Below are 288,358 nucleotides of genomic sequence, written 5' to 3'. Positions count from 1 at the left end.
ACAAATGAGATAGAAATTATTGTGTAGGAGAAAAGCTGTGTTTACGACAGGTATAAGGTAAAAAAAATGCAATTGAGAGACAAAAAGAATACAGAAGGTTCAAAGAGGAGGTGAAAAAGCATAAGAGAAAAGCAAAGAGAAGTTGTGAGAAAAGACTGACAGCCAAAATAAAGAGGAGTTTCAAAGTCTTTGCTTAGTATATAAACAGTAAGAGTGAGGAGGGTCAACTAGGGACCATAAAGGGAATTTATACATGGAAGCAGGGGTATGGCTGAAGTGTTAAATAATATAATTGTACATATTGACCAAAGAAGGAGACAGAAACAAAGAAGGAAAGTTGGTCACTACAATCGTTTAAATTTGATAAGGAGGAAGTATTGTTAGTATTTAAATTTAACAAGGCATTAGGACTCGAGATACATCAAAAAGTGCAGAAGAAGGTGAGAACGGAATTTGCAAGGGCACAGGCAGTTGTAAGGGTCAGAGAGGAAGGAAATGTAGTTCAGTACAGAGAAGTGTGAAGTTATGCATTTTGGTAGGAAGAACTTTGAAAGAGGATATGAAATAGGGGAACAATTCTATAAAAATATAACAATAGATCTAATTAATGTTCTGAAAATTATATTGGGCCAGATAGAGTAGACAGGGAGAACTTTTCCCATTTTTAAGAGGAACGAGAACCCAAGAGGGTACAGATTTTTTTAAAAAAGGAAATGCAGGGCTGAAAATATTTTTTTCATACAGCCAGTATTTAGGGTATGGAATGCATTGCTTGCTATTGTGATGGAGGCAGATTCCATTGAGGCATTCAAGAGGGAATTAGATGGTTATTTGAATAGAAACAGTGTCCAAGGTTAAAGGGAAAGGCCTACATAATGGCGCTAAGACATGATGCTCATTTTCAAACTCAATGGGCCAACTGGCCTCCTTCTGGGTTGTAATTACTGGTTCTTTGATCTCTGTGTGTATGTGTAAATAAGTACTCATTGAATCAGACAAATATATCCATTTCAAGTGAATGAAAACCAATGCATCAAACCAGCAGAGAAAATAACCGAGCTAGTTAACCCTTCCTTACCTGATCATAATTCATTTTACATATTATTTAACATCACATGTTATCTATTATCTGAAATATTCTAAGGGAAAAACAGTCTTCTCAGCATCTCTGTAAATACCTCAAACCACTAATAGCCTTCCTTTATTATGGAACTCAACGTTGCACATTCTATTCTGAGGCCTTGTTAGAATTTTAAACAACATTATTTTAGACTTTTGTTTTTGTTTTTTGACTGGTTTACTTTGGTTTCAATGTAGCTAAGTATTATACTAGTTTTATTCACAGCCTTATTATCTGCTGTCTCACAGCACAGGACCTGTAATTCCCCAGTTTTATCAAAATTCCTTTGCTGTTTTGAAGAATTAAACAAACATCCAATTTTAACATCATCTGCAAATTTTGACATCACTAATGTTGACTCATATAAGTCATTGATGTACACAGTGAACATGGGCAGGATCCAGGATTATAACCATGTGGGATATTGCCACACATTTCAAGCCATTCTGATAAATTATCCATAATCTTTGTTTTCTTCTTCCAATCAATTTTGAATTCTGTTTCCTTTATCCTTTCTCTGATTCCATATTCTTTGATCTTGTTTCAAAATTTCCCTTGCAGTTTTTGGTCAAAGGACTTCCAGCTGTCTACGTAAAATGTTATGACGAAGTGTAAAGGGCATTCCATTTTCACCCTTTAACCATCTCTTGGTTGATTGCAAATATTTTTATTCTCCTTTTTAGCACATACTCCTCTTCCCACCCTATCTCCTGCAAAAATGTTATTCCGTATTTGCAATTCCTCCACCTCCACTGTATCTGCTCCCAGGAGGACCAGTTCCACCACAGAACACACCAGATGGCCTCCTTCTTCAGAGACCGCAATTTCCCTTCCCATGTGGTTGAAGATGCCCTCCAACGAATCTCATCCACATCCCGCACCTCCACCCTCAAACTCCACCTCTCCAACCATAACAAGGACAGAACCCCCTGGTCCTCACCTTCCACCCTACCAACCTTCACATAAACCGCATCATCCACTACCAAACAGACCCCACCACCAGGGATATATTTCCCTCCCACCCCTATCTGCTTTCCGCAAAGACTATTCCCCTCGTGACTACCTGGTCAGGTCCACACACCCCCAACAACCCACCCTCCCCTCCTGGCACCTTTCCCTGCCACCACAGGAATTGCAATACCTGCACCCACACATCCCCCCTCACCTCCATCCAAGGCCACAAAGGAGCCTTCCACATCCAAAGTTTCACCTGCACATCCATTTATTGTATCCGTTGCTCCCAGTGCCATCTCCTCGACACTGGGGAGACTGGTTGCCTTCTCGCAGAGCACTTTAGGGAACATCTCCTGGACACCAATCAACCCCACCGCCCCATGGCCCAACATTTCAATTCCCCCTCCTACTCTGCCAAGGACATGCACGTCCTGGGCCTCCTCCACCGCTGCTCCATTACCACCCGACGCCTGGAGGAAGAATGCCTCATCTTCCGCCTTGGAACACTTCAACCCCAGAGCATCAATGTGGACTTCATCAGTTTCCTGATTTCCCCTCCCTCCACCTTACCCCAGTTCCAACCTTCCAGTTCAGCACCATCCTCATGACCTGTCCTACCTGCCAATCTTCCTTCCCACCTGTCTGCCCCACCCTCCTCTCTGACCCATCACCTTCATCCCCACTGCCATCCACCTTTGTACTCTTTGCTACCTTCTCTCCAACTCCCCCACTCACCCCCTCCCCCCACCCCCCCCCCCCCCTGCCCAAACACACACACACACGTTTATCTCTCCACCCTGGAGGCTCCCTGCCTTCAGTCCTAAAGGGCTTTTTTCTGAAACATTGATCTTCCTACTCCTCGGATACTGCCTAACCTGCTGTGCTTTTCCAGCACCACTCTAATCTAGAATCACATACTTATCACACTTCAACTAAAATGACATCAAAGTGAAGGAGTCAATTGATTACATGATTTTCTTGATGGATTTTATAATCTACATGCCAAAACACAGGTTACAAAGAACAGTTTTTTATGATACAGACAGTAGGGTATCACCATATAAATCAAATAAAGAACTAGGTATGAAGGATGAACTCAGATTTCTCCAGTTTCCTCATTTCCTCTCCCCCCTACCTTGTCTCAGTCCCAACCCTCAAACTCAGCACCGCCTTCCTAACCTGCAATCTTCTTCCTGACCTGTCCGCCCCCGCCCCCACTCCAGCCTATCACCCTCGCCTTAACCTCCTTCCACCTATCACATTTCCAACGCCCCTCCCCCAAGTCTCTCCTCCCTACCTTTTATCTTAGCCTGCTGGACACACTTTCCTCATTCCTGAAGAAGGGCTTATGCCCGAAACGTCGATTCTCCTGCTCCTTGGATGCTGCCTGACTTGCTGCGCTTTTTCAGCAATGCATTTTCAGCTCTGATCTGCAGCATCTGCAGTCCTCACTTTCTCCTCTTAGGTATGTCTCTCACAAGATCCTACTTTGCTACACAACCAAGTCCTCATGACATCTTCATGGTGAGTGGTGCTTATTGCACTTAGTCAAACACATAACCCCTCTAAACCCTTCCAGACCCATATACGACGGCTGCCACTAGTTTTTGCTACTGGCACCAGTCAGACAGCTCTCTCCTTTAAACATTCAGCCACTGTAAATGGTCTCCAAGATCAACTCTCACTCAATCAGCCTCTTTACATTCCAGAATTGTTCTGCACAAGTAACACCATTTAACTGCAGGTGCAGAAATATGAATTCAGCTATTAGGTTCCCTACCCAGGAATGTACAATCCTAAGTCATTGTCTAAGTTATTGGAGTGGACAAAATATAAATTTATTTTTATAGATAAAACAAAGTCTCATAAGCTTTCTTTCTGTGCATAGGTGTCATTTTTCATTCACCAAACATCTTCTCCACCTTCTGCAGTTGATGACTATTTGTAGAGGTCGAAAATCACAGAACACCAGGTTATAGTCCAACAGGTTTATTTGGAAGCACTAGCTTTTGGAGCACTGCTCCTTCATCAGGTAGCTTTGGAAGAGGATCATAAGACACAAAATCTATAGCAAAAGATTGTAGTGTCATACAACTAAAATGACATATTGAACAAACCTGGATTATTGTTATCTTTCATCTTTTAGAATGGGTTGCAAGTTTTGGTTCATTAATATGTAAATCCCAGAACTTCTTTTAAGTCACATTCTCGAGATAACTCAAAGTTTTATAAAACCTTAAGTTGTTATTCCATTGGCTAAGCTTCCATGATATCTGATCACTATCCTGTAACGCAACTATCCTCTAACTTGCAACTACTTGTAAGTCTTCATGCTGAACAAATGCTGGGGCAACTGAACTGAGTGCAATCCTGTGCTCATGCATTTCCACTAACACTAATGAATAAGGATACTGTCTGACCATTTACTTTCTGAATCAAGGTTTACTAAACATGACTATAATATTGACTCAGATAACTCAATACTGATCAGACATTGGGTGCATAGTCTTCATTTATGGAGTTTAACTGCTTATTGTGTAAATTAGTTGAGTCATTAACATGTAGTTAAAAGGGTTTGTAGAAAAAGAAAGAAGATCCAGCTCATTCTGAGTGGAAGTGATGGAGATTTTGGGATGGTGTCACAGCACAGATACCAGTGACATGTCACATTTTATGAAAATTGTGTTTTTTGCTATAGGCTAGAATGAATAATTTGCAATGCGAACAATAAAATTAGGGTAGAGTGAATAAGGCAGATTGTGTTCATTTTTAAACAGTTAAACAATCTAATTAAAAAGCATTACTAGTTTCCTTTACATTAACACCATTCAGTCTCCTTTCTATTTTACAACCTTCTGATTTTTGCAAATTGAAATGTACTCAATAACATGTGTCTGAACAGATCAGACAATATAGTAAGTCAGAGCTGGCCTGCAGGTATTTAGTTATACCAAGGCAAACTATTTTGGAATGCTATTTTTGATTTTATAGGGAAGCATGCTAGATGTAAAGGAACTGCTGAAATAGTGCTCAGTAGTGTATCCACAAGTAATCTTCTGTGGTTTTGTACTGAATACATAGAAACATAAAATTAGAAACAAATGAAAAATTTCAGAATATTCGAGACATTATCCTTTTTCATTATCTCCCAACAATAACCACCACTTGCCAGCAAGTGCTTACTTTAAGCAAATCTCTGCAAAAAAGATATCAGTTCTGAGGAAGCGTCATTCAATCCAAAACGTTACCTCTGATTTCTCTCCACAGATGCTGCCAGACCTGCTGAGTTTTTCAAGCAATTTCTATTTTTGTTTCTGATTTGCAGCATCTGCAATTCTTTCGATTTTTACATATCAATTCTCTTCCCTTAATCTGAAGTCTGAGTAAAGAGACATCGAAAATCAGAGCAGGAATTGACCATTCAGCCCTCAGGCCTGCTTCACCATTCAGTACAATGATGGCTAATCACCCAACTCAATAGCCTGTTCCCACTTTTTTCCTAAATCCTTTGATTCTTTTTTGGCTCAAACAGCTCCTTCTGGGAAACATTAATTGTTTTGTCATCATCCACTTTCTGTGGCAAAGAGTTCTACAGGCTTAAATTTCACCTCATCTCAGTCCTGATTAATACATGTCCAATGTTATAGCATTTCTGGGGACTTTATAATGCAGGTTGGCCAACCTATAATGCTGCTAGCTGGCACTGGAGTTTTCTGCCCCAAATTGACCAAAATTACATAGCATATTGAGGAATTTCAAATACGAACTACCTTCAATGCAAATCAGGTTTGTGATCTTTTGTGAGAAGCTGGTCCTGCCCACAAAACTTTACTCAGAATTTATTTGGCTGTTAGTTTATCAAATTTCATGTAGGGCTTCTTGCTGTGAGGCATTGTGGGATCTCTCACTGTATCTCACTGAATACCTGCCCTGCCCATTCAGTGCTCCTCGTGCCTGATTCCATGCCCATCTTACCACATGTTGTCCCTGGAACAACTCACCACTCGCTGGATATTTGCCAAAAGTCCAGCATCTTTGGCACATGTGCCATCTTTAAAAGGTTAAGGACAAGCGTTGGCAATCCAGCATTGCCCCTCATTGACAACATAATGGTACAGCAACCAGAATGTCACACTGCTAATGACACATAACCAACATGGTTGATACATCCTCATTCACTCATCCTAGCCACTGTTTCACCACCAGGTCAGACAGTTTATTTGTCTTTAGACACGTCACGACTGAACACACTCTCTAAGTCACCATTATCCTCTCCACAATGCCAACGGCAGAACCTGAACCTTGTCATTGTCCGACGAGTGACATTGCTGGGAGCTCCTGATTAATTGCACCCTCTTGACTGGACTGAGGACTCGCTCCACCCAGTTTCTGACTGAAATATCTCCACAGAAACTGGTATCCTGTTACCTAGTCACCCTTTATTAACACAGGAACAGTTCTGGACTTTAGTGTTGCCTCTTCAGAGTCAGCTCTGAAAGTGTCAAAATCTCTGAGACTCCTCATTTTATCTGTCAGCTAGACCTCCTTGATTAGACCAGATTAGCAGCACCAGTCAGGGAATTCATTTTCTATGAGGTCCAACAGCTGACCTCATTACACCGCCCTCCCTCGGAGTCCGAGGAAATAGGCTGGTCCTTTCTGGGGTGTTTTAGCACTGCGTCATGTTTTTCTGACCTGGCGTCTGATCCAGGTGGCATGTACTGCACGGGAGCTCAGCTCTTGCCCCGGGAGTGCTTTGGTAGAATGTTCACTTTCTTCTTCCGGAGGCAAAAGCATTGAGGGGACTACATCCGCCATGTCCATCTTTAATTCAGAGGACTCGTCAATGCTTGATGGAGAGGGTGAACCCATGAATTCTGGCAGCCTTTCTGTCTGATCCGAGGGGTGGGCATGTTTTGCTCCCACACTGTTTGCAAATTTGCAACTTTCATATGGTCCATGTGCTTGTTCAGGACAGTCGCACCTACCCAAACTTTATATGTCACTGGCCTCTTACCCATGTAGGGTCCTTTCTGAGATTCTTACACCAAACATCATCCCCAGTATCAAACTGTCTCTCTTGCTTGGCAGAGTCTTGTGTTGAGCATTGGACTTCCTGATGCTGTTTCACTGTCACTCTATTCTGAATTGGTGTGGAGTCTTCCACCCATTAGCAACTCTGACGGTGCCATTCCTGTAGTTACAATGTGAGATGGCCCTATAATCAAATATAAACCATCACAGCTTGGTATTTAGTGAGGCAGTAGGCTGCTCCTTCAAGCCAGCCTTTCTGACCATTCCCACTGACCTGAGCTGCTGGTGGTCATTTTTGTCCTTGTTGACACGGTTATATTTGCATTCAAGCCTGATCACCAGACATAACCTCTCACTAACATCTTCATTTTGGAGACCCCTGGATGACCCAGGTGGGGTTCAGCCAGTGTTTGGTGGCAATCTTTGCTCGGGACAATCACGCTTGCTCCCCATAACAATATGCCGTCCTCTACAGTGATCTGGTCTCTCCAGGTCCAAAAGATTTCAACACTAGTTGCGATGACTCTTTGGTTTCTCCCAATACCACCAGTTGTTTCAGTTTTGAAAGGACCAGATCTTTCTGCATCCAAATTCTGATATTGTCAGCTGTGACTGTGAGCGTGTCCAGAAAATGTAATCTTGTTACAGACTCTTCCATTGGAGGTAGCACTGGTGTTGTTATCTGCTAATGGGAGGCTATCCAATGCATCTGCATTCATTAATCAGTCTCCTGAATGATGTTCTAACTTGTAATTATATAGACTTAGTACTAGAGCTGTGGATAAGATGAGTGAGTGGTTAAGATAGCCTCTTTATTGAGCATCTGCAGTGTCACAGTTCAAGGCGGCGATGGAATCCAAAGTACAGTTTCACAATCGCCCCTTTTATGCAGTTTTTACATACATTAAAATGTTAGCACTATAGTGTCACATAGTTGTATCTATTGTACACAAGTTTGCATAACATCTGTCCTGGGGAAACAGGAGATGGTTTAAGTGTTGTCTAAATGGTGGCTATTACTCCTGATGGGATTCGAATGTCTGTCTGGTATGACCTTGCATAATTAAGAGGTGATTAGTCCTTTTGTCTTTAATCTTAGTAATGTTAATAAAAATACTAGGCTGATATGATCTAAAGTCAAAAGGTGTGGCACTGGAACAGCACAGCAGGTCAGGCAGCATCCAAGGAGCAGGAGAATCGACATTTCGAGCATAAGCTCTTCATCAGAATGTGAGGGGGCTCAAGGGGTATAAATGGGAGGGGGGTGGGGCTGCGGGAAGGCAGCTGGGAATGTGATAGGTAGATGAAGATGGGGAGGGGTAAGTCCTCACAGGGAGTCCTCCTGATATGACCTAAATAAGTGAGAAATTATACATATACTAAATAAAATTATAGAAGATATTAAATTGATCTCCTGCAGCTGGGTGATAAGATTTCATTTCCTATTGTCAGTTTTGACAGTTCCTACACATTTATTCATAAATGGAAGTGCTGTATGAAGAGTAAGTTCTTAAAGGGGGTAAGAACCCTATTTAATATGTATTTAAAAAGTATAATTCCGTATGTTAGTTCAAGATGGTAGTCCTAAATAAAAGTTAGAAATAGGCAGTACAGTGTTATAGAAATAGGTAGCATATAAGGAAATTTCGAAGATATAAAAGCAGAATGTAGGGACATGCTGGTGGAGGAAACTGTTTGATGTCCTGTAGCCTAGTCAGGTTCTGAGAGGTGGTTACTAAGGGCTAATTAATATTCAAACCTTACCATAGTTTCAAGTGAGTTATGGAGACATGATGGATAGTTGGCATTGTTCTGAGTAGGTTACAATATTAACACTTATTCAGGGATAGCCTTTGATACAGAAATAGGTCTAAACACTGCTTGCAGCAGGGTCCAATAAGAATTGAAAGGTGTAAAGGAGCTGTAATGTGCTGGCATCCTGGGAAGGGGTGTTTAATTTAGTTTATTTCGTAAGAGTAAAAGGTGCTACAAAAACACAGTTTTATGACCGAATGAATGAATGGAAATGCGGTACAGTAAACATCGAGCGCTTGTGAGTGATTGAGTAAAGAGAATCATAATACAATATCTGACAGAGCCAATGGCTGAGAGCAGCCTGAAGCTATGGGTGGCACTGCCTTGTCCTCTTTAAACAGGACCTAGTAAGGGTTTGTGGTCCATAATTATCACAAATTTCCATCCATAAAGGGATTGGTGAAACTTCCTGTCTCCAAAAAAGAATGCCAATCCTTCTAATCTTGCTTTCTCTAACTGGTGCATTTACACTCTGCATTCGCCAAAGACCTGGATGCATACACTATTGGGTCACCCTATGAGCTAATGCAAACCCAAAGCCCAACAGGGAGGCATCACATGTCAACACCAGATCTTGGGGGATTATAGTGTGCCAACACCTTAGAGGATAATAGCTGTTTCTTTACTTCACTGAAAGGTAGGACTTGATTACGGGACCATTTCCAAGGCTGACTCTTTTTGAAGATTTGATGCAAAGGTGCCAGGTTGGAGGCCAAGTTATGTCTGAACTTTCGGCAATAAATTTATCAGCCCAAGAAATGACCTGAGTTTCAGTACAGGCGTGGGAGCATGGGTACCTTTGATCACCCTCACTTAATCTTCCAACAGGTGTAACCTGGTCTTGTCGACCCAGCGGCCCAAGTGGGTCATTTTGGGGGCCTGAAACACTCACTTTTCTCTTAGGCATTTGCTCACCTTGGAAAATCACCTTAGGACCATGCCCAAATTCTCTAAGTGTTTCTTATTAGTTTTCCATGTTATTAGAACATCATCTAGTTAAATGGCGACCTGAGGTAGAACTTGCAATATGTTCTCCATTGTTCATTGAAAAATCACACAGGTTAATGATAGCCCAAATGATAGTCTTGTATTTTAGTACAAACCCCTATGGGCATTAATTATGGCATACTTCTGGGAATCCTCATCTAACTTCAATTTCAAGTACAGATGGGTCATGTCCAGCTTCCTGAAGGACAGCCTCCTACTGCCAGCTTTGCATATAAAAACCTCAATGCAAGGGATTGGGTATTCATCCAGCTGTGAAAAGCAGTTTATTGTTCGTAAAAAATCCCCACAAGGTTGAACCAATCCATCAGGCTTCAAAATCGGTATCACTGGTGCTGCCCATTCCACAAATTAGACTGGCTTGATGATTCCTTCACTTTCTAGCCTTCTTCCTCTACATTTACCCGTAAGGCAAAAGGCACTGGGCAGGCCTTGCAGAATTGTGTTATTGCTTACTGGTCAACATGCAAGGTGGCCTTGGCTACTTCAATGGTTCCTAGACCTTCCAGGAAAACCTCTGAGTATTTGATCAGGACTTCATTCAGGCAGCCAATTATTTTCCAAATGAAAAATGTTGAGCCAATTAAGGTGAATCTCCTACAACCAGTTTGGCTCCGTCAAGCTTTGGCCGAAGCCTTTTACTACACGCAGTTCCCCAGTATTGGTTCTCAGCCCAGCTGAAGTCTTGTGCAAACTGAAGGGTTGGAGTTCTGAGCAAATTTTGTTAAAGACTGGTTCAGCAATCACTGATATGGCTGCGCTGGTATCAACCTCCATTAGAACCGGGTGACCATTTAATTAGATGTTTAATTTGATTGGTTCGGATTTGGGTGTTGCTAAACAATTTGACCATGTCAAACAGGATTGTAGATGGACTTTCCAGGGTGTGCACTCTCCTGGATACCGGCCTATGAGTAATTTTACTCCATTTATGTCCAGTAGGACTCTTAGCTCTCGACACCACATACTGGCAGCAACTTGCTGCTCCGGATCCTGAAGAAAATGTTAACCATTTGGCTGAGGTTTGGCTTTGCTTTGGGGTTTTGAGGTTTTGCTGTGAGCTGACCTGGAGTCCCTTCATTCAGGATATTTCCTGAATAAGGCTATGTAATTGCCTTCACTCAAGTAGTGTTTCCCAGGCTCAGTCAAACTAACAAGGGTGTCCACATCCAGTGGAATACCTTGTAACTCATATGCTCCACTTGCAGCATTTTTCAATAATAAAGACAGTTGTAGTATCTGTTTGAAGTCCAGTTGGGCTTTAGCTAGTTGGAGCTTTTGCATAGTTACATCATTAATCCCAAATACCAAACAGTTTCTCAGCATCTCATTAAGGATTAAACCAAAGTCTCATACTTCTGCCAGTTGTCGTAATCTAGTCAAAAATCCCAATATGGATTCCCCTGCAGAGTAAAAACGACAGTGTCTCAGAATTAGAGGAGGCTTTGGGTCATAATGTTCCTTAACCATATTCACCAATTCTTGAAAGGTTTTAGTATCTGGTGCCTCAGAGAAAGTTACGCACCTAATAACAGAAAGCTGGAGCTCCAAAGGCAGTCAGGAGATTTACTTTTAGATTTACGTCTGCCACAGTGTTGTTTGCCAGGTAAATATAACACATTCTTTCCACATACTGGGCTGAGTCCTTGATAGCAGGGTTGAATGAGTCAAGCTTCCCAAACATAGGCACGATGTAAGAAATGCTTACCCCAGTTCAAAAATGACTATTGCAAGTGGGTTTCATCAAGAATATGCTTTACTCTCATTGCCAGTGAAATAACTCCACAGAGGCCAGTATACCATCACTAAGTCACCCTTTATTTATACATGAATAGTCCTTGACTTTTGTGCTGCCTCTTCAGAGACAGCTATCAGAATCTCTGACATTTGTCTTTTTATCTGTTAGCCAGGGCTCTCTGATTGGACCAGATTAACAGGCCCAATCTGGGAATTTATATTCTATAAGATCCAGCTGACTGATGTTATTACAATCACTACATTTATTCAAACCAAATAGTTAAATCAATGCGTAGTGTGTTTGCTGCACAGGCAACATATACATGATGTAGATATTAGATGGATGTGTTGGTGTATTCTATAAAAGAGCCTTGTGATTGCCTTCTTTCTATCCCTCTGCCCTGGACGGATCCCTGTTGCAAGCATGAGAAATAGTCTGTCTGTGCATCTGTGCTAAGGTGTGTGTCAGTAAGTCAGTACTGATAGCCTTGAGACTCAGCTGAAGTGCAAACACTTAATAGGTGTGGCAGGGCAAGGCTAGGCAAGTCATGTACATTGTGAACATGCAGGCAGGCAGGAAGTGAGTGAGCACTAAGACAGTGAGCCCGCAGCCCTGGGAAGGAGCCTGCTCTAATCCATGAGTTGGTACCAGATCCTGGGTGCAGCATTGCAATGCTAGTTGCTGGTATGCCCTGCAATATGAGCTGTACTTCTTAAATCTCTTTCAAGTGGATTGGAGAGAAGTTGTGGAGATCCTGAGAAGTTGACAATTATTCGATGCATGTGGCTGGCGCCCATGGATCTCATGCTGTTTCATGTTCACAAACATGGAGGCTTTTCACTGCTAGTGATGAGCTAATGACGGCAGGAACCCACTCTGGTTTTCATGTCAAGATTTATTGGCATCAAGTTTATTCATGATGGGTGGTAGGATAGGAAGCTGCATATTAATGAGGTGATATGTGGAATTTATTAGGTCAATTATCCCCTTATTAGGCAGATTGCTATTCCTAGTGAGAATCGCACCTTGGCATCCAGACCTCAATTAAAAGATGCAGCCAGTTACTCCTGACATCAGACAGGCCTTTATTGGACTTTCTGCATGGTGCTGCCACATTTCTCATCATAGCCCACATTGTTTTGCCCTCAGTACGACTCTGCCGATTAAATTTCCTAAATAGTGCAAATTCAAGCCTTGAGAAAGCTCTTAAAATGTAGCTACTGTACTAGGCACAGGACATGATTAAATTATACTGACCACATCCTCCTATGCAGTGTAACCTCTCTGCCTCACGGTGTCTAAGCACCCTATGACTGTTATGTCCTTGCTTACTATGATCTCCCTGTACTGCTTGCAAACATAGCTTTTCACTGAACTTAGGCACACGTGACAATAAATCAATTCTGATGTACAGCAATATAACTACTCATGATTTGCAATAGTTTTCCTTTTAAGAAATTTTGAATTATTTAAACGCTGGTTACTTACAAGTAAATTTTCTTTTTGTGATAAAGATATATTTGAAGCATAGAAGCATAGAAAATAGAAGCTGCAATTGGCCATTCAGTCCATTGAGTCTGCTCTGCACTTCAGTTTGATCATGGCTAATCATCCAACTCAGTACCTAGTTCCCACTTTCTCTCCATCCTCTGATTCTTTTATCCCCAAGAACTATGTCGAACTCCTTTTGAAAGCATTCAATATTTTGGCCACAACTGCTTTCTGCGGCAGCAAATTTCACAGGCCCACTGCTGTCTGGGCGAAGAGATTTCTTCTCATATCCGTCCTAAATGGCCTACACAACATCCTTAGACTGTGACCCCTGGTTCTGGGCTAACTGGCGACAGAGAACATTAGGAATATCTTGATGTATGGTTATTTAATCTGACCCAAGTTACTCCTCTTAAATATATCAAGGAATGTTTTTAATGCTTGTTTTTAAAACAGGCAGTACTTGGTTGCAGTAAAAAGATCTAAGAAGTGATAGAAATTGACTCTCAATGGTTTACTCAGTAGGAGCTATTGGTTTTAGTTGTGCTTCCACAGGCAACTTGAGTCTCAGCAATATCCCAGGAAACAGGATTGTTCGGTAACCTTCACTTCTCCCATTTTGGGGGTGTATTTCCATGTTGTCGGGTCTCCAATTTATTTTAGAAAAACATCAATTCTTTGGTTCGTATTTAAGGCCAAATTTTATCAGCCTGTAAAATATATTTTAAATGCTCATTTTATATGAATCATTGATGCACAAATTTCAATTACTTCTAGTGTTTTTTTTATCTAAGAACAGGTTGAGGAAAGGATTAATAGAGAGCTGAAGGAGACAGCAGGGTCCAACAGGGAGACAAGTCTGGCCAATCTGTTCAGGACACGTGAGATCATTGAGTGTGAGCCAAGAAAAGGTAGGATTGTGACAAAATGTACAGGCATGATGCCAAAGAAAGAAACAAGTGGTCAGGGCACAGAATAAGGCTCTAAGAATTGCACAATGCTACACAAGATGATGGTTCTAAACGTATTAATATTATAGCTGCATTTTGCTCCCCCAGTCTGATGATGCCACACAGGGTGGACAGGATGTCTTTGTGTGGAGAGAAATCAATCTGGAAAGAGGTCCCAATGAAGTCAGATGTATCATCTATCTTAAGTTTAACTAGATAGTGTGACTTGTATCTGTTGCTACAAGCAATAAACTACATCTTGTGTAAGACACATGTCTCTTCTCATTTATAGTGGTGTATATGCTGCCACTATTAATTAGAAAGATCCTTAAACTCAACATAGAAAGGAGCATTCACAGGGTACTTTTGGCACAGTGGTAATGTCCCTACCTCTGAGCCAGGAAATCTGGGTTCAAGTCTGATCTGCTCCAGAACTGTGTCATAACATGGTTAAATGGGTTGATTCGGAAAATATCCAGAATGGAGGTTTTTTGGCAGCATTCTACTCCAACCATAGCCTTCCAGCAGTTGGTCTGACAACACAGGACAAGAAACAGAAATATTTACAGCACAAGAGGTAACCGTGAAACATCTTTTGGTGGAGAAGGAGATTTTGCAGAGCAATCCTTCCATGTGCAGGAAGCTACACTATCAACAAGTGGCTAATGAGCATACAACATGTAAGCTGAATGTTGGAAGGAGGTGCGACATGTTTTGGTTCTGTAAACCACAAGATGAAGCCCATGTGTTTCATTAATCACCTGAATCCAGGGTTTGAATTTTTGTCTACAGCTGTCTGTTATACATCTTAAATCTAATTTAATGCACCCAAACTCCTGAACCAGAAATAGCTGTTTCACCCTCCAACAGTTGCTAGACCCACTGAGTATTTCAGCTTTTTCTGAAATCTATCCTCAGTGAAACTTTGCAGCATTTGTAAAAAAATACAGAAACTTATAGCCCTTCACTCTTTCCTACTCCTTGTTGGCAAAATCCATCAATCTCAGGAATTAAATTATCTACTGAGTTTTTGTGGCAAAGGGTTTCATACCTCCGTGGTTCCTTGCATGCCAATGTGTTTCCTAACTAAGGGTCTCCTTACTGGTCTGACTTTGTCTTTAAGGTGATGACTCTTTGTCTGAGCTTTTCTGTCAGCAGAGTCCTCGAACTTCAGTCAAATCATCTTTCTTCTTTTTACATTCTACACAGTAAAACCAATTTTATTTAATCTCCAATCCCACTTCAGCCTTTGAAGCCTTGACATCATTCTATTGAATTGATGCCTTCGAAAGACCTTATATCATTTTCAAGGTGTTCTGTTCAGAGCTGTAGACAGTATTGCAAATGTCGCCTAACCAGGTTTGTGTTTAATTGCAATAAAATTCCCCCACTTCACATTCTAGGTTTTTAGTTATAAAGAGTAATAATCCATTTGCTTTAATTGATTATATTTGTTTAACAGATAGATATCCAAATGTAGAAGTGAGCAGCAAAAGACATTCAGAGATTTATAAGGTTTCATTGTAAATTTATAGTTTAGCACAAACACCAGTTTTCACCTTTCTAAATCATGAATAAGTAAATTAACAATGAACTAGGCAATAATTTGCCATCAAATCTTTGATCTCTAACCTTGGTGACAGTCTGTTGGGGAACCTTACTAAATCAAAGATCATAGGGAAAATAAAAACACATGGTGTCATGGGTGATATACCAGCATGCAGATAAGATTGGTAAACTATTAGAAAATGGAGAATGGGTACACATGAGTAATTTACAGGTTGCAAGGTATAATGAGTGGTGTGCCTCAGGAATCTGTACTGGTGCCTTTTGGGCAAATAAGTAATTATCCAAAATATTCTGTTTTCAAAGCATTCAGAGGTGATGCTGTAATATACTACTGATCTAGATTTTCTTACTCAATAACATGAATTCTGAGATGTTTGCTTATATTAAGGAGCAAAATGGTATCACAAATTCCACTTTTCCAACTGACCCTGAAATCGGGAAAATATCAGTTCCTAAAATCCACGATGGTCACATTTCCAGTGTGAGTTTCAAGGTGAGCAGACAAGGATTTCCTGCTGTTGATCCAAATCAAAGGGAGATCTCTTCAAGTTCCTGTCACTAATGCTGAATATAAGACACATGATATTCTAAAAGTGCTTCAAGGCTTAGTAGAAGTAACTGGGGTTGTGGGGGCCTGCATTTTATTTTTAACTAAACCTATTTCAGGGCTTTATGCTTTACATCTGTCCTGGATCTCCAGATGGACAATGCCGTTGATAATTCTGGGCAAGGTGCTACTCAAGATCTAGAGTGTGAAGCTTCTGATGTAAGGAGCTTCCTTTACTACAATGGTCATGTTTGACGTGTATAAACATTCCTTCCTCAACAGACTATTACACTTATTTCAGTGCAGCTGAGAGCTGATTTTTTTGACTCAGAACTTAGTTTTCAGCTGTTCTAGTGGTGAGGTTATCACATTAACAAGTTGCAACAGTTGATGACTTTTGGCCCACTACTTTTAAAGGTAATTTTCAATGTGATTGCTGCAAATTATTCAACATCATGTAGACAATGTTTTTGATTTCCATTATGTATTTTTTCAGTGCGATTAATGGTTAACAAAGGATTTGTATAAACTGCTGGCATGGATTTGTTTTATAATCCACTCCTAATGGTTTCACATACACTGAAAGGGATTTACATGTTATTACAAATAAACAACCTTACACAAAGCACACAAAAGCCTTTACCAACGTTCATCTTGGAGAATCAGATCATCTGTTTACATTTCTTCAATGTCTTTTATTTTCTGGGTATGCTGAATGGAGTCACCAGATGGAAGATTATACTAAAATAAGCTAAATGTAGCATACCATATAGAATGTTTTCCTAAAATATATGCACTATCGCTGTTAGGTGGTACAGTGGGAGGAGAAAAAACAAACAGGGGATGAGAGGTGGGCATAAAAAAGGAGCAAAAAGAAAGAAAATAAGAAAAAAAATGTTTTTCTTTTCTTTTTATCAAACTACATAACTGAGAAGACCTCTAGGAATTAAACTGAAATACATAGATGAAAGATACTGAATAATATCAGAGTCAAAGAGTGTGGTACTGGAAAAGCTAGCAGGTAGCATCCGAGTAGCAAGAGAATTGACATTTCAGGCATAAGCCCTTCATCAGCTCATTCCTGACTGAAGGAATTGCTCAACACGTTTTAAGACTTGTATTTTTCCCGGACTGAAATCAACATTGACTAAACATTACTTTATTAGGTAATCAATACTATGATCCACAGAACAGATATTCCTTATTTTGTTTCATGACATGAACGATAACACCATGCCATATTTATAGCATGTTCTCTGCAAAATTGTAGTCTTTACAGGACTTAATCTAAAGTTGTTCTAAGTTTCCAATGGATTTCTACACTCCATTTCTGTGAATTATAAAATCCAATGTCTCTTGAAATTAATTCCCTCATTCTTTGGAAATCTGTCAGCCATATCAGCCAAATATTCCAGTGTCCTTGAATCTTTGCAAGTTCTGTCGCTTTGAACAGTGGGTGAGTTCAAATTAGCATTCTGGCTGGTAGCAAATAAAAAAAAGACCATGTTTGGTTTGCTTGATGTAATTATTGAGGATGCCATAGAATTCAGTTCATGTGTCTTAATTATTTACAATCTATGTTAATGACTTAGACGCAGGGATAGAATGGACTACTGCCAAATTTACAGATTAAACTGAGAGAGGTGGGAAAGTAATAATCAAATAAGAATGTTACAAATGGACAAGAAGAGGTTAGGTGAATGGATCAAAGCTTGGCAGATGGAGTTTAACATGAATAAGCATGAGATTATCCATTTTAATTGGAAGAATAGAAAGACCATATATTATCTAAATGTAGAGAAACATTAAAGTGCTTTCATGTAGAGGGATCTGGCTATACTCATGCATGAATCACAGAAAACTGATCAGTAGGTACACCAGATAGTAAGGAAGGCAAAATAGAAGATTGGCAATTATTGCTAAAAGAATACTGTATAAAAGTGGGAATGAGTTGCTGCAATTGTAAAAGGTATTAGTAAGACAATACCTGGAATATTGCATACAGTTTTGGCCCCCTTACTTGAGGAGGCATGTAGTTGCATTGGAGGCAGTTCAGAGAAGGTTCACTAGATTGATTCTAGAGTTGAGAGGTTTGTCTTATGAAGAGAGATGAGCAGTTTAGGCCTATGCTATCAAGATTTGAGAAGAATAAGAAGAGATCTAATTGAGATTTAAGATGCAAAGGGGATTAATAAAGAAGCATAGAATTATAGAATCCTAGAGCAGAGATCTTCCCATGCGGAGCAATCTAGAATGATGGGTAATAGCTTCAGGATAAGGTGAAGCACATTTAAAATACAGATGAGGAGAAGTTAATTCTCTCAAAGGGTCATGAATCTGTAGAATTCACTCCGCCAGGCTGTGATGGAATCTGGGACACTGAGTATATTTAAGGATGAGGTAGCTGAAAAATGTGTTGCTGGAAAAGCGCAGCAGGTCAGGCAGCATCCAAGGAGCAGGAGAATCGACGTTTCAGGCATAAGCTCTTCTTCAGGAATTGCCCGAAATGTCGATTCTCCTGCTCCTTGGATGCTGCCTGACCTGCTGCACTTTTCCAGCAACACATTTTTCAGCTCTGATCTCCAGCATCTGCAGTTCTCACTTTTTCCTTAAGGATGAGATAGACAGATGGGTTTAAGGTTTATGGGGAGCGGGCAGGAAAGTGGAGTTGATGTCAAGATGACATCAGTCGTGATCATATTGAATGGTGGAGCAGGCTCAAGGGGTTTAATTGCCGACGTTTGCTCCCAGTTCTAATGTTCACTCCCACCTCCCTCCAGACAGTGGCAGTAGTGTGCAACATCTGCAGGATGCACTGCAATGAATTACCAGACCTCCCTCAGCAGTTCAGTTCAAACCTGCGATTCGTGCAACCAGAAGGACAGGACAGCAGATTCATGGAACCTCACCACCTCCAAGAATAATTCCCCAGAATGACCTACACCTTTAGGAACAGGGAATAAATAAATTGGACAGCAATCAGTATTCAAAAAATACGCTCAAATGTTTAGACATCCAATCCTTCTGTGGAGTCAATTCTATGTCTTTTATGTTTTGCATTGACTGCTTTTCTCTTCAGTTTTATACATTGACTTTCTACAACACTTGAGCATTTATTTCAACTCATAATGGGAGCCAATCAGGAAAATGTCGAGGTAGACAGCAAGCCTTTCATGCTGCAGGGCCACAGAGATGTAAACTCCGGGGGCTTATCTGCATCCTCCTTGTCAGTTCCCACCTAAAACACCTGTCTGACGAATCATTTATAGGCCTGACTTGATTTTGCTGAGGTAAAAACAATGACTGCAGATGCTGAAAATCAAATACTGGATTAGTGGTGCTGGAAGAGCACAGCAGTTCAGGCAGCATCCAACGAGCAGCGAAATCAACGTTTCGGGCAAAAGCCCTTCATCAGGAAAGTCAATCTTATTTGCAAAGTATGGGCAAGCTTGGAAAGGAATAAAGAAGCGGGAAGAGACTATTTGGATCCTTGAACCTATTACATCAACCAGATCCTGACTGATCTTCAGAATCCATGTTATTTTCTGTACAATCTCCACAGAAATCTCAGTCTCTGTCTTGTAGAGAATAATTGAGCTTTCACAATCTTCTGGGTTAGAGATTTCCAAAGATTCATCTTGCTCAGCAAGAAGAAATTCCTCCTCATTTCAGTCCTAACTGGCTTCTTATTTCTGAGACTGTATCTCCTAATTCTAGACAGACCAGCCAGGGAAAACACATAAAATTATGGCATATTTCAACAATACCACCTTTTAATCTTCTTAACTCTAGTGTTTCCTCAGTCTCTCCTATTATTACAATCCCATCATCCCTGGGATCAGTCTGGTAAACCTTCATTGCATTCTCTCTAAATATCCCATTTTAGATAAGACCAGAACTGAATACAATCCTCCTGCTGCACTTTCATCAAGGGGTTTATATAACACATGGATGCTGGAAATCTGAAACAAACACAGAGAATACTGGAGAAACTTAACAAGTCTGTCAACATTTGTGGAGGAAGAAGCAGAGTTAATGGTTCAAGTCCAGTAATGACCCTTCTTCAGAACAAAACTTCTTTACTCTACTCAAATCATCTTGCATTAAAAGCCAACATACGATTTATTTTCCTAACTGCTTGCAGCATTTGCACATTAGCTGTCAATGACTTATGAACAAGGACATCAGATGTCTTGAATCATTAATCACACTTCCCAATCTCTCACCTTTAAGAAATATTCAGCATTTCTATTTTTCCTACCAAGGTGGATAACTTCATATTTCTCACATTATGTTGCTTCAGCCATGAGTTGCCCCACTCACTTAATCCATCACAATTCAAAATTCCACCTGATTTTGTCTTATCAGTGATCTTGGAAATATACGAATTATGAGCAGAAATACCCTCCAAAGATTGCTCCTCCAGTCAATAAGATCATGGCTAATCTGTTTGTGTTTCAAATTCCACACTGCTATTTGCACATTATAGCCCTTGATTCCCTGCCTAACCAAGACCTATCTATCTCTGCCTCTGTAATTCTATGGTCTGTGATTCTAAACACTGCACAGCCGTCAGTGAACATCACCACTCCTGATCTTATGAAGAAGGAGTGGTCATTGATGAAATACCTGAAGATGTTTGGGCTTCAGACACTACTCCAAGGAACTGGGCTCTTGTTGTGCAGTGGTAGTGTTCTGAGATGGAAGGCCTGAGTTCAGATCCCACCAGATCGCTCCAGAGGTCTGTAAAACATCTCTAAACAGGTTGATTCACAAATATCTACTCTGAGTAACTCCTGCAGGGATGCCAACAACCACTATCATTTTCCTCTTATTCAAGAAAGGATGCACTGGCATTGGAGGATATTCAAAAGCAATTAATTAAGCTAATTCCTTTGATGAAGTGGGTGAGACTTAGCAAGAGAGGCTGATAGGTTAGGTCTTTATTCATTAGAGTTTAGAAGAATGAGAAGGGGTCTTATTGGAAGTTTTGAGGGAGCTTGGACAATAGATGTTGAGAAGATGTTCCCACCAGTTGGGGAATCTCAAACTAGGGAACATAGTTACAGAATAAAGAGACACACTGAGATGTGAAGTCATTTCTTCTTTCAGAGAGTACTGAATGTTTGTAATTCTCTCTCATTGAAGGTAGTGGAAACAAGATCACCCAAAGTATTTGAAAAGGAGGAAGGTAGAGTTTTGAAATGTCAGAGAGTTGGTAATTATGCTGAGCTGGCATGAGAAAGGGATTGAGACTTGGGGCAAACCAGCCATGACCTTGCTGAAAGACAGGGCAGGCTTGAGGGACCAAATGACCTCCTCCTACTCCTGGTTTACATGTTTTTGTCGTCCTTTAACTTCAAGTAGGGAAATAACTGTCATTGTTTGAATGGTTCAAAGCACTGCACATTTTACTGATCTTGTAATGTTAAGGTTATAATTTCATTGTGGAACCAAATGGAATTAATATTTTTGAAAGTCTCAAGCTGAAAGGTTTCAATAGCATGAACTTTATCTTTATTAATGTCACACTTCAGTGTATTACCCTTCCTGGATTGAAATGCTGCAGCTAATTAGCTGAGGTGGTGGGGGCAAGGTCCTGGGCTCTGAGGGGACATTCTAAACGTCAGAAATTATGCATGATTGAAAACAGTGTTGTGAGTTGAGAGAGGTGATAGCTAGAGATTGGAATCCTAATCTCCCCATTCCAGCATAATCTTACTGTAAAAGGCTTTCTGATACTGTAACACTGAAGGTCTTCAAAGTGTCTTCTGTAATTGGTAGATTTGATGACCAGGCTCCAGTGCCTCATGTCTTTGGGGAGGTATCTGAGGTCTATGTTGAACGTTGCTAATCTCAGTGTGGCACTCACTGGTTCAGGGCAGATTTTGGGCACTGTCCCATGAGGATGAGAAATCACTGACATTTTACTGTCATGTAAAACATTGCCAACTGGTCTAGCGTAGCAATCCATTGGCAACTATCACAGAGAGTCTTCCAAACAATAGATGAAAAAAATTATATCAGCAATTTTTCCAAAAATAACAAATAATATTAATGATGATTTATTTTGCTCGTATGTATGGGATTGTTGTTATCATTTTAACAGTTGTTAGGAGCCTCCAAGGGATGGCCTTGACATGACAAACCATCTGTTCTCAACACAAGCATATTTTTGGTCAGAATACACCACAGTAGGTAATCTTGTGTAAATCTGTTGTCTTGCTGTGGGTGTATTTTCAAGGAGAAAAGGCATCTGTCAAATATAATTGTTGCCTTCAAAGCAGTACCACTAATTACCAAGATAGAAGAATAGTTTAGGCTGTTTATTAAGATCATGTCAATTATAAATTTTCATCAGTTTTCTATCAATTTGAGAGAAGCTATTAAATCAAATTAATTTTGTATTTATGTAGGAACTTCAGTAGAATTGTATAACATCATTAATTGACCTTAGATTGGACCTTACAGTAATAAGACTCACATTAAATTTAGGGTGAAGCAACAAATCTTGCAATTTCATTGAAACGTGCTAAATGTGATAAAATAAATTCTAAACATTTGCCCAAACCATGCCCCTGATGGTAGTGCCAACATTCTGTGATGCATATTTAGAAATGCCCAACAAAAGAGTAAAAGCAAACCAATCGCTAAAACGATCCCATCTTAACATGGAGAAGTTACATACACCATCACCTCCAGAAAAACCATACAGGGGCAAAAAAACACCAACAACTTGGACTAATGCTGTAAGAGAAAAACTCTGGGAAATTTATTCACAACAACTACTCCCTGAAAAGCATGTTAATAAACTCAAGGAGATTGTTTCAACCAAACTGTAATAGAAGTTAGATTACCAAATAGTTAAGAAATGCAAACAAACTTCAGCATATTTTTCTTACTTTTGTTGATTATGAAATATTATAAATGCTGATTAGATTACATACAGTGTGGAAACAGGCCCTTCGGCCCAACAAGTCCACACCACCCCGCCGAAGCGTAACCCACCCATACCCCTAAATCTACATCTACCCCTTACCTAACACTACGGGCAATTTAGCATGGCCAATTCACCTGACCTGCACATCTTTGGACTGTGGGAGGAAACCGGAGCACCCGGAGGAAACCCACACAGACACAGGGAGAACGTGCAAACTCCACACAGTCAGTCGCCTGAGGCAGGAATTGAACCCGGGTCTCTGGCTCTGTTAGGCAGCAGTGCTAACCACTGTGCCACCGTGCCGCCCACGGTGATGATCAATGACCATCACAGAATGATGAAAATTTTACCGGAAAACATATATATGGATGGAAGGTTTGAATTATGTTGAGAGAAAATCTTCAACCATTCTTCTTCATACTTAGCTCAACATCATTTTTTTTGTTTTGTTATGTCTCTGTAAATTGTGCTGGGATATTTGTATTTCTTAAAATGCATTTTGTTAATGCACGATGTAGTTAATGTTACAGTTCTATATTATTGCTTGTCTTTTATTGTTCAGAAAGGGACAAACTACAACACGTTCTGCTTTAATACTAACTGGTATATTAATTAACAACTGGTATATTAATTAACAATTTATTGATTTGTTTTTCTGAGCTACCAGAAGGATCAAACTTAAAAGATGGTATTGTGACTCTCTGTAAGGGAGTTTGTAAGTGAAATCTGTACTCCAGGATCATAATTCCAGATTGCTGCTGTAGTCATCAGTTGTAATAAAGCATAAAATGTTTCCTGTTCTACGATCCCCTATTTAGTGGGGCTTATCAAGGTGTCATATCCTCATCTGGTGGTGAACAAAGCCTTCACTTTGGCAGTCTTCCTGGTGTCACTGAACGTTCTTGCTGTTTAATAACTAGTTGTTTCATTTTGCAAAAAAATCCCACTCAGGAATCTTGATAGTATGATTTCTCCACGATACATTGATCCAGGCCCTTTACATGAGAATAGAGAAAGAACAAAGGAGAACAGGATGAGCAGAATTTTATTTATTTAGTATTTCTTATTAAAATTACTTTTCCAGTATATATTTTACTTGTACCAAATATATATTGAGTAAATAATTCACATGTTTCATTCGCTAGGGCAGCCAACAAGCATTGCTCTTTGTTTTGAAGTGGGAGACGGCACAGGGCAGGATGACACTAGGCACACGGACACACAAGATGGCTGCCGGACCACAATATGGAGAGAGGCAGCAGAGCAAACACACACACTGCCCTGGGGCCATCAGAATGCCAGCACAATGCACTCACAACCTAGTTAATTAGTTTAAGGTGGATGAGGGAGACAATACACATGACTAGCATAATCTGCCCACCGAAGTGTCTGGGTCCAGCCAACACCTTTGATAGAAATGCTAACAGTTTGATATGGGTTCAATACAGAGTGATAATAGCCAGGGCTGCAGTAACTGTCCTTCTCAGGAAGAGCGATTAGCGCCTATTACTACACCAGTGGACTTCCATGCAGACGTTGAAACTGACAATGTCTGCGCTGAAACTGACAACTGTGCTGAAATTAACAAAAGCTGCGCTGGAACTGACAATGACTGCACCGAAACCATTAACGATTCTGCAATGTTTACAATAAACAAACCATGTTACAAAGACACTAACCTCATCACTGACCTATTATATTACAAAATGTATAAAATTATCTTGACACGTGCTCTGGGTTGTGAGAAGAATCGCAGCTATCGGTGTCTTTCTTTCTCGGAGTTCTGGTATTTCCTTGTACAATAAACTCTGTCGTTGAACCCCGATTCTGACTCCGAGGCTGGTGATATTCCCCATAACAATTGGCGTTGTGAGCAAGGTTCCTATTACTGGTGCCCTGGTCGAAGGCCACAATTGGACAGCTAGGGTAAGAACCAATCTGCAAACGGGAAAAGTCAGACCGGGCCAAAGATACAGTTTAAAAGGTATACCGACTGTAATGTCTAACTTGCTACAGGACTGAGTTAAAAGAAAATATTTTTTGTTAAAGTGCATGTCTGTGGGGAATAAGTATTTAACTGTATTAACTGCTGTAAGAACCTGCTGCTTGTGCTGAAATAGCCAGAGGACAAGGTAGTGCCTATCTCAAAAACCCTGCCCTGAACCAGTTGTTAAGAGGGATAGCACCCCCACCCCCCAACGCGAAGGTTGGGATTTGAACTGGGAATTGAGGTACCAAAGACACTAGGAGTTGTGAAGCCCAAGTAGCAAAGTCAGGTAAGATTGGACTGTGTAGGGGCGAACAATGCAGTTAGAGTTTAAGTTAAAAATTGGGTGCTGTTTGTACTTGTAATTTCCAACGTGGTGAGGAAGAGGAGTTAATCACTCTGACAAAGAGCCAAACCTCAGTGGAGTGCATGTTCCCAAGGTGGGGAGCGTGGACACTGTGAGTAACCGTGATACCCTGTCAGTCCATAGTAGAACGACAGAGCTTGAATAGTGGCAGTGGCCGGGAGGATGAAGAGTCCCATCAGTAGACAGCACACCGGGCTAAAGGTAGGTTCCTGGGCCTATTGGGAGATGTTGGATCAGTAGAGGTGGCCGGGAGGGTAGAGGAGTCCTGGTAGAGAGCACACCCTGTTGAGCCAGCATTCCCAGCCGACCGGTAGGTACTGACTAGTAATGGTGGCCGGGAGGGTAGAGAAGTCCCACCAGTAGAGAGCACATGTCGGCCCCCAGGCTAGGGCCACCAGATCCCAGCAAGGATTTTCACATCCACTGTAATAATGAGGGAGGGTTTTACTCCGCAGTGGCCACCCAAGACCATGGTAGCAGGAGAAGGCCTGTAGGGCACTACTCAACTACAGAAGGACCAGCAGTCACCGGGTTGTCCAGGTGCAAAGCAACCTTAGACTGTGCTGCTTGGGCCGTTAGGGTTAGCAAGCCCATAGTAATGGCAGGGAATGTCATCCTCCACACTAAACACACCCTAGTAGAGATACTAAACACAAGGAAACTGAGGGCCGTCTCCAATATGAGAAGGGCAAAGTGGGAGGCAGTTCTTTTACCCCCAAGTCAGTCCATGGTAAAAGTCAGGTATATGGGAGAAAATCCAGCTGAGGGAATTCTAGACACAGGGGAACTGTACAACTGTGGGGAGTTAGATGGGGATGAAGATAGGGAGAGAGTGAAAGATACGCCCCTAGACACAGCAGAGGAGACTCTCTTAGTTGATGGGTCACGAAAGTACGTAGCAGGGTCACCTAAACAGGATGGGCTGTGGTAAATGATAAGTTAAAAACAGTTTATGACCGGGAGGATTGATGGAAGTCAGCCGGCACAGGTAGCAGAACTGGTAGCACTCACCAAAGCACTGGAACCAGAAAAAGGAAAAACCGTGAAATATATGTATGGCCACTCAAAATGTCTTTGGTGTAATCCAAGACTACATGGTGGCATGGGGTAGAAGAGGGAACTCCTATCAGACACCAATTAAGAAGTCAGGCAGTATTGCTGCTAGTGAACAGCCAAAAGAGGCTGCAGTAACAAAAATAAAAGCCCATCAAAAGGAGCCAGGAAGGAAGTGTCCAGGTTGGCTAAAATTCAAAGGAAACCAGTCAGCAGACCAAGCAGTTCAGAAAGCCCTAGAACAACAAGCCATTGACGAGGCTGCAATAGCCACTACTGAATTAGCAAAAGACGCTATCCAAATTCAGCAACTACAGGGGTACATCCCGCAGGAAGAAAATGGGAACTGCAGGGGGCATTCAAAAGGGAGGATGGTGTCTGGAGGCAAGCAGACAAGGTGGTAGCATCAGGTAAAAGCAAGGACTGCAGATGCTGGAAACCAGATTCTCGAGTAGAGTGGTGCTGGAAAAGCACAGCAATTCAGGCAGCATCCGAGGAACAGAAGCCCTTCATCAGGAATAGAGCGCTTTTGCCCGAAACGTCGATTTTCCTGCTTCTCGGATGCTGCCTGAACTGCTGCGCTTTTCCAGCACCAGTCTAATCTAGAAGATGGTGGCAACAGCGTGTATAGAGAACACATTGCTTGAACTGTACCACAGGCTTCCCTACAGGTAGAGAGGCTATGATAGCAAGCCTAGGGAGAGTGCGGTGGTGGAAGGGAATAGGAAGAGATGTGGCCAAGTACTGCTGCAGGTGCATGGTTTGTGCACAACATAACCCAGGGAGACCCATAAAAGTTAGGACGGGACACCAGCCCAGACAAAGGGGACTCTGGGAACGCCTTTAGATAGATTTCACAGGGCCGCTACCACCTTCCCATGAGAAAAACGTACTGCTTGGTCATCGTAGACCAATTAACCCGGTGGGTAGAGGGATTCCCAACCAAAAGCTGCACTGCACCTGCTGTAGCCAGAGTATTAGCGGAAGCAGTAATCTCGAGGTGGGGGGTATCACTCCAGATCGACTCTGACCAAGGGGCGCATTTTATAGACAATGTCATGAAGACTGTCTGCCAATTACTCGGCATTAGACAAAAAAATTCACATTCCCTATCACCCTTATAGCTCAGGGATGGTCGAGAGAATGAATGGAATGGTCAAAAATACTTTAGCTAAGGCTATGCAAACCTCAGGCAGAACATGGGCCCAAGTGCTGCCAGCCAGACTAATGAGACTAAGAACTACCACGAATCAGGCAACCGGGCTAACACAGTATCAATTAATGACAGAGCGAGCAATGCAATTGCCAAGAGACAGTAATCACAGATGGCACCAATGTGGGTCCATTAAAAGACAAAATTTGGCGATATGTGATAGAATTAAGCGTCCGGTTGAAAGGGATGTGGAAATCTGTAATTGACAAACAGGACAAAAAGGACAAGGCAGGGCAACTCGACATCCTGATGAAGGGCTTTTGCCCGAAATGTTGATTTTCCTGCTCCTCCTTGCCTGACCCGCTATGCTTTTCCAGCACTACTCTGATCGTAACTCGAAATCTTCACTGAGGTCCCAGCAGCAGGAAGTCGTGTCCTGGTGTGAGCATTGCACGACAAACCAGGCTTTGCCCCAAAATGGAATGGGCCACACAATGTGGTAATAAGTGGGGACACTGTGCCTGTATAGATAAGGAAAAGGCACATGGAACCACTGGACCAACTCAAACCATTTAAAGACTCCTGTGACCAAACTAATGTCATTGACCATTCCCCAGGTGCAAACAGGTCGGTCATCCTGGGGACAGTACCAAAAACACAACCAAACAAACCCCACAGAAGCATGACTGCACCTCCTGACACACGCAAAGACTTTGACTGATAACTTTATTTAACTGCAAAATGTATATACCTGTGTGTGTTTTACTGTGTTTAAGTGTCGCAACTGTAAGGAGCATGTCAGGATTTGAAGATAACCTCTTCTATAAAACCCACCTAAGTTTACATGGGAACCAAACGATTTGCTACCCACTGGCATGATCAGTGGAATCCCGATTTGTGGCTACCCCGGTGTGGACCCCTCATGACCTGTATACAGTAGACACCTCGGGGATGCCGTGTAAGAGGCAGATAGAGAAATACAAACGGGGACTCCAGGGTAGATGTGTGTAACTGGACAGGACCACTGGCTCATGGAGCCAGGTCCCCCAGCCTCAGGAAGGGAAGACCCATTTAAAACACAGTAATTACCCACTCTGTTTCACAGGGCAGGGATGGAATGCATTAATGCCCTGGTTCCCAAAAATGACTCATGCGTCCAGACACAGTGCACTTATCAACACTGTACAGTCACCAGGGGATAGTTTACCTGCATCTTCAGTGAGCAGGCATGCTTGAATGTGACTGCGGGCAAACCATTCATATGTGGTCAGTGCAATGGCACCCATGTCAGCCCTGCCACATGGACACACCTGTTCGATACTTACCAGAACGGTAGGGGAGGTGGGTCACCTGGGGGATCAGGGGAGATGTGGGTAGACAGACAGAAGGACAGGACAATGTATGTTACCAAGCGACGAAGGGGGTTGTTTTCTATTTAAGGGGACTAATGCAACAAATACCCTAGACCTCCAAACCTGTTCACAATAGGGACAATTGCACCCCTTACTGTACCATGCCCCAGTGGGGGACATGGCTGGAGAAGGATAATGACCCGCTCCATCAGCCAGGAGTTCTGTGCTGACTGGCAGGTCCTCACCACTTTGGGGTCATCATTAGGATAAAGATTCTTGGGATTTCTACCTTCAGGGGAGGGGGTGGGGTGGGGTAATAATACCTCAAAGCTCTGGAAGCAACTAATACAGAGTTGGCTGAGCTCAGACTCTACATACAGTAGACACGTGACACAGTGGATTATCAATTAGCACAGCAAGGGAGAGTTTGTACAATTATTGGTGACAATTGTATCACTGATAGCTCTTATAACATTACAGAGGTCATCAAGAATATCCGAGACCAATTAGATAATTTTTGACAGGAAGCCACAATTACAGACAGCTGGCTAAACTGGTTGCTAGGTAAATCTTGGGGACCCTATTTGGCACACGGGATATTTCTCCTCATTGCACTCATGCTGGTATTCTGTGTGGGCCTCAGGTGTTTAAAGCTCTGCAATGAAAATGCCCGCAATGAAATTCGCACTCCATGATACCTCTTGGGAGGAGGAACTCCTGGAGGTGACCTACATCTACATGTAAATTGGGTGGTCTGCGGGAGATCACCGAAGTCATCTCCTTGACCACAAAGGGGGGAGTGAAGTGGGAGATGACATGCGGCAGGGTGACACTTGGCACACAGTCACACAAGATGGCCGCTGAGACATAAGTTGGCCACACCGACACACAAGATGGCCGCCAGACATAATATGGAGAGAGGCAGCAGAGCAAACACAGACACTGCCTGGGGCCATCAGAATGCCAGCACAATGCACTCACAACCTAGTTGATTAGTTTAAGGTGGGTGAGGGAGACATTACACATGACTAGCATATTCTTCCCACCAGCCAACACCTTTGATAGAAATGCTAACAGTCTGATACGGGCTCAATGCGAGTGATAATAGCCAGGTTGCAGTAACTGTCCTTTTCAGGAAAGGTGATTAGTGCCCATTACTACATCAATGGACTTCCATGCAGACATTGAAACTGACAATGTCTGCGCTGAAACTGACAACAACTGTGTGCTGAAATTAACAAAAGCTGCACTGGAACTGACAATGATTACACAGAAACTATCAATGATTCTGCAATGTTTACATAAACAAACTATGTTACAGAGACAATAATGTCATCACTGACCTATTACATCACAAAACATATAAAAGTATCTTGACATGTGCTCCGGGTTGCAGCTGACCACTGGGCTGTTGGTGTCTTTCTCTCTCTCTCCCCAGAGCTCGGGTATTTCCTTGTACAATAAACTCTGTCATTGAACCCTGACTTTGATTCTGAGGCTGGTGATTTACCCCACAACAGTTTCCTGTCACTACGCCAACTTCAGATCTAATTCAACACATTACCCTGAATCCCATGGGCTTTTACTTTTTTGACCAGTCTGCCATGTGGGACATTGTCAAATGTCTAAAATCCATGCAGACAACATCCACTGCATTACCCGCATTGATCATCCTTGTCAGTTCTTCAAAGAATTCTAACAAATGTATAAGGCATGAGCTTGCCTTAACCAATCCATACTGACTATCCCTGACAAAGTGACAGTTTATCTGATGTCTCAGGATTGGTTCAAGCAATTGCCCACCACCACTGGCCTATAATTGTTTAGCATTTCCATTGTACCCTTTTCAAACAATGGAGCCAAATTTGCATTCCTCTAGTCTTCTGACACCTTACCTGAGTCTCATGAAGGTTCAAAGTAATCTTCAGAGGATCTGCTATTTCCTCCCTAACCGCCTTCAACATCCTCGGGATCTCTCCATCCAGACCTGGAGACCTATACACTTCCAAGGATACCAAATTCACTAACACACTTCCAATTCTCACAAATGTGATGGAGTTTTTTGCAGAAGTGACGAAGAGGATTGATGAGGGCAAGACGGTGGACATAATCTATATGGACTTCAGTACGGTATTTGAGAAGGTTCCCCATGGGAGACTGATTAGCAAGGTTAGATCACATGGAATACAGGGAGAACTAGCCATTTGGATATAGAACTGGCTCAAAGGTAGAAGACCGAGGGTGGTGGTGGACGGTTATTTTTCAGACTGGAAGCCTGTGACCAGTGGAGTGTCATAACAAACGGTGCTGGGTCTACTACTTTTCATCATTTATATAAATGATTTGGATGTGAGCTTAAGAAGTATAGTTAGCAAGTTTGCAGATGACATCAAAATTTGAGGTGTAGTGGACAGTGAGGAAGGTTACCTCGGATTACAAGAGAATTTTGATCAGATGGGCCAATGGGCTGGGGAGTGGCAGATGCAGTTTAATTCAGATAAATGCAAGGTGCTGCATTTTGGGAAACAAATCTTAGCAGAACTGAAACACTTAATGGTAAGGTCCTAGGCAGTGTTGCTGAACAAAGAGACCTTGGAGTGCAGGTTCATAGCTCCTTGAAAGTGGAGTCCAGGTAGATAGGATACTGAAGTAGGCATTTGGTATGCTTTCTTTTATTGGTCAGAGTATTGAGTACAGGAGTTGGGAGGTCATGTTGCAGCTCTACAGGACATTGGTTAGGCCACTTTTGGAATATTACATGCAATTCTAGTCTTTTTTCTATTAGAAGGATGTTGTGAAACTTGAAAGGGTTCAGAAAAAATTTACAAGAATGTTGCCAGTGTTGGAGGATTTGAGTTATAGGGAGAGGCTGAACAGGCTGGGGCTGTTTTCCCTGGAGCATCGGAGGCTGAGGTTTATAAACTTTATAGAGGTTTATAAAATCATGAGGGGCATTGATAGGAAAAATAGACAAGGTCTTTTCCCTGGGGTGGGGGAGTCCAGAACTCAAGGGCATAGGTTTAGGGTGAGAGGGGAAAGATACAAAAGAGACCTAAGGGGCAACTTTTTCACACAGAGGGTGGTGCATGTGTGGAATGAGCTGCCAGAGGAACTGGTGGAGGCTGATACAATTGCAACATTTAAAAGGCACCTGGATGGGTATATGAATAGGAAGGGTTTGGAGGGATATGGGCCAACTGCTGGCAGGTGGGACTAGATTGGGTTGGGATATTTGGTTGGCATGGACGGGTTGGACCGAAGGGTCTGTTTCCATGCTGTACATCTCTATGACTCTATGACTATGACTCTATGTTATCAATTTAAGATTTTATAAAATATAAATTTACGGAAGGCAAATTATGTTCGATGGCGGTGTGAGTGCAGGGAAGCTGGAGTCACTTGATTCAGTTGCTCTTTGCTGTTTATTGGGAAGAATTATTGAATGATACAACGTAGAAGCTGATAGGCAGACAGAGAATGGGTGACCACCAGGCAGTCTAACAGAACCAGATGACAGCGTGGGAGATCCCTCAGCCTATCTTGCTTGCTAACCTGCTTTCCATTTTGGAGACTAATGAGGGTGATAGTTCCCCAGTAGATTGCAGTCAGATCCAGGTTTGCGGCATCACAGGTGACTCAAGGTTGTGGGTGAGGGAAGAGCAACAGTGACGGGACATTCACAGTAATAGGACCTAACAGACATTTCTATGAATATGACTCCAGAGTGGTGCACTGATGCCAGGGTCAAGGATGGCAGGGCTTCCTTCTGAGGAGAGTGACCAGTCAGTGGCCATGCTCCACATTGGTACCAGCAACAGAGGCAGGATGAGGAATAGGATCCTAAATGCAGATTTTAAAGAGGTAGGAAGGAAATTAGAAGTCAGGTCTTTAAGCAGAACTTTCAGAATTACTCCCACTGCCACCATGTGAGTGAGTTTAAGAATAGGAGAAACGAGCATTTGAACGCATGCTGGAGAATTGTTGTAGGAGGGAATGCATCAGATTTCTGAGGCATTGAAATGCTTCTAGAGCTGGAGAGAGCTGTAAAAGGTTACACTCTAACAGGACCGGAACTAACATCCTCATGGAGAGATTTGCGAATGCTTTTGAAGAAATGTAAATAGGTTGTCAGTGGAATAAAAACCTGACAAGTAGCTCAAATTGGAAGAAAGAAAAGCTAGTACAAGGAAGTCAAAAAGTTGCAAATGGTGTTAGAAAGCAGACAAAATGAAAATTAGCATCAACTAATCTTTGAATATGGAATACCGATAAAAAGACAGAGCTAAGGGCACTAGATATTAATCATTTAGAGGAAGGAACTAAATATAATTTCTCCAAGTCACCTGATGACACAAAGCTGGGTGGAAGGGAGAACTATGAGGAGGATGCAGAGATACTTCCGTGTGATTTGAACAAGCTGACTCAGTGGGCAAGTGGATGGCAGATAAAGCATAATATGGATAAATATGACATTACCTACCTGGGTAACAAAATCAGAAAGGCAAATTATTACCTTAATAGCGATAGATTGGGAAAGTGGGAAGTGTTATGAGATGTGGGTGTCCTTGTACACCAGTCACTGAAAGTAAGCATGCAGATACAGCAGGTGGTGAAGGAGGCATACAGTATATTGGCTTTTGTAGTGAGCGGATTTGAGTAGAAAAGCACAGATGTTTTGTTGAAATTATACCAAGTCTTATCTGAATATTACATGCAGCTTGGTCTCTTTACCTGAGGAAGGATGCTCTTGTTATGAAGGGAGTGCAGCAATAGCTTATCAAACATATTTCTGGGATGACAAGCCTGACATATAAAGAAAAATTGGATTAGTTAGATTACTTACAGTGTGGAAACAGGCCCTTTGGCCCAAAAAGTCCACACCGACCCGCGAAGCGCAACCCATCCAGACCCATTCCCATACATTTCCTCCTTCACCTAACACAATGGGCAATTTAGCATGGCCAATTCACCTGACCTGTACATTTTTGGACTGTGGGAGAAAACTAGAGCATTCAGAGGAAACCCATGCAGACATGGGGAGAATGTGCAAACTCCACACAGACAGTCTCCTGAGACGGGAATTGAACCCAGGACTCTGGCACTGTACACAAACTCTGCTATCCACTGTGCCACCCATTTACCGTGCTACCTGTATCCACTGAGGTTTTGAAGAATGAGGGGTGATCTCAGAGAAACCTATAAAATTCTAATGGGATCAAATAGGGACGGATGTTTCCAATGATCTGGGGGTCCAAAACTAGGGATCACAGTTTAAGGATATGGGGTAGGACTGAGATGTGGAAAAAGTATTTCAGCCAGAGAGAGAGTTGTGAGCCTGTGGAATTCTTTGCCATTTGAAAGTTGTTGAAGCCAAATCACTGAGTGTTTTCCAGAAGGAGTTAGACATAGTTATTCAGGCTAAAGAGATCGAAGGGTACAGTGAGAAAGATGGAACAGGATGTTGAGTTGGAGGATCAGTTGATGAGGTTCTTTCAGAGAAATGTGAGATGGTGCATTTTGGTTGGATAAGGATCAAAAGACAATAAAAAATTTAGGGGCACAATTCCAAAGAGTGTGCAGAATCAGAGGGATCTCCATATATGTATAAGTGCAGAGAAGATTGAAAGTGGCAAATAGAGCAAAGAGTCAATAAAGCATACAGTATGCTGGACTTTACTGACAGGGGCATAGAATACAAGACGGGAGTCAAAAAGTGTGGTGCTGGAAAAGCACTGCCGGTCAAGCAGCATTTGAGGAATAGGAGAGTTGGCGTTTCAAGCATAAGCCCTTCATCAGGAATGTGGGGAGGCCCAAGGGGTTTAGAAATAAATAGGAGGGGCTGGGGGTAAGGTAGCTGGGAATGTGATAGGTAGATGAAGGTGGAGTTTGATGGTAATAAGTCTGAGTGGAGGGTGGAGCGGATAGGTGGGAAGGAAGATGGACATGTAGGACAGTGCAAGAGGGCGGTACCAAGTTGGAGGGATGGACCTGGGATAAGGTGGGGGGAGGGGAGATGAGGAAACTGGCAAAATCGACATTGATTCCGGATAGTTCGAGGGTCCAAAGGAGGAAGATGAGGTGTTCTTCCACTAGGCGTCAGATAGCAGAATTTGGTGGTGGAGGAGAAACAGGATTTGCATGTCCTTGGCGGAGTGGGGGAAGGAGTTGAAGTGTTCAGCCACAGAGTGGTGGGCTTGTTTAGTGCGCGTGGTCCAGAGATGTTCTCTGAAACGTTCCACAAGTTGGCGTCCTATCTCCCCAATGTAGAGGAGACCACATCGAGAGCAACGGACTCAGTAGATGACGTCTGTGGAGGTGCAGGAAAATCTCTGTCAGATGTGGAAGGATCCTTTGGGGCCTTGGATAGAGGTAAGGGAGGAGTTGTGGGTGCAGGTTTTACACCTCTTGTGGTGGTAAGGGAAGGTGCCAGCAGTGGAGAGTGGGTTGGTGGGGGGGCTTGGACCTAACAAAGGAATCACAGAGGGAATGATCTCTGTGGAACACATAAAGGGATAGGGAGGTAAATAAATCTTTGGTGGTCGGGTCTGTTTGTAGGTGGTGGAAATGGTGGAAGATGATGTGCTATATCTAGAAGTTGGAGGGAGTGGAAGGTGAGCAGCAGGGGTTTCTGTCCTTGTGTGATTGAAGTGGTGGAGTTCAAGGGCAGAGATGTGGAAGTGGAGGAGATGTGCTAAAGGGCATAGTTGAACATATGGGAGGGGAGATTGCAATCCTTGAAGAAGAAAGCCATTTGGGATGTTCTGGAGTGGAATTTGTCCTCCTGGGAGCTGATGAAACAGAGACGGAGGAATTGGGAGTAAGGGATAGCATTTTTACAGGAGATGGTGTTGGGAGGAGGTATAATCTAGGTAGTTGTGGGAGCCAGTGGGTTTGAAGTAGATGTTCCTGTTGAGTTGGTCACTGGAAATGGAGATGGAAAAGTCCAGGAAGGGGAGGGAGGTATCTGAATGGTCCAGGTGAACTTGAGGTCAGGGTGGAAGGTGTCCATAAAGCTGATGGACAGTTCAACCTCCTCATGGGAGCACTAGGTGGTGCGAATATAGTTATCAATATAGTGGAGGAAAAGGTGGGGAATAGTGCCAGTAGAGCTGTGGAAGATGGACTGTTCCACGTACCAGACAAAGAGGTAGGCATAGCTGGGGCTCACGTGGGTGCCCATGGCTACCACTTTGATCTGAATAAAGTGGAAGGATTTGAAGAAGAAATTGTTGAGAGTGAGGACCAGTTCAGGGTGATGCTGAACTTGTATAAGACACATGTTAGACCTCAGCTGGAGTATTGTGGATAGTTCAGGGCACTATGTTACTGGGAGGACATGAAGACATTGAAGACAGTGCAGAAGAGATTAACAAGAATGGTTCCAGGGATTAGGAACTTCCAATTATGAGACAGATTAAAAATATTGGGACTATTCTCTTTGTAGAGCAGTGTAACAGGTATAAGTTTTCAAAGTAATGAGGGGGCTTGGTAGAGTAGATAGAGCAAAATTCTTTCCATTCATAAAAGAAAAAAGAATAAGAGGGCAGGGATTTAAAGAGATTTGCAAAAGAAGCAAGGGTGATGTGAGCAAAACATTTTTCACCTAGTAAGTTGTTAGCGAATGGAATGCATTTCCTGGAAATGTGGTGGAGGCAAATTCAATTGAAGCATTCCAGAGGGCATCGAATGATTATGTGGATAGAAATAATGTGTGAGGGTGTGAGAAAAAGGCAGGAGACTGGAACTAGGAGATGATGTTTGTTTGCAGTACCAGTGCAAGCATAGTGGGTCAACTGACCTCCCTCTGTGATTCTGTGAACAAATTAATCTCAGAAACATTATCTATTACTTTAATTCATGCTGAAGTGACAGAGTGTGTGCAGGGCCAAGATTTTATGAAGCCTCTTACAATGAAAATGAAAGTCAGGTACCCTCTGTGATTGCAAAAAGTAGAAAATAATGTTCCTAATAAGTGCATAAACCCATTGGAACTTCCAAAACTGTCAAAGAATTGTTATAGGAGTGTGAAAGCAGGACGTGCAGCTCTGATCCTGCTCTACCATTTTACATCATGGCCTGTGATCTATGTTAGCACCATATTTCATTGGTCTCTACATCCCTTGGTGTCATGAGTAACTAGAAATCTATGACTCTCTAACTTGAACTATACCAGGTTTCTCTTATCCATAGTATTTGTTATTTCCTCAAAGAATTCCACTACCATGTTGATTCTACCTAATTACATTGCACTTTTCGAAATATCCCACGATAGTGTCTTTAACAATAGTTTCTAACATCTTCCCTATTACAGATGTTAAACTAAGTGGCCTGTATTTTCCTGCTTACTGTCTCCCTCGCTTTTTCATAAAGGAGTTACATTCATTATTTTCCATTCTGGTAGAACCTCAGTGAATTTAGGGATTTCAAATTAAAATTCAACAATCTGACGATTACATGAGGATTCCTAAAATTATTCTACAATTAAATGCCATAAGGGTTTGCACCAACAAACAATGCTGACTTTTGGGGTGCTAATAAACAATAAGACCAATAAAGTGCATTTTGAGAACTTGGACATAGTGCATACATGTTTCTCAAGGGCAGGGGTATGCCTTTGGAGAGAAAGCTATGTATTTCAGGCCCCTCAAGTAACCTAGGCGGGCTATAGAGTCAACAAGACCAGATTGCACCCGTTGGAAGGTAAAGTGAGGATGATCAAAGCTGCCCTGGCTCCCACTTCTGTACTGAAGAATAGATCTTTCCTTGGATTGGTGAATTATTATGGAAAGTTCATATGTGACCTGGCCTCCATAGCAACCCTTACAGTTGCTATTGATAAAGCGTCAGCCTTGGAAATGGTCATATAAGCATAATGTTCTTTTAGGGAAGTGAAGAAGCAGCTATTGTCGCCTAAGGTGTTGACTTACCACAATCCCAAACGAGATGTGGTGCTGACATGCGGTGCTTCCTCGTATGGTATTGGGGTAGTGTTGGCTCACCAGTGGTCCAGTGGAGAAGAATGCCTGATAACATATGCTTTACAGACTTTGGCTGATGTCAAACAAAGATACACCCAAAAAGAGAAGGAAGGTTTGCCTGTCATCTTTGGTGTGAGATAGTTACCCCAATATAGTTATGGACATAAATTTGTAATAATATCGGACTACAAACCCTTGCTAGGGCTCCTTAAAAAGACAAGGCCTTGCCAGCCACAGCTTCAGGTAAATTCAATGGTGGGTTCTTATTTTGAGTGAATACAATTACAAGTTGGAATACTGTCCGGGAGGTTAAGTGGCAAATGTGAATGCTTTGATCTGCCTCCCACTGGCAGATACACCACAAGTGGTGCCATCACGGGGAAAAGTTTGTTCTGGTTTCAAACTTTCTGGACACCCTGCTGACAATATCAGACTGTGCACACAAAATGATCCTGACCTGGCAAAACTAAAACAGCTGGAGGACACAGGGTAACAAAAGGGCCATCACAATCAGAATTGAAACCTTTCTGAACCCAATGAGTCCAGAGCACCTTAAAGGCTGGCATATTATTATGGGGGGCAAGAGCGATTATCCCGAGTAAAGGTCGTTGCCAGATACTGGCTGAATTCTACCAGGGTCATCCAGGGATTTCCAAAAAGAAGATGTTGGTGAGAAGTTATACCTGGTGGCCAGGATTGGGTGCAGACATAGATGCATTCGTGCTGGACTCGGTTACACGTTGACAATGGTGGTCCTTCCATGGGCTGTAGGTCTTCAGCCATTGTGATGTGAAAGTGTGGGTGTTGGACTCGGGTGGACAAGCTCAGAAATCACACGACAACAGGTTATGGTCCAACAGTATTATTTGAAATCACAAGCTTTCGAAAGCACTCCTCCTTTGTCAGGTGAAGTGATGTCAGGTCACCTGTTGAAGGAGCAGCACTCTGAAAACTTGTGATTTCAAATAAACCTGTTGGACCATAACCTGATTCAGTAATTGTGGTCACCCATTCAAAATGTTAGGGCATGCATAAATTTCATTCATGAAACACAGTGGTGACAATAGAAAAGCTGCACACATATTTTGCACTGCATGGAATCCTGAAGGTGTTGGTCACAACAAGGGTCCATCATTTACCAGCAGGGAGTTTGAGTATTTCCTAAATCGAATGACATTCAGCATATAACGGTATATAATGACAGCTCTGTACCATCCATCATCAATGGTCTAGCAGAAAGAGCAATTCAAACTTTGAAGGGAAGGTTAAAGAAACAGCCTATAGCATCACTCGATACCAGAGTCTGGGTTCCTGTTTGATTATAGGACCATTCCTCACACAAATACAGAGACATCTCCAGCAGAGTTGATAACAGAGGGAAGACTCCACACCAGGGGAAGGTGAAATGGCCCTTGGAACACCAATGCCAGGCTCCTCTAAGTGAGACAGACAGTTTTGCTTTAGGGACAAGGTTTGGTGTCGAAACCATGGGAACCACCCTGCGTGGGTAAAGGGCAAGGTCAACACAATATCGGGTCCCTTGACATACAAAGTTCAGTAGGATAGGCAGTCATGAATAAGTATGTGGACCACATGACAACTACAACCTCACAAATAGGGCAGGAGCAAAATATACCCGGCCTCTCATCTACAGTGTCAATTGCTCTTGATGTGGTCTCCTCTACATTGGGGAGACAGGACGCCAACTTATGGAATGTTTCAGGGAAAATCTCTCAAACTCATGTCTTAAACAACCCCACCGCCCCATGGCCGATCACTCCAAGTCCCTTCCCACTCCACCAAGGACATGCAAGTCCTGAGCCATCCTCCATCACCAAATTCTAGCCACCCAATGACTGGAGGAAGAATACCTCATCTTCACCTTGGGACCCTCCAACACACGGAATCATTGTCGATTTCACGAGTTTTCTCATTTCCCCTCCCCCAACCTTATCCCAGATCCAACTCTCCAACTCAGTACAACCCTCATGAACTGTCCAACCAGTCCATCTTCCTTCCCACATATCCGCTCCATCCTCCACTCCAACCTATCACCATCACCCCCCCATCTTCATCCACCTATCGCCTTCATAGCTACCTTTCCTACAGTCCCACACCCCACCCTTCCCATTTATCTCTCAGCCCCCGGAGCCCAACCCCATATTTCTGATAAAGAGCTTTGCTCGAAACGTAAACTCTCCTACTCCTCGGATGCTGCTTGACTGGCTGTGCTTTTCCAGCATCATACTTTTTGCCTCCCTCAGAACATTCGGTAAGGCAGTCAGAATCCATAGGTTCTCCCCCTCTGCCTCGTATTGAAGAAACCTCTGAGGACAAAATCGACACAGCAGATGTCGCAGCCTCAGTGCTGTTACCACCTGATGAAGATGAGTTTCGGCCAAGATGCTCCGAGTGAGAAATGTGGACTATTGTCCAGTACACACCACCAATATTGGAGGGAGAGTTGTAGGAACAGGACCTGGTGCATAAACTCCCTCAGGAGAAGATACAGGTAAAAGATTAGGCCTTTGTCCCAGGACTTAGAATGGGAGGTATGTAGTGATTGTAACAAGGTCAGCCAGGTACTTTTAATTGATTATGAGTTCCCAGATTGGGGCTGTTAACTTGGTCCAATCAAGGAGCCCTGGCTGACAGATATAAACAGTAGCATCAGGGGTTCTGCTTACTCCAGGAGCTGGCTGTGAGCGAGCTGGATCAGTGTCATCTACTGTGCTCGTGTAAATAAAGGGTGACTTGGTGACAGGATACTGGCCTTTGAGGATTTATTTCAGTCACCTTAGTCAATTGCCTATTTTTCCTGTTCCTGACTGGGGATTTATGCCTGTTACTAAATTTACTAAGAAACCAATTTGGTTTAACTCATTCATCCTATCTGGACATAATTAGCTAGGCCTGCAGTTATTGCTATCATTTTATGAGTCCTCACTTTTGTTATGATCAGTGCCTGGAAAACATGTGCACCTTCTTCATGAGACATGCTTCTCAGTGGGAACAGAGAATTCAGAACTGGAACATATGAACTAATGTAAACTGTTGAATACTCTTGTTCCATGAGAACAAAAGGGTAATCAAACAAAAAGTTGCATTTGAGTCATCTGAATTCTTTTGCAGATTAAAGTTACACCCCTGCGTTCAGACAGAAGAAAATGGATACACACAGTTGACGTTGTATGGATGCCTTTCCTGAAACAAACACAAAATGACAAATTTAAACTTAAATGGATCAATCAATAACAAAGGCACTTGTTGTCCCAAACTCTAAAGTTGTCAAATGACAACATGGGATGATTACAATCAAAAGAATATATGCCTTTGGAAAAAAAAAAGAATTTTAACCTTCTGGAAGTTACAGGGCAATTAAATGATTTTTGGTTAATTGTTTTAAAAGAAAATGGCAGACAGAGAACATTTCTCTGAAAGTCATTAAACTAATTGCAAATCACATAGGCAGCCAAGATAATATACAGAAACACCTTGAGAATGGTTGAAGGGTCCTCATCAACCTTTTCCAATTTCAAATTCACCTGCGACTCAACCTCCTGGAAATTCAACTACCTCACTGCCTACTGAGAATCTTTCATTTTACCAGACCTTCACTTTAGTTATGCCAAGTGTATCAGCAGATATTTTAGCACATTGCGATTAATGGATAATCCATAGGAAGCATTGGAGAACATTAACAGGAAAGAGAATTGTGATAGTGCTATGCCTTAAAGGGAGATGTACGCTGTCCCACTTCTCTTACAGAGAGGTATTGCTACAGTGGTTCCAGAATGTCTCCTTCAAACAGCTTTTGAGTTCTCCTTGGGTGTGTTTTCTTTCTACGAACCCTGAGTGGGCAGTCAGGGCTTATACAGACCCAGGAAGGTTTTGAGTTTTGCTTTCAGTTAGTGAGAAGGTTTTCTACTGGCTGCTAAGCTGAAACCTAGAGTTCCTGTCTGCTCAAGTGAAGTCATAGGCAGTGAGGCCTCCTCTTAAAAATCCAAAGGGCAGATTATCTCTTTCTTCTGGACTGGAAAGAGACAGCATATGAGAACCAAAATTGTTTTGCTGAATTGCATTTTTGCCAAAGGGTATGTTTGTGGAATGCTGCTGATATTGGAAGTGTTGATGATTTGGGGTTAAATAATACATTATCTTCTTCAGTATTTCAACAGAGTTAAAATTATGCTTTTTTTTGTACTTTAACCATCATAGGCTTGGTATCAAACAATGAGGAGACTGAATACGGGAAAACAAAAGGAGTGCACTGTGACGTGATACAAAGATAACAACCTCTCCTTCAAAGTCAGCAAAGTTAAAGAACAGATCATTGAGTTTAAGAAGCAAGCAGAAGGGCTTGCCCTTATCTACATCAATGGCGCTGAGGTAGAAATGGTCAAGATGTCAAGTTCCTCGGAGTGTCAATCACCAATAATTTATTCTGGACCACTCGCGTTGATGTAATGGTCAAGAAGGTACAACAATACTTCTTCCTCTGAGGGCTAAGGAAATTTAGCATGTCCATAAGGATCCTCTCCAACTTTTATAGCTGCACCATTGAAAGCATGCTACCTGGATGCATCATAGCTTGGTAGAATAACTGGTCTGTCCAGAACCATAAGAATCTGCAGAGAGTTATGAACACACCCAGACCATCACACAAGCCAACCTTCCATCTATTGACTTTTTGAACACCTTCTTTGTAGCCATAACTTTGTATTCTTTGCTCTGTTCAATCACCTTATGATCTTTGCATGTTATCTTTGCATGTCAGCCTGTACTGCATGCAGAACAAAACTTTTCACTGTTCTTAGGTACATGTGACAATAATAAATCAAATCAATGGTGATTTGAAGTACTTCAACTCTCTCAATCAATACTGCAAAGGGTAGACATCTAGATATATGACACGATGCCTTCAGTTAGTGAGGGAACAAAAATATTTGCAACAGCAAATACTTTCAATATGAAATTATGCAACAAGTAAACCAATTACTGGTTTGCATTAAGAAGTCTTCCAATGTCTCATGGTGAATAACAATAATAATTGAATGGATAATGAAATTAGATTTGCAGGAATTGTCATGGGAAATGGAGATTTGGAGATGTTCTCACTGGAAAAGGTAAGCTTGAGAAGTGCATTAAGTGGTGTTCAGATTGTTACGATCCCAGTTATTATGATATTGGACAAATGGACCATTCTTATAATCTGGCTTGACGGACCATAACCTTTGAAAGAATAGAATGCATGGATGAACTGAGGGTTAGAAAGCAAGTGGCAGGGCTCCAGAGTTCAATTGAACTGCAAAGAAAAAGAGTCTACTGCACAAACTTGAACAAAAAGAGCATAAGCAAGAATGACTAAATAGGTATACTGGACAGATAAGATGACAATGCAAACCAGATATGCTTCATTTGTAACTAAGGCTCCAACATTCAATATTAATGGAGGTAAGTATAAATTAACAGACACACTGTGGTCAATCACTCCATAAATTACACTTTCAATATCTAATGTGGTCAAAACATATCCCATTCAGATGTTAATGGTAATATGAATCATTAAATCTCATTACAACTTTGTCTTAGATTTAGATTTAGATTTAGATTACTTACAATGTGGAAACAGGCCCTTCGGCCCAACAAGTCCACACCGCCCCGCCGAAGCGTAACCCACCCATACCCCTACATCTACATTTACCCCTTACCTAACACTACAGGCAATTTAGCATGGCCAATTCACCTGACCTGCACATCTTTGGACTGTGGGAGGAAACCGGAGCACCCGGAGGAAACCCACGCAGACACAGGGAGAACGTGCAAACTCCACACAGTCAGTCGCCTGAGGCGGGAATTGAACCCGGGTCTCAGGCGCTGTGAGGCAGCAGTGCTAACCACTGTGCCACCGTGCCGCCCACAACTTGTAAGGAACTCCAATTCACCTTGACTTCTCTGCCAAGACTCTCTGCCTTGGACTGCAATAATTATGGGTGATTTTAACATTCATATATATTGTATAAATGTGGGGAGGTGGTGGTATAGTGGTAATGTCATTAGGTTGGTAATCCAGAATCCCAAGTTAATGTGCTGGGGACATAGGTTTGAACTGTATCATGGCAGATGGGGAAATCTGAAGTCTGGAATAGAGAAGATTAAAAACTGGCTTTAATGGAAACTATTTTAATGGCAATCTCTGTCAATTATCAGTGAAAACCCATCTGGTTCACTCATGTCGTCAGGAAAGGAAATTTGCCACTCCAACTTAGCCAGACCTACATGTGACTTCAGATCCACTGCAATTGGATCTGGGCAGTTAAGGATGGGCCTTAATACAGACTGGCCTAGCGAGCTATACCTCCAACCCAAGAATACACTGTTAAGAATCAGGTTGCCGGCAGATGAGATCACAAATTGTATTTGGTATAACTTTTTAGAGCAAACAGTCTAGTGTCAAACTGAGAGCAAGTGATTTTAGACACAGAAATCATTAATTAATGACCTCATGGTACAGGAATCTCAAGGCAACAGTAATCAAAACTTGATAGAATTTCACATTATTATGATCTCATCTGATGTTACTAGCGGACAATTCAAATCCCAGAATGAAATCTGGCTTATTTATGTCACAATGTAACCATTCACTGAAATACTGACCAGAAGGCTACAGATTTTCTATAATAATACTGAAGGTTATTGTATAATGCAAAACAAAAGCAAGCTATCGAACTATGGAACTTAAAATATGAATCTTAAATAACAAAGTCTTATCTGTTCCTCAAAATCATGACTTTACAGCAATTAAAATCTAGAGAACTTGTCCTTCTATATAAATCTTTAAGTTTGAATTAACTATCCTTCTGAGTTCTGTCCTATGAACCATGTAGGCGTCTTACATGAATGCTCATAAAACTGAAATCTTACACTTCCTCAGACTTTATACTAATCTTCAGATCTCTATTCAAATATATCTAGAGCCAACCAAGTTTCCCAAACTAAACTTGTCCCATTCACCTGTGTTTAGCCCACATCCCTCTAAATCTTTTTGATTCATGCACCTGTACAAATGTATTTCAAATGTTGAACTGTACCTGCATCTACCACTTCCTCTGGCAGTTCATTCCACATATGAACCACTCTGTATGTGCCTCAGGTCCCTTTTAAATCTTTCTCCTCTCACCTTAAAAACATACCCTCTAATTTTGCCCTACTCTTGGGAAAAGACCTTTGCTGTTCACCTTATCTATGCCTCTCATGATTTTATAAACGTCTGTTAACCTCAACCTCCTATGCTCCAGTGAGAAAAGTCCCAGCCTATCCAGCCTCTCCTTACAACTCAAACCCTCCAGTCCTGGTAATCTCCTTGTAAATATCCCCTTCACCTTCTCCAATGTTATAGTATTTTTCCTATAGCAGCCAACCAGAACTGCACACAGTACTCCAAAAATGGCCTCAACAACATCCTACACAACTGCAATATGACATCCCAAATCCTACACTCAGTGGTCTCAGCAATGCAGGCAAGTGCACCAAACACCTTCTTTACCACCCTGTCGACCTGTACACAATTTCTAAAGAACTATTGCTGATTTCTAAACTATGTTTAAGTTTTTCAACTGCTGCTATTCTGTATACTGCTTTCAATTTGGTTCTATTCTTAACTTCCTTAGATAGTCATGGATTTTTGCACAAAATCTTTGTTCTTATTGGAATATGAACTGAGCTTATCTGCACTGCCCTAACGTTCTTCTTAAGAGAGAAATTATATTTGTTTCTGACATCAGTCAGGTCTCCGCCAAAACTACGCTAAAAGTTGTGAATATCTGTGTTTTTCAAAGCTAAAAACAATCCTAATTGTTTTAAACCAAAAGCAAACTAATGCCTTCAATACTTCCATCCTCTGTCATAAACTCCATTATTTACCATGTCGTATTTTCACGCCAGGAGTTTTCCAATTACCCGTTGTCTGACTATTACTGAATGAGGTCACTGTTCAAAAAAGGACTCTCTTACCTTGATTTTTAGAACTTTCACAAAAGTAACATAACATTCATTTGGTACTAGTTTGAAATCCAAACTTTAAATATCTTACATTTAAAGAAAAGCATAACAAGGGTATAAAGACAAATTTGGCAAAAATGAGTGAAAAACTGTTAAAAGGTAGGGCAGCAGGGAAACAGTAGTGGACATTTAAAGAGCTACTAATAATTCTCAGCAAAAATACATTCCACTGAGAACAAAGATTTTGAGCATAGGGCGCACTATCCATGATTAACTAAAGAGATTAAGGATAGAATCATACAGTCATAGAGTCATAGAGATGTACAGCTTGGAAACATATCCTTCAGTCCAACCTGTCCGTGCCAACCAGGTATCCCAACCCAATCTAGTCCCACCTGCCAGCACCTAGCCCATATCCCTCCAAACCCTTCCTATTCATATACCCATCCAAATGCCTCTTAAATGTTGCAATTGTACCAGCCTGCACCACTTCCTCTGGCAGGTCATTCCATACCGTACCAACCTCTGTGTGAAAAAGTTGCCCCTTTGGTCTCTTTTATATCTTTCCCCTCTCACCTTAAACCTATGCCCTCTAGTTCTTTCCCGAACCCAGGGAAAAGACTTTGCCTATTAACCCTATCCATGCCCCTCATAATTTTGTAAACCTTGATATGGTCACCCCTCAGCCTCCAATGCTCCAGGGAAAACAGCCCCAGTCTGTTCAGCCTCTCCCTCTAGCTCAAATGCTTCAACCATGAAGATACCGGTGTTGGACTGGGGTGTACAAAGTTAAAAATCACACAACACCAGGTTATAGTCCAACAGGTTTAATCGGAAGCACACTAGCTTTCGGAGCGACGCTCCTTCATCAGGTGATTGTGGAGGGATCGATTGTAACACAGAATTTATAGCAAAAAATTTGCAGTGTAATGTAACTGAACATCAGGTCATAGACAGAGAACACAGGGGGCTAACACCTACAACATATTGTCTAGCTATCACCATTGTTAACAGCTAACCCGAGAATGCAACTTTTAAAAAAAAGGATTTTGTGATTTACACATGAAAGAAGTGAAACTATCACTGTATTCTAACAGATGAAAGGCTTAACAGACAATCAATTTTTCAATGTATAATTTCAGTTACATCACATGCAAATTTTTGCTATAAATTCTGTGTTACGATCGAGCCCTCCACAATCACCTGATGAAGGAGCGTTGCTCCGAAAACTAGTGTGCTTCCAATTAAACCAACAGTGGCCTTACCAATGTTCTGTACAGCTGCAACATGACCTCCCAACTCCTGCTCTCAGTACTCTGACCAATAAAGGAAAGCATACCAAATGCCTTCTTCACTATCCTATCTACCTGCGAATCCACTTTCAAGGAGTTATGAACCTGCACTCCAAGGTCTCATTGTTCAGCAACACTCCCTAGGACCTTATCATTAAGTGTATAAGTCCTGCTACGATTTGCTTTCCCAAAATGCAGCACCTCGCATTTATCTGAATTAAACTCCACCTGCCACTTCTCAGCCCATTGGCCCAAATGGTCGAGGTCCTATTGTACTCTGAGGTAACCCTCTTCGCTGTCCGCTACACCTCCAATTTTGGTGTCATCTGTAAACTTACTACCTGTACGTCTTATGCTTGCGTCCAAATCTTTTATGTAAATGAGAAAAAGTAGAGGACCCAGCACCGATCCTTGTGGCACTCCACTGGTCACAGGCCTCCAGTCTGAAAAACAGCCCTCCACCACCCTCAGTCATCTACTTTTGAGCCAGTTCTGTATCCAAATGACTAGTTCTCCCTGTGTTCCATGAGATCTAACCTTGCTAATCAGTCTCCCATGGGGAACCTTGTCGAACGCCTTACTGAAGTCCATATAGATCACATCTACCGCTCTGCCTCATCAATCCTCTTTGTTACTTCTTCAAAAAACTCAATCAAGTTTGTGAGACATGATTTCCCACGCATAAATCCACGTTGACTATCCCTAATCAGTCCTTGCCTTTCCAAATACATGTACATCCTGTCCCTCAGAATTCCCTCCACTAATTTGCCCACCACCGAGGTCAGGCTCACTGGTTTATAGTTCCCTGGCTAGTCCTTACCACCCTTCTTAAATAGTGGAACCACTTTGGCTAACCTTCAGTCTTCCGGCACCTCACCTGTGACCATCGATGATACAAATATCTCAGCACGAGGCCCAGCAATCACTTCTCTAGCTTCCCACAGAGTTCTCGGGTACACCTGATCAGGTCTTGGGGATTTATCCACCTTTATCCATTTTAAGACACCCAGCACTTCCTCCTCTGTAATCTGGACATTTTGCAAGATGTCACAATCTATTTCCCTATAGTCTATATCTTCCATATCCTTTTCCACAGTAAACACTGATGCAAAACAAATCGAAAGAAGAAACATACAGCACTTTGAAGATTAGCAGTAGGTCAGAAGATTAAACATTGTTTAGAAATCAGCAAAGAATAATGAAGAAGTCCAATAAGAAGGGGAAAATTAGTGTTTTCACCTAGAAATATAAAAAAGAGGTACGCTTCAACTGGCATTTAAGTAAAAATCAGTGTGGTGAGGCTATGGAAAAAATGATGAGATCCTACAGAAGGAGAAAGTACCAGAAAAACATTTTACATCTGTTTTCACTATTGAGGACACAAATATCACCCCAAGGAACACTTAAATCTAAGTGCTTTTAACAAATTTTAGTCCATGAAGGGCCCGTTATAAAATCAGATGATGGAAATCAAAAATTGATAGTCCACAGTTTACCACTATCATGGCCATTCCTCTTTCAATAAGGAGCAAAATTCCATTTGCTTCCTAGCCACCTGATTCTCCTGTTTACCAACTTCTTATCATCTTTGTATCAGGACAGCCAGAGAATACCTAAAATTCTGAAGTGTCTTATAATTTAAATAATGTACTTTTTTTTTCTTTTATTCTCCCCAATAAAGTGGACAGGGTTACATTTTCCCTCATTATATTCAATATGCCAAATTTTACCCATGTACATAACTCATCCAATTCCCTTCACAAACTTTTAAGGTCCTCTTGATAACTTATTTTCCTACATACTTGAGTATCATCAGCAAATTCAGCTACAGTGCATTTAATACCTTGATCCAAAACACTGATAGATCTTGTGAATAATTGATACCTTAACAATGACACCTTCATCAAAACACTAGTAACAGCTTGCTAACCCAAAAATGACACATTTACCCCACTCTCTGCTTTGTGTAATCTAATCAATCTTCCATCCATGTTAAACCATGAAGTGTTACTGTGTGTAGTAACTTTTGGTGGAGCACCTTATCTCTTTTTTTGGAAATCTGAGTACACCACATCCATAGTTTCCCTTTCATTGACCTTTCTTGTCACTTTCTTAAAAAACTCTAATGCCTTAGTCAAATATGATTTTCCTTTCACAAAACCATATTGACTTTGCCTGATTCCATGACCCTTTCTCTAAATATTACCTTCTTAATGATGCACTCCAACACTTTTCTCTGACAGATGTTAGGCTTGCTTGTTTACTGCTTTTTGCCTCATTTCTTTCTTGAGTAGAGGTATTATATCTGAGATTTTACAATTGCTTGGATATTTCTAGAATCTAAGGAATTTTGAAAGATAATAAGTAGATCTACTATCTGTACAGTCACTATTTTTAAGATCTAAGCAGTCATGCTGTCATGTCTTGAGGACATCTCAGTGTTTAATTTCAAGAGGTTTCCCAGCACTTCTTTTGATTTAGATTGCATATGTTCCAGCTCTTTTATGTCTTGGTTTTTCAGACTCCAGGAGCAAACGAGAATGGAAGATCATGATTAAGAGCAGGAGTAGGCCAGTTGGCTCCTGAAGCCTGCTGTGCCATTTAATAAGATTGTGCCTGATGTGAAAATCATGACAATTTGCACTTTGTGGTTTCATTGTAAAATGGTTAAAACAGTAATTTTACAAAGAAGAATGCAAATCCTTAAAGAACATGAAAGAGAAGAAATATTTGGTCTGAAATGTAGAAGAACATTGCCACAGCTCTGTTTAAGCAAGGAAGATATAAAATCCTTTAATTTCACACTGCCAGCTCTCAGCACTGGATTTCCTGTTTCCTATTCAGCATCTTTTTAAAAAATTCTCATTCTGATACATTCTCTCATTCTGATATCCCTCCATGCCAAGTTTCTGCTCAATCATATAGTTCAAAACATGGCATGAAGATACAGATGTTCCAACATTCACAATTTTTTTTCCTATTCACAAATCTCAGGGAGTTGGTTGTGGTGATGTTGGGGAGGACTACAGTATCTATTATCAACAACACCATAAATTTAAAAAAAGGTAAACTGATAAAATCCATGCCATTTTTCCTCTTAATGTTAAAAATCACACAACACCAGTTTATAGTCCAACAGGTTTAATTGGAGGCACTAGCTTTCGGAGTGCTGTTGTTTACACACTGTAAACCTTTGCTTTGAATTCTGTGTCTTACAATCGTGTACTCCACAACCACCTGATGAAGGAGCAGCGCTGTTGGACTATAACCTGGTGTTGTGTGATTTTGAACTTTGTACACCCCAGTCCAACACCAGCATCTCCAAACCATTTCATCTTAATGGTCTTTTTGGACTCAAAGATTTGCTGTAATTTACCAACAGAAAGTCACAATTTAAACGAAACAATTCAGCATTGAATATTGTTCTATCAAATTTCTGATCAATACCTATTTACAATGCTGTTCTGAGCTGTAACTTCCAGCACACAACTGTCCGACAGTTTCTTGGCTGGATCTGAGAACAATTGGAAACAGCTCCAAGTTGGACATATCTAGGTCGATCTGTCTTTGATGATATTAGGCACATGTATACGTTAAACAAAATGACAGGGGAGTCAAGAATGTGAAGTATAGTCACTGGCTAAAGGGTCAATGTCAGATAATCAAGGGATATAGGGAGAGGGTGGGAATGTGGAGTTGAAACCAAAGATCAGCCTCAATGATATAGAATGGCACAAGAGACTCAACAGGCCATAGTACCTTTGACTGCTTCTATTTCTTGTGCCTTTATGTTCTGCATGTCTGAGCCTTCTATTCCTTCCAAACTCCCTTTCTGAAACCTTTTCAAGCTGTCTTTTAACTAGTTTAGATCCTAAAATATGTCCTGTTATTCTTCAACTGTTAATGAATGTGTAAAAATGCTGGTGTAAGATAAAAAGAAAGAAGTTATGTTTTTATGACAGCTTTCATATCTCAGGATACCCCAAAGCACTTTATAGCCAATAAAGTACTCCTGAGATGTAACCATCATTATATTGCAAGGAAACACATCAGACAGCTTGTGTCCCATTAACAGGAATGAGATAAATGAATAAGTGAAAATCTATCTGTTAGGATGTTGAAAGACAAGGACAGCAACTTACAAACACTTTTGCCAGAGCAAAAACATTCCAAGGTGCAATGTCAAACTAAATTTGAAATCAAGCCGGACAAGGAGGTAGAGGTAGGTGTTAAGACATGTCTGAAAGAAGTAAGTACAAATAGTGAAGCAGGCAGACTTAGGGAAAAATCCCAAAGCCTAGGACCAAGACAGCTATGGGTACAGTTAATGAAAGAATGAAGCGAATCAAAGATATGCAAGACTCTGACATTGGAGGAGAGCTGAGATCTCAGAGAGTTGTAGAGTTGGTGGTGATTATACCAAAACAAGGGGTCAAAACCAGACATGGATTTGAAAAAAATGGATGAGAATTTGAACATTGAGATATTTAGACCAGTAGTCAACAAAGATTAGCAAGCACATAGATGATGTATCACTGGGACTTGGTATCATTTAAGATATGAGCAGCAGCGATTTGTGTAACTCACCGTTTGTGAAGTGTTCAAGGTGGGAGGTTGACAAGGAAGGCATTGGAATACCTACATCTAGAGATAAGAAAGGTAGAGATCTGTAGAGGAGCTGGGACAGGATGAAGAGGATTAATGTCACAAAGGTGGACATCAGCAGATGTCTTGGTCAAGTCAATGTCCAGGTTGGAAACCTTTTAGTTTAGACATTAGCCATGATCAAGAGACAGAGGCTAGGAAACAAAGTTCACGCAAGGCCAAATCTCCCTAAGACTTAATTGAGGAAATTTATGCTCATCCAGTACTGGCTGTTTTGGGCAAGCAGCATAATAAAACATAGATATTGGAGGCATTGGCAGAATGGCAGTGAGGCAGAGTTGGGTGTCACTTATTTATGTGAACTCCTTCTCCAAGATAGAACATTCTTTGCTCATTCATTCATGAGCCATGGACATTGCTGGCTGAGCCAGTATTTATTGCCTATTCCTAGTTTCTCGAGAGAAGGTGGTGGTGAGTTGCCTTCTTAAACTGCTGGAGTCTATGTGCTGTAAATAGATATCGGTAGAGAAGGAATGTCAGGATTTTGACCGACAATGAAGAAATGGTGATATAAATTCAAGTCAGGATGATGCATGGCTTGCTGGAGAACTAGCAGATTCTGATATTTTCCTGCATCTACTTCTTATTATACAGAGAATGCAATGAAGATTAACTAGTTTGATTTATGAGACAATTGACCTTTGAAGAAAGATTAAGGAAAATATACCTTATTGGTGGAATCTTAGAATTTAAGTGACATAGACTAAGTCGAAATTTGTAATGTAATTGGATGAAAAGTCGAGCGAGGCCTAATGCAACATCGAGAATGTATCACTCCATCTTTTGCTTTTGGTAAGTGTTGTGGTGAGTTTCTCCCTTGGCAGTGGTCAGTTGCCAATTAAAAGGAGCTTAGTGCTTGTTCAATACCTTGACAGCACAACTCGCCTCATTAATATTCAGCTTTCTATCTGACCAACAAGCTGGGTGTTGAGAAAATTCGACACGGAAATCAAGCGGGGTACCTGGCAAATTCAGCTCACTGTTTTTTCCCTCAGGATCTCCATGTTACATATTTCCAAAGGACACAATCCACAGGCAATGGCATCATGCCCTCTTCCTCCATAGACTTCAGCATCCAGCATTTGCAAAACCCTCATGACTATCATGGCATCTGTCCAACACACTGGCCGGAGTTTCTGGAAGTGTAGGATAGCATGACATGGCGCTCTAGCAAATAGAACTGAAAGGCTGCAGCAAGGATACTTTGCACCCAGCTGAAGATTTGGACCAAGCTGCTCCTCAGGGCTGCTCACTTGCTCGCTTTGGTGGCTCAGTGGTCAGCACTGCTGCCTCACAGCATCAAGGTCCCAGGTTCAATTCCAGCATTGGGTGACTATCTGTGTGGAATTTGCACATTCTCCCCGTGTCTGCGTGGGTTTCCTCCGGATGCTCCCGTTTCCTCCCACAGTCCAAAGATGTGCAGGTCAGGTGAATTGGCCGTGCTAAATTGCCCATAGTGTTAGAGGAAAATGGGACTGGGTGGGTTATCTTTTGGAGGGTCAGTATGAACTTGTTAGGCCAAAGGGCCTGTTTCCACACTGTAGGGAATCTAATCTAATCTTTAACACTCGCTCATCTAAAGCCTACCTGTGTACTTGTACCATCCCTGCCTTGCCTTGTGTTCCAAGTAGTGCAGTCAAACAACCAGGCAGCTTGCCTTTCTGGGCAGCAGTCTTCAGTCAAAATGTGTACATTTTGCTGTATGGCAATGTGCTCCATCAATCTCACATCTGCACAATGTTCCAACAGCTTACACTACTAACTAACTGTATATGCTGCAAGTAGGCATTGTGGAATGTGAGCATTCATTGTGGAATGTGAGCATTGCTGGTTGGGGCACAATTTATTGCAAATTCCAAGTTGACCTTAAGAGGTTGGTGGTCAGCTGCCTTCTTGAACTGCTGCAGTCCATTTGATGTAGGCAGAACTATGGCATTGTAGGACAGGTTGTGAGGATATTGACCCAGTGAGACTGAAGGAATGCTGATACATTTCCAAGTCAGGATGCTAGGAGAAAGTGAGGAATGCAGATGCTGGTGATCAGAGTCGAGAGTGTGGTGCTGGAAAAGTACAGCAGGTCAGGCAGCATCTAAGGAGCAGGAGAATGAGGCTTGAGGGCTGGGGGTGCTGAGAGATAAATGGGTGAGGGTGGGGTTAGGGGGAAGGTAGCTGAAAATGCAATAGGTAGATGAAGCTGGGGGAGAAGGTGATAGGTCGGGCCGGAGGGTGGAGCAGATAGATGGGATAGATGATGAACAGGTCAAGAGGGCGGTGCCGAGTTGGAAGCTTGGGACTGGGATTAGGTTGGGGGAGGGGAAATGAGTAAACTGGTGAAATCCACATTAATCCCGTGTGGTTGCAGGGTCCCAAGGCAGAAGATGAGACATTCTGCCTCCAGGTGGCGGGTGGGGAGGATTTGGAGATGGATGAGGCCCAGGACTGCATGTCCTTTGTGAAGCAGGAGGGGGAGTTGAAGTGGTCAGCCACGGGGCAGTGGGATTGGTTGATATGGGTGTCCCAGAGATGTTCTCTGAAACGATCTGCAAGTTGGGGTCCTTGGAGACCACATCAGGTGCAACGGACACAGTAGATGACATTAGTGGAAGTACAGGTAAATTTCTGTCGGATGTGGAAGGCTCCTTTGGGGCCTTGGATGGAGGTTAGGGGGGTGGTGTGGGTGCAGGTTTTGCAATTCCTACAGTGGCAGGAGAAGGTGCTGGGAGGGGGTGAGGGCTGTTGGAGAGGAAGGGGGGATCTGACAAGGGAGTCACAGAGAGAATGGTCTCTCCGGAACACTGATAGGGGTGGGGAGGGAAATATATCCCTAGAGGTGGGGTCTGTTTGTTGGTGGGCGTAAGTGGCGGAGGATGATATAATGTATGTGGAGGTTGGTGGAGTGGAAGGTGAGAACCAGAGGATTCTGTCATTGTTGCGTGGGGAGGGTGGGATTCAAGGGCAGTGGAGCGGAAAGTGGAGGAGATGCACTGGAGAGCATAGTTGACCAGATGGAAGAGGAAATGGCGATCATTGAAAAAGGAAACCATCTGGGATTTTCTCGGATGCTGCCTGACCTGCTGTGCTTTTCCAGCACCACACTCCCGACTCAAGTCAGGATGCTGTACGACTTGGAGGGGAACTTGCCCGGTGGTGCTGTTGTGTAATGACGCTGAGTGAGAGTATTGCCATCATCCGAGATCCTCCAGAAAATTGTGATACAAGGGAATTTAAAATGAATGTGAAATAGCTGCTGCCCTTGTCCTTACCAGTGGAAATTATTGTGCGTTTGGAAGATCTGTGGCTGTAGGGAACCACAAAAACACAATTACTATAATCAATTACTCTGTAAAAAAGATTGAAGTTTTAAAATATTTGATGCAAGCATGAGAGTACAAACAATGGTGATTAAATATTTCCATAAATGTAATAATTTCAATGTTGCAAGAGAGGTAGGGGTAAGATTGAAAAGTCTTAACCATTGGGGCTAAATGTTTAGTGACAAAGATGGGAATTGTGGAGATAAGTTTATATCCTGAAAATTTCAATGAAGAAGTTATACAGAACTGGCGTGGGGGATTAGAGGGATGAGGTAAACTTTACAATTCTCTATAATTATAGGTTTATGAAGGAACAGCAAACTAATCTTTTCTCACTTCATGCTTGTCCTCCTGTGTTTGGAAAATTCACTGTGGAGTTGGACAGATTAAGGTTAAGCAAACGGGTTAGAATATATTGTTACTGTCTAAGAAACAATCCAAATGGGATTCTCAGTCCAATTATGTTATTGCATAATAACTATTCTGGTTTTTAAAAAAAACCCAATATATTAGTGGTTGGTTAGAATGATGGCTGGAAGGGATACACAGCTAAAGAATTAGGATTCAATAACGTACTAAAATATTAACGATTAAAATCTGGAGAATTGTAGTCCCGAGTGGAAAGTAGCTAAACCACGCGTAAGATAGAACAGGTCACATATAAACTACATATCCACTGCTGTTCGATGACTGCATTTATAAATGGGTTATACCTATGTCACCCACTTACAGGAACCTGTAAGTTCAGCAGAACTGTTCCAACACCATCAGCGGCTGCAAATCCTGTCGGTTTATAACAGTAGCGGCCGCCTTGACCAAAAACCAGACAGCCCGATTAAAGGATATAGCTGGAGTAAACGCCTGTGTTCATCAGAATGGTTTAATATCGGTCGAATTAAATGACCACACGCTGTGAGATGCGTTGCATTTTAGCGCCGCTACGAGAAACGCCAAAAGATTGTAGTGTAAGCGGGGAGATGCTGAAATGTTCCAGGGGATGAAATGCAGAGTGAATGTAACAGCGGAGTCTGTGCCCACTTCATCAAAACTGGCGAGCAGACGCCACTTCCTGTCGGCCACAAACATTGCAGTGGGAGGGGGAATAAAAAGACAGTCCTTGTACATATATACATATATCCGCAGCACCGCAGTCTTCAGAGCACATCCAGGGTGACAGATGAGAGGACACCTTTGTTCTCTTCTTTCAGCCGGGCCCCTCGCAAAGATCCGCACAGTTGATGTGAATCCGATGGTGAGACTGTGAGTACCTGGGAATGTGATTTCTCGTCAAAACATGGTGATTTCACCAATTGCACCTGCAAGTGTTTGTCGGATTGCAGGATTTGCCCTGTTTGGGTTTTCTAGGTTAGCAGCCTATTGAGTGATGATAATAATTTCGTGGAAGGGTTGTGAAGTCTCTACTTATTATCCAAAAGCGCATAGACCTTGTAAACGGTTTGCAGCAGAGGGAATCCTGCATTAAATGTTGTATTGACTAGGGAAATCTAAATGACCTTCTTTGACCATTTTTTTGCATATCCGTAGATGTTTTGATCAAAGTCGTTCCGTTTTGTCGAAATTAACGTGCAAGAAGAATGAATAAGTCAGCATTTAGAAATCTCTTAACCATAACTTCACGAGGGAAGAGAAGAGGTTGTTTTAATTTAAAATATACTTTGGCAATTTTTAGTGATATTTTTAAAACTCTAGTTAGGCGGAGCTATGGACGTAAAGAAAGTTGTTGAAGATGCTCAGTGTTTGTGCAATAAAATGGTGTATTCTGTTCAGCTGCTTGTGTTGTGAACTACAGCCGCTGAACATTAACATGCGGTTCTATCAATAATTCATCTCTCCAAACGGTGGGTGACCCATGTCGACTCCTGCATCGCCTGTTGTTCATATCTTCATCGTAGCGCGTGTCTTTAATCGCAGAATAAATATTCTGAATAAATACATGCGCCATGACATGCCATTATTTGGGGTTTAATAGCGGAATTGTCACCATTCGGCGCGTGTATATTGGTTTGTTTGGAGAGCCGGTGGAAGGGAACACTGCAGAACACGATTCGCCCGATGATTGTGAGGTGTCAACATCTACAATAAGGCGCAAGGCGAAAATTGAAAACAAAATATTTCGCCAAAGTCCCCACTGAGACCCACCTCCCCACTTCACCTCGCATCACGACCACTGTGCTCAATGCAGAATGAAAAGCGGCTGTCTGTGTGTGCCTATGTTCGGAAAGAGATTCATGACACCCAAGCTACCGGGCAAAACCTTACACTCCGCCAAAACTGCTCAAGGCACCATTCCGAATTGCTGCTGAGGGTGGTCGGCCAAGAAACAATGCGAACAGAAATGGGCTATTTGTCAATTATCTTTGAGTTAGCCTCTAGGAACCGTCTGTCTTTAGTTTAATGTTTCTTGATCAGCGAAAGTGACCGAGGTTGATACCATAACATGTTACAACGTAAACGTGACTATTTAACGCAAGACAAATAGAATCAAATGGATGGGGAGAACTTTCCCCATTAAGAAAAAGTTAAACAATGCAAATTGAGATTGTGCATAAACAGAATGTTATACAGTATTCGTTATAGTTTGAGTAGACACAGGGGAACGATTGTTTTCTTAAAGGTCTACAGGTCAAGTTACAAACTACCCACCTTTGGGATAGTAAACTGTACATTCACATATCTGCTCCCACGCCAGTTATGTTAAAGAGATCTTCTCTGAAGTAGCCATGTCTATAGATTCTGGTGAGATAGAGTTGTAGACGTATACAGCACAGAAACAAGCCCTTCGGTCCAACTCCTCCATGCGGACCAGATAACCCACTCCAACCTAGCCCCCACCTGCCAGCACCCGACCCATAAACCTCCAAACTCTTCCTATTCATAGCCCCATCCAGATGTCTTTTAAATGTTGCAATTGTACCAGCCTCCACCACTTCCTCTGGCAGCTCATTCCATACATGTACCACCCTCTGTGTGAAAAAGTTGCCCCTCAGGTCTCTTTTATGTCTTTCCCCTCTCACGCTAAACCTATACCCTCTAGATCTGGACTCCCTGACCCCAGGAAAAAGGCTTTGTCTATTTACCCTATCCATGCCCCTCATTATTTTATAAACCTCTACAAGGTCACCCCTCAGCCTCCAACACTAAAAAAAAACAGCTAGGAGAAAGTGAGGTCTGCAGATGCTAGAGATCAGTGTCAAGAGTGTCGTGCTGGCATCCAAGGAGCAGGAGAATCGACATTTCAGGCATAAGCCCTTCCCTTCTTGACTCCAGGGAAAACAGCCCCAGCCTGTTCAGCCTCTCCCTATAGCTCAAATCCTCCAACCCTGGCAACATCCTTGTAAATCTTTTCTGAACCCTTTCAAGTTTCACAGGATCCTTCCATTGGGAAGGAGACCACAATTGCATGCAATATTCCAAAAGTGCCCTAACCAATGTCCTGTACAGCCGCAACATGACCTCCCAACTCCTGTACTCAATACTCTGACCAATAAAGGAAAGCATATCTATCCTATCTACCTGCGACTTTACTTTCAAGGAGCTATGAACCTGCACTCAAAGGTCTCTTTGTTCAGCAAAACTCCCTAGGACCTTACCATTAAGTGTATAAGTCCTGCTAAGATTTGCTTTCCCAAAATGCAGCGCTTCACATTTATCTGAATTAAACACCATCTGCAGCTTCTCAGCCCATTGGCCCATCTGATCAAGATCCTGTTGTAATCTGAGGTAACTTTGTTCACTGTCCACTACACCTCCAATTTTGGTGTCATCTGCAAACTTACTAACTATACCTCCTATGTTCATATCCAAATCAATTGTATAAATGATTAAGGTGGTGGACTGAGCACCGATCCTTGTGTACTCCACTGGTCACAGGTCTCCAGTCTGTAAAACAACCCTCCGCCACAACCCTCTGTCTTCTACCTTTGAGTCAGTTCTGTATCCAAATGGCTAGTTCTCCCTGTATTTTATGAGATCTAACCTTGCTCACCACTTTCCCATGGGGAACCTTGTTGAATGAAGTCCATCTAGATCACGTCTAATGCTCTGCCTTCAAAAGGTCAGAGATAGTTTAAAATGGAAATTTAAGATCATTAGCAGCTTCAGAGTTCTAGGGTTAATCACTTAATTTCAACTTTTAAATTTATGTTACTTAATGTTAAAAATGCTTGTTAAAGTAGCATTATAATTATAATAGTACTGGTAATACAAAAATGTTTGGTGCAGTTTAATACAATGCTTGCCTTATCCACCCTTACCTCGACAGTAATCATTTCATCCTACGAAAAACTGATACCTATTTGATAATAAATTTATGTAAGTTTAATTTTAAATATTGTAAATAAAAATCTGGACATTTTCACCTAACATATGCTTAAATACTTCCCTTAGCTTGTTGTACCCATGACATTCAATCTATTCAGGACATACAATCTACATTATACAAAACACATCCTGTTCTTGAGAGAAAACTATTTCTGAGGTCACTTTTTCAGCCAAATGAGGTCTAGGGCTATAACAATTGCCCTTCAGTACCCATATTTCAGCCATGACATGTTTCGAGTCAAACTTGGTTATGTCACCTACTTTTTAAAATGTACTTATTCATGGGATATGGGTCCACTGGCTATGCCACGATTTATTGCCCATCCCTAATTGCTCTTGAGAAGAAAATGGTGTGTTGTTTTCTTGAACCATCGCATTCCATTTAGTCTTAATGCACCCATAATATTGTTTGCACAGGAGTTCCAAGATATTGTTTTAGTGACAATGGAAGAACAGCAATATAGTTCCACGTCATGATAATGTGTGGCTTGCAGGTGAACATGCAGAAGATGGTGTTTTCACACATCCGGTGCTCTTGTCCTTTTAGATGGTAAATGTCATAGGTTTGATGGTGGTGTTCAATGACCCTTGACGAGTTATTACAAGTTGTTACAATATGTAGATAGGCCGACTAGAGGGGAGGCCATTTTGGATTTGGCAATGAATCAGGCATCAGATCTCTCGGTTAGAGAGCATTTTAGTGATAGTGATCACAACTCCCTGGCCTTTACTATCGTCATTGAAAGGGATAGGAGGAGGCAATTCGGAAAATATTTAATTGGGGGATTGGAAATTACAACGCTATTAGACAGGAACTGGAGCATAAATTGGGAACAGATATTCTCAGGGAAATGCATGACAGAAATGTGGAGGCTGTTTCGGGAGCACTTGCTGATAGTGCTGGGTAGGTTTGTACCACTGAGGCAAGGAGGGATGGTAGAGTGAAGGAACCTTGGATGACAAGGGATGTTGAACATCTAGTCAAGAGGAAGAAGGAAACTTACTTAAGGTTGAGGAAGCAAGGATTAGACAGGGCTCTCGAAGGTTGCAAGGTAGCCAGGAAGGAACTGAAGAATGGACGTAGAAGAGCGAGAAGGGGACATGAAAAAGCCTTTACAGGTAGGATTAAGAAAAACCCAAAGGTGTTCTACACTTATATGTGGAACAAAAGGATGTGGGTAGGGCTGATCAGGGATCATGGAGGGAACTTGTGTCTGGAGTCAGTCAAGGTAGAGAGGTCATTAATGAATACTTTGCTTCAGTGTTCACTCGTGAGAGGGACCTTGTCACTTGTGAGGAAAGCGTGAAACAGGCTGATATGCTTGAACAAGTTGATGTTAAGAAGGAGGATGTGCTGGAAGTTTTGAAAAACATGAGGATAGATAATTCTCCTGGACCAGATGGAATAAAACCAAGGTTGCTACAGGAAGTGAGGGAACAGATTGCTACACCTTTGATGATGATCTTTGAATCATCACTGTCCACTGGAGCAGTAAAAGATGATTGGAGGGTGGTATATGTTATTCCCTTATTCAAGAAAGAGAACAGGGATAACCCTGGGAATTAAGACCAGTCAGTCTTATGTCAGTGGTGGGCAAGTAATTGGACAGGATTCTGAGAGACAGGATTTATGATTATTTGTAAAAGCATAGCTTGATTAGAGATAGTCATCCTGGCTTTGTGGGGGGCAGATCATGCCTCACAAGCTGCCTTGAATTCTTTGAGGATGTGACAAAACACGTTGATGAAGGTAGAGTGGTGGAGGTGGTGCACATGGATTCTAGCAAGGTGTTTGATTAGGTTCCCCATGGTAGACCCATTCAGAAAGTAAAGAGCCATTGGATACAGGGAAATTTGGCTGTCTGGATACAGAATTGGCTGGTCCATAGAAGACAGAGGGTGGTAGTTGATGAAAAGTATTCAGCCTGGAGCTTGGTGACCAGTAGTGTTCCGCAGGGATCTATTCTGGGACCTTGGCCATTTGTGATTTTTATAAGTGACTTGGATAAGGAAGTGGAAGGGTGGGTCAGTAATTTTGCTGATGACACAAAGGTTGGTGGATTGTGGATAGTGTGGAGAGCTGTTGTAGGTTGCAGTGGGACATTGACAGAATGCAGAGTTGGACTGAGAAGTAGCAGATAGAGTTCAACCTGGAAAAGTGTGAAGTGATTCATTAGAAAGGCCAAATTTGAATGCAGATCACAGGGTTAAAGGCAGGATGCTTAGCAGTGTGGATAAACAGAGGGATCTTGGAGTCCATGTCCATAGATTCCTCAAAATTGCCACTCAAGTTGATAGCGTTGAAAAGAAGGCATATGGTCTGTTGGCTTTCATTAGCAGGGGGATTGAGTTTAAAAGCTGTGAGGTTATGCTGCAGGTCTATAAAGCCCTGGTTAGACCACACTTGGAATATTGTGTTCAGTTCTGGTTGCATCATTATCGAAAGGATGTGGAAGCTGTAGAGATGGTGCAGAGGGGTTTTGCCAGGATGCTTCCTGGACTGGAGGGCTGGTCTTATGAAGAAAGGTTGAGGGAGCTAGGGCTTTTCTCATTGGAGCGGAAAAGGATGAAAGGTGACTTCATAGTGGTGTACAAGATGATGGGAGGCACAGATAGAGAGAATAGTCAGAGACTTTTTTCCAGGGTGGAAGTGGCTATCATGCATAATTTTGCTGTAATTGGAGAAAGGTTTAGGGGAGATGTCAGAGGTAGATTCTTTATACAGAGATTGGGGGGGCATATGGAATGCACTGCCAGTGGTGGTAGTGGAGTCAGATACGTTAGGGACATGTAAACGATACTTGGATAATAATAAAATGTAGGGAATGTAGGTTAGTTTGGCGTCAGAGTAGGATAAAAAGTTGGCAAAACATCAAGGGCTGAAGGGCCTGTACTGTGCTGTACTGTTTCATTTTCTATGTATGTTAAAACACCATGTACATGGAGAGGGTGAATGTTGAAAATGGTGGGTGAAGTTCCAATCAAGAGGGCTGCTCTGACCTGGTTGGTGTGAACTGGAATTAAATGTGGACAGACTTTGTAGGTTACCTATTGCAGGATTCCTAGTCCCTGACCTGCTCTTGCAGCTGCAGTACTCACATGGCTAGTCCTGTTCAATTTTTGGCCAATGCTAGCCCTCACGATATTAATAATTGAGGATTCAGTGATGGTAAAATCATGGATTGTCAAGGGGTAATCATTAGAATTCTTATTGCTTAACTTGACCATTGCTTGACACTTGTGTGGTATGAAGGCTACTTGCTTGTAGATGGGTAGACAGGTTTTGAGGATATGGAAAGTGAGTTACTCACGACAGAATTCCAAGTATTTTTCTATCCACAGTATTTACATGCTTGGTCCAGTTCAGTTTCTGGTCAATGGTAATCCTTTGGTTATTGATAATGGGGATTCATTGATGATTATGCTCTGGAATGTCAAGGGAACATAGATTATTTCTTGTTGAAGATGGTCATTGTCAGTTGTATGACATAAGTTCTGTTTATCACATGTCAATGTTGACCGACTGTTGTCCAGTTCTTTCTGTATAAGGACAGAGAGTGCTTCAGTGTCTGATGATTTGCAAGTTGCACGAACCTGTGCAACCATCAGTAAACACCCTGACCTCTAACCTTATGATGAGAGAAGGCCATTGCTAAAGCTGCTGGAGGTGCTTGGGTCTGAGACATTACCCTGAGGAATTCCTACAGAGATATCCAATTCAGGGTACTCGTGGCTGAACAGATTATCATCTTGTCTTACATCCAGCAGGCTTTCCTTTTCCACAGCATTGTTCATATTTATATGCTGGAACCAATTTGTTTTGATTTATTCTGAGATTAAAGAAGAACATTTTACAGGGACAGTTGGTGAGCCTAATTGGCAACCACCCCATTCTTGCATCATCCCCACCTTGGCTTCCATCACATCCATACCTGTTCCCTTATCCATACCAATACTTGTAGCATGGGAAATAGAGAGAAGTCTCTTAATCAAATAAAGTGAATGTTTTGGAAATTACACCACTGTAACTAGAAAGGGAATTGATTTTCTTCAAGTATAGCAGGACATTATATGTATTAGTTAACATGTAATGGATAGTTTTGATAATGCACAAAGAAACACATAATTGGACACTTAGACAATACAGATAGGTGTACCCAAAGGCAACATGAATTTATGAAAGGTAAGTACTGTTTGACCAACCTATTGCAGTCTTTTGAAGACGTAGCTAGTATAATAGTATATTCACAATATATATCAGCATTTTGGATGAGGACATTAAAAATTTTGTTTCCAAGTTTGTTGGCAACATAAAACAAGGTGGAATTATGAGTGGTAAGAAGAAATAAAAATACTTCAAGGTAACTCAGGTTATTTGAATGAGGTGTTAAATGCATGACAGATGTAGGGTAACATGGATAGGAAAACAGAATGGTGGAGTGTTGTTTAATTGGTGCTAGACTGGGAAATGTTCTTGTACAAAGGGACCTTGTAACCTTGTTCACCAATCACTGAAGGTTGAGAACATTGCCCTTCGTTGCAATCGAGGTTGACTACAGGAGCAAAGACATCTTGCTGCACAGTACCTTGACAAGTCCACACATGGAGTATTATGAGCAGTTAGGATCTCCTTATCTAAGAAATAATATACTTACCTTAGAGTGATTGCAATCAATGCTCACCAGATTGATTCCTGTGATGGTAATTTATTAGATGAGGAGAGATTGGGCTGACTCAGCTTGTACTCACTGGTGTTTTAAAATATGAGAGGGTTCTATAGACTGGTTGCATTGATACTGTTTCTCCTGCAAGGCTTCCAGAACATAGGGTCATGGTCTCAGGATATGAGTCGGCTATTTTGGACTGAGTAAAAGTTTCTTTACTCAGAGGATGGTGGGACTGTGGAATTTCCTATCACAGAATGTTGGGGAGTCCAAGTCATTGAGTATGTTTAAGAAAGAAATAGATTTCAGGAAACTAAAGGTCTAAGGATTATGGAGAGAGTGGGAGTGTGATGTTAAGACAAAAGATCAACCAATTATCATGTGAATGGCAGAGTGGGCTTGATGAGCCTCATGGTCCAATTCTGTTAATATTTTCTATGTTTCTATGTATTGAACATTCTAGAAAATTTTATTTTGGATTCTTTTCAAAGGACCACAAGAATTCTTATTCTTCACCACAATAAACAAATCACAAGTATTCTGGATATTGGCTACTATATAATTTGGCTTCTCCCTCATTCCAATCACCCCATGCATTGTTGCTTAAAGTAGATAACTAAAATGTAATGATAAGGGAGACGGAAAGAGTCCAAAGTGACCATGATTGGTGCGATCCTGGTGGGTTTCTGCTAACAGTTCGATGTTCTGTAAAATGTTTCAATCTTTGTACCCTTAAGGTAGGAACAAACTTGGCAGCAAAACTTTGTAGTGAATTGACTTAATTGGACAAATAGAAATCAAGTTTAGTAATTTCCCAAGACAAACAATACTCGCGTGCTTGGTTGATAATTTCTAGTTTAACCTCCACTGTTAAAATTGGACAATAGATTCCACAACTTCCTCTCTCTATTGTGCTCTCTCTCTCTCGTGAGCGCTCTTGCATTATTATTACTTGGTTGAAAAATGTTGTGATTTTTACTTAGAAAGACGTTGTTGTTCAGTTGAATTGATTTATTTCATAATGACTTAATGTTCTGACAAACACAGGTCCCAAGTTGTTTTGTATTTAGATAGTTTCAGACCACAGTGAGCTTATGTTTTGTTAACCAAACCAAAGAGAAAGCTTAGCTCTTTTTCTTTCTCTGTCTGTCTCTCTTTCTCTCTCTCTCTGGATGATTTTTTTTTATTGTCTAGCACAAAAAAAGCAAATCGCAGGTATCTTATATTCTAGCTGCTACATAATTAGCTTCTCCTTCATCCCAACCACCTTTAGTCTCATGTACGAAGTTATTGTCCTTGTTCAAAATATGAATAGCTGGATGCATCTAACTTTATTTGTTTATGTCGATAATATATTTTCTAACTCAATGTCTTTCCATGATATAGTTCTTATTTGGTAGAAAGGGATAAGAAAATCTTTGGTGATAGTTCCACTTTCCAAGACAGCAAACTGTTTATAACTTAACACACACTTGCAGAACCCCTTTTCTAATTTATCCACTTGACTATCCTACAAATAATGTCTGTAAAGTATAAGGTTAGATATTCATTTCTTATAAGAATTAGATTTTTTTAAATAGTATTATTTTATTTAGTTTGTTTTATTATTAGTAACCAAATAATTTTACAATCTTTGTAGAATTGAAAAATTCCATGGCCTTTTATGATAATTGGAAATTATTTTGATATTTCATGTTAACAAATGTAGTTCATTGGGAAATTGCTATCTGCAAGTTTACACAGTTTATTTGGATTTTGATGTTTCCAAATGACTTATGAGTTTGCAATATTGGAAAATAGATCACAGTAATTCATTGCCATTCAAAATAAATTTTTATCATGCGATTTTAAACAAGTTAATATATTCATTAAAAACAAGCTTATTTGAACAAGATATCAGAAATTTCCAAAAGCAACACAGACATCAGCTTTTTGAAAAAAACATCCTGTTGGATAGGAAGGCAATCACATTGAGAGTTAATGCTGTTCTAATTCAGTGAATGCCATGACAAAAATGCTTCTTTCATGAATTCTGAAGCAAAGCTGTATAGAAGGTAAGAGTCCCGCCACTTGAAAGCTGGCTTTTATCCAAGATAATAAAAGCTGCAAACGCAGGGGGTAGGGAGCACTTCAAAATAGCCAGTGAATGACCCAGAAAAAGAAAAAATACAAAGTGATAGAACAATTACCAATACAAAAAACATAATCCAACATCTGTATTTCAGGTTTTGTATTTTGTTAATTTGCATACTTGAAACTGACAAACCTTCTAACTAGCATCATTGTTATTTGGTTGAAAATTATTGTGATTTTTATTTTGAAAGACATAGTTTAACTGACATAGTTTAGTTTAACTGACTTACTTCATTATCACTAATGTTCTGACAAACACATGTCCCAAGTTATTTGGTATTCAAATCGCTTCAGATCACAGTGAACTTACACTTTGTTAATTAAATGAGAGAGGAAGTTTAGCTCTTCAAAGCTACACTAAGGAGGGAGTAGTGTGGATGTAGGGGATGGCAGAATGGGCTAGTTAAAGTATGTCTTTGTACCAGATCCTGAAATAGAATGAATTTAGATGGTCATAATACACTCTACAAAAAAAGGTAGTTGATTTTCTGTGCCGATACATTCACATTTTTATACCAATTTATATATAGAATTCACTTGCATGAACTTAGACATGAGGAAAGTTAAGTTTTGTGCTTGTACAGCAATCTAACTCCAGAATCTAACATAACCTCAACCCACATGCTTTAATGACCAAAGAGTATCTTCCTGTGACAAAATCACTTTGTGCTCAAAAGCCAGAAAGACTTTTTTTACACGATAACTTTAACATAACAAAATGCCTGAAACCGCTTCACATGGCCAACATGAAACAAAATATGACATGAACCACATAAGAAGATATGAGGCAAATCATTAAAAATTTAGTCAAAGAGTGAAGTGCCAGGAAGAGAGAAAGCGCCAGATAAAGTGAGAATTGCAGACATCTGGAGTTGGCAATCAATGGCACGCAACCAATGGTGTAGTGGATCCAGGCAGATTATTGAACTAACCTTACGATTGATGAACTAGAGATTGTAGGAATATTAATGGCAAGACTGTCAGTGCTGTTCATAATTATGGCACAAATTAGACATAAATTCTGGCATCTGCAGATGAGCAGTAATATGCTGTAATCCCGAACTCAGAAACATTTTGGCCCTGCTGTTCCATCCGCTAATCGGCACCATGTCAAAGTTCTTAGCACTGATACATTTATAATGATGTCAAATTGTAATACTTATCCACTAGCTACCCACTGTTCTTCTGTAACAGCTGCTTGGTTGTACAGAACCTACATACTACTGAAAAGAACATGCATCAGGCCAAACACAAGAGTGCCAAATTTCAAACGATATGTATATGTTAATGATAAGTGTTTCATAATCAATCACTCATCAGGGATTTATTAACGTTGTGTCATGGTTTATTTATAACAACAAAACATGATCTAACAAAAAATTGCCACTACCAGATATATATTCCCCTCCCCTTCGTTGTCAGTCAACCACTGGTCCACTCCCAACACCACCCGACAGCCCCATGGCACTTTTCATGCAGCGCAACTGATGTCTGTGTGTGTACATCCCAGTCAAACTGACTGCTGGGTCATAGCAACACTATATATACAGAGCGCCAGGAGCACTTAAATTCGAGGTCTATTAAAACCAACGTGTAAGTACAACAAACAGGCAACTTTATTACAGGAGAAAACAGACTGATTGGTTCAATATTCTGACAGACAAATGGCCCACACTGTATCATTATGGAGAAGGCAGAGCTTCAAGCAACTGAGCCATTTAAAATATCTTAAAATTTGACAAGTTTTGTTTGCAAATAACATGTCTTAATGTACAGATGTAAGTTGTTTCCAGTAAGTTTTTAAAAATGTATTCATGGGGTGTGGGTATCAATGACTCGGCCAATGGATGAATGGCCTGCTAAGCTATTTCTGAGGTCGGTTCAGAGTCAACCACATTCCTGTGGATCTGGAGTCATATGTAGGCCAAGCAAGGTAAAGCACAGCAGATTTCCATCATTAAAGGAAATTGCATTCACATTATGAGCTTGACTGATTACCTTGTCCTGATGAGCGCAAGACAAAAGATTTGGCAATATGTCTCTTTTCAGGAACATTCCAGAATAAGAAGTGGGAGCAAGAGTAGCTTATACATCCAGCTCTGCAATTCAATAGAGCTTACCAAGTCTGCTCTGTAATTTAACACAATCATGACTGATCTTGGGCTTCAACTCTCATTGCTTACCCACTTGCTAAATTCCTTTGTGTCCTGAGAGATCAAATCAACCTCTGGTTCAAATATATGAAATGATGGTTTACCTTCTGGGGTAAAAAATTTCAGAGATTCCCAGCTTTTTGAGTAAAAAAACTTCTCCTCATCTCAGTTTGAAATAATTGACCACTTATTCTGAAACTGTGCTCCTCCTTCTAGATGAAAGGTGAATGTTTCAATGAGATCTCATCTCATTCTTCAAAATTCCTGAGAAAATAGACCTAACTTAGGCACCTTCTCATCATAGGACAATCTTCTCATCCCAGGGAGCAGTCTACTGAAATTTCACCATAATGCTTTCAGTGCAAACAATGCCTTTATTAAAAATGGAGGCTACGTGCATGCTGTATTCTAGGTGTGATCTCATCAAAGCCTCATACAAATATTGCAAAACATTTTTTTATTCTTGTACACCAATCCACCTGAGCTGTTTGCTTTCTTAATTGCTTGTGAGAGATTAACATATGGGAGAACAAAATTGCACACAGGATTGTAAATGTCTCAACAAATATATTTTCTCACTATTTCAAACTTTATCTTTGAATTTTTGAATTTCCTTTCATCTGAACCTTTCTCTTTCCTCCCTCTCTGTTAGTTTAAAGCCATTTTCTCCTATTCTGACCAGATTTGGTGCTGCATGTTTATATTTGAACACTTTGTCCTTTCGAATCATTCTCTAATTCCCATTCCTAGTGCCGTTATCCTTCACTATTACTTTTTCCTTTTTCTTTAATATTCCAAAAATGCATTGATATGAACCCTCAATCCAACCCTGACATTTTATCAAAGTCTTCTCTAAACCAGAGATATATGAGTCTCTAGGTTACTAGCCCAGATAAAGTGAAAGGGGGTAAAGGCTGTTCCAGCTCTACCAATGGCTCAGTTCTCTCTTCCTGGGTACTGGTGCCAGTGTCTCAGGAATCAAAACCCATTCCTTCTTCACCAATCTTTGAGCCACACATTCAACATTCTGATCTTGTCTACTCTGTACGAATGTGCCGAAAGTAATCTAAAGATCTGTGCTTCTGCTTTTTAAATTCAGCTCATAGCTGCTCTGGATTTCATTTTTAGACCTCGCAATGTCATTGGCACTCATGTGTACCTTTCAAAGCTTCTCCTTTCTGCCACTGGGTCCTATAACTGTCTCACTCACAGTCACACTCATCTGTTCCTTACCATAGACAAAATCAGAAGTACTTAACTGTTGTCAGGAGAAACAAATTGTCTAGGTAGTCTTTTCCTTCCCTGTTTCACTGCAGTGTCCAAAGCTTAGATTTTAACTCAGCTAAGCTACGGACACTGTCTGTGGATTGTGATGGTGTCTACCAGGTCTCCTAAACTATAGTTGCAACACGTTACCTGCCTTTCCATTTTTATTGAGTTTAACTTGATTTATTGATTTTAAGCTTAGAAATATTACTCAATAATTATTTGTAATTGTGTTCAGTACTTTAACCAGGTAAACTAAAACTTTTAATACAATGTTTTATCTCCCCTTTGCAAGATAAATCTTCAGCCCAGAAAGCTAGTACCTCTATATCTGCTCTGTCCTTGTACGTTTACAGATATCCCCGCCTATCAGAAAGTGGAGCATTCCCAGGAAACCTTTCGTAAGCCAAAAATGGGGTAAAGTGAAGGTACATGATTTTTATGGGACAAAGTATTGCCGTTTTTCGTAAAAACAAAAATCCTCTTTGGATTCACAAAAACAGGTACTAATGTAGGTCTTTCATAAAAGCAAAATTGCACAAAACAAATGTTTGAAAAGCGGGGGATACCTATATTCTTACACTTGTTATTAGAATCATTTGATTAAAATTTGTAATTTTGCAGTTTGGTTTTTTGAGAAAGAAGTGGAAGCATACTCACTAACCAATTACTCATCTACTTTATTCTGACACTGCATTAATTTCTTTTTGTACATGATTGGTGAGTTCTGAGCCTGTGCACTTCCTGCTTTTCCTGCTCCCATTCTATTCTGACCCTTACTGCTGCTGGGGCCCTATTATGCTCACTGCTAATCTCATTTTGTTTGGGTACTTCCCACTGGCCCGACAGCATTCAGGCTCTCTGTGCTGCTGCCATTCTTTTTATCTCTCCACGGATCTCGCTCATTTTAGCCATAAAAAAAGTTTTTTTTTCCATTCCAGTATAAGTGAATTTTAACAGTTTTATAAATTTTACTTATTGTCTGAAATAATTAGACCTGACAGTCAAAAGTTAAAGATGGTATGCCTGCAACCTTTTACCTAGATGTAAAACAAAAACGAACTTTACCAATAAAATCTGCAGAAGCATTGGGCCTACTGCAGTTTGAAGAGTTTATTGTAGTTTCAATATTGTAGATTAGCTGACTAACATTTGTTGAAGGAACATAGGAACAGGAATAGGTAATCAGCTCAGCAAGCTTTCTTGGCTATTAAATTAGATCATGGTTGATCAAATAAGTTAGTATTACTTTTCTATATTATCTCCATTTGCCTTAATGTCACTAGTCACCAGAAATCTATCAATTTCCATCTTGAACTGCTCAATGACTGAATTTTCACAGCTACCTGGGGTAGAGAATGCCAAAGATCCACCACTCTGTGAATGGTGAATTCTTCCTCATCTCAGTTTTACCTGGTCTGCCCCTTATTTTGAGGTTGTGTCTCCTGGTTCTAGACTGACCAGCCAATTAAATATCTCATCTATATTCCACCTGTAAGAATCCTCAATCTCTCCTCATAAGACAATCCTGCTATCAGACATATTAATCTGATGAAACTCCATTGCACTTCCTCTCTGGTAAGCATATCTACAGTAGATAAGAGGCCAAAGAACAAAGAACAGTATAGCACAGGAACAGGCCTTTGACTTACTTCTGCCGACACATGATGCCTTTCTAAACTAAAAACCTTCTGTCTCTACGTGGTCCATATCCCTCAATTCCTTGCCCATTCATAAATCTGTCAAGGTGCATCTTAAACGTTGCTATTGTATCCACCTACACCATCTCCTCTGGCAGCGCATTCCATACACTTACCACCTGCTGTGTAAAAAAACTGCCTCTCCCATCTCCTTTAACCTACATCCTTTTTATCTGAAACCCATGTCACCTAGTAATTGACCTTTCTACCCTGGTTAAAAGACTCTAGGCATCCATTCGATCCATGCCTTTCGTAGTGTTGTAAATTTCTAACAGGTCTACCCCTCATCTTCTGACACTCAAATGAAAACAAATGAGGTTTATCCAATCTTCCTCCAAATCAGGCAACATCCTGGTAACCTTATTCAGTACCATCTCCAAAGCTTCAACATCCTTCTGGTAGTGTGGCGACCACAACATTTGCAGTGCTCCAAATGTGATCGCTCTGAAGTTGTATACAGCTACAAACGTGACTTGCCAATTTTTATAATCTATGCCTCCAAATAATGAAGGTAAGTATGCCAAGAGCCTTCTTGACCACATTATCCTCTTGTGTCACCACTTTCAGGAAAGTGTGGACCTGTATGTCTAGATGCTTGTAGGCGTATGTTGATAAAACTAAGAATTTTGCTATTTACTGTATACTTCCCTCTTGTATTAGGTCTCCTAAATTGCATCACCTTGCATTTGTCCAGATTAAACTCCATCTGCCATTTCTCTGCCCATTGGGTCCGAGGTACTTGTCTACCTTAATGGTTTTCAAAAAGTCTTTTTTATATGAGTGATATTTAGTTATTTTCAACTGTATTTTGTTACAAAATCCAGTGCAAAGTGTTGTGCAATGTTGCCACTCTCTGGTGCCCTCTTAAAATACATTGAGACTAAAAACATTGAGTCTGTTTTTCTCCACAGCTATTGCCTGATCTGCTGAGTATCACTTTTATTTTATTTTCGATTTCCATCTGGAGTATTTTGTGGCAATAACTCTATGCCTTTGCCTCCCAAAAATAATAAAACAATGAAAATGTTGAAGTAATTTTGAAAAACTTGTTAATATTTTGATAGGATCTGCTAAATCCTACTTCTTTGAACAACATGGTCCCTGACTTTGATATCCACTGCACTGCACAAGAACCCAAAGCAGCACCAAGTCTGGGTGAGCACTGGAAACATTAGCCAAATAACTCAGTAACACTGCTGCATTCTCATTTACATATTCCTCTTCTTGATTTCCCAGAGCTCGTCAAATTAAATGGGACTCAATTGTGAATGTTCAGAGATCGGGGAATTGTGGTCTGGGCCGAGACTTGAGTCAAACATTCATGCATTGCAAATCAAAGGTTATTCAAGCTAGGCTGAAAAATGAATAGAAATATGGTGGAGGGCTCCATTTGTGTTATTGGGTGTGACCAGCTGGTGCTGGCAATGGTTCTGTGGTGAGTTCTTCCTCAAATGTTGCTCATTCTATTTTGGTGTCAGAGGTGGATGAATGTGGGAGTGGGCTACAAGGGCAGACCTGTCTGGGAGAGGAAGCATTAATTGTGACCCAGGTAAATCTTTTGGTTTCACATGAAGGATTTTTAAATTAAAGAGTCCATTTATCTGTTGCTAGTGGCCACAGTTGGTGGGAGGGATATGGAGAGTGAAGAGAGTAGAGAAGGGTTAGACTTCGCATTTGCCTCTCTCTCATCACCAATAAAAATTCAAAATGCTACTTATGCAAGTTAGTTCATTACTTTCTTAATTAAATATGCTACCTCGTTTTGAACTTCCCCACCTTAGGGAAAAAACCTTTGCTATTTACCTTATCTACACCCCTCATGATGTTATAAACCTCAATGATGTCACCCCTCAATCTTCTATGCTCCAGTGACAAAAGTCCCATCCTATCCAGCCTATCCTGATAACTTGAACCCTTAAGTCCTGGCAACATCCTGGTAAATCTTTTCTGAACCCTCTCCAATTTAATAATGTCCTTCTTATAGCAGAACAACCAGAATTGTACACAGTCCTCCAAAAGTGGCCTTGCCAACAACCTGTACAGCCTTAATATGACATTCCAACTCCTATACTCATTGGTCTGAGCAATGAAGGCAACCATGCTAAACACTTTCTTAACCAAATTAAAACCAAAAGAGCTATGGACACTGCGACTCAGGAAAAAAAAGAGGTTGCTGGAAAAAGCTCAGCAGATCTGGCAACATTTGTGAAGAGAAATCAAAGTTAACAATTCGGGTCCGGTGACCGTACTTCAGAACCTTCTTAACGGCCCTGTCTATCTGTGATGACTACTTTAATGGAAGAAAATATTCCACAAATATCTCTATCATCAAAGCAAAGAGTAAGGCTGAAGTCAGTGCAAAATTCTTCAGCCAGAAAGTGTCAAGTGTATGATCCATTTCAACCTACTCCAGATTTCCCCAGTGGTACAGACTCACTCAATGTAAAGAAATGGCTGAAGGCATTGGATACTGCAATGAAGACATTGGATCCCAACAATATTCCGGTAATAGTACAGTACACCCATGCTTCAGAATTTGCTGCACCACTTGCCAAGCTACAACTTTGGCATCGACCTAGTAATATGGAAAATTGCCTAGGTGCATCTTGTATACTAAAGCCAGAACAAATCAAACCAGCCAATTAACATGCAATCAGTCCATTCTCAATCATTAGACAGTGATGAAAGTAGTCATCAGCTGTGCTATCAAGCAACAAGCACTTAGTAATACCTCACAGCGACCGAGATCGAGAGCCACTGAGGCTACTCAGCTCCTATTCTCATTATAATCTTGCTTCAAACATAAGAGACAAAAGAGCTGATCTTCAGAAGGATCGTGCAAGTGACGGCCCTTGACATTAAACACGTATTTGACCAAGTGTGGCATCAAGGAACCCTGGCAAAATTAGAGTCACTGGGGATCAGTGGGTAAACTCTGCTGGTTACAGTAATACCTAAAAAGAAGGAAGATGGTTGTAATTGTTGAAGATGAGTCATCTCAATTCCAGGAATTCTCAGGGTTCTATCCGAGGCTCACCCATCTTCAACGATGTCATCAAAGATCTTGCCTCCATCATAAGTTCAGAAACGAGGATGTTCGCTGTTGACTGCATAATGTTCATTGCCATTGTGATTCCTCAAATTCCAAGTGCAATTACAACAACATCTGAACAATTCCTGGCTTGAATGACAAGTGTCAGGTCACATAAATGACAGTCAAAACCACCACTCGGTTTATAACAGAGAACGGAATATAATTATCATCCCTTGACATCAGTGACATTACCAGCAGTGAATTCCCCCATTTTTAGCCTCCTGAGATGACTGGAATAGAGAAGCCATATACCTATCGTGGCTACAAGAGCAGGGCAGAGGCTAAGAATCCTATGGCAAGTATCACACCTCTTGACTTCTGAAAACGAGTCCAGTATCAACAAGATACAAGTGAGGAGTATGATGGAATACTCCTCACTTGCCTGGGTGAACACAGCTCCAACAGCACTCAAGAAGTTTAACAACATCCAGGACAGAACAGATTATTTGTTTAGCACTAGCTCCACAAGCATTCATTCTTGCAATCAATGATGCACATTACATTATATTACATGTACAAGAGGCACTGCAGAAATCAACCAGGGATGACACCAGCCAATCTCATGACCACTATCATCTCAAAGATGCAGCAGACGTATGGATAGAGCATCACCTCCACCGTCCCCCAAAAGTCAATCACCATCCTGATTGAAATATATCACTGTTCCTTTTGTATCATTGGATCAAAATCCTGGAACATGGATTAAAGCTTCCTTCTTTGTTTAGATTAGGTCGTGCAGTTACCAAAGACTGATGTTACGAAACAATCTAATACAAATAAGCCCACGAATATGCACGGAGTGGAGAGATATGGACCCAGCAGGCAGAAGGGATTAGTTTAATTTAACATCATGTTCGGCACAACATCAAAGGCCGAAGGGCCCCCTCCTGTTCTATGTTCTCTGTTCTGAATGTAAAAATAAACTTAGAATCTATCAACATAATGTTTTGTTAATTTATTATAAATAAATTTCCCATACATCATTTTCAGAATAAAAATAATTTTGGAATTGCACAATCTTGATCATGCATTAAAATCCAATTTTGTCTTCAAAGTTTGGCATTGACCAGGAGGGAGATCGGTCCGTAATTGTTAGACTTTATAATAACAGTGCAAAACAATAAGCAAGATATTTTGATCAATATTTTTCTTTATAAATTGTGAGCCTTAAATGAGATTAAGTGCAATGAAATAAAACTAACCATCTTACAATCCATTAAGGGGTAGGATACATTGTTCTGTCGATTATAGATATTAATTAACTTATTGCAAAACAAAAACCCTTTCTGGAAATGAAATGAGGAGAAAGAATAATATTCACTTGAAACTGCTGTGAGAGTAAAGCCATTGATTTTCTTTAATATGTGTGCATAGAACAGCACTCCTGTACCTTTAGTAAAGCTTCTGGACTTTTCCACATCAACAAATTTTCAACAAGCCTCATCTAAAAGATTGGACCAAGCAAATCTCGACAATGAACATGCAGCATCATTCTCGATGTCATCTGTATTGTTTACTATGTTCTTTCTCTGAGAAAAATCTCTGCTACCTCCCCAACTCTGGGACAGAAATTTCCAAGAAACACCAACAAGCTTACATCTCCTAAGACAAGGCAAGCATTAAAAAAAAGGCTTGTGAATCTGGCAATGTACTGCTCCGCTACTTACTGGTGTTGTTGTGTCAGTGCCCAGAACAACTAATTCCACTCATGGCCTATTTGAACAATGGCTGTAGTTCAGGCAGATTCTGAAATAACCAACTAATGGTCTTAAAGGATGAGAGCAAAGTCTGAACTGGATTCCAAACTTGCAAAGCAAAATAGATGGTTATGAAGATGGGAAATAAACACAAGAAAAGTCTTGTAAAAGATTGAAATTCTGCAATGTCAGAAAACAAGTCATCCATTCTTTATGAAATTCCATGACTTCTCATCTGAACATAACAATCAACAGTCAGCCATTCAGCTCCTCAAGTCTGCACTGCAATTCACTAAGTTGATGGCTGATCTGATTGTAACACCAAATCCGTAATGTCATTTAAAAAACAACCTATCAACCCCTTGCTCACCTTCCACTCTACCAACCTCTGCATAAACTGCATCATCCACCGTTATTTCCGCCACCTCCAAACAGACCCCACTACCAGGGATATATTTCCCTCCCCATCCCTTTCCACTTTCCACAAAGACCGTTCCCTTTGTGACTACCTGGTCAGGTCCACGCACCCCAACAACCCACCTTCCCCTCCTGGCACCTTCCCCTGCCATTGCTGGAATTGCAAAACTTGCGCCCACACCTCTTCCCCCCACTCACCTCCATCCAAGGCCTCAAAGGAGCCTTCCACATCCATCAAAGTTTCACCTGCGCATCCACCAATGCCATTTATTGTATCCATTGCTCCTGATGCGGTCTCCTCTACATTGGGGAGACTGGACACCTTCTCGCAGAGTGCTTCAGGGAACATCTCCGGGACACCTGCACCAATCAACCCCACCGTCCCGTGTCCCAATATTTCACCTCCCCCTCCCACTCTGCCGACGATATACAGGTCCTGGACCTCCTCCACCGCCATTCCCTCAACACCCAAATCCTGGAGGAAGAAGGCCTCATCTTCTGCCTCAGAACACTTCAACCCCAGGGCATCAATGTGGACTTCATCAGTTTTCTCATTTCCCCTCCCCCCACCTTACTCCAGTTCCAACCTTCCAGCTCAGCACAGTCCCCATGACCTGTCCTACCTGCCAATCTTCCTTCCCACCTATCCGCTCCACCCTCCTCTCCGACCTATCACTTTCATCCCGACCTCCATCCACCTATTGCACTCTTAGCTACTTTCTCCCCAGTCCTACCTCCCTCCCATTTATCTCTCCATACCAGAGGTTCCCTGCCTCATTCCTAATGAAGGTCTTTTGCCCAAAACATTGATTTTCCTCTCCTTGGTGATGCTGTGCATTTCCAGCCTCACTCTAATCTAGACTCTGATCTCCAGCATCTACAGTCCTCACTTCTGCTTTCCCTAAATACTTGCTGGGTCTGCTTACTAATCTTATATGTTCATGCATAAAGACAACCAGATCCCTCTACATCATAGAGCTCTGCAGTTTCTCAACATTCAGATAATGTGCTGCTTTTTTTATTCTTTCAGCCAAATTGGACAATTACATTGTTTTCCCACATTGTGTTTTACTTGCCACATCTTTCCCCACTCCCTCAAGCTATCATCATCCTCCTTGTGTCCTCATCACAATTTACCTTCCTACGCATATTTGTGTCATCAGCAAATGTGGCAACCATACCTACCATCTTTTCATGTAAGTCATGAGCGTAATTTGTAAAGAGTTGAGGTCCTGGCACCAATCCCTCTGGTACAACACTCATTACATGTTGCCAATTGCAAAAGACAGAAGCATTTACACCCACCTCTGCTTTCTGTAAGCCAATCAGTCATGCATTCATGCCAATATGCTGCCTCCTACTCTACGAACTTATCATACTCACTGTTTATTGCTATAAGCAAATCAAGCAACAATATCTAATTATAATTCTTAACAATATTGCTCTTCTTATCTTGCCTTCCAGACAAATGGGAGCATATTAGTCTTTCTACCAGGATTTCCACACTGGTGTCAGACCATGTTGAATTTGCCTCACCTATGAATATTGAACATTGATGCTATAGTTGTTTCAATCCTGATCATATGTCATAAACTTTCTTTATTTACAAATTGCCAACTGTGTCATTCATGTGAGCTGAGTTGGATTGTGCAGGAGAGTTGCAACTATCCCAGGGATAATGAGTGGGGAGAGGCTTCCAGGTACAGAAGCCAACCCCTTTGCATTGGATTGAATGTTATTCTGTCAAAGTTTCACCTGGGATTAGGTAAACTGAACATAACATCAGGTCATGGTAACATTTCCTGTGTCGGCCCCTCCTTTCCTGGTACCATAATGTGGGTACTGCATTGACTGCTGCTCATGGTCCACTAAATTTGGTTTCTTAATTAATTCTCTATGCACTCCTTTCAGTAGTTGCATGTATTGAATGAGATGCAGACATTTACTTTTATTAAAGTGCACGGCGGATGCTTCCCAAGTTGCTGTGGTTGTCAAGTGAGCGATCGCTGCTGCTGCTATCCTCCAGGCCACATTGTTCTCAGAGTTTATCTGATTCCAAGTAATTAACAGCCGATTGCTTTCCTGCTGACAAACTGACTGAGAGTTATAAGGTTTCACCCGCGACTAAAGCTTTCTCCTTCCTTCGACTGCCATGTCTAGATACACAGAGTTGTCATTTACTATTACCGCAACCTTATTACACTGAAAGCAATGCAAGTGCGATGTGACAGTTTTTCTAACAATATTAGCCTGGAGTATCTTTTTAAACTTGCATTCATCAGGACATTGCTCAAGAATATAAATTCAAGGGCCAAATCAACATTATAATCCATATGGAGTCATGCAAAATTCTGATCCCAATCGGAACCCTATTTTCAACCCTGTTTGGGTTTAAAACATACGCACTTACCTCTACGATAGAGTTCTGGACAGTGGCTGCCCATAACAAACCTGTTCAGGACTCCTTGGATTCCAACAACATAGACAATCATCTTTAAAATCATTTCCCCTTTTACAGCAGTCACTGCTGTATTCCGTAGTTTAAATGTCCAACAGACATTGGTAGTTGCTACTAAATGGTCAGTATGTAAGTAGTAGTGAAAGAAAAAGGCTTTATCTCTCCTGTCCTTACAGTGTTCAGATGGGACTTGAGTTTCATTGTTCACTGTTAATTCAAGCATCTGCAAAGGGTACTGCCCCTAACCAAAGACAATGTGCATTTTGACAAATCAATCACATGGGTTTCAATAATATTTACAAGTACTTCCAGGTTGTAATTGTTGTCCATACCTCAAAATACTACCTTCTTATAATGCAATGTACCTACAACATTATCAGACTTTTGAATGGACCTCTCAAATGTTAATGTTGATCTCTCTTTCTGTACCTTCTCTGCAGCTGTAACACTGTATTCTGCACTCTGTTCTGCTTCCTGATGCATTTTGTATGGTACAAATTGCCTGCATAGCACACAAAATCACACTTTTCACTGTATCTCAGTACATGAGGAGAAAGATTTTGAAAAGCCATAAAGGACAAATTTTATTACGCAGAGGGTGGTTTGCATATTGAATGAACTTCCCAAGGGAGTGGTGGATGTGGGTTCAATTACAACATTTGAGTAATTACATGAATAGGAAGGGTTTGGAGGGATGTGGACCAGGAGCAGGCAGGTGGAGGTGTTCTAGTTTGAGATTATGTTCAGCATGGACTGGCTGGACTGAAGGGTCTGTGTCTGTGCTGTACGACTCTATGACTCTACTTAGAATGATTCCTACATACAGGTAGTCCTCCTATAACATGATGGCTGCGTTCTTGTGAAACTCCATGTTATAGAAAAACAGCGCTTAAAGTGTTGGCAATGTAATTGTGTTACAGCTAACATACATTTTAAATGTTCACACGTTAGAAACAGCACTCCCAATTTGTCAATTGTCTTATACCAAATTTGTGTGAATGAAATGTCCGTTATAGCAGAATGACCTGTATCATAGCATTTACTTATCATAGCTTATTGAATGCTAGAAGAACATGCATCTAAATTTGTACTTTTCTTAACTACAGTTATGCATGCTATACAGGCAGTTATGTGCTTTAGGTATTTTAATTGTTTTGTTTGATGTAATATTGAAGGTGTCAATCTTATTGTGGGAAAATGTGAAATTGTGCACTATGGAAGAAAGAATAAAAGCATGTTATCTAAATAGCAAGGGATTACACAGCTGTGAGATGCAGAGGGATCTGGGTGTTCAAGTAGAATAATTACCAAAGCTTAGTATACAGATACAGCAAATAATAGGGAAAGCTGAACTGCCAGAGGATTTGGTAGTTGCAGGTACAGTTGTGACACTTAAACTACACAAATAGGAAAGGTTTAGAGGGATATGGGTCAAATGCAAGCAAACAGTTTAGTTTGAAAATCTTGGTCAGTGTGGATGAATTGGACAAAAGTGTCTGTTTCTGTGCTGTATGACTGTATCACTGCAAAAACAAGGTGCAGCATATTTTCTTGAGAGGTGCTGAGTCTTCTTTCAACAAGACTTCTACTTTCATGTTATTTTTGGCCTTATCTGTCCCTACCACCTACCCCTAGCACCCAAGCCTTCTCTTACGACTCATACTTGTAATGACTATACAGATTAATTCCCATGGTCTCTGAACTTTATGCAACTATTGATCATTCATTCTTATCGACATGCAGTAAATCATGCAGTAAACCTCAGCAACACAAACTATTCCCCTATAATGACATATCACAACAAACAGCTAGTCTAGAAACTGTGCTCCAGAATATTCTGCATTCAATATTACTTCAACCTTGTATCATGTACCCTTCTTCATTCAGTATGAGGAGCTAGGCATCAGTTTAAAAAATGGAACCTCAAAGGTAATAATGTCAGTATTATTACCTGAGCCACATTCAAATGTTGGACACATCTGATTAGAAAAATGAATATATAGCTTAAAGACTGATGTGGGAGAAGTGGGCTGCCATCGCTGGGCACTGCTGTAACCAGATAATAGGGTGTAAGAGGCATGCCTGAGACCGAATGGAAATTGGAAACAGGTGATAGGTATAAATAAATATACTTAAAAGGTGATGTCTGTGATCGACACTCAGATGATCCTCAGAATGCTATTTTTCAGAGCGACATGACTAGGTCAGTAGAAAAGGTTTTAAACTAAATATTGGGGACAAAGGATCAGAATCTAAAAGAAAAGTGGTAAATGAAACAAGGCAAAATCGAAAGTCATTAATGTGGAAATTGTCAAACAGAACTGGACTGGAAGAGACCAAAAGTACGAATCTACAAAAAGGAGAGAGAAAAGGACAGAACCTAAAGCTCTGTAAAGGAATGTATGTGATATTCTAAACAAAACAGATGAAATGTTAGCAGGAACTGATTCTAATAAAAGATAACCTTACAACATATCGAGATCTTGAAACTCCCTCCTTGTTGGCACTGTAGGTGTAACTACACCGAATGGACAATAGCACTTTAACACTTTCTCAAGGGTAAACAGGAAGGGACAATAAATACTCATCTAGTCAGCAATGCCCTCTTGCTAGTATCACCCCGATGCCAGAAAGGGAGGCAAGCATTGTTTAAGATCATAGTGTGCCAGCACCTTAAAGGATGATAGCTGTTCCTTCACTTCCCTGAAAGCAATGGCTTGGCTACGCGACCATTTCCAAGCCTGGCCCTTTTGTTTAAAGTTGATGCAAAGGTGCAAGGATGGAGGCCAATTATATATGAACTTTCCAAGGAAAGACATAAGCTGCAGTACAGACAAGGGAACCAGGGCACCTTTGATCACTCTCATTTACCTTCCAACAGGCGTAAACGGTCTTATCAACTCTGTAACCCAAGTAGGTCACTTCGGAAGCTAAGAACATGCATTTTTCTCTTCTGAGGCATATTGCCTACCTGGGAGAAACATATATGCAATATGTCCAAGTTCTCTAAGTGCTCCTTATTTGCCTACCCTGTTCTTAGCACACATTTTAGGTAAATGGCAACCTGGGGTAGACTTGTAAAATATTCTCCATCATTCGCTGAAAAATGGCATAGGCTGACAATATCTGAAATGACAGTCTTATATATTGGTACAAACCTTTTTGGGTATTCATTGTAGCATTCTTCTGGGAATCCTCATCTAACTGCAAATACAAATACAAATACACATGGCTCACGTCCAGCTTCGTGAAGGATGTTCCCCCCCCACAACCCACCCACTGCGAGCTTTGCAAGGGATTGGTATTTATCCAGCTGTGAGAAATGATTTGCCATTTGTTTAAAATTCCCACAAAGGTGAATCGACCCATTGGGCTTCACAATCGGTCCGACCGGTGCTGCCCATTACAAAAACTGGAACTGGTTTGATGAGTGTTTCGTTGTCTGGCCTTCTGACTTCTGCATATATTTTTTGCCCACAGAGTAAATGGCACTGGGCAAGCCTTGCAGAGTCCTGGAATTGCCTCCTGGTCAACATGCAAGGTGGCCTTAGCTCCTTTGAGAGTCCCCAGACCTTCCTGGAAAACTTCCGATATTTACTTAAGACTTCAGTCAGGCAGACATTTTCTAATTGAAACCTGTTGACCCAATCTTGGTCAATCTTTCTCAACCACTTTGCCACATCAAGCTTGGGACCAAGCCTTTCACTACAATCAGTGGTAACTGAACCAGCTGTTTCTCATAAGAGAGCAGAACCAAAGTTGTACCTTTAACCTGTAAACATTCCCAGATGCATGTTCTCAGACGAGCTGAGGTCTTCCACTGGCGTGCAGCTTAAGGGTTGGAGTCCAAAGTGAATATTGTTAAAGACTGGTTCTGCAATCACTAAAACAGCCATGCTAGTATCAACCTCCATTAGAGCCATGTGACCATTTAACCAGGGGCTTATTCTGGTTGGTTCTGATGTGGATGTTGCTAAGCAATTTAACTGTTCCAAACCAGACATAGGTGGACTCTTCAGGCTGGGCATTCTCCTGGATACTGGCCTATGTCTAGCAGGACTGTTTTGCTGTCTCAACAGCAATGACAATGTCTTATCGGCCCAGATCTTGAAGAAAATTTTAACCGTTTGGCTGAGGCTTGACTTTGTTTTGGGGATTTGCTGTTGGCCTAGAGTCCTACTGTTCAGAATGTGTCCAGAGTGAGGATATGCAATTGCCTTCATTAAAGTAGTGTTCCCCAAGCTCAGTTGGACTAGCAAAGGTGTCCACTTCCATTGGAATACCCTGCAACTCATATGCTCCACTTCGCTGCATTTTCCAATGACAAAGCCGTTGTAGTGCCTGTTTGTAGTCCAGTTGGGCATCAGCTAGTAGGTGCTTTTGCATAATTATGTTATTAATCCCACATACCAAATTTTCTCTCAGCTTCTCATTAAGGGTTAAACTAAAGTCACATGCCTCTGTCAGTCATGTTAACCAAGTCAAAAATCCTGATATGGATTCCCCTGGTTCTTGAATTGCCAAAGAAAATGAATAGCATCCCACAATTAGAGGAGGCTTAGGGTTGTAATATTCCCTAACTAAATTGAAAGGTTGTAGTTTCTGATGCCTCAGAGGAAGTTAGTCTCCAAATAACCGATAAAGCTGTGGGTCCACAAGCTGTCAGGAGAATTACTTGTTGCTTTTTTCATCTGCCTCAATGTCATTTGTCAAGAAAAAAAAAACACATTCTTTCCACATACCAGGCTCAGTCTTCAACAGCAGGGTCCAATGAGTCAAGTTTCTCAAATAATAGCATTATGCTTATTCTAATTGTAAGATCATTGTCCATTATAGATAAGGCTGTTGGGACAAGGAACTGTGCTTTTCTACTTGCTATTCTACAGAACAGCTCTGGGATCAGTAAAGCATTCTCATTGTCATGGGTTGTATATTTCTTTTCATTGCCTAATTAACTAATGTACCATATCTAAACTGCTCCCTCTTAATAAATTATCAGAAAGTTGTTATAAATCATCTTTATTTGGTTATGCAATCACTAATCCTTTTTACTTCATATTGACAATACCTTACACTGTGTTGCGTTGAATATTGCATTGTTAAATGGGAGTCTTCACAGAGATCCAGTAACTCATCTAAGTAAAACAAAGAACTGTGAATGCTGAATATCTGAAACAAAAACAGAAATTTCTGGAGAAACTCAGCAAATCTGGCGTCATCTGTAGAGAGAGAAACAGATTAACATTTTGAGTTCAGTTCTTGTTCAGCATTCAAGACTTGGCATCGATGAGACACTGTGGATCATCAGCACCAGCGGAATCATACTTCAACACCATGTAGTCTGGCATCAACCCCACTCTACCCTTACCATCAAGACAGGGAACTGTGGTTCAATGAAGAGTTTAGGAAGGCATGCCAGGAGCAGCATCAAGACTACAAATGAGGTGTCAACCTGGTGAAGCGAGAAAACATGGATACCTTAATTTCAAACAGCATAAGCAGCAAGTGACAGAGCTAAGTGATTGCACTATTAGGGGATCTGATCTAAACTCTGCAGTCCTCTCACATTTGGCCACGAATGATGGAAGACAATTAAAAAAAAAACTCACTGGAGGAGGAGGTATCACAAATATCTCCATCCTCAAGGATGGGAGAGCCCAGCACATTAGTGCAAAAGATAAGGCTAAAACATTCTCAAATCTCTTCTGCCAACAGTACCAAGTGGATGATCCATCTTGGCCTCCTCCAGTAGTCACCAGCATCACAGATACCGTTCTTCAGCAAATTCAATTCACTTCACATGATATTGAGACATACTTGGAGGCATTGGATACTGCAGAAGTTATGGGCCCTGACAACATTACAGCAGTAATAATAAAGGCTTGTACTCCAGACCTTTCCATTCCCCTAGCCAAGCTCTTTGAGTACAGTTACAATGCTGATATCTACCTGACAACGTGGAAGATTGCTCAGATATGTCTTTACATTAAAACCAGGCCAAATCCAACCCAGCCAATTACCATCCCATTAGTCAACTCTGGATCATTAGTAAAGTGGTAGTAGGCCTCATCAACAGCACTATCAAGCAACACTTGCTCAGCAATAATCAGCTCAGCAATGTCTAGATGGGGTTCCACCAGGGCTGCTGAGCTCATAATAGTCTTGGTTCAAACATGGACAGAAGAGCTGGATTCTAGAGGTGAGCTGAGATTGGAAGGTGTAATTTGACTGAGTGCGGCATCATGGAGCTCCAGCAAAACTGCTATCAATGGAAATCACAGGGAAAACCCTCCACTGGTTGAAGTTATACCAGGCACTGGGAAAGATGGTTGTGGATGCTAGAGATCAGTCCTCTCAGTTCCAGGACATGTCTGCAGGAGTCCCTCAGAGTAGTGTCCTGGGCCCAACCATCTTCAGCTGCTTCATCAATGACCTTCCATCTATCATAAGGTCAGAAATGGGAATGTTCACTGATAGTTGTGCAATGTTCAGCGCCATTTGTGACTCCTCAGATACTGAAACAAAAACATGTCTGAATACAGCAAGACTTGGGCAATATCCAGGCTTGCACTGAAGTGTGGCAAATAATATTTGCGCCACGTAAATGACAGGTAAGGACTATCTCCAAATAGAAACAAATTAACCAACACCCCTAAACTTTTAATAGTGTTGCTATTGCTGAATTCTCTACTATCAACATCCTTGGGATTGCCATTGATCAACTACTGAACTGGACTGGCCATAATAATACAATGGAGGCAAGAGCAAATCAGAAGCTAGGAATACTACAGCCAATGACTTACCTCCTGACTCCCCAAAGCCTGTCCTCAATCCTTAAGGCACAAGTCAGGTGTGCAATGGCAAACCTTCCTAGATAAGTGCCGCTCCAAAAACTATTTTGAACAAAGCACGTGCTTGATTAGCAACACCTCCATCACAAGCGGTGATCTTAGTTTGGTCGAAGAGGTTGTAAAATTACTTTGGATGGAGCTAAAAGACAGCAAGGGACTGCAAACATTCCAGTAGTTGTTTATAGTATCCCAAAAATCAGGAAATTAGAGGTGCATGTAAAAAGATTAATGCAGGATTCTTGGGTTACAAGTAGTCTGGGCAAATTTAATGCTATACAGGATGATATCCTGCAACAAGTACAAACAGGCTGTTTTAAGTTCAGTATGTAATGAGAAAAGGCAAATTAATAATTTTGTTGTTAAAAAATACCTTTGTGTGGAGCCTCAGGAGATGGGGGAGCTACAAACGAGTATTTTGCATCAGTATTTATTGTGGAAAAGGACATGGAAGATATAGAATGTAGGGAAATCGATGGTGACATCTTGAAAAAATGCCCATATTACTGAGGAGGATGTGTTAGATGTCTTGAAATGCATAAAGGTGAATAAATCCACAGGACCTGATCAGGTATACCCTAGAACTCTGTGGGAAGTGAGAGAAGTGATTGCTGGGCCGTTGCTGAGCTATTTATATCATCGATAGTCGCAGGTGAGGTACTGGAAGACTGGAGGTTGGTGAACATGGTACCACAATTTAAGAAAGGTGGTAAGGACAAGCCAGGGAACTATAGGCCAGTGAGCCTGACGTTGGTGGTCGGCAAGTTGTTGGAGGAAATCCTGACGGACAGGATGTACATGTATTTGGAAAGGCAAGGACTGATTAGGGATAGTCAACATGGCTTTGTGCGTGGGAAATCATGTCTCACAAAATTGATTAAGTTTTTGAAGAAGTAACAAAGAGGATTGATGAGGGCAGAGTGGTAGGTGTGATCTATATGGATTTCAGTAAGGCATTCAACAAGGTTCCCCATGGGAGACTGCTTAGCAAGGCTAGATCTCATGGAATACAGGGAGATTTAGCTATTTAGATACAGAACTGGCTTGAAGGTAGAAGACAGAGGGTGGTGGTGCTTTTCAGGTTGGAGGCCTGTAACCAATAGAGTGTCACAAGGTGCAGGGTCCACTACTTTTTGTCATTTATATAAATGATTTGCATGCGAACATAGGACCTGCAGAAAAGGTGGAGCACAAGGTGAGAACTTGTCATTAGTGACACCAACTCATCTGCCTCCTCTTTTAAGACCTTAAATGAAGTCCGTTAGGACCTTGAGACTTGTCAGCCCGCAACTCTGTCAGTTTGCTCAGTATTGCAATTATAGAGAAAACCCAATTATCCAAATATCAATTATGCAAAAATCGGATTATCTGAAGGAGATCTCAAGGTCCCAAGGGAAACATTACATGAAAGACATGTTTCCAACAGTGATCGCATCTTTTGTTTACAGTGATTAAACAGGCACTGTCTCGAAATGACTGACCTCCTGCCCTCTCTGTCTCCCCACACATTCCCTGGAGTACTACACAGGGGGTACCCTAATCCCACCCCCCTTCCCCAGATATTCTCTCCAACATTGTCCTGTATCGGGCAAAGGGGGAACCTGTCAAAATGTTGCAGTAAAAGGTTGTGTGTGTGGCTGTGGCTATGTGTGTGTGTGTGTGTGCACGTGCTATTTGGAGACTTACCCCACAAAGGCAGCTGCAGCAGTATATTTGTTGGAGTCCAGTCCAGCTGCCTGGAAGAGAGGCAAATGTTTATGTTGTTGGGCGGGCAGGCAGGGGGCAGTGTTGGATGGGTTGGGAGCGGAGGGTGTTGCACGGGGTCAGGAGCAGGGGGGATGTTGGGGGCTGGGCAGTGTTGGACGGGGTTGGGGGCGGGGGCAGTGTTGCACAGAGTTGAGGGCGGAGGTTTATTGGGGGCGGGGATGATGTTGGACGGGGTTGTGGTTACAGGGGTGTTGGGGGCAGTGTTGCATGGGAGCAGGGGAGCGGGGTCAGTGTTTGGGGCGGGGGCAGTGTTGGACAGGGTTGTGGTTGTGGGGGGGTATTGGGGCAGTGTTGCACGGGAGCAGGGGAGTCGGGGTCGATGTTGGGGGTGGGGGGAGCGTTGTTGGGAACGGGGGCAGTGTTGAATGGAGTTGGGGGGTGGGGCTGGCGCGCTGTGTACTGCTGCAGTCTCCTGAACGGGGAGTAGACTTTAAAAACTCCAAGCCCCAGAGGAAAGGCATTTGATCAATTAACCGAATAATCGATTATCCAAGCGAAATAGTGTCCACCCATCAAGTTCGGATAATCGAGGTTCCTCCGTACACTAAATTACTCTCTCCCTTCCAACTTCTAGCTTGTACCAGTTACTGAAATGATTTTTGTAGGGAGACAGACAGTGATGATCGAAGGCGGTTTGTGTAACTGGAGCCCTTTGTGCAGTGGAGCACCATAGGCATCAGTGCTGGGTCCCTTATTGTTTGTGATATTGAGATGGGAGAGGTGATAAGTAAGTTAGCAGGTGACACAAAGATTGGCCGAGTGGTTGACAATGGGTAAGAAGGTGTTAGATTACAGGAGCATATAAACGCAGTGGTCAGATTAACTGACCAGTGGCAGATGGAATTTTAACTCTAATAAATGGAATGTGATTCACTTTGAAAGAAGGAGCAAGATGAGGGAATATTGAGTGCGGCATGATTTTATGCCCTGCCCTGTTGACTAAGTATTTGGTAGCTTGGAAGAACTATAAAATATGACAGAGAGATGGCCGAACACTTTCCTGCCCACCCCTGATTCAAACCCCACAACACAAAAGTGGCTAAGGTACCCAGCACCCTGCTAATTCTTTAGTTTATTGATTAAATTGGCAAAGGTGAAACTGGAAATTACAGGATACGGGTTGAACAATCAAACGTTGCCATGAAACATAGGATTACATAGCACTTGATAGACACTAACTTAGGTTTATGTATTGCTTTTCCTGTAAGAAAATGTACTCAGGGGCTTCACCAAAATATAATCAGACAATATGTTCTGAAGCAAAGAGTGAGGTACTTTCAATCGAGACTGAAAGGTTAATCAAAAAAACTTTGCTTATAATAAAGTAGACTCAGTATGGAGCACAGTTTCAAAGCCTGGGTAGCAAAGGCATGGGTACAAAAACTTGATGGCTGATGAACGAGGTGATAAAGACACTGGCTTTGTAAATGTTTCAGTGTGATTTGGGCAGGTAGAGTGAATGGGCAAATGCATGGCAGATGAATTATAATCTGATTCAGTGTGAAAGTATCAATTTAAGTAAAAAGTGAGGACTGCAGATGCTGGCGATCAGAGCTGAAAATGTGTTGTTGGAAAAACACAGCATCCAAGGAGCAGGAGAATAGACATTTCGGGCATGAGCCCTTCTTCAGGAATGAGGAAAGTGTGCCAAGCAGGCTAAGGTAAACGGTAGGGAGGAGAGACTTGGGGGAGGGGCGTTGGAAATGCGATAGCTGGAAGGAGGTTAAGGTGAGGGTGATAAGGTGAGGGTGATAGGTCGGAGTGGGGGTGGGGGTGGAGAGGTCAGGAAGAAGATTGCAGGTTAGGAAGGTGGTGCTGAGTTCGAGGGTTGAGACTGAGATAAAGTGGGGGGGAAATGAGGAAACTGGAGAAATCTGAGTTCATCTGTTGTGATTGGAGGGTTCCTAGGCGGAAGATGAGGCGCTCTTCCTCCAGCCGTTGTGTTGTTATGGTCTGGCGACAGAGGAGTCCAAGGACCTGCATGTCCTTGGTGGAGTGGGAGGGGGAGTTGAAGTGTTGAGCGGTCCTTTGCAAATCTGTGAGAGTGTTATCCTGAGCTGGGGTAGGGCTAATTGCAGGGAATGTAGGTAGCGGCGCATGGCTGCAAGTGTGAAGCGGAGGATCCTTCCATATCCACCACAAATTCACCCGCACCTCCACACACATCATTTACTGCATCCGCTGCACCCAATGTGGCCTCCTCTATATTGGGGAGACAGGCCGCCTACTTGCGGAACGTTTCAGAGAACACCTCTGGGACACCCGGACCAACCAACCCAACCACCCCATAGCTCAACACTTCAACTCCCCCTTCCACTCCACCAAGGACATGCATGTCCTTGGACTCCTCCATCGCCAGACCTTAGCAACACGATGGCTGGAGGAAGAGCGCCTTATCTTCCGCCTAGGAACCCTCCAACCACAAGGGATGAACTCAGATTTCTCCAGTTTCCTCATTTCCCCTCCCCCCACCTTGTCTCAGTCCCAACCCTCAAACTCAGCACCACCTTCCTAACCTGCAATCTTCTTCCTGACCTCTCCGCCCCCACCCCCACTCCGGCCTATCACCCTCACCTTGACCTCCTTCCACCTATCGTATTTCCAACACCCCTTCCCCAAGTCCCTCCTCCCTACCTTTTATCTTAGCCTGCTGGACACACTTTCCTCATTCCTGAAGAAGGGCTCATGCCCGAAACGTCGATTCTCCTGCTCCTTGGATGCTGCCTGACCTGCTGCGCTTTTCCAGCAACACATTTTCAGCTATCAACTTAAGTAGCAAAAATAGGTAGGCCATTAATTACTTGACTGGCAATAGATTGTGGAAGGAGAAAATGCAACAGGACCGGGGCATCCTTACACTCCAGTTGCCAAAAGTAAGCAGAAAGGTGCAGCTGATAGTGAAAAAGGCAAGTTGAATGTTGGCCTTCATAACAAGAAGATTGGAGTGCAGGAACAGAGATGTCTTGCAGCATTAGAACAGGGCACTGATGAGATCACACCTTGTCATTTTAGTCTCCTCACCTGGGGAAGGATGTTCCAGTTATGGAGGCAGTGGTTTACTAGACTGATTGCTGGGACTGACATATGAAGAGAGACTGGATCAGTTGAGATCATACTCACCGGAGTTTACAAGAACGAGGGGTGATTTTATAGACACCAATAAAATTATAACAGAAAAAAAAGAAGAAAAAACAGGAGTGTCCAACATCCTGACATTCTGTGAGCTGGCTCTGAGGGAGCTAGATCAGTAAAAAAAAAGAAGAAAAAATGTAAGCGGGAGAGTCAGACATCCTGCTCGCTCTGAGAGCTGGTTCTGAGAAAGCTGGATCAGTGTCAAGTATTAGCCACTTGTAAATGAAGGGGGGAATTGGTGATGAGATACCAGTCTCTTGTCTCCTGACCTCCAATCACATGTTTAACCCTTCTTGACCAATAGCTCTGGGACAGTTACTGATGATGTCAGATGACTGCTGTGTCTTTGCCTACCTTCACCTGAGGGTTACTTTAATACTTTTTCCAAGAACAATTGTTCTTAATTTCAACGCAGCGTAAACGAGGTGGGTTTGCTGCCAAATAAATTGTTGATGCCGTTCAACAGGCATTATGACCTCTGTGATTCTTACAAGTCTTCTCTTTGATTTTGTATGCTTGAATTTTGGAAAATATGCTGTAATTGCTGTTAAATTAAATCTCATGCTGACAGCAAAAAGCAAACTAACTGTAATCCTAACAGACCACAGGGCTTCTGTCTTAACCTGAGGGTCACCAGACCTCAGGCAAAGGGAAGAGACTGAGAAGGAAAATTCTTCATGGTAACCTCAGCCAGGGCAGGGATTGAACCAACACTGTTGGCATCACTTTGCAGTTAACTGATCCCATTATGCAGTAGCTAACGGGAAAATGTGACTTCTAAGGGCCCAAATATCCAAAAGCTCCCCCATGATAAGAAAATAACCTTAGTGACTTATAGAGTCCTAGAATCCTACAGCACGGAGACAGGCCCTTTGCCCAAATTGGTCCATGCAACCAAAATGTCCATCCCCGCTCACCCCATTTCCCTGCACTTGGCCCATATCCTTCTACACTTTTCCTACCCATGTATTTGTCCAAATGCCTTTTAAATGTTTTTTAATGTAGCTGCCTCAACCACTTCCGCTGGCAGTTCATTCCATATGCATACCACCTTCTGTGTAAAAAAGTTGCCCCTCAGGTTATCATAGCTAATTTTTAACCAATCTGTTTATTTCTACAGTACAAATTCTAGAACATAGAACATAGAACATAGAACAATACAGCACAGAACAGGCCCTTCGGCCCACGATGTTGTGCCGAACTTCTATCCTAGATTAAGCACCCATCCATGTACCTATCCAAATGCCGCTTAAAGGTCGCCAATGAATCTGACTCTACCACTCCCTCGGGCAGCGCATTCCATGCCCCCACCACTCTCTGGGTAAAGAACCCACCCCTGACATCTCCCCTATACCTTCCACCCTTCACCTTAAATTTATGTCCCCTTGTAACACTCTGTTGTACCCGGGGAAAAAGTTTCTGACTGTCTACTCTATCTATTCCTCTGATCATCTTATAAACCTCGATCAAGTCACCCCTCATCCTTCGCCGTTCCAACGAGAAAAGGCCGAGAACTCTCAACCTATCCTCGTACGACCTACTCTCCATTCCAGGCAACATCCTGGTAAATCTTCTCTGCACCCTCTCCAAAGCTTCCACATCTTTCCTAAAGTGAGGCGACCAGAACTGCACACAGTACTCCAAATGTGGCCTAACCAAAGTCCTGTACAGCTGCAACATCACCTCACGACTCTTGAATTCAATCCCTCTGCTAATGAACGATAATACTCCATAGGCCTTCTTACAAACTCTATCCACCTGAGTGGCAACCTTCAAAGATCTATGTACATAGACCCCAAGATCCCTCTGTTCCTCCACCTGACCAAGAACCCTACCATTAACCCTGTATTCCGCATTCTGATTTGTTCTTCCAAAATGGACAACCTCACACTTGGCAGGGTTGAACTCCATCTGCCACTCCTCAGCCCAGCTCTGCATCCTATCTAAGTCCCTCTGCAGCCGACAACAGCCCTCCTCACTGTCCACAACTCCACCTATCTTTGTATCATCTGCAAATTTACTGACCCACCCTTCGACTCCCTCCTCTAAGTCATTAATAAAAATTACAAACAGCAGAGGACCCAGAACTGATCCCTGCGGAAATCCACTTGTAACTGGACTCCATGCTGAATATTTACCATCTACCACCACTCTCTGACTTCTACCGGTTAGCCAGTTTTCTATCCAATTGGCCAAATTTCCCTCTATCCCATGCCTCCTGACTTTCCGCATAACCCTACCATGGGGAACCTTATCAAATGCCTTACTAAAATCCATGTACACTACATCCACTGCTCTACCCTCATCCACATGCTTGGTCACCTCCTCGAAGAATTCAATAAGACTTGTAAGGCAAGACCTACCCTTCACAAATCCGTGCTGGCTGTCCCTAATCAAGCAGTGTCTTTCCAGATACTCGTAAATCCTATCCCTCAGTACCCTTTCCATTACTTTGCCTGCCACAGAAGTAAGACTAACTGGCCTGTAATTCCCGGGGTTATCCCTATTCCCTTTTTTGAACAGGGGCACAACATTCGCTACTCTCCAGTCCCCTGGTACCACCCCAGTTGCCAGTGAAGACGAGAAGATCATTGCCAACGGTACTGCAATTTCCTCTCTTGCTTCCCACATAATCCTAGGATATATCCCGTCAGGCCCGGGGGACTTGTCTATCCTCAAGTTGTTCAAAATGTCCAACACATCTTCCTTCCTAACAGGTATCTCTTCTAGCTTATCAGTCCGTTTCACACTCTCCTCTTCAACAATACGGTCCCTCTCGTTCGTAAATACTGAAGAGAAGTACTTGTTCAAGACCTCTCCTATCTCTTCCGACTCAATACACAGTCTCCCACCACTGTCCTTGATCGGACCTACCCTCGTTCTCGTCATTCTCAGGTTTCTCACATATGCATAGAATGCCTTGGGGTTATCCTTGATCCTATCCGCCAGGGATTTTTCATGCCCTCTCTTAGCTCTCCTAATCCCTTTCTTCAGGTCCCTTCTGGCTATCCTGTATCCCTCCACTGCTCTGTCTGAACCTTGTTTCCTCAACCTTATGTAAGCCTCCTTCTTCCTCTTTACTAGACATTCAACCTCCCTCGTCAACCAAGGCTCCCTCACACGACCATTTCTTCCCTGCCTGATCGGTACATACATATCAAGGACACGTCGTATCTGCTCCTTGAAAAAGTCCCACATTTCCACCACATCCTTCCCTAACAGCCTATGCTTCCAACGTATGCTCCTCAAATCCTGTCTTACAGCATCGTAATTTCCCTTCCCCCAATTGTAAAATCTACCTTGTTGTGCGCACCTATCTCTCTCCATAACCAAGGTGAAAGTCACAGAATTGTGGTCGCCATCACCAAAATGTTCACCCACCAACAAGCCCACCACTTGTCCCGGTTCGTTACCGAGTACCAAATCCAATATGGCCTCCCCTCTGGTTGGACAATCTACATACTGCGTTAGAAAAGCTTCCTGGACACACTGCACAAACACCGCCCCATCCAATCTACTTGATCTAAAGAGCTTCCAATCAATATTTGGGAAGTTGAAGTCGCCCATGACTACGACCCTGTGGCTTCTGCACCTTTCCAAAATCTGTTTCCCAATCTGTTTCTCCACATCTCTGCTGCTATTGGGGGGCCTATAATAAACACCCAATAAGGTGACTGCACCTTTCCTATTTCTGACTTCAGCCCATACTACCTCCAGAGGCAGATCCCCCTCAAACTTCCTTTCTGCAGCCGTTATACCATTTCTAATTAGCAATGCCACCCCCCCTCCTTTTTTACCACCCTCCCTAATCTTACTGAAACATCTGTAACCAGGAACCTCCAACAGCCATTCCTGTCCCTCATCTATCCATGTTTCCGTGATGGCCACAACATCGTAGTCCCAGGTACCGATCCACGCCTTAAGTTCACCCACCTTATTTCTGATACTCCTTGCATTGAAGTATACGCACTTGAGCCCATCTCTGTGTCCGCAAGTAGTCCCTGTCAGTGCTACCTTCTCCACAGCCTCCCTACAGTCTTGGACATCCTGACACACAGCTAGCTTACTTGCTGGACTACAAGTCCGGATCCCATCCCCCTGCCAAATTAGTTTAAACCCCCCCGAAGTGTTTCCATACTTCGATTATATTTTCCAAATAACATCATAAAGCTTCCTGTACTATCAATATCAAATATTGAGTGGCCTCGAAACATAAGACCAAAATCTTCAACTATAGAGTTTGACTGACATTACATACCGGGTCATATGAGGCATGCTGCCCTAACATTTGATTTCCTTCCTCTGTCTCTTCGCTTGGCTGGACATCTTCAACCAGATGTTTCTCTGATGGCTTTGTCCTATCTAGAATTGATTTGAGGTTTGGAAACAAAGATGGCCAAATTGGGAGATGACCTAAAGTGCCTAATGTTTACATGGAAATACATCTGTCATGCAATACCTGGAACTTCCTACCGTAGTTATCTCAGTGGGTTGGAAACAAAAGCTAGGCTTCCAAATGGGGCAGTTAGCTCCTCCTTTGGCCTCTCTACCTTCTGCTTTCCTTTTCTCTTATTTTGAATTGTTGGAATTCTCCCTAGTTCTGAATTGAAACCATACTGTGAGAACTTTGAGGACGTTGGCTCCTGTTTAGCTGGTTATATCACATTCAATTACAGCAGCAGTTTATACATGAACTGAAAAGGTTCTCCAGATTTCCCCTCACTGGTATGCATCCTGTAGATTTTTCTTATGTATTTTCCACTCTTAGTCATCAATTATCCAAGCCCAAAATAAATTTTACTTTAATTCCTGCCTCCTCAGTAATAGCTCTTTGATTGTTTTAAAGGTAGTATCTCAATGGATTTTGCATCAGTGCATTAATCTTTCCAACTAAGTTTTTGCATTCTTCCAGGTCACCTAACTATTTTATTAGAGAGGTATATATGTCTGAGACCAGTTTTTGAGTCCATTTTCACCATGCAGTCTTTCGTATAATACAACCATTTTTGCACACTTTCATCAGCATCTGAAGACCATACCACGCATTCTCGACTTTCAAGTGAGCTTTTTGCATTTTGTTTTTATATTCAAAATAAAGCAATCTGTGTACTTCAACAAATATTGTTTAACTTGTTGTAACATTTCTGTTACATTCTTGCATACTTAAACAAACAATATGGAACACAATGGAATTAGAGCACTAATAGATTTGGATATGGAGAATATACCATTTGGAAAAGAAAACTCAGAAAGGGAACAAATAAATAAACATCAATATGTATTCCACAATTAAGCAGGGTTACAAAATAAAACAAGGGCATTCATTTATATGAATCATATTGATGTTTATTCTTCACTAAAATAGCAGTTCTAAAGTGACTTTTCCCTCATTGTCTTATCCTCCATTTTGTTAAATGCCTATCTAATCAGATTTTAAGTGTTATATGGTCTCTGTTTCAATGACAACTCCAGTCGCACACAGCAGAACTTCTTCATTTCTGGTTTTGCTGCCATTTTCTGTCTGCTGTTTCATTGTTGTTTAGTTTTGAAATGACTTGATACTGAGGGTTCGGCCAAAATACAACTGACAACACTAAATTGACTATTTAACTTTTAACATCAAGTAGAACAGGAGCCAATTTAATTTCTCTTGAATGCATTTTTAAAATCTTTGGGGCTTGTCATGAAAAGCATTGTTATTTATTTTGACCTCCCAACATCAGAGCGGTGATTGGAGAGAAAGAAATTAGAATTCAGTTACCATTGAGAATGAGGCATTCCCTGTTCTACAGTGTGAAGGCAGTGCTGGAGTGCACATATCACTAGATTAGGAAATCTACTGCATTATATAAATGCTCTGGGTGCAAACGTTTAAATCCCAGCAGAGTAGATGATGGAAATTTGATTTCAGTTACTAAATCTAGACAACACCTGTACAGATGAGGTCTGTAAAGTTGAACATAGTTCTTATTTTTCTGTCAATTGAATATAAGATGAAGCTCTATTTAAGTTATTTATTTTTAGCACTGGATTGCACTGGATTGTGGCGACAAATCACTTTTCACTGTATTTTCCTAAATACATGTGACAATAAAATCATTCATTTATAATTAAATGGCTGTCTCTACAATGGTGACCATGAAACCACTATCAATTGTTATATAAGCACATCTGACTCACTGATATCCTTTTTAAGTAAGGAACATCTGCCATCCTTACCCAGTCTGGCATTCATGTGACACTAGACCTGCAGCAACATGGTTGATTCTTTAATGTCTTCAGAAATGACCTAGTTAGCCATTCAGTTGTTTTGAAACACCAGCAAAAATTCTAAAAGGAATTAAATCAAATGGGGAAACCAACATTGACCAAGGTATCGAAAACTACAACAGCATACTCACCCGGTCAACTTGCAAAGTCCTACTTACTAACATCTGGGTCCTTCTGCAAAAGTTTGGAGAGCTGTCCTACAGCCACGTCAAGCAACAGTCTGATGTAATCGTATTCATGCAATCCTACCTTACTGACAATCTCCCAGGCACCATTACCAGCTCTGGGTATGTCTTTCCCACAAACAGGACAGAGTTGGCAGCACAGAGTTAAGCAATTGGAAGAAAGTTGCATGGGAGTTCTCAATATTGACTTCCAAATCATGAAGTCTTATACCATCAGGTCGAAAATGGGTAAGGAAACCTTCAGAAGATTTCTGTGTACTGCCATCCCCGCCCACCTGATGAATCAGTTCGTCTCCATATTGACCATCTCTTTGAGGAAGCGTTGAGGGTGACAAGTGTGCAGAATGTACTCTGGGTGGTGAATTTCAAGATCCATCATCAAGTCTGGCTGGGTAGCCTTACTATTCCTAAAAGAACTGGCTGAGTCCTAAAGGACATACATGCAAGACTTAGCAGCAAGTGGTCAGGGAACCAGCAAGAGGGAAATATGCATTTGACCCCACCCTTAGCATTTGACCCTTAGCCCCACCCTTATGACAGTATTATTACAACTAACTTCCACTCTGCCTTTGTGAGGTGAAGTCCCATCTTTGCACTAAGGATATTCTCAATGTTTGAATTCAAAAAGGTGATAATGACAAATGGTAAGTGTCGGGTTTCGCCTATGAAGCAATTTAAAGATGCATCTATATTTTTGTGTTTGAAGACTGCTGTTGAGTTCTTTAAAATGTCTGTCTGTGCTGCACATGGCTGGTGAAAGCGGAAGACAGCGTTCGAGCTCATAATAATGGACGGAGAAAACGAGAGAGAGAAACAACAGAGGGCTCTCTATGCTGTTCGTTTCCATACCTGATGAGCTGAATCTCATCATATTTTAGCCAAGTGTCAGTTTTGTCAAGTCTCAAGCATGCTATCTTCCCAAACTTGCCTCTCTAACCACTCACCACATAACAATAGTGCACATCTTCTTTGTTGCTAGCCAAATTTACAACTCCAGATGGCCAGAAGAACCTGCCCCTGCCAGGATATCCTGGAATAGCGTGGTATCACTGGTACCAGTGCCATGTTCATTTGACCATTGTGCACCTGGGGAAGCATTGTCAGTCTGGGGCTTTCCTGTGCAGTTTTCATCAGCTGGGCCGACAAAAATCATCGGAAGGTTTCCTTACCCATTTTTGACCTGATGACATAAGACTTCACAGGTTGGAAGTCAATATTGAGGACTCTCAGGCAATGTCCTTCTGATTGCAACACTCTGTGCTGCCACCTCAGTCCTATTAATGGGATGTTAAAGGAAATTGGTGCTTCACTTTGCAGACAAGCACCTTGAGGTCTTGGTGAATCTGATGGTGCAGAGAGGGATGTCCTCGCACCCCCAGTGAAGGGCAGAATACCATGCACTGCCAGCTTGCTACCGATTTTGCCACCCAAATCAGTGCAGTCGCTGGCACTTGGAGTAACACCCAGTAGTGTGGGGAGAAGGTCCCATTCTTCTGTGCTGCACCAGCATAAGTGCCACCATCTTCACTCTCTAATTCCTCACCCTCACTCTCTCTCTGCTATTGCATCCACCTCTCCAAGTTTCAAGCTCTATCCCACTCATTATCACATGCAACATCTTCAGTTCCACCACGTTACCAACCCTACATGGGCTCTGTGCAGCTGACTTACTCTTTCAGAACCCTTCACTGGACAATCCCCCCAACTTCAGCACGCTAACAGCTGTGCTGTCCACTTTTATCTGCCTCAATAACACAGTTTCTCCTGTCACAGGATTAAACAGCCCACAGTGGGGATGGAGAGATAGCCACACTGAGCGTTGGCTTGCCTGATATTTGACTGCTCATCCCTTATGAGGGGAGGATCCTGATCCTGAGCACCCAAACAGCTGACCGATCATATCCAAGCCCCTGGTCTTGGTGTTGGAGGCTGCTCTTGACTTATTCTGTTGGAACTCCCCTGACCGAAGGGTGTATCTCTTGACTTGCCTGGTGACTGCTGACAGCAATGACAAGCTTTCTGGCTTTGCGTCTACATTAAATGACAAGGTAGTGCAGAAGTACTGTGAGCCTGCTAGCTCTGGCTGAAGGGGCATGCTACAAAATGGCAGGGATGCTGTGACCAACAAGATCAGCTCAAAGTGAGTGAATGCTGAGAGAGCAAGCCAATGTCCCCGAGATGCAGCCTACTCCAACCTGTGAGCTGGGAGCCTGTTCTTGCATGCAGTGTCTTTGCAGTAGCATTGCAATGATCTTTATTGATGCATCCCAAGGTCCAGCATGGCCATGCAAAATGTGCTTTACATGTTCAGAGATGTACCACCATGATGCAGGGAGGCTGGAGATGTCAGACACCAAACATCTGTCGACAGGGGTGCTTGTGGCTGCTGCCCGTGGGCCGTGCCCTGAGTCATTAATGCTGTGCGTCCAAGATGGCTGAACAGTGAAGCAAGCAATGAGTTGATGTTGCAAGGTACCCACTCAGACTTTCACATTGGGAACTGTTGACATCTAGTTTCCATATGGTATCTCGCAGGATCAGAAACTACATCTTAATGAGACAAGATTTGCAGCTATGTGGCTGACAACACAATACCTGCTGCTGCTGCCTGGCACTGTTCTCATTGTGATACATTGTGATATCCAGAGGATTGTTTGAAAGTACAAGTTACTCCTGACATTAAGAAAGGCCTCATCTTATATCTCAACACAGTTCTCTCAGATTTCTCGCTAAAGCTCATGTCATTCAGGCCCCTATAAGATTCTGTCCCTTGTTTCTCCCTGGAGTTTGGACCAAGTCAAAGTTGGTTGTCTGAAGCTAGTTTTGTTCAGGACACCATTTCATCCATACCTCCATTGTCCACAAAAATGCTTCACTGAAATACAGATCAAGCAGCAGGAGGTGGTTGTTTCGCCCACTGAGTCCACTCCCCTATTCAACCTGTGTAACTCAATACCAAACTCATGCTTTCTCCCCAAATCCCTTGATACCTTTTGTTTCTCGAAAACTAGCCATTTCTTTCTTACATTTGTTCAGTGACTTGGTCTCCACAAACTTCTGTGTTGGAGAATTCTACAAGTTTACAACCCTCTGAGTAAAGAAAGCTCCTCAACACACTCCAATTGGCCTATCCCATATCCTTAGACTGTGGCTCCTTGTTCTCTAACTTCACCCTACCACTGCCAGCCAGAGGCATTCAATAATTTTAGGACTCCATCACTTTCTTCTATGTACTCCACCCAGTCCCACAACCCACACCCTATCATGACAATGAGGTGCTTTAAAGACAGCCAACACATTTTTACCTACTTATGATCCCCATTAGCAACTTTATTTCTAACCTCATCCCTGCACCCAGTCTGACCAGCCTTGTCACAGTTGTATATGTTTCAACAAGATTCTCTCATTTATCTAAGCTACAGTGAGTACCGGCCCAGTTACCCCAATACCTCCTGAATTCCACTCCTCCCATCCCAGATATCAGAAACTAAAACAGAATTTACTGGGGAAACTCAGCATGTCTGGCAGAATCTGTGGAGAGAAAGCAGAGTTAACATTTCGGGTCCAATGATCCTCCTTTGGAACTGATAGTAGCCAGGAAAAGGTGTTTAAGCTGTAAAGAGAGGGAGTAGGAGGGATGGGAAGGGGTGAATGGATAGCTAGAGATAGCCCAGAGAGAGAGAACAGAGATTTCTAGTTGACTGTCACTTCAACATACCACCCCATTCCCTGGCGAACGTCTCTGTGTCAGGCTTGCTGCAATGCTCTGGGAAGGCTCGGTGTCAGGAAGGAGTAACAGGAATGCAGAGTATTGCATTAATGGTTAAGATTCTTGTTAATGTAGGTGAACAGAGAGATCTTAGGGTACATGTACCCAGGTCCCTGAAAGTTGCCACCCATGTTGATAGGGTTGTTTAGAAGGCTTATGGTGTGTTAGTTTTTATTAGTAGAGGGATTGAGTTTCAGAGCCATGTTACCAAACTCCAGTGCGGCCACACTTGGAGTATTGTGTACAGTTCTGGTCACCACATTATAGGAAGGATGTGAAAGCTTTGGAGAGGTTTCAGAGGAGATTTACTAGGATGTTGCTGGTTTGGAGGAAAGGTCTTACGAGGAGAGGCTGAAAGACTTGAAGGTGTTTTCATTAGGGAGAAGAAAGCTGAGAGGTGACTTAATTGAGACATATATGATAATCAGAGGGTTAGGAAGGTTGGACAGTGAGAGCCTTTTTTCTCAGATGGTGATGGTTAGCATGAGGGGATATAGCTTTACATTAAGGGTTGATAGATATAGGACAGATGTCAGAGGTAGTTTCTTTACTCAGAGAATAGTAGAGGCATGGAACGGCCTGCCTGCAACTGTAGTAGACTCACCGACATTAAGGACATTTAAATGGGCATTGGATTGACATATGGATGTAAGTGGAATAGTGTAGGTTAGATGGGCTTCGGATTGGTTCACAGGTCAGCACAACATCAAGGACTAAAGGGCCTATACTGTGCTGTAATGTTCTTTGCATTATGTAAGCTGGAAGAACGACAACTCATTCTCTGCTTGGGGACCCTGCAGCTTTCACGTCTCAATATTGCATTCAATAATTTTAGGACTCCATCACTTTCTTCTATGTACTTCACCCAGTCCCACAACCCACACCCTATCATGACTATGAGGTGCTTTAAAGACATTTTTACCTACTTATGGTCCCCATAAGCAACTTGATTTCTCTCCCGGCATACTATCGTTCATCCCTTCATCTGCCCAACTGTCATTTTCTTTCTCTCCACTTATCTGCTCATACTTCCCTGCTCCCCCCACCCCTACACCCCACACTCCCCCCATCTACCCCACCATGTCTCCAGCATATACACCATTTTTTCCAACTGACTCTCAGTTCTGCAGAAGGGTGTCTAGATTCAAAATGTTAATTCAATTTTCTCTCCACAGTTGCTGCCAGACCTGCTGAGTTTCTCCAGTAATTTCAGTTTTTGTTTCAGAGTGGCCTTCGTGATGTCTTGCTGCATCTGTCTAATGCCAGGAATCAATCTGGTGTCACTTCACAGCACTCCCTGAATGGCAGGCAGCATTCCCTTGGGGCAGCATGGCTGTGTAGGCGTTCTGAGGCTGCGTGTGTGCTAATTAAGGTGCTGATGCTATGCCAATGCATTGATTCCTGCTGCAGCATACAGCATATGTAGGTCCTAACAGCAGCTGGAGAAACCGAAAGGAACATAGATGGTAAGTGCATTCTTTATTAGGTGCAATGACTAAAACTGCACAGAATGCTCCAGGTGTATGCTCGCCAAGGCCTGTATAGTTGCAGTAAGTCTTCCTTGCTCTTGCATTCAAGCGTTCTTGAAATGAAGGCTAACATGCTGTTTGGTTTACTGCTTGCTACATCTGCCTGCATGTCTTGAGTGACAGGAATACAAGGACAACCATGTCTCTTTGTACACCAACATTTCCCAATCTATCACCATTTCAATAATACTCTACTGTTCTCTAAAGAAGAGAACTCCACACTTGTACATAGTTAAAAATCACACAACACCAGGTTATAGTCCACCAGGTTTAATTGGAAGCACACTAACTTTCGGAGCATCGCTCCTTCATCGGGTGATTGTGGAGGGCTCAATCCTAACATAGAATTTATAGCAAAAATTTACAATGTGATGTAACTGAAACTATACATTGAAAAATTGATTGTCAGTTAAGTCTTTCATCTGTTTGAATGCCATGATTGTTTCACTTCTTTCATGTGTAAATCACAAAACCTTTTTTTTTAAAAGTTGCATTCTCAGGTTAGCTGTTAACAATGGTGATAGCTAGACAATATGTTGAAGGTGTTGGCCCCCTGTGTTCTCTGTCTATGCCATCATGTCTAAATTGATTCTAACCTAAAAAGTAAGATCACTGAGTTTTACATGAATGCATGCAGTTTTTGAGCAAAGTACAGTGTAACTCTGCCAGTGCAAATTCACCCCACAAAATATATGTATGCATGTGGGTCTTTGTCTGTGTGTGTGTGTCTGTCTGGGTTGGGGGTGCAGAATGTCAGAAAATGTATGTGTGTGTGTAGTGAGTGTAGAATGTCAAGTCTGTGAGGGGGTGCATGTGTGAGTGTGGGAGTGTGTGTGTCTGTAAGGGTGTTTGTGGGTGTCTGTGTGTGTGTGTGCGTATATGTGTGTCCATGTGTATGTGTGTATAGGAGTGCCTGTGCGTGTGTGTAGGAGTATGTGTAGGAGAGTGTAGGAGTGTGTAGGAGTGTGTGTGTATAGTGCAATGGTGGTCAACTGTAATGTGACATGAACCCGAGCAGAGGCTGATAGCTAAGTTCGGTACCCATAGGGTGAGCCTCAACCGGGACCTTGGGTTCATGTCACATTACAGGTGACCACCATTGCACTATACACACACACAGATACTCCTACACACACACACTCTCTCACACACACACAGGCACTCCTATACACACATACACATGGACAGACATATACACAGACGCACACACAGACACTCACAAACACCCTTACAGATACACACACTCCCACACTCACACATGCACCCCCTCACAGACTTGACACTCTACACTCACTACATACACACACATACACTATCTCACACTCACAACCCCCATCCCAGACACACACACACACACACACACACACACACACAGACAAAGACCCACATGCACACATATATTTTGTGTGGTGAATTTGTACTTTCAGGGTTACATTGTACTTTGCTCAAAAACTGCATGCATTTATGTAGAACTCTGAGCTCAGAACCTGCATGAATTAATGTAAATCTCTGTTATCTTACTTTTTAGATTAGAATAAATCTAAACATCATGGCATAGACAGAGACTCAGGGGGCCAACACCTTCAACATATTGTCTAGCTATCACCATTGTTAACAGCTAACCTGAGAATGCAACTTTTTAAAAAAGGTTTTGTGATTTACACATGAAAGAAGTGAAACAATCATGGCATTCAAACAGACAATCAATTTTTCAATGTATAATTTCAGTTACATCACATTGTAAATTTTTGCTATAAATTCTGTGTTAGGATTGAGTCCTCCACTATCACCTGATGAAGGAGTGACGCTCCAAAAGCTAGTGTGTTTCCAATTAAACCTGTTGGACTATAACCTGGTATTGTGTGATTTTTAACTTTGTACACCCCAGTCCAACACCGGCATCTCCAAATCATGACAGTTGTACATGTTAGACTTAATTTACCCACTCACTCAAATGACTTCAGATTCAGTCAGACAACCACTGAGTAATTTTCTTGGTTTTTAACAAGTTTCCTAAATCCATGCCAGCAGGAATATCTATTCAATGATTTGTTTTATTTGACCATACCAGGACACTCTCCAGATGGATCTGGAAAAATATTTTTGACTCCAGACCATTTTCCTCCCAGATCTGTTGTAGTAGTTCACAAAGTTCTCTGCTGACCACACAAGACTACTGTCTGCCTATGATATTCATGGATATGTTGGAAAGCCTTTAACCTGTTCTCAGAAACCCTCTGTACTCTTTCCCATGGCAACGTGAAACATGTTAGCCTTGCATCCAATTAAAAATGTTGATTAGCTATTTTTCAGAGCTTTTTTTCAACAGAGCAATAAGTTAACAGTTTATAGCACAACGATATTGAGCACAGTATTTCCACCACCTTACTGGGATTTTGGAAGATAGAATCTAAAACTGAAAGTAGATTGTGTGGCTCTTGTGATGCATAAACTAGTTCTTTTCGTCTGAGTGCAGCAATTCCTCTCTATGAGAATCAACCCATTGTGAACCGAGAGACTGCTACTATTGTCTTTAACTATGAACACACTGGCCTGGTTTTTCATTTCCAGGTCAGATGCACAAGTGATGGTACAAATCTCAACGCATTGGCATTACATTAAAACAATAATTTCATGTTGACAAAAGTATAGCATTACCCTCTTTGACTTTTTAAAAATTATTCGTTCTTAGAATGTGGCCAAAGCTATTGATCGAGTTGCCCTGAAAAGTTTGTGAATTACACAATGGAGTTCTGTGAAATACATTTTATTTATGACCTGCAATTAAGTCAAGAATGTTCTTCAATCTTGAGATCGAATTCATTATTTATTAAGCATTCAGTCCATTCTGTAGTTTAAGATAAACAACGCAGATAATGCTTACTGTGAACAGCACCAGTTTGAATTTCTTCTCAATTCACCTGTTCAGGTTTTTCTATATTTTTCATAATTTCAGCTTATTTTCTCATTTTATTCGCCTGTGGCTGATGGGAGATTTGATGAGTGAGTTAGGGGTAAACATTTTTTTGTGCCCAGTAATTGCCAATTTAATGGCCTTGATTAGCATCAGGGCAGGAAGGCCATCTATGAGATCTCCTGCTCCAGAAAGTGGGAGGTTAGTGGGACTTCTGGTCCTAGCCACCACCTTGATTAAATGGCCTTCCTCTCCAACTCACCTTGAAGGTGGACATTAAGTTCTACATCAAACGAGGGAACAGAACCTGAATGGATTTAATGGAGGCAGTGTGCATCCCGGCAAGAAATTATTCACAGATGTTATGGAATGATTAGATTCTGATTAGATTCTCTACAGTGTGGAAACAGACCCTTCGGCCCAACAAGTCCATACCGCCCCTCCGAAGAGAAACCCACCCAAACCCGTTCCCCTATCCTATATTTACCCCTGACTAATGCACCTAACATTGTGGGCAATTTAGCATGGCCAATTCACCTGACCTGCACATTGTCTAATTCTAATATTTATTGGCTCAAAATAAAAATGAGAAAGTGCTGCCCAACAGACTTGTGAAGAAAGTAATAGCTCATGGAATAAAAGGCACAGTAACAACATAAACACAAAATTAGCAAGGTGTCAAGAAACAGAGAGCAGTGGTTAAAGGATATCTTTAGTGCAAGAGGAAGCTTTATAGTGGAGTTACCCAAAGGTTAGTGTCTGGATCTTTGCTTTTCCTAAGCTGTGTTAATGATGTGGACTTTGGAGTACAGGGTTCAATTTTAAATTTGGAAATGATATAAAATTTGGAATCTTTGTGAACTTTGAGGAGATTAATAGAACTTTAAAAGGACATAGAATGGGTGGACAAATTTCAATGAAGTTGGAGGTGATTCACTTTGGTTGTAACAAAACAATGTAAAATAAAAGGTACAATTCTTACGGGTATACAAGAGCAGAAAAATCTAGGTGTATAGTGCATATAATTAATTTGAGGTGACAGGACAGTTTAGGAGCACTTATTTTGCAATACATATTGTTACAGCTTACTACGCTAGTGTGTTGAAAGTCCAAGCCTGCTATTCCCAGAATCTGGGTACCAAGATGTCATCTGCAAACCATTTGGAATATTATGGTTTTATTTCATGTGTTGTCCTTTTTCTCTTTGAGAAAGAACTAAGACTGTTCTTTTCCCATAGCATTCCACGATCAAAAATGCAGAAACAAATCTTATTAAAAAGTGCTGAAAACATTTAGTACTTTTGGTTTTATTGGCATAGTATGGTAACAAAAAGGATTATGCTAAATGCAAATAGAACAGATATCCAACAAACACAGTCCGCCGATTAGATTCCCTACAGTGTGGAATCAAGCCCTTCAGCCCAACCAGTCCACACTGTCCCTCCAAAGAGCAACCCATCCAGACCCATTTCCCTCTGACTAATGCACCTAACACTCTGGGCAACTTGGCCTGGCCAATTCACCTGACCTGCACATCCTTGGACTGTGGGAGGAAACCGGAGAAAACCCACACAGAGGATGTGCAAACTCCATGTGGAGAGTCACCCAAGGCTGGAATTGAACCTGGGATCCTGTGAGGCTACAGTGCTAACCACTGAGCTACCATGCCGATTCTTAAACAACAAACCCAAACAGGGAGACACATTGCACTCAGAAACTCTAGCCACACCACCATACATTAAAGACAGCTCGGAGATGACTACTGAACTACTCCAACCCCAAGATATCACGGTAGCCCACAAACCTACCAATTCATTGAAACAGCTCCTGATGAACCTAAAGGATCCTGTACTAACAACCAGCAAAACAAATGTAATTTACAAAATACCATGCAAGGACTGTAACAAACACTATATTTGACAGACAGGCAGAAAACTAGCCACCAGGATACACAACCACCAACTAGCCACCAAAATGCATGACCCACTATCACTAGTATCCTTATACACAGACAGAGGAGGACACCACTTCAACTGGGACAATACATCCATCCTAGGACAGGCTAAACACGGGTATGCACAGAGAGTCCTAGAGGCCTGGCGTTCAAAGTGGAACTCCAGCAATAAACACAACGACTTGGACCCCATTTACCAAAATCTGAGGAAAAGAACTGGAAAAGATATCACCTACCTTAACAGACCAAGACACACGAATAGAAAGCAGGACAGACCACCATTGCTTCAATAGAGGCTCCCTGATGATATTACCTAGCATGGGGATGAACCGTCTGGAAAACAACCTACCAGCTCAGTGAGCAAACTTATAAGCAGAATTAACGTTTCAAGGCCAATCTACCCCTTCTTACAGTTGGAAACAGCAACTGCAGTATTTTACTTTTATTTGAGGTTATGTTGAACTTGTACATGACAATGGTTGAGCCTAAGCTGAAACAATGATCCCAGTTCTGGGTTCCACAATTTTGTAAAATCTGAAGTATTCTTGGTTTTGTAAATGAATGCATGGAATACCAGAGCAAGGGGGGTTTGCGGATCTTGAATAAAGGATTAGCTCAGCCTCAATTTACATATTGTGTGAGCAACACACTTCAGGAAAGACGTAAGAGAGAGTGAAGGAATAATCTATGCGTATTGGATCAGGGATAAGGAACCTCAGTTTTGTAGATAGATTGAAGAAGTTGGGAGTCTTTCCTCAACAGTACGGTAGAGGAGATTTGGTAGTTATTCAAAATCAGGTGCAGGCTAGAATGGTTGAATAGTCTACTCCTTTTCCAATGTTCTTAAGAATGAGATTCTGGACAGAGTGGATAGCAGGGAACTGTTTCCATTCATGGGAGGTCTGAAAAGAAGAGGTTATGGAGTTAAGGTGATTGAGGAAGAGGTAATGGAACAATGATGTAAAACATTTTTCATGAAACAAGTGATTAAAATCTGAAGTGCGCTGCCTGAGAGTTTGATGGAGATAGATTTAATGGATGCTTTCAAAGGGAAATAAGATTATAATATAAAAAAGGATGCATGGGCAGAACTACAGGGAACAGGTGAGGGTCCAGCACATGAATTGTGCATTCAGCGATTTAATGCTGGCTAAATGACCTCCTTCTGTACAAAACCAATTCTGTGAATCTGAGGAGACATTAATGATGCATTAATTAATTGTTGTTAACTTTGTTCCAAGTGTTAATTCTGTAGGTTGGGACCAATGATGGAAATAGAAATTATTTTGAGCAGAAATTCAGATGAATATTTAAACATGTCATCGTCCCATGTGTATAAAAAGCCACTTAATATGACAGTTGAATGAAACCTGATTCAGGAAGTGAAGTAGTCATTTTTGCCAAAATATCTTGCAATGGTGTTTAGTAGAAACCAATTAATAACTTTAACCAGTGTGGGTGCGCCATCTAGTGACACAATGTCTTATTATTCAAGCTCAAGTGAATGGACTTCAATTCCAGTATTTTTCTTTTTATTATTTCTGCATGTGAAGCAAGTATTAGCCAAAATTCTGTGCCATTATTTTTCCTGATTGTTTAATATGGACTTGTGAAACTGTTCTCCTGAAAAGTCAATGAACGAGGTTGTTTTAATGTTTCCTATACAAATTACATCTGCAAAACTTTTCGTAAGAACTGCTTGTGCTGATTGACACTTGTCTATGTGCATTAGGATGCCAACTGTAAATTGTCTTCAATATTTCATACCTTGCCTTTTTTTTCTCTTCTAGAGCTAACCAACATTTGATCAAAGTGTTATTACTTTGCAAATTTATTCTCTGCAGAGAATTCTCTTTGTCTTAATTGGTGTGTGTACATGTCATGTATTATTTAGAAGGGTAAATGCTTATAATTGCTTATTTCAAACTGTGTTAGTCCAATTTTCACCTTTGCCAAATAGTTTTCACAACAAATCAATAATTTTGTGCTTATGAAAGGAATTTGCTTTTTATTATTCCAAAAATTGTAACCTTGAAAGAAAGGATATTAAATAGAAGGAAACGAAATAGGATCAATTTGGGTGGAATGATGATTCAGCAAGGGGTAACAAGTATTGGTGGGAGTTGTTTTTTAGCCTGCCAAAAAGATTCCGCACACAGAGTGAATGACAAAATAAGCAATATATATTTACTGTGCATAATAAAGTGATTTAATTTACAAATTAGGTTATCCAAATCACCACTGCTGCTACAGAGAATGAGTTGTTAGAGTGTGTTTGAGATGGGTTTGTGGAACAGTTTGTTGAGACTAGTAAGGAATGGATTATTTTGGTTTTGATATTGTGTAACGAGAAAAGGCTAACTAATAATCCTGTTATAAAGGAGACTTTGTAAAATAGTGATCATAATGTGATAGAGTATCGAATTCAGTTTGAATGTGATATTGTTCATTCTGAAACTGAGGTCTTAAATCCAAACTAAAAAAGCAATGAAGATATTCATTGGTTAGGCCACTTTTGGAATATTGTGTGCAGTTCTGGTCGCCTTCCTATCGGAAGGATGTTGTGAAACTTGAAAGGGTTCAGAATAGGATGTTGCCAGGGTTGGACGATTTGAGCTATAGGGTGAAGTTGAATAGGCTGGGGCTGTTTTCCCTGTAGCGTCAGAGGCTGAGGGGTGACCTTATAGAAGTTTATAAAATTATGACATGCATAGATAGGGTAAATAGAAGACTGGAGGTTGGCTAACGTGGTGCCATTGTTTAACAAGGGTGGTAAGGACAAGCCAGGGAACTATAGACCAGTGAGCCTGACCTCAGTGGGAGGCAAGTTGTTGGAGGGAATCCTGAGGGACAGGATGTACATGTATTTGGAATGGCAAGGACTGATTAGCGATAGTCAACATGGCTTTGTGCATGGGACATCATGTCTCACAAACTTGATTGAGGTTTTTGAAGAAGCAACAAAGAGGATTGATGAGGGCAGAGCAGTAGATGTGATCTATATGGACACCAGTAAGGCGTTCGACAAGGTTCCCCATGGGAGACTGATTAGCAAGGTTAGATCTCATGGAATACAGGGAGAACTAGCCATTTGGATACAGAACTGGCTCAAAGGTAGAAGACAGAGGGTGGTGGTGGAGGTTGTTTTTCAGACTGGAGGCCTGTGACCAGTGGAGTGCCACAAGGATCAGTGCTGAGTCCACTATTTTTCTTCAATTATGTAAATGATTTGGATGTGAACGTAAGAGGTATAGTTAGTAAGTTTGCAGATGACACCAAAATTGGAGGTGAAGTGGACAGCGAAGAAGGTTATCTCAAATTACAACAGGATCTTGATGAGATGGGCCAATGGGCTGAGAATTGGCAGATGGAGTTTAATTCAGATAAATGCGAGGTGCTGCATTTTGGGAAAGCAAATCTTAGCAGGACTTATACACTTAATGATAAGGTCCTAGGGATGTTGCTGAACAAAGAGACCTTGGAGTGCAGGTTCATAGCTCCTTGAAATTGGAGGTGCAGGTAGATAGGATAGTGAAGAAGACATTTGGTATGCTTTCCTTTATTGGTCAGAGTATTGAGTACAGGAGGTGGGAGGTCATTTTGAGGCTGTACAGGATATTGGTTAGGCCACTTTTGGAATATTGCATGTAATTCTAATTTCCTTCCTATCGGAAAGATGTTGTGAAATTTGAAATGGTTCAAAAAAGATTTATAGGGATGTTGCCAGGGTTGAAGGATCTGAGCTACAGAGACAGGTTGAATAGGCTAGGGTTATTTTCCCTGGAGCATTGGAGGCTGAGGGGTGGCCTTATAGAGGTTTATGAAATCATGAAGGGCATGGATAGGCTAAATAGACAAAGTCTCTTCCCTGAGGTGGGTGAGTCCAGAACTAGAGGGCATAGGTTTAGGGCGAGAGGGGAAAGACATAAAAGAGATCTTAGGGGCAATTTTTTCATGCAGAGGGTGGTACATGTATGGAATAAACTTCCAGAGGAAGTGGTGAGGCTAGTACAATTGCAAGATTTAAAAGGCATTTGGTGGGTAAATGAAAATGGAGGGTTTAGAGGGAAAAGGGGCCAGGTGCTGGCGGGTGGGACTAGATTAGATTAGGATATCTGGTCAGCATGGACGAGTTGGACCAAAGGGTCTGTTTCTGTGCTGTACATCTCTCTGACTCTATGACTGTATAACTAATCACGGTCCAGTGAGACCAAAATCAAATTTCATGTCCAGTATTTTCTCGGAAGGTGTTGAAGGGCATGGATAAACAGAGAATGAGTCATTCAGTTTTAGAAAATTCCTGACAGCTTGAATGCAGGTGGATCAGGCAATAATAATGACAATGGAGCTAATACAAATAGTGGGGCATTCAGATAGAATATTTATTGGCTTACAATCAGAGAATACAGTAGACAGTTTTGTGGGCTCTTTATACAAAGAATGCTAAAGCCCATAAAGAGCCTACAGAATGATCCCAAGAATAGGAAATGATGGTTATCAGGAGAAACTTCAGAAATTAGGGGTCAAATGTTGCATTTCTTAGGGCGGACAAAAGGGAGGCATCAAAACAAAAATGGCCACTGAACAGAGCAGCCAGGAATTCTGACTCCATGGAAACCAGACTGATATCTTTATATGAATAGCACTGTGGTACTGCCCAAGTAAGTTCTTTTTTACATTTCCTTGCAGGCAGCTGGACTTTCGCAGCTGGTGGGATTTACACCAGCTGTGTGGAGCCCTGAATCATGGATTAGATGAAAGAGGAGCGTAAAAGTTAAGAAAAATGGTTCTTTTGTCTCTTTTGGAATTCATTAGGGAAAAGGGATTGATTAAGATGGGAAAATAAAGTCGGAGAGTATTTTGGCAGGGAGCATAAAACTAGCTGACTGTCAAAGTTTCTATAGCTATGTAAAGAGCAAAAGGTTAGTGAAGACAAATGTAGGTCTCTAATAGTCAGCAACAGGGGGATTTATAATGGGAATCCAAGAAATGGCTGACCAAAGAAATATATAACTTACTTCTATCCTCACAATGCAGGATATCAGTAACAGACCACAAATGTTGGGAAACACAGGGTTTAGTGAGTGGGAAGTGCTGAAGGAATTCAGTAAAATCTAGGAAATAGAGTTGGGGAAAATGATGGGATTGAAGGCTGATAAATTCCCAGGTACGTATTATCTACATCCCAAAGTACTAAAGGAAGTGGTCCTAGAAATAGCGGGTGCATTGGTGGTCAACTTCCAAATTTCTATGGACTCAGAACAGTTCTTACAGATTGAAGGATTACTAATGTTATCACTCCATTTAACAAGAGAGGCAGAGAGAAAACCAGGACTTCTGGACCAGTCAGCCTGATGGGGATAGTAGGAAAAATACTAGAGTCAATTGTAAAAGCATTTGGAAAACAGTGGTGGGAACCGACAGATTCACTATGGCTTTATAAGAGGGAAATCATGCTCAAGGAATCTACCAGAATCCTTTGAGGATGTAACTAGTGGAGTTGATGAAGGGAAGCCCATGAATGCGGTTTCTTGATGTTCAGATGTCTTTTGACAAAGTTCCATAGAAGAAATGAGTGTGTAAAATAAAAACACATGGGACTGGGGAGTAATGTCTTGAGATGGATAGAAAACTGATTGGCAGACAGGAAACAAAGTGAAGGAGTCAGCAGGACTTTTTCCAAGTGGCCAGCAGTGACTAGTGGAGTACAGCAGGGATCAGTGATAGGACCCCAGCTATTCACAGTATTAATATTCATGATTTGGTTGAAGGAACTAAATGTCATATCTCCAAATTTGCTGTTGACATAAAGCTGGGTGGGAGGGTGAGCTGTGAGGAGGATGCAAAGATGTTACAATGTTGGGAGAAAGTGAGGACTACAGATCCTGGAGATCAGAGTCGAGAGTGTGGTGCTGGAAAAGCAAAGCAGGTCAGGCAGCATCTGAGGAGTAGGAGAATCAATGTTTCGGGCATTAGCCCTATTATCAGGAAGGGCTGATGAAGGGCTTATACCTGAAATGTCGATTCTCCTGCTCCTCAGATGCTGCCTGACCTGCTGTGCTTTTCCAGCACTGCATTCTCGACTCATATTACGGTGTTGGACAAGCTGAATCAGTGAGCATATGCATAGTAGATGTACTAAAGTGTGGACAACTGTGAGGTTATCCACTTTGGTAGTGAAAATGGGAATGCAGATTATTGTCCGAATTGCTATAAATTGAGACAGGGAATGTGCAGCGAGACCTAGGTATTCATACACACCAGTCACTGAAAGTAAGTGTGCAGGTTCAGCAAGCAATAAAGAAGGCAAATGCATGTTGGTCTTCATAGTGAAAGGATTTGAGTACTGGAGCAGGGCTGTCTTGCTGCATTAGTGAGATTACACTTGGAATATTATGTGCAGTTTTGGTCCCCTTATCTGAAGCAGAATATTCTTGCCATTGAGGGAGTGCAGCGAAGGTATACCAGAATGATCCTGGAATGGCAGAACTGACATACAAAGAGAAGTTAGGTCATTTAGGATTATGTTCACTGGCTCAGAATGATGGAGAATCTCATAGAAATCTATAAAATTCTAACGGGACTAGACATGGTAGATGCATGAAGGATATTCCTGATAGCACGGGTGTCCAGAACCAGGCATCAGAGTCTAAGGATACAGATAAACCATTTAGATGAGGAGAAATGTCTTCACCCAGAGATGGTGAGCCTGTGGAATTCACTATCGCAGAAGGCTGTTGGGACAAAACATTGTATGATTTCAAGAAAGAGTTGGATGTAGCACTTGTGGCTAAAGGGGTCAAAGGACATGGTGAAAAAACAGGAACAAGCCATTGAGTTGGATGATCAGCCATGATCATAATGAATGGTGGAACAGGCTCGGAGGGAGGAATGGTCTATTCCTGCTCCTATTTCTCTGTTTCTATGATAGAGTACTATACCCTAAGTTGGAGAAAGTGAGGACTGCAGATGCTGGAGATCAGAGCTGAAAATGTGTTGCTGGAAAAGCGCAGCATGTCAGGCAGCATCGAAGGAACAAGAGAATCGACGTTTCGGGCATAAGCCCTTCTTCAGGAATGGGGAAAGTGTGTCCAGCAGGCTAAGATAAAAGGTAGGGAGGAGGGACTTGGGGGAGGGGCGTTGGAAATGCGATAGGTGGAAGGAGGTTAAGGTGAGGGTGATAGGCCGGAGTGGGGTGGGGCGGAGAGGTCAGGAAGAAGATTGCAGGTTAGGAAGGTGGTGCTGAGTTCGAGGGTTGGGACTGAGACAAGGTGGGGGGAGGGGAAATGAGGAAACTGGAGAAGTCTGAGTTCATCCCTTGTGGTTGGAGGGTTCCTAGGTGGAAGATGAGGCGCTCCTCCTGACCTCTCCGCCCCCACCCCACTCCGGCCTATCACCCTCACCTTGACCTCCTTCCACCTATCGCATCTATACCATAAGTTGTACTTGTGTTTCGTGAAATGAGATATAACATGCTGTGATTGGAAGGTGTAACCATTTACTAAACAATGTTCCAGATTATACTTATACCAAATGACAACCTGCAAAGAACCAGCACTTTAAATGTGCCAATGATTTTAGATAAGCTTTTTTTAGGAAATACACCTAATCGGTAGAATGTAGAGTAGATTTTAAGCTGTGAGAGTAGACCCAAAATGAGAACAATATCTGTGTGTTGTAGATTTAAGCTTTCCTTGTTGTTTATATGTATCCAATCTAGACAACTATTAAATTGGCAATTCTTGAATTAGCTTGTTTACTTAGAGTGACGTATGGGCTCAGGACTGCAATCCAACTGTCCACGTTCGCCAACAAATGCTTTACTCAGTTTATAGCTGCTTACTTGAAGCATTAGTTTGCATACTTGGGTAGATACATGATTAATTCAATTGCTTCCACCCATTATAGTAGGGGTTGTGAGTTCTGTAGATAAAAGGAATACTGGCTAAAGTGGGATTAAGGTTGAGGGTCATGAGGATGAGGGAGTAAGGGAGATGAGGGCGGTTTCTATATATTGTGATGACTTTTCCATACAACTCAACTTGTGGAAGTGATTCTATTGGAAGAATAAGGCTGAAAGTTTTCAGGCAAACAGATAAGCCTTCTCACGCGCCTGCACTGGATCCACCCTACCTCAAGGTGGCCGGCATGCTTTCCGGCTAATTAAGGACTTAGTCACTGGAAAATTCTATTTCCTAGCAGCCTGGTAATAGAGACGAGATCCTGAGTGGGATTAGTCCTACTTCCTGTTCCTCGCATTGAAGAGGAAATCTAGCTTCAGTGCTATTTTCCTTGGAACTCACTAGATCAAGGAGAGGAATTAATGGCGATTTTTAAAATCATAATGGTTTTAATCATGATTCTTTGCTCTTGTTTAACAGTTGTAAATCATCAGTTTGAAATTATCACCAAGAGGGAGAGAGATTGTGAAAAATGTACGTACATGATGTGTGGGTGAAAAGTAGAAGGCTGTATCACAGAAAGTGCTTGAAGTCATGGGATATTTATTAGGATAATTAAATAAGTGCTTAGAGTCAGAGAGTCATAGAGATGTACAGCATGGAAACAGACCCTTCGGTCCAACCCGTCCATGCTGACCAGATATTCCAACCCAATCTAGACCCACCTGCCAGCACCTGGCCCATATCCCTTCAAACCCTTACTATTCATATACCCATTCAAATGCCTCTTAAATGTTGCAATTGTACCAGCCTCCACCACATCCTCTGGCAGCTCATTCCATACACATACTACCCTCTGCATGAAAATGTTGCCCCTTAGATCTCTTTTATATCTTTCCCCTCTCACCCTAAACCTATGCCCTCTAGTTCTGGACTCCCTGACCCCAGGGAAAAGACTTTGTCTATTTATCCTATCTATGCCCCTCATAATTTTATAAACCTCTATAAGGTCACCCCTCAGCCTCCAACACTCCAGGGAAAACAGCCCCAGTCTGTTCAGCCTCTCCCTGTAGCTCAGATCCTCTAACCCTGGCAACATCCTTGTAAATCTTTTCTGAACCATTTCAAGTTTCACAACATCTTTTCAATAGGAAGGAGACCAGAATTGCACGCAATATTCCAACAGTGACCTAACCAATGTCCTGTGATCTCCCAACTTCTGTACTCAATACTCTGACCAATAAAGGAAAGCATACCAAACGCCTTCTTCACTATCCTATCTACCTGTGACTCCACTTTCAAGGAGCTATGAACCTGCACTCCAAGGTCTCTTTGTTCAGCAACACTCTCTCAGACCTTACTATTAAGTGTATAAGGCCTGCTAAGAGTTGCTTTCCCAAAATGCAACACTTCGCATTTATCTGAATTAAATTCCACTTCTCAGCCCATTGGCCCATCTGGTCCAGATTCTGTTGTAATCTGAGGTAACCCTCTTCACTGTCCACTACTCCTCCAATTTTGGTGTCATCTGCAAACTTACTAACTGTACCTCTTATGCTCACATCCAAATCATTTATGTAAATGACAAAAAGTAGAGGGTGGCACCCCACTGGTCACAGGCCTCCAGTCTGAAAAACAACCCTTCACCACCACCCTCTGTCTTCTACCTTTGAGCCAGTTCTGTATCCAAATGGCTAGTTCTCCCTGTATTCCATGAGATCTAACCTTGCTAATCAGTTTCCTATGGGGAACCTTGTCAAACATCTTACTGAAGTCCATATAGATCACATCTACTGATCTGACTTCATGAATCTTCTTTGTTACTTCTTCAAAAAACTCAATCAAATTTGTGAGACATGATTTCCCACGCACAAAGCCATGATGACTATCACTAATCAGTCCTTGCCTTTTCAAATACATGTACATCCTGTCCCTCAGGATTCCCTCCAACAACTTGCCCACCACCAAGGTCAGGCTCACCGCCCTTCTTAAACAGTGGCACCACATTTGCCAAGCTCTAGTCTTCTGACACCTCACCTGTGACTATCGATAATACAAATATCTCAGCAAGAGGCCCAGCAATCACTTCTCTAGCTTCCCACAGAGTTCTTGGGTACACCTGATCAGGTACTGGGAATTTATCCACCTTTAACCATTTCAAGACATCCAGCACTTCCTCCTCTGTAATCTGGACATTTTGCAAGATGTCACCATCTATTTCCCTACAGTCTATATCTTCCATATCCTTTTCCACAGTTGATGCAGTGACAGAAAGCAGACAAAGGCGATTGAGTCAGTGTGATTAATTTTTAATTGCTCTTGCAAGGTGTGAGCAATGGGCTGTGGTTCCCTTCTCGTTGGTGATTGGATGCAGAGACAGTCAAAAATGTCCAGAACAATGAGAAGCCAACAAGGTTAGGATGCTTAGATGACTTATGCATACTGCTGGAGGTAAAGTATAAAAATAAAAGTAATATGCAATCTGTCACAAAGCATAAGAGATGTGAGGCATTCATACCTGAATGATAACCAGAGCTACTCCAGTTTGGGTTTTAAATGTGCCAATGATGTATCAAATCAATATTTCAATCACCTTTGCTGATCTGCATATCATAATTTATTGGTACGTTAATCCAATTACTCCATTAACTGTTCACACAAGTTAGTGCCATTTGATCTTCAAATTTAACCACACTAGAGTAGTGTGGGCCAAATGCATCAAAAAAAACTAAGGGAATGATAAAATCAGAGAAAATGGGAATGCAGAATTATTGAAATACCACTACACAAAAGACTGAAAGAGAGCCACAAGTCAATTACCATTTGAAAGAAACAGAGATTAAAGTTTAAATATAAGTTTAAATGCAATTCTCTTCATAGTCTGTGTTGGGGAGAGATGTCAAACAGAAGTTTCAGTTCTGTGTTCAGCAGTACAAGCGACCTTTGTTTCGAGCTGTTTTACCACATCCGTAGGAGAGGCCAGAGACTACTCTGAATCTGGCTTTCACTTGGGGCCCAGTTGCTCTCTTAATGATAGCTCAGATTGGAGGTCAGTGACACTGTACCTTTCCCAGTAAAGTACAGGATATTTATACATATCATATTACAATGGTTACATGCAACATTGACATCAGTGCTTGCGCATCCCCTTGGACCTATGAATACATGATCAATGATTGACAACTTCACAGTCAACCTCAGGTTCCCCATGATCTTATGATGTTTCCCAGACATCGTTATCATCAGACCTTGGGATCTTACAATGTACCCCATTAATTTATATTCCAATGTTAACACTTCTACTCCATCTCAAACAATTGCCAGACTTGCTTATCTCTAAGGACTGTTCATTATATTCACTACTATCCTTATCAGATTCTGTTACTCATCTTATATTTCCCTCTATCTTAATCACAGGAGATTCAAAAAGATGTTAATGCCTACTAATTGCTATAAAATTCAAAATATCAGTTCTAATATTTAGTTATATTTAAAGTTAAACAGTTACACCTAATGTTAAGATTCCTTAGCCAACGAGTTGTGAGCAGTTTCTGTCTGCCTGGCGTTGGAATGTCAAATAAAGGTTGCCCCTCTATCTAACAGCAGCCTTTTATAACATGTTACCAAGTGGAGGTCAACACCCCTCTAATAATTAAAACCAAAAATCCTAGAAAAGATGGCCTCGCCTCATCATCTGAGAAAAGAAGTATAAAAAGTGCTATAACATACCTCTTACCCTCAATCTATTATAAAGGAGTGGTTAAATGAATTGGAATCCCTGATACTCACTTTGTAAGTAACAAGTAACAATTTATTAATCTAACTCTAACAATGAACAAATTAACAGAACCATTAACAAACCGAGCAATTGCTCTCTAACTACCTATTCCTGAATAAAATAAGATTCTAATAGGATGCTGTTCAAAAAAATACAAGACCCACTTATGTAAAAAACAATAGATAACCTCTCAAAGTTCACACTGGATTTGTCTTCTGGAATGTTCTTCTGTCCTCTCCAGCCTTTCTCCTGTCTCCCCTGCTGTCTTCCACTGTCTGAAACGCCTTCTCTGTCTGCTGAATTCTGGTGTATGGAATATTAGTTGAACATACTGTGGTATCATTTATGAATAGATGGACGGTGTTTTTTCTTAGACAGTGTGGAGATTTCATGTAAGAGACAGATTTGTATTTCTCCGATGGCAGGTTTGCTCGCTGTTCAGATGGCAGTTGACTCTATCCCTAATTTTCAAATGCCCACATCTTTTCTACCCATGATTATGCATTAATTTCTTTACAATCAGCTTGGTTAAAAGTCATCAAAACCAACAAATTTTAATATAATTAGTCCTTAGTCTCCAGCTGCCTTTTTAAATTAATTGGCTGAATTTAAACTGTGTCTGTGTGAAAATGCTGATACAGCCTGCTAACTGAGAAGTCTTTTGATACACTTGTTTCAATCTTGGGGCTCTCTGCACTATGCTTGCAAACTTCCAAGCTCAGAAAAAAACACAATCTCTTAAAGGGACCACACAATGCTTTTCAATTCATTTTACAATTTTACTATTTTTACACACCAACTTCATGACAAATGTCTTCTATTTTGCATGCTATCAGATGGTTTAAAAATAAATTTGAAAACAGGATGGACTTTATTGTCTTTACCTGAAGTACTTTTCCTACAGCACCTATTCAAATCCCATCGATCGGAGCAAACATCAAGCACTTTTAGAGCTCCATCAAGTCATTAAAAGAAATTTATTTGAATTCTTTCGGAAGTTCATTAGGTTTGAAGTGATAACCTTTTATTCTCCTGAGGTCATATGGACCATATTTTACAATTGTTTCTGCCCCCTTGCTATGTTATATGTTTACACCTAATGTTGGAATTCTTGAGTCAAGGAGTTATGAGCAGCTTCTGTCTGCCTGACCTTGGAATGTCAAACAAAGATTGCCCCTCAACCTAGCAGCAGCCTTTTGCAACTTATAGAGTCATAGAGATTACAACACAGAAACAAACTGTTCGGTCCAACCCATCCATGCCGATCAGATATCCCAACCCAATCTAGTCCCACCTGCCAGCACCCAGCCCATAGCCCTGCAAACCCTTCCTATTCATATACACTCCAAATGCCTCTTAAATGTTGCAATTGTACCAGCCTCTACCACTTCCTCTGGCAGCTCATTCCATACACGTACCACCCTCTGAGTGAAAAAGTTGCCCTTTAGGTCTTTTTTATATCTTTCCCCTCTCACCTTAAACCTATGCCCTCTAGTTCTGGACCCCCCCCCTTCCCCAGGGAAAAGATTTTGTCTATTTATCCTATCCAACCCCTTCATAATTTTGTAAACCTCCATAAGGTCACCCCTCAGCCTCCAACACTCCAGGGAAAACAGCCCCAGCCTGTTCAGCCTCTCCCTATAGCTCAAATCCTCCAACCCTGGCAACATCCTTGTGAATCTTTTCTGAACCCTTTCAAGTTTCACAACATCTTTCCAATAGGAAGGAGACCAGAATTGCACGCAGTATTCTAACAGTGGCCCAATGTCCTATACAGCCGCAACATGACCTCCCATCTCCTGTACTCAATATTCTGACCAATAAAGGAAAGCATACCAAATGCCTTCTTCAGTATCCTATCTACCTGCGACTCCACTTTCAAGGAGCTATGAACCTGCTGTCCAAGGTCTCTTTGTTCTTCTTCTATTTTGCATGCCATAAGATGGTTTAAAACATAAATTTAATAACAGGATGAACTTTATTGTGTCTACTTTAAATACTTTTCATATGGCATCGATTCAAATCCCATCAATAGGAATAAAAGTAAAGCAGTTTTATAGCTCCACCAAGTCATTAAAAGAAGCTTATTTGACTTCCTTAGGAGTTCGTTAGGCTCAAAGCAGCGACTGTTTATTCTCCCAAGGTCACCGTGACCATATTTCACAATTGTTTCTGCCTTTGTCTCTTGGTATTCTTAAGAGCTCATCTTATTTGTACCTATTTATTGTTCTAGTCATCCTGCTGACAGACGAAAAGTTCCTGCAAGGATGTTTAACGAAACCTGCCTCTGTTATTGGGGGATTGTACTTTTATTTCTTGCTAAACTACAAACTTTGGGCTGTTTTATTTCCCAAGCCTCTCTTATCAGACTGCCTCTTACAGGTATCTGCCACTGTCAGTTTGTACAGAACTTGTTGTATTTTTAACTTTTAAGATTCTTTCTTTGATCCGTTTATCTTCTTCTCAAAGCTCCCTAACTTATGATCTCACTCTAATTCTAAATCCAGCAAGCTAATTTTGTTACTGTCACTAAAAGTCTTTTCTGCCATATCTATGCCAACTACAAATCCACAGGCAACCACCTTCCACCACCTCTGGCTTTGGCTGCCCCAACAGTCTGTAAAAGCTACTTAATCAAAACAATGAAAACACAGATGAGAGAACAAAACAAAAAAACAAGGATTTGGGCTTATTTCCCAAATTAACCTGGATTCAGGCATGCCGATGATGGAAGTGGTGCAAGTATTAGGTTGTGACTCTTCACCAGACTCATCAGACTTGAAATATTGACTCTACCTTTTTCCCAGATGCTGAGTTTTGCTAGCTATTTCTGTTTTTGTCTTTGCTTTTCTTTCTCATGTTTCCACTGGGGCCACTATCGTCCACCCTTCCATACAACACAATCACATACTGACAAAACGAGTCACAAGTCTTAACCTCCCAGTCAACTTTCTTATCTGCCATGTATACCATTATTCCACTGCCTTGTGGAAGGTAAGAACCTAGGACCTGCATTCTGACATTCAGAATGGTCACAGTTGATCCAAAAACTAACTCCATGCATCTACATTTGTCCCACATGTCTTCATGTATTTAATTTTTCAACAATATATTAATCTTTGATTTAAAAATCAGCAATTAATCCAGCATGCTTTTTGCAGAAGAGAGTTCCAAATTTCTCCAACCCCTGGTGGATAAAATATTTTTAAACATTTCCTAAGCTCTAGTTTTTAGATTATAGCTTCTGACCTTGAGTCCCTGAATAGTGAAAATAGCTTCCATCGATCTAGCTTCCCTTAAAATCTTAAAACTTCCCACAAATCATCTCTTAACCTAATTAAATCTAGAGAACGCAATCCAGTCATCACACCTCATAATTTAGCTCTTGAAATCCTGTTGACATTCTTGTGAGATACTTTTTCCTACTTTTGGAGTGTTGTTTCCAGTCTTATTAGAGTCTTATCCTTTTCCAGCCTCTTTTAGAGTCAAAGAATTATACTGCATGGAAACAAACCCTTTGGTTCAATTCATTGTGCTGACCAGATATCCTAAACTGATCTAGTTCCATTGCCACCATTTGGCCCATAGCCCTCGAAACACTTCCCATTCAAGTAGCCATCCAAATGCCTTTTAAATGTTGTAATTGTACCTGCCTCCACCACCTCCTCTGGCAGCATGGTGCATGCACACACCACCCTCTGAGTGAAAAGGTCGCCCCTCCGATTCTTTTTAACTCTTTCCCCTCTCCCCCTGTAGTTTTGGACTCCTCTACCCTAGGAAAAAGATCTTGTCTATTCATCCTATCCATGCCCTTCATGATTTTAAAAACCTCTATAAGGTCACCCCTCAGCCTCCAATGCTCCAGAGAAGAAAGCCCCGGCCTATTCAGCCTTTCCCTATAGATCAAACCCTCCAGTTCTGGCATCATCCTTATAAATCTTCCTGAAGTCTTCTGAGGTTGTGATCTGCCTTTGAATATTTCTAACTTTCTGCATAGTTGCATGTTCAAAATATTCCAAAATTCTGTCCTTTTTGTCATCTACCCATTTCCACTGTTGGATTTTGGTTAAACTTCCAGTCCTAGAGTTTGGAGATTTTCAATCCTTGCAGCTGCCATGTTTATGGACCCAGATGATATTTCAGAAATAGCACTGAAGACATGCAGTGAACAACTTGCCGATGTATAGCCAAGCTGTTTTACTGCAGCTACAACTCTGACTCCTACCCAATGATGAAAAAAATTACCCAGGTATGTACTGTGCACAAAATTCAGGACAAATCCAACCCGGTCATTTACTACGTCAGCAGTCAACTGTCAATCATCAGTAAAGAGATGGAAGAGGTCATCAACAGTGCTATCAAGCAGCATCTATTTCATAATAAGCTGCTCAGTGATGCCCAGTTTGGGTTCTGCCAAGCTACTTAGCTCCTGACATCATTACAGCCTTGGTTCAAACATAGACAAAAGACCTGAATTCCAGAGGTGAGGTGACAGCCCTTGACACCAAGGCTAGATTTGATAGTGTTTGTCACCAAGGTGCCCTACCAAAACTGGAGTCAGTGGGATTCAGAGGATAACTCCCCATGGGCGGACACTGGTCATTTCAAATGTGGGAAATCATTGTTTGTTTATCTCAGCTTAGTGTCCTCGACCAAACAGGCTTCAGTTGTTTCATCAATGACTATCCTTCCATAGTAAGGTCAGAAGTGGGGATGTTCGCCAAAGACTGCGCAATGTTCAGTTATCTTTTACAAGTCCTTAAATACTGAAGCGGTCGAGGGCCAATTGCAGCATGGTCTTGACAATATTCCAATTTGTACTGACAAGTGTTATGTTCCCAGATGGTGGTTATACTGAACAAGTCAGATCCCAGACTGAAATTTGACTTAACAGATCACATTTTGTATTTTTTAACTTCAGTTGCTAATCTTTCACTGAAACACAAACATATATTGCAGCAGTTTTGGATTTAACAATAAAACAGAAGTTTACTGTGCGAAATAATTAAAATAAAAGAGAACAAACCAAGCTATTTGCATATTGAAGTGTCTCAAGATGTAGAGCAGAAAATATCCGATCTATTACAGCACCATCACCTTATAGTACTCAAAAAACAGAGAGAGTCAGGAGTGATATGGGATGCTCACCACTTTCCTGAATAAGTTTATCTTCAACAACAATCACAAACCTTGACACCATCCAGGAGAAGACAACAATCTCTAGATGGGCTCTTGGGGGCAGTGAGTGTTGATGACCTTGAAACCAAGAGACCCAGATTCAAGTACCACCTGGTCCAGAGGGGTGCAGTAACAACTTATGAACAGTTCTTGTAGCCTTAATGCTTTCAGAGATTCCCTTGCTAACACCATTTTGATTTAGTATCCCTCCCATTTTTGGTTTTGATTTTGTGTTATTCTCACACTATCCTGATGGGCCGTGTTTGTAATTTGTTAATTGGGTATTTTGCTAATTAACTGGTGGGTTCAATGAAAAAAAAACTGTGTCCTTCTGCAGTGGGATGCTGGTTTCTGAACAGGGAAAGAGTCATTGGAAAGATGGAAACGAGTTGTTGTGCTCAATATTAGCTTTATAAGAAAAGCCTTATAAAGAGCGAGATGTTTTTTGCTGCCCAATTCAACTATGGATGTTGATCTATTAAACAAAGATAATATATGTAAATGTGATGATAATTTTGAATGAGCAATGAAAAACAAGACTTTACTATCAACATTTTGTTTTTTTTATATATAGCTTTTGTGAAGGTGAAAGTAATGACTGAAGGCCTGCATTAATGTTTTCTTCCACTTACGACCAACCATCCAAAAATATTTTCTGCCTACCACAAAGTTGAGCAGTGTTATTTGTGAATTTCAGTGATCATAGCATAATGGTAATATTACTGGACTAGTAATCGAGAACCCCAGGCTAATGTTCTGGATAAATTTCAAATTCAATTAAATATGGAGTTAAAAACGAACCTATTGGTAATCATATAACTACTTTTGATTGCCATAAAAACCCATCTGGTTCACTAATACCTTTGGAGAAGGAAATCTGCCATCCTTACCTGCTCAAGTTGACATATGACTATAGATCCACAATGATAGGGCCTCTCAAATATTCAGGTGTATCAAACTGCTAGCAAATGGAAAGAAAAGAACAAAATCAAACAGACCATGATGGACCTGTTTAGTATAGATATGATTGAGAATCAGAAATCTTGGATTGAAATTGTTTTGAAAAAGAACCATAGGCAAGTGAGAAAAATCTTTTTCGCACAGTGAGTGATGACGGTATGGATTGCACTGCCTGGAAGCATGTTAGAGGCAGCTCATTTGAAGCACTCAAGAGAAACCAGATCACAGTTTAAATCAAAACAATATGCAAGGTCACAAAGAAAATGTGAAAGATTGACACTAAGTTAAGATGCTGAGAGAGAGCTAGTGCAAATGTGAAGGGCTGAATGACCTCCTTCTGCACTATAAGAATTCTATGACTCTCTGACCACTTGCAGCAGACTTTTATACAGTCAGGAAGGAGTTGGCCAAGGAATCTTCAACATTGCATCCACACCCCATGACATCTCATAGCATTTGATTAAACAGAGACAAGTAAACCCCTGCTAAATACCAAACCCCTGACCCTTCAAAACCAGGCATCTATGAGATGCTGTGGTCCATTAGAATTGTAATCGATCAAATCATGTCTCACGAACATGATTGAGCTTTGTGAAGAAACAACCAAGAGGATTGATGAGGGCAGAGCTTTAGATGCGATCTATATGGACTTCAGTAAGGTGTTCGATAATGTTCCCCATGGGAGACTGGTTAGCAAGGTTAGATCTCGTGGAGTCCAGGGAGAACTAGCCATTTGGATACAGAACTGGCTCAAAGGTAGAAGACAGAGGGTGGTGGTGGAGGGTTGTTTTTCAGACTGGAGGCCTGTGACAAGTGGAGTGCCACAAGGATCAGTGCTGGGTCCTTGACTTTTTGTCATTTACATAAATGATTTGGTTATAAGCATAAGAGGTACAGTTAGTAAGTTTGCAGATGACACCAAAATTGGAGATGTAGTGGACAGCGAAGAAGGTTATCTCAGATTACAACAGGATCTTGATCAGTTTGGCCAATGGGCTGAGAACTGGCAGTTGGAGTTCAATTCAGATAAATGCGAGGTGCTGCATTTTGCGAAAGCAAATCTTCGCAGCACTTATACACTTAATGGTAAGGTTCTAGGGAGTGTTGCTTGGAGTGCAGGTTCATAGCACCTTGAAAGTGGAGTTGCAGGTAGTGAAGAAGGCATTTGGTATGCTTTCCTTTATTGGTCAGAGTACTGAGTACAGGAGTTGGGAGATCATGTTGCGACTGTACAGGACATTGGTTAGGCCACTGATGGAATATTGCCTTCAATTCTGGTCTCCTTCCTATTGGAAAGATGTTGTGAAACTTGAAAGGGTTGAGAAAAAATTTACAAGAATGTTACCAGGGATATAGGATTTGAGCTATAGGGAGAGGCTGAACAGGCTGGGGCTGTTTTCCCTGGAGGGTTGGAGGCTGAGGGGTGACCTTATATAGGTTTATAAAATCATGAGATCATAGATAGGATAAATAGACAAAATCTTTTCCCTGGGCTGGGGGAGTCCAGAACTAGAGGGCATAGGTTTAAGGTGAGAGGGGAAAGATATAAGAGACCTGAGGGGCAATTTTATCACGCAGAGGGTGGTACTTGTATGGAATCAGCTGCCAGAGGAAGTGTGGAGGCTGGTACAATTGCAACATTTAAAAGGCATTTGGATGGGTATATGAATTGGAAGGGTTTGGAGGGTTATGGGCCGGGTGCCGGCAAGTGGGACTAGATTGGATTGTGATATCTGATTAGCATGGACAGGTTGGACCAAAGGGTCTGTTTCTATGCTGTACATCTATATGACTCTATGACTTTATGATTATCTTGGCCCAAGATGTCACGCACTCTACCAGTATAATCCAGTTCGTGACCTTAACCCTGATTCAATAAAGAGTACAAGAGACCATGCCAGAAGCAAAATCAGGCACAGCTAAAAATGAGGTTTCAATCTGTGACATGATAATAAAGGATTAATTGTGTGCCAAACAGTGAAAGCAGCAAGCAATATACAGGGCTAAGTGGTCTCACAACCAGCAGAACAGTTCTGCAATGCTGCTATATTCAGTTATGAACAATAGTGGACCATAAAACAACTAACAGAGGGTAGGACCTGGGAAGCACCAAGGATCAGAGGACCTTGGTGTGCATGTGCTCCAAACATTAACTACACCTCTAGCCCCAAGTCATTCTCATCAAGCAACAGTGCTGGCGTGTTCTCTCTACACAAGAACCAGGACAATGCATGCCTATAAGTCTAGCAAAGTCATCGAAAAAAATCATAAAAGTGTTTGTTAACATTGCTATCTAGCAGCCCTATTTTAGTAATAATCTGTTAACAGATAGTTTGTGTTCTGCAAGTCCAGTCAGCTTCAGACCTTATTATAGCCTTAGCTCATAGATGGACTGAAGAGCTGAATTCCAAAGGTGAGCTGAGACTGGCTGCTTTTGACATCTAGGCCATAATTGATGAAGTATAGCATCAAGGAGTCTGAGCAAAATTTGAGTAAATGGGAACTAGGCAATGCTCTCTACTAACTGGAGTTATATCTCGCTCAAAGGGCAATGGTTGTGGTTGTTGGAATTAATCCTCACAGCTCCAGGACATCTCGCAGGAGTTCCTCAGGGTAGTGTCCTAGGCCTAATCATCTTCAGCTACTTCATCAGTGACCTTCCCTCCATTGTAAAGTTGGAAGTGGTGATGTACAAGCATCAGTGAACCATGTTCAGCACCATTCACAACTCCTCAGATGCTGAAGCAGCCCATGTCCATATGCAAGAAAACCTTAACAACATCCAGACTTAGACTGATAGGGGATAAGTAATGCTTACAGGACACAAGTTCCAGGCAATGAGTATCTCCAACAAGAGACAATTGATCCTTGACATTCAGATGCAGTTCCATCACTAAATCTGCCATTATCAACTTTATGAAGATTGTCATTGAGCAGAAGCTGAACAGGACTAGTTATATAAATACAGTGGATAAAATAGCAATCTGTGTGTAGGTCATAACTTGAACTAAGACCTTCAGTCACATTAGAGGTATACTTTACTGACTAGGAATTATGTGGCAAGGAGTTCACCTTCCAACTCCCAAAGCCTACTTGTCATCCACAAGGTGCAAGTCAGGAGTGTGATGGACCATTCCCCATTTCCCTGGATAAATGCAGCTCCATTGAAATTCCAGAAGCTTGATCTCATCCAGGACAAAGCAGCTGCTTAATTGCAGGCTGTGCATTTCCACCACCACCAAAGCACAGTGACAGCAATGTGTTCCATCTACCGCACTGCAGTATCTAATGAAGGCTTCTCCACGATCATCTTACAAACCCCTGACTTCACCACCTCAAATGGCAAGGCAGTACATACATGCCTGACTTGGTAATATATCGCCACTCCTTTACTGTCATTGGGTTCTGAAACTACCTACCCAATGGAATTGTGGGTAACCCGTTTTATGAACAGTCCCTTGGGAGGTTTCCCCAATTTGCTGCAGTTAGACAGAATTCCTCAAATTGTTGAGCTCCCAGGTGAAATTGGGGAAGAGGCAGTCCTGAGTTATTCAGCTGATTCATCAGTTGGTTGCAGTGTTTAATTTTAAAAGGATCATGTCCTTTGTAAATACTTATTTCCAAGACCCAGATGAACTTCTGTTTTAAAAAAGAGTTCATTTAACTAGGCTTTCATGGATTGATGAAAGGAGTAAGTTTATAAATTGTTGAAGGCAAGAAGAAATAACAGTATCAAAGGCAAGAAATAATAACGTTGAAAGCAAGAAGAAATAATAATAGAAGATACATACACACAGATCAGAAATAAGAGGTAAGCCCTGAAAGATAAAAGTTCTATAAGGAATATGAGCCAGTCTTTGAATTGTTTGTGAAGAGTGCATGTTTGAATGAGGGGGCTATTGTAGTTGATGATACCAGTAACATTGACTTTGGCTGCAGACCAGGTTTTGAGACACTTGGCTCTGCAGGTTGATTTAAACTCCTTTGGTCTAATTCTTTTTGGTAGTGGATGACTAGGAGCACTCAGACTGAAAGAGAACATTTTCCTTTTTTGTTACCTACAGTGCAGGGATGTTTAAATAGCTGTGAACTTCACTGCATATTAGTCCACACACTAACATACTGGATTAGTGGTGCTGGAAGAGCACAGCAGTTCAGGTAGCATCCAACGAGCAGCGAAATCGACGTTTCGGGCAAAAGCCCTTCATCCTGATGAAGGGCTTTTGCCCGAAACGTCGATTTCGCTGCTCGTTGGATGCTGCCTGAACTGCTGTGCTCTTCCAGCACCACTAATCCAGTATTTGGTTTTCAGCATCTGCAGTTATTGTTTTTACCACACACTAACATGTTAGGGAACTCACAGTGTGCTTGTAGCTAAATGAACAATCCTCAGAATGCGACATATTTAATCATGCCAGAGCAGTATCCTCTCATTGACAAGAGTTCAGAGGGCATTCACCAAATTGTTAGCTGAGCTGGAGTGTTTCAGTTATAAAAAGAGATTAGATAGGCTAGGGTTGGTTTCCTAAGAGCAGAAAGCAGAGGGACAAACTGAACAAAGTGAACAAAATTATGGGGCACATAGATAGGATAATTAGAAGTAATGTCTTCCACTTAATGGGGCATCAATATCAATCAGGATATTGTAGAATCCCTACAGTATGGAAACAGGCAATTCGGCTTATCGACTTCACATCTGACCCTCCAAAGAGCATCCCACCCCGACCCACCCCCTCACGCTATCCCTGAAATACTATGGTTACAACCATAAACAAAAACAGAAGTGGCTGGAAAAGCTCCCATCAGGTCTGGAGGCATCTGTGAAGAGAAATCAAGGTTAGTGTTTTGGGTCCGGTGATCCTTCCTCAGAATTCTACATTTACCATAGTTAACTCTCCTAGCCTGCACATCCCTGGATACCAAGGGCACTTTAGCATGGCTGATCCACCTAACCTGCACATATTTGGACTGTAGGAGGAAACTCACATAAACACGGAGAGAATGTCTCCACACAGACAGTCAGCCTTGGGTTGAGCCTGGGTCCTTGTTACTATGAGGCAACAGTACTAACTACTGAGTCACCGTACTGCCATTTAAGGTATATTTAAGATAAAAGAAAGGAAGAAGTTTGTTCACAATAATTTATGATCACAATAAAGGGTTTTTCACTCAGTGGTAGCAGATATCTGAAACTCATTACCTGTACCAGGGGCAGGAAGCATCACAACACCAAATAAGTATTTAGATAATCATTTGAAGCATCATAATATACAAGTCTTCTTAATCTCAGGGATCTGGTTTGTGGCCCACAGTAGCTGCTGTCAGTTGTAAGCATTGCTGTTTGATGGTGACCAGTTAGCTAAGATGGTTGGAGTGGTGCAAATAATGCCAAAGTTGTGATTTCAAAGTCCATATTGGCCAAAATTATTGGTATCCACACCCATCCTTATTTCTTATACTGGAGCAATGGGAATGTCACTACCTCTAGGCTAGAAGGTATTGTTTCATGTCCAACCTGCCTCAGATGTCTTGTAACATGTCTGAACAGGAAATTGAAAATATCTAAAAGGCTATGTCTCAAATGATGGAAATATGACCAGTGTGGACATGATGGGCCAAAAGGCCTCTCTTCATGATGTCAAATTCCATGACTCTATAACCTGTTTCCTGCAATCAAAAAGGACCTGCAAGAGCCTTGCACCTTTACTTAAAGTTTAAAAAGTCTATAGTTCCTTCTCTTTCTCCATGCCAATGTGTTGGTCAATCAGTGTGCCAGTATGCCAACAAATCAGCACTGTTTCTCCTCGAATATAAATTATTGTGATCAAGTTAATTTGGCATTTGTTGGAATTTGTCCTGATTGGTGTAAAATACCTTCAGCAATGGTATTTGGCAAGATTGAAGTTCTGGGCTGCAAAATTACTGTTTCTTTTATTTCTATGAAAAACCTTCTTTACTAAGTCCAAACCAAGGAAGCATTTCGAAGTATTGGTATTAAACTAGGTTTGGGATGATAAATCCTGAGAGAAGTTGCTCAAGTATCAGGATTGCTTCAATTTCTTTGTTTGGTTAGGTCAGTTTATGCCAACTGGTTTGGCTTGGTAAAGTATACCTCTAATGTGACTGAAAGTCTTAGTTCAAGTTATGACCTACACACAAATTGTAAACCCAAACTCAAGTCCAAAGAAATAAGCAATCATATTTGTAGGCATTGGGCAATCAGACATCCTTTGCCCAAAGTAGCACACCAAAATGCCTCCAGGAAGATCTCAATGACATGGTGGCTGAGAATTGGGGCAGTCGCCAGAAGTTTGGCCCTACATGTCCTTGAAGAAAGTTCAGCACTTTCTATCACAATCCTCAGTTAAAGCAGCTGAAATGACTATTCAGAATGGCTTCCATGAACAGGTTTAAAATCAGAGCGTAGCTGCGTTATATATCATTGTTGCTCGTTTGGTTCTGGATCAGCACTTCTCGCCCAGTATCATCTAGCTCTGAGGCACACTACAAAGAAAATCAAACTGGGTCCTGTGCTGACTGTGCCTTCCACTGTTATTAACCAAGCCCATACAGCCCAGTGTACCTTGGGACAGTCACAAAAAGCATCAAAGGGTTAATTTACCACCTGTGCTAATTATTTTCACTGGGAAAATTCAAAATTTTACAATGAACATAGGTACTCAATATTTCAAATTATTTTTTTCCTTGCCGGTGGAAAAGGTAAAATGTTTTGAAAGCAAGATTTGTGGAAAACCTAAGGGCTTCAGTGATGGAAAAACATACTGCCAGCAGGTCAGTAAATTGTGATGCCAGTTCCCACTGCAGTCTCCCTTCAGAGAGCATCTTATCCTCGCTGAGTGAAATAACAATGTTTATCTCTCATGTGACACGGACTATATAACTAATGTATTTCTAACTTAATAGGTGTTTGAAAAATGGGTTCATGTGTTATTGATTAGCATGGGTGAACTGAGTAGTTTTAACAGTAGCAGTACTGTGTAATGGGTTATTTGAATGGATGCAGGCATAAAGATTTCCAGAATATGGCTCCTGGGAGTTCACTAGAATGTGGCACAATTCTTCCAGACCATTACTTCTTGCAACTCCCAGGCACTTTGGGTTTCCCACTGTAGTAACAGACCCTGACTCACTCCACTGTCATATTCTATGATCTACCCATCTGCCATCACAGATGACTAAGACTGGTATGCTTGCAACAATCAGAATTCAAGACGTTTTTGAAATCTGTGATGGGTTCAAAGAAAGGCAGAAATTGAGAAATGGCCTTAGGGAATAGAAAGGATGCGGGAGAATGAATTTGAGTTGAGAAGAGAGTGTAACTTCAAAGCATTTTTCTAAACAACGTCAAGCTCTTGCAAAGTGACTCAGCAGTTGCATTGCCTCCTGGAATACAGAAACTCCTTAATCAGGCAAACTGACTTCAGAACTGTCTCCAAAGTGGTTTTGCCTGAGTACAAAGCATAAATGAGATATGATTAAACATTTATATTGGGTTATCGTACTGGGTCACTCTTTCAATAGTTTGTAATGTACACTACATTGTGCTCAAAAACACCCCCTAACCTCATGGCCGGACTTGTCCCCACTCTACAATTATGACCAAACCAGCCTTTGTTCAATGAAGAATGTGGGAGAGTGTTCCAGGAGCAAAACCAGGTATACCTAAAAATGAGGGGTCAGCCTGGTGAAGCTACAACACATGACTATTTGTATGTCAAAGAGCACAAGCAAGTGCTAGAACTACACAATCCTATAACAAACATTTCAAATCTAAGCTCTGAAGACCGACAGTATCCAGTTTTGAATGGTAATGGACAACTAAAAAGCTCATTGAGAAGGAAGCTCAATAAGTATCTCAGTCCTCAATGATAGAGAAGCCCAACACATTAGTGCAAAATACTCCTTTGTAGTATTTGCAAAAACATTCAAACAGTTTTCTTCCACATTGTACCAAGAAATAGCTTGAGATACTGGATACTGTAAAGACTATGGGCCCTGACAGCATTCTAACAATAGTACTGACACGTGCTTCAGAATCTGCAGATTCCCTAGCCTGGTGTTCCAATTAAGCTAAAACACTATTATCTAACGGACTCTCAGTTTGGGTTTTGCCAAGACCTCTCAGCTCCTGACCTCATCACCGCTTTGGTTCAAACATGGACAAAAGAGCTGAACTCCAGAGGTGAGATGACACTGACTGACCTTGACATCGAGGTCAAGTTTCACCAAGTATGGCATCAAAGCTTTCTAGCAAACCTGGAATCAATGAGAATGGGGGACAAAAGCTCTCTGCTGTTTGGAGACATGCCTAGCAAAATGAATGACGATTGTGGTTGTTGGAGGTCGGTCATCTCATTTCCAGGACATCTTGGCAGGAGTTTCTCCAGGTAGTGTCCTAGGCCCAACTATCTTCAGCTGCTTCGTCAATGGCCTTCCCTCCATCAAAAGGTCAGAAGTGGGGATGTTCGCTGATAACTGTACAATGAATGGCACCATTCATGATTCCTCAGATACTGAAACAATCTGTGCATTTGTACAGGAAAATTTGACACTATCAAGGTTGGGGCAGGAAGGTGGCAGATAATATTTTGTCCATAAAAGTTCTGGGCCATGACCTTTCTTCAACAAGAAAGAATCTAACCATCCCTTAATTCAATGGCATACCATTGCTGAGTCACCCACTATCAATATCTTGGGGATTATCATTGACCAGGTACTGAACTGGGCTAACCATATAAAGACTGTGGCTCAAGAACAATTTAGAGTCTAGAAATTTTGCAATGCATTGCTTACTTCCTTACTCCCGAAAGCCTGTCCACCATCTTCCATGATGCAAGTCAGAAGTGTGATGGAATACTCCCTGCTTGCCTAGATAGATGCAGTTCCAACAACACTCAAGAAGCTCGACACCATTCAGGGCAAATCAGCCTGCTTGATTGGCATTACACGCACAAGCAACCATTCCCTCCACCACTGACGCCAAGGAACAGCAGCGTGTACCATTTGCAAGATGCACAGCAGAAATCCACCAATGATCCTTTGATAGCATCTTCCAAGCCCACAACCACTAACACCATGAAGGACAAAGTAGCAGATATATGAAGCACCACCATCTACCCACACATACCCTTCCAAGCCACTCACCATCCTGAATCAGAAATAAATCATTGTTCTTTCTGTGTCACTGGGTTGAAATTCTGGAATCCCCTCCCTGACATCATCATGGTTCCACCTGTACCAAATGTTTGCAGTGGTTGAAGAAGGCAGCTTTCTCAATGATAACTAGGAAAGAACAATAAATGCTGACCCAGCCAGTGCTGTCCCGTCGCATGAAAGAGAAAAAAGTGTTTAGGTGAACTTACTTGACTCATTAACTTGTATGGTTAGCCCAGCTCAGTACCTGGTCAATGATAATCCCCAAGATATTGATAGTGGGTGATTCAGCAATGGTATGCCATTTCTACATTTGTGGTGTTGATCATTTACTTGCTTGTAAACAAATGTAATGACCTGACAAATGTATTGCTTAATGAGTAGCTGTAGCTACAATCACAGCAGTAATCACTTACCTTCTCGACACAGCTACAACATTTAATGATGAACTGTGAAGAAGACTAAACAACTTCACTGGCCTCTTAAACTTACTCATCCAGATTCACAAACGCTGTAAATCTGGTGTAAAACTCAACAGCTGCTAAAGCCCAGTCGTCTCCAGGAAAATTCAAAAGACTCACAGGGGTAAGCTATCAATGAGCCTCTTTCACAGGAACAGAAGAGTTCCAGGATATCTTCCCTATTCTGCCCTTGTGAAGACGACCATGGGCAGAAATGGAGTCAGGAATGCTGGCGGCCCACCTGTTGGCCATTTATCTTTCGAGTCCTGCCTGCTTTTGGTTGCAATCATGATTGTGAATGTCTTTATATTGTCTTCGCTCCTATTCTGTACATTTTCAGTCAAAGTGGGTGACTTTAGGGTACACATACTGACATAGGGAATTTATGTCTGATTGGCATTTGAATGGTTACATTTTCAATTGTCAGTTCCAATATTTGTACGAAATTTTACATCATAACTAACCATCAATTAGACTTAGTTTTAGTTTAAATACTAGCTATCATCTAGACATTTTTAAAAATTGCTTTTAGCATCTAATTTCTGCCTTTGACCAAAATTATACCCATAAATCTTTTTTAAAGCAGCCCACTTGAATGGCTGAGTAAGCTTTCCATGTTCCTCAGGATAACGGAATAGTTTATGGTCAAGATCAATGGCTCTTTTGTCTGCTTTGTTTCACTTTTCCATGCCCCCTACTCTGCACAGTGGAGATCGTTTCAGTGTATCCCTTTCTGTTGAGTAAGGAATGTGAATTTTATCTGTCTCTTTAGGAAGCCACTTGGTTACTTATGTTTGAGCTGCTGAGGCATCTGGTTGCACAGGTCTCTTGATATTTGATGCAATTCTAGTTTATAGAGCAATGTTTATACAAAATACAAAATAATCTAAAATAGTTAGAGGCATCATGCCCTTCAATTCAAAAAGAGACATTTGCTACGCCTTCAGCTTCTGACTTTCTGAAAGAGCAAAGGCAGTCATTAGATTCATCCACGTTTGTTCTGATCAGGTTAAGTTCTTCAGGATCCATGTTCATGTTTACTTACCACATAATTAGCATTTCAAATTCTTTGGTGTCATGTATGTATCACGTGTTCATATCTTCTAGGAAATATTACTAATTTGATGTCCTTGCATTAAAATCACAGTGCTTTATTTTCCTCTGCAAGCATAGATGTTTACGGTAAATTTGAAACTTTATACATTTATCACAAGCTCTGTGCCTCTCCTTTTCCACAATCCAGTTTAGGAGTAGACACAGATACAACTCAGGTTACAGCATGCTAATGGTGAATTGTCATGGAGGTAAAACTGTGTCATTGGCCATTGATCAGCAACACTGAAGGGCTGGCATTATAATTTCAAGTCAGGCTGGTGTGCGGCTTGGAGGGGAACTTGTAGCTAATGATGTTACCATCCATCTACTATCCTTGTCCTTTCTAGGTGGTATACGTTGCCAGTTTGCCAGGTGCTATCAGAGGAACATTGGTGAATTATTTTAGTGCATCTTGTAAATGATACATACTGCTGCCACCATGCCTTGGTGATGCTGGGACTGAATGTTGAAGGGAGGGGTGTTAATCAAGTGGGATTTTTTTCTGGAGGGTATCAAGCTTCTTGAATGCTGTAACAGCTGCACATAAACAGGCAAATGGAGAGTATTCTATCACACATCTAACATGTGAGTCTCATATGCGGCCACCAAACCAATGAGTCTCATTGGGAAGCTATTGGAGAGAATTCTTAGGGTTAGGATTTATGTACATTTGAAAACACATCACCCAACTGGGGACAGTCAGCATGGCTTGGTGCAGGAGAGATCATGTCTTACAAATTTGATTGAACTTTTCGAGGAGGTGACAAAGGCGATTGATGAGAGTAGAGCAATGGATGTGTTTACATAGATTTCAGTAAGGCTTTCAACAAGTTCCCTCATGGTAGGCTGATTAAGATGCATGGGATCCATGGTGACTTGCCCATAGATGACAGAGGGTAGTGATGGAAGGGTGTTTTTTCAGGTTGGAGATCCATGACTAGCAGTGATTGCAGGAATCCATACTGGGATCTCTGCTGTTTAATAAATGATGAAAATGTAGATGGGTGGGTTGGTAAGTTTACAAATGATACCAAGATAGATGGAGTTGTGGACCGTGGAGAATGTTGCAGCTGTGGGCGGAGAAATGGCAAATGAAGTTTAATCTGGGTAAGTGTGAGTTGCTGCACTTTGGGAGACCAAATGTTAAGGAAAGGTATCTAGTTAATGACAAGACCCTGAACAGTATTGATGTACAGGGAAATCTTGGGTTTCAAGTCCATAGCTCCCTGAAAGTGGCCACACAAATAAGATGGTAAAGAAGGTGTATGGTATGCTTGCCTTTATTCATCAGGGAATTGACGCCGAGTCAAGATGTCATGTTCCAGCTTTTTAAGACCTTGGTTAGGCCACACTTAGACTATTGCATTCAGTTCTGGTCGCCACATTACAGGAAGGATTTGGAGGCTTTGGAGAGGGTGCAGAAGAGGCTTAGTAATATGCTGCCCGGATTAGAGGGTATGAGTTATAAGGAGAGGCTAGAAAAACTCTGTTGTTTTCTCTGGAGCAGCAAAGGCTGAAGGGATACTTGATAAAAATCTATAAAATTACGAGATGCATAGATAGGGTGGACAGTCAGAATCTTTTTTCCCAAAGTTGCAATGTCTAATCCTATGGGGCATGCATTTAGGGCGAGAGGGTTAGTTCAAAGGAGAGTTAAGGGCAAGTTTTTTACACAGAGAGTAGTAGGAGTTTAGAACACACTGCTGGGGCGGTGGTGGAGGCAGATGCAATAGGGACATTTAAGGGGTTTTTAGATAAGCACATGAATTTGCAAGGGATGGACCAAGGGCAGACAGAAGGGATTAATTTAATTTGGTATCATGTTCAGCACAATATCTGGGTGCTGAGTGCTCACTGTCAGATACCCTGGCTGTTCAAGTGGACATCACAGGGCTTCGGACAATGGTGGTAATTGTACCTTGAATTGTTCAAGTAATAGGCAATAGATAATATTACTGGGTTTCATCAAAGAACATGCCATTGCATTTTCTGGTGAGATTGCTTAATTTACACAATCCCATTACATCCATTAAAAGTAATCAAATTCATGCCAAGAGCAAATGCTTAGAAATTATTGGCTCAGACTATTGGACTGAATGGACTGAGATCTGTTGATTCATTTAGTGGCTGTTTGCTTATGGATGGTTAGAAGCCTCAGCACTTGTCCCAATCATGGGGATCTCTCAGCAATAGACTCCAGTCATAGTTTTTCACATTTTACAATACTATTCAAGATACCTGTGCAAGGAAACTGATAGCTAAAGAATTTTAACTTGCTGAATCTGAACCTATGCATAATGTGTTGGAGCACACAGGGCATAAAATGTGAGACATGAATCCTTAGGTAATCAAATTGGGTTAGAGGTTGGGGTTAGTTCCTCAACTACAGTGTCAGTTAAGATTTTTATCAGGGGTATGATGTCTGAGAGTCCTGAAGTCAAATCCACAATGATTAGCAGATATTGATAACCTACCCTCGTTCTTTTGTAGAGAACCTACATAATCTATGATTTGGAGATGCCAGTGTTGGACTGGGGTGTACAAAGTTAGAAATCACACAACACCAGGTTATAGTCCAACAGGTTTAATTGGAAGCACACTATCTTTCGGAGTGACGTTCCTTCATCAGGTGATTGTGGACGGCTCGATCGTAACACAGAATTTATAGCAAACATTTGCAGTGTGATGTAACTGAAATTATACATTGAAAAATTGATTGTCTGTTAAGCCTTTCATCTGTTAGAATACAGTGATAGTTTCACTTCTTTGTTGTGTAAATCACAAAACCCTTTTCTTTAAAGTTGCATTCTCGGGTTAGCTGTTAACAATGGTGATAGCTAGACAATATGTTGAAGGTGTAGGCCCCCTGTGTTCTCTGTCTATGACCTGATGTTTAGATTGATTCTAATCTAAAAAGTGAGATAACAGAGTTTTACATAAATTCATGCAGTTTTTGAGCTCAGAGTTCTACATGAATGTATGTAGTTTTTGAGCAAAGTGAAATGTAACTCTGCAAGTACAAATTCACCACACAAAATATGTGTGTGCATGTGGGTCTATGTCTGTGTGTGTGTGTGTGTGTGTGTGTGTGTGTGTGTGTGTGTGTGTGTCACAGCAAAGACTACGACAACAGATGAATGGGCACCACACAACAATCAACAGACAGGAGGGTTCCCTCCCAGTTGGGGAAAACTTCAGTGGTCCAGGACATTCAGCCTCGGACCTTCGGGTGACCATCTCCAAGGTGGACTTCGGGACAGGCAGCAGAGAAAAGTGGCCGAGCAGAGGCTGAAAGCTAAGTTCGGTACCCATAGGGAGGGCCTCAACTGGGACCTTGGGTTCATGTCATATTACAGGTGATCACCATTGCACTACACATACACACAGATATTCCAAATGCACACACTCTCACATACACACGGACACAGGTGCACACAGACGCGCACACAGACACCCACACACACCCTTATAGACACACACACTCCCACACTCACACATGCACCCCCTCACAGACTTAAGACACTCTGCACTCACTGCACACACACACACACATACACACACACTTTCTGACACTCACAACCCCCACCCCAGACAGACACACACACAGACAGACAAAGACCCACGTGCACACATATATTTTGTGTGGTGAATTTGTTTGCAGAGTTACATTTCACTTTGCTCAAAAACTACATACATTCATGTAGAACCCTGAGCTCAAAAACTGCATGAATTTATGTAAAACTCTGTTATCTCACTTTTTAGATTAGAATCAATCTAAACATCAGGTCATAGACAGAGAACACAGGGGGCCTACACCTTCAACATATTGTCTAGCTATCACCATTGTTAACAGCTAACCCGAGAATGCAACTTTAAAGAAAAGGGTTTTGTGATTTACACAACAAAGAAGTGAAACTATCACTGTATTCTAACAGATGAAAGGCTTAACAGACAATCAATTTTTCAATGTATAATTTCAGTTACATCACACTGCAAATGTTTGCTATAAATTCTGTGTTACGATCGAGCCGTCCACAATCACCTGATGAAGGAGCGACGCTCCGAAAGATAGTTTGCTTCCAATTAAACCTGTTGGACTATAACCTGGTGTTGTGTGATTTTTAACTTTCTACATAATCTAGTACAACTCTGCTAAAGGGTTCAGCAAGTGGAACAATGGAGAGGACACAATTCAGCAGACTACTGTCCACTCTATCTGCAGGTTATTGTGAAGGACTCTGTTTCTTCATTATATTAATTTTTATGAATAATAGCATCCAGTGACCTCTTTGGGCAGGTGATTAGTGCTATTCCAAACTGGGTCTAAATTTTGAACCTTAATCGAAACTCTGCTGAATATCTCCTTATGTTCATTTAAATCTCCAAAAAGAATCTCATACAGCCAGCCTGTTTAGCCAACCAGATGAAGTGCTAGTGCAGCTCTCTCTAGTGGATTTCACATAACCACTGTTGGCTCAGTGGTTAGCATTGCTGTCTCACAGCGCCAAGGACCTGGGTTTGATTCCTCGGGCGACTGTCTGTGTGGAGTTTGCACATTCTTTCCATGTCTGTGTGGGTTTCCTCCAGGTGCTCCGGTTTCCTCCTATAGTCCAAAGATGTGCAGGTTAGGTGAATTAGCCATGCTAAATTGCCTGGAGTGCCAAAAATATGTAAGTTAGGTGAGATAGCAATGGCAAATGCAATGTTACAGGGATGGGGTGGATCTGGGTGGGATGCTGTTTGGAGGTTGGTGTGGACTCAATGAGTTGAGTGGCCTACATCCACATTGTGGTATTCGCTGAACTCCTTTACCTTCCTGATCTCTTGAATCAGTGCAATTCCAACTATACTCAAGAAGCATGGTGCCATCTAGGACAAAGTAGCCTGCTTGGTTGGCACCATGTTCACACAAACATTCACTCCTCCACCATCGATGCACAGGAGCAGGAGTGTGAGCTATCTACAGGGTGTATTTCAGAAATTCACCTGGGCTCATTCGGCAACACCCTCCAGACCCATGATCATTTCATCTAGAAGGACAAGAGCAGCAGATATATGGGATTGCCATCACCTGCAATTTCCCTTCCAAGCCACTCACCATCCAGACTTGCAAATATATCGCTGTTCCTTCAGAGTCATTGAGTTAAAATCCTGGAACTCACTCCCTAACAGCATTATGGATCTACCTCCAGTAAATGGAATGTAGCGATCAAGAAGGCAGTTCACCACTACTGTACTTGTAGATGTAGAGCAATATCTTTATCCCTAGCTGGATTTGGAAAACTGCTCAGAGAGTTGGGTACAGTTATTGTGATACTGGATTAGTGGTGCTGGAAGAGCACAGCAGTTCAGGCAGCATCCAACGAGCAGCGAAATCGACGTTTCGGGCAAAAGCCCTTCATCAGGAATAAAGGCAGTGAGCCTGAAGCATGGAGAGATAAGCTAGAGGAGGGTGGGGGTGGGGAGAGAGTAGCATAGAGTACAATGGGTGAGTGGGGGAGGAGATGAAGGTGATAGGTCAAGGAGGAGAGGGTGGAGTGGATAGGTGGAAAAGAAGATAGGCAGGTCGGACAAGTCAAGGAGACAGTAACTGAGCTGGAAGTTTGAAACTAGGATGAGGTGGGGGAAGGGGAAATGAGGAAGCTGTTGAAGTCCACATTGATGCCCTGGGGTTGAAGTGTTCCGAGGCGGAAGATGAGGCGTTCTTCCTCCAGGCGTCTGGTGGTGAGGGAGCGGCGGTGAAGGAGGCCCAGAACCTCCATGTCCTCAGCAGAGTGGGAGGGGGAGTTGAAATGTTGGGCATCCACCTGCACATCCACTAATATCATTTATTGTATCTGTTGCTCCCGATGTGGTCTCCTCTACATTGGGGAGACTGGGCGCCTCCTAGCAGAGCGCTTTAGGGGACATCTCCGAGACACCCACACCAATCAACCAACCGCCCCATGGCCCAACATTTCAACTCCCCCTCCCACTCTGCCGAGGACATGGAGGTCCTGGGCCTCCTTCACCGCTGCTCCCTCACCACCAGACGCCTGGAGGAAGAACGCCTCATCTTCCGCCTCGGAACACTTCAACCCCAGGGCATCAATGTGGACTTCAACAGCTTCCTCATTTCCCCTTCCCCCACCTCATCCTAGTTTCAAACTTCCAGCTCAGTTACTGTCTCCTTGACTTGTCCGACCTGCCTATCTTCTTTTCCACCTATCCACTCCACCCTCTCCTCCTTGACCTATCACCTTCATCTCCTCCCCCACTCACCCATTGTACTCTATGCTACTCTCTCCCCACCCCCACCCTCCTCTAGCTTATCTCTCCATGCTTCAGGCTCACTGCCTTTATTCCTGATGAAGGGCTTTTGCCTGAAACGTCGATTTCGCTGCTCGTTGGATGCTGCCTGAACTGCTGTGCTCTTCCAGCACCACTAATCCAGTATTTGATTTTCAGCATCTGCAGTCATTGTTTTTACCTACAGTGATTGTGAGCCTGTCTTGTACTGAATTTCAAAATCATGCTCTTGGATCTTCACAAGTAGACATTGCATTTGAGGAGGTGCCCCTGTGAGAGGTTATGATAGATTATTTTGATTGCTTATAACTGGTGAACAATGAAATACTTTCCAAATTTTTGCGTGTTGACCGTTTGTATTCCATAGAGTAAGAGTTTTCCTTTCAGCATTGGAGTAGCTTGCCAGAGTTGTCATTAGGACTCTCTAACCAACTGTGATAAACTTGTCTTCCTATAATAAGCATGCTCTCAGACATCGCTATGTTGCATTTACTTCCAATATGGCAACAAATGTAAACAGAATCAAAAAATTGCTGCAATGAAGACGGAGGCCATTCAGCACATTGTGTTTGTAGTGGTTCTCTAAATATTTTACATTTGTGCCAATCTTCTTCCTTTTCCCCATAATCCTGAACATATTTCCTATTTAAATAATCAACCAATGTCTTCTTCAGTGCCCGCCTTGTACTTGTCTCCACCACATTTCCAGACAGTGCATTCCATACCTGAACTACTTATTAAGTGAGAAAGTTAATTCTCAATTCAAATTTATTTGTTTTGCTCTGATCCGTGATCTGTTTAAAAGTGGGATGTGCTTCTCCCCATCCTCTCTATCAAGACCCCTCATAATTTTGAAAACTTCTAACAGATCTCCTCCTCAAGGGAAACTGTTTCAACCACTCCTGCACTCTGTCCAATGGTGCCTAGAACTACTGCACCAAAATGGATTATTTCACTTTTCTCTGCATTGAATTTCATCTGCAGCTTATTCTGCCACTCCACCAACTTGTCAATACCAGTTTGAAGTTCTACATCACCTTCTTTAGTTTACAGTTCTCCCAAGTTTTGTAGTACCTACAGACTCTGAAACACACCAAGATTCAGATCATTTATATACTTCAGGGAAAGTAAGGCTTCCAGTACTGATGCCACGACAAACCTCCTTCCAGTCCAAAAAAGAGCTATTAATCACTTTATTCTGTTTCCTATCCCTGAGCTAATTTTGTATCCATGTTGTTACTGTCTCTTTTGCTCCACAATCTATAACATGACTTAGATGTCTGTTGTGTGTCACTGCTTCAAATGCTTTTTGAAAATCCATTTACACCACTTCAGCCTTCCCTTCCCTTCCCTGCAGCGGGTTTTATCAGATGAAGGCCAAGTGAGTTATTCTCCGATGGGTCACCGGACCAGAAACGTAGCTCCACTTTCTCTCCAGAGTTTTCCCAGCCATTTCTGTTTTTGTTTCAGATTTCCAGCATTAGTTGTTTGTTCTTTTTTGCCAAGTGAGTACGACTGGAAACTTAAATAGAAGTTCCTGGAAAAGCTCAGCAGGTCTGGCAGCATCTGTGCAGAGAAATCAAAGTTGACATTTTGGGTCTTGTGACCCTTCCTGAGGACAGTTCTGAGGAAGGGTCACTGGATCGAAAACATTAATTTTGATTTCTCTTCACAGATGCAGCCAGACCTGCTGAGCTTTGCCACCAACGTTTGTTTTTGTTTCTGATTTTTAGCGTCCGCAGTTCTTTCAGTTTTTATATAGTACTGGCAACTTGACTGGTTTATCATTTCTGAGTTCATTTTGTGGAAGCAAGTTTAGATTTACTAGGTGAGTAAAATAACCTAATTAAAGTGAATGAAATTAGGACTATCATTACATTGGGACCAATAGCCAAACTGCAAAGACATCATCTTGCACTACTAATCAAGTACAATTAGTAACAGCTACATGTTGGTCAGAATAACAGCTTTATCCAGAAGCTGTGCTGTTACCAACTGTCACTGATTAGAATATTAACAGTTTCCAAAGTTTCAGAATCTGGCAAAGGAAAAAGAAGACACATATTAATACAATGACTGGAAGAATGCCCGGAGAGAGAAAAAGCACTTGGTTTTTGATATTGTAGTCTCCTAGGAAAAGAGGGAGTAAGAGTGAGAGACGTCAGTTTGGTTACTTGTGCATTGGGTTGTGTCATCGGTTCCTATACAGGAAAGGAGGAGGTTTTTGGTGTTTTAAAAACATTGAGGTAGATAAGTCCCCATGACCTAACAGGATCTATCCCAGAATGCTGAGGGAAGCAGGTGATGAATTTGTTGGGGCCTTGTACAAAATTGTTGGATCTTCTTTAGTCACAGGAAAAGTCCCAAAGAACTTAACAAGTGCCAATGGTGTTCTTTTGTTTAAGAAGAATAACAGGGATAATCCAGGAAATTACAGGCCAATGAGCCTTACATCAGAGTAGGGAAGTTATTAGAGAAGGGTCTTAGGGATAGAATTTACTCGCATTTGGAAAACTCTGGAATCATTAGCAATAGGCAGCATGGCTTTGCATGGAGAAGGTCGTGTCTTACAATCTTGATTGATTTTCTTTGAGGAAGCAACAAAGATGATTGATTAGGCCAGGGTGACAGATGCCACCTATTTGGACTTTAGCAAGGCCTTTGACAAGGTCCCTCATGGAAAAGTGATACAAAGGATGAAGTCACATGGGATCTATGGTGAGTTGTTAAACAGATACAGAATTGGTGTGGTTGTGGAAGACAAACAGGAGCAGTGGAAGGATATATTTCACATTGGAGATCTGTGAGCAGTGGTGTTCTGCAGGGATCAATGCTGCAACCCCAATTGTCTGTACTATATATAAATGATTCAGAGGAGAATATAGCCTGATTTCCTGATTAGTAGGTTTGCAGATGACACAAAGATTAGGGGATAGTGAGGAGGATTGCCAGAGGATACAGCAGAATCATAGTGATGTACAGGATCTTAAATTAATCTAGTCCCATTTGCCAGCATTTGGATATAGATAGGCTAGAGATTGGCGCAGAAATTTGGCAGATGGAGTTTAATCCAGACAAATGCATTTTGCAAGATCTAATGCAGGAGGGAAGTATGCAGAAAATGATGGATACCTTAGTAGCATCAATGTATAAAAGTGGCAGCAAGTGAATAAGGTGGTCAAAAAGACGATAAGATCATTAGACATAGGAGCAGAAATGTGGCCATTCAGCCTATCGAGTAGAAAATACCATTCAATCATGCTGAAAAGTTTCTCAACCCCATTCTCCTGCTTTCTCCCCATAACCCTTGATCCCTTTGATACTCAACAAGCTATCTACCTCAGTGGCTTGGCCTCCACAGTGTTCTGTGGCAACGAATTCCATAGATTCACTACTCTCTGGCTGAAGAAGCTTCTCCTTATCTCCATTCTATAAGGTCTTCCCTTTACTCTCAGGCTGTGCTCTTTGGTCCTAGTCTCTCCTACCAATGGAAACATCTTCCCAACATCCACTCTGGCCAGGCCATTCAGTCTTCTGTATGTTTTAATTATATTCCTGTTCACCCTTCTAAACTCCATCAAGGTATAAACCCTGAGTCCTCAAATGTTCCTTATATATTAAGCTTTCTATTTCTGGGATCATTCTTGTGAACCTCCTCTGAACACACTCCAGGGCCAGTACATCCTTCATAGAATATGGGATGCAAAACTGCATACAATATTCAAAATGTGGTCTGACCAGAACCTTATAGAGCCTCAGAAGCACACCTCTGCTTTCATATTCAAGACCTCTCAAAATAAATGCCATCATTGCATTTGCCTTCCTAACTACTGACTCAACCTGCAAGTTTACCTTGAGAGAATCTTGGACTAGAACTCCCAAGTCTCTTTGCACTTCAGACTTCTGAATTTTCTTCCCATTTAGAAAATAGACCATGTCTCTATTCTTCCTACCAAAATGTCTGACCTCACATTTTCTCATGTTGTACTCCATTTGATGCTTCTTTGCCCACTCTCCTAACCTGTTCAAATTCTTGTGCAGCCTCCCCACCTCCTCAGTGCTACCTGTCCCTCTACCTATCTTTTTATCATCTGCAAACTTAGCCAGAATGCTCTCAGTTCCTTCATCTGGATTGTTAATGTATAAAGTGAAAAGTTGTGGTCCCAAGACTGAGCCTTGTGGAACACCACTTGTCGCCATCTGCCATCCTGAGAAGGACCCTATTACCCCCATTCTCAGCTTTCCACCAGATAGCCAAGCTTCTATCCATGCTAGCACCTTTCCTCAGACACCATGGGCCCTTATCTTACTCAGGAGCCTCCTGTGCAGCACCTTGTCAAACGCCTTCTTGAAGTCCAGGTAGATAACATTCATTGGCTCACCTTGGTATAACCTGCTTGTTAATTCCTCAAAGAGTTCGAACAAATTTGACTCTCCTTGATGAAACCATGCTGACTTTGCCCTATTTTACCAAGCACTTCCAAGTATTCAGAAATCTCATCCTTCACAATCAATTCCAGGATCATATCCACAACTGAGGTTAGGCTAATCAGTCTGCAATTTTCTATCTTTTGCCTTACTCCATTTTAAAACAAGCATGTTAGCAATTTTCCAGTCCTCTGGGACCCTCCCTGATTCTAGCGATTCCTAAAAGATTACCGCTAATGCCTCCACTATCTCTTCAGCTATCTCCTTTAGAACTCTGGGCTGTAGTCCAGGTGACTTATCCATCTTCAAGCCATTCAGTTTTTCTAGCACCTTTGCCTTGGTGATGGCCACCATACTCAGCTCTGTCCCCTCACTCTCTTAAATGTTTGGGATATTACTTATGTCTTCCACCGTGAAGACTGACACCGAAGCAATTATTCAGTTCTTCAGCCATTTCCTTGTTCCCTATTACTATCTCTCCAGCGGCATTTTCCAGTGGCCCAATGTCCATCTTTGCCTCTCTTTTTTCCTTTATATATCTAAAAAAACTCTTATAGTCTTCTTTTATATTAATGGCTAGCTTACCCTCATACTTAATCTTCTCCCTCCTTATTTCTTTTTTTTTTTGTTGCCCTCTGTTGATCTTTGTAAGCTTCCCAATCTTCTGGTTTCCCACTGCCCTTTGCCACATTATAAGCTTTCTCTTTTGCCTTAATGCTATTCCCGACTTCCCTAGTCAGCCATGGTTGCCTCATCCTCTCTGTACCATGCTTCTTTTTCCTCGGAATGAAACTCTGCTCTGTTTCCTGAAGTACTCCCAGAAACTCCTGCCATTACTGTCCCATTGTCTTTCCTGCTAGGCTCCTCTCCTAGTCAATTCTACCCAGTTCCTCCCACATGCCAAGGTATATGGCATGCTTGCCTTCATTGGTTGGGGCATAGAATATAAAAATTGGCAAGTCATGTTACAGCTGTATAGGACATCAGTTAGGCAACATTTGGAATATTGTTTACAGCTCTTGTCACCACTCGACCAGAAGGATGTGGAGGATTTGGAGAGGGTACAGAAACAGTTTACCAGGATGTTGCCTAGTTTGGAGTGTATGAGCTGTAAGGAGAGATTGGACAAATTTAGTTTGTTTTCACTTAAACATCAAAGAATGAAGGGTGACTTGATAAAAGTTTACAAAATGATGATGGTACAAGGACAAGTCTTCATAGCTTCAGAGAAGTACATAGGACGTTGTGGAGAAGAAGTATTTTACACAACAAGTGATAATGACTTCTTAACCACTGCCAGTAAAAGATGTTAAAAGCAGAGACATTGGGTGATTTCTAAAGGAATTGAATGGGTATAAGGGAAGTAAATTTTATAAGTCACAAATGGGTGGTGCAGTCACTCAGTGGTTGGCACAGTGTTAGAGACCTGGGTTTGATTCTACCCTCGGGTGACTGACTATAGAGTTAGCACATTCTCCCCATGTCTGCATGAGGTTCCTCCAGGTGCTCCAATTCCCTGCCACAGTCCAAAGATGTACTGGTTAGGTGGATTGGCCATGCTAAATTGCCCATAGTGTCCAGAGATGTGCAGATTAGGTGTATTAGCCATGGGAAATGCAGGGTTACAGGGATAGGGTAGGGGGTGAGTCTGCATGGGATACTTTTCAGAGGGTTGGTATGTGCTCGATGGGTCAAAAGGCTTGCTTCTGTGTTGTAGGGATTCTGATTCTAGGGTGTAGGAAATAGAACTAGAAAATGGACTGATTGACTTTCCTGATGTCTGCATAAACTAGATGTGCTTATTGGTTTCCTTCTCAGTTGTAATGACTCTGTGACTGGCATTTATGACATTTATCTGAGCAGACGGTGACAGACAGGAATTTTGCTTTCTTCCTAAGTCTATGTCCGAAGTGGATTTCATCGCTCTGTGCCTGATATTCAACCATTGGGTACTTAACATCTGGGAAGCCTGAAGGTTTCTGGGAGTGTTTGAGCAGTAGTGGAGCCCTACATTTTCAGGCAGTCAGTACCTTTTCAAAACACCTGACATCAAGAAGTTGGCAGGGGATTCCCACTGACAGCTGCCTCCCTGACCTTGGTGCTAATCTGTTCCATCTTGTGAACCTCCTTCTCTGCATTAGTCACCTGCCTCCTGGTTCCTTGGTTTCAAGTGGGTAAACTTCTTGAAGCAGCCACTGCCTCAATAGAGGCACCATCAAGAAAGCACATCTGCTGGTTTCTGATTGATGTCTTTGGAAGGAATTGGGTCAACCTGCTATCTCAGAGCTCCTTCCATCATTCCTGTCCAGCCAGTGGGCTAAACCTGTCTGCCCTCGAAATCTGTGCAAAATTTAATTCCATTCATTCTTTAATCATCATTGATTGTTCCTCAATTTGAAGATGGCCTCTGCTCGGGTTGTGATTTTCATCCATGGGTTTTCATGTAATTGAACAGGCTGACTCCAAACCCTGAGATCATTGCTCGCATGAGGCAGGGACACCTATGAGGTAGTGGGACCCAGAGTGCAGGATCTGCTGCCTTTTCTTTCCTCTGCCACCATCTCTGTCTCATCATTAATGCATTAGGATTCAAAGCACAATGCAACCTGATGAACAACATGCCTGTTATGAGCAAGTGGCGCAAAGTTCCAAACAGTCATAGTTTAATAGTAATAGAAGCAAGATTGGGGCATTTGCCCCATTGAGCCTGCTCCGCCATTAAGATCATGTCTGATCTATCCATTGTCTCAGCTCCTCTACCCGCATTATCCCCATAACCTTTAATTGCCCAATCATGCAAAATCCATCCAACTGTGTCTTGAATATATTTAATGAAGCTGCCTCTACTGCTTCCTTGGGCAGACAATTCCATAGATTCACTACTCACTAGGAAATGCAGCTCCTCCTCAACTCTGTCCTAAGTCTACTCCCCCAATCTTGAGGCCATGTCCCCTAGTCCTAGACTCACCCACCAGCAGAAAAAAACTTGCCTGCCTCTATCATATCAATCCCTTCTAAATTTTATATGTTTCTATAAGGTGCCCTCTCATTTTTCTAAATTCTAGTGAGTACATTTTCAGGTGGCTCAACCTCTCCTCAAAGGGTCACCCCCTCTTCTCTGGAATCAACCTGGTGAACCTCCTCTGCACTACCTCCAAAGCCAATATATCCTTCCTCAAGTACAGAACTGCACACAATACTCCAGGTGTGGCCTCACCAACACCTTGCCCAAGTACAACAGAACCTCCCAAGCTCTTAAATTCAATCCCTGTCACAATGAAAGTCAATATTCCATTTGCCTTCCTGATAGCCTGTTGTACCTGCAAATCAACTTTTCGCAATTCATGTTTGAGCACTTCTAAGTCCCTCTGCACACCAGCATGCTGCAATCTTTCACCATGTAAATAATACTCTGACCTACTTTTTTTTACTTCCAAAGTGGATAACCTCACATTTACTAACATTGTACTCCATCTGCCAGACCCTTGCCCACTCAGGACCACGGGACTTATCTACCTTTTGACCCTCAAGTTTGCTCAACACTACCCTTTAGTGATAAGAATTGAATTGAGGTCCTCACTTCCCATTGTATCCTTAACATCATTCTTTGGCATGTTCGACGCATCTTCCGCTATGAAGACTGACACAAAATAGTGTCAGCATTTCCATTATTAATTCCCCTCTCTCATCCTGCAAGAGACCGGCATCCACTTTAGCCACCCTTTTCCATTTTATATATTTATGAAAACTTTTCCTACCTGTTTTTATATTCTATGCTAGTTTGCATTCATAGACTAACTTTTCTTTACTGTTTGCTTCGTAATTCTTTTATGCTTTTTAAAGTTGTCTCAGTCTTCCTGTTTCCCATTACTGTTAACTACTTTGTAAGCCTTAGCTTTTAATTTTATGCCTTCCTCTATTTCCTTGGTTATCCAAGGCTGGCTCTTCCTACCCTTGCTATCCTTGTTTTTGACCGGAATACACTTTCCTTGAGCACTGTGAAAACCTTATTTGAAAGTCCTCTATTGTTCCTCAACTGTTCCTGTATCAATGTTGCCTCACTTCAAGGAGAACTTTCTAGTGTCTTTGCAATATTTTCTTTCTCTTCCCTGGAAAATTGGCCACTTGGAAGTTGAGAAAACACAACACACTGAACAAAATGCTTCACAGCCCGACAGACACAGTGTCCAGTCCATTTCTCAGCAGAATTTAGTTGAAGCAGTATTATAAATTTCCTTACTCCTTCTACTTGACTTTATGTGGGATTTTCAAATGCCCATTTTCTTCATTCTGCTTGCTTGCATTTTCCTTGAATTCATCTCTCATCTTCAAGTTACTCATCTTCTATTCTTATTCCCTTCTCTTATATTTCCTCTGTAAATAACCAACATCCCATTAGGGATGCTGCTATTCAAATTTTCTGAACCTTGATGCAGAAGGCAAGAGACACAATGTTCTCAAGATCCTAATAGTCTTCATTTTTTCACTTTTCAGGAGATGTTATGACATCAGCATCCAACAAAGGGATTTTCTGTTTCCTGTTCATGACTCTCATCACTTTGAGCTGTTTTTTAGCTGCATTGCTGTATGTAAAACCATCCAACACCTGGATTTATGCTCCACTGGAATTTGCCACATCAGCACCAGGCGTGAAGAGTATTTTTGGGACAGGTGCTGAGGAGAATAAAACTATTGTGCTGATTTAGCTTTGGCCTTTCGGTCAGACATTTGAGCTCGATTCTTGTAAATCGGAGTTTAACATCCATGACTGTCACTTGACTGTGCATAGGAGCCTCTTTAACAAGTCGCACGCTGTCCTTTTCCATCACAGAGACATAACTGGGGACTTGTCCAACTTGCCCACACAACCTCGGCCAAGGTTTCTAAAATGGGTTTGGATGAATCTGGAGTCACCCACGCATGCTCCAAAAAGGACAGGACTCGACCAACTCTTCAACCTGACTTTGACATATCGGCGGAATTCAGATATCCAGGTGCCTTATGGGTGTCTAACAATGAGCAAAGTCCCAATAGATTTTGAATTGCCCAGTAAAAGCAATCTTGTATGTTGGGTTGTAAGCAACTGGAACTCTAACCATGCCAGAGTGAAGTATTATAATGAACTCTACAAATATATTGAAATCAACACATATGGGCAAGCCTTTGGGGACCGCTTGAGCAATGAAAAGTTGATCCCTACAATATCTAAATGTAAGTTCTACCTTTCCTTTGAAAACTCAATACATGAGGATTACATAACTGAAAAGCTCTACAACGCCTTGCTTGCTGGCACTGTGCCCGTGGTCTTGGGGCCATCGAGGAAAAACTATGAAAATTACATTCCAGCCGATTCCTTCATTCATGTGGATGATTTCAAATCAGCTCAGGAACTTGCAGCTTACCTGCACATGTTGAACGATAATGAGGACTTGTACATGAACTACTTCAAATGGAGAAAGTATTACACAGTGCGGATGACTCGTTTCTGGGATGAGCATGCATGTAACGTGTGTGAGAATATAAAACGACATCAAGAATATTGATCATGTTCTAGTTTGGAGAACTGGTTTTGGGACTGAATTTGAAAACATGCCTCTGATTACTGTCATGGATCATTAGCAATTGATCGTTTTCCAGTTTGGAGAAAGGATTTTGGAATTAAATTCCAGTAAATACCACGGATCATCAGTCATACCAATTGGATTGAATTAACGTCTTTCCCCAAAGAGAAAATATTTTCAACCAATTATTTTATTGACCCCCAAAAATAAAATATCCTCTGGCCTCCATTGTATTAAGTTATATAAAACATTTAAGTCCCTGACATGGACTTCTAATCTGAGAGGGACATCTACTGGAAAATGAAATTAGTTTACAAGCTTATTATGTTAAAGAAACTTCACAAAGAATTTGATCTGTCATTGCCATTGTGGAGACAACATTAGGAAAAATAACATTTACAAATTTAAGAAGAAAGTGCTGTGAAATGGATTATATACCAATCTGGAACTTAAGAAATAAGAACTATGACTCAGGAGCAGGACTAGGTCTTTCAACCTGCAGGACTGTTCTGCAATTCGATAAGATCATGGCAGATCTAAGTGTGGTCTCAAATCCACTTTCTTGCCTGCCTCCCACCACCGTTGACCCCCCCTTAACTGTTAAAATTCCAAAGAACTCAATTTTTAATAAAAGCAATGGCTCAACATCCTCCTCTCGCACCCCCCCCCCCCCCCCCCCCCAAACCCCTTCACTCCAGCTCAAGAAGAGAATTCTAACAATCCGTTTGATGCAGTTCGATCCTTTCTTTGAGTAAGGAGACCGAACCTGGTTGTTGTACTCCTGATTTGGCCTGGTCAAGTCCCTACACAGACAGAGCAATGTTTCCCAACATTTTGGCTGCATCAGCTGACAATCAAGGGCAAGCAATAAATGTCAAACCTATTTTATTGAAGTGAATAACAACCAGTAGACAAACAAAAGTGAAAAGTTTTGAATGAAAGTATAGATTGGGATATGTAAAAAATTACCAAGATAAGTATTTCAATTTATTTTTAAATCAGCTTTTGTTAGTTGTGTTGATGTGTACCTGGAATGAAAGAAAAAATCAAAGATGAGTACTCAGAAACTATAGGTTTGTATCAACAACCACTTCAGCACTTTTATATTCTACTCTCTTTATAATAAACACCAACACTCCATTGACCTTCCTCATCACTTGCCAGAGCTGTACTTTAACAATGGTGTATCAGGAGACCCAGATCCATCTGTCCAACTGAGTGCTGCAATCTTTCTTTATTTTAATGATTTTCTATTTTTCCTAATTAAAATGCACATAATACATCATCTAGTAATTTTTAAACTATTTGCCTAGCCTTCTTAGATCAATTTATAGACTCTTGATAACTTACTTTTCTGCCTATCTTGGTGTCATCTACATAATCAATATTTGGTTCCTTTTTCCAAGTTATTGATGTTGATTGTAAATAACTGAGGCCCCATTGAAGCCTGTGGTACTTTGCTAATTAGACTTTGCCAACCCAACAAAGACTTCTGTGGGCTAGCAAATCCTTAATCATGCCAATGTGTTACCTGCTACATCAGGAGCACTATTTTATCCATTAACCTTTGATATTTCACTTTAAGAAATACCTTTGGAAATCCATGTAAACAACATCTGCATGTTCATCTTATCTGCCTTGTTTGTTGCTTCTTTACAAACTCTGATCAATTGAAAAATATGACTTTCCTTTCACAAAACCATACTAATTCTGCCTGATCCCATTATAATTTTATATATCCTGCTGTTCCTCTTAATAATGGAGTCCTACAAATTTCCTATAACAGATGTTCGGCCAAATGGCCTATATATCTTGTTGTCTGCCTCCTTCCTTTCTTATATAAAGGTGATAAGTTTGATATTTTCTAATCAACTAGAACGCTTCAAGAAGCTGAGAGGTTTTGGAAGAGTATAAGCAATCTCTTATCTCTGTAGACACTTCATTTAAGACCCGAGGATGCAGACCATCAGCACTTAGGGTCTTGTCAGCTTTTTGGTTGAATATTCTCCCAAAATCCTTTCCTTTATGATGGTGAATATTTTGATTTCTTCTTTCCCTTTTGCCTCTTGACTTTCAAGTACCTAAGTTTTCTAAGTCTTTTACAGTGATGACATACACAAGAATCTGTCTAACCCTTCCTTTATTTTTTTGTTTTCCATTATTAGTCACCAGACTCACTAATGCTAACAATTGTATTGGTTATTTATTTCCCTATTTATACATGAGTAGAAGCTCTTAATGACTGATTTTATACTTCTCTCATATTCTAATTTGTCTTTTTGGTTTTTTAAAACTCTGTAAAATTTTCTGAAATGCCATTAATCTTTGCAAATTTGTACTGTACAGTGTTTCTTTAAGTTTCAGATACCCTTAACTTACTCATTTATGCATTCTTATAGAATTTTTTATTTATAGAATCCCCACAGTGTGGAAACAGACCATTTTGCTCAACAAGTCCACACCAACCCTCCGAAAAATATCACACCCAGACCCATTTCCCTACCCTATTACTCTACATTTCCCCCGACCAATGCCTCTAACCTGCATGTCCCTGAACGCTGTGGGCAATTTAGCATGGCAAGTTCACCTAACCTGCACACCTATGGACTGTGGGAGGAAACTGAGCACCAGGAGAAACCCCACGCATACACAGGGAGAATGTGCAAACTCCACATGAACAGTTGCCCGAGGCTAGAATCGAACCTGGGTCCCTGGTACTGTGAGGCAGCACTGAACTGCTATGCCGCCATGAAGTAAGCATTCTTCCCCAAAAAATTGTCGTCCATCTCATTAAGGTAAATTATGTCTGAGCTATTAAAAATCACTTGGAAATTCTGCCTCTGTGTCTGTGCTGTCCCACTTATTAGTCTAGTTTTCCAATTCCCTTTTGCTAACACTACCTTAAATTTCTTCTAAATACCTTTATTAGGTTTAAAGCAGTAACCTTAGTCCTAGGTTTCTCATCTGAAACTAAGATTCAACCTGGACGTGAAATTCTATCTAGTTATGATCACTGTCTGCTGGAGGTTTCTTAACTGTGAGGTTCTTGATCAATCCTATCTCACTGAACGAGATCTGGAATAGCCTGTTTCATGCTCCATGACTTATGCTACAATATACTGCACTAAGATATTGTCTTGAATATACTCCAAGAGCACATTTTCTTGCTATATTTGCAAATCTGATTTGCCCAATCTATATTACATTTGCCTATGGCTATTGAAGTACTTTTCACACACACTCCATTTACTTCTTCCAGTATACTCTGTCAGACAGAATTTATACTGTTATGGAGTCTATCTATGACTCCCACTGAGACCTCTTACCTTTCATATTTCTTACCCCTGCTCAAGTTGATACCACATTTGCTTTTTAAAGCTAAATTCAAATCTCACTACTGTACTAATGCCATCTTTAATTAACAGAGCTAGTTCACTGTCTTTTCTCACCTTTCAGATATCTAAATATTCAGGTCATCTCCTTGGTCATCTTGCATCATGTCATTCCAATGACTATCAGGTTTTATATATTTAGTTCCTCTTTGTCCTTTTTTTTACAATTGCTATAGCTATTTGAATTTAGAGACTTTAATTTATGTTTTTTACTATTTTTGCAATTTCTGGCTTTATCAGATTTTGCAATCTTAAGTTTATACACTCTGTCCTACAAAGAACTTTGACTGCACCGTGATTATACTGGCCATTACTACCTACTAATGCCTCTACCTGTGTGGCTTCCTGCACTAAGGTACCATGATCAGTATGCTCAGTGACAGTATCTTGCTCATATACTGTCATCAATGCAAACTGCAAGAATGTCAATCCTGTTGGACATTTACAGACACTGAGACTCCTCCAATTCTACCTCGATGTGCTTACATGCCTCACTCCCACTCATACCTGCCTGTCCCTGATCAACGACTAAATCAGAACATCCTATCCTTTAGGGTATGATTCCTTTCTGGAACAATGCGTCCCAGTAACTGATTGATAAGCCCTGCTACTATGATGTTTTACCACTGATAATAAATTGTACTGCTGCTACTACTAGTCAATCTTATAATTACTAGTAAATTGCTAATAAGAGGTGAAACAAGGCAAAAGTTACCAAGCAGTCCCTTGTTTCCCTGTAACATCATGCTTTGATTTCTTTGGAACATGGTGACTTCCCTTTGAAGCTATAGACTGGTACACTGCTCTCTTACTCTCTCAAGCTCTTTTCAAACTTTTGTACTCGTCTCTCTCTCTCTCTCTTTCTCTCTCTGAACTGGTCTGCCACTTTCTCCTTTCACACTCTTTTTTAAACTGTATTTTAACTGGAGAAACACTATTTCATTTAGATTTCAGTTTAAAATAATGAAATTTATAAACACTAACTATCTACCTCCTTTGAGTGGGATAGCAAGGCTTTATTTAGAATTGATCATATTTGATCCTTAAACATAGTGGATACAAAGTCAATGAGCTGACTTTGTCCAAGTTCCACAGCTTCTAGTCACAATATTTTCTGTTATCCAAATGCTACTAAGACTCAATCATCTGCTGAAAATTTTTTTTGTCATTTATTGCAGAACTCCAGTCTATGTAGCAAATGGTCAACACAGGTGGAAAAGAGTCATTTTGAACACTTGCCAGGAGCAAGGAAGCAGTTAAATTGAAGCAAGAGATACATGCTCCTTTTCCCCAACAATTTGGATGATGACAGTTTTAACCTTTAGACAGTTAGTGAGCTGCCAGGTTTAGTCCTCAATTGCTCAATGAAGTTATGCTTTATAGAGAATGAGTGATCAAAGGGCTATGGTCTGGATGGCCTTCTCCACTGTCTAGGCCATTGAGTGCAAACTCTCTGGAATCTCTGCCATTTCTTTATCATACTGTACATCCAATATCTTCCACCGGGTGGACAGCTCCTCTTCAATTTGGGGGTCAGCATTCTGGTCATGTGAAGCATTCATGCCATTTCCAGAGGCCTGCATTGTCTCATTCTGTGTATCTAGCCTTGCCACTTTCATGAGCTCATACTGGCATGTAGATTCCTTATAGCCAATCTGTGTACAAACAACCAGGGGCATGGATCTTTGCTTGTGCTGCGGCCTCAAAATCTCCTGCCCTTCAAAAGTTAACATGGGTCCATTGGGGCCTGTGGCTGTAGCTGCCCAGGTTATAAATGTGAGGGAAGCAAAGAGAACGAGAGCCATTATTACCATTTGAGATGACTTCACAGAAACACTGTCCCTAAAAACATCAACACATGCAACAGCAGGAAATATTATCCAACATTTAAGCCTCATTGCCTTAGATATTGATGCACACATTCCCTTCCTATGTCCAAATGCATAAACACTACCTCCTTGTTACCTTCCCCTTAGCCCATTTTACCCTACCTTTGTGGGACAAAGCAGTGTGCCATTGAAATCTCACCACCACAGAGCTGACTCCAGCGCTTCTTCATCTGCTGACATGAAAATCATCAGATTAGTTCAGCCACACAACCTACTTGAACAAACTCTCAGGTACTTTGTGCCTTTTCTCTGTCTAAAAAAAGGGATATCATGATGAGTCAATGTGGAAAAGTCTTATCTCTCATGGATGTGCAACATGTTCTTTCCCAATGTTATTTGCTCAAAGAAAAGTGTCACTGTTCATAAACCACCCCAGAATTCTCCAATGTTATGACGAAGAGCATGTCTACTTCATGTCACCTCATGCATTTCCCAAGATACTAGGCAATTCCACACTTGGTACACATCACATCCCTGCACTTTTTCATATACACCCATCTGCAAAATGGTGACGCACTCAGCCAAGCAGGTGATGAGAGGTCTTTGAGCCGTAGTAACACTACACCTATTTCCAGTGGACAAGCCTGTGTCTTCTCACACTGAGACTTCCATTCAGGTTTCTGTGGTCTGGATGGGCAATCTCTTCTTCTGATCAGCAAGTATGAGTATGTCCCAGCGATCAACCTCAGCCTGGAGGTGGACTTGTAGGGAATCATCATTAAGCCTTGGGACTTATAATTGTCCCAGGCCCTTTAGCAGCTGGTCCCTCTATTCTCTCTATCAAGTGGTAGCCCCACGACCATTGTGGAGAGTAAAGAATGGAATTTGAGAGTTTTCTTTAGGACTTGCAAGTGCAGGTATTGCAGAAAGTATGTTGAAAAATGCCCCCTTCAATTAGTGCTTACAGAACACACCATGTTCTTACTGTTTAAACCCATAGCTAGGTTGAAATGAATTGATCCAAAATATTTTAGAGGTCTACCATGTTAATGTTTTAAATTGCATTGGAACTGCTGGTCAAGCAGGCTAACCTGACTTTGCCTAAAGTTTGAATCCTTTCTCAATCAGAAAGACAGCTTCTTTTATATCACTTAGCAGGCTGTGCCTTTCTTTCAGCAAGATAGCTATAAGCATTAATGTCATGAGTGGTTTGCCTTGAGCAATTAGCAAAAGCTTTTCATTTCATCAGCATGATTTATAGTCTTATCTTTACTTATTTGTGTGCTGTTTTTGGAGAGACCTATTTTTAATTTTTGAAATTTGAAATACTGAGTTTCTAAACAAATGCACTGAAATAGTTCAATTAATTGGCTGCTCAAAATCAAATATTTAAAATTTTTAAGTTTGTGATAATTACACAATAGAACTTCCTTTAAATGAACTTTAAATGTCTTGGCGTAACAAAACTACCTCCCTTTCTCACATTTAGTAACATGAGGAAATAATTTAAATGCTCTAAAGGAATCAATCAACCACAATACAACTTGGTGTTAAGATCATAAGTTAATTTCATATATTGTACCTACTCATCCAACTGTTTTATAGGAAACAAGAATGTTCTTGCAGCACTAAGCTGTGATATTGGATTTCACAGGAATGATTAATCTCTTGACCTAATGACTTTATAAATGCAATCTTCAATTGTTTTTCTCTCTTTGTATTTAAATGGTCTTTGGTTAAATTGTATCTATTTTTCTCTGTACTCTAAATAAATGTGATTTATTTTGACTGAACTCTGATTAATATTGAAACATCGCATTTTACAAAAAGAGTTTTCTTCAGTTTTATGTCCAATGTAAAATCTATTCCATTGTCATGTTTTAATCTACTGAATGAAATTAATTGTGTGGAATTAACCTTATAATGTGAGTTTTTGAAAAAATAGGTTGTGTGATCTTTGAGGTAGGTAAGAACGAGGACTGCAGATGCTGGAAACCCGAGTCTGGATTAGAGTGGTGCTGGAAGAGCACAGCAGGTCAGGCAGCATCAGCAGCAGGAAAATCAACGTTTCGGGCAAAAGCCCTTCATCAGGAATAGAGGCAGGGAGCCTGCAGAGTGGAGAGATAAATGGGGGGGTGGGGTGGGGGGGGGGGGTGGTGTGGAGGGTAGGGAGAAAGTAGCATAGAGTACAATAGGTGAATGGGGGTGGGGATGCAGGTGACAGGTCAGAGAGGAGGGTGGGGGAAGGTAGCAAAGAGTACAACAGGTAAATAGGGGTGGGGATAGGTCAGAGAGGAGGAGTGGAAAGGTGGAAAGGATGATAGGCAGGTAGGACAGGTAATGGGGACGGTGCTGAGGTGGAAGGTTGGAACTGGGGTAGTGGGGGGAGGGGAAATGAGGAAACTGGTGAAGTCCACATTGATGCCTTGGGGTTGAAGTATTCCGAGGCGGAAGATGAGGCGTTCATTCTCCAGGTGTCGGGTGGTGAGGAAGCAGCGGTGGAGGAGGCCCAGGACATGTATGTGCTTGGCAGAGTGGGAGGGGAAGTTGAAATGTTGGGCCACAGGGCAGTGTGGTTGATTGGTGCGGGTGTCCCGGAGATGTTCCCTAAAGCGCTCTGCGAGGAGGCGTCCAGTCTCCCCAATGTAGAGGAGACTGCATCAGGAGCAATGGATATCTTTGAACCTCTCATGGCTTTCAGATGCACTATTATGATATTGTTTGCTGCCTTGAGGCTGTTTGAGACATCTAAAGGCAAGATATGCTTTTTGAACTCTGACCTTACAGGTCAAATATTCTCTGTCAATCATAAAGCAGATTTCTTATTTTTCCCTTGTTATAATTCACAATCTTCTGATGAAATATGAATAAAAACAATTGTAAACTGTGCACTTTCTGAGGTTGCAATGTATTCAAGAGTGGTACAGAGGAGGTAATGTAATGTTATTATCACTGCACTCGTAATACAGCGAGCAGGTTAATGGTCCAGGGGCACAGCTTTAACCTCACTGTGGCAGACCGTGAAATTTGAATTCAGTTAATACACTTTGAATTAAAAGTGAGTCTCATGGGTGGCAGGCTGGCTCAATGATTAGCCCTGCTGCCTCACAGCACCAGGGACCTGGGTTTGATTCCAGCCACGGGCAACTGTCTGTGTGGAGTTTATGCATTCTCCCCGTGTCTGCTTGGGTTTTCTCCGAGTTCCCCAGTTTCCTCCCACAGTCCAAAGATGTGCAGGTCAGGTGAATTGGCCATGCTAAAGTGCCCATAGTGTTAGGTGCATTAGTCAGGGGTAAATGGGTCTGGGTGGGATACTCTTTGGAGGGTCGTTTTGGATTTGTTGGGCCGAAGGGACTGTTTCCACATTGTATGGAATCTAATCCAATCTAATAACTCCAGTCCTTTAGAGAAGCAGTATTTGCTGACATTCACTTGATCTAGCCTATGTGTGACTCCAGACCAAACTTCTATTTGAAATGATCAGCAAACTACTCAGTTGTATCAAACCACTAAAAAGCCAAAAGATGTGAATGAAACCAGACAGACCACCTGGCATCAAGTAAGGCACGAGAAACAACAAGTTTTCACAAGTCTTCACAACCAGATAAAGTCTTCTGCACTAACAGCTAGGGAATTGTACAAAAGCTGAGAGAGCTGTCCTACAGAGTAATCATACAAACAGCCTGGCCATGTTATTCTAACAATGACATTTTACAATGTCCCAAACACCACTGTCCTGGGAGTTTCCTCTCCTGCCATCAGGACAGTCACAGCAGGATGCTGGTACAGTGGGGTCTAGTTGGAAAGACGTTACCCTGGGAGTCCTCAACATTGATTCCAGAACCTATGAAGTCTCATGGCATCAGGTCAAAATGGGCAAAGAAACCTCCTGCTGATTGCCACCAAAAACACCTCTCTCAGCCGATAGACTGAACTTCACTTGGAAGACGCATTGGTTGTTTTCTGGCTGAGGAATTTTAATCACCAAGAGTTACCTGGTAGCACCACTACTGAACATAGACTGAACCTCATTCTTACCAATCTACTTGCAACAGATGTATCTGCCCATGTTATAAGTCTAGCTATTGTACATTTATTGTGGAGACAAAGTGTTGCCTTCATTTTGAGGATACCCTCATATGATTTGAATCACTGCCATCATGTTTAATGGCTTAGATCTTAAACAGGTCAAAACAAGGACTGCAGATGCTGGAAACCAGAGACTAGGTTAGAGTGGTGCTGGAAAAGCACAGGAGGTCAAGCAGCATCTGAGGAGCAGGAAAATCCTGATGAAAGGCCCGAAACGTCGATTTTCCTGCTCCTCGGATGCTGCCTGACCTCCTTTGCTTTTCCAGCACCACTCTAATCTAGATCTTAAATTGATCTGAACAGCAACTTAAGACTCAGCATTAATGAAATGCAGTGGGCCATATTCATCATGAGCAACAGAATTACATTCAACCACAATCTGTTACCTCATGGCCCAGTATATCCTGCATGCTACCATTCCCACCAAGCGAGGGATCACCCCTGTTTCAGTGCTGATAGCAAGACATAATTTGGAGTGGTACCAAGGATGTACCTGAAAATAAGGTGCCAAAGTTGGGCAAGTACAACACTGAACTAATTGCATGTCAAACAGCATAAGCAATCTACAATATACAGGGTTAAGTAATCCCACAACCAAATGATCAGTGCTAATCTGTAGTCCAGTCATGAGAGTAATGACATATAATTACACACCCCACTAGAGGAGGAGATTCTACAAGCATTTCCATTCTCAGTGATGCAGCATCCCAGCACATGAAAGCAAAAGACCCACCTGAATTATTTGCCAGCGTCTTCTGCTAAAAGTGCTGAGTGTATGATCCATCTTGGCATCTTTCTGTGGTCCCCAGGATCACAGATGCCAGCATTCAAACAATGCAGTTGACTTCACATGAAATCCAGAAACAGCTAAAGGCATCGGACATTATAAGGGTTATAGCTCCTAACAACATTCTGGCAATAGTACTGAAGGAGCTGTCCTCCTGAACTAACCATATCTTATCCAAGCTGTTCCAGTGCATTTAGAACACTGGCATCCAGTTAACATTGTGGGAAGTTGATCAGGAATGCCCTGCACATAAAATGCTGGACAAATCCAACCCAGCCACAGTGGAATACATTTACCCAGCAATATCCAAATTATTCTGATCTGCACAACGTTCTGTTTTCCCTTTTACAAACAGATATCATTAATTGAAGAATGGCATTTTTACTGTTTATTCTTGCAGAGTCAGAGTTGTTTAGAGTGCTAGTGTAAGACATAATTGTGGTTGATCTAAATGTGCGATATGCTAGAGAATTGAACAATCCAGTGAGAACCAAGATACCAGAATATAAAACATTGGTTTGACCACTGATGGAATACCTTGTGGAGTTCTGGCCATCACTCGATTGGAAGGATGTGATTGCATTGGAGAGGGCACACATGAAATTCACCAGGATGTTGCCTGGAATGAAAGGTCTCAGTTATGAGGAGAGACTGGATAGGACTGGTTTGTTTTCCTTAGAGCATTGGAGGCTGTGGGAGATCTGATTGATACATACATTTAAGGTGAGGAGCAAACGGTCGAGAAAAGATTTGAGAAAAAAAATCACCTCAGTGTGGTAGATGTAATGGAACATGCTGCCTGAGAGGATGGTGGAGACAAGAACTCTTGCAACATTTAAGAAGCATCTGGATGGGTATTTAAATTGCCAGGATATAGTAGACTATAGACCAAGTGCAGGGAAATGGGATTAGTGTAATTTGGTGTTTGTTGGTCAGCGTAGAAACAGAGGGCTGAAGGATCTGTTCTATCCTTCATCTTTGAACCTTCATCTGTAAAGGTTTATTTTTTATCTTCACTTTGCCACCAGAAAGTAAACCTTTTATACAGAAAACCAAGCAAGTTGCTTTCTAAGCTGAAGTGTAAATAGAATTGCATAAAATGTCTGAGTCAGATTTCAAAGAATATAAAAGGAATTGGACAGGTGAAGGAGGTAACGGAAACAGGGTGAGGCAATGCTTTTCCAATTTAAAAGAAAGGGCCTAAGCTACATGTCGATCAACTTTGTGCAGCAAAAGGGTCAATTTTCTGCAGTCTAAAACAATTACCCATTGGTACCCACAGCTCACAGATGTAGTTTAACTTGGGCCCATGTCCATTATTGTGCAGCGCGTCACTCTTATTGCATGTGTTTGTGCCAGATTCGGGAACCTTGCACCGAGATTTTGATCACATTGGAGAGCCTGATTCATGTCTGAATGTTTTCCAAGTCTTGCTGCGTTTGGACATGGACTGCTTCAGTGCCTGGGAAGGCATTAAGTGGTACTGAACATTGTGCAATCATCAACAAACACCCCAAATATGACTCTGTGATGGAGGGAAGATTTTTGATGAGGTAATAGAAGATGGCGGGACCTAGGACACTATCCTGAGCTGAGATGGTTGACTTTGTGATAGATACGACTCCACCAATGAGGGGCATTTCTCCTAATTACCATCGACTCTTTGAAATCATACTTGGTCAAATGTCACCTTTTATACATGGAAGAAAATAACTTGGTTGAGATTAGGTTGATTTGAAGATCACCAGATAAATATACCCCATTGTGTCATCTTGAATTTGGAATTATTTTCCACTCTACTCATCCCAGAAAAAAATAGTTCTTATTTGCTGAGTTTGAACTCTAATGTACAAAAACAATTTGGTGAACCGGAATTCACCCCTGGCTGATGATTGTATTCTGCAAGGGACCTTTCTTCTGGCATCAGCAGAGGGCAGCCAATTTTTTTTTCTGATTGAAAGATATTCCTTTGAAGCAAATTTTATAGTTAAAGCTTTGATGGAAGTCTGATATTGAATAATTTATAATGCATATAGAACTGAAAGAATGTCATATAAAACCATGATCCAGCCGGGGTGTGTCATCCACACTCACATTCATGATATGTGGCCTTGACAGAAATCTCTATTGTGGGAGCACAAAGTTATTAGGAAAATCCATTATATTTTGACATGCAAACCATATTTAAGTGATGCATTTCAAACAAATGCTGAGAGCTACATTTGCCACTGCAAACGTATTACTGAAATACTTATTAAATCCAGGATAGCCAAGAAAGGCAAAAAAAAATCACTCTAAAGATTTGAAGAACTTATTCTGTTTGGTTATACAGTAGTTATGTAGAAAGTAGAAGAAGGTGATTACAAATTGGTAAACCTGCCATTTTTGGAATCTGAACAATGCCATCAGAAAGCATTTTCAATTAAATTTTAATGGAATAGAATCATATATTAAAAACTGAGGGAGTGGTTAGTTTATGTTTGGAATTACTGCATACAGCAGAAATTGACAATTGCACTGGTTGGATGAGGAGCAAATTTAGGAACAGATGATTTGATCATTTCAGGCATCTGTGCATGTCAGAATAAGTGAGTTACAGAAAAACAATCTGACTGTATTTATGTTTATTATATGTCAAATGTTAAGCACCACTTCACAGCTTTTTTTGTGCCAAAATGAAATGTTGGCATTTTCTCGATATATATTGGAATATATTAACAGGCACAGACATGGTGAACTGAAGTGGCTTTTTCTGTGAAGTAGACCTCTATCTAATATATTTCATGTAATAAAGTAAATAATTATTTTCTGATATCAGATGGCTCATGTACTCACTATGTTAGTGTTCAGTCCCTGACCTGTTCGTGTACAAACAGGACTTGCAATAAATAATTTGTATCTTTGTTATTCAGCTTTGTGTAATTCAGAGTAAAAGTTGAGATGTGTTCACTTTCTCTTACCAACTGAACCAAGCTATTTGATATATACATGTTCACCCTTGCCATCTTGGATTTGTCCAATTCAATGTTTCATTTTAATCCAGAGATTTTGTGTTAATGCATAAAACTTTATTAGTTCATTGGGTCAGACTTTCTCCTGCAATTCTTTTGTGTCACTGGCAACAAATTCTTTGATCCATCCCTACAGATAAAATGCTTTCAATGAATGAAATCCGTTTTAAAAACCCAATCTGATCTGATCAAAAGGAAAGTGAATAAAACTACAGTTAAATGCAGAAATTAATACAACAAGCATATCAAGCAATGGGTGACTGTAGGAAAATTTTCCTCTGATTGGAGGTATTGGTGGCACAAAAGGAATGATCGTGGTTGTTGGAAGTCAATCACGTCAGCTCCTGCAGGACATCTCTGCAGGAATCCCTTAAGGTCATGTCCTATGCCCAGCCTCTTTAGCAGCTTCATCAATGACCTTCTCTCCACAAGGGTCAGAGGTGGAGATGGTCACTGATGATTGCATAGTATTCAGCACCAATCGTGACTCCTCAGGTACTGGAGCAGTCCATGTTCAAATGCAGCAAAACCTTGATATTATCCAGACTCGGGCTGTAAAGTGGTTTGTAGCATTCATGACACACAAATAAAAGGCAATCATCTTCAACAAGAGAAAATATCACCATAACATTTTTAACATTCATTGGCATCAACATACTGGAGGTTATCATTGATCAGCTACTGAACTGGACTAGCCATATAAGAGCAGATCAGAGGCTAGGAATCCTATAGCGAGTAATTCAGTTCAAGTCTCCCAAAGTCTGTCCACCATTTACTTATTTACATATTCTGATCATGTGGTGATCTTTGTTTACTTGCCCATGAGTTGTGGATTTCTCTGGCTTAGCCAGCATTTATTGCTTATTCGCTAAAGTAATTGTGGCAACTCTGGAGCAGGTTATGCTGCTCAGGGATTGCAATAGGTTGCAACAGGTCAGGTGGTTGTGTAGGCTTGTGACAACAGAGTGGCTACAAGGTTAGGGTTAGAAAAATCGCAGGTGGTTTAGAGACATATGGGAATTGGGGTACTTGGAGATGTCTGATTATATTAGTTGTTTGGTGATTCTGGGATCTTTGATTATAGGTAGAAGTGAGTGATTTCAGGGTATCTGAATATGGAAAGGATTTGGATGGGGCAATTGCCCAGAGCAAAGCAAGTAATTTGGTTACAAGTAGTTGCTGTATGTACCATCCCAATCATCATGGTTACAGTACTGCCAGTAATTCTCCTTTCAATGCTGAATCTAAGGGCTTTTATTCACTCTACCATGGGACATGGGTGCAACTGGCTGATGAGCATTTATTGTCCATCTCCAATTAGTGTAATTAATAGTGAAAGGATAACCAGCATTGTGTTTCAGCAAGAAGAAGCATGTAAGTAAATGTAAAATACTGCAAATAAATCAGAGTCTGAAGAGTCAACACAACAGAATGACCAGAAGCTGTTTGTTGCCCCTACAATCAAACCAAATGTTGGCATTATGGCCAATGACTACAATATTGCATGATGGTCTACTGCATCCAGCTCTCAGCTACTGCAATCAGCTGTCAATCAGGTCCTGTCTGGCTTGTAGCATCTGAGTTCTGTTATCCATGGAGAGCTTTCTCCTCCTCAATGTCCTTGCCCACTTCCTCAGAAGACTGAGTCATAGAGTCATAGGGACGTACAACACGGAAACAAACCCTTCGGTCCAACTCTTCCATGCCGACCAAATATCCCAACCTAATCTAGTCCCACTTGCCAGCACCTGGTCCATATCCCTCCAAACCCTTCTTATTCATGTACCTATCCAGATGCGTTTTAAATGTTGTAATTGTACTAGCCACCACCACTTCCTCTGGCAGCTCATTCCATACACATACCACCCTCTGCGGGAAAATGTTGCCTCTTACGTCTCTTTTATATCCTTCCCCTCTCACCCTGAAACTATCCCATTAGTTCCGGACTCCCCGGCCCCAGGGAAAAGACTTTGCCTATTTATCCTATCCATGCCCCTCATGATTTTATAAACCTCTATAAAGTCACCCCTCAGCCTATGATGGCTCCAGGGAAAACAGCCCAGCCTATTCAGCCTCTCCCTATAGCTCAAATCCTCCAACCCTGGCAACATCCTTGTAAATCTTTCAAGTTTCACAGCATCCTTCCGATAGGAAGGCGACCAGATTTGCATGTAATATTCCAAACGTGACCTAACCAATGTCCTGTACAGCCACAATATGATCTCCCAACCCCTGTACTCAATACTCTGATCAATAAAGGAAAGCATACCAAATGTCTTCTTTACTATCCTATTTAGCTGTGAGTCTACTTTCAAGGAGCTATGAACCTGCACTCCAAGGTCTCTTTGTTCAGCAACATTCCCACGGACCTTACCATTAAATGTATAAGTCCTGCTAAAATTTGCTTTCCCAAAATGCGGTACCTTGCATTTATCTAAATAAAACTCCATCTGCCACTCCTCAGCCCATTGACCTATCTGATCAACATCCAAATTTAATCTGAGGTAACCTTCTTCGCTGTCCGCTACACCTCCAATTTTGGTGTCATCTGCAAACTTACTAACTATACCTCCAGTCTGCAAAATAACCCTCCACCACCACTCTCTGTCTTCTCCTTTTGAGCCAGTTCTGTATCCAAATGGCTAGTTCTCCCTGTATTCCATGAGATCTAACCTTGCTAACCAGTCTCCCATGGGGAACTTTGTTGGATGCCTTACTGAAGTCCACATAGATCACATCTACCACTCTACCCTCATTAATCCTCTTTGTTACTTCTTCAAAAACTCAATCAAGTTTGTGAGACATGATTTCCCACACTCAAAGCCATGTTGACTATTCCTAATCAGTCCTTGCCTTTCCAAATACATGTACATCTTGCCCCTCGGGATTACCTCCAACAACTTGTCTACCACCGACGTCAGGCTCACCAGTCCACAGTTCCCTGGCTTGTCCTTACCACCTTTCTTAAACAGTGGCACCACATTAGCCAACCTCCAGTCTTCCAGCACCTCACCTGTTACTATTGATGATATAAATGTCTCAGCAAGGGGCCCACCAATCACTTCCCTAGCTTCCCACAGAGTTCGAGGGTACACCTGAACAGGTTCTGGGGATTTATCCACTTTTATGCATTTCAAGACATCCAGCACTTCCTCCCCTGTAATTCCCTCCAATTCCCTCAGTTCTTCAACACACCAGAATGATGCCGCACACTCTCTCCAGACTATATTGGTGGTTTCCCAAGATTAGTCCAAGCAGTGGAACTGCATCTCTAGCAGCTCTGTCATCTGCTCCACCACAGCCCTTAACAAGCCACCAGCATCACTGTATCTTCACTCTGCATCAGTGAGGGAGTTGCACAGAGGCGTTATGAGCCATGATCACAGCAGGCAATTGGACCCTCAAATGTACCAAGAACGTAAGAATGCTCCGGAATGTAGCAGTTGTGGCAGCTGACAGGGTAATGGGCAAATACCTCCTGGAAGTGATAATGGTGTTCACAGCTCTCCTGGGCATTGGCTGAAGGGCAGTCCTTCCAGTCGGTGAATTCCAGTATCGTGATATGATGCTCTCAGTACCATGTGTGACATCTGTGCCTGCAGGAAGGTAGTTTTGTTTCAGAAGCCGACTGCCTGGGTTGCAGCACTGAGTGATCCAGTGTGATCTCACTCAGATGGCATTGGTCACTGTCCTTCTGCATTTGTGGATGCATGACTGGGAAATCCCACAAATGTGTCCCATGCATAGATTATCAAAGCAGCTGTCCCCTTCACAGCCACGAGGAGAGAATGACCACACATTCCTACAGTCCTCAGGTCCTGCTCTAGCAGTATTCCATTGCATTTGCCCTGGGCGTACTTAGCTTGTACTGTAACTGCACCTTACTCACTCCAAGTGGGTCAAACATCTATGGCCATTCTACAAACTGCATGCATCCCGAGCGGCCCTGCATTTGTGACTTGTCTCTGAGTAAGAGACATTTCATCGTCCATGGCAGCCTGTTGCTGTTGTAGGGCTTGCTGTTGGCTCCAGTTCCCTTGCATCCACCTTCTTAGGAACTCAGCCACAGTAACCAACATCCCACCAATGGCAAAGTACAGGACTCTCAGTGGAAATGACCTACATTACGAACAAAAGGAGCAAAATACTTTCTTGGGTCTCAATAGACCTAAGTGGTACTATACCCTGCAGATGAGGGCTGCACACACTCCTCTATACAGTTGACATACTGCCCCTTCATCATTCTTTCAGTTTCGGTCTCAGCATGGGCATCAACTTTCTGAAGGTGCTGTGATGTCTAAGTGACCAATGCATTGCATCAGAAAGAAATGAATGTTGCAGCATGACCTCCTTCCCATCCCAGGTGCACATCAATCTTTCAACCTTTCACTGCATTCAGTACAGACCATTGTTAAACCGACATGACAGATGATGAAGCAATGGATTCCATTACCTGCAGCATGCACTTGGTTAGCATTTGCCTCATTTTAAGTTACTGTCACCAACTTTAGCATCATTGAGAAGGGAATGGTCATTGAGATGGGAATGGTCAAGATGCAAGCACCAATGGCATGGTGTCTTGGTACTCTTCAAGGTTATCTTGTTGAGACATTTTTGTTGTTTTAGTCTTCCTGCTGACAGAGAAAAGGTTCCTCCAAGGGTTTTTATCGAAACCAGTTTTTGGGTCCGAGGTTGACTGCCTACAGAAACCTAATTAAATTTTCCAGTGTTTAATGCATTAAAACTAATATGATAATACAAATACATGTGTCTACTCTAATCTGTAGTTATGATTGTTTTAAAGTCCTCGTCAAAAGTGCGTCAAGCTTTCCCTTTCTATTTCATTTAAAAAATTAGAAATTTCAAATCACACAATTTTCATCTGAGCTGCCTTAACAGAGTCTTACAGTCAACATTCTAGCTCCATCTTACTAAGACTCAGGCACATTTTGTTGTCTGCCGATGAAAGCCATAATTTGAGCTCTATGAAATGCTGCAGCCTTTTTGTCACAGTCAACTGTGGGTAGATATAACAGCCTGTTTCAGGTATTTGCCCCTTCTGTTCCCTAATGCTCAGTAGACAAGGATCCTACATTTTTCCCCATCAAACTGATACTGACTGCACGCACCACAAGCATTGTACCAACCATTTTCCAGTCATGTTTAACATCAAGAGAATGGTACATGATGGCAGGGAATGCAAATCGTGATGACCACCATCAGAATTAGGCATGCCAGATACCTCACCAGAACCTCCATGTCCCATTTTACTTCCCAGTGCCCTAACAGCCCATTTCCACCCATCCACCCATATGGAAACAAAGCACATTGACAACTGTCCTCCCTACCCCGAGCCCTGACATTACACTTGAATGATGATCACCTTTGTCATCTATGCTCCCCCCAAGGAAGCCTTAGGAGTGATATTTTTTATTCACTCATGGGATAGGGGCATTGTTGGGTGACCAGCATTTATTGCCCATCCCGAGTCGCCCTTGAGATGGTGGTGGTGATCTGCCATCTTGAAGTGCTGCAGTCCATGTGCTGTAGGTTGACCCACAATGCCCTTGGGGTGTGTGGGGGATGGAGGGGGCATGGGGGAGGGTGTTGGTATTCCAGGATTTTAACTCAATGACACTGAATGAACAGTGATATATTTCCAACTGGGGATGGTGAGTGGTTTGAAGGGGAACTTGCAGGTGATGTTCCCAAGTATCTATTGCCCTGGTCCTTCTAGATGGAAGTGGTCATGGTTTGAAAGCTTTTACTCTAATGACCTTCAGTGAATTTCTGCATTGCATTTTGTAGACATATACACTGCTGTTTCTAGGTCTCAGTGTGGAAGAAATTTATGTTTGTGGATGTAATGCCAATCAAATGTGCTGCTTTGATAAGCTTTTTAAGCATCATTGGAGCTGCACTCATCCATCATGTTCCTGACCTGTGCCTTCTTGGTGGTGGACAGGCTTTGGAGAGTCAGGAGATGAGCTACTCACTGCAGGATTCCTTGCCTCGGACCGACTCTTACTCTCAGAGTCTCAAATTGCACAGAAGAGACCCTTTGACCCACTGATTCCATGCTGACCAACTGCACCAATCCCACTTTCTAGTATTTAGCCTAAAACCTTGAGTGTTATAACATTTCAAGCGCTTACTCACGTTACTTGTTTAAAGATTTGTGTGGCTTCTTGTCTTTACCACTGTCCTGTAGCCAGTGTATTTAAATGGCTAGTTCAGATCAGTTTTTGTTCCATTCCCTGATTGCTGGTGCTGCCCTTCTTGGACAGACCATTACCCATTCTGCAGATGGCAGTCGGACAGACCTTCTGACCTTTAGCAGTCCAAGCAGATGAATGTTCACAGCCAAGCCTCTGGCATGTGGGTGAATTGTGCTCACAACTGACAATACCAGGAGCTTTAACAGAAAGTAGTCCCCTCTTTGACTGAACTGAAGACTGTCCTGCACCCATGTTCCAGTATGGCTATTTAGTTGAATAAACATGCAGTGTGACTGCTGTGCAGACAGCTCTCGGTATTAGGTTGACAACTCGGTGTGCCATACAGCAAGACACTCAACCCTACTCATCCTCACCAACCTCTTATTTGTACATTTCTATTGACAAGAACAACCACGAGTCTGTCTATCTGTCTATCTCCACAGAAGATCACATTGGTATGACCAAACTGAAAGCTTTTGATTCTGGTTGAAGTGCCAACACGCTAACTGGTATCACACAGCATGGAAAACAAGACATAGCATCGATGCTGTGAGGATGCAGATAAGTTCTTTGAGAGCAAGTGAGAGGTTCTCAGATGTGGCCTGGTCAGTTTATGAGCTGAATGCCTGTCCCAGCATGTAAGCTGTCCCTACTACAGTCTTAGGAATGTAGGAACGTAGGAATTAGGAGCAGGAGTAGGCAGTTCAGCTCACTAGGCCATTTAACATGATCACGGCTGATCTTAACCTAGTCTCAACTCCACTCTCCTGCCTGCTCCCAATGCCTTTGATCCCACTTTTCATCAGAAACATATTTATTTATTTCTTTCTTGAATTCTGCCTCCACTTCTTTCTGGGGCAGCGAGTTCTACAATTTCACAACCCTTTGACTTTCTCCTCATGTCAACTTTGAACCTACCTCCTCTCACTCTATATCTATGACCGCTTGCTGGAGACTATCCCACAATGGGGAACATCTGTTCACCTTTAGCATTTTCTTTACCTCAGTTAGAACACCCCCCTCATTCTGAACTCCAGTGAGTAAAAGCTATTCAACCATTCCTCGTACAACAGTCCTTTCATCCCTGGAATCAATCTGCTGAGTCTCCTCTAAACTACCTCCAGTGCAATGACATCCTTCCCCAACTATGGAGACCAAAACTGGACACAACACTCCAGGTGTGGTCTCAGCAGTGACTTATATAACTGTAACAACACTTCTTTCCTCCTATAATCCTTTTGCAATAAATGTCATGATTTCATTTGCTTTCATCTCTAGTAGCCAGAGCATTCTGCATTGCAAATCTTTGCCACCTACATGGTCTGGAACTGAGACAGAAAGATGCCATGATGTTTGTGAGGGGTTGATAAATGTACAAATCTAATGTTTGTGTATGAGGTGTGAATGCAGCTGATGCCTGTGGCTTGTGCTCTGAAATGTTGCCTGTGAGGAACATGAAGACTTCTCACAGCCAGTGGTGATCTGAAGTTGCCAGGTACCTGCTCTGCCTTCCACACAAGGAATCCATGACATCTTTGTGCTAAGAGAGAAGAATATTAGTGAGGTGAGTTGTAGCATTAACTCGCATTTAACAAGTAATATTCCCCCTGAATTAGCATTAGCTTTGGCAAATACGATGAAGGAGAATCCAATGGGATTTTACAAATATATTAAGGACAAATGGGTAACTAGGGAGAGAATAGGGACCCTCAAAGATCAGCAAGGCGGCCTTTGTGTGGGGCCACAGAAAATGGGGGAGATATTAAATGAATATTTTGCATCAGTATTTACTGTGGAAAAGGATATGGAAGATATAGACTGTAGGGAAATAGATGGTGACATCTTGCAAAATGTCCAGATTACAGAGGAGGAAGTGCTGGATGTCTTGAAGGGTAAAGGTGGATAAATCCCCAGGACCTGATCAGGTGTACCCGAGAACTCTGTGGGAAGCTAGAGAAGTGATTGCTGGGCCTCTTGCTGAGATATTTGTATCATCGATAGTCACAGGTGAGGTGCCGGAAGACTGGAGGTTGACAAACATGCTGCCACTGTTTAAGAAGGGTGGTAAAGACAAGCCAGGGAACTATAGACCAGTGAGCCTGACCTCGGTGGTGGGCAAGTTGTTGGAGGGAATCCTGAGGGACAGGATGTACATGTATTTGGAAAGGCAAGGACTGATTAGGGATAGTCAACATGGCGTTGTGCATGAGAAATCATGTCTCACAAACTTGATTGAGTTTTTTGAAGAAGTAACAAAGAGGATTGATGAGGGCAGAGCAGTAGATGTGATCTATATGGACTTCAGTAAAGCGTTCGACAAGGTTCCCCATGGGAGACTGATTAGCAAGGTTAGATCTCAAGGAATACAGGGAGAACTAGCCATTTCTCAAAGGTAGAAGACATAGGGTAGTGGTGGAGGGTTGTTTTTCAGACTGGAGGGCTGTGACCAGTGGAGTGCCCCAAAGATCGGTGCTGGGTCCTCTACTTTCTGTCATTTGCATAAATTATTTGGATGCGAGCATAAGAGGTACAGTTAGTAAGTTTGCAGATGACACTAAAAGTGGAGATGTAGTGGTCAGCGAAGAGGGTTACCTCAGATTACAACAGGATCTGGACCAGATGGGCCAATGGGCTGTGAAGTGGCAGATGGAGTTTAATTCAGATAAATGCGATGTGCTGCATTTTGGGAAAGCAAGTCTTAGCAGAACTTATACACTTAATGGTAAGGTCCTAGGGAGTGTTGCTGAACCTGGAGTGCAGGTTCATAGCTCCTTGAAAGTGGAGTTGCAGGTAGATAGGATAGTGAAGAAGGCATTTGGTATGCTTTCCTTTCTTGGTCAGAGTATTGAGTACAGGGGTTGGGAGGTCATGTTGCAACTGTACAGTACATTGGTTAGGCCACTGTTGGAATATTGCGTGCAATTCTGGTCTCCTTCCTATTGGAAAGATGTTGTGAAACTTGAAAGGGTTCAGAAAAAAATTACAAGGATGTTGCCAGGGTTGGAGGATTTGAGCTATAGGGAGAGGCTGAACAGGCTTGGACTGTTTTCCCTGGAGTGTCAAAGGCTGAGGGGTGACCTTATAGAGGTTTACAAAATTCTGAGGGGCATGGATAGGATAAATAGGCAAAGTCTTTTCTCTGGGGTGGGGGAGTCCAGAACTAGAGGGCATAGGTTTCGGGTGAGAGAGGAAAGATATAAAAGAGACCTAAGGAGCAACTTTTTCACGCAGAGGGTGGTACGTGTATGGATTGAGCTGCCAGAGGATGTGGTGGAGGCTGGTACAATTGCAACATTTAAGAGGCATTTGGATGGGTATATGAATAGGAAGGGTTTGGAGGGATATGGGCCGGGTACTGGCAGGTGGGACTAGATTGGGTTGGGATAGCTGGTCAGCATGGACAGGTTGGACTGAAGGATCTGTTTCCATGCTGTACATCTCTATGACTCTATCCCACTGCTGCTGAGTGAGAAACATGCCTCACCACTTGACAAATGCATAAAAGATGCAGCAAGTTGTCCCTGAATTGAGTGAGATAATATCTTGCTGGACTTGTTGCAACATTCTGCCACAATTCTCACCACAGTCCACGTCGCTCAAGCCTATTAAGTTTCTACTTTTGGCCTCCTTTTTGTGCTGACTTATCACATACATCTTTCAGGCTCTTGTACATTATAAGCTGAATCAATTCTGTTGCTCTCCTGTCGTAAGGTTATCCTTCTCCTCATAATGTCTTGGGCATTCTTCCTGCTTTCTGCTTCCAGCACAATCTGAATAGCTTTCTCCAAAGCCAAATCTTCTTTAGACTGTAATAGATCTGACAAAGACCCATGAGTACTTCCAACAACAATTCTCCCTCTTATGAATTCTGATTTCAAAGCTTCATAGTCACTGTTTTCAACTACACAACACCAGGTTATAGTCCAACAGGTTTAACTGGAAGCACTAGTTTTCGGAGTGCTGCTCCTTCATCAGGCGGTTGCGGAGTACATAATTGTAAGACAGAATTTATTGCAAAAGTTTGCAGTGTGATGTAACTAAAATTATACATTGATAAATGCCTTGATTGTTTGTTGAGTCTCTCGTCTGTTAGAATGACCATGTTAGTTTCATTTCTTTCATATGTAAATCACAAAACTTTTTTTAAAAGTTACATTCTCAGGTTAACTTCAACAATTGGTAAAAACAATGACTGCAGATGCTGAAAACCAAATACTGGATTAGTGGTGCTGGAAGAGCACAGCAGTTCAGGCAGCATCCAACGAGCAGCGAAATCGACGTTTCAGGCAAAAGCCCTTCATCAGGAATGTGTCAGCCAAGATAATGTGTTGAAGGTGTTAGCCCCATGTGTGCTATTGTCTGTGCCATAATGTTTGGACTGATTCTAATCTAAAAAATGAATTAACAGAATCTCACATGGATTCATTCAGTTTTTGAGCAAAGTATAATGTAACTCTGCAAGTACAAATTCACCCCACAAATGTGTGTGTGTGTGTGCACACGCGCATATGGGATTGTGTGTGTGTATAGTGCAATGATGGTCACCTGTAGTGTGACATGAACCCAAGGTCCCGGTTGAGGCCCTCCCTATGGGTACCGAACTTAGCTATCAGCCTCTGCTCGGCCACTTTTCACTGCTGCCTGTCCCGAAGTCCACCTTGGAAGATGGTCACCTGAAGGTACGAGGTCAAATGTCCTGGACCACTGATGTGTTCTCCAACTGGGAGGGAACACTCCTGTCTGTTGATTGTTGTGCGGTGCCCATTCATCTTTGCCGTAGCCTCTGTTCAGTTTCACCAATGTACCATGCCTCAGGGCAGCCTTGCCTGTGGCGTATGAGATAGACAACATTGGCTAAGTCGCATGAGTACCTGCCACGTACATGGTGGGAGTTGTCCCTACACGTAATGGTGGAATCCATGTCCACACGCTGACATGTCTTGCAGCGCCTACCATGACAGGGTTGTATGGAGTTGTCCTGAAAGCCAGGCAGTTTGCTACGAACAATGATCTGCTTGAGGTTTGATGGTTGTTTAAAGGTGAGCAGTGGAGGTGTGGGGAAGGTCTTGGTGAGGTGCTCTTCCTCATTGATAATGTGTTGCAGGCTGCAAAGAACATGGCGTAGTTTTTCAGCTCCTGGGAAGTACTGAACAATGAAGGGTACCCTGTCGGTTGCAGCACGTGTCTGTCTCCTGAGGAAGTAATTACGGTTCCTTGCTGTGGCGTGTCGAAACTGGCGTTTGATGGGTTGAGCATCATACCCCGCTGTTATGAGGGCATCCCTGAGTACTTCCAGGTGCCCGTCACATTCCTCCTCATTTGAACAGATCCGGTGTATGAGTAGGACTTGTTCTTAGGGGATGGCTGTTTTAATATGTTTTGGGTGGGAGCTGGAGAATTGTAGCATTGTGAGGTTATCCATGGGCTTTGTGGTAAAGTGAGATGCTGCCGCACCTATACTTGATGGACATGTATGTGTCCAAGAATGAGACAGATAGTAGAGAGTAGTCCATGGTGAGTTGATGGTAGGATGAAACTTGTTGATATCACTGTGTAGTTTTATCAGTGACTCCTCGCAATCGGTCCAGAGGAAGAAAATGTCGTCAATGTACCTGGTGTATAATGTTGGTTGGAGATCCTGCGTAGAGAAGAAGTCTTGTTCAAATCTGTGCATGAAGATGTTGGCATATTCGGGTGCAAATTTGGTCCCCATGGCTGTTCCATGTGTCTGGATGAAGAACTGGTTGTCAAAGGTGAAGATGTTGTGATCGAGGATTAAGCGGATGAGTTGTAGGATAGTGCTCGGAGATTGGCAATTGTTAGTGTTGGGTACTGAGGCTGTTGCTGCGATGTCGTTATTGTGGGGGATGCTGGTGTAGAGTGCTAAAACGTCCAATATGACAAGGAATGTTCCCGGTTTGATTGGTCTGTGGATGCTGTATTTCTGTAAGAAATCTGTAGTGTCGCGACAGAAGCTGGGGATCCCCTCTATAATGGGTTTCAAGATGCCTTCAACATAGCCAGAGAGGTTCTCACACAGGGCCCCATTGCCTGATATGATGGGACGTCCTGGTGTGTTGGCTTTGTGTATCTTCGGAAGGCAGGAGAAGTTACCTACACGAGAAGTACACGGGATGAGGGTGTGTAGGGAATCCTGAAGGACTGGATCCAAAGTCCTGATCAATGTGTTTAGTTCACGGGTGTGTTCTTTGGTTGGATCGGCCGGTAGTTCCTGCAGTGTTCCTTGTTGTTCAGTTGTCAGTACACTTCCTTGCAGTAACCTGTTCTATTCTGAATGATGATGGCTTCTCCTTTATCTGCTGGTTTGATGACAATGTTGTGATTGGTTTTAAGAGCATGGATGGCGTTGCGTTGTGAACGGGTGATGTTTTGAGATTTACATATGAAAGAAGAGAAGCTAACATGGTCATTCTAACAGATGAGAGACTTAACAAACAATCAAGGTCTCTTTCAATGTATAATTTCAGTTACATCACACTGTAAACTTTTGCCATAAATTCGCCGCATCTGCTCCCAGGAGGACCAATTCCAATACCGAACAACCCAGATGGCCTCCTTCTTCAAAGACCGCAATTTCCCCTCAGACGTGGTTGATGATGCTCTCCACCGCATCTCCTCCACTTCCCGGTCCTCTGCCCTTGAACCCCGCCCCTCCAATCACCACTAGGACAGAACCCCACTGGTCCTCACCTACCACCCCACCACCCTCCAGATACATCGTATCATCCTTCGTCATTTCCGCCACCTCCAAACAGACCCCATCACCAAGGATATATTTCCCCCCCACCCCTATCAGCATTCCGGAAAGACCACTCCCTCTGCGACCCCCTCGTCAGATCCACACCCCCCACCAACCCAACCCCCACCCCCGGCACCTTCCCCTGCAACTGCAAGAAATGCAAAACTTGCACCCACACCTCCCCCCTCACTTCCCTCCAAGGCCCCAAGGGATCCTTCTATATCCATCAGAAACTCATCTGCACCTCCACACACATCATCTACTGCATCCGCTGCACCTGATGTGGCCTCCTATACATTGGGGAGACAGGCCGCCTACTTGCAGAACGTTTCAGAGAACACCTCTGGGACACACACACCAACCAACCCAACCACCCCGTGGCTGAACACTTTAACTCCCCCTCCCACTCCGCCAAGGACATGCAGGTCCTTGGCCTCCTCCATCGCCAGACCATGGCAACACAACGTCTGGATGAAGAGCGCCTCATCTTCCGCCTAGAAACCCTCCAACCACAAGGGATGAATACAGATTTCTACAGCTTTCTCATTTCCCCTCCCACCACCTTTTCTCAGTCCTAACCCTCAGACTCAGCACTGCCTTCTTGACCTGCAATCTTCTTCCCGACCTCTCCGCCCCCACCCCCTCTCTGGCCTATCACCCTCACCTTAACCTCCTTCCACCTATCGTATTCCCAACGCCCTCCCCCAAGTCTCTCCTCCCTACCTTTTATCTTAGCCTGCTTGGCACACCCTCCTCATTCCTGAAGAAGGGCTTATGCCCAAAACGTCGATTCTCCTGTTCCTTTGATGCTGCCTGATCTGCTGCGCTTTTCCAGCAACACATTTTTAAGCCATAAATTCTGTGTCTTACAACTGTATATCCCACAACCACCTGATGAAGGAACAGTGCTCCAAAAACTAGTGCTTCCAAGTAAACCTGTTGGACTATAACCTGGTGTTGTGTGATTTTTAACATTGCACACCCCCGCCCAACACCGGCACCTCCAAATGTTTTCAACTAATTTGTGAAGACCATTATTAAACTTCTCCAGAAATTCGCGGAATGCTGAATTGTTTTGTCTTTTATGTCTTGATAAGGTGTCACATAGCTTGTTAAATCTCACATAGGAGATTAATGTGTAAAATTAAAGCTCATGAGATTGAGAGTAGTATATTATTGACAGGGATAGAGAATTGGCTGGTAAACAGGAAATAAAGAATAGAAATAAACAGGTCTTTTACCGAGGGGCAGGCAGCAATTGTTGGGGTACTACGGGGATCAGTGCTTGCACTTCAGTTATTCACAATGTATATGATTCAGGTGAGGGAACTAAATGTAATATCTCAAGATTTGCAGATCACACAAAGCTGAGTGGGAAGGTGAACTGTGAGGAGGATGCAAAGATGTTACCGGATGATTTGGACAAGTTGAGTGAGCCAAAATTATAGGTGCAGTGTAATTGGATAAATGTGGAATTCTCCGCCGTTGGGTCCAATGGAAATCTTACCACTGAGACTGAGTGGTATTCAGCAACAATGCCCACCACTATTCCCATGCTGTATGTGCAGTGATGGCACTTACTGCCAGGATGTAGGTTTGTTCGCTGAGCTGAAAGGTTCATTTTCAGATGTTTCATCACCATACTAGGTAACCTCTTCAGTGAGTCTCCAAATGAAGCATTGCTGATGATTCCTGCTTTCTATTTGTATGTTTTTATATATTTAAACATATAAATAGAAAGCAGGAATCATCAGCAGTGCTTCATCCGGGGGCTCACTGAAGATGTTACCTAGTATGGTGACAAAATGTCTGAAAATGAACCTTCCAGCTCAGTGAGCAACCTACATCCAGAACCTCAACCTGAGCTACAAATCTTCTCAAAACTCGCTAACTTACTGCCAGCTTGTGTTTGAAGTGACTGCTGTTTCTAGTAGCAAAGGAAATTACCAATGAGTCTTCTTGAGAAGAGGCTCTTTGTTTAAAGAGTTCAAATGTAGTTTACAACATGATAACAAGCAGCTGCAACTTGCAGTAGTAGGTTAGATTTTGTTGCTAACATTATTGAAAGACATACCATGTAGGTTATTACTTGATGAAATGTTCTGCCTTTTCTCACCTAAGTTCTTTTGGCATTTTCAGATAGGGTACAGCGTAATGTTGTTTCTAACATTGAACATTTCAGAACCATTATCTTATAAAACCCAAACTAAACCAAGGAGTATTTGATAATGAATACCACTGTAAGTCAACAAAAGTCCAAGTGTATAGAGCAATTGACAACACCTCATTCCTGTTCTGCAGTGATTCCTGGTTTATCAGGAACACAGAAGAGCATGAGAAACCAAAATTAGAAATTGCTGGAAAAGCTCAGCAGGTCTGGCAGCATCTTCAGAGAGAAAGTAGAGTTAACATTTCCGGTCAAATGGCCCTTTCTCATAACTGATGGTAGCTGGGAAAATGTTGGTTTATATGCAGAAGATGGAGTGCGGAGAGGGAATAAGGAGTAACGGTAGGTAGGAGTAGAGCCCAAAGAGAGAGAAGAACAGTTGAACAGACAAAGGAGTGGATAATGCCCTGGCCAGGAGGGACACTGGAGAAACTCCACCAGCAGTCCTTTTGCCATAATCTCCAGATCCAATGAAGGACCATTGAATAAATGCTGGTGTCCTTCTTGAAGCCAACTCTACAGAATGCAGATAAAACTCCTGCAAACAAACTATGATGGACCATATACTGTATCTGGATGACTGTAAGTGTTTCCTCCATCAGGTCCAGGTTTCTCAACTTTCAAACTCCAGGGGTAGATGAAAAAACAAATAGTTCTAAGATACTCGGAAAGTCCCCTTGAAATGTGACAATGTTGACATTAATGAATGTGAGAAGCCTGTAACCAGTCAATCCAAATGGTGACAACCTGTCCATTAAGCTGTATCATACTTTGGTCTGAAAGTCTTAATTTTGAGGTGGAGTGACTGCAGAGAGAAAAAGAGAAGGAAGTAAGTTTATTGACAAGCCTCAGGGGCAGTAGGGGGGAAATCGCTCATTGTCAGGCACCTAGGGTCTGATTGAAGGAGCTGGCACCACGACATAGAGGGACCCCTTCTAACTACTAGTTACCTGCCTTTTCTGCTGATCTCATTCCCCCATGTCCTCTAACCTACAATTCCCCGCTGGCCATCAGTCACCAGTCGACGGGGTCCCTTGGTTACCCTGGGTTTTGAGTGGGTGAATTATCGGCAACAGTCATTGACTTCAGTGTCAGTACCAAGCAAGCATAGCTTCTGGCATCTGGTTCGTCAAACGTCTTGGGATAGGTTGGGGGAGCAGATTAATGCCGCTAGGGTCCTTGATCCTGGGAAAGTCTACCACTGCCCGGCCAGCTCGCAAGTCCCCTGTATTAAATTCAGACCTGTAAATCTGGTAATGGGCATTGTAAATACAAATCCTTCCTTCCTTCCATTCTTTAGTATATTCTAATTTTAACAATATTTATTATATTCTTTGTTGTCCGTACACAGTTATGCTCTTGCACTGTTTTCTTCATGCTGTTGGTACATTTAATTTTCACTGTTTAATGCTTACTTTAACATTGTTCCTCTGCCACTTCCTTTATCTTATCTCTTGTAATTTGGTTATGAATATGCCTCTTCACATTTGGGAGTCTGTGCTTAAATACTAATGCAGTTTAAATGAAGGAAGTGCTACACTCCCAGAATCCTAATAGTCTTTTTTTTACTTTCCAGGAGACATTATGACATCAGTATCCAACAAAGGGATTTTCCGTTTCCTGTTATTGTCCATCATTATTTTGGGCTGTTTTTTAGCTGCATTGCTGTATGTAAAACCATCCAACACCTGGATTTATGCTCCACTGGAATTTGCCACATCAGCACCAGGCGTGAAGAGTATTTTTGGGACAGGTGCTGAGGAGAATAAAACTATTGTGCTGATTTGGCTTTGGCCTTTCGGTCAGACATTTGAGCTCGATTCTTGTAAATCGGAGTTTAACATCCATGACTGTCACTTGACTGTGAATAGGAGCCTCTTTAACAAGTCGCACGCTGTCCTTTTCCATCACAGAGACATAACTGGGGACTTGTCCAACTTGCCCACACAACCTCGGCCAAGGTTTCAGAAATGGGTTTGGATGAATCTGGAGTCACCCACGCATGCTCCAAAAAGGACAGGACTCGACCAACTCTTCAACCTGACTTTGACATATCGGCGGGATTCAGATATCCAGGTGCCTTATGGGTGTCTAACAATGAGCAAAGTCCCAATAGATTTTGAATTGCCCAGTAAAAGCAATCTTGTATGTTGGGTTGTAAGCAACTGGAACTCTAACCATGCCAGAGTGAAGTATTATAATGAACTCTACAAATATATTGAAATCAACACATATGGGCAAGCCTTTGGGGACCGCTTGAGCAATGAAAAGTTGATCCCTACAATATCTAAATGTAAGTTCTACCTTTCCTTTGAAAACTCAATACATGAGGATTACATAACTGAAAAGCTCTACAACGCCTTGCTTGCTGGCACTGTGCCCGTGGTCTTGGGGCCATCGAGGAAAAACTATGAAAATTATATTCCGGCCGATTCCTTCATTCATGTGGATGATTTCAAATCAGCTCAGGAACTTGCAGCTTACCTGCACATGTTGAACGATAATGAGGACTTGTACATGAACTACTTCAAATGGAGAAAGTATTACACAGTGCGGATGACTCGTTTCTGGGATGAGCATGCGTGTAACGTGTGTGAGAATATAAAACGACATCAAGAATATCGATCATGTTCTAGTTTGGAGAACTGGTTTTGGGACTGAATTTGAAAACATGCCTCTGATAACTGTTATCATCAGCAATATGGAAGTTCATAGACATGTTTCTCCAAAAAAATGTTTTTTGATTAATACTTTTGTTTGACCAAAAAAATACATCTACCACCTTATCTCGTCTCCATGGCTTTGACACCTCAGCAGTGGATTTCTGAACATCATATTCTCATCTGAAATTCACTTCCATTGGAAATTGAAATTGCTATTCAAATTGTTTTGGTTTAAAGAAACTTGACATTGCCTTGCCATGGCACTTGTAATAAAATATTAGAAATAAAACAATCTTTATTGAAAATTATGGACAAACTATCCTGAACGACGCATCTGATACTCTAACTGGAAAAATATCATTCAACTTTCATTACAGGTTAAAGAACTTTAAATCATTTATCGTTTTGTAAATATTAATCTGTTTTAAGTAAGGCAGCATTACTTTGTTTAGTACTGAATTAATCTTACCTTGCTGTTGTAATTAATATTTTATAAAAATTTGATGAGCTAACGTGGGGGACCAGCTATATAGACAGTAATAGCAATCCGATTTGACTGGCAGTAAAATTCAACCAATGGTTTAACCACTTATTCCAGGCACTTCAAATCCTATCTGCCTAACAAAATAACCAGCAGATGCAGTAGTCTCAAACTTAACATTTGCCAGCACAAGGGGTATCATTAGAAGGGGGTAGAACCTTATCATTTATTAACAACCCCAATATGGCTGACTGGAGTTTGAAATTTCCAAGTGTTAGAACAATGATCCCTAAATGTATAGATCAGGCTTTGATGATGTCATGCAAGCTGTCATTTTAACTTGAGGCCACTGCAGTGTCTGTCAAAATCTGTCGGCAATCATGTCCAGGGCCAGCAGAGAGTCAGCAACAAGCTTTTTCTCGTTTACTGTGTGGGCTAACAGAAGTAGGAGCTCACTTCTGACTCCATAAGGAACACTTGGAGCAAATCTGCCCACACAATTCCCACCCCCCCCCCCCCACCCCCACGTGCTGTGTACCAAAGCACAGCATCCTCAGTGAGACTCTACCGACACCCAGATTCAGTGGGAGGGCAGCAATTACCTATCGTCTCCGGGCAAAACTGCATGCTGTTAAGATTGACCATCCAAATTGTCTGCTGCCTCTCGCAATGGATCAATCAGCCACATTGTCATTTTCCTGTCTGATAATTAAAATTAAGCTTAACGTGGCAATAAGTGGCCCTCTGTGCTGTGTGTTTCTGTCTCCACAGTCAAGACTCGGACTTCTTGTTGCAATCTCAATCAGTGGTTCTGAATACATGCTGAATAAATCGCTATCATTGATGTTAATTATTTATTAGCCTACAATTTATTACTTTGTTGTTAAATTCAGAATGCAACGTTAGCTTTCTTTTTATAACGCATAATATCTGGGTTGGGCATGCATTGCTTGCATTTATATAAGGTAGAAAAAAGCAACTATTTGAAGAAAACAAATGATTGTCCTATTCTAAACTGCCCGTTATTTAGGATCAATGATGAAAATGACCTGTATGATTTCTTTATCCATTATTATAGTGTCACCTCAAGGAGGTAGACAGGATCCATTCTGGACTCCCCTCCCTTTCCTGAACTATGTGTCGTCTTTATTTAGAGAAATCTTTGCACTGGTATGGGAGCAAAAATGCAGACAGAAATATTTCAGGGACTCCTCTTCACAAATGTGATTTCAACAGCTGTGGCTATTTGTTAATTTCCTGTTTTGGAAGTTGCTGAGTAGAGGCCTCATAAAGGAGACACACCATTTCCTGCATCAGTGAGGCAGTAATACTCTCCATGTTAGAGTGAGTCCTTCTGATACTCCAGCTTCTAGAATGCACCCACCATCCTCATTTGGATGGTGAGCTTGCCTTCTGGTCAATAATTGGTCAGGCAAGGTGACTGAATGAGACGTTAAGATTTCTATTTGACTTGACGTCAAGGTCAAACCTAAAATGCAAAAGACCATCCATTGGATCATTTTTCATATCTGTCCTGGCATCATTGAAAAAGCAGCAATATTTTAAAATTAACATTCTAGTCATAGTGGAATTGAACTACCGTATCTCGTTCACCTGTTTTACTGATGTTTCCTTCTGGAATTTCATCAAAACATACCTTAAAAGCTGGCCCTTCCATCATGGTTTTGGCTATTCCTCTTCATCTAATATCTTTCTTCTTCGTTTATCTTGTCAATTAAAAGAATCTATGAAGGCGTATGAGTTTTCTTCAACAAAAAAATGCCTTTATTCTATTTCTCAACATGGAGATGCTGTCGTTTACTGGCTTGGGCTTAAAATTGGGCTGGAAGTTGCAGATGCATGTAAAATGCTTCCTTCAAATGAGGGCTAGTGGTTCACACAGTGTCCTTGCACTTTAATTCCTTACCGGGTTCAATAATCAACTAATCCAAAGGGTTGAATTTTATGTTCCTTGACACGAGGTGGGAGTCACACCAGGGGTAGATCGATTCCCAAATCCATCTTTGAAAGTCATTGGTTAATGCACAAAATGGCCAATTAAGGGCGGCTCAGTGGTTAGCCCGGCTGCCTCACAGCACCAGGTCCCAGGTTCGATTCCAGCCTCGGGTGACTGTCTGTGTGGAGTTTGCACATTCTCCCTGTGTCTGTGTGGGTTTCCTCTGGGTGCTTCTGTTTCCTCCCACAATTCTAAGATGTACAGGTCAGGGGAATTGGCCATGCTACATTGCTCATAGTGTTAAGTGCATTAGTCAGAGGGAAATGGGTCTGGGTGGGTTACTTTTCGGAGGGTAGTTGTGGAACTTGTTGGGCTGAAGGGTCTGTTTCCACACTGTAGGGAATCTAATCTAAGGGCTACCTCGCAGAACAACTACCAACTTCATGTAGAAATGATGGACGGTGTATCCAATTCGCAACTGGAAAGTGGTATGTTAAAGGATAGGTTGGGGAGGGTGTGGGAGGTGCAGGCCACAAACTGGAAGGGGCTCCCAGCCACTCATGTAAAGATATGAGGCTGGGCAGTTGTGCCAAAGAGTATTATTTGAAGGCACAAGTCTTATGTATGGCGGAATCTAAGTTCTGAAGCATTATTGTCATAGGTAAGAGCTTAGTTTTAAATGTGGATGATCATTCTGCTAGTTTGGAAGCATTCAGCAATTTTGCTGAGAGGAAAGGGCATTTGAAAACAGCTAACGAATAGCAAATGTTTTAGAAAATATTCAAACTCAGCCCTTTCTTTGTCTTTGCCACTCCACAGATAATTGAGAGAATGGAGATGAGAATTGGGAGGTCCCCAGAACAAGAACAGTCCCAAGATTTGATGTCTTCATCTGAGTCCTTGTGCAGGCCAGTTGCCCATTGATGGATAAAGGCGACCTCCCAGCCAAACAAAATAGTCTTGACAGGGGTATTTGGGGTCATCCTGCAACCTTGGTCACAGAGACACACCAGGCTTAATGGCATTTTGAGATCTGCAAGGGTAAGTGTATAATTGATGCGGAGATTTTTTTTGTGGGATATGGGCATCTCCAGCTCGGCCAGCATTTGTTGCCATTCCTAGTCACCCTTGAGAAAGTTGGGGGTGAGCTGCCTTCTTAAACTGTTGAAATTAATTTGTGGGTTGAGGTATACCCATAATGCCATTAGGGATGGTGGTCTAGGATTCTGGCACTGTGGTGGACATTCAGTGAGCTTGTTCGATGTGTCAATTCTGGTATTCTCTTGTGTATATCCAAGGCAGTATAATGCAGAAATGCCATTTTGCATGGCATTGGAGTTATGGATTGCAGAGGGGCTGCCACACCTGTTAATTTGCAAAGACAACTGAGAACTATGTGCCAGCAACAACAAAAAAACGCAATGATCAAATACGCCTGATTGTAGCATAGCATCATTATTACGATTTCTCTCATTATTTATAGGAGAAGAAGATGCACAACACCAGAGCATGAGGAACAGGACTGGAGATGCTGTACCAAAACGTGGTTATGCTGATTGCCAACAAGGAGGAGGTTCTGGCATTGGCTACCAACAAAGAGTTCAAAAGTTGAAACAAAGGCTAAAGGATGACCCAGGGATCTTGAAATTCAAGGGCACATACCTACCAATTCTGCAAACATTGTTCAACAGGCTGGGGAGCGTGGGCTTTGGAAAATGGGGAAACTAGTTGGAAGGTAGCATCCATGGTTTATGAATTTAGAAACTTGCAGAATTCACAGTGGAAGGTATGCTTTTATTTTTAAGTGTCAGGGATTCAATCATCTCCTAATGGTTCCAGTTTTTCCAATCAGGAAGTGATCTCTGCAAGCTCACCTCAGAGGATGAAGATGTTAAATCCTAGTGCTCTTTTTTTGTTTCTATCACAACATTGGCAGCTACAGAGAAAAGCCTCAAAGGACTGACGTTAAAGGTACAGCATCAATTTCCTTGCTGTAGACCTAACACAAGCACAACGCATGCATTGCAATTGGTGTGTGTAATGCAGCTATAATGGGCACTCACACTGATGAGAGCACATCACAACTGCAGGAGTAACTGCTGGAGACTGAGATGGGAGAAATCTCCAGCAGTCAGGGGGATCCTGAAGTCATCCTTAATGATAAAACCCAAGTTGTTGATGAGCTTCTGAAGTTATCTGTAGGTGGCAGACTCTGGACATTCAGTGCAAGGTTTGTGAAGATGTGGCAGAGATATAAGAGGACCTGTATGTACTGACACAAACACTGGAGTTGTCCATCTAAGATGCTACAATCACCCACTCAATGGAATTCAAGTCTCCCTGCTATGAGAGATTTGCATCTTCCATAGAGGACCATACGCAGTAGCACACTGATGGGAAACAAGGTACATGTCCTGATATGCACTCCATTACCTTGTCTCTAAACTGTGGGTCTCAGAGCCTGAGTGAGAAACAGAGAGGAGCTGGTATCATATCTGTGCCCTAGTACTTCTTAGAAAAGCAAAGCAAGCCAAAAGAACATTATGGCAGCAGATGAGTAGCCATTTCTGATGGCTTCGCAGAGCATCTCTACTCTAGACACAGATGCCGTCAAGTACTATGCAGACAGATGAGCCTCCTGCCATTGTGGAGAAAAGTCACAACACACCAGCGTCCCCACAGGCAAAAAGTGGACTGCCACCAAAGACAGCCCATGCAAAGGGGCTCCAGCACAGTTGGCAGTCGGGGAGGGCACCATACTGTAGCACCCAGAACAGAAAACCTGGCTGTCTTCACAGATGGGTGCTGCCTTCTTTGTGAAATGTGTACATTATTTTGATTTGGTGTGAATGTAAATTAGTTTCCTTTCCATATGACAACAGATGGAACAGTGGTTAGCACTGCTGCCTCATAGCGCCAGGAACCTGGGTTCAATTTGGCCTCAGGCAACTGTCTATGTGGAGTTTGTATATTGTCCCTGGGTCTGCGTGAGTTTCCTCCATGTGCTCCGGTTTCCTCCCACATTCCAAAGATGTGCACGTCAAATGGATTGGCCATGCTAAATTACCCTGTAGTGTCCAGGATGTGCAGGCTAGTTGGATTATCCATGGGAAATGCAGGGTTATGGAGATTGGGTACGGGTGTGTCTGGTTGAGATGCTCTTTGGAGGGACAGTGCAGACTTAATGGGCTGAATGGCCTCTTTCAGCACTGTATGAATTATATGTCTCTCCAGCTGCATTTGTCCATTACCTCTAATTGATAAAATGAATTTAATGTGGATTATTCATAGCTGTCTCATGTGACTCAACCTCCCCCTCACTGGACTCATCATTAGAGTTCTGAGCCTGGCTGATGTATGGTTGAATATGTGCCTACACTCAGGTTCCGTCCATGAATTCCCTTCTGAAGTCACCAGCCATTTTTATTAAAGGGGACTCTGTATCACTATGCAGTGTTACCATTGTAGAGATATACAGCACAGCAAATGGTCTTTCGGCCTATTACATACATACTGGTCAAAAATAGTCACTTCACAATTCTAATCATATTTTCCAGCACTTGATCCATAGCCTTGTAAGCTTCACCATTGCAAGTAGCACATCTAAATACTTCTCAAACATCATGAGGGTTTCTGCCTTCGCCACCCTTACTGCCCGTGAGTTCCAGATTCCCACCACTCTTTGGGTGAAAAAGATTTTCCTCACATCCCCTGTAAACTTTCTACATCTTATCTTAATCAGCCAGTCATTCAAAATTTCTGGGCTGGCATAAATCCTGGCAAACTTGGAGTGTCTGAAGATGTTTACATGGGTAATGTGCACATGTCTGCATTAGTCTTTGCTTGTGGTTGTGCCAATCTGAAACATTTGTGAAGCTTTTGTTTATCAGTGTCCCTGACTGTCCAATGGTGCTTTTAAAGCTACAATTGATTCAATATTAATATAAAACTATAATTAAAGCAGTTAATTACCCCTTGTACCCATGAGCCTTGCTACAAAGCCTCAGGATCTGTTGACTTTACTTGCATCATCTCATGTAAAAGTGATATAATCACAGGTAGGTCTAAACATGGCATTGTTAAATACTTTAACACAGTAATGGGCTGCAGGCTAGGGTAATGTCAATGTCTCCACATTGTGCCTGCAATGAATCACAATGAATCAAAATTGAAGAAATTTGTTTACTTTTAAAGTCCCAAGGATCATGTGGCCAACTACACAGTTGTCTATTGATACAACAACTGCATTTCCGCTTCCTTCCTTACATGTGTATCTGGGGTTACAAGTACTGTGTGTAAAGTACAGGTTTTTGTATGCCCTCAAATGTATTATATTTGCTATCGCAATGCAGATTCCTGTACAACATGGAGCCTTCCTTAGCCTGACTGCTGCAGCTGTCTCTGCTTTGCAGTCCCTCACCCCACAGCAAGTTTCCCAACCTTCCTGTACCTCATGATGAACACATCCATGGCCAATAGGCCTCCTCTTTCTTCACGGAAGTAGGTACCTCCAACTGAATGGATAATTCCCATATCAGACACCAGATCACAGTACAAATAGTGTACTTTCCTTTTGGCCCCTTTCCTGGGGAAATGCCCTATTCTTGTCATAGAAAAGCAGCATTTTCTATGTTAGCCACTGCTGCAGCATCAGACTCTATTGTTAAAGTCAGTTAGAGTTCTACTTACAACCATTATAACACATTAGTGAAAAATAATGAAATCCCACTGACATCTTTCCAAAACACCCACCACATTATGTTGTGGGCAATATACTATTCCAGATAATTGATTTTCAAATAATCTTAAAGTTTGTTAATGTGGCATGCAAAAATAGTAGAGGGCTGCTGATTTCATGAGTTTGCAAAATGAGAAGGAACAGGTAAGTTAAAAAAAAGTAGACAAAATAAATTTAATCCACTCATTAGAATCAATTCAGTGCTTATAGCTATCTCACAACAAAAAGAATCTGACCACTTATCTCATTATAGGGGAGCCGCATAATGACATTAGATTTACAACCTGACTTTGTCACACTGGGGTTTTTGCATGTCTGGGACTGAAGCCGTTCTGGTCTAAAATTCAACCCAAAAGGTCTTCAACAATGACCACATTGATATTAAATTGCTGGACAACCAGGCCAACCTCACTTTCACTAAGGTTTGAACTTTTTCTCAATTAGAAATGCAGCTTTTACCACATCAGCTTGCAAGCCTGTCCTCTCCTTTATTTAGGTAGATAACTACAAGTATTAAATTGATTCTAATGAATGGGTTAAATTTACTTTATCTACCTTTTCTACTTAATACCTCTTTCCCAGCTTCAGACTATCATGAATCACATGTCTAGGGAATTCTGATAGTACTGGCAACCAGCAAACTTTTTCATCACATCAGCATCACATTTGTATTGTTTATGTACTATTTTTGGATAGATGAATTTTTGCATTTGTGACAAATTAAAGTCTAAATTCAAAAAATTCCAAACAAATATATTGAAGTAACTGAAGTAAAATTCTGCTCAGAATTAAGTCTTTGTAACTTTTTAAAATGTGATAATGAAATGTACGGTGCTTAAGTGAACTAGTAAAGCAAAACTGCCTGTCTTTCTCAAAACTTGTGGCATAAACTAATATTTAAAATTTATAAAGAAATTATAGACACAGATATAAACATACATAGACTAACTGTAAAAAAAAAGCTCAGCTATTTTAAACATTGGTGACTAGACGACAGACCATAAATGCAATTTAGGCGTCTTACTGTTTTAAAGCACATAGAAAACATTCTTTTTGCTGTAAGCTAAAATATTGGATCTTAAAGTAATATTTAATCTCTTCAGGCAATCTTGTGTTGTTTCTATATTTTTGTATTCCTGTTGTATCTTGGTTAAATTTGTTTATTTTTCGCTGTGCCTGTTATTGAAAAAATTTATTTATTAAACTCCTTTTATAGCAAAGCTTTAAGTAAAAAAAAATTCTTCAGTCTTACACATAGTAGAACATCTAACCCCATTGTTACATATTACACTATGTAAGGTATCGTATTAATTGTGTGGAATTAACCTTGTGAAAAAGTAAGATGGCTGATTCTTGCAGTTGTCATAGTTTTAGGTTGCAGTGTTTGTGCCTATTAAGGCTGCTTCAAACCTGTAGAAACAAAACATATTTCCTGAAATTTGAGCCAATGGATCATCGTGTCTTCTTGCATCACAAAATAGATGAACTGTGCCAGGACTAGAAATTCAGAACCTCAGGCTAATGTTTTGGCAAGATGGGTTTGAATTCTAGCACTGCAGTTTGCAGAATTTGGATTAATGAACAAATCTGCAATTTAAATCTGAGTCAAGGAGCCATATTACTGATTGTCGTAAAAACCCATTCAGGTCACTCATCTCCTTTAGGGAAAGAAATCTGCTATCCTTACCCTTTTTGACCAACATGTGACTGTAAACCCACACCAATGTGGTTAACCCTTAACTGTCTCTAAAATGGTCAAACAAGACACTCAGTTTGAAAGCAGTTAAGGATGGACTTCAATTGCTGCTTTTGCCAGCAATGCCCACATCCCATGAAAGAATAAGTATTATTGCAATTTACAACCTGCTAATGAAAATTTAAGAACAGCAATTGTAAAATTTGTGATTGTTAATTATAAAGAATGTATTTTGTGAGGTTACAGTATTTGTTAGCAAAGCAATCCAGATAATTCAAAGTTTTTTTAATGCATTACAGTTTCCTATTAGTTTGATTAAAATATAAATAACATAAAACATGACATGTGGTGTTGAAAACATTGAAACAACCAACTTTGACCAATGAGAAGAAAATTTTAATGCAAAAATTAGGAGCTAATTACAATATATGAAAAATTGTGGTACTTTAATGCTTCTTTCAAAAGTATTTGTTAAAGTTTTAATTGGAAAGTAGCATGATGATTATTTGATTAAAGCAAAAACATTTTACTTGTTGAAACAAATGACCTTGAAATTGAAATGAAAAATGCTGCTAGCAACAATGCAGCACCATGGCTCAGTGGTTAGCACTGCTGCCTCACAGCACCAGGGTCCCAGGTTCAATTCGAGCCTCAGGTGACTGTCTATGTGGAGTTTGCACATTCTCCCTGTGTCTGTGTGGGTTTCCTCCGGGTGATCTGGTTTCCTCCCACAATCCAAAGATGTGCAGGTCAGGTGAATTGGCCATGCTAAATTGCCTATAGTGTTAGGTGCATTAGTCAGAGGGAAATGGGTCTGGGTGGATTGCTCTTCAGAGGGTCAGTGTGGACTTGTTGGGCTGAACGGCCTGTTTCCACACTGTAGGGAATCTAATCATAATCAAATACATAGAGCTTGATGTGTTTTATTTTCACTTTGTTCAATTTATAATCAATTTATTCCGGTCATTCTACTGTGTTTTAATATTTACATGCTCCCATGTCCCTTTTTTTGTAAATATTTAACAATTATTTATCTTATGAATATTGCCTCACTGTATTAACCTATTGTGGGAAAGAATGCAACAGTGTTTCAAATATAAATCTGAAAACGATCTTATTCAAATTTTCTGGGAAAATGATGCTTTTCAGAAGGCTTATGGTTTAATTTTACCTTCAGCAAATGGCACAACATTCTAACAGAGTGGATGACATCCATTTCCCCATCTATAATTTATACATGATTCTTAAATTCTTGATCCTTCTAAGCTAATTTCCTTTTAGTCCAATGATCAGTGGTACCAAAGTTATGGAACAGGAGAAGGGGAGACTGCTCACTTTCCTGGAAGGAAAGTGACCAAGTAGCTAAAGAACCCAGAAGAAACCTAATCCACAGCTATGGCACAGTGCAGTGAGCATATGTGGAGGAGAGTGGCACTTCCAAAGCACTGGAGGAGATACCCTCTGGAGTTGCCAAGTGGAGGGCATTGCCGGGACAGTGATCAGTGTAGCAAAGATAGACCTATGGATTTCGAGAATGGAAAAAGTCTGCAGTATTTGTGTGAGGAGATGGGTGGAGGTGGTGGGGGAGTGATGGGCCACATTAAGGTACAGGGCAAGCAGAGGGAGTGGATGCGTTTTGGAGGCAAGGCGAGTAGGAACCAAGGTGGGGTACTATTTTCAGCAAGGTGCTCTAGATGCACAGAGTCCCCCAACCCACCAGCCCACCAAGGATTGTACACTCAAGTCCTTTGCACACTTATCAAAACTAGTTAGAGAAAAATGGGTTTACCACCTCCCCTCCCATGCCAACTGCATTACACCTGGGCAGAGTTGGAATTGAGCATCCTGTTAACTATTTCAGCAGCCTATTGGTGCCAAACAGATAGTAGTTTCAGAATTCAGAAAATTGGCTTGACAAATTGACCATCAGAGGTGATCAACATGTAGTCCATATTAAATCTTGTGCCAAACCCATCATTCCTGCTCCCTATTACCCACAGCACTGAATTTAAAATTCTAATCCTCATCTTGAAATCCTGCATAGAAAGGCCTCACCCACTTTCTGCTCCCTCCTTCACCCACCATCTCTTTCTATTCTCTTCAAATTCTGACTAGCCTTTTATACATCTTTATTTTAAACTCAGCCTAGGATGGGTGTTGCTTCCTTTTCTGCATAAAAGATATTAAATAAATATAAATCTTAAACATTTTCTGCTAACTTGATTGAACATAAGACAATGATAACCTTTACAGTTTAGGTTTCATATTGCAGGAGTTCAGAGTTTCAGACAATTGTCCTTAAATGTAATTTTTTTTATTGGGCATCAGAAGAATCTGATTTTAAACAACACTGGATTGTAATAATTCATTTTAAACATTTTAAGTGTCAATAATATCAGGAGTTAACACCTCGTTTTACTAAAAAGGCTCTATTTGGTGTAGAATAATACACCAATCAGTGAAACTTTTTCAACACCTCTACTTTTAGTTGCGAATATTTGTAGTTAATGAGGCCCATGTTATAAAGCCAGCTTGCCGAACATGAGAGATATTTTGCAATTCAGAGACAGTTCCATTGGAAATTTTACATGGATTTAAGTTTTGTTTGTATGAAGTGTTGCTTGTAACAACTTGTACAAAGCAAAAATTGACAGAAGCACTGGCTGATCAAGGAATAACTCTTGATCATTTGCTCATTTTAGGAATAGCATATGTCTGAATTTCAAAGATGTACATTTGACTGTATTTGTGTTAATTACATGCCAAATGTTAAACACCACTTAGTTCCTTATCTTAGTGCCATAACAGAATTGATGTTTTTTGGTGTACATGGAAATATATTTAATATATGACAAGATATTGTGTGAACAGCCATGTTAGTATTCAGTTCCTGACCTTTTTATGTGAAAACAGGACTGGTAATAAGCATTTTGTACATTCATACTAAAGTTTGCGTAATTCATATTAACATTCAAGATGCAGTCACTTGCCCTCACCAAACTGAATGAAGCTATTTTATAGATAAATATATGCATTATTTCCATGTTGGAATTATCAACTGCTTTTTAATTCAGAGATCTTATAGCATGTAACTTTATTGTTATACTTGTGTCAATTTGGTCCAAGACTTGTAAGCTGTGATTCTTCTATTTCACTTGAAGCACATTCTTTGTATAGATCCTCAGAATGAAACATTTACAATTAATGCAATCCATTTTTAGAAAAAGTACAAGTCTACAAAAGTACAAAGGTCCAAGCTGATCTACTCAAAGATAAAATAATAGGAATGTAGTTAAATGCAAAAGTGGCCAATGAACATTTTCTCTTCATGACTCTAGATTGAGGGCACTACTATAGAGGTATTTGACAGTCTAGCCTTTATGCTCATGCAAAAAAAACCAAAAAAAAACTGAACAGTTGTCATTGCTACTAGAACAAAACTCAATTTCTGGAATGGAAATAACTTAAGGCCATTAGCAGCAGCAAGGAACTAGAAATTACTAAAGTGTGTGACTCTTCATAGTTCCTGTATTGTTATAAAGTTATATTGTGATATCTGTAGTCAACATGTCAGTTCTCCTGAAACACTTTATGAGTTGACAAGTTTATTCAAAGTTTCATCATTTTGTTGTGTTTTGCAGTGCAGTTATTTCAATCGGTCATTGAAAAGGTGAATGCTGCACTTCACTTTGTACATGGTAACAAAGAAATACTACAATAAATAAGATACGTTCCTTTCAGATCTCCTTGCATTTTGTTCTTCCACAATTTAAAATTCTGTCAAAATAAGGGGATATGTGTATTGAACCATGCAAAAAGTTATGTAGCGACAAGGGCACAGAAATCTCGATTTATCCACAATCTCTGAGGTTTGTTTCTTCACCACATTCTCAGAGATACCTACACTCCTTTAATTCTGGCCCTCTTGTATACTCCCAAGCAGAAGTGTTTCACGTGACTGTGCATTCAGTTGTCTGGATACTAAGCTCTGCAATTCCTTCTCTACATCTCTTCACCCAAGTACCTCACCTTCCTTTTTTAAAATGCTCATTAAAAGCTGTCTCTTTGACTAAACCTTTGGTTGTCTCACCTAAAATCACCATACATGGCTTGATGTCATACTAATTCTCCTCTGAAGAATCTTGAGATGCATCATCACCAATCTCTGCAGTCTGAATGGCAGACAGTTGAGCTTCTTGTAAAGCTACAAAGGAGTAGGAGCAAAAAAGTCCAAAATGTTTTTACAATTTACTTTAAGGATTTACCTTTTTAATCTCCATACCCTTGCTTTTATTTATAATTTCAAGGACTCTTCTCTGACAGAAAGTACAGGTTGACAAATACTTTACAGACCACTTGTAATAAAGATACAAGGAAATTAACTTAAAGTTTTAAACATCACATCACATCACATTAATTTGAAATCTCATCAGCTGATCACATGATAAAGTTTAACTCTGGAACTTTTTAATACTGGATCTGAATTAAGCAACTGCATTCTCATTCACTCTGTCTCCTAATTTTATTCCAAATAACTTTTGAACTGTTTTTCTCAAAAAGAAACTTATTCCTGTTTTTTTTAGGAAGTCTGAAAGTGTTATCTTGCTGTTAAGAGATTTCCAAAATAAGTATAAACCCAAGGTGATTGTCTCTACAGACTGGATGAAAGATACTAAGTTCAAAAACAGGTTTTTTTACTCAGGAATAAAGGGACAGATCAATAACAACTTTAAACCAACTACTTCAGTTGAGAAAAGAGTGTCTTTAATAAAACCAGTGAATCTTTATCGTCTTTTTGTTTCTTAATTGCATTTTAACTTGACCAAGTTTACCTTCCAATGCTCTGCACAATTGTATTTTTCCCCAGGCTTAAGGTTTGATTATGTGTTTGTGTTCCTTCGTGGAAAGTAGGACTTAGAGTCATCGAGTCATAGATATGTATAGCATGGAAACATATAAATGATTTGGATGTGAACATAAGAGGTATGGTTAGTAAGTTTGCAGATGACACCAAAATTGGAGGGATAGTGGACAGCAAAGAAGATTACCTCAGATTACAATGGGATCTTGATCAGATGGGACAATGGGCTGAGGAATGGCAGATGGAGTTTAATTTAGATAAATGTGAGGTGCTGCATTTTGGGAAAACAAATTGGAGCAGGATTTATACACTTAATGGTAAGGTCCTAGGGAATGTTGCTGAACAAAGAGACCTTAGAATGCAGGTTCATAGCTCCTTGAAAGTGTAGTCACAGATAGATAGGAATGTGAAGAAGGCATTTGGTATGCTTTCCTTTATTGGTCAGATCATTGAGTTTAAGAGTTGGGAGGTCATGTTGAGGCTGTACATGACATTGGTTAGGCCACTTTTTGAATATTGTGTGCAATTCTGGTCTCCCTCCTATTGGAAGGATGTTGTGAAACTTGAAGGGTTCAAAATACATTTACAAGGACATTGCCAGGATTGGAGGATTTGAGCTATAGGGCGAGGTTGAAAAGGCTGGGGCTGTTTTCCCCGGAGTGTCTGAGTCTGAGGGATGACCCTATAGAGATTTACAAAATCATGAGGGGCATGGATAGGGTAAATAGACAAGTTTTTTTTTCCCCTGGGGTGGGGGAGTTCAGCACTAGAGGGCATAGGCTTAGGGTGAGAGGGAAAAATTTAATAGGGACCTAAGACACAACTTTTTCACACAGAGGATGGTGTGTGTATAGAATGAGCTGCCAGAGGAAGTGATGGAGGCTGGTACAATTACAATATTTAAAAAGCATCTATATGGGCACATGAATAGGAGGGGTTTAGAGGGATATGGGCCAAGTGATGGAAAATTGGACTAGATTAGACATATTTGCACATATTAGTTGTTTTAATATTTTTTTCCAGTGTGGGTTTTGGCACAATGAAACTAACCCTTATTATGTTTAACTTAAGATAATCTGCCTGACTTAATTCATACAAACCACACACAGCTAAATACAAACAGGACTGGCAATACTACATTTTCATAAAATTCATAATCTTTCTCCAGCTGAACAGTGAGTGGAAAGACAGGAAGACCATTCTGTCCGTTCTCACCTGATCAGATAATCAGCTTGGGTTTACCATGTGTTAGAACATCCTTAACAACAATATAACAGCATCTGACTGCCTAAAATCTATGACCATTTGGAAATCAAGGGCTGCATTTTACTCCCTTCTGCTGGTGAGTTTGAAGATGTAGGTGGCTCTCTGAATTACCAACCTAACTTGACTCTATCTCAGTGTTCCTCCAATATCCATGGGTCAAAATCCTGGAACTCCCTCCCTAACATCAGCTCGGGAAATCAGCGCACTGTCACCTTTTCAAGGAAAATTAGAGATGGGCAGTAAAGACTGGCCGAGAGAGCAACATCCAAATTCTGTGAATTAATTTTTCTAATTTTGGGAGTGACATTGGCCTTTGAAACTCTAGACTTTCACTTTCCTTATCCTCCTGACTAGGGAATGACCAGATTGGCAGCCAGTTATATCACAAGACATTACTCATATTCTGTTGCACATGTCTGTCCCAAAGTGTTGGACTGACGCTGGTCTCCAATTGCCCAGCAGCTCTAAGGCACAAACTTCTGTTTCTGAGGGGTCTGATTAGCCTATTATCAGCCAGATGACAATTAAATTGTTATGGGACAGCTCATATTTCTTCATGGGGGTGGGGTGGTGCTGGGGGAATGTGAAGAGGTGGAATCTAATACAATTCAGCACAAGCAGTGAGGTCAACCTCCAAAAATGGGCAAATGGGTTTTAAAATATTTTTACCCTCAAATTTTGAACGTACTCACTCCTAGTTTGAATGGGAATGGGAAAGGAACAGCTTTTCCAGCAATGCTTGTAGGCTTGAGGTAATAGGGCCTGCTCACCTGACTCAAGGCTGAGGCACTTCCCTCTCCATATTGTAATCCCCTTGTTGAAGGGAGCACCCATCCCAAGAAATATCACCACATACTTTCCACAACTGAACCCCCTGAAATCCTCCCTTGATAATCGTAGATTCCCTACAGTGTGGAGACAGGTCTTTTGGCCCAAGTCCACACCTCCCATCAAAGCGAAACCTACCCAGACCCATTCCCCTACCCTATTACTCTACATTTACCCCTGACTAATGCATCCACACATTCCTGAATACCATGGGTAATTTAGCATGGCCGATTCACCCAAATTGCACATCTTGGGAGGAAACTGAAGCACCCGGAGGAAACCCATGCAGACAGAGGCAGAATGTACAAAGTCTGCACAGACAGTCACCCGATGTTGGAACGAACCCAGTCCATGGCACTGTAAAGCAGCAGTGCTAACCATGAACCACCAGCCACCCCCACCACTGAGCCACTGTGCCACCTCAAGGTTTGTAAACAAATAAATGTTTACCATTGTGCGACTCTGAGCTCTTGACTGCACAGTACCCAGCTCCAGCACAGCTCAAAACTAAAGGGTCAAAAGAAAAGACAGAAAGTTGTCTGCAATAGCAGGTGGCAAATAGTATCTGTTCCTGCTGAGTTTCTCCAACAATTTCTGTGTTTCATTTTATTTCTACCATTCACTGACTGAAGATGGCTAATGGAATGCTGGTCTTTATATGTACAGGACTGGAGTGCAAGGATGCAGAAGTTCTGCTGCCATTATACAAAATCATTAGACCCCACTTGGAGCAGATCTGAGCACTACACCTTAGGATAGATTGGTCTTGGCGGGAGTTCAATGCGGGCAATGATACCCATGGACTTCAAGGGTTAAGTTACGAAGAGAGATTAGAAAAATGCGGCCTGCTTTCCCAGAATTAATCAAGTTAAGGGGTGATCGGATCAAAGATGTTAATGGGAAAAGACAGGGTGCACAAAGAGAAACTATTTCCACTGGTCGGGGATTCTATAACTAGGGAGGGCACTGAATGAGAATTAGTACCAGATTGTTCAGGAGAGTTGTTAGGAAACACTTCTACACATAAAGGGCGGGAGATGTTTGGGAGTCTCTTCCACAAACAGCAGTGGATGCTGGATCAGTTGTTAGTTTTCAAACTGAGAGAGACAGATTTTTGTGAAGCAAAGGTATGAAGGTGATGGGAACAAAGACAGGACTCTGCAGATAGGCCACTGATCAACCAATGAATGATGGAACAGGATGAGGGGCTGAATGGCCTACTCCTGATCCTTTGTACGAATGTTCAAAGTTCATAAATCAGGAAAACCAAAGTAGCAGTTTCATGCACCGGAGCAATCAATGATTTGAAATGTGTTCAAATATTTTATTTTCACATGTTCCAAATCTCCATGACCCTCTGGGTGAAACAATCCTCAAATCCCCCTCTAAACATAGAACATATAACAGTACAGCACAGGACAGATCCTTATTGTGCTGAGTATTTGTCTTAATCTAAGATCAACCTAACCTACGCACCCCTCAATTTACTGCTGTCCATGGGCTTATCCAGCAGTCGCTTAAATGTCCCAAATATCTCTGGCTCTACTACCACTGCTGACAGTGCAATCCATGCACCCACCACTCTCTGCGTAAAGAAACTATTCCTGACATCTCCCCTATAACTTCCGCCAAACACCATAAAATTATGACCCCTCATGACAGCCATTTCTGCCCTGAGGAGTAGTCTCTGGCTGTCTACTCTATCCATACCTGTCATTACCTTGTATTAAGTCACCTCTGTTCCTTCTTCGCTCCAGTGTGAAAAGCACTAGCTCACTCAACCTCTCTTCATAAGACACAGCCTCCAATACAGGCAGCATCCTGGTAAATCTTCTCTGCACCCTCTCTAAAACATCTACATCCTACATTGAAGCGACCAGAATTGGATATAAAATTCAAAGTGTAGTCGAACCAGGGCTTTATAGAGCTGCAGCAAAGTGCGCGGCTCTTAAGCTCAATCCCCTTGTTAATGAAAGCCAAAACACCATACACCTTCTTAACAACCTTATCAACTTGGGCGGCAACTTTGAGGGATCTGTGTACATGGACCCCACAATCCCACCATTCTGCCACATTGCTAAGAATCCTGTCTTTAACCCTGTACTCAGCATTCAAATTCAATCTCCCAAAATGAATCACTTCACATTCATCCAGGTTGAACTCCATCTGTCACTTCTCAGCCCACCTCTGCATCCTGTCAATGTCATGTTGTAGCCTGCAACAGCCCTCGAAACTATCTACAACAACACCGACATTTGTGTCATCAGCAAACTTACTAACCCACCCTTCCATGTCTTCATCCAAGTCATTTATAAAAACCACAAAGCACAGAGGCCCAAGAACAGATCACCGGTCACTGACCTACAGGCAGAATACTTTCAATCCACTACCACTGGCTGTCTTCTATCAGCCAGCCAATTCTACATCCAGACAGTCAAATGTCCATGTATCCCATAGCTCCTAACTTTCTGAATGAGCCTACCGTGGGGAACCTTATCAAATGCATAACTGAAGTCCATATACACCACATCCACCACTCGACCTTCATCAACTTGACTCGTCATATTCTCAAAGAACTGAATAAGGCTTGTGAGGCATGACCTGCCTTTCACAAAGCCAGGTGCTCCATCAGGCCCTCCTCAATCATTAAACAGTCCCAATCAACAGAGATCTCCAACTTCTCAATCACCGAGGCCCAATGATCCCACATTCTGTCTCCAAAGCGTGCACAATCTCACCTGGTCCTAGAAGACAGTCTGTTGTCAAATCCTCCCACCTTGCCCTCTATCACCACCAGCCCATTGCAATCTCTCATCAGCACAGTCTGTTCCGGACTGTGCTCTCTCAATGTTCCCCACTCGACAGAGAGCTAATTCTGTCAGTCATGCTGATTCCTGGGCAGCGATCCCATTCCAAATAAAATCTCATTCCAATGAACATCTTGCCCCTTACAATAACCCTATAGCTAAAAGTACATTCTGATAAAAAAAACTGAAAGAACGGTGAATGATGTAAGTCAGAGACAAATACAGAGACTGCTGGAAAAGCGCAACAGGTCTGGCAGCATCTGTGAAGAGAAATCAGAGTTAACGTTTCGGGTCCGATGATCCTTCCTCAGAACCAAATAAAAGGGTGCCCCCTGCAGCCATGGTTGCTATGGTGGGGGAGGGGGGGGAGGCTGAAGCCAAGTAGATGGAGAGCTGCCTCACCTCCCAATTGGTCAACTGGAGCCCAGGGTTTCTTGAGGTCAGACAGAAAATTCCAGCCAGGCACTGAAAATATTCTTTGAGCTGCTCCCCTCCTCTTGTGGAGCAGTGCCTCTGCTTTGCTGCCTACTTCCCCCCTGCCCCCTGCATCCTACTTCCAGGAAAATAGCCTAAAGAGGGCAAAATGACACTCCTGGGCCTCATTGGGCCTCATTGTCAATCAGCCTAACATTGGGGAGACTGGGCGCCTCCTAGCAGAGCGCTTGAGGGAACATCTCCGGGACATCCGCACCAATCAACCACACCGCCCCGTGGCCCAACATTTCAACTCCCCCTCCCACTCTGCCGAGGACATGGAGGTCCTGGGCCTCCTTCACCACCACTCCCCTACCACCAGATGCCTGGAGGAAGAACGCCTCATCTTCCGCCTCGGAACGCTTCAACCCCAGGGCATCAATGTGGACTTCAACAGTTTCCTCATTTCCCCTTCCCCCACCTCACCCTAGTTCTAAACTTCCAGCTCAGTAACTGTCCCCATGACTTGTCCAGACTTGTCCTACCTGCCTATCTCCTTTTCCACCTATCCACTCCACCCTCTCCTCCCTGACCTATCACCTTCATCCCCTCCCCCACTCACCCATTGTACTCTATGCTACTTTCTCCCCACCCCCACCCTCCTCTAGCTTATCTCTCCACGCTTCAGGCTCACTGCCTTTATTCCTGATGAAGGGCTTTTGCCCGAAACGTCGATTTCGAAGCTACTTGGATGCTGCCTGAACTGCTGTGCTCTTCCAGCACCACTAATCCAGAATCTGGTTTCCAGCATCTGCAGTCATTGTTTTTACCTCTAAAACAATACCAGGTGAGGTGGCGGCGTCAGTGCATGGAAGGCGAGTTTGGAGCAGGTACACTGGAGCTGTGTCATTCTTGTCCCTATGCTACCTGACTTTTAATGATCTTACCTGACCTAAGGCACATTTCTGGGTGGTGATCAATCAAATTAATAGACACTTCACTTCTCAGCGTCCAATACATGCAAGGTCTGCAGGTGTTCAAAATGAACAAAATGTACCCGGCCTGGACATGCTCTCGTCGTTATGGTGATTGATCTTTTTCCATGTAGTTATTTACAATGTATCCTTTTAAAACTGCTGTGCTTTCAAATTTATTAACAGGCCTTCGTTCCTCAGACCGATTTTTCATAACATCTCTCACCCTTGGGTGCAAAAGTAAACATGTTTTTGTCTGCATTTGAAATGTAGCAAGTTACATTTGTAAGCTCTGCATTAGGCTGCAAAGGAAAAGGTATAATCTCATACGTTCCACAAAAATCAAGTCACAAGGTCTCATATAAATCATGAATCAAAAATTATGACATAGGTCTCCTTTCCTGATTCAATGGTTTGGGTTTCCCCTGAAGATGGTAAGGTTTGAGCTATTCCATATTTAGCGCCTGATTTTTCATCCAGATCTGGGTATTGTTAGGACACATCCATAGAGTCCCCTTTAGTTTTTGGAATCATATCTTTGTATCTGAGTAAGTGTCGTAAGTTCACAAAAGCAAAACACTTCAGCTGCTGGAGATCTGAAATGATAGAAAATGCTGTTACTATTCAGTTCAGTTCCCTTTGTATTTTTGAAACTATTGCTGCCTTTGGCAAAACAGCTCTTAAAGTCCTGGAAAAGCACTATTATTTGCTTATTTTGGAAATCTTATGGTAAGCATCAGCAACTTTAAATTACCGATAGTTCAAATTTAGAAGCATTCTTGTCCTTTATTTCATTTTGTTTCTCAGTTCCTTTTCAAATATATTGTAATTGAGTTTACAATATTGATTGTGTTAGTTCAGAGGACTTTAGAAACAGGAATAGGAACCTTTTTCTGCCATTCAATGAAGATCATCACTGATCTAGGGCCTATTTGCCCTGCGTACATTAATACCTTGGATTAAAAAAATAGTATAACTGAACTTGCTGAGTATTTTCAGTTTGCAGAATAACATTTCCTAACTTAACTCGTAAAGATCAAATTTTAAATGGTTCCACCTAGTCTTTGTCACCTCAACCGGTAGAAACATTTTCTCTTTGTTTACCCTGTCTCATTCCTTAATTTCTTAAAAACTTCAACCAAACTGCTTGTTAATATGCTAAATTCCAGAAAGAATAATCCTATTTTGTGTAATTTCACCTCATAATTTAACTTTTAGATCCAAATTATCATTCTGAGTATGAGTGTTGGACTGACCTTTCTGTCCCATGCCTCTAGTTGACCCCCCTTCGTTATTTTTGTAAATAATTCTGACAACTAGTATAGCTAGCTTTAAATCATTGAATGATTCTCCAACACTCCAATTTCAATGTTGTCGCTAGACGAGCCATTCAGTGAGTCCATGCTCTCCACTATTTCCCCTTGTGCCATCAAGTGTTTGTCTCATACCTGCTTGAAAGTCACTGTTCTGTTTCCATCATCCAACTTAGCAACACATTCCTAATCTACACAACTTGTCACAAAAGAAACTATTTCCTCCTGTCACCTTTGGTTCTCTTGTCAGTCACCTTGGATCATGACCATGTCCTTCTTATGAACTGATGTCACAGAAGTAACAGGCAAAATCTTCCATTATGGAATATGGATCCTGCAGTGAGCATGATAAATCTCTCACATGCTCACACAGTTTTCAGCTCATTTAAATGCAGGAAGTTCTCATGCCTGGAAAAGGTCAGTGTGCCATATTTAAAGGCCACCCAGGTAACCCCCTTCCCCCCGCCCCCACCACTCACTGCAAGCCGGCAGCATCACTGGAATCTGTAATGGCCGCTTCCACACCCCTGAGGAAGTAGCCCCAAGTTTCAGTGACGCTTTGTGAAATATTTTGATCCAGATGAGAAGGGAACTCCTTTTCCTTCAGGATTGAAGCAGGAAGCTCTCCCATCAGATCATTGCAGCCTGAATCAAAAGTTGTAGTGTGGATCGTCACCATCGCACTGCAGGAAGAAACTTGGATCTGTGATCCTGCACACTCTGCAATGTTTCACTCCTGGGAATGGCTGCCGGGGGCAGCCAACATTGATTAGGGAATGTTAGGGAGAAGATAGAACCACACAAGAATAAAGGAGGGAACTTGCACTTAGAGGCAGAGAATGTGGATGAGATTCTAAATGAGCACTTTGGAGAAATATTCACCCAGGGGAAGGATATAGAGGATAGTGTGGAGTATGCTAATATCCCAGAGCAAAGTTGATTTAAATGGCAGAGGTAGAGGCGAAAAGTGGTAGTGATGAGGACAGTGATAGAGAGCAATCCCATTGTAGCCAAAGGCCTGGTGGGAATCTGTTTAAATAGGTAACATTGCCTAAGTTCAATGAGAAGGATGTAGAAGCTTTGTTCATTTCATTTGAGGAAGTGGCCAAACAACTGAAATGCCCAGTGACCACGTGGATACTGTAGGTTCAAACAAAGTTGTGAGGTAGAGCTAGTGAGATATTTGCATCACTATCAGAGGAGATATCAGTGGAATATGAGGAGGTGAACAAAGCCATTTTAAGTGATATGTGCTAGTGCCAGAAGCCTACAGACAACATTTTAGGAATCTTAAAAGGGAATCTGGTCAAACATACATTGAGTTTGAAAGGATCAAACAATGTAATTTTGATAGATGGTTAAGTACATTCAAAATAGATCAAACATATGACACTTTTAGACAATTAATTTGGAGGGTTTCAAAAATTCACTTGCTGAAGTAGTGACAACTCATGTGGAAGAGCAGAGAGTTAAGATGTGAAGATGAGCAGCAGAAATGGCTGGTGAGTTTGGTTCATAAATCAAAGTTTGGCTTCTGACATCAATTTCAGTCTGTGAAGGATAGAAACTGGGAAAAAGAGAAATGTTCATGTAGTAAGGGAAAAGGAGATCTCATTAAAGATAGCAAAGATAGTTTATCACAGCGTGAAAAAGGAAACCCATGAAGGGGAAAGAGAAGTAAAAAAGCTCAGGTGTTTTCACTGTAATAAAGTAGGTCACATGAAGTCACAGTGAAGGTGGGTTAGAAAAGGCACTGGGAAGACAGATTTGGGGAAAAAGGCTTAGCCAGTGAGTTTTGTTGACGTAGTAAAGGAAAGCACAACGAAGCTGGAAAGATGAAGAAGAATCTACAATCTAGTCAGAGGTTGGTTGAGGAGAAAATCTCCGATCTCTTTAAATAATTTATTTGCTTGGGTAAGGTTTACTCATGTATGCCACGAAGAGCACATAAAGAAATTAATATTTTAAGATTATAGGAGCAAGTCAGTCTTTGATGGTGAGGGATAAGGAGATATGTAATTCAGAAGTTGTATTGCGAGAAAAGGTGGTGATGTGTGGAATTTAAAGTGAGGCCAGAGAGTCCAGTGAACAGTGTGAATTAGTGGTAGGAGTAATAGAGAAATTCTCAGTTCCAAACATGCAGTTTATTATTGGTAATGATATGGCTGGATCGCTGGTGAGAATGATGCCTACTGTGGTTGAAAAGCCAGTGGAAAATCAGGCAACAGGTTATACAGGATGTATATTCTGGGATTTTTCCTGACTGTGTGATAACAACATCAGAAAGCCATGGATTGAAGTAGGAGGAGAAATCACAGAATAAAGATAAGGAAGCTGAAAGTTGAACAATCAGATACCATGTTTGATAAAATGATTGCGACAAAAACAAGACCAGGTGGAGGACAACATCAATATTTTTAGTTCAGACAAATTAACTGAATTACAACAGAAAGTTGACAAAGGAAAGCATTTGTCTTAAATGTTTATCCTTAAATCTTTCCAAATACTTTAATGGGTTATCATCACTATATACCATTGTGTCAGACACATTACTGACAATATAAATGTTGAAATGTTTCAACGCCAACATCAAGCTCAAGGTCTCCTTCTCAATCATGGAATATTTCTGTGGATAGTTATTCAATTTTCCGGAAAATTACCCAATAGGTCTTTCTATCTTCTTGTCTTGTGTACAGCACCGACACCCACATCACTTGGATCAATAGCCACCCTTGAATGGCTTTGCTAGTGGAGACAAAGTGTTAGTGTTACCTCCAGTGATAGGTGACTCCTTAAAGGTAATGTTTAATGAGCTTTATCAAATCAAAAGGAAATTGAGTGACGTAAGTTATTTAATAAGGATGCCAGATAGAAAGAAATCTCACAGAGTGTGTCACATGAATATGCAATTAGGGATGCACCTAATCAAGAAATCAAAACTTTGCAATTTTGCTAGTAGAGACAAAGTGTTAGTGTTACCTCCAGTGATAGGTGACTCTTTAAAGGTAATGTTTAATGAGCTTTATCAAATCAAAAGGAAATTGAGTGACGTAAGTTATTTAATAAGGACTGTTTAGATGGAGCATATTATTGCAGGCATTCAATTTGAAAAGTATATACATGGCAGGATAAGACAATGTAATTGCCGATGCATTGTCATGACTTTGATGAAGGAAAATGAAGGCAGAAATAAAAGGACTGAAATAGAGTGTATTACTGCATATTTGCACGCTTAGAGTCAATATAATGTAGTGTACAAATAGCCTAAGACTAAAGGTTATTAAAAATGAAGCCATCTTTGCATATTGCTGGGTCATTTCTTTAAATCGGGGGAGGTGTAACAATATCTTAAGAGGCATATTTTGTCCTGGTTTTTTTGTGAAGAAAAGTTGAGAGAGGTGATGAGCAGTCTACTCAAAGCAAAAGAGTTACCAATTTGTGAAGACTTTGGGTTTTTAAAAAAATAATTGGTATGTTTTAAAAGTTCAGTTCTGGTCTCCCTGCCATAGGAAAAGTATTATTGAATTTGAAAGGGTGCAGAAAAGATTTACAAGGATGTTGCCAGGGTTAGAAGGTTTGAGCTATAGGGAGAGGCTGGAAGGCTAAGGCTATTTTCCCTGGAGTGTTCGAGATTGAGAGGTGATCTCATAAAGGCTTATAAGATCATGAGGGGCAATGGATTGGGTAAGTAATCAAGGTCTGTTTCCCAGTGTAGGGGAGTTCAAAACTAGAGGGTATAGGCTGAAGGTGAGAGGAGAAAGATTTAAAAGGGACTGAAGGAGTAACGTTTTCATGTAGAGGGTGCTGCATGTCTGGCATGAGCTGCCAGAGGAAGTGGTGGAGGCTGGTACAATTACAGCATTTAAAATGCATCTGAATGGTTACATGAGTAGGAAGGGTTTAGAGGGATATGAGCCAAATGCTGGCAAGTGGAACGAGATCAATTCAGGATATCTGTTAGTCATGGACAAGTTGGACCATATTAATCTCTCTGAATCTGTAATAGAATCAGCCTGAATGGTGGGGTCAAACTCTCACAGAGCCATGACATTTCATTTTAGTTTTTCAGTAACAGTTGTGGGGGTCTTGAAGATGGATGTGGAAGCTGGGGTTTCCTCTCCTTGTTACAGCTAAAAGCTGGGGTTGTCTTTCTGCTGCTAGAATTGCAGGTAGGACAATCTGTTTTACAGGGTTTTCCTTTGCCAAGTCTGTATTTATGGGATGATACTATATTTGGTTACTAGTTAAATAATCTATTGTTCTGTGAAGTTTTCCAATATAGTCAACTTATTCCAATTTCTTCTTTCTTTTGTTGTATTTTAGCCACAGTGTGTGAATAAAATATGTTTTGATACAATTCCAGTAGTTGGACCAATCAAATTGCATTTAAAATCGGAACACGTTAGAGTCCAGGCTATTTTGTTAATGTATTTGGAGGGGGTTTATTTTGCTCCATCACACATTATTCTATTGAACTTTATTTCTTCCTGTACTCCAAAATCCCTGGAATAAATGTCAATGTGTCATTTGTCATCCTAACTACTTGCTGAACGTGCATGGTCACCTCTTATCCCCTTTTATGAATACCCCCAAGTCTGTCTGAAGAGTGCATTTACAGGTTTCATACCTTTTTTTAAAAAACTGTTCTTTTTTATTTCCACTAACAAAGTGAAATACCTCATGACAAACTACATCACCTGCCACTTTGTTGCTGATTCATTTCATCTGTCTATATCTCTTTGCATCCTCTTCAGAGCATACATTCCTACCAAGACTGGTATCATTAACAAACATAACCCCAATCAGAAAATCTCCTGTCAGAAATGCTAATCTCTGTCTTCATGTAAAAAGATGCATACAGCAATAGGGTTGTGATTGTCACTCGTCAGAAAGCCTGGTACATTGATCTCCATCTATTTGCTTTATTCCCACAATCAAATATCTCAGAGATATAATTACACACCTCTAGCACCCAGGCCTTCTGGCTCAGAAATTACTGCTGAGAACACAAGACCTGTCTGTCTCTGTCTAAGTTATTAGTACAGATCATAAACAGTAGAGGACAGCCCAGCATTCTTCACATCATTCCATGATTCACAGCCTTCCCACTTGAAAATACCCTGTTTATCCTTACTGTCTGTTTACAAAGTTTCTGAAGGGACCACACTGTGGTTGTGCAAACCATTGGTAATGAGTCACTCTTACAAGTTATGTGAATTTAGAACCACATTATATGTGCAAAGGTTCTTCTATTCCAAGAGAATCTGGGATAAGATTGTGTCACAAACAATCAATTCCTTCAATTAAGAAATTGGATCTATTTCTGCAAGAGACAGAGGTCACTTCAAATCACATTGACCAGGATCAGTGTTGTCTCCTGAACTAGCATCAACAGCATGAGGGGATCAAACAGAAATTTGCTAAATTTGGTTTGCAAAATTGCTTATTTAATTTTTTGCTGCTATTAGGTCACACAGTTCCACCTGACAGTACCTTCATAGTGATTGCAATCTGTGAGTATTTCTCGCACCTTTGTCTCAACAAGTAATAATCCTAGATCTAGCCAATGATGTATGATGCATCCTGTGATCAAAGCTTTAAAATATACGCCTCAGGAATCTGGAGAGAAGGTGGAGCTACGTACAACCCAAGCTGCTATGAATACAAACTGCATCAAACAAAACTTGTGATTCAACTCTAAAGAGATGGTGCTCTGAACTGACAAAAGACAATTGGTTTATATCTTAAATATTGACATACTGTAGGCTGTGGAAACAACATACAACATGAAGGATTGAACAAAAGAGGTATTTATGGAAAGACTGAAGATACCATGGCCAAGATCAAACCAAAATTTGATACTTTTCTCAAAAGATAAAAGATAATTCATGTTAATATGTTTTGCATACAGAAAAGCATCCGAAGCTATTGAGGTATGTCAAGGAAAAATAGAATGGCTCCAGGAGGAAAATGCACAAAAATTACAGGTAAGGTGACTACTGTGAAAAATCAGCTAGAATGTAAGCAATTTAATTATCAGTTTATCATTGAGCATTTACATTTATGTTTATAACAGCTTGAATACATACATGGTTAATAACTCGGCTGTAAAATTTACCGAACAACATTTTTTGAATTTATGGCTCGATTTCCCTTTGAAAATGATAGTGAATAGTCAAAGGTTAGTGGGAGGCAGTCAGGACTTACTGACTCACAAAAGGCAGCTTTCTAAAGAGGTGATCAGCTGTCTTCAAGAAGAATTCTTCTTAAGAAAAGTCATGCTAACTATTTCTCTCCCACAGATGCTGCTGAGTTTCTCCAGCATTCTCTGTGTTCTCATCCTGAGAGGACAACTAGCGTAGTTTTAGTAAGTTGGCTGATCTTGGGCGAATAGCAGCAAACTTTAGGAAAGCTGTAATTGCCAGGATTGGAGAGCGATTAGAGATGATATTGATGGCAATTTCCCCTATTATGCTAATTCTAATGAAATAGTATGTAAGTCTATTTTCAAGTTTACTAGGGTTCCACATTTACATGTTCCCCTAAGGTCTACATTTATGTTGATACATAGTCACATAAACAGAAGATCACATTCCATATCCATAATTTATACCATATCGTCCAAAACAAAAGACGAAAAGAATGTAGCTGTAGGCATCTGTGAGAGACAGACGGGGTGGAACTAACCACAACTTAAAGTGTTTCAGTTCATTAAGTTTCAAACAGTACTCACTGTTTGTCAGCAAGTTTAATGAGGTAGTTCACTGAATTAATCAAAAGTAGTTGACTTAAGTAGTGCATGTTTGTGATAGCCCATGACTGTAAATGTTACTAGAAATTGTCACTCCCTGAAGGACTGAAACTAAAGAGCTAACAGTTGCTTTGTTGCATAAACCTAACATTGGTGAAAAAAGAGAAACACTGTTGAAGATATTTGTCTTGCATTCGCGAGGACAGAATTTAAGGAATCCTAAATCTCAATGGACCATCAATTTATTTGTAAATTGTATTTCAGTGTCGGTGTGATACCTGGCATATGGACCATAATTTCTGACAATTGGTCAATTACATCCAAACTATGTACCTTCCATTGTTCACAAAAAGCAATGTAATAATTATATTCAAACCGCCGATGCCTCCAAAGTTCAGAACATAGTGTTTACCATTAGGAATGGTTTAGTGAATTCTGGTTTAAATATAAACAAACACTTGTTAGTTAACTGTAAATATCCTTACCAGTCAGACCATGATGCCATTGTAAACTAATCCTATCTGCCTGCACATGGTCTATTACCCTCTATTCCCTGCTGTTCTTGTGTCTGTCTAAATGCATCTTAAATATTGCTATCATATCTGCTTCTAATAATCCCCCAGCAGCATGTTCCAGGTACCTAACATTATCAGTATAAAAAACCTCTCTTGGGTAAAAATATCTACCCCTTTCACCGTAAAGCTATGCTCCCTCAGATTTGATATTTCCACATCAGGAAGAAGATTCTGACTATCCACCTAATTCGTACTTCTCATAATTCCATTTATTTTGATCATTTTTCCCCTCAGCATCTGATGTGCGACAGTAAACAATCTAAGTTTGTCCAGTCTGCCCTTATAGCTGATACTTTCTGATAAATCAATTTTGCACCCTTTCCAAAGCCTCTACATCCTTCCTACAATAGCCAGAACTGAGTACAATTTCCAAATACTGTTTTACTAAAGCCTTACACAGTTGTAGCATGACTTGCCAACTTTTGTACTCAGTGGCACAACTGATGACGGTAAACATGCCATATGCTTTCTTAATCTTATCGATTTGAGTTGCTACTTTCAGGGAGCTATGGACTTAAACTCCAAGATCCCTCTCTATATTATTGCTTCTAAGGATCCTGCCTTTGACTGTATTTTTTTACTCTTGCAATTGAACTCCCAAAATACATCACATCACACTTGTCTGGTTTACATTCCATCTACCATTTCTCCACCCAACTTTCCAATTATCCACATACTGCTGCATCCTATGACAAACTTCCTCACTGTCCCACAACTCTATCCATTTTCATGTCAGCCACAAACTTACTAATCTGCCTAACTATAATTTCATCTATTCCGTGGTCCCTTTTAACCCTGCTAATTCCTTGTTTAAGTTATTTCCTGCTTCTTCTATATTCCTCAAGGGTCTTGTTTGATTTCAATTTCCTAAACCTTACATATGCTTCATTTTTCTTTTTTAATTAAACATTCAATATCTCTTGTTATCCAGGGTCACAAATCTCACTATCACTATCTTTCATCCTCACAGGAACATACTAGTTATGAACTAGTAACTGACCAACTGAGCTTTAAAAGACTTTCACATGTCAGACGTGGATTTACTCTTAAACGCTGCCCCAATCTAATTTCTTCAGTTCTTGTCTCATACATTTCTAAGTGATTTTCCCACAATTTAGGCAGTTTCAACTGAGGATCATCTTATTCATATCTATAACTATCTTAAAACTTATGGAAATATGATCACTCTTCACAAAATATTCTCTGATTGAAACTTCGATCACCTGGCTAAGTTCATTCCCAACACAAGGTTTAATATGGACCCTTCCATTGTTGGACAATCTACATATTGTTTCAAAAATCCCTCTGGTGATAATCCAGGAAATTATAGGCTAGTGAGCTTTATAGCATAGAGAAATAGACAAATGATTGGAGAGGATTCCAATGCATCGGATCCTATGTATCTGTCCCTCCACCAGTCCCACAAAATTAATGTTAATCCGCTGCCATGGTAACAAAGGTGATGCTTTCCTTACTAATACTAAGGATTCACATGATCTTGTTTTCTCCTCAATCTGGAAGTCCACATTCAGCCACCAAAAATAGTTCCTGGCTATCTCATTCATTCGTACCACACCAGGATGTCTTGATACACTTGTTCCAGCACCTTTCCTCTTCATGAGGACGGATAACAAATCTAATTTCCCATGTTTTCTAGGCACAGAGGATGACAGACAGAATATTCAACTTTCACATGCTGTTCAGAGTTAGTCCATTCAAGAGCTATGTCCTAGAATCATCTTGCAAGGTTGTCCTGGCTTTTCTGTATAAAATGGCTTTGCTGCAGTACTGCAGTGACTAGTTACCACAGAATATTTCTCAATAATCTAGACTTGGAAAAGCCATTCTATGTCATTTTATTTTGGCGTAAATGCTACGTTGGTCCCACTCTTAGCCTTTGTCCTGACAGTGATGAATTATGCAAGGTCTGAATATTTATCTGCATTTGATAGTCTGGTGAAATATTAAATAAAGTCAAATGCTTTAAAATGGATACAGCTTTATGGACAAGTGGGGAATGTATATGGCAAAAATAAGAACGACATTTAAAAATTTATTCATAGGATGTCAGTGTCAGTGACTGGACCAGTGTTTATTGTCCATCTCAAAGGGCTATTGATAAGGTAGTGGTGAGCTATTGTCTTGAATTACTGCAGTCCCTGTGGTTATGAGGGAGTTCCAGAATTTTGACATGATATCAGTAATGGGAGGCTGACACAGTTCTGAGTCAACATAGCATGTGATTTGGAAGGAAATATGCAAGTGGTAATCTTGGTGTTCCCATGTTGCCCTCATTCTTCTAGGTGGTAGAGGTGGCTGGTTTGAAAGGTGTTAATAACCCTTGGTTAATTGCATCTTCTTCAGCAACTTGTGGACAGGATGCACTGCTGCCAATGTACATCACTGGTGGATGGAATGATGTTAAATGGGGGCCAATCAAACACAAGAGTGTGGTGCTGGAAAAGCACAGCAGATCAGACAGCATCCAAGGAGCAGGAGAATCAATGCATCTGCAAGAGCCCTTCCATCATCAGGAAAGGCCTTATGCCCAAAACATCGATTCTCCTGACCTGCTGTGCTTTTCCAGTACCATATTCTCCACTCTGACCTCCAGCATTTGCAGTTCTCACTTTCTACTACCAATCAGTCTGCTTTGCTCTTAAACGTATTCAGCTTCATAAATGTTGTTGGAACTGAAGCAGCTATGCAAGTGGATAGTATTCCATCACAATCCCAACTCTTGTCTTTGAGAAGTCAGAAGATGAAGTACATGCCACAGAATTCCCAGCTTCATACTTATTCTTTTAGTCACAGAATTTATGCAATTGCTTCAGTTTGGTTTAAGGTCAAGGGTATCCTGCCAAGATGTTGATAGTGGGGGCATTCAGTGATAGCAGTGGCATTAAATTACTTCAGTGACAGTAATACTATTTAATGTCATGTGGCAATTGGCGGATTCTGAGTTGTTGGAGATTGTCATTCCTTGGTACGTATTTACTGTGAGTATTACGTGTGAAGAACAAGGAAAGAAAATCTGCTGTCCATAACTTGTATGGACTGTACATTTGACTCCAGCCCCACACAAATGAGTTAAACCTTTAAGTGCTCACTCAACCTATTTATCAAGCCACTTGGTTGTATCACGACCTTCTCAAAGCATTGTTACAACATGGGGGTGAATCTTTCTGCTGATTAAACCAAACACCCAGAAAAGGCCACCTTGCCTTGTAATCTGTTCAGGTATGGGTGACAGAACTCCCAAATTCCACTACTTAAAGAAAAATATCAACTTTATTCTTTAAGTCTAAAAAAAATTAAACAATAAATGTTTACAACTCTAAGCCTCCTTTCTCTTAAAGGTCTATTATCTACCTCCAACTCTATAAAAACATACTAAGCCAATAAAATGCCCCATTAAAATTAGATCAGCTTTATTTTCAAAGCTACCTAGTGGCTATCGATGTCAGTCTTCTTTCAGCTACAGATCTCCCTGGGTCATCTTTGGTCTTTTGCTGCAAAGATATTTCATATGAAAAATATGCCATTGATAGAGAGTGTTTTGAATGGCAATCTTTCTCTAGATGGCAGGTTGTCACTGTCTCTTTGGCTAGCTCTCAAAATTCCAGCTTATTTATACCCCAAACATCAGATCGTCTCATTGGTTCAATGTTGTCAAAACAGTAAAATTCAAATTCGATTGAGTTTTAGTATCCTGGGGACATAATTTAAACTGTTTGGTTAAATTCAAACTGTTGTGAACATAGCAGCCAAATGTTACATATTTTCAATTGTCCAGTATACTCTGAGACTGATAGTCAGTCACATGACAGGGGCCTGCAAACTCTCACTGCCAACAAATTTCACTCTCTCTTAAAAGTACCATAACATGTCTTCAACTTCATAACAGTATTTAGGCTAAGCGAAATGTGCCAGCTTTTCTAATGATGGCTATGTCATAGGAATGTATTTTATAGAGGTTTGTTTTGAGATCTCAGCGGTCCTTGATGCTGTTGCAATGGTGAAGGAGTTGTGGTTTGAGAATCTGAACAATCACTTTTCCTTTCTTACAGGACACATTTTGACATCACTATCCAATAAAAGGATTTTACACACCCTCTTAATTTCCATCATTATTTTGGGATGCTGTTTAACATCATGGTTGCTGTATGTCAACCCATCAAACACTTGGATTTTTGGTCCCATATCTGTGACAAACCCCTTTATGCCTACAGAGAATGACACAATAGTGCTCATTTGGTTTTGGCCGTTTGGTCAGACATTTGAGCTCAATTCCTGTGAATCTGAGTTTAACATCCATGACTGTTATTTGACAGCGGATCGAGAGATGTACAATAAATCCGATGCTGTCCTTTTCCATCATGGAGACGTAAGGAAGGATTTATCCAACTTGCCAACACAACCTCGGCCAAATTTTCAGAAATGGGTTTGGATGAATCTGGAGTCACCTACCAACACTCAACGAAATAGTGGACTTGACCAACTCTTCAACCTAACTTTGACATACCGGCAAGATTCAGATATTCAAGTGCCTTATGGGTCTCTAATAGAAAACAAAGTTCCATTAGATTTTAAGTTACCCAATAAAAGCAATCTTGTGTGTTGGATTGTAAGCAACTGGAACGCGGATCATGCCAGAGTGAAGTATTACTATGAACTTTACAAATATATTAAAATTTCAATTTATGGTCAATTCCTCTGGTTTCGCCTGAGCAATGAAAAGTTGATCCCTACAATATCTAAATGTAAGTTCTACCTTTCCTTTGAAAACTCAATACATGAGGATTACATAACTGAAAAGCTCTACAACGCCTTGCTTGCTGGCACTGTTCCTGTGGTCTTGGGGCCATCGAGGAAAAACTATGAAAATTATATTCCAGCTGATTCCTTCATTCATGTGGATGATTTCAAATCAGCTCAGGAACTTGCAGCTTACCTGCACATGTTGAACGATAATGAGGACTTGTACATGAACTACTTCAAATGGAGAAAGTATTACACAGTGCGGATGACTCGTTTCTGGGATGAACATGCATGTAAAGTGTGTGAGAATATAAAACAGCATCAAGAATATGGATACTACTCTAACTTAGAGAAATGGTTTTGGGATTAAAGTTGAAAATGTATCTCCAAGACATAGTAACTATGGAATCCAATGGCCTTTTTCCAAAAAATTATTTATTTCTTGATTTAAAAATGTAAAAGATAGAAATTTGTTTTGAGTTCAGTAAAGTGTGAGGTAGTAGACTGTCTGCCCAATAGGAACACCTTCTGATATTCCATTCCATTTCAGCCCATCCAATACCACCAGTTTGCACATGTTAACTGAAGCAAATTCATTACTTTACATCCTAATTGGTTATGTAAGAATTCATCCCAGCTTTGACCCTTCAGTAGTGGATTTCTAAGCAGCAAGTCCTCATCTTAAATTGACTTCTACTGAAAAACAAAATTGCTTTACAATTTGAATGTTTTCATTTGAAAAATAACTTCACATCACCTTTCCCTTGTATTGTCACTTGTGGTACAGCATTAGAAAAAACAAGTATTCTTGACTTGAAATTAAGGAAAATTGTGTTTTTAAAAGGTTAAACAATCAGATTTTTGCTGGAGAACACTTTTTAAAATTATATGACACAATTTTTAAAAAGCTTTAATTGTTTTGTATCCACTGTAAATTTATAAAGACCCTTTTTGAATTAAGTAGCAATGGTTTTTTAAGTACTTGTAACCTTGATCCTGAATTTGCCAGGTTATTGCTGTGATTACATACAAAGTGGATGAGCTGACTTGAAGGCTCATCTCTAAAGCTTCTAATAGTAGTGTAATTCTGTGACTGACAGTATTCATCCTGACTCCCTTCCACTTCAAGCATTTGTTGCTCCTTTGACAACATGACAACAAGTAAAAGGTGAGCCTGTGGGCCCTAGCTGTACCACGGCATCATCTATTTTCCTTTTTTCCTCCGCCTCTGCTGTTCAATTACTCGTGCAATTTGAAAGTGAATTCCAAATTCTATCAGTCAAACACTCTGTAACATTCCAAATGTGTGGTCGGTTCAAAATGGATTGGTCCAAAGAGATATCTGCAGCTACCAGTCTAACACTGGTATTATGTTGCACTGGATCTGCCAAACAAACAGGGTTATCTCAAATGGAATCAGAAAGTGCTGGAGCAGCTTGGGACATGTGGTCTGTGACAAAAAAAAACTGCAGATGCTGCAATCCAAAGTAGATAGACACGAGGCTGGGACATCTGGTCTGGCAGCATCAGTGGAAAGAGAAACAGTTAATGTTGCAAGTGCAATGCCTCTTTGTTAGAATTCGAATGGCATCATGTTTGATTACCATTTGAACTTCATCTCAATCAAAAACAATTGCTTACTCCACTCCTTTCATACTGTACTCTGTGCTTCATTAAACAAGGATTTGATGTAATAAGTTCATTAACATGAATGCACTTCATATTTTTGTTAATCAGTTTTCTGAATCCTTTTCATTTTCTTCAGAATTTCATTGCTGCAGGTGATCAGCAAAAGTTTTCATCTTACCGATGTGACATTTGTATTGTCCCTTTTACCTGCTTTTACATTAAAACAAAAACAAAATTCTAGAAATCCTCAGCTGGTCCGCCAGAATACATGGAGAAAGAAACAAAGTGCAGAATATTACATTGTGTGGGGATCCTCTCCCCTTCCCAAGGCAGTACTGTTTGGGAACAAGCCAATCCCCAGCAGGTTGTCTCCAGCCATTTAAAGCTCAGCATGACTTTGACTGGCTCAGGGCGGGACTTTCACCTCCACCAATGACTGCCACCTCTCTGATACCAGCAACACTAATGGGTGCAGTAGCCACTACAGGGACAGCAGCCAGCTCCCAACAGAGATCTTATTGTTGGAGATAAATGGTTACACAAGTGTAGGGTAGGGGAGGAGGATGGTTCAACAAGCCAGGACAGCAGGCACTGGCAGTGGGGTTTCCTCCTGAGTTGCTCACCATACACCTGAGTTGACAGGGGTTTTGCACTCGATATGGAGGGGATACGCAGGATGCAGCAGACCACTTTGCTGAACACTGCAAAGTGCTTAGAATGCAGTCCAGCAAGAAGAATATTTACAAGCTCTGTATTCTCTACTTGATATTCCTTGTCACAGTATAGCTTCAAGTACATGCACACTGCCAATATCTGATTGGGTGACACATCAAATCAGGGGTATTAGCTTTGGGTGGGCTTAGTTAGTTAACAATGGGGCATGGCCCCTCATTTGGAATAATTCTCATCCTTGGGAGCTGCTGTTGAATCTGGTCGGTTGTTGGGGCTCCGAGCTCAGCTGTGGGCTCTGCCAGATCTGCAGGAAGAGGTGCAAAGAGGATTTCAGCTGTCCTGAGAAATTAAATCCTGAACTTTTGAGGTCGAGAGGGATACCAGAGCCCAGGGATGAAGCAGGCCAGGTTCTGTCAAGGAGGCAACACAGAAGGAAACATGTGGTGGCAGGAGCCCTCTGATGCACAATCAGGAGATGCCATTCTTCCCACCTGTGTTCATGAAGGCATTTAAAGACAAACTGACAACCTTGTCCAATTGCCCATGCTGCTTGTATTTTGACATGGGCAGCGTGTTGTAAGGGTCAATTGAGCTTCCAATATATAATTAATTTGATTCCATACGGATTGCCTATTTTAGCATCCACCCACCTTTTGCAATATTGGACTGAGCTCAGGTTGGAAAACTGGACACCCAACTACTTTACATGCCCTCCCATGTCACCTGATACAACCCCAAAAGGCAGGGACATATAATGTCCAGTGTCTTTTTTAAAAGATTTAATTAGGGACAAACAAAGCTTCCAGGTCTGCAAGAAGGAAATGAGAAGCATGCCGCATGTTGCTGAAGTGCCACAGGTGAGTGCAGTGAAATCTGAATAAATGCCTGCAGGTAGCAAGTTCCTAGAGGACATGACACAGGGCAGGAAGAAAATAAACATTTCTAAATGGGTGGCACGGTGGCACAGTGGTTAGCACTGCTGCCTCACAGCACCAGAGACCCTGGTTCATTTTCCGCCTCCAGCGACTGACTGTGTGGAGTTTGCACATTCTCCCCGTGTCTGCGTGGGTTTCCTCCGGATGCTCCAGTTTCCTCCCACAGTCCAAAAAAAATGTGCAGCTTAGCTGAATCGGCCATGCTAAATTGCCCGTAGTGTGAGTTGAAGGGGTAAATGTAGGGGAAGGGGTCTGGGTGGGTTACGTTTCAGTGGGTAGGTGTGGACTTGTTGGGCCAAAGGGCCTGTTTCCACACTGAAAGTAATCTAATCTAAATCTCAAGAAAGAAGGAATGTGGCAAGAGGATAATTCAAAGACTCTTATTAAAATCACAAAAGGAAATTAAATGAAGTCAATGTAGATTTGCTCTCTGAAGTTTCAAAGAAGCAAATTTTGTAGTTCCAAGAAGCAAGACAACTGAATATAAGAATCTAAACCTCAACAAGTGGTTATAGGAATAGTGCAGGAGGGAGGGTTTTGGATTCCTGGATAATTGGGGCTCATTCTGGAATAGGTGGACCACTACAAACATGATGGCCTATACCTGAACCAAAGGGGGTGGGGGGCAGAATTTGCTAATGCTCTTCAAGTGAATTTAAACTAATTCAGCAGGGGAATGGGAATGGAAATTGTAGTTTGAGTATACGGGAGGATGAGAGTAGTGAAGTCAGAACTAAGATTTCAAGATCGCAAGAAGGCACCAGCAGGTAAGAAGTTGGTTTGAAATGTGTCTACTTCAATGTCGGAATAATGTGGGTGAACTTGCAGCATGGGTTGATACCTGGGATTTTGAAGTTGTGACCATTTCAGAGGCATGGGTAGAGCAGGGACAGGAATGGTTATTACAGGTTCTGGGATTTAGATGTTTCAGTAAGAACAGAGAGAATAGTAAAAGAGGGGGTTGGTGTGGCACTGTTAGACAAGAACAGTATTATGGTTGCAGAAAGGACGTTTAAAGACTCGTCTACTGAGGTAGTATGGGTTGAGATTAGAAACAGGAAAGGAGAGGTTACCCTGTTGGAAGTTTTCCACAGGCCTCCAAATAGTTCCAGGGATATAGAGGCTAGGATAGCAAAGATGATCCTCCGTAGGAGTGAGTGTGACAGGATAGTTGTTACGGGGTCTTTGACTTTCCAAATATTGACTGGGAATACTATAGTTCAAGTACTTTAGATGGGTCAGTTTTTGTTACGTGTGGGCAGGAGGGTTTCCTGACACAGTATATAGACAGGCCAACAAGGGGCAAGGCCACATTAGATTTGGTACTGGGTAGTGAACCAGCCAGGTGTTAGATTTGGAAGTAGGTGAGCACTTTGGTGATAGTGAACGTAATTTGGTTATGTTTACTTGAGTGATGGAAAGGGATAGGTATATACTGCAGGGGAAGAGTTATAGCTGGGGGAAAGGCAATTACGAAGCTATTAGGCAAGATTTAGGATGCAAAGGATGGGGAAGGAAACTGCAGGGGATGGGCACAATTGAAATGTGGAGCTTATTCAAGAACCAGCTACTGCGGGTTCGTGATAATTATGAACCAGTCAGGCAGGGAAGAAGTTGTCAAGCTAGGGAACCATGGTTTACTAAGGAAGTTGAATCTCTCATCAAGAGGAAGAAGAAAGCTTATGTTAGAATGAGATATGAAGGCTCAGTTAGGACACTTGAGAACTACAAGTTTGCCAGGAAAGACCTAAAGAGAGGGTTAAGAAGAGCCAGGAGGGGACATGAGAAGTCATGGCAGATAGGATCAAGGAAAATCCTTAGGCTTTCTATAGGTATGTCAGGAATAAAAGAATGACTAGAGTAAGATTAGGGCCAATCAAGAATAGTAGAGGGAAGTTGTGCATGGAGTCTGAGGAAGTAGGGAGAGCGCGAAATGAATACTTTTTGTCAGTATCCACACTGGAAAAAGACAATGTTGTCGAGGAGAATATGGAAATACAGGCTACTAGACTAGATGGGATTGAGATTGATAAGGAGGAGGTGTTAGCAATTCTGGAAAGTGTAAAAATCGATAAGTCCCCTGGGCCAGATTGGATTTATCTTAGGATTCTCTGGGAAGTTTTTTTTGTCATTTATATAAACGACCTGGATAAGGGCATAGAAGGATGGGTTAGTAAATTTACAGATGACACTAAGGTCGGTAGAGTTGTGGATAGTAGTGAAGGATGTTGTAGATTACAGAGAGACATAAATTAGCTGCAGAGCTGTACTGAGAGGTGGAAAATGGGGTTTAATATGGAAAAGTGTGTGGTGATTCACTTTGGAAAGAGTAACAGGAGTGCAGAGTACTGGGCTAATGGTAATATTCTTGATAGTGTAGATCAGCAGAGAGATCTCGATGTCCAGGTACATAAATCCTTGAAAGTTGCCACCCAGGTTGATAGGGTTGTTAAGAAGTCATAAAGTCTATTAGCTTTTATTGGTGGAGAGCTTGAGTTTCAGAACCATGAGATCATGCTGCACAAAACTCTAGCATAACCACATTTGGAGTATTGTGTACAGTTCAGGTCACTGCAATATAGGAAGGAGGTGGAGGCTTTGTGAAAGGATCAGAGGAGATTTACTAGGATGTTGCCTGGTATGGAGGGATGGTCTTACGAGGAAAGGCTGAGGGACTTGAGGCTGTTTTCATTAGATAGAAGAAGGTTGAGAGGCGACTTAATTGAGATGTATAAGATAATCAGAGAGTTAGATAGGTTGGACACTGAGAGCCTTTTTCCTTGGATGACAATGGCTAGCATGAGGGGACATAGTTTTAAATTGAGAGGTGATAGATATAGGACAGTTGTCAGGGGTAGTTTCTTTACTCAGAGAGTAGTAGGAGGATGGAGCATACTGCCTGCAACAGTAGTAGATTTGCCAACTTTAAGGGCATTTAAATGGCCATTAGTTATGCATATGGATGAGAATGGAATAGTGTAGTTTAGATAGGCTTCAGATTGGTTCCACAGGTTGGTGCAACATCGAGGGCCGAAGGGCCTATACTGAGCTGTGATGTCCCATGTTCGATGTAAGAAACAAGGTGCAGGAGGAAATAGAGAGGGATTGGATTTAATATGTGGACTAATAGGTAGTTTAACATCTAATTGCACCCTTGAAATCAGGATTGTCAACTTGCCTGAAATTAAAATATTTAAATAATGGGTTGTGAAGACAGCAGTTGAAGTTTTAAAATCTTTTCTGTATAAACTCAGTATACTATATTTTGGGGCTTTGCAGACAGTGTGCAATAGAACTAGCAAATCTTTTGTTTCTCCATTTAAAATTTTTTTAAATTCAGTAGACGGTGGCACAGTGGTTAGCACTGCTGCCTCACAGCGCTGGAGACCTGGGTTCAATTCCCGCCCCAGGCGACTGACTGTGTGGAGTTTGCACGTTCTCCCCATGTCTGCGTGGGTTTCCTCCAGGTGCTCTGGTTTCCTCCCACAGTCCAAAGATGTGCAGGTCAGGTGAATTGGCCATGCTAAATTGCCCGCAGTGTTAGGTTAGGGGTATGGGTGGGTTGCGCTTCGGTGGGTCGGTGTGGACTTGTTGGGCCGAAGGGCCTGTTTCCACACTGTAATGTAAATCTAATCTAGTCTAGTTAGTTTCAGTAGTATAATATCACTTGCTTAAGATATTGGAATGTGCTAAACCACATAACTATGTTGGAACTGATCAAAAGCCAATTTTATTTTCGTCTTCCCTGTAATGAGAAATTTCTAGTTAATTGGTAGCTTTGGAAAATATTACTCAGATACAAATCATTGTGAAAAGTTTCAAAAACATCATTGTAATGGATTCTGGATAATCCAAGATGGAGGACAGGAAACATTTCTGGCTGTAAGAGCTGCTCCTTTTTTTTGAGGTGTTTTAGGTGTTGGAGGTGATTTTCTCAAATTCCAGGAGCAGCAATTACTGTTTTATATGCTGTTGCACTGTTTTGGAACTTTGGGGAAAAAAGTCAGTTTAAAAGGGAGAAGAGCAGACAAAGGAAGCACATGGTGAGGACAGTGCAGGAGAGAGAGAAAGAGAGAGAGAGCGAGACTGCACAGTTACTGCCTTTGCTGTTTGAATTCGTGTATCGCTGGACATCGGAGTGCATCTGGGAAATTAACAAACAGTGAAATTCACAACTAATCTTGGAGGAACTGTTGGGCGAAGTTCACAGCACAGAATCAGATAAGTTAATTCTTATTTTAAGTCTGTCGAAGAGAAAGGCTGCAGTAAGGGGTACAGTGGATTCTTTCTTGATTATATGTTTTTGGAGATAAGTCTCTTGATTAAACTTAAAATATAAGCCATAGCTATTAATTTAACCTGGGGCAGTGTTTGTAGAGGAATAAGACGGTGTTATTTTCTGGGTCTGTAGATTGTGAAGGAGCAAAAATGGCCTTTGCAGTGATATGTACTTCCTATCAGATGTGGGAGTTTAAAGAGAGTTTAAGGGTTACTGCGGATTATATCTGCCATAAATGCTGTTGGATGCGAATCTTATCAGATCGAGTGGATCTGTTGGAGAGACAGATAGAAGCGATGTGGAATTTGCAACAGCAACAGTATGCAATGGATGGCAGTTATAGGAAGGGGGGAAAGTCTCAGATACAGTCACATAGATGGGTTAACTCCAGGAAGGGTGAGAGAGGTCGGCAACTAGAGCAGGAGACTTTTGTGGATATACGCATTTCAAACAGTTATGCTGTTTTGGAAAATGTAGGGGGTGATGGTTTCTCAAGGAAACGTAGCACAAACAGCCAAGTTTCTGGTATTGAGACTGGCTCTAATGCAACGAGGGGTACGTCAGCTTCCAAGAGATCAATTGTGTTAGGGTATTCTGCAGTTAGAGGTACAGACAAACGTTTCTGAGGCCAGCAGAGAAAAAGCAGAATGGTGTGTTGTTTCCCTGGTGCCAGGATCAAGGATGTCTCAGAGAGGGTGCAGAATGTCCTCACAGGGGAGAGTGGCCAGCAGGAGGTCATTGTCCACATTGGAACCAATGACATTGGAAGGATAAAGGTTGAGACTCTGATGGGAGATTACAGAGAGTTAGGTAGAAATTTAAAAAGGAGGTCCTCTAGGGTAGTAATATCTGGATTAGTCCAAGTGCTACGAGCTAGTGAGGGCAGGAATAGGAGGATAGAGCAGATGAATGCGTGGCTGAGGAGCTGATGTATGGGAGAAGGATTCACATTTTTGGATCGTTGGAATCTCTTTTGGGGTAGAAGTGACCTGTACAAGAAGGACGAGTTGCACCTAAATTGGAAGGGGACTAATATACTGGCAGGGAAATTTGCTAGAACTGCTTGGGAGGATTTAAACTAGTAAGGTGGGGGGGGGGGGGGGGGGACCCAGGGGGATAGTGAGGAAAGAGATCAGTCTGAGATGGCTATAACTGAGAACAGAAGTGAGTCAAACAGTCAGGGCAGGCAGGGACAAGGTAGGACTAATAAATTAAACTGCATTTATTTCAATGCAAGGGGTCTAACAGGGAAGGCAGATGAACTCAGGGCATGGTTAGGAACATGGGACTGGATATCATAGCATTTACAGAAACATGGCTCAGGGATGGGCAGGACTGGCAGCTGAATGTTCCAGGATACAAAAGGTACAGGAAGGATAGAAAAGGAGGCAAGAGAGGAGGGGGAGTGGCATTTTTGATAAGGGATAGCATTACTGTCTGTGTGGAGTTTGCACATTCTCCCTGTGTCTGCGTGGGTTTCCTCTGGGTGCTCCGGTTTCCTCCCACAATCCAAAAATGTGCAGGTCAGGTGAATTGGCCGTAGTGTTAGGTGCAGGGGTAAGTGTAGGGGAATGGGTCTGGGTGGGTGCGCTTCAGCGGGTCGGTGTGGACTTGTTGAGCCGAAGGGCCTGTTTCCACACTGTAAGTAATCTAATCTAATCTAATCTACAGCTGTGCTAAGGAAGGATATTCCCAGAAATACATCCAGGGAAGTTATTTGGGTAGAACTGAGAAATAAGAAAGGCATGATCACCTTATTGGGATTGTATTATAGACCCCCCCAATAGTCAGAGGGAAATTGAGGAACAAACTTGTAAGGATTTCTCAGCTTTCTGTAAGAATAATAGGGTAGTTATAGTAGGGGATTTTAACTTTCCAAACATCGACTGGGACTGCCATAGTGTTAAAGGTTTAGATGGAGAGGAATTTCTTAAGTGTGTACAAGACAATTTTCTGATTCAATGTGTGCATATACCAAGAGAGAAGATGCAAAACTTGACCTACTCTTGGGAAATAAGGCAGGGCAGGTGACTGAGGTGTTAGTGGGAGAGCACTTTGGGGCCAGCGACCATAATTCTATTTGTTTTAAAATACTGATGGAAAAGGATAGACCAGATATAAAAGTTGGTAAAAACAATCAGTTTCCTCATTTCCCCTTCCCCCACCTCACCCTAGTTCTAAACTTCCAGCTCAGCACTGTCCCCATGACTTGTCCGGACTTGTCCTACCTGCCTATCTCCTTTTCCACCTATCCATTCCACCCTCTCCTCCCTGACCTATCACCTTCATCCCCTCCCCCACTCACCCATTGTACTCTATGCTACTTTCTCCCCACCCCCACCCTCCTCTAGCTTATCTCTCCACGCTTCAGGCTTACTGCCTTGATTCCTGATGAAGGGCTTTTGCCTGAAACGTCGATTTCGAAGCTCCTTGGATGCTGCCTGAACTGCTGTGCTCTTCCAGCACCACTAATCCAGATCTAAAAGTTGAAGTTCTAAATTTTGATGGTATTAGGCAAGAACTTTCAAAAGTTGATTGGAGGCAGATGTTCGCAGGTAAAGGGACGGCTGGAAAATGGGAAGCCTTCAGAAATGAGAAAACAAGAATCCAGAGGGCTGTTTTCCCTGGAGCGTCAGAGGCTGAGGGTTGACCTTACAGAGGCTTACAAAATTATGAGGGGCATGGATAGGCTAAATAGGCAAAGTCTTTTCCCTGGGGTCAGGGAGTCCAGAACTAGAGGGCATAGGTTTAGGGTGAGAGAGGAAAGACATAAAAGAGACCTAAGGGGCAACCTTTTCAGACAGAGGGTGGTATGTTTATGGAATGAGCAGCCAGTGGATGTGTTGGAGACTGGTACAATTGCAACATTTAAGAGGCACTTGGATGAGTATATTCCTTTCAGGGTGAAAGGGAAGGCTGGTAGGTATAGGGAATGCTGGATGACTAAAGAAATTGAGGGTTTGGTTAAGAAAAAGAAGGAAGCATATGTCAGGTATAGACAGGATAGATCGAGTGAATCCTTAGAGTATAAAGAAAGTAGGAGTATACTTAAGAGGGAAATCAGGAGGGCAAAACGGGGACATGAGATAGCTTTGGCAAATAGAATTAAGGAGAATCCAAAGGGTTCTTAGAAATATATTAAGGACAAAAGGGTAACTAGGGAGAGAATAGGGCCCTTCAAAGATCAGCAAGGCGGCTTTTGTGTGGAGCCAAAGAAAACAGGGGAGATACTAAATGAATATTTTGCATCAGTATTTACTGTGGAAAAGGACATGGAAGATATAGACTGTAGGGAAATAGATGGTGACATCTTGCAAAATGTCCAGATTACAGAGGAGGAAGTGCTGGATGTCTTGAAACGGTTAAAGGTGGATAAATCCCCAGGACCTGATCAGGTGTATCTGAGAACTCTGTGGGAAGCTAGAGAAGTGTTTGCTGGGTCTCTTGCTGAGATATTTGTATCATCGATAGTCACAGGTGAAGTGCCAGAGGACTGGTGGTTGGCAAACGTGGTGCAACTGTTTAAGAAGGGCGGTAAAGACAAGCCAGGGAACTATAGACTGGTGAGCCTGACATCGGTGGTGGGCAAGTTGGTGGAGGGAATCCTAAGGGACAGAATGTACATGTCTTTGGAAAGGCAAGGGCCGATTCGGGATAGTCAACTTGGCTTTGTGTGTGGGAAATCATGACTCACAAACTTGATTGAGTTTTTTGAAGAAGTAACAATGAAGATTGATGAAGGCAGAGTAGTAGATGTGATCTATATGGACTTCAGTAAGGCGTTTGACAAGGTTCCCCATGGGAGACTGATTAGCAAGGTTAGATCTCATGGAATACAGGGAGAACTAGCCATTTGGATACAGAACTGGCTCAAAGGTAGAAGACAGAGGGTGGTGGTGGAGGGTTGTTTTTCAGACTGGAGGCCTGTGACCAGTGGAGTGCCATAGGAATCGGTACTGGGTCCTCTACTTTTTGTCATTTACATAAATGATTCGGATGCGAGCATAAGAGGTACAGTTAATAAGTTTGCAGATGACACCAAAATTGGAGGTGCAGTGGACAGCGAAGAGGGTTACCTCAGATTACAACAGGATCTGGACCAGATGGGCCAATGGGCTGAGAAGTAGCAGATGGAGTTTAATTCAGATAAATGCGAGGTGCTGCATTTTGGGAAAGCAAATCTTAGCAGGGCTTATACACTTAATGGTAAGGTACTAGAGGGTGTTGCTGAACAAAGAGACCTTGGAGTGCAGGTTCATAGCTCCTTGAAAGTGGGTTCGCAGGTAGATAGGATAGTGAAGAAGGCGTTTGACATGCTTTCCTTTATTGGTTAGAGTATTGAGTACAGGAGTTGGGAGGTCATGTTGCGGCTGTACAGGACATTGGTTAGGCCACTGTTGGAATATGGTGTGCAATTCTGGTCTCCTTCTATTGGAAAGATGTTGTGAAACTTGAAAGGGTTCAGAAAAGATTTACAAGGATGTTGCCAGGGTTAGAGGATCTGAGCTACAGGGAGAGGCTGAACAGGCTGGGGCTGTTTTCCCTGGAGCGTCGGAGGCTGAGGGGTGACCTTTTACAGAGGTTTACAAAATTATGAGGGTCATGGATAGGATAAATAGACAAATTCTTTTCCCTGGGGTCAGGGAGTCCAGAACTAGAGGGCATAGGTTTAGGGTGAGAGGGGAAAGATATAAAAGAGACCTAAGGCGCAACATTTTCATGCAGAGGGTAGTATGTGTATGGAATGAGCTGCCAGAGGATGTGGTGGAGGCTGGTACAATTGCAACATTTAAGAGGCATTTGAATGAGTATTTGAATAGTAAGGGTTTGGAGGGATATGGGCCGGGTGCTGGCAGGTGGGACTAGATTGGGTTGGGATATCTGGTCAGCATGGATGGGTTGGACCGAAGGGTCTGTTTCCATGTTGTACATCTCTATGACTCTATAACTGTGATTGACCCATGAGCCTGTACTTCCCAGTAAAGTTGCTGGACAAGAGACCCAATCATAGAGTGACAGCCCAGCTCTGCTGACCAATAATAATTAAAAAAGGGGATTGTGCATTCCAACTTAAAAATCTGGAAAAAAAAAGACATTTTGAAGCCTACGGGTTGTATTCTACTTCTACTATTTTGTCTTCATGGCCTTTGTGACCTTGTGCCTTTTTTGTGCTATATGCTGTATTAGTACTACCAAATAAAAAGGTCATATTTTGAATCTATCTTGTGACTTGGACTTTCATACAAGATATGAGATCTATCAGTAGCCAACTCAGCCCTACTGAGGGGCAGTTACCAGTCAATCACCTGAAACCTGAATGAGCCTCAACAGGTATTGATAACAATTGAGACTTAATGAGTGTGAGTAAACACAGTTTACCTCCGCTCTATTTAAGAGAGACCTTGTGGACAGCATGTGACTAGTAAGCTTAGTTTGGTGGGGAAAAGTGATAGTTCACTGAGAGTGAGACAGCCCGAGTGTAGTATATAGATTGGGAAGCTTTGGAGGTAGTGTGGGAATTTGGTACAGGGAGGAAGAGGTTTTGTTTTAAACTTGCTTTTCTGGATTATAACAAGATAAATTAAAACCCAGGATTATAGAACATAGATAGAACATAGAACAATACAGCACAGAACAGGCCCTTCGGCCCACGATGTTGTGCCGAACTTCTATCCTAGATTAAGCACCCATCCATGTACCTATCCAAATGCCGCTTAAAGGTCGCCAATGATTCTGACTCTACCACTCCCGCGGGCAGCGCATTCCATGCCCCCACTACTCTCTGGGTAAAGAACCCACCCCTGACATCTCCCCTATACCTTCCACCCTTCACCTTAAATTTATGTCCCCTTGTAACACTCTGTTGTACCCGGGGAAAAAGTTTCTGACTGTCTATCTATTCCTCTGATCATCTTATAAACCTCTATCAAGTCACCCCTCATCCTTCGCCGTTCCAACGAGAAAAGGCCGAGAACTCTCAACCTATCCTCATACGACCTATTCTCCATTCCAGGCAACATCCTGGTAAATCTCCTCTGCACCCTCTCCAAAGCTTCCACATCTTTCCTAAAGTGAGGCGACCAGAACTGCACACAGTACTCTAAATGTGGCCTAACCAAAGTCCTGTACAGCCGCAACATCACTTCACGACTCTTGAATTCAATCCCTCTGCTAATGTACGATAATACACCATAGGCCTTCTTACAAACTCTATCCACCTGAGTGGCAACTTTCAAAGATCTATGTACATAGACCCCAAGATCCCACTGTTCCTCCACCTGACTAAGAACCCTACCATTAACCCTGTATTCTGCATTCTTATTTGCTCTTCCAAAATGGACAACCTCACACTTGACAGGGTTGAACTCCATCTGCCACTCCTCAGCCCAGCTCTGCATCATATCTAAGTCCCTTTGCAAATGACAAATGCCCTCCTCACTGTCCACAACTCCACCTATCTTTGTATCATCTGCAAATTTACTGACCCACCCTTCGACTCCCTCATCCAAGTCATTAATAAAAATTACAAACAGCAGAGGACCCAGAACTGATCCCTGCGGAACTCCACTTGTAACTGGGCTCCAGGCTGAATATTTACCATCTACCACCACTCTCTGACTTCAACCGGTTAGCCAGTTTTCTATCCAATTGGCCAAATTTCCCTCTATCCCATGCCTCTTGACTTTCCGCATAAGCCTACCATGGGGAACCTTATCAAATGCCTTACTAAAATCCATGTACACTACATCCACTGCTCTACCCTCATCCACATGCTTAGTCACCTCCTCGAAGAATTCAATAAGACTTGTAAGGCAAGACCTACCCTTCACAAATCCGTGCTGGCTGTCCCTAATCAAGCAGTGTCTTTCCGGATACTCATAAATCCTATCCCTCAGTACCCTTTCCATTACTTTGCCTACCACAGAAGTAAGACTAACTGGCCTGTAATTCCCGGGGTTATCCCTATTCCCTTTTTTGAACAGGGGCACAACATTTGCTACTCTCCAGTCCCCTGGTACCACCCCCGTTGACAGTGAAGACGAGAAGATCATTGCCAACAGTACTGCAATTTCCTCTCTTGCTTCCCACATAATCCTAGGATATATCCCGTCAGGCCCGGGGGACTCGTCTATCCTCAAGTAATTCAAAATGTCCAACACATCTTCCTTCCTAACAAGTATCTCTTCTGGCTTACCAGTCCGTTTCACACTCTCCTCTTCAACAATACGATCCCTCTCGTTCGTAAATACTGAAGAGAAGTACTTGTTCAAGACCTCTCCTATTTCTTCCGACTCAATACACAATCTCCCACTACTGTCCTTGATCGGACCTACCCTCGTTCTCGTCATTCTCAGGTTTCTCACATATGCATAAAATGCCTTGGGGTTATCCTTGATCCTATCCACCAAGGATTTTTCATGCCCTCTCTTAGCTCTCCTAATCCCTTTCTTCAGGTCCCTTCTGGCTATCCTGTATCCCTTTACTGCTCTGTCTGAGCCCTGTTTCCTCAACCTTATGTAAGCCTCCTTCTTCCTCTTTACTAGACATTCAACCTCCCTCGTCAACCAAGGCTCCCTCACACGACCATTTCTTTCCTGCCTGATAGGTACATACATATCAAGGACACGTCGTATCTGCTCCTTGAAAAAGTTCCACATTTCCACAACATCCTTCCCTGACAGCCTATGCTCCCAACTTATGCTCCTCAAATCGTGTCTTACAGCATCGTAATTTCCCTTCCCACAATTGTAAAATCTACCTTGTTGTGTGCACCTATCTCTCTCCATAACCAAGGTGAAAGTCACAGAATTGTAGTCACCATCACCAAAATGTTCACCTACTAACAAGCCCATCACTTGTCCCGGTTCATGACCGAGTACCAAATCCAATATGGCCTCCCCTCTGGTTGGACAATCTACATACTGAGTTAGAAAAGCTTCCTGGACACACTGCACAAACACCGCCTCATCCAATCTACTTGATCTAAAGAGCTTCCAATCAATATTTGGGAAGTTGAAGTCGCCCATGACTACAACCCTGTGGCTTCTGCACCTTTCCAAAATCTGTTTCCCAATCTGTTTCTCCACATCTCTGCTGCTATTGAGGGGCCTATAGTAAACACCCAACAAGGTGACTGCTCCTTTCCTATTTCTGACTTCAGCCCATACTACCTCCAAAGGCAGATCCCCCTCAAACTTCCTTTCTGCAGCCGTTATACCATTTCTAATTAGCAATGCCACCCACCCCCCCTCCTTTTTTACCACCCTCCCTAATCTTACTGAAACATCTGTAACCAGGAACCTCCAACAGCCATTCCTGTCCCTCATCTATCCACGTTTCCGTGATGGCCACAACATCGTCGTCCCAGGTACCGATCCATGCCTTAAGTTCACCCACCTTGTTTCTGATACTCCTTGCATTGAAGTATACGCACTTGAGCCCATCTCTGTGTCCGCAAGTATTCCCTGTCAGTGCTACCTTCTCCACAGCCTCCCTACAGTCTTGGACATCCTGACACACAGCTAGCTTACTTGTTGGACTACAAGTCCGGATCCCATCCCCCTGCCAAATTAGTTTAAACCCCCCCGAAGAGTGCTAGCAAACCTACCCCCCAGGATATTGGTGCCCTTCTGGTTCAGGTGCAACCCGTCCTGTTTGTACAGGTCCCACCTTCCCCAGAATGCAGTCCAATTGTCCAAATACCTGCAGCCCTCCCTCCTACACCATCCTTGCAGCCACGTGTTCAACTGCACTCTCTCCCTATTCCTTGCCTCACTGTCACGTGGCACCGGCAACAACCCAGAGATGACGACTCTGTCCGTCCTAGCTTTTAGCTTCCAGCCTAACTCCTTGAGCTCTTGAATGACCTCCCCACCCCTCTTCCTACCAATGTCGTTGGTGCCAATGTGCACCACGACTTCTGGCTGCACACCCTCCCCCTCAAGGATTCTGAAAACACGGTCCGAGACATCTCGGACCCTGGCACCCAGGAGGCAACAAACCATCCAAGAGTCTCGCCCATGTCCACAGAACCGCCTGTCCGTCCCTCTAACTAGAGAGTCTCCTATAACTAGCGCTCTCCTCCTCTCCCCCTTTCCCTTCTGAGTCTCAGAGCCAGAACTCACGCCACAGACCCCTTCACTGCAGCTTACACCTGCAAGGCTGACCCCCCAACAGTTTCCAAAGCTATATACTTATTATTTAGGGGAACGACCACAGGGGAACCCTGCACTGCCTGCTTCTTCCCCTTCCCACCTCTAACTGTTACCCAGCTACCTCTGTTCTCCGGCGTAACTATGTTCCTTTAGCTTCTATCAATCACCCTCTCAGCCTCTCGAATAATCCTCAGTTCATCCTTCTCCAGTTCCAGTTCCCTAACTCGTTCGGTGAGGAGCAAGACCTGACTGCATTTCCTGCAGATGAAGTCGGCAGGTGTATCGGTGGTCACCCCTACCTCAAACATCCAGGCTCAGCACAAAGAAAACAGTGATGTCACAAAGAAACAAAGTTTGTTACTTGGTAATAGTTGCTAATTTGTATGTTACTTTCAGATTGAAAGTCAATTGTATAAAGTTTACAAGTTATAAATTAAGGCCACAGGAATTTTTTAAAAGTTAAGAAATCAGTCAGTAAAGTTGAGGTCGGGGCCAGGGAATGTGTTGTATCTGCATAGTGTGGGTGCTGGTGGACCCCACTGTGGCAGCTAGTGACTGGCAGAGTTCTGCAGGGGACTGTGTTGATATCACAGCTGTTTACATTTTATATTAATGATCTTAGATGGAGAAACTGAGGGCATTACTGTGAAATCTGCAGATTACACAAAGATGGAGGGACAGGTAAGTATTGAGGCAGGGAGGTTGCAGAAGGACTTGGACAGGCTAGGAGAATGAACAAAGAAGGGGCAGATGGAATACAGTGTGGGAAAGTGTGAGGTTATGCACTTCGGTAGGAAGAAAAGAGGCATAGACTATTTTCTAAATGATTTGTGTGTGTGTGTGTGTGTGTGTGTGTGTGTGTGTGGTGCTGGAAAAGCACAGCAGGTCAGGCAGCATCTACGGAGCAGGAGAATTGATGTCTTGGGCATAAACCCTTCATCAGTAATGAGGCTGGGGGGCTGAGACGTAAATGGGAGGGAAGGGAGTGAGGCTGGGGAGTAAGGTAGCTAAGAATACCTTGCATTCCCAGCTACCTTCTCTGTTGCACCACCCCCCCCCCCCCAATTTGTTTCAAGTTTATGAAATGTTAGCATTCCTTTCAAGAGGGTGAGAATACACAAGTAGAGATGTACTCATGAGGCTGCATATGGCTATGGTCAGACTGCATTTGCAATATTGTGAGCAGTTTTGCACGCCATATCTAAGGAAGGATGTGCTGGCACTGGAAGGATTGATATGTGATATGTGCACAGCATTTGAAGATTGTGTACATGATGGTGTTAGAAGGATAGGGTGGGATCTAATTGAAACTTCCAGGCTATTGAGAGGCCTGGATAGTGGACATTGAGAGTTGGAAAGATTAGGACACTGAGGCTGTGCCCTCAGGAAGGGATGACCCTTTAGAACTGAGATGAGGAGGAATTTCTTCAACCAAGAGGGTGGTGAATCTGTAGAACCCATACTTCAGCAGCTTCCACTGAATGTATTTAAGACAGATAAGAGAATTAAGGATTATGGGGAGAAGGCAGGAGAATGCTGACATGTTTCTCAACATCAATGATCAAATAGCAGAGCAAACTTGATGGACTGAATGGCTTAATTCTGTTCCAAATCTTATGGCCTTATTAATGACCATGACTTTGGACAGTGTGTGGGAGTGAATGAATATCAATGATACTACTGGGTTACTGCGAAAAACAAGAAATGTCAAGGGATTTCATTTATCCCCTTTTTTATAACTGGAAGCTGTGATGTTTATGTTGGTGCCCATTTCAGAATTACTTTTATGGACACAATTCCTTTTTGTAAAAAGAGTGACATAGACTATTGACATCGTACCTTCACCAAATGAATTCCTGTAAATGAGATGACACCATTTTATGGTTGCTGAATAGACTGAGACAGACCTGACAATATCGCACAGGGTATTTACATAGTTAAAAATCACACAACACCAGGTCATAGTCCAACAGGTTTAATTGGAAGCACACTAGCTTTTGGAGATCCAAAACCTAGTGTGCTTCCAATTAAACCTGTTGGACTATAACCTGGTGTTGTGATTTTTTTTAATAAACTTTGTACACCCCAGTCCAACACCGCCATCTCCAAATTATGGGTATTTACATAGACTGCAATTGGCCTTTCAAAGGTTGAATTAACTATTCATTACCATTTCAGTGAAACAGCATAAACATGACAAGGGGTTGCTAGTTCAGTCAGAGCATGAAGATTGACTTTCTTTTTGAAAACCTTTCCCTGAAATGATCTTAGCTAGAATGTTGAATGTATAACACAACCGTAATACAGAGGAAGCGTTTGGTCCATCAAGTCTGCTCCACTATTCTAAGATCAGCTGATCTGATAATCCTCAACTCCATTTTCCTGCCTTTACCCATAACCTTAGATTCCCTTAAAGATTACAAATCTATCTATCTATCTCAGTCTTGAATATATTTAATATTAACAGCCCTCTGTGGTAAAGAATTCCTCCCTCTGAAAGAGGCGAGAGTGGAATAACACTCATCGGTTTTAAACAGGTAACTGCTTACTCCGAGATTATGCTCTCTGGTCCTAAACTCTCAAAACCAAGAATGTTACAATCAGGTTTCTTTTCATTTTTTTTAGATTACTTACAGTATGGAAACAGGCCCTTCGGCCCAACACCCACCCACTGAAGCACAACCCACCCAGACCCATTCCCCTACATTTACCACTTCAACTCACACTACGGGCAATTTAGCATGGCCAATTCACCTGACCTGCACATTTTTGGACTGTGGGAGGAAACCAGAGCACCCGGAGGAAACCCACGCAGGAACAGGGAGAATGTGCAAACTCCACACAGCCAGTCGCCCGAGGCGGGAATTGAACCCAGGTCTCTGGCACTGTGAGGCAGCAGTGCTAACCACGATGCCACCCACTGTGAGGCAGCAGTGCTAACCACGATGCCACCCACTGTGAGGCAGCAGTGCTAACCACCGTGCCACCCATGGTGAAATCTTTGAAATCTAAAAGAATACAAATCCAATCTAATGAATCTATCCTCAAAAGAAAATTCCCAACATGTCCAGAATCAACCTTCTCTGATTCCAACACAAGGAGTGCAAATCCCTTGATGCTGCAGCTTTTGCAGTCTTTCTACATTTAAATAACATTCAGCTACTCTGGTTTCCTACCAATGCATAATCTCTCATTTTCCCACATTACAGTAATACCCCCATGGCCCATAGAGTTTTATAAAATCATAAGGGGCATGAATAGGATAAATAGACAAAGTCTTTTCCCTGGGGTAGTGAAGTCCAAATTAGAGGGCATAGGTTTAGTGTGAGGGGGAAAGATATAAAAGGGACTTGAGGGGCAATATTTTTGCACAGAGGGTGGTGTGTGTATGGAATGAGTGACCAGAGAAAGTGGAGAAGGCTGGTACATTTGCAACATTGAAAAGGCATCCAGATGGGTATATGAATAGGAAGGGTTTGGAGGAATATAGGTCAAATGCTGGCAAATGGGACTAGATTAGATTAGGATATCTGGTCAGCATGGACGAGTTGGACCAAAAGGTCTGTTTCTGTGCTGTACATCTCTATGACCGACTGCGGATGCCCGAAACTATGGATAGTGGCAAACCCATTCATTTAAATGTGACATTTACCTCCCTGCAGCACCCGGTCCCTGGTTCTGGAATGTTCCTTGTAAATTGTTCAGGCCACGGTAAACTGCATGTAACTGAAACTGCGGTAACCGGACCCACTGATATGGTGCTCGTCCTCATTCTCTTACTAATGAAGAACCCATCTGTCTCAAATACATTCAGTGGAAGCTGCTGAAGCATACGTTCCACAGATTTGCCACCCTCTAGTTGAAGAAATTCTTCCTCATCTCAGTTCTAAAGGGTCATCCCCTCACTGAGGCTGTGTCCTCTGTCCTAGACTCTCCAATCTCTTCTCAATGTCCACCATTTGTCAAGTTTTGCCCATTCATTTAATCTTTGTAAACATGAATCATTCTCATTACTTGTTTTATCATGTATTTTTGTCACCTGCAAATGTAGCAATAGTACATTCACTTCTACCACATAAGTCACTAATACATTGTGGTCCTGCACTGATCCTTGGGGCACTCCATTAGTTATGGGTTGCAATGCTTGAAATGCCCCCTTTTAACCCAACTCTGTCTTCTATTAGCTATCTGATCCTTTGTCCATGCTAATCTATTACCTCTAATAGCATAATCTCTATATCTTAGAAAGTAAATATACATTATCAAGTGCCTATTTGGAAACATTTTTGGAAGCATCAAACATCTCACCTGTGTCTATTGATTTACAGCAGTCTCAACACATTCAGTAGGTAATGGTATGTGTTGATGCCACCACCAAACTACTGAAACTGGCTGGAGAGGGAATCAGTAGCTTACTAATCTTCAACAGTAGCTTAAGCAAAGTTGTTCAGAACCAGCACCTCCAAAAGTAAGAGACCAGCATAAGAATTCTACCTCAGAAAAACAGTCAACTCAAGCACCTAATTGGCCTAAAAATGATCACTCTTCATTACAGAGGCTCAATCACAATGTCTTCAGGTCCCTAACACTTTCAATTGTCTTTAAGGATTTTTTTCTAAAAAGTGACCTGTTTCTTCTTCTACTGTCAATTAATGTCACATCTTGAGGTCATATTTTCTATTATGTGAGTTTTTCATGTGTTTGTTTCAGATGCTGTGACAATAAATGTTTTATGCTGTTCTATGAAGTCAGAACATTCCAAATATTAACAGAGGTGGAGATGTGGGAGGCAGAGTGGGGGGGGGGGGGGGGGGTGAAGAGAGAGAGCATGAGAGGGGGAAAGACAGAGAGGAAGAAGTAGTAGGGGAGAGGAGTGCTGAGACACAGAGGGATGAGGAGAGTGAGAGGCTAATAGGGATTGAAGAGACCAATGCAGGAAAAGGGAGAATGGGGAAGGCAGAAAAACAGAGGGCAAGGGATGATAGAAGGGAATTGTGTGCCAGAGAATGGAAGGGGAAGAAGGGGCCACAATGAAGTGGCATTAGATGGTGAAGGGGAGAGAATAGGGGAAGAGGAGCAGGAGACGATTATAGTAATTTTTAATAAACATAGTCATTATGATAACCAAAACATCTAATAATAATCACTGTGTAGTGATTTAGCTGTGTTAACAATTACAACTGATAGCTGGGATTTGGAAAATTTCTGCTCTGAGTTTCTCCTACTCTTGATGGCTTCCAGGCTGATCAAGCTTTTGTTTCAATTTACTTGTTTTTTTTTCAGTTGATTATTCACCAGTTCAGTTAAACACTATTAAGCACTTTAAAGAAAAGTAAGCATTTGCAATTGATGTGCATTTGCATTGCAACTGACTGATCAGTGATGTCATATAATGACAATAGAATGCTTTTGAACACAGATGGAATGAGCACACTTCATTGCAAACAAATGTGATCAAATGCTTTTGAGAACAGAATAAGGTAATTCTTTCTTTTTCTCATGTGGAAAAGTGGGAATTTTTGGAGATTGAGGAGACTCTTCTCCAACCACAGTCTGAGAGTTGCAATTCCCATTGGAATAATGACAGGTTTCCTAACCTGTTAGAGCTGATGGGGGCAGAAATGGAACTGGGTCTTAGATACTCATAGCAATCAGGCTGAATTTTGTTTGAATGGAAAGAGTTTGTGTCAAAACTTGTCTCGGTACCACAGGATCCCCAGATGCCATAGGGGAATCAGGCACCCTTGAGGGAAAGGGGCTGGCCACACCTTTCTTTTCAGGGTCATCTCCCTCATTCTGACGATATTGCAGGACATGATCTGACCATTCTTGGCACCAAACTAAGGATCCCCTTCCCAAGTCTGCCTTGCCTGTTCTGTCAGCATCCCATGTGTCATCCAGCATTGGTAACAGCACGTCAATCCACTTTATGCTGGACTATTGTTCAGCCTCCTGTGAGATTCTGTAGAGATCTGCAGCTGACAAGGGCATATCTGAGATCATCTCTGCATGGAGTTGCAGATACCACTGGCAGTCAGCCACACACAGCTGTCTTTGTCTCTGCCTATAGATTCCTGTGTTCAAGATGGTGGCTCCTTCTCCTTTGTGGCTAGTGGTGGTCTTCTCTGGCTTCCAAATGCTCCACAATACTGCAGCCCTTACCTTTCACTAGAGCTGAACTGGATGATCCATGTAAATAATTTGATGACAAGAACAGGTCAGAGGCTAGGAATTCTCTTTCCTTATTATTCATTCAGGGAACATGAGCTCCATTGGCTATGCCAGCATTTATTACCTATCCCAATTGCCAGGTGAAGTTGATGGTGAGCTGCCTTTTCAACTCATTGCAATCCTTATGGTTTTGGTACAGCCACAATACTGTTAGGAAAGTAGTCTAGAATTCTGGACCTTTGACAAGGAACGAATGGTGGTACATTTCTAAGTTAGGATTGTATGTGCCTTGGAAAGAAACTTGCAGGTCATGATGTTCCCACCCATCTGCATTCCAGATAGTGGACAAGTTTTCGGGAGTTACTCAGTGCAGGATTTCTATCCTCTGATCTGCCCTTCTAGCCACAGTAATTATATGGCCAGTCCAGTTCCATTTTTGTCAACGGTAACCCCCAGATGTTGACAGTGGGGAGTAACTGTTTCATGTGAGGTCTGTTTTGGCGGACCTCCAAGGTCTATGCATGGCCGAGCAGCTCAAAAGGACTGTTGGAAATCTGGTTACCACGGACGAATTGGAAATTCATTGGTGGGAAATTTAGCAATAGTGATTCCTTTGAATGTCAAGAGCCATTGGTTAGATTCTCTTTTGGTGATGGTCATTGCTTCATACTTTTGCGGCACAAATGTTACTTACCAAATTTTAGCCTAGGCCTGGATATTGTCCAGGTTTTGTTGCATTTGGGCATGAGCTACTTTAGTATCTGAGAAGTCAGAATTTGTGCTCATCAATGAACATCCAACTTCTGACCATATGATAGAGGGAAGATGGCTAGATCTGGGACATTACTCTATGCAGGAACATAGGAACAGAAGTAAGCCATTCAGTACATTGAGTCTCCTCCACAATTCAAAACATGATCAAATACTTCAGTGCCTTTAATTTGCTCCATCATCATAGCCATGTACACCATTGGAAATAAGAAATCTACCAATCTCTATCTTATCCATACTCAAAGACTGAGCCTCCACAGCTCTCTTTGGAAGAGAATTCCAAAGATTCATGACCTCTGAGTAAAAGAATTTTTCCTCATCTCAGATTTAAATGACACCTTCCTTATTTTAAATTGACTCCTGGTTTTAGGCTTTCCAGTAGGGTAAATGTGTTATCTGTATCTACAGATCATCGAACAATACAGCACAGAACAGGCCCTTCAGCCCTCAATGTTGCGCCAACCTGTGAACTATTCTCAGCCTATCCCCTACACTAACCCATCATCATCCATGTGCTTATCCAAGGATTGCTTAAATCTCCCTCATGTGACTGAGTTGACGACATTGGCAGGTAGGGCATTTCACACCCTTACAACTCTCTGAGTAAAGAACCTGCCTCTGACCTCTGTCTTAAATCTATTACTCCTCAGTTTGTTGTTATGCCCCCTCGTACAAGCTGATGTCATCATCGTAGGAAAAAGACTTTCACTGTCTACCCTATCTAATCCTCTGATCATCTTGTATGTCTCTATCCCCTCTTAGTCTTCTTCCTTCCAATGAGAACAGACCCAAGTCTCTCAGTCTTTCCTCATAAGACCTTCCCACCAGACCAGGCAACATCCTGGTAAATCTTCTCTGCAGCTTTTCCAATGCATCCACATCCTTCCCTAAATATGGCGACCAGAACTATGCACAATATTCCAAGTCTGCCGCACCAGTGTTTTGCATAATTGCAGCATGATATAGCAGCTCCAGAACTCAATCCCTGTATGAATGAAACCTAACACACTGTATGCCGCCTTAACAGCACTATCAACCTGGGTGGCAACTTTCAGGGGTCTATGTACAATGGATCCCTCTGCACATCCACACTACCAAGAATCTTTCCATTGACCCAGTACTCTGCCTTCCTGTTATTCTTCCCAAAGTGCATCACCTCACATCTTGCTGCATTGAACTCCATTTGCCACCACTCAGCGCAATTCTGCAGTTTATCCAAGTCCCCCTACAACCTGTAACATTCTTCCAAACTGTCCACTACTCCACCGACTTTAGTGTCATCTGCAAATTTACTAATCCATCCACCTACGCCTGTGCCTAAGTCATTTATAAAAATTACAAACAGCAGTGGTCCCAAAACAGATCCTGTGGTACATCACTAGTAACCAGACTCCAGGCTGAATATTTTCCATCAACCACCACTTGCTGCCTTCTTTCAGAAAGCCAGTTTCTAATCCAAACTGCTAAATCACCCTCAATTCAATGCCTCTGCATTTTCTCCAACAGCCTACTATGTGGAACCTAATCAAAGGCTTTACTGAAGTCCAAGTATACCATGTCAACTGCCCTACCCTCATCTACATGCTTAGTCACCTTCTCAAAAAACTCAATGAGGTTTGTGAGACACAACCTGCCCTTGACGAAACTATGTTGACTATCTGAAATCAAATTGTTGCTTGCCAGATGATTATAAATCTTATCTCTTATAATCCTTTCCAAAACCTTTCCTACAACAAGTAAGACTCACTGGTCTATAATTACCTGGGTCATCTCTACTGCCCTTCTTGAACAAGGGCACAACATTTCCAATCCTCCAGTTCTCTGGTACTAAACCTGTAGACAATGACAAAGGCTCTGCTATCTCCTCCCTAGATTCCCACAGAATCCTCAGATAAATCCCATCCAGCCCAGGGGACTTGTCTACTTTCACTCTTTCTAAAATTGATAACACCTGTTCGTAACTAACCTCGATCCTTTCCAGTCTAATATCTCATACCTCATTCTTCTCCTCTACCATATTCTCCTTTTACCTGAGTGAAAACCGATGAGGTGAAAGTGAGGAGTGCAGATGCTGGAGGTCAGAGTTGAAAATGTGTTGCTGGAAAAGTGCAGGAGGTCAGGCAGCATCCAAGAAACAGGAGAATTGATGTTTTAGGCATAAGCCCTTCTTCAGGAATGAGGAAAGTGTGTCCAGCAGGCTAAGATAAAAGGTAGGGAGGAGGGACTTGGGGGAGGGGCGTTGGAAATGCGATAGGTGGAAGGAGGTCAAGGTGAGGGTGATAGGCTGGAGTGGGGGTGTGGGTGGAGAGGTCAGGAAGAAGATTGCAGGTTAGGAAGGCGGTGCTGAGTTCGAGGGATTTGACCGAGACAAGGTGGGGGGAGGGGAAATGAGGAAATTGGAGAAATCTGAGTTCATCCCTTGTGGTTGGAAGGTTCCCAGGTGGAAGATGAGGCACTCTTCCTCCAACCGTCGTGTTGCTATGGTCTGGCGATGGAGGACTCCAAGGACCTGCATGTCCTTGGTGGAGTGGGAGGGGGAGTTGAAGTGTTGAGCCACGGGGTGGTTGGGTTGGTTGGTCCGGGTGTCCCAGAGGTGTTCTCTGAAACGTTCTACAAGTAGGTGGCCTGTCTCCCCAATATAGAGGAGGCCACATCGGGTGCAGCGGATGCAGTAAATGATGTGTGTAGAGGTGCAGGTGAATTTGTGGCAGATATGGAAGGATCCCTTGGTGCCTTGGGGGGAGGTGTGGGCGCAAGTTTTGCATTTCTTGCGGTTGCAGGGGAAGGTGCCGGGAGTGGAGGTTGGGTTGGTGGGGGGTGTGGACCTGACAAGGGAGTCACGGAGGGAGTGGTCTTTTCGGAACGCTGATAGGGGAGGGGAGGGAAATATATCCCTGGTGGTGGGGTCCTTATGGAGGTGGTGGAAATGACGACGGATGATACGAGGTTGGTATATGGAGGTTGGTGGGGTGGTAGGTGAGGACCAGTGGGGTTCTGTCCTGGTGGTGATTGGAGGGGTGGGGCTCAAGGACGAAGGAGCAGGAAGTGGAAGAGATGCGGTGGAGGGCATCGTTGATCACGTCTGGGGGGAAATTGCGGTCCTTGAAGAAGGAGGCCATCTGGGTGGTACGGTTTTGGAACTGGTCCTCCTGGGAGCAGATGCGGCGGAGAAGAAGGAATTGGGAATATGGGATGGCGTTTTTACAGGGGGCAGGGTGGGAGGAGGTGTAGTCTAGGTAGCTGTGGGAGTCGGTCGTTTTATAGTAAATGTCCGTGTTGATTCGGTCGCCCGAGATAGAAATGGAAAAGACTGAGACCTGAGACAGTCCAGGTGAATTTGAGGTCGGGGTGGAAGGTGTTGGTAAAGTGGATGAACTGTTCAACCTCCTCGTGGGATACAGTCATCGATGTAGCGGAGGAAAAGGTGGGGGGTGGTGCCAGTGTAGCTGCGGAAGATGGACGAAGAGGCAGGCATAGCTGGGGCCCATGTGGGTGTCCATGGCTACTCCTTTGGTTTGGAGGAAGTGGGAGGATTGGAAAGAGTTGTTCAGAGCGAGGACCAGTTCAGTCAGTCGAAGGAGGGTATCAGCGGAAGGGTACTGGTTGGTACGGTGGGAAAGGAAGAAGCGGAGGGCTTTGAGTCCTTCGTGATGGGGGATGGAGGTGTACAGGGACTGGATGTCCATGGTGAAGATAAGGCGTTGGGGACCGGGGAAGCGAAAATCATGGAGGAGGTGGAGGGCGTGGGTGGTGTCCCGAACGTTGGTGGGGAGTTCTTGGACTAAGGGGGACAGGACCGTATCGAGGTATGCAGCGATGAGTTCAGTGGGGCAGGAGCAGGCTGAGACAATGGGTCGACCGGGGCAGTCAGGTTTGTGGATTTTGGGCAGGAGGTAGAAACGGGCGGTGCGGGGTTGTGGGACTATGAGGTTGGAGGCGGTGGATGGGAAATCCCCCAAGGTGATGAGGTTCTGGATGGTCTGGGAGATGATGGTTTGGTGGTGGGAGGTGGGGTCATGGTCAAGGGGACAGTAGGAGCAGGTATCCGCGAGCTGGAGTTTAGCATCAGCGGTGTAAAGGTCGGTGCGCCAAACTACTACCGCGCCTCCCTTGTCTGCCGGTTTGATGGTGAGGTTGGGGTTGGAACGGAGGGAGTGGAGGGCTGCACGTTCCGAGGGTGAGAGGTTGGAGTGGGTGAGAGGGATGGAGAGGTCGAACAATTCTTCCGCCACCACGGCGAGATGTCGAACAATTCTTCTGCCGCCTTTGCCTCCGCACCTACTTCTTCAACCAGGATTCTCGCCCACCCTCTGATGACCCCTTCTCCCACCTCCAACGCACCCCATCCATCTGGACACCCCATGCTGGCCTCTTACCTACCCTCGATCTCTTCATAGCCAACTGCCGCTCACCCTCTTGACATACCTATCAAGGACACGCAATATCTGTTCCTTAAACCAGCTCTACATTTCCATTGTCTGCATCCCCTGCATTTTGATACCCCATTCTGTGCATCTTAATTCTTGCCTAATCGCATTATAATTGCCCTTGTCCCATCAATAACTCTTGACCTGTGGCATGTACTTACCTATCCCTTTCCATTGCTAAACTAAACGTAACTGAATTATGGTCACTCTCTCCAATGTGCTCACCTACAACTAAATCAAACACCTGGCCTGGTTCATTACCAAGCACCAGACTCAGTGTGGTCTCTCCTCTTGTCAGCCATTTGACATGCCGTGTCAGGGAACCTTCCTGTACACATTGGACAAAAACTGATCCATCCGACATACTAGAGTTATAGCATTTCCAGTCAATGTTGGGGAAGTTAAAGTCCCCCATAATGACCGCCCTGTTCCCTTCACTTCTACACAGAATAATTTTGCCAATCCTCTCTTCCAGCTCCCTGGAACTCTGCAGAGGCCTATAAAAAACTCCAAGCTGTGTGACCTCTCCACTCCTGTTTCTAACCTCAGCCCACACTACCTCAGTAGACGAGTCCTTGTCAAAAGTTCTTTCAGCCACCGTTGTACTATCCTTGACTAACAAGGCCACACCTCCCTCTCTTTTACTGCCTTCCCTGTTTTTAATGAAAGATCTAAACCCTGGAACCTGCAACATCCATTCCTCACCCTGCTCTATCCATGTCTCCGAAATAGTCACAACATCAAAGTCCCAGGTACCTATCCATGCTGCAAGCTCACCTACCTTATTTCGGATTCTTCTGCCGTTGAAGTAGACACACTTCAAACCAGTTTGCTATCTGCCAGCACATTCCTGTGAACCTGAAATCCTGTCCCTATCCTCCCTCCTTTCATCCTCCTATGCACTGCAACTACACCTCCGGTTCCCATCTCCCTGCTGAGCTAGTTTAAACCTACACGAATAGCACCAGCAAATTTCCCACCCAGGGTATTAGTATACCCCTCTGGTTCAAGTGAAGACTGTCCTGTTTGTACAGGTCCCTCCTTCCCCAGAATGAGCCCCAATTATCCAAGTACCTGAAACCCTCCCTCCTGCACCATCCCTGCAGCCACATGTTCCACTGATATCTCTCCCTATTCCTTGCCTTGCTATCACGTGCCACAGGTAACAAACCAGAGATAACAACTCGATTTGTTCTAGCTCTCAGCTTCCACCCTAGCTCCCTGAAATTCTGCCTTACATCCCTATCCTTCTTTCTATCTATATCGTTGGTACCTACATGGACTATGACTTGAGGCTGGTCACCCTCTCACTTCAGGACCCCAAAGGCACAATCCGAGACATCACAGACTCTGGCACCTGGGAGGCAACGCACCAACCGTAAGTCTCATTTGTTCCTTACAAACCTTCTGTCTGACCCTCTAACTATTGAGTCCCCAATGACTAACACTCTCCTTCTTTCCCTCCTTCCCTTCTGTGCAACAGGGACAGGCTCTGTGCCGAGACCTGGGCCCCAGTGTACACCAGGCTAAGATAAAAGGTAGGGAGGAGGGACTTGGGGGAGCGGCGTTGGAAATGCGATAGGTGGAGGGAGGTCAAGGTGAGGGTGATAGGCTGGAGTGGGGTGTGGGGGGAGAGGTCAGGAAGAAGATTGCAGGTTAGGAAGGCTGTGCTGAGTTTGAGGGATTTGACTGAGACAAGGTGGGGGGGGAGGGGAAATGAGGAAGCTGGAGAAATCTGAGTTCATCCCTTGTGGTTGGAGGGTTCCTAGGCGGAAGATGAGGTGCTCTTCCTCCGACCGTCATGTTGCCATGGTCTGGCGATGGAGGACTCCAAGGACCTGCATGTCCTTGGTGGAGTGGGAGGGGGAGTTGAAGTGTTGGGCTACGGGGTGGTTGGGTTGGTTGGTCCAGGTGTCCCAGAGGTGTTCTCTGAAATGTTCCGCAAGTAGTCGGCCTGTCTCCCCAATATAGAGGAGGCCACATCGGGTGCAGCTGATGCAATAGATGATGTGTGTAGACGGTCCAGGTAAATTTGAGGTCGGGGTGGAAGGTGTTGGTAAAGTGGATGATCTGTTCAACCTCCTCGTGGGAGCACGAGGCAGTGCCGATACAGTCATCAATGTAGCGGAGGAAAAGGTGGGGGGTGGTGCCAGTGTAGCTGCGGAAGATGGACTGTTCCACATATCCTACGAAGAGGCAGGCATAGCTGGGGCCCATGCGGGTGCCCATGGCTACTCCTTTGGTTTGGAGGAAGTGGGAGGATAGGAAGGAGAAGTTGTGCAGGGTGAGGACCAGTTCAGTCAGTCGAAGGAGGGTGTCGGTGGAAGGGTACTGGTTGGTGCAGCGGGAAAGGAAGAAGCAGAGGGCTTTGAGTCCTTCGTGATGGGGGATGGAGGTGTACAGGGACTGGATATCCATGGTGAAGATAAGGCGTTGGGGACCGGGGAAGCGAAAATCATGGAGGAGGTGGAGGGCGTGGGTGGTATCCCGAACGTAGGTGGGGAGTTCTTGGACTAAGGGGGACAGGACCATGTCGAGGTATGCAGAGATGAGTTCAGTGGGGCAGGAGCAGGCTGAGACAATGGGTCGGCCGGGGCAGTCAGGTTTGTGGATTTTGGGCAGGAGGTAGAAACGGGCGGTGCGGGGTTGTGGGACTGTGAGGTTGGAGGCGGTGGATGGGAGATCCCCTGAGGTGATGAGGTTCTGGATGGTCTGGGAGATGATGGTTTGGTGGTGGGAGGTGGGGTCATGGTCAAGGGAGCAGTAGGAGGAGGTGTCTGCGAGCTGGCATTTAGCTTCAGCGGTGTAAAAGTCGGTGCACCAAACTACTACCGCGCCTGCCTTGTCTGCCGGTTTGATGGTGAAGTTGGGGTTGGAACGGAGGGAGTGGAGGGCTGCACGTTCCGAGGGTGAGAGGTTGGAGTGGGTGAGAGGAGTGGAGAAGTTGAGGCGGTTAATGTCACGGCGACAGTTGGCTATGAAGAGATCGAGGGCAGGTAAGAGGCCAGCACGGGGTGTCCAGGTGGATGGGGTGTGTTGGAGGTGGGAGAAGGGGTTATCAGAGGGTGGGCGAGAATCGTGGTTGGACAAGTAGGCACGGAGGCGAAGGCGATGGAAGAATTGTTTGATGTCATGCCGCATGTTGAACTCGTTAATCTGAGAGCGTAGGGGAATGAAGGTGAGGCCTCTGCTGAGGGGTCTTCTCCCTCTTTCATCCTCAGAAATCTGGAGGGATGGTGAAAACATGGCAGGGCTGGGAGCTAGGACCTGGTGTGGGGCTGGAGCTGGGAGTGGGGGCGGAGTTGGGTGTGGGTGCGGGGATGGAGATCGGCGTGGGGGCGGAGTTGGGCATGGTGATAGAGATCGGCGTGGGGGCGGGGTTAGGCATGGTGAGAGAGATCGGCGTGGGGGTGAAGTTAAGCGTGGTGACGCAGATCGGCGTGGGGGCAGAGGCACATGCGGCGCTATGGTCGTGCAGGTTAGTGATGTCACTGGACGTGGAAGTGGCTGTGGCGGCGGCAACCCAGGGGTCGGAAGTGGCTGTGGCGATGACAGAGACAGTGTTATTCTCGATAGCCGCAGAGGCCGCGAATCTGTCGGTGATGGTCTTCCTGGCGATCGTGGAGGCGGTTGTCTGGGCGGCGTTCACGGAGGCTGCGAGGTCGGTGGGGGCGGAAGTGACATCATTGTCCGCGGCGGCGGTTGCTGCCGCGTGTGCTGTAGCGGCCGTGTGGTTAATTGCGCCGGACTGAATTCGGAGGCCGATGGCAGATTCTGGAACAGTTGAGGAACCCAGAGTGTGGGGGTAAGTACATGAAAGTTTTTGGTACTTACTGTCTTTGATTTCCGATATGGCTACGAAGAACTGTTTGTTTAGTGTATGGATTCTCCTGTGGATGAAGAACAGTAGACGTCCTTTACAGGTCTGGGCGAGTGTTGTCCTGAGCTGGGGTAGGGCTGACTGCAGGGAATGTAGGTAGCGGCGCATGGCTGCAAGCGTGGAGCGGATGATCCGGAGGAAGGTCTGTTGCTGGAGGCTTCGGATTTGTTGTAGGTACTGGTTGTCCTGGTTGGGTCCAAATTTTGTTGGTCGGAACGTAGTCCGGAGTCCGTGCAGGATCAGTCGGTTCCATAGGCAGGTGCTGAGGAAGGAGATGTGGCTGTGGTAGCGAGTCTGTTTGAGAACGTGGCTGAAGAGCTTCTGTGCAGAGGAGATGACCTGGGGTGTGCAGTGAGAGAGGGACTCACTGAAACCCTTGTAGAGGGAGGAAGAGAGCTTCTTCAAGGAAGGCATCCTTGTAAGAGGATTCGCAGTAGGTTAAAATCTTCGAGGAGAAAGTGAGGACTGCAGATGCTGGAGATCAGAGCTGAAAATGTGTTACTGGAAATGCGCAGCAGGTCAGGAAGAAGGGCTGATGCCCGAAACGTCGATTCTCCTGTTCCTTGGATGCTGCCTGACCTGCTGCGCTTTTCCAGCAACACATTTTCAGCTCTGATCTCCAGCATCTGCAGTCCTCACTTTCTCCCCAGTGTACACCCCTGGTAAGTGATCCCCCTCAACAGTATCCAAAACGGTATACATGTTTTTCAAGGGAATGACCACAGGTGATCCCTCCATTGACTGTGGTTTTTTTTTCCCCTTCAAACAGTCACCCAGCTTTCTTCATGTCTAAGAGTAACTACTTCCCTGTAACTCTTACCTATCACAGCCTCTGCCTCCCAAATGATCAGAAGTTCATCCAACTCCTGCTCCAGTTCCCTAACACGGTCTTGAAGGAGCGAGAGTTGACTGCACTTCCTGCAGATGTACTTGGATGGGACACTAATGGCGTCCCTACCTCAAACATCATGCAGGATGAACATTACTCTCCCTGCACTGGCATCCCTGCTAGTCCCCTTTATCACAAAGTAAAAAAGAAGAGACGCTTAGCTGATGTGTCACTGTTCTTTAAAGTTAGAGGAGTTGGTTGGGTGGGAGGCCCTACAAGGATAGGGACTCGGAATGAGAAAACACTGATTTATGTAGCTGGATGGAAAAAGAAGACGTCCCTCCTTTCCCAGAAACCTCTGCTCTCTGATTTCAAATATAAAAGCTCAAATCAGTGACTCACTGCTCCCGGCAGACCCCTGGTCCAAGCTCCTGCCCTTCGAGTTACTGCTGCTGCTGAAAAACAGAGTTTTGTCCATTTTTTTAAAAAGTATTTTGTAAGCTTCAATGAGATTACCTCCCTTTCTTCAAAATTCTGAAGAATGTAGGTCTACTTGTCTGAAGCCGCTTCATAGGACAGTCCCACTATCCCAAGAACAAGTCTGGTTAAACTTCATTGCACTCCTTATCTCAGGTAATAATATCTTACCTGAGATAAAGACTCCAAAACTGAGCACGGTAGAATGCGTTCATATTCCATTCTACCTTTCGTATCAGTTCCTTCATTCTCCTTTGTTGTATTCTTTCAACAGCCCAAACATCTTGATGTGTATTACTCCAAAATGTGAGAATTTCTCCCCTAATTCCCATTGACTCTAGTTTTATTCGGGCTCCTCATTTGAACACATGCAGTCTTGATGTCAAGGGCAATCACTCCAACCTCACTTTTGGAATTCAGTTCTTTTATCCACGGTTCAACCAAGGGTGTACTGAGGTCAGGAGCTCAGTGGCTCTGATGGAACCCAAAACAAATGACAATGAGCAAGTTAATACAAAGCAAAGGCTGTTTTGAAAGCGCTGTTGATTACACTTTCTATCAACTCACTGATGACTGAGATTAGACTGATCAGACAGTAATTGGTTAGGTCAGATTTGTCCTTCCTTTTTTGTACAGGATACATCTGGGCAATTTTCCACATTATCAGTGAGATGCAAGTTGGCAAGATGTAACAAGTGGTGTGCCACAGGGGTAGGTGCTGAGACTGTAACTTTTCAGTTTGTGTATGGAATTTGGATGAAGGGATGGAAGGTATCATTGCCAAATTGACTGATGACAAAAAGATAGGTAAGTAATTTGTGAAAAAGGGGCATAAGGTTGCTGCAAAAAGATACAGGTCGGTCAAATGATTGACAAAGAATTTGCAAAGGAGTAAATGTGAAATTGTCTGTTTGGCAGGAAAGAAAACAGGGAAGCCTACATAAACTGAAAACAAAAAAATGCGGGAGATCACGAGTCAGGCAGCATCCATGGAGAGAAGTCAAGCTAACCTTTCGAGTCTTGATGACCCTTCATCAGAACTGAAGTGAAGTCTGGAGGGGCCAGCATTTATGCTATAGTTGAGGTGGGGTGGAGGAAGGGGGGGAGGTTGGAATGTTGGTGGAGAAAGGATGTTGATAGTTCAGATTTAAATGATTGGAATGGCAAAACGATGCTGTGTCTAACTACCAGACTGAAAGGAACACAGACAGTCCTACTGGGGTGGGGGAGAGGAGGGAGGAAATGGTGACAAAGAATGCAACAAGCAAAGCCAAAATAAAGGGAAAGAATAGGTTCACAATGTGAAGGTGTTGCTACCATGTATGAAGGTAACAGTAGAGAATCAAGATCTATGGGGAAAAGGGAAAAGGGGGGGAAAAAATGGAGTTGCAGATTATCAGAGCAGCCATGACCTGGTTGGATGGATCTGGTTTGAAGGGCTGAATGACCTATTTCTACTCCAATGTCTTATGATTTTATGGATGAATGTCATTTTCTCCTGTTATCCTAAACCTTATCATACAATGGTCATTCTCCCCCAATTGTGACTCTTTGGAATAGACTCAAGACAAATTTTCTTGTAAATTTAAAGAAAACGAGTAAATGTTATAATTGCACCTACATCTAGTCACAAGGGGACATAAGCCACACACACAACAAAGCATGGTTGCTAAGGCAGGCTGGGTATTTTTTAAAGCAAAGTTGAAAAGGACACAATTACTTTTCAGTGTTTTGAAGCTGGAGTTCAAAATTATTTTTTTTGGGTGCACTTGAGAAAAATGGAAGTTGCAGGTTTCCAATGGCATAGGTTGCTTTGCTACTTCCAACAATAGGTTTCTGGTTTTGATCCAGTCAAAGGTCAGTTGAACACTAATGAAGATGTGGCTTTGTTCTTCAAATGCCTCCAATTCTCTGCTTGCTCATGGATTCATTACAGGGTTCTTCCTTTTGTGGGCAGAATCTCTTTCTTTAATGTTCTGTTATCTCCTAGAATGAAAGACTTGAAGCCTTTATTTTTATTCATTTGTAGATCTGGTTGTGGACAAAAGAAGTCCAGAGTTAAGCAAGAGTAGCTTCTTTCTATAGGTTATGTCCATGAAATTATTTTAGAATGACCGTGAACAAACATAAGAACACAGAAGAAAGTACAGGAGAGTAACCACTGGAAATGTTAATGTACGCTGTAGTCACTAGGTGTTTATTGTCCAGTCAAGCAAGCTGCTTTGTTCTGGATGTTGACAAGCTTTCTGAGTGATTTTGGAGCAACAAGTGGAAAGTATTCCTTCCCATGTTCCTTGTAAATATTGATCAGGCTTTGTCAAGCCAAGAGCTGAGTTACTTGCCCCAAAGTCTTAGTTTGTCATAGGAATTTCATTCTATGTGTGTGATTCATCATTCACAAAGTCCGACATCCAATCCACAACAAAGCAGGACAAATCTTACCAATTATTGCCTTGTTACTGTCTACTGTCAAGCGCCAGCAAAGTGGTGGAAGAGGTTATCAAAAGACTCCTACACCACAATAACTTCATTACATATGCTCAGTTTGAATTCCACCAAAGCTACTCAGGTCCTGGCCTTTTGATGGCACTGATGATTGATAGGTCACTCTTTGTAAATGATGCATCACAGTAAGTAAGAATGAAATTTCCATTAAAACATAGTAGTACACCAGAAGAGTCAGACAACGAGAGATTTAATCCAAGTCCCATTCTAGGCCTTAAATTTTACATATAAAGCAAAAGATCATTCTTCAATCTTAACTTTTCTTCTGTTAAGAACAATCTTGAAACTCCTGTTTCCTGTTTTGTTATATCTTAATGGAAGCAACTTTATCACTGGTTGTGCCTGTGGTCTTCACAAAGCACCAGATCTGGAAGAGCCTGCTCCAATGCTCCATGACTTGTGCTAGAATATACTGAGAAATTGTTCCAAATACACTCTGAGCTAATTTTCTAGGCTATATTTGCAAACTGATTTGCCCAATCTACACACAGATTACATTTACCTATGCCTACTGTGGTACCTTTCTCCTACACCACATTTACTTTCTTCCTGTATACTCTGTCAGACAGAATATATACTTTTTTGGGGTCTATATACCACACTCACAAGTGACCTCTTACCTTTCATATTGCTTATCTCTGCCCAATCTGATTCTACCTTTCCTTTTTCAACATAAGTTCAAGTCTCACGATGGTACTAATGTCATCTTTAATTAGAGCTAGTTCACTGCCTTTTCCCACCTTTCACAGATTTTGAAATATCATTCAATATTCAGTTCATCTCCTTGGTGACCTTGAATCGTTAGAGACCGCAATTTCCCTTCCCACGTGGTTAAAGATGCCCTCCAACACATCTAGTCCACATCCCGCACCTCTACCCTCAGACCCCATCCCTCCAACCGTAACAAGGACAGACCCCCCCTGGTGCTCACCTTCCACCCTACCAACCTTCGCATAAACCAAATCATCCGCCGACATTTCCGCCACCTCCAAACGGACCCCACTACCAGAGATATATTTCCCTCCCCACTCCTTTCCGCCTTCCGCAAAGACCCTTCCCTCCATGACTACCTGGTCAGGTCCAAGCCCCCCTACAACCCACCCTCCCATCCTGGCACCTTCCCCTGCCACCACAGAAATTGCAAAACCTACACCCATACCTCCTCCCTCACCTCCATCCAAGGCCCGAAAGGAACCTTCTACATCCATCAAAGTTTTACCAGCACATCCACCAATATCATTTATTGTATCTGTTGCTCCAGATGCAGCATCCTCTACATGGGGGAGACTGGACAACTCCTCGCAAAGCACTTTAGGGAACATCTCTGGGACACCCGCACCAATCAACCACACTGTCCTGTGGCCCAACATTTCAACTCCCCCTCCCACTCAGTCGAGGACATGGAGGTCCTGGGCTTCCTTCACCACTGCTCCCTCACCACCTGATGCTTAGAGGAAGAACGCCTCATCTTCCGCCTCGGAACACTTCAACCCCAGGGCATCAATGTGGACTTCACCAGTTTCCTCATTTCCCCTCCTCCACCTTACCCCAGTTCCAAACTTCCAGCTCAGCACCATCTCCATGACCTGACCTACCGGCCTATCTTCGTTTCCACCTATCCGCTCTACCCTCCTCCCTGATCTATCACCTTCAGACCCATCCCCACTCACCTATTGTATTCTATGGTACTTTCTCCCCACCCCACCCTCCTCTCATTTATCTCTCCACCCTTCAGGCATTCTGCCTGTATTCCTGATGGAGGGCTTTTGCCCAAAACATCGATTTTACTGCTCCTTGGATGCTGCCTGAACTCCTGTGCTTTTCCAGCACTGTTCTATTCCAGAATCTGGTTTCCAGCATCTGCAGTCATTGTTTTTACCTCATGGAGTCAGAGAGTCATTTTCAGCATGGAAGCAGACCCTTCAGTCCAACTCGTCCATGCTGACCAGATAGCCTAACCCACTAATCTAATCCCATTTACCAGCACTTGGCCCATATCCCCCTAAACCCTTCCTATTCATAAGTGAAAGTATATAGCTCCTACAGTCATTGATATAAGCTGCAAGGACCTCAACCCTGTTGGACAATTACAGACAATGAGACATCTCCAATTCTACTTTCTCGATACTCTTACGTGCCTCGCTCCCAGTCATGCCTGCCTGTCCCTGATCACCATCTAAATCAGAACATCCTATCCTATACGATTTGATTCTTTTCTGGAACAATGTGCCCAGGTAACTGCCCCTTTCCTGGTGCATCACAATTTCAGTAGTTCAAACTCCAGCTCATTGACCATGAGCTGAAGCTCCTCAACTAATAAAGACTGCAAATGTGGTTTCCTGGGATTGCACTCACATGCACCAGCTACCACATACTGCAGCCATACTGCATACTGCATCACTTTTCCTGCCCTCTCTGTGATGGCTAAATTAATTACTTTTCATTAAAAAATCCTACCATTAAGATGTCTTGCTATTGATAATAAATTCTCCTGCTGATACTACTCACTAGAATCCCTACAGTGTGGACACAGGCCCTTCGGCCCAACAAGGCCACACCCTCTGAAGAGTAATCCACCTAGACGAATTCCCCTACCCTATATTTACCTCTGACTAATGCACCTAACAGTATGAGCAATTTAGCATGGCCAGTTCACCTGACCTGCACATCTTTGGACTGTGGGAGGAAACTGGAGCACCCGGAGGAAACCCACACAGACACAGGGAGAATGTACAAGCTCCACACATACAGTCGCCGGAGGTTGGAATCGAACCCAGGTCCATGGCGCTGTGAAGCAGCAGTGCTAACCACTGAGCTACCTTGCTGCCCCCAATAAGCCTTATCATTACTAAAAAGGTACCAATAAGATGAAAAACAAGTCAAATATTGCCAAACATCATGCTTTAATTTCCTTGGAACATGGTCACTCGTCTTTGAAGCTATACATTGATGCTCTGCTCTCTTTCTAATGCTCTTATTAAACTTTTTACTAGTCTTTCTCCGTGTGGACTATTATTGAACCAGTCTGCCACTCTCTCCTTTGATACTCTTTCAAACTGCTAGTTTAACTGGAGAATTACTATTTTACTTACATTTCAATTTAAAATAACAAAATTTATATGTACTGTAAATATCTACCAATTTTGAGTGGAATAGCAAAGCCTTATTTAGAATTTATCATCTCAATTGATCCTCAAACATAGTGGACACAAAGTCAATGACTTTATCCTAGCTCCACAATTTTGAATCACAATATTTTTTCTGTGATTTAACTAGTATTAAGACTCAATCATCTGCTGAAAATAAAGTTTTTATTATCATTTATTGCAGACACTTGGAACTCTAGTCTGTGCAGCAAATGGTCAACACAGATGGAACAGGATGAAATTGAACACCTGCTAGGGGCAAGAAAGCAGTTAGATTGGAGCAGGAGATATATACTTCTTGTCACCATCAATTTTGCTGACAGTTTTAAATTTTAGACAATCAGTGAGTATTTCGATTTAGTTTTCAATTGCTCAATTCTGGAGAGTGCGTGATCACAGGGCTACAGTCTGGATGGCCTTCTCCACTGTCTGGACCATTGAGCACAAGTTCTCTGGAATCTCTGCCATATCTCTATCATACTGTACATCCAACATCTTCCACCTGATGGGCAGCTCCTCAGGCAGGGGCTCAGCACTGGGGCCATCTGCAGCATGCTTGCAGTTTCCAGAGGCTTGCATTATCTTAGTCTCAGTATCTGGCCTTGCAATATCATGTGCTTATACAGCATGTAGATTCCATGTAGCTGATTTGTGTACAGATGCCAAGGGGCATGGATTTGTGTTCATGCTAGATGAAGAGAAAAATGAGTCAAAACCTCAAAGGTCTGATCTGCTTCAAAGGTTAGCATGGGTCCATTGTTGCCTGTGGCTATAGCTGCCAAGTTTCATAAGTGAGGGAAACAAACAAAGAGAATAAGAGACAATTATTTTTAAGATGGTTTTACAGAGACACACTGTCCCTAAAAACACACACACTGGCACCAGCAGATGTCAACTAGTATTTAAACCTCACTGTGTTAGATATTAATACACAAATTCTCATCCCAAATTCTCCAAAGTTCAAATGTATGAACAGTCATCAATGTTACCTTCCCCATTCTCCCCTTAGCCTATTTAGCTCTACCTTGGTGGGAGAAAGCAATGTACTATTAAAATCTCACCACCCAGGGCTGACTTCCATCTTCAACTTGTTCACTGGATGGACTCCACTGGCTTACCGCCAATTTCAGCACTTCCTCTATAGGCATGCAAGTTGTAGATTAGGTCAGCCACCTCCTCTCAAACAAACTCTCTGACAAAAAAAGGGATATCATGATGAATCTGCTGTGAAAAAGTCATATCTCCCATGTGTATCCAATATACTGCTTCTTAACAAACACCAATTCTCAATGTTATTTGCTGAATGAAAAGTGTCACTGTTCATGAACCACGTCCATTACCTCCCCCCCCCCACCCCCCAACCCCCAGAATTCTCCAATGTCATGTAGAGGAGCATGTCCACCTCATGTCACCTCTTGCATTTCCCAAGATACGAGGGACACTTGGTAGACATCATATCCCTGCATAAATGTCCATCTTCAAAATGCTTACACACTCAGTCTAGTCTTCTGCAAAATTTACACCCATTTCAAGTGGACATCACAATGACTTCTCACACTCAGAGTCCTATTCAGGTTGCTGTGGTCTGGCTGACAAAATCCTTTTCTGATCAGTAAGGATGAGGACCTCCCAGCGATCACCCATAGCCTGGGGGAGGATTTAAGGGTAAACTGTGGAACTGTCCTTGTTCTGGGCCCTTCAGCAATTGGTCCCTCTATTCTCTCCATCATATGGTGGTCCAACAACTACTGTGGAGAGCAAAGGATAGAATTTGAGAGTTTTCTTAAAGACTTTAAGTGTAGGTAATGCAGAAATTATATTGAAAAATGCCACCTTCAATCAGTGTTTACAGAACACACGATTTTCTTACTATCCCATTGTGAACTAATGTGACCACATCTGCAGCAAGTGTTGGTTGCTGGAGGAACTCCGGCTCAGAGTTGATGAGCTGGAATCTGAGCTTCTAACACTGTGGCACATCTGGGAAGGGGAGAATTACCTGGACGTTATGTTTCAGGAGGCAATCACACCTGGTACATTAAGTAATTCAAATTCACTTAGTGATCGGGGAAAACAGGGTGTGATTGCAAATGAGGCAGGTAGGGGGGAACCTGAGTTCAGGAATAGAGGAGCCTCTTGCTCTTGACCTTGTCCAACAGTTATGAGGTACTTGCTCCCTGTGTAGATGAGGAAAAGGACTACAGGGTGGATGAGCCAACTGACCACGGCACCATGGTACAGGAAGCTGTTCAAGAAGAGGGAGCAAAAAGACAAGTGGTAGTTATAGGGGATTCAACAATTAGGGGGATAGATAGTATCATTTTCAAGCTGGATCATGAGTCCCACATGGTGTGTTGCCTGTCTGGTGCCAGGGTGCAGAACATCTCGTACCGGCTTGAAAGGATATTGGAGCAGAAGGGGGAGGATCCTGTTGTTGTCACCTACATTGGGACAAGCAACATAGGCAAGGTCAGGAAGGAGGAGCTATTTGGGGATTATTGAGCACTAGGAATGAAATTAAGGAACATGTCCTCAAGGGTTATAATCTCCGGATTACTACCTGAGCCACATGCAAATTGGTTTAGGGATAATAAAGTTAGGGGAGTAAACACATGGCTAAGACAATGGTGTGGGAAAGAGAGATTCCATTTCATGGGGCATTGGCATCAGTTCTGGAACAGGAGGGATCTGTACCAATGGGATGATCTCCACCTGAACAGATCTGGAACCAGTGTTCTAGTGAAAAGGATAAATAGTTAAACTAGTGAGTTGGGGGGAAGGGAAGGGAAGGGAAGGAAAAAATGACAGGAAGTATGATGGTAAATAAAAGGGTAAGCAGCAGGTTAGTATGTGTGCAGAAGGGTTTAAGTACAAGGCATACTATGAAAGAAATAAAAAGGAAGGATAACTCAGCAAATATTATTAGAGATGTTGGAAATCATGAGGGTATGAAAACTAATGTAAGGACATTTTATGAATGCTATGAGTATTCAGGTAATAAGGTCGATGAATTAATGGGACAAATCATTGCATATGAATATGATCTGGTAGCCATTATGGAGACATGGTTACAGGATGGTCACGACTGGGAGTTAAATATCAGAATATTCGAAAGGACAGACTGGAAGGTAAGGGAGGTGCCGTTGCTCTGATATTCAACGATGACATTAGGGTGATGCTGAGAGGTGATATAGGTTCTATGAAGATTAAGATTGGAAGCATTTGGGGGGAAATTAGAAATTATAAGAAGAAAAGGTTACTGATAAGCAAAGTCTATAGGTTACTAAATAATAACATCACATTGGGTCAGGCAATTAGCAAAGAAATAACTAATGCCTGTAAAAATGGTATGGCAATTATCATGGGAAATTTTAATCTGCATGTCAATTGGTCAAACCAGCTTGGTCAGGGTAACCTTGAAGAAGAGTTTGTTGAGTGTGTCCACGGTAGTTTTCTTGAACAGTATGTAATGGCACAGACAAAGGAACTAGCTACCAAAAGAAAAAATGCTGGAAATTCTCTGCAGGTCTGGCAGCATCTGTAAGGAGAGAAAAGAGCTGACGTTTCGAGTCTAACTGACCCTTACAAAGAGTCAGTTAGACTCGAAATGTCAGCTCTTTTCTCTCCTTACAGATGCTGCCCGACCTGCTGAGATTTTCCAGCATTTTCTCTTTTGGTTTCAGATTCCAGCATCCGCAGTAATTTGCTTTTACTGAAGGAACTAGCTATCTCTTCCTGTGAAATGAGACAATAATAATTAATGTCCTCATAGTTCAGGAAGGAGCGATCACAGTAAGGTTGAAATTAGAATACAGATGGAGAATGGGAAGATAAAATTCAATACCAGGGCTCTGAGCTTAAACAAGGGAGACTAAAATAGGATGAGGGAGGACTTAGCTAAAGTAGACTGGAAACAAAGACTGTATGGTGGGACAGTTGATGAGCAGCAGAGGACTTTCAATGTAATTTTTCAAAGGGCTCAACAACAGTAAATTCCAGTGAAAAGGAACGACTGTAAGAAAAGAGGTAATCTGCGATGGTTGTCTAAGGAAATAAGGGAGGTTATCAAATCAAAAGAGAAGGCACACAAAGTGGCTAAGATTGGTGGGAAACTAGAAGATTGGGAAAGCTTTAAAGGTCAACAAAAAGAGCTACAAAACAAAGATAGAATATGAGAAAAAAAGCTAGCACAGAATATAAAGACAAATGGAAAAAGTTTCTATAAATTTAAAAAAAAAGTAGCTAAAGTAACATTGGTCCTTTAGAGGATGAGAAGGGGCATTTAGTCATAGGATGTGGTGAAATGATTGAGGCATCAAACAGGTATTTTGTGTCAGTCTTCAAAGTGGAGGACACTAACAACGTGTGCCAGTAATTGATAAAGAGACAAAGGTAGGTGAGGACCTGGAAACAATCATTATTATGGAGTGTTGGGCAAGCTAATGGAGCTAAGGATAGATAAATCTCCTGGCCCTGATGGATTGCATCCCAGGGCACTAAAAGAGATGGCGGACAAAAAGCAAGTGCACTTGTGGGAATTTTTCAAAATTCACTGGATTCTGGGGCAGTTCCAGCAGATTGGAAAACAGCAAATGTGATGCCACTGTTTAAAAAGAGGGCAGGCAAAAGATGGGGAAGTATAGACTGGTTTGCCTAACTTCTGTAGTGGCAAAGATGCTTGTGTCTATTATCAAGGAAGAAATAGCAAGGTGTCTAGATTGAAATTGCCTCAGGGATCAGTGTTGGGACCGCAATTATTCACAATTTATATAGATGATTTAAAGTTGGGGACCATATGTGGTGTGTCAAAATATGCAGATGACACTAAGATGAGTGGCAGAGGACTGTGTGCACAGGACTGTGAAACTTTGCAGAAGAACATAGATCCTTTAAGTGAATGGGCAAAGGTCTGGCAGATGGAATACAATGTTAATAAATATGAAATCATCCATTTTGGTAGGAGTAACAGTAAAAGGGATTATTACTTGAATGGTGAAAAGTTGCAGCATGCTTCTATGCAGAGGTCCAGGGTGTCTTTGTTCATGAATCACAGAGGTTCCATCTGTAGGTTCCATAGGTAATTAGGAAGTCAAATGGAATTTTGTTCTTCATTGCTCAAGGGATTGAGTTGAAAACCAGAAAGGTTATGTTGCAGCTGTATCAGGTGTTGGTGAGGCCACATCTGGAGTACTATGTCGTCTCCTCACTTGAGAAGGCACATACTGACACAAGGGAGTGCAGAGGAGGTTCACTAGGTTAGTTCCGGAGTTGAAGGGTTTGGCTTATGAGGAGAGACTAAGTAGACTGGAATTGCAGTATATTCATTGGAATTTAGAAGAATGAAGGGGGATCTTATGGAAGAATAAAACTATGAAGGGAATAGATAAGTTAGACTGAGGGGGGATGTTTCTACTGGCAGGTGAAACCAGGAAAGGAGGGCTTAGCCTCAAGATTAGAAAGAGCAGATTTAGGACTGAATTGAGAAGGAACAACTTCACCCAGAGGGTTGTGAATCGAGGGAATTCCCTGCCTAGTGAGGTAGTTGATGCTACTTCAGTAAATGTTCTTAAAGCTAAGATAGCTTTTTTTGAACAATGAAGGAATTAAGGGTTCTGGTGAGAGGGCAGGTAAGTGGAGCTGAGGCCACAAAAAGTTCAGCCATGATCTTATTGAATGGTGGAGTAGGGTCGAAGGACCAGATGGCCTACTCCTGCTTCTAGTTCTTATGCTCTTATTTAGACCAATAGCTTCATTAAAATGAATTGATTCAATGTGTTTGTAAGGTCTACAAGTTAACATGTTAAATTGCACTGGAACTATTGGACAAACAGGCGGGAAACACTTTGCCTAAAGTTTGAACCCCTCCTCAATCGGAAAGACAGCTTATTCCATATCACCTTGCAAGTTGTCCTCTGTAGTTTATTTACCAAGATAGCTACAAGCATTGCAACACTGTCATGAATAGATTGCTACAAGCAACAAGCAAAAACTTGTCATCGCATCAGCATGAAATGTGTGTTATCTTCTTTACTACTATTTTTGGATAGACCCGTTTTTAATTTGTGAAATTTGAAATACTGTATTTCTAAATAAATACACTAAGTTGCTAAATTAATTGACTGCACAAAATCAAATGTTTGTCATTTTAAGTATGTAATAATTGCACAATAGACCTTGCAGCAGAGCAAAACTGCATTCATTCATTCAACTTTAATAACATAAGCAAACAATTTAAATCATCTTAAGGAATCAATCACCCACTAAACAACTTGGTAATAAGATCACAAGTTAAATCCATATATTGTACTTACTCATTCTACTGTTTTATAGGACACAATAATGTTCTAGCAGCAGTAAGCTGTAATATTAGATTTTACAGTGATGTTTAATCTCTTTCCTTTGACTTTACAAACACCATCTTCTATTGTTTTTATATTTTTATATTTCAATATTCTTTGGCTATATTTGTCTATTTTTCTCTATATATTGAAGAAGTCATTTTATTTTGACTGAAATCTGACCTATTGAAGTATTAGGTTTTATAAAAAAGGATTTTCTTCATTTAACATCCAATGGAAAATACATTCTATTGTCATGTATTAAATCTATAGAATGAAAAATAATAATTGTGTAAAGTTAATCTTACAATGTGTCTCTTGAAAAAGTAAGTTGTAAGATCTTTGGACCTGACATGGCTTTCAGCTGGACTATTTGTAAGCTGTGTATTACCTCCAGGTGCTTCAGATATCTAGGGGCAAGGTATTTTTTCTGAACTCTAAACCTACAGGCCAAATATTCTCAGTCAATTACAAAGATGATTGGTGTTCTCTATGAGATTTAGGATTCTTACAATTCTGTCTTCATGAGTGCAAGATAACAGCCTCAACAGCGTGTCTTTTTTTTTCAGTAAGTTTAACTTTACACACTGTTTTAAACTGTTACCTCTTTAGTTTCAGTCCTTCATGTAGTGACAATTTCTAGTAAAATCTACAGTTTCGGCTTTATCACAAGTATGCACTATTTAAGTCAATTGCTTTTGATTAATTCAGTGGATTACCTCTTTAAATTTGCTAGCAAACTGAGAGTGCAGTTTGAAACTTGTTTCTTTGAAACACTTTAAGGTGTGGTTTGTTCCACCCTGTCTGTCTCTCTCTCAGACACTTACAGCTATACTCTTTATATAATATTTTTTCGGATGTGATGTCACAAGTTTCCTTGTGGATATGGAATGTGTTCTTCTACTTAGACGTTAGAGAAACATTTATATAAGGAACCCTAGCAGACTTGGAAACAGACTTAAATACTATTCCATAAGAATTAGCATAGAAGGGGAAATTGCCAACACCATTGCTAATCTTCACCAATCACTACTTTCCTAACATTTGCTGCTATTCACCCCATATCAGCCAACTTACTATAACTGTGCCAGTTGTCCTGTCAAGATGAGAACAACCCTGTCACAAGCACAGAGAATGCTGGAGAAACTCATATGATACTCTTTCTGATCCCATCTTCCTGAACATAGCCCCTAGCTCTGCAGCTTCCAGTACTTAAGGTGCAGATCCAGATACTTTTAAAAAAGACAGAGAATTCCAGACACACTCCAACTTCTGCATAAACATGCCCCCTCTAATCCTTCTGCCACTTAGCTTGAATCTATGACCTCTGATTTTTGAACTCTCCATCAATGCAAACAAGCTTCTGTCACAATTTTGTATGAATGTACTGCCATGTGGAACAGTGTGATCTAAAGCAGCAAAAAATAAATAACTAAAGCAACTTTGCATACCAAATTTAGGAAATTTCTCTGATTCTCCCTAATGTTATTGAAGCTAGTCCAGGAGACAACACTGACCCTGATCAATGTGATTTGAAGTGATCTCTGCCCCTTGCAGAAATAGGCCCAACTCCTTATTTGAAAATTCAATGTTTGCAACACAAGCTTGTCCCGGATCTTCACTGTTCTTTTGGAATGAAAGAACTTCTGAACATATCATCTGGCTTACGGGAAAAAGAGTAACAACAGAGAGAATGGGGCTGCTTAAAAATGGGGGAGTCCATAACTCAAAGGCATAGGTTTAGGGTGAGAGGGGAAAGATACAGAAGAGACCTACAGGGCAACATTTTCACACAGATGGTGGTACGTGTATGGAATGAGCTGCCAGTAGAAGTGGTGAAGACTGATACAATTGCAACACTTAAAAGGCATTTGGATGGGTATATGAATAGGTAGGGTTTGGAGGGATATGGGCTGGGTGCTGGCAGGTGGGACTAGATTGGGATAGGATATCTGGTCGGTGTGGATGAGTTGGACCGAAGGGTCTGTTTCCATGCTGTACATCTCTCTATGACTTTATGGCTGTAAGATCAATGAGGTCATTTATTTGTGGAACCACAGGAGATGGGTGAGATACTAAATGAATATTTTGTGTCAGCATTTACTGTGGAGAAAGACATGGAAAGTAAGGAACTTGGGGAAATAAATAGTGATGTCTTGAAACATGTCTATATTACAGAAGGTGCTAGAGGCTTTAAAATGCATAAACGTAGATAAATCCCCAAAACCTGATCATGTGTATCCCAGATCTTTGTGGGAACCTAGGGAAGAGATTGCTGGCCCCCTTGCTGAGATATTTGTATCATCGACAGCTATGGGTCCAGAAGGGTCCAGAAGACTGAAGGGTGGCTAATGTGGTGCCATTAGTTCAGAACTTTTTTGAAGAGATGACAAAGACAATTGATGAAGCCTGAGCAATAAATGTTGTTTAAATGGACTTCAGCAAGGCATTTGACAAGGTTCTACATGCTAGACTGGTTAGATCACATAGAATCCAGGAAGAGCGAGCCAATTGGATACAAAATTGGCTTGAAGGAAGGAGACAGAGGGTGGTGGTAGAGGATTGATATTTGGACTTGAGGCCTGTGGCCAGTGGTGTGGTGCAAGGATCAGTACTGTGTCCACAACTTGTCATAATTTCTATAACTGATTTGGATGTGAACATGTAAGGCGCGGTTAGTAAGTTTGCAGATGGCACTAAAATATGTGGTGTAGTGGACAGTGAAGAAGGTTAACTCAACACAATGGATCTTGTTCAGATGGGCCAAAGTGTGGCAGATGGTGTTTAAATAAATATGAGGTGTTGCATGTTGGTAAGGCCAACCAAGGCAGGACTTATATAGTTAATAGTAGGAGAGTGTTGGTGAACAAAGAGACTTTGTGGGGCAGGTGCATAGTTCCTTGAAAGTGGAATCGCAGGTAGTTATGGTGGTAAATAAGGCATTTGGCACGCTTGCCTTCATTGGTCAGCTCACTAAGTATAGGAGTGGGGATGTCATGTTGCAGCTGTTCAGGACATTGAAAAGGCCACTTTAGAATACAGTGTTCACTTCTCGTCTCCCCACTACAGGACAGATGTTGTTCAACTTGAGAGGTTCAGAAAAGATTTACAAAGGTGTTGCTCGGATTGGATGGTTTGACCGATAGGGAGAGGTTGGATTGGCTGGGGATTTTTTTTTACCCTGGAGCATTGGAGGCTGAGAGGTGACCTTATTAGAGGTTTATTAAATCATGAGTGGCAAGGATAGCCAAGGTATTTTTCCCAGGGTAGCAAGTCCAAAACTAGAGGGCACAGGTTTAAGGTGAGAGGGTCAAGATTTAAAAGGGATCAGAGGGGTTACTTTTTCACAAAGTGGATGCTGCATGTGTGGAATGAGTTGCAAGAGGAAGTGATGGAGGCTGGTGCAATTACAACATTTTAAAGGCATCTGAATGGGTATATGAATAGGAAGGGTTTAGAGGGATATTAGTCAATGCTCGTAAATGGGGCTAGATCGGTTTAGGATTTCTGATTAATGTGGACAAGGTGGACTGCAGGGTCTGTTTCCATGTTGTATAATTCAATGACTCTGTAAGGTTTCTTATTTTTCTCTTGTTATAAATCAAAATCTTCAGATGAAATATGAATGAAGATAATTTTGAACTGTGCACTTGCCGAGATTGCAATATAGTCATGAGTGGTACAGGGAGTGTGATGTCATATTATTATCAATGCACTGAGAGCAGGTTAATGCTCTAGGGACACAGATTTTAATCCCACTCTGGAAGATTGTGAAATTTGATTTCAATTAATACACTTTGAATTAAAAGTAAGTCTCATGGTGACCATGAAACTGGTGTTGATTGTCATTATCCCTCATCTGATTCACTAAGATCCTTTAGAGAAGAAGTCTTTATTTGATCTGGCCTACGTATTACTCTAGACCCCAGCAATGTGGTTAACTTGACTACTTTCTGAAATAGCCAGCAAACTACTCAGTTGTATCAAGCAATTAAAAAGCCAAAGGACAATGAAACCAGATAGATCACCTAGCATCAAGTGAGGTACTGGAAACAGCAACGACACACACAGCCATGACAGAGTCAGGCTAGACAGGGTCTTGCACACTAACAGCTGGGGGCTTGTACAAGAGAGAGCTGTCCTACAGAGTTATCAAATAAACAGCCTGGCACTGTTATTCAAATAGAATGATATTAGACAATGTCCCAGAAATCACCATCCTGGGTGTTTTCTCTCCTGCCATTAGGACAGTCAAAGCAGGGTGCTGGTACAGTGGGGTGTGGTTGGGAAGACGTTGCCCTGAGAGTCCTCAACATTGATTCTAGAACCTATGAAGTCTCATGGCATCAGGTCAAAAATGGGCAAAGAAACCTCCTGCTGAACTATACCTCTCCTCACCAATCTCCCTGCAACAGATATATCTACTGATAGGACAAACCACCATACAGTCAATGTGGAACCTGCTTGAGATGAAATGTCTCAGTTATGAGGAGAGATTGGATAGCCCTAGTGTGTTTTCCTTGGAGCAGAGAAGGCTGAGGGGAATCTAATTGACATTTACTAAATTTTGATGACGTAGACAGAATCGATGGTGAGAATCTGCAGCGGGCATAGGTTTAAGTGCAAAAACAAGAAGTTGCTGGAAAAGCTCAGCTGATCTGGCAGCATCTGGAAGAGAAATCAGACTTTCAGGTTCAGTGACCCTTCCTCAAAAAACTCAAAACATTAACTCTGATTTCTCTTCACAGATGCTGCAATACCTGTTGAGCTTTTCTAGCAACTTCTGTTTTTGTTTCTGACTTACAGCCTCCACAGTTCTTTTTGTTTTTATAGGTTGAAGTAATTTGGAGGGGATCTGAGAAAAAGGATTTCTCACCTAAACAGTGGTAGATATAATGGAACATGCTGCCTGAGAGGGTAATGTGGACAGGTACTCTCGCAACATTTAAGAAGCATCTGGAGAAGTACTTATAATGCCAGAATATAGAAGGCTATGGAACGAGTGCAGGTAAATGGAATTATTGTAGTTTGGAGTTTGCTGGTCAGCATAGACATGGTGGGCCAAAGGACCTGTTTCTGTGCTGTATAGCTCTATGAATCTAAGGCTCTAAAAATATCACTGCAAAAGTTTGAATTTACATCACTACTCCAAAATATCAATTTTTTACCTGCATCTGTAGTAGGTAACAACTAGTTAACTAACAAAAGGCTATTACAAACATAATGATTTATAACCAAAATCAAATAAAATTTCAAATAGTTTTTCACATATTTTGTTTGAATTTCAATGTTTTATTCTTCACTGAAAAGAGAAACATTGATTTAGTTTGAAGAAGTGTCTTCCAATGGTATTGTTATCATTTCAAATTTGTTATGAAGAGTCATGGATTACGAAAAAGTCTAAGCTGTTTAAAATCAGACTCTTCTGATGCCTGATCACAATTAACAGCAAAAGGTTAATTTTCTGGAATTGTGCCCCAAATATAAAATCTCTCTGCCAGAAGAACAAGTTATTAAACACTATTCTCTTAACCCTCCTCTGTAAAATGTTTTTGGTTGCTATCCCACCAGAAAGTAAATCTTTTATATAGAAGACCAAGCAAGTTGCTTTCTTGGCTGAAGTGTAAATAGAGATGCATAAAAGATCAGAGATAGAATTCAAAGAATGTAAAAGGAGATGGAATGGTGAAGGAGGTAACCGAGACAGGATGATGCCATGCTTTACAGGATTGGAAAAAAGGCCTGAGCTACACGTTGACCAACTTTGTACAAAAATAGGTCAATTTTCTGAGGTCTGAAACAATTACCTATTGATTCCCACAGGTCACAGATATAGTTTAAATTAGACACATGTCTATGATTGGCCATGGGTAGCACATCAGTGATTTTGCAAGCAGTCTACCTGACTATCCTGTACCCTGACAATCCCATGCCTCATCCTCTGATTTGTGACCATGACTATCTGCCTTGCATCACATTGTATACATTACCTCTTTTGTTTGCTTCAGGGCTTCCAGTAGGCTGTCCCAACTTGGGCTATGATTATCCTCCTGATACCGTCTTGTGACTTTTCCTTGACCAGACTCTGATAGGCTATTTTCAGGTCTGCATGCTGTTTTCAGTGACACCTTTGGGTCAGAAGGTCTCGGTTCAGATATAATCTCCCCCAGACATCTATCATAACATATCTGTACACGTTTATTAAAAGTATCTACATTATGCTAACTACACTAACTCCTTGATACACATCGGGGTTAACCTCTTACCAGGAAATGATCTTATAGACTGAAGGGTGTTCACTCCAAAGCTCCTGAACCACTAAGGGAGGCTAAGCCAAGTGAACACATCGAATCAGTATCTGTAAAGTTCGAAATAAAGATATCATCTCCTGATGTCTTGGCCCCTCCATTCTATATGACTGCTGTTCATTCAATCTGCCATGTTCAATTTATACATCAAACTGTACTGGGCCACCCATGTTTGGAAGCAACTTCTTTCAGGACAATATTTAAGGAGATAAAAACTGCTGCAAGACCAACAAAACCAAAGATGTGCAGGTTAGGTGGATTGGCCATGTTAAATTGCCCAAAGCATCCAGGGATGCAAAAGTGGATTAGCCATGGAAAATGCAGGGTTTTGGAAACAGGGTAGGGGTTTGGTCTGGATAGGATGCTCTTTGGATGTTCGGTGTGGACTCAATGGGATGGAAAACCTGCTTCCACATTGTAGGGTTCTATGGTTCAATGAAACTACTTCTATTTAACAAGTATAGAAAATTTCCAAAACATCTCTAATTGCAAAAAAAAGAAATAATCCAGCACTGAGCCTGGAGGTATTTCATGATTCTTTTAAATAGTGGTGTTGGTTGTTGAAGGTGCTAGCCTGTATTATGGATGGAAGGATGGAAAATGATAGTGCTGGTACAAATTAATGCTACACATTCGTACATGTCGACATCTTGCAGCTTTGCATGTATCTGACATTGTTGGATATAGAGTTATAGATTCATACATATATGTACTTATATTCTTCCTGAGTTATACAAACCAAGTCTGCTCTAAGTATAGTACTCCCGTACTCTTTTAAATTTTTGCAATATATCTTTATTCCCTTACTCCAAATTCCCTGCAATAAATGTCAATGTGCCATTTGTCAAACTAGTTGCTTCTGTACCTGCATGTTAAACTTCTGTCCCTTTTATGAGTACACTCAAGTCTCTGAATAATACATACAAGTTTCACACTTACTAAAAAACTATTCTTTTCTATTCCTAACAAAATGAGAAACCTCATAAGTAACCACATCATCTGTCATCTTGTTGTCAAATCACTTCGCCTGTCTATATCTCTTTGCGGCTTATTTGAATCCTCCTCACAGCTTTTATTCCCACTCAGCAACATAAACCTGATCAGAATCTCCAGTCAGAAGTGCAGAGCTCCTTCCTAACATAACAAGGTGAATAGCAGCAATTAGATTGTGCTTGCCACTCCTCAGAAAGTATGGTCCATTGTTCTCTAGCTACTTGCTTTTTGTTTCCAATCAATCTTCCCAGAGATATAATTGCACACCTCTAGAGCAAGCAACTGAGCACTTGAACACAGGCCTCCTGACTTACACACTAATACTGCACAACATGACCCTCTCTGTCTCTGTCTCTGTCTCTGCACAGGTTATAAACAGCAAAGGACCAAGCACTGATCTTTGCATCATTCCATGCTTCACAGCCTGCCCACTTGAAAATACCCTGTTTATTCTTAATGTATGTTTACAAAATTTCTGAAGGGACCACACTGTGGTTGTGCAAGCCAATGGCAATGAGTCAATCTTACAAATTGTGCAAATTCAGAACCATAGAATCATAGAGCGATACTGCACAGAAATCAACCTTTTGGTCCAACTCAACCATGCCGACCAGATATCCTAAACTGCCCTATAAGACCATAAGACATAGGAGTGGAAGTAAGGCCATTGGGCCCATCGAGTCCACTCCGCCATTCAATCATGGCTGGTGGGCATTTCAACTCCACTTACCCGCATTCTCCCCGCAGCCCTTAATTCCTTGTGACATCAAGAATCTCTGCCTTGAAGACATTTAGCGTCCCGGCCTCCACTGCACTCCACAGCAATGAATTCCACAGGTCCACCACTCTCTGGCTGAAGATATGTCTCCGCATTTCTGTTCTGAATTGACCCCCTCTAATTCTAAGGCTGTGTCCACGGGTCCTAGTCTCCTCGCCTAACGGAAACAATTTCCTAGCGTCCACCCTTTCCAAGCCATGTATTATCTTGTAAGTTTCTATTAGATCTCCCCTTAATCTTCTAAACTCCAATGAATACAATCCCAGGATCCTCAGCCGTTCCTTGTATATTAGGCCTACCATTCCAGGGATCATCCGTGTGAATCTCCGCTGGACACGCTCCAGTGCCAGTATGTCCTTCCTGAGGTGTGGGACCAAAACTGGACACAGTACTCCAAATGGGGCCTAACCAGAGCTTTATAAAGTCTCAGTAGCACAACGTTGCTTTTATATTCCAACCCTCTTGAGATAAATGACAACATTGCATTCGCTTTCTTAATCATGGACTCAACCTGCATGTTTACCTTTAGAGAATCCTCAACTAGCACTGCCAGGTCCCTTTGTACTTTGGCTTTATGAATTTTCTCACCGTTTAGAAAGTAGTCCATGCTTGTATTCTTTTTTCCAAAGTGCAAGACCTCGCATTTGCTCACATTGAATTCCATCAGCCATTTCCTGGGCCATTCTCCCAAAATGTCTAGATCCTTCTGCAGCCTCCCCACTTCCTCAGTACTACCTGCCTGTCCACCTAACTTCGTATCATTGGCAAACTTCGCTAGAATGCTCCCAGTCCCTTCATCCAGATCATTAATATATAATGTGAACTATAACGTGAACGTGTTCTAGTCCAATTTGCCAGCATTTGGCCCATATCCCTCCAACCCCTTCCTACTCATGTACCCTTCCAGATACCTTTTAAAAGTTGTAATCGCACCAACCCCCCACCACTTCTTCTGGCAGCTCATTCCATATACACATCATCCTCTGCATGAAAATGTTGCCCCTCAGGTCTCTTCTAAATCTTTCTCCTTTCACCCTAAAGTTATACCATCTAGTTTTGGATTCCCCTACTCTGGGAAAAAGATCTTTGGCTATTCACCCTATTCATGCCCCTCATGATTTTATAAATCTCTATAAGGTCACCTCTCGGCCTCTGACACTCAAGGGAAAAGAGCCTGAGCCTATTCAGCCTCTGCCCATAGCTCCAACCACCTAATCTCAGCAACATCCTTGTAAATTGTTTCTGCACCCTCTCAAGTTGAACATCATCAGTCCTGTAGCAGGAAGACGAGAAATGAACACAGCATTCTAAAGTGACCTCACCAATGTCCTGTACAGCTGCAATGTGGCATCTCAACTCGTATATTCAATGCACTGACCAATGAAGGCAAGTGTGTCAAATGCCTTATTTACCACCCTATCTACCTGCGACTCCACTTTTAAGGAACTGTGCACCTGCACTCCTAGGTCTTTTTGTTTGGCAACACTTCTCAGGGCCCTACCAATAACTGTATTAGTCCTGCCCTGGCTTGTCTTACTAAAATACATACTTCAAATTTGCCTAAATTAAACTCCATCTGCAATTCCTTGGTGCGTTGGTCCATCTGATCAAGGTCCTGTGTACTCTGAGGTAACCTTCTTCACTATCCACAAGACCACCTACTATGGGGTAGTCTGCAAACTTACCACCCATACCTCCCGTATTCACATCCAAATTATTAATATAAATGATGAAAAGCCAATCCTTGCAGCACACCACTGGTCACAAGCCTTCAGTATGAAAATCAACCCTTTACCGCCACCGTCTCTCTCCTACCTACAAGCTAATTTTCCATCCAAATGGTTCGCTATTCCTGGATTCCATGTGATTTAACCTTGCTATCCAGTCTACCTTGCAGAACCTCATCAAAAGCCTTGCTGAAATCTATATAGACAACATCTACCATTTGGCCTTCATCAATTTTCTTTGTCACTACTTTTAGATCACTTTAGATTCCCCACAGTGTGGAAACAGACCCTTCAGCCCAAAGTGTCCACACTGACCCTCTGAAGAGTAACCCATTTCCCTCTGACTAATGCACCTAACATTATCAGTAATTTAGCATGGCCAATCCACCTGACCTGCACTTCTTTGGACTGTGGGAGGAAACCCACGCAGACACGGGGAGAATGTGCAACCTCCACACAGACAATCACCCAAGGCTGGAATCGAACCTGGGTCCCTGGTGCTGTGAGGCTGCAGTGCTAACCACTTAGCTACCATACTACCCACTTCTAATAAAGTTAGAATCAAGTTAGTCGGACACAATTTCCCATGCATAAAGCTATAATGATAATCCCAAATGTGTCTTTGCTATCTAAATGCATATAAATCCTGTCCCTCAAGAATCCCCTCCAACACCTTACCCATCACTGATAGGGTCACCAGTCTATAGTGCTCTGGCTTTTCCTTACAGACTTTCTGAAATAATGCACTATATTAGCCACTTGCCAGCCTTCTAGCCCCTCATCTATTGCTGTTGATGGTACAAACATATCAGCAAGGGGCTCAGTAATCTCTTCCCTAACTTTCCACAAAGTTCTGGGATACATCTGATCAGGTCAGAGTCAAAGTCACAGAGATCTACAACATGGAAACAGGCTCTTCGGCCTGCTTGCACAATTTGGTCCTGGGGATTTATCTACATTTTGAGCAATTTAAGACTTCTAGCTCCTCCAGTTCTATAATATAGACACTTTTCAAGACATCACTATTTATTTCCTCAAGTGCCTTACCATCCATGTCCTTCTCCAAAGTAAATACAGAGGTGAAATATTAATTTAGTATCTCACCCACCTCCTGTAGTTCCACTCTTACATAGCCTCGTTGATCTTTAAGGGGTCTTATTCTCTCCACCCTTAGTCTTTCGCCCTTAAACCTGATTATATGTTCAGAGGTTCTTCTGTTCCAAGAGAAAAGTGAAGATCTGCGGCAAGCTTGTGTTGCAAACAGTGAATTACTTCAAATAAGGAGTTGGGCCTATTTCTGCAAGGGGCAGAGATCACTTCAAATCACATTGATCAGTGTGAGGGTTGTCTCTTGGACCAGCTTCAACATTAGAGAAATTTGTTAAATTTTGTTTCCAAAATTGCTTTAGTTATTTATTTTTTTGCTGCTATTAGATCACACAGTTCCAGGTGGCAGTACCTTCATAGTGACTGCAATCTGTGGTATTTCTCTCACCTTCGTCTCAATAAATAATAATCTTAGATCTAGCCACTGATGTATGATGCATTCTGTGATCAAAGTTTTAAAATATATACCTCAGGAATCTTAGAGAAGGTGGAGCTACATACAACCCAAGCTGCTACAAATACAAACAGCATCAAACAAAACTTGTGATTCAACTTTAAAGGGATGGTGCACTTAACTGACTAAAAACAATCGGTTTACATCTGAAGTATTAACATGTTATTGACTATGGAAACAACAGACTGCATGAAGAATTGCAGCAAAAGAGATATTTATGGAAAGACTGCAGTAACCAAGGTCAAGATCAAACCAATGAAAGGTAAAAGACAGTTCACGTGAAAAAGTTTTGCATACAGAAAAACACACTGTGGGAAAAGATCTGCCACCCTGCCAAACCACGATAGGCCCACAAAAGCAAAATTGGCCAACTGTACCAAAACTCACCCAGAATGCTTCAGCTTGGACCAAGCAGGCTGACAAGCCAAACTAGACAGCACTCGCAGATAAGGGAATACACTTCAAGCTCCCACTAACAATGTTAGAGCAACACAACTATCCCAAAGCCCCCAAGGACAGTTTCACAACCCAGCAATACCAAAGCCACACAAACAGCATGACAGACAGAAAGGCAGCAGCAAGAGCATTGCTCCCAGGACAAGACAATGGAAGCACCTCACCACTTCAGAGGAGACATTGACACCTACCTGCGAAGAGGAATGGAGCCATCAATATTGTCAGGATGTTGCACTGTGTGAAGGAACAGGACATTCCTCCGTTGACTATTTTCCAAATAACATCCTTGTAACTAGATTACTCCATTTCCAGATACATTGTATTTTCCTCATTTCTAATTAGCCTTATTGTACAGCCTTATTATAAAAACTGGTCTCATCCTCAGCTCTGGGAAGAGAAGTTCTGATCTACCTGTACAGACTGTCAGTTCTGTGTCAGCCTAGTCAGTTTCTCTTGCAGCAATATGGCTTGTAATAAACAGCATGTCAATTTCACCCGATCTGGTTTGTGTGGTCTCTATTGGGCAAATTTCTCTGACACCATGCAAAATTCATTAATGTATGTCAAGGAAAAGAAAATCTTTGGTAAAGGAAGAAAATGTGATAAAATATCAGGTAAGGTGACCATGTGGAAAATCGACCAGAGTGTAACAATTTAATTATTAGTTTATCACGTTCCATTGAACATTTGTATGACATATGTTTCCCACAGTTTGAACATATACATGTCTAATGACTGCAGTCAATTTAGTGAACAACAGTTTTCATGCAGTTATGGCTCAGTTCAGCTTTGAAATATTTCATGACTGGTCAGAGATTGGGGGGCACAACTGAGAAAATTGCACATGGATACTGTAGAGGAATAGCTGTAAGATGCAAAATGATCGGGATGGGTTGGTGGAGTGGGCAGTAAAGTGACAGATGGAATTCAACTCTGATAAATGTGAGGTAATGTATTTAGGGGGGTCAAAGAGTAAAAGGGAACACACAATAAACAAGAATATTCTGAGAGGAGATGAAGTGAGAGATCTTGGTTTGCAAGTGCAGGTCCCTCAAGGTAACAGTACGGTTAGGTAAGGTTGCAAAGAAAGAATTTGGAATGCTCTCCTTCATTGGCAGGGGCATAGAATACAAAGATAGAGATATAATGATGAAACTACACTGATGAGGCCACAGCTGGGGTATTGTGTGCAGTTCTGGTCGGTCACCACATTACAGGAAGGACCTAATTGCCCTGGAGAGAGTGCAGACAAGATTTAGCAGAATGTTGCCTGGGCTGAAGATTGGGAGCTATGAGAAGAGATTGGAGAGATTAGATTAGATTAGATTAGATTACTTACAGTGTGGAAACAGGCCCTTCGGCCCAACAAGTCCACACCGCCCCGCCAAAGCGTACCCACCCATACCCCTACATCTACCCCTTACCTAACACTACGGGCAATTTAGCATGGCCAATTCACCTGACCTGCACATCTTTTGGAGTGTGGGAGGAAACCAGAGCACCCGGAGGAAACCCACGCAGACACGGGGAGAACGTGCAAACTCCACACAGTCAGTCGCCTGAGGCGGGAATTGAGGTGAGGCAACAGTGCTAACCACTGTGCCACCGTGCCACCCACTGAGAGACTGGGGTTGTTTTCCTTGGGAGAGAAAAGGCTGAGAGGTGACATGAGTGAGGTATGCAAAGTTTTGAGGGCTAGATTAGAAACAAAAACCTGCCTTCCTTGGCGGAGAGTTCAAAAACCAGGGGTCATAGATTCAAGTCGAAGAGTGTGGTGCTGGAAAAGCACAGCCAGTCAGGCAGCATCTGAAGAGCAGGATTCTCCTGCACCTTCGATGCTGCCTGACCGGCTGTGCTTTTGCAATACCACATTCTTCAACTCTGATTTCCAACATCTGCAGTTCTCACTTTCTCCTAGTTGGTCATAGATTCAAGCTAAGTGGCAGAAGGATTAGAGGGGACATGGGAAAAATCCATTTTTGCAGAAAGTGGTGTATGTCTGGAATTTGATGCCTGTGTTAGTGGTGGAGGCAGAGATTCTAATCTTTTTTTAAAAAGCACCTGGATCTGTACTTTAACTGAAGGGCTATGAGCCGTGTGCAGGAAAATGGAATTAGCAAGTGTATCAGGGTTTCTTTAGATTGGCATGGACAAGATGGACCGAATGGCCCCCTTCTGTACTGTATCATTTCTACAGTGATGCTCAGGACCCATTGACTCACGAAGGGCAGCATTCTAAAGAGGTGATAGGCTGTTCTCAAGATGAATTCTTCCAAAGAAGAGTCACACCAGACTCCAATACTAACTATTTCTCGCCCCACAGATGTTGCAAATCCTGCTGAGTTTCTTCAGTATTCCTTGTGTTTGTAATAGGATTGTTCTCACCCTGACAGGACAACTGCCGTAGTTTTAGTAAGTTGTCTGATATTGAGTGAATAGCAGCAAACTTTAGGAAAGCAGTGATTGCAAGGATTGTAGAAGATTGGAGATGATGTTGGTGACAGTGCTAATTCTTATGGAATAGTACATAAATCTGTTTCCAAGTTTATTGAGATTCCACATATAAAAGTTCCTCTAAAGTGGCAACACAGGTGGCCAAGGTGATTAAGAAGGCATATGGCATGCTTACCTTCATTGGCCGGGACATGGAGTACAAGAGTTGGCAAACCATGTTGCAGCTTTATGAAACCCTTGTTTGGCTGCATTTGGAGTATTGTGTGCATTTCTGGTCGCCACATTACCAGAAGGACGCGGATGCTTTGGAGAGAGCTCAGAGAAGGTTCACCAGGATGTTGCCTGATCTCGAGGGCATTGGCTATGAGGAAAGGTTATAAAGACTACAACTGTTTTCACTTGAAAGATGGCGAATTGAGAGGAGAACTGACAGAGATCTATTTCGTATGAGAAGCATAAATAGGGTGGATAGTCAGGGGCTTTTTCCCAGGATTGACGCTTTAATTACAAGGGGGTACAGGTTCAAGGTGAGGGGGGGGAAAGTTTAAGAGAGATGTGTGAGAGGGGTTTTGCACACAGAGTGGTAGGAGCCTGGAACACACTGTCAGAAGAAGTGGTGGAAGCAGGCACATTGGTGACATTTAAGAGGCATCTGGATGGTTACATGAATAGGGAGGGAATAAGGATATGGATCAAATAAGGGCAAAAGGTTTTCTTTAGTTTAGTTAGGGCGTGATGATCGGCACAGGCTCGGAGGGCAAATGGGCCTGCTCCTGTGCTGTACTTCTCTTTTGTTTTTAAGGTCTACATCCAAGTTGATACGCAGTCACGTATATATAAGACCACATTCCATATCCGTAATAAACTTGTACCATCTCATCCAAAAGAATATGATTAAAAGAATTTGTCTGTAGGCGCCTGAGAGACACAGACAGGGTGGAACTAACCACAACTTAGTGTTTCAAGTAAACAAGTTTCAAACTGCATTCCCTCTTTGTCAAGAAGTTTAAAGAGGTAGTCCACTGAATTAATCAAAAGCAATTGACTTAAATAGTGCATATTTGTGATAAAATCATAACTGAAAATGTTACTAGAAATTGTCACTACATTTACTGTCTGTCTGACTTAGAATGTATAAATATTTGACATTTCTCACTGGTTGGCAGAATGCTACCTCGGAATTGTCTCTGGGGTAGATTCTCCAACGTCGGCTCAATAACCAATCGTTAAACACGTACCCGAGACTCCTGAGATTATTTCATACATCAATCTACTTCAACAACTGGTGCTTTGAGCAGCGTGCTCATATTAAATCATCAGAAAATCTCGGCAGAAAAGGTGATTTATCTTATTTAACATAAATAGTTAATGCAGTAAACCTGAGAATGATCAGGTTGGATATCAAAAGAATCTGAAAGAAGCACTCAGGATAGGGTGCACTGGAATGAAGCCTGTAGAGGTGAGGCCAATTCTGCATTGATGTCAAGTGAGTGGGAGAAGCCAAATCTGCACTGGGGCAAGGTTAGATCTGTGCAGAACTAACCATGCTGAGACTAAAGAAGGATTGGCCAAATCTTCACTGGAGTAACCATGTTGGGACTGGGGGATACTCAGGAAAACCATGCAGGCTCAGGCTAGGGAACCTTGCTTTTACAAGATATGAGAGCCAAGTGGCTTTGCCTGGGCGAGGCAAGAGAGTGTCGGTGCAAAGAACAAGAAAGAGTAAAAGGTAATGGATTTTCATTGGCAGCTGAGGGCACCATCATGAGGATCATAACAGAACAATAAGCGAAATTAGTTCTAAAAATTCAGAAGGATAATTGAGGTGCATGTAACATGCCTACAGAACAGAAGCTGGTGGATGGGTCAAAATAGGGATTAAGAACAGAAGGAAAAAATGATCACCAGTTTAAATTTACAATTGTACAGATGTGTTAATGTTAATATAAAATGAAACTGCTAGTCAGTGGCTATGGCTGGCAAAGATGAGGATAAGGTAGAAAGAGCTGAAAAAAATAAGCAAAAGGCATGCACTCCTATATAAAGATGGACTGCATTGTAATGCAAGAAAGTGGCAACAAACCCTATGTCAGAGAGAACCCAACAAAACTTAGGGCATTATTCACAAAACATCAGTTCAAATCTTTGGAAATGGTGTGAACCGTATTTTTTTTGTTGTACAAGCACAGATTGTTCTTACAACATGGATAACTTCACTTCCAACTTGAATTTAGAGTTTGGAATAAGAAATAATTTGCCTGTATAAAGGCTTGCAGAGATAAATTTCACAAACACCTAACAGAACATCACTTTGAAAATAGAGAAAATATGGAAAATGTAAAGATGCGAGGTATGTGCTTCTCCTATTAGGGTGATCTGCAAAGTACTAAGAGTTTTGAGACCATTAAAAACAAATTGTAAGGCCCAAGAAAAGGCTTTCAAAGTTAAGAGCTCACTTTGTAATGATCAGATAATCTTGGAAGTTTTCTGAATAAAGTAAAACTAAAACACAACTTCCCTCAGTGACTTGGACCCCATCACCCCCTTCTCAGACCAGCATAGTGCAGCTAACAACTACCATTTAATTTCATCATACACCTCCCATATTATGTGTGGTTGTTGAAATTTGCAAATATTCAATTTGGATTAAAGGCTTTGCCTTTCAGAGATTGGCCCTGAGCAGTCAGGTCCTATGTTAACTTCTGAGACAAAGAGTTCTTCATTCTTAAAATCTAGTCACTTGGGTTTCTGATCTAAAAGAACCATTTAAAACCACCAAGCCTGGATAAGTGTTTCTGAATTTGGAATTGATAAATTATTTGATAAAAGTGGCTGTTTCAAGCATTCAACTGGAAACTTAAATGAAATTTAGGAAGGAGTATCGTGATCCAACATATGGACAATCTTTTGATTGCCTCAGTGTGGAAATTTGACTCTCAGCTCTGGACGACACAAATTTCAGTTCAAAACTACATGCTTTATTTCAGGATAGCCAGTGAGAGATTCTAGGAGACAACAAAAGGAGTCTCATAGCCTTCTTGAGGTGGCACCCCTCAATGAATCTCTGCTCTATACACACAAGCAGTATATTTTATATTTTTTTTTTCTTTTTTATGGTGTGTGTGCGTAGGTGTGAGACACAGTGAAAGACACAAAGTGCACAAATCTTTATTCAATTTCCACCACCAGGAAGATATGAAAAACACCCGGGTGGCCAGTGACAAGCACTGCCCTCCACATCAAAAGGGCAATACTGTGTGATCAAAAACAGTGAAGGGGAGGGTAAGGACTAAATCAAAATAGAGTTGGACGGGGAAATAATACACTCCACTCCCTGCGGCGCCCACCTCTCCCTGAATGACTCCAGGGTGTGCAGTATATTTTATATAGTAATACAGAAGTCTACAAGTCACATGGCTGATTGTTATTCCATTGATTAAGACAGGTAATTACAATTTTACAATGCCCGGTGATTGCTGACTTCCTGTGACAAATAGCAAAAGATTTACAGGAACTGGTTATCATATTTTTCACAATCATATGTTAAATGGATGAGGGTTTAGACAGTAGGATTTTACTGTGTTCTTATTGATGGTCTTGACATGCCCTTGTTAGTAGATAAGGGAAAGATGAATTTGGGAACAGGAGGCACTTAGTAAGGTTCTGACCAAGACAATCAGTCTTCTCCAGAGTTAAAAATCACACAACACCAGGTTATAGTCCAACAGGATTAATTGGAAGCACTAGCTTTTGGAACACTGCTCCTTCATCAGGTGGATGAAGGAGCAGTGCTCCGAAAGCTAGTGCTTCCAATTAAACCTGTTGGGCTATAACTTGGTGTTGTGTGATCTTTAACTTTGTACACCCCAGTCACACACTGGCATCTCCAAATCAGTCTTCTCCAGGGAGAAGAAACACCTTTGCCTAAGGCTGAAAGTAAAATCATCCACATGTATGGCTCCAGATCATTTTGTCAGCTTGGAATCAGTCAGACCCCTGACTGTGACCTCAAGTCTCACTCTGTCAGAGGACAGGCATGCAATCCATACTGCAGTGAGTCCTTTTAAAAATGGATCTTTAACCCTAGAGTTTCCAATTTATCATTATAAGCAAGAAAAAAATAGAACTTATTCTTCTGTGGTTCTCCAACTTCATCATCAGGATCCATTTAAGGCTTTATTATAACCTTGAATAGCTGGGAGAAGCTAGGTTTTAAGGTGAATTTTCTTGCAGTTGTGCACACTCAACTCTCAAGCCTGTGGACCTGCAAGACAGATCAATGGGATTATTTAATTATTGTAGAACCCTTTGTGAAGGATTTGTTAAATCACTGCACCCCAACAAGAACAGACAAATGGAAGGTGAGCTAAAGAAATTGAATCAGTTATAGTTTATTAAGCATTAATTGTAATCCAAGATGGAGGATGGGAAATATTTCTGACTGTAACAGGCTGTTCCTTTTTTTGAGGTATACTGTTGGAAGTGATTTCCTCAAATTCCAGGAGCAGCAATTACTGTTTTATATGTTGTTGCATTGCTTTGGAATTTTGGGGAAAAAATGTCAAAACAACAGCAGTTTTAAAAGCGATAGGAACAGACAAAGATTGCACATGGTGAGGTCAGTGTCAGGAGAGAGAGAGAGAGAGAGAGAGAGGAGAAGAGAGAGAAAGAAAGAAACCCACACTGCAAACTGACACAGCAGTGAACCTGCACAGTTACTGCCTTTGCTGTTTGAATTCATGTACCGCTGGACATTGGAGTGTGTCTGGGAAATTAACAAACAGTGAAATTCACAACTGAGCTTGGAGGAACCTGTTTGGGAGAGGTCACAGCACAGAAACACACAAGTGAATATTTTTAAGTGTGACAGACAGAACGTCTGCAGTAGTGAGTACAGTTGGTTCTTTCTTGATTATATATTTTATTGAGATATATCTCTTGATTAAACTTAAAAATATAAGTATTGAGTATTAAGTTAGTTTGGAGCAGTGTTTCATAGAGGAATAAAATAGTGCTATTTTCTGGGTCTGTAGATTGGAAGAAGCAAAAATGGCCTTTAGTAGAGTGATATGCTCTTCTGGTCAGATGTGGGAGTTTAGGGAGAGTTCACGTGTTACTGAGGATTATATCTGCAATAAATGCCAGTGGTTGTGAATCCGATCAGATTGAATGGATTGGCTGGAGAGACAGTTAGAAGCAATGAGGAATTTACAAGAGCAAGGAGATATGATGGTTGGCAGTTATAGGAAGCAAGAAAAGTTGCAGATACAGTCACATAGATGGGTTAACTCCAGGAAAGGTAAGAGAGGTAGGCAGGTACTGCAGGAATCTTCTGTGGCTATCCCCATTTCAAACAAGTATGCTGCTTTGGAAAATGTAGGAGGTGAGGGATTCTCGGTAGAATGTGGCAAGAACGGTCAAGTTTCTGGTATCGAGACTGGCTCTAATGCATTCAGGGGTATGTCGGGTTCTAAGAGATTAATTGTGGTAGGGGACTGTCTAGTCCAAGGCACAGACAAAAGTTTCTGTGGCCAGTAGCGAAAAATCAGAATGGTGTGTTGCCTCCCTGGTGTCAGGATTAAGGATATCTCAGAGAGGGTACAGAATGTTCTCATGGGGGAGAAGGACCAGCAAGAAGTCATTGTATGCATTGGAACCAATGACATAGGAAGGCAAAAGGATGAGATTCTGAAGGGAAGATGGTGCCAAGCTGGAAGGTTGGAACTGGGATAAGGTGGGGGGAGGGGAAATGAGGAAACTGGTGAAATCCACATCGACGCCCTGGGGTTGAAGTATTCCGAGGCAGAAGATGAGTCGTTCTTCCTCCAGGCATCGGGTGGCACCTATTGTACTCTTTGCTGCCTTCTCCCCAGCCCCACAACCCCCTCCCATTATTCTCTTCACCCTGCAGGCTCCCTGCCTTCAGTCCTGATAAAGGGCTTTTGCCCGAAACATCGATTTTCCTGCTCCACTGATGCTGCCTGATCGGCTGTGCTTTTCCAGCACCACTCTAATCTAGACACTGATTTCCAGCTTCTGCAGTCCTCACTTTTGTCCTGGGTAGTATTGCTGAACAAAGAGACCTTGGGGTACAGATTCATAGTTCCTTAAAGTTGCAGGATGATAGGATAGTGAAGAAGGCGTTTGGTATGCTTTCCTTTACTGGTCAGAGTATTGAGTACATGGGTTGGGAGGTCAAGTTGAGGCTGTACAAGACATTGGTTGGACCACTTTTGGAATATTGTGTGCAAATCCTGTCTCCTTTCCATTGGAAGGATGTTGTCAAACTTGAAAGGGTTCAGAAAAGATTTACAAGGATGTTGCCAGGATTGGAGGATTTGAGCTCTGGTGAGAGGTTGAATAGGCTGGGACTGTTTTCCCTGGAGCGTCAGAGGCTGAGGGATGACCTTATAGAGATTTATAAAATCATGAGGGGCATAGAAAGGATAAGTAGACAATATCTCTTCCTTGGGGTGGGGGAGTCCAGAACTAGAGGGCAGATAGGGTGAGAGGGGAAAGATATAAAAGAGACCTATGGGCAACTTTTTCACGCAGAGTGTGGTACATGTATGGAATGAGCTGCCAGAGGAAGTGGTGGAGGCTAGTATGATTGCAACATTTAAAAGGTATCTGGATAGGTAGATGAATAGGAAGGATTTGGAGGGATTATGGGCTTGGTGCTGGCAGGTGGGACTGGATTGGGTTGGGATATCTGGTCGGCATGGACAAGTTGGACCAAAGGGTCTGTTTCCATGCCGTACATCTCTATGACTCTATGACTCTAATAGCAAGGATGAATGAACACAGAAGTGGTTCTCGGAAGATGACAAGTTCTGAAGGAATATATTATTGTAAATTTGTAATATTTTCAGAAGTGAAATGTCTAACAAAGTTTAGCAAATTACTTCTTACTTTTGGAAATCTGAGATACTTAATTCTTTTACCATTTGTGATCAAATAGTCATGTTTGAGTTCTGTTTTAAGAACATTGTGAGAATATTTTAATTGGTTAGCGACAGGAAAATGAAACATTGAATGTTTAGGAACCTACCTTCAGAATAATTAAATGGGATATTTCAAGAGAAAAGAACGTGAAGAATAAATTAATGAATTAATTTCCAGCTTTCTCTTGGAGATATGTGGATGCACTCTGGATCAAGAAGTTTTAAAAGAAATGGATTTGATGATTTGGCTACCATGTGAAACATATGATACATATGCGGCTGACCCGCATCCCTTCAAAAGCATTTAAACTTGACCCCAATGGTTTCTAATCAGGCGTTTTAAAATAATCAATCCCAGACATGGTCAATAATCAATTATTGACACCATTTTGTAACTTAAACAAAAGACTTAGTAATCTATTAACAATGTAATAATTTTAGTAGTTTAAAATTAACCATCAATGGAATCCAACTAGTCTATGCTTTAATAATGTATTAATGTCTTAGCTCCCAGTGAACTCTTTGGAGGAAAAATCAATTCTTTCTCCAGTAAGAGTGATTGTATCACCCATTCATCTCTTAGCTATGGTTACAGGTTTAGCTACCTCATCTGAAGAAAAAGAAGTTGCCTTTCCTTTTGACAATATTCCTACATACCTCCTATCAACCTTTCTAACTCTTATAAGTGCTCTGGGACTATCTCACAACTTCCAACATCTTGAACACACATGGTCAGCTTATATTTTTAGAAACATTTAAGCTTCTGACCTTCACCTCCAGCCTGTGTGAAGCTGAGCAGAGGTTTTGTGGTGTTCCCTCCCATCCATTTCCTACCTGTCTTGTTTTCACTCTTTCACTTTTCATTCTTCTCAGACTTCTGGGGAGCAATAAAATAATTCACACATCAGTTTACACCTTTTAGTTCTACCAAAGTTCTGTTTATAAAAGGGAAACAAGTTTTAAATTCTTGTAAAATAATTATTTACCTGAAGGATTGTAAATATTTTCAGCCTTTAACTTTATTATCTACCTATCAATTATTTTGCTTAACTCTCTTAAACTCAAGAGAGTTTGTCCAGACTGTTTCTGCAAGGTAAAAAGAAACCGCTGCTTGAATGCTTAGGGACCAACTTGTATATACTTAGAAGAGCCTTTTTCACCTCACCATAATCCCTAGAGTGCTCCTCCAACAGTGGTGTAATCACTTGTGCTTTACCAATTAATTTACTTTGTATGGGCAAGATACAATCTGCTTTTGACTACCTCATTTGTGTTATTATCTTCTCAATTGACATGAAAAACAGCTTCCACATATCCCCTACCCACCACATTATCCCAGTCCCAAGCATCCAACTCAACACCACCCTTGGGACCCATCCATCACTGCCCCATCTGACCTATCACCTTCTCCCTCACCTTCATCCACCTATCACTTTCCCACCTACCTTACCCCCCAACCCCACCCCACCCCCCTCCCAATTATCTCTCAACCCTGACCCACAAGCCTCATTTCTGATGAAGGGCTTTTGCCTGAAACGTCGATTCTCCCCTCTTCAGATGCTGCCTGACCTGCTGTGCTTTTCCACTCTTGACTCTGATCTCCAGCATCTGCAGTCCTCTCTTGCCCCTCTCTTTCACATTATTCTCTTCAAATCTTGACAAACTGTTCATGAAATAACTGCACAGAGGCCAATATCCCATCACCAAGTCACCTTTTATTCAGCCACTTTTGGAATATTGCATGCAATTCTGTTCTCACTCCTATATGACGTTATCGAAGTTTACAAAATCATGAGGGGCATGGAAAGGATAAATAGACAAAATCTTTTCCCTTGGGTGGGGGAGTCCAGAACTAGAGGGCATAGGTTTAGGATGAGAAGGGAAAGATATAAAAGAAAATTTTCCTCTGCCTGCTCATTCCATATACGCACCAACCTCTGCATGAAAATAGTGAAGGCTGGGACAATTACAGCATTTAAAAGGCATCTTGATGGGTATATGAATAGGAAGGCCTTAGAGGGATATGGGCCAAAAGCTGGCAAATAGGATTAGATTAGGTTAGAATATCTGGTCAGCATGGACAGGTGGACTGAGGGGTCGGTTTCCATGCTGTATATGTCTATGACTCTATATCCACAGTACATAGGCTCTGACCAGCCAGCTCAGAACCAGTCCCTAAAATGAGGAGACAACATGAACCTTCTGTTTTTCTTTCATGCGGCCAGCCTGCTCAGATTCAGTCCCTGAAGTGAGGAGACTCTGAATCTCCTGTTAGTTTTTTTTTCTCTTTTCCCCATGTACTACTGCCATACAGTAGTAGTGCTTATATATTCGAGCACCCGTCTTCTGTATGTGTAGATGCAAGATGCAGTGAAAACACCAAGTGTAAATCACTATTATTACTCCATCACCAGGAAATCTCCTATTTATATATTTTTTTGAACAGAGGAGATTCTAATCTCCTGTTTTTTCCCCCTTTATTCCCACACTACTGTCTAACAGTGGTAGTGTTTATTTATTCCCCAGCACCCATGTTGTGTGTGTGCAGGTGTAGGACACTGAAAATCGCTGGTTGTGGCATAGAGTATAGAGATGTACAGCATTGAAACAAACCCTTCAGTCCAACTCGTGCAAATATTCCAGCACCAGGAAAAATACCCACGTGGTCAATGAACCAGTGACCAGATCCCCGGTTACTTTTCTTTCATTTAAAAAAAACCTACACAACCACCTAACAGGGGTAGTGCTTATTTATTCCCCAGCACCCATGTTGTGTATGTGTGTGTGTTCAGGTGCAGGATACAGTGAAGGTCAACAAGTGCATAAATCTTTATTAATCTCCTGGTTTTTTTTCTTAGAGCCAGCTCTCAGAGTGTCAGGATGTCTTTTTTTTTAATTTTCCCCCACACTACCACCTAACAGCAATAGTGCTTATTTTTTTCCCAACACCATGTCATGTGTGTGAAGGCGTAGGACACGGTGAAGAACTACAAGTGACTAAATCTTTAATAAAATTATAAACAGATTAAAAAACAATATAGTTTACAAAACAATTAACATTAACAGCAGTATACAGAGGAATAGCAATTTTACAAGGTAAAGGAACAGCAAAGCCAGGTCCCAAACCAGTTTTCAGGGAAATTAGGACAAACCAAAAAATCCCACTTTCAGTCATCACAAAACAGTGACAAATACAGACAAGACAGTCTGATTAGATAAAAAAATAGTGCACAGAATACAGACTGCCCTCATCCAGTGGGCCACCTATCCCTCCCATCTTCCGGACACTCTAAGGCAGCCTGCTCCATGTCCATTCCAGCTCTCCATCTGCCCCATGCCCCTTCCGGCTCTCGGTCCACCCTGACAAACCTTCCGGTCACCTTGAGGACAGCCCATCCAGATTACCCCTTCTTGAGATGACAGCATTCAGAAGAGCCTACCCACCTTCCAGCTCTCGGGGCAACCAGCATCAGGGTGGCCTACCCACCTTCCAGCTTTCAGGGCAGCCTACACACCTTCCAGTGCACAGGTCAGCCTACCCACCCTCTGGCTCTCAGGGTGACAGCTTTTGGGATGACCTATGTACCTCCCAGCTCACAGTAAGGTCTGCCAAACCCAGGGGGACACAAGACAGTGCAGGTGATAAACTCAATAAGCAACAAGACAGAGTCAATTATCAACAAACAGAGTCCTGTCTGGTACATAGAGTCCATTACCTTAAACAGTTCTCTTCAAAATGCAGTGTCCATTCCAGGAACAGAATCCACTCCAGTATGCATTGTCAGAGATACAGTCCACAACCAAAGGCAGAGTCCACTCCTGAAGGCAGCAAATACACACCCCACACATAGGTGTTAACTCTCTATAGAGGCCTAGTTTATCTACAGAGAACCAGGCCCACTCACAGGAACACATTAATTGTGAAGGTGCCGTTAACTCACAGGGATTTGCTCCACTCCCAAACTCTAGGACAAAGCAAATGCTCACCTCCCAGCACTCACAGATGTTCAGTCTTTACAGAGGCCTGGTCCACTGACAAGGACCAGGCCCACTCATAGGAACAGCTCATCTTGAAATATGTATTTTCTCACAAGGAGACAGTCCAAACACCAAAAAAGTGAAAAAGATATGCAAGAAACAAAGAAAACCAGAATGCAAAGGTTAAGCCCTGCCGCAAAGTCAACATTGTCCTTTTCTCAAAGAGAAAAGAGTAACACACAGGCTGTAACCAGCCAGTGGAACAACAGTTCCCTAATGATAACTGAGTTACACCTTAAAACACATTGACTGTGTAGATCAGGCAGTTTAGAAATCAGTCCTCAATAAAAAGGGAATACCAGTTAACAAAACTGGCTTTGTGAATCAGCCAGTTTAAGAATCAGCTTCTCCCAAAAAAAGCAGAAACCGACAGCTGCAGTACACACTGGTTGTGACCAGCCAGCTCAGAGTCAGTCCCTGAAGTGAGGAGACTCTGAATCTCCTGTTTATAATTTTTCTCTTTTCCCGACACACGACTGCCATATAGCAGTAGTGCTTATATTCCAGCACCCATCTTGTGTATGTGTAGGTGAAAGACACAGTGAAAACACCAAGTGTAAATCACTTCCTTACTATTCCACTACCAGAAAATCTCCTATTTATATATTTTTTGAACAGAGGAGAGGTGGTTAGCACTGCTGCCTCACAGCGCCTGAGACCCTGGTTCAATTCCCGCCTCAGGCGACTGACTGTGTGGAGTTTGCACGTTCTCCCCGTGTCTGCGTGGGTTTCCTCCGGGTGCTCCGGTTTCCTCCCACAGTCCAAAGATGTGCAGGTCAGGTGAATTGGCCATGCTAAATTGCCCGTAGTGTTAGGTAAGGGGTAAATGTAGATGTAGGGGTATGGGTGGGTTACGCTTCGGCGGGGCGGTGTGGACTTGTTGGGCCGAAGTAATCTAATCTAATCTAATCTAATCTCCTGTTTTTAAAATTTTCTTTACTCCCACACTATTGCCTAACAGTAGTACTACTTATTTATTCCCCAGCACCCATGTCATTTGTGCAGGTGTAGAACACAGTAAAGGACAAGTGCGTAAATCCTTATTAATCTCCTGTTTATTTTTTTTCTTAGAGCCAGAGTGTCAGGGTGTCTGTTTTTTTTTCTTTT

The 288,358-nt window shown here is 42.0% G+C and overlaps 3 protein-coding genes across 5 annotated transcripts; all 3 read left to right on the top strand.

The window, feature by feature from the left end:
- The first annotated feature begins 56,320 nt into the window (after positions 1–56,320).
- LOC140460468 (4-galactosyl-N-acetylglucosaminide 3-alpha-L-fucosyltransferase 9-like) lies at positions 56,321–195,970 on the top strand. Of its 3 annotated transcripts, none has more exons than XM_072555024.1 (4): positions 56,321–56,577; positions 182,270–183,733; positions 186,614–186,835; positions 187,278–195,970. In XM_072555024.1, the coding sequence occupies exon 2, from the start codon at positions 182,278–182,280 to the stop codon at positions 183,352–183,354; it is 1,077 nt and encodes a 358-aa protein (XP_072411125.1). In that variant the 5' UTR covers positions 56,321–56,577; positions 182,270–182,277; the 3' UTR covers positions 183,355–183,733; positions 186,614–186,835; positions 187,278–195,970. The 3 variants fall into 3 exon arrangements, with proteins under 3 accessions (XP_072411125.1, XP_072411119.1, XP_072411132.1); XM_072555018.1 differs by having other exon boundaries at positions 56,321–56,585; XM_072555031.1 differs by lacking the exon at positions 56,321–56,577 and adding an exon at positions 102,638–102,685.
- On the top strand, positions 151,382–152,465 carry LOC140454902 (4-galactosyl-N-acetylglucosaminide 3-alpha-L-fucosyltransferase 9-like). Its single transcript, XM_072549632.1, is given in 1 exon segment — positions 151,382–152,465. A coding segment is annotated over 1 exon segment (1,041 nt). The 3' UTR covers positions 152,423–152,465.
- A 14,413-nt stretch (positions 195,971–210,383) lies between the features above and the next one.
- Positions 210,384–217,772, top strand: LOC140454886 (4-galactosyl-N-acetylglucosaminide 3-alpha-L-fucosyltransferase 9-like). The gene is made up of 3 exons (XM_072549631.1): positions 210,384–210,498; positions 210,603–210,678; positions 216,088–217,772. The coding sequence occupies exons 2-3, from the start codon at positions 210,627–210,629 to the stop codon at positions 217,146–217,148; spliced, it is 1,113 nt and encodes a 370-aa protein (XP_072405732.1). The 5' UTR covers positions 210,384–210,498; positions 210,603–210,626; the 3' UTR covers positions 217,149–217,772.
- Positions 217,773–288,358: the final 70,586 nt, after the last annotated feature.

Source organism: Chiloscyllium punctatum, chromosome 3 (genome assembly GCF_047496795.1).
Source record: "Chiloscyllium punctatum isolate Juve2018m chromosome 3, sChiPun1.3, whole genome shotgun sequence".
Taxonomy (NCBI): Eukaryota; Metazoa; Chordata; class Chondrichthyes; order Orectolobiformes; family Hemiscylliidae; genus Chiloscyllium; species Chiloscyllium punctatum.
Note: the sequence above shows the minus strand (reverse complement) of the source record. Positions and strands in the feature narration are given on the sequence as shown.

Excerpts from the sequence above, each read along its gene's own strand:
- LOC140460468 (XM_072555024.1), top strand. The coding sequence starts at position 182,278 with ATGACATCAGTATCCAACAAAGGGATTTTCCGTTTCCTGTTATTGTCC.
- LOC140454886 (XM_072549631.1), top strand. The coding sequence starts at position 210,627 with ATGTCAAGGAAAAATAGAATGGCTCCAGGAGGAAAATGCACAAAAATT. Across the intron at positions 210,679-216,087 it reads AAAATGCACAAAAATTACAG|GACACATTTTGACATCACTA; the intron begins GTAAGGTGACTA and ends CCTTTCTTACAG.